General features: G+C 36.2%; 5 protein-coding genes and 5 long non-coding RNA genes across 24 annotated transcripts in view; 5 read left to right on the forward strand and 5 right to left on the reverse strand.

Moving 5' to 3' along the window:
• The window catches only part of nrip1b (nuclear receptor interacting protein 1b), a 56,591-nt gene extending 3,683 nt beyond the window's left edge, over positions 1-52,908 (reverse strand). The window contains exons 1-2 of one of the 2 annotated variants that reach the window (XM_005169195.6): positions 52,707-52,908; positions 1-1,436 (exon numbers count right to left, since the gene is read on the reverse strand). The exon at positions 1-1,436 is cut by the window's left edge and continues 3,683 nt beyond it. In XM_005169195.6, the coding sequence (XP_005169252.2) occupies positions 1-1,097 (1,097 nt within the window). In that variant the 5' untranslated portion in view covers positions 1,098-1,436; positions 52,707-52,908. Of the gene's footprint in view, positions 1,437-30,133; positions 30,374-52,706 lie in introns of those variants that run through there. The other variant, XM_021479444.3, reaches the window with a different exon arrangement.
• A 7,662-nt stretch (positions 52,909-60,570) lies between these two features.
• LOC141376441 (uncharacterized) lies at positions 60,571-170,893 on the reverse strand. Of its 5 annotated transcripts, XR_012386514.1 has the most exons (9): positions 170,318-170,528; positions 169,341-169,465; positions 153,142-153,316; positions 140,851-141,024; positions 138,896-139,066; positions 88,674-88,843; positions 85,309-86,089; positions 84,432-85,230; positions 82,278-83,760 (listed from the first exon to the last, which is right to left on the reverse strand). It is a non-coding gene; the product is annotated as an uncharacterized lncRNA (long non-coding RNA). The 5 variants fall into 5 exon arrangements; XR_012386510.1 differs by lacking the exons at positions 82,278-83,760; positions 84,432-85,230; positions 170,318-170,528 and adding exons at positions 60,571-60,715; positions 170,728-170,893 and having other exon boundaries at positions 85,984-86,089; XR_012386513.1 differs by lacking the exons at positions 82,278-83,760; positions 84,432-85,230 and adding an exon at positions 60,571-60,715 and having other exon boundaries at positions 85,984-86,089.
• LOC141376438 (uncharacterized) lies at positions 101,054-103,006 on the forward strand. Its single transcript, XR_012386502.1, has 3 exons — positions 101,054-101,127; positions 101,726-101,773; positions 102,619-103,006. It is a non-coding gene; the product is annotated as an uncharacterized lncRNA (long non-coding RNA).
• On the forward strand, positions 136,573-167,815 carry samsn1b (SAM domain, SH3 domain and nuclear localisation signals 1b). 3 transcript variants are annotated; one of them, XM_005169164.6, is made up of 16 exons: positions 136,573-136,641; positions 140,867-141,004; positions 144,207-144,271; positions 145,362-145,399; positions 147,716-147,796; positions 151,118-151,215; positions 151,455-151,517; positions 153,260-153,383; positions 154,918-155,306; positions 157,692-157,766; positions 157,844-157,969; positions 160,272-160,392; positions 162,235-162,386; positions 162,473-162,679; positions 164,771-164,921; positions 167,300-167,815. In XM_005169164.6, the coding sequence occupies exons 1-16, from the start codon at positions 136,618-136,620 to the stop codon at positions 167,476-167,478; spliced, it is 2,031 nt and encodes a 676-aa protein (XP_005169221.2). In that variant the 5' UTR covers positions 136,573-136,617; the 3' UTR covers positions 167,479-167,815.
• A 1,130-nt stretch (positions 170,894-172,023) lies between the features above and the next one.
• Positions 172,024-242,748, reverse strand: gdpd5a (glycerophosphodiester phosphodiesterase domain containing 5a). Of its 2 annotated transcripts, XM_009305589.5 has the most exons (17): positions 242,399-242,748; positions 215,789-215,955; positions 196,350-196,453; positions 195,853-195,946; positions 193,783-193,842; positions 193,600-193,698; positions 193,432-193,525; positions 188,778-188,923; positions 188,505-188,587; positions 186,829-186,979; positions 183,636-183,857; positions 183,035-183,192; positions 180,790-180,937; positions 178,775-178,857; positions 178,443-178,457; positions 174,952-175,064; positions 172,024-172,930 (listed from the first exon to the last, which is right to left on the reverse strand). In XM_009305589.5, the coding sequence occupies exons 2-17, from the start codon at positions 215,903-215,905 to the stop codon at positions 172,815-172,817; spliced, it is 1,803 nt and encodes a 600-aa protein (XP_009303864.2). In that variant the 5' UTR covers positions 215,906-215,955; positions 242,399-242,748; the 3' UTR covers positions 172,024-172,814. The 2 variants fall into 2 exon arrangements, with proteins under 2 accessions (XP_009303864.2, XP_682806.4); XM_677714.9 differs by lacking the exon at positions 178,443-178,457.
• On the forward strand, positions 197,496-201,926 carry LOC141376443 (uncharacterized). The gene is made up of 3 exons (XR_012386516.1): positions 197,496-198,270; positions 198,407-200,250; positions 200,964-201,926. It is a non-coding gene; the product is annotated as an uncharacterized lncRNA (long non-coding RNA).
• On the reverse strand, positions 202,388-208,269 carry LOC137487382 (uncharacterized). Of its 4 annotated transcripts, XR_012386498.1 has the most exons (7): positions 208,221-208,269; positions 207,551-207,735; positions 206,910-206,943; positions 205,490-205,545; positions 205,248-205,396; positions 205,060-205,136; positions 202,388-203,743 (listed from the first exon to the last, which is right to left on the reverse strand). It is a non-coding gene; the product is annotated as an uncharacterized lncRNA (long non-coding RNA). The 4 variants fall into 4 exon arrangements; XR_011005929.2 differs by lacking the exon at positions 207,551-207,735; XR_012386497.1 differs by lacking the exon at positions 208,221-208,269 and having other exon boundaries at positions 207,538-207,675.
• A 14,517-nt stretch (positions 242,749-257,265) lies between the features above and the next one.
• LOC103911775 (uncharacterized) lies at positions 257,266-271,591 on the reverse strand. Of its 2 annotated transcripts, none has more exons than XR_012386500.1 (6): positions 271,356-271,591; positions 264,227-264,444; positions 263,898-264,143; positions 261,978-263,660; positions 260,775-261,784; positions 257,266-257,758 (listed from the first exon to the last, which is right to left on the reverse strand). It is a non-coding gene; the product is annotated as an uncharacterized lncRNA (long non-coding RNA). The 2 variants fall into 2 exon arrangements; XR_012386501.1 differs by having other exon boundaries at positions 263,874-264,143.
• On the forward strand, positions 257,591-266,994 carry serpinh1a (serpin peptidase inhibitor, clade H (heat shock protein 47), member 1a). The gene is given in 5 exon segments (NM_001110374.2): positions 257,591-257,729; positions 260,762-261,361; positions 261,442-261,540; positions 263,917-264,149; positions 264,229-266,994. Coding segments are annotated over 4 exon segments (1,212 nt in total). The 5' UTR covers positions 257,591-257,729; positions 260,762-260,784; the 3' UTR covers positions 264,532-266,994.
• Positions 271,389-288,358, forward strand: part of acer3 (alkaline ceramidase 3) — a 20,799-nt gene continuing 3,829 nt past the window's right edge. Inside the window, exons 1-9 of one of the 3 annotated variants that reach the window (XM_073914025.1) lie at positions 271,389-271,510; positions 277,575-277,685; positions 277,796-277,848; positions 277,977-278,029; positions 278,871-278,952; positions 281,941-281,976; positions 282,290-282,348; positions 284,537-284,638; positions 287,880-287,984. In XM_073914025.1, coding sequence (XP_073770126.1) covers positions 271,408-271,510; positions 277,575-277,685; positions 277,796-277,848; positions 277,977-278,029; positions 278,871-278,952; positions 281,941-281,976; positions 282,290-282,348; positions 284,537-284,638; positions 287,880-287,984 — 704 coding nt within the window. In that variant the 5' untranslated portion in view covers positions 271,389-271,407. 3 annotated transcript variants of the gene reach the window in all.

The raw sequence follows: 288,358 nt of genomic DNA on the forward strand, positions 1-288,358 counted from the left end.
CTGCAGTTCTGTGGCGGTCGACCGTGCCTGTCAAAAGGCCGTCTCTCTTTAGGGGGTCTCGTGGAGGGTGAGGAAAGGGAAGGGCTGCTTTTGCTGGAGTTAACCACTAATGGGGGGATTGTTCCGTTTTGAGCATTTAAGGAGCTTAGCATGTCTGGGGTGGTTGTTGGCTGTCCCATGCTGGGAGGTCTGTTATCCTGTGTTTGTTGAGTAGCCATAGCAGCTAGCCTCTCACTTGCTGATCGACTGGTTAATTGTGCTTTTAAAGCCTGCTCTCTAGAGTATTGCTGTAGATGAGCCTCGCTGGACAGCAACAATGCCAGCTGACTGCAGGCGACACTGGGTTTGGGTGAAGGTGCCGGACTGGATCTTGTCCGAACCATACTGGCAACAGCCTTGAGTCGTTCTGTGCAAGACATTGATTCAGAGCTTGTGGGCTGGGCAGAGTTTTGTGAGGACCGAGGAGAATCAGAGCCTCGGTTCTGGTTGCTCTGTCGGCAATAAGGCACAGTGTTATGGTTCTGATGCTTGCTTTTCCTCATGAGGCTTTTCAGGCGGCCTGATGCTGTGCCGTAACTCTGGTAGGTTTCCTTAGGATCAACAGGCGCACTTTCACTGCTCTCTCTGTCGAGCTGTTTGTGGCTTTGAGAAATGTGCTGTGACAAGGCGACACTCTGCAGCCGAGAGCTGAAGGACTGCAGCAGCGAAGCCAGCAAGGTGCTCTCTCCCTGCCCAGAGCCATCCAGGCCGCCTTTGTAGTGCTCCCTTCTCTGCCCATTTACCTCCACTCCAGTGCTTGATTGTTTCTGGCTGTCTTCACTCCATGCTCCTGAACGAAGCAGCCTGGCTTTTTTAAGGTGCTGCGAGGTTGCACTAGGCGGGCTACCCTTTTCTGGTGAAAGGGCGCCATGGTTGTGCAGCTGAAATGCCCTGGTTACGCTGTTGGCATTCTCTTCATTGTTGTGGACAGGTTCTGATCTTTGTGTAGCAGTGGCAGCAGGCCCAGTGTTGACCGGATGCATTAGCAAACCTTCCAGATATGTTAAAGCAGCAGAATCCTGGTGAGTTTCAGGGCCAGACTCCACCCCATGAGTCATGTTCAACAGTAATATGCCCTAATGTGGTGTTTTACAACTACTGAAAATGCCTTAGTAAGATCGGTGCCATAAATGATCAGAGCAGAGAACTCCAGCAGCTTTGTCTCTTTTCAGTCAGAAAGTTTTGCATACAGGTAACGTTAAACACGGCATCGCTGTGCATTCAATGAGTAAATCCACACTGCTTTAAAATGATGTTGTGAGCGCATTCAGAGGAATGAGGAGGTTTCTCTGTCCTGATGAAGCATATGCTCTATATTTGGTAGTTCTTCAGGGACTAACCAAGAGCTCAGTGTTGCCTGTTTGCTCCTCTGATCTCGAATGTGGCCACACGGGAACCTACAACACAAGAAAAGGAAACATTAGATGAGTGACAGGCGTCAACATCCCAGCATCATCAAAACAACCACCGTAACTGTCTTTGAAGTCTCTGTCAAAACCAATTAACACAAAAAAACTAATTAAATGCAAGAAAACGAACTTCAGAGTAACACAGAACTTTTTTTTTTACAGAGACTCCAGCAATTGTCAATCAAAGTGGCTCCTTATTTTAACATTTGTTTTCATGTGCAGTGGTTGTGTCCATTATTTCCAAAGCCAAGCATTACTGAGAATTATCAATATCACCACAAATTAAACAAACATCTTTAAGTCTTGGCACAAACTGCACATTCAAAGATTTGTTACATACTTAATATTTTGAGTGGATGCCCCTTGGACGACGTCTAAGGAAAATAAGATGTTCCACAAATGTTTATAAATGTATTTTGTGCCTAAAGCATTTCGGTTTTGTAATAAATGAAGGTAATCGATGGATTATTTGTTATTATTATTATTTTTTTTCCAATTTTTTGTTTGTGTTGTGTTGAGTGTGTCATTTTTGTTATATGTGAAGCACCACCATGCCAGAATGAATTGCCCCATGGGGATTAACAAAGTTTTAAACTTCCTGCTAACATTTGAGCACTGTTGAGCGCGTTCTTAAACGGCACTGATTTGCCATTGTCGTTACGTGCTCAACAGAAATGACTGGAGAAAAATTTGGCGAGATATTACAAGTGCACCCAATAGCTGATCGTGGGCGGTGTTATGCAAAATAGATTGTTGTGCTGCAGGGTATGTTTCTAATACATTCTGCTTTTATTCATTCTGTTGTTGTGTATTTATTATCGTTTTTAGCTATTTGTCATGCATGAATAGGCATAGGTCGATAACCGTTTTCAAGGTATACCATGGTTTGGAAAAGTTAAGGTTTTAAAACCGCCAAAACATTCGCTATACCATTCCATTCCTAAGGTTTTTTTGTTTGTTTTTAGTACAACAGCATCTTCAGCAGAAATGATATACAAAGATGCGGTTTTAAATTATTGACTTTTTGACTTCTGCTGTGTTTACTGCTCCAAAATATAAAATAAGTTTCTCAAAATAAAAAATTTTTGCGTTTAAAGGGGGGAAAAGTTTTTGTTTTTTACCCAGACATTTAAAAAGATAATATTTTACAGCAGTAAATGACAATACCGTCAAACCGCAATATTTTTATTCAAATATAAAAATAATATTTTAATTTGATTCATGCCTATGTATGAATTAAACATGGAGGTTTTTTTTTCTCATTGTCGTTGTGAATTGTATTGTTTATTATTTAATGGAATTGTGCATTGCGTAATGTGCATTGTTCATGATTTACACATACATGATCGCACTTATGTTTACAGTAAATATACAAGAGAAGTTTTTGTGGGGCCCTCCAAGAAACACATGGCTCTAGGCCAGTGAAGTTTTATAAAAATTTGTTTTGGTTTTTTTAGGACAACAGTATCTCCAGCAGAAATAATATCCAAAGATGCTGTTTTAAACTGTAAATAAATCTGTGTTTTTAAAACAAATGAAGACAGCAGAATTCAATTAATCTTTTAAGTTATTTAGCCTGACATGTTTAGCCACTGCTCCAAAATAATATAAATAAAAAAAGCCACTGACCTAAAAAAAAATTAGAATATTCTGTTTTCAAAGAGGAAAAAAAAAAGTTTAGTTTTTTTACCCAGACATTTAAAAAGATTATATTTTAGAGCAGTGAGCACAATACCTTGATATTTTTATCCAAGTTTATCGTACCATCAGAATCTTATACCGGCCCATGCCTATTCCCAAAGTGGGGGTCGGGAACCCCCCAATTTTATTAAACTATTAGAATTACCATTATTGTATAATAACCCACTGAAAATGAAAATAGTAGTTCATGGATTCAGCCTTTCAAATTGTTTTTCTATTGGATTATGACCCTTTGGGTGATTACATTATATTAAAGACGGCAATAGCATCAGATGCAAAAGATTGATTTTATGGCACCAGGTTAAACTTTCTGGCATATTTACAGCACTCAAATACAAGTCACTGGGGCTCGCAAGTCACTGGCATTGATATTTTGGGGGGTATCATGGGCTGAAATGTTTGGGAACCCCTGCCCTAGGCGACCGCCTATATTAGCTCTTAGATTTTTTATTATTATTATTTTTTATTTATTTATACAGGGTCAATGTACAACATGACATGTTGTGCCAGAGTTAGCTATAGAGCTAATTTACATCTGTAGTCCCTGGGCAGGAAGTAACAAATTTAACCAATACAATATACACTTACAATACAATAAATACAAAACATCATTGTCAATTAAATGAAATCAAATCAGTGGCTGCATATTTGATTTTGTTTGAGCCAAATTTTAAGAGCAGTTATAAAATGATTAAAAGTGATGCTCTCTCTGATGTACACTGGTATTTTATTCCATCTATCTGCTGCTTTAACTGAAAAAACTGATTGTCCAAAAGCAGTTCTCTTAAGTTTAACTGAACAATCACCTCTAACAGATGACCTATAGTCTGTCTTAAATTTTCCTTGCCGACGATCACACATTGTTTGAGGGGTGGTGGTGCAAGATCATGAAATATTTTATACATTAAACACACATCAGCATAAAATAGGCCAGCACTGCAGGCAAGTCAATCCACTGAAACAAAATGTTTGGTTTGGTAATCCTCAATCAAGTCTGACCATTTGCTTCTCAGATGACATCAGTTTGTCAATATCCTTAAGCACGCCCTTTTTACTGTTTGCAAGGAGGGAATGATGCGCAAAAAAGCAAGCCCCACCCCCTACTAAATATTCGGTTTGATTTTGAAGTATGTTAACATACTGAAATAAAAGTCTTGGCAACTTCCGGTTCAAGCTGACTTTATAAACAACAACAAAAACTTCAACCCTTTTCCCTTCCAGGTAACATAACATGAATCCTGATTCAAAAAAGGTCTGTCAGCAGCCCCTCACGCTCAGGCCAGTAGTGGCTCAACGGAGCTGGCAGGTGTAGAGGGGCACACATGGCACACCTGTCAGACGCTCCTCCACAGAGCCACGGCATCAGATAACATGACAGCACCGCTGGCCGCTCGCTCCACGGGCTTGAACCCTGTCAGAACTGCTTCCATAAACACTCCTGACTTCCCACTGTCAGGGCCACCACCACAAAGTTTAATTAATACAGGATTCCAGCTCCCCTAAAGCAGTGCTCAGCTGCCAGAGAACATCTTACCCTCCATGTCCTGCCCCTTCAGCAGCGGGTAACGTGTTATAGCGGTTTGCCGAGGAGTTAAGCTCGACCTTGAGCTGCGGATGCTGTTACAGCAATTCGACAGCAAGCACACGCCTGGAATATCCTGAATGTGCCGTAGTAACTTTAGATCCTCCAGATGACGTGACAGGAAAATCCAGCGAGAATCAGCACAAGGTCACACGCATTTAAATTTGATGCAAACTGCATTAAGTTGCAAAGGTCGAATGCGACACGTTACAAGTGCGAGGAGGAAACTCATGCATTAACTAATTCAGTCTCGGTTACATGATCGGCCCAAGCCACTGACCTAAATTTAACAACAAAGAGGACGACCTGCTAGAACGGGGCCATCTGACGTCTCGCGCTAATCTTAATGGGTTAGATTAAGATTAATTTCCCACCAACGGAGGTGCTGCTGCTACCCTACGAATAAAAGTTCAAACTTGGGGCAGACGGGAGTAAGAAGATAAACAGACAGACTGGAGCATAAGAGCAACGTAGTAAACACATCACTCAAGAAAAATCAATATAGGATCAAGCTAGATTAGAGCTTGTCCATGAAAACAAAAGGAAAAGAGTTGAGTGAAAATGAAAAATTCGCCCATTATTTACTCGCCCTCATGTCACTCCAAACCTGAATGGCTTTCCTTCTTCCAGTAAATGGTAGTCAATGGAGAACAAAACACCAACAGCAACAGTCAAACAAGCTTGAAATGACATGATGGTGGGAAGCAATTGAGTATTATTATTTTGGGGTGAATTAATCTTTTTAACAAGCAAGACTTAAGAGATACAGAGACTCGGATATTTATTGTTTAACACAGGGGTGCCCCAAATTATGTCCTGGAGGGCTGGTGTCCTGCATAGTTTAGTTCCAAACCCAATTAGACCATACCTGTCAACATTGGGATGTGAAAATAAGGGATATGCCCACCATAATAAGAGATTTTATTGGAGTAACAAAATTGTTGAAGCTACAAAATAAAAGTCTCTACCCAACACTAATATGCTGCAAGGAAGAGCCAGGATAAAATGTAAAACAACTCAGAATGTGTTCGTCTGACAGAAAAAAAGACATGTATACACAGAGGATGGCTTGAGGATGAGTAAATTAGGGGGGAATTTTCAGTTTTGGGTGAACGATTCATTTAACTTGGACCTATTTTCCCCCTTATATAATATTTCAAATAAGTATTTGATGTCCTTTGAGTGTGTATGTGAAGTTTCAGCTCAAAATAGTCCACAAATAATGTTTTAGAGCTCTTTGAATCTGCCCTTTTTAGGCTTTGATGCTAATTTTGGTGACTGTCGCTTTAAATGCAAATGAGATTGTGCTCTTTTCAAAAGAGGGCGGAGCTACAAATGCCTATGTGTCAGCATAGTGGCAGATTTAAAAAACAAGACTAATATTCTATGATAAGGAGGGAGGGATTGTCACTAATGGGCGGGGCTTTCCCCCTCTGATGACACGTACAAAGTGAGAATGTCAATCAAAGTGTTTCTTTATAAAGTATGATTATAAAAAAATGAAATTAATAAATGTTTACCATTAGAAGCTGGCTATATTTACACAGGTAGTCACCACACAACTGTGTAACAGGTCCCCTTTAAGTAAATGTAATAACCGATTTCCATCCCTATTACAGTCCATTACAACAGGAAGCAGTCATATAATAATAGGTGCATGAAATATGAGATCCCGCAGCATACACGTCATTCACAGCTGAACAAAAAAAATATGTACAAAATATGTTTCCTCTCTCCCCCTCCATCTCTCTCCCTCCAGCGGTCCGCAAGTGATTATCCATTATCTCTGACAATGTCAAACATTCACACCCAACAGCATTTTAAGTGATTTGACTAGCCAGTGGTGAAGGGAACAGTGGCAGACGGGAAGCTTTATCATGGCAGGGCGTCCTTCTTTGCTCACCCAGACGCCACGAGCAGGAAGGTCAAACCATCATCAGTGGCTGAGAGGCAATTTCCCCTGAGGAGCCGGACGGAGAAGAGAGAAGAAAAAAAAAAGGTCTTAACTGCGAACGCCGGACTTCTTGACGCAAATGTCAGGGATTTGATTTCCAAAGCCAATCCGGCTATGGTTACATGTCGGGTGTGAAATTAATTGGAAGCCAAGCCATCCCACAAAATACTAGGGCTGCACGATCTTAAGAAAAAAAAAAACTAATTGCGATTTTTCTGATCAAAAATGTGATTTAAAATAGGGCGATGCGATTTGGGAAAAAAAATATCTAGGTTGCGATTTTTTTTTTCCGACAGATATTGCATCATCTATATTTATATTGGATTTACAATTGAAGTTTGTAGTTAAGCTTCAGCTCAATATTCTGTACCAAATGCAATGAGTGTAGCGAATAGTAAACATAAATAAAATGACCTTACCTTTCTGTAAACAAGTTAAACTCAAATTAGGGAGAAACTAAAATCAGTTGTAAGCGGAGAAAATATGATATACTATTCCTTCTATGCTAATGAAGGACTACTAAGACATTCCAAGCATGGGATGGGTCCTCTTGGTGAGGCAGAGTTCCTCACAGCTCCGATACACATCTCTGCCATTCGCTTACAGTAACCTTGTGCTTTTCACCATACACAATTCATCTGCTCGTGATCTTCCTTCATATAACTGTGTCATGTTTGTTGTCATTTGACAGTTTATGACTTCAGTGTTGTAGTGATGAAATCAACAGAGACATTGATTGATTATATTTTAATATACAATATATTTACTATTGTTGAGTCATGGCTAGGCCCACACGGAATCTGCGCTCACATAATTCCGCAGAATTCCACAGATTTTTTGCCCATCACTAATTCCGTTTATTTTACTTGAGTAAATGTGTAAATCTGAATTTATTCAGTTTTTATTCAGTAATTTATTACTTTCTATTTCATATATTAAGGTTTTAGTTATGATACTCCACTGGCTAGTCCCAAAATAATTCCGCAGAAATCTGCAGATTTTTACCGAAATTCTCCGCAGAAAAAGCAAAAAACATCCGCAGATTCCGTCTGGCCCTGGTCATGGCCTGAGTGTTCAGCTGGTTTTCACTCATGTTTGATGATGCTTTGCTCAGGGTATAATAAGGAAAGGTAACTGTTGATCTAGGAGAATGGCTTTTACTCTGCTTCTCCCGCACACCTGTGCATAGCCTCATATGCTAACAAAGCCAGTTTCCCTGACTTAGTTGCTCAGCAGTACACGTTACAGCTAATTTCTTTATACAGTATGTTAGTTTGTTTCATTCTACTGTCTGTGTATTTAAACATGTAACTTAATAAACAACTTTGCCTGCTTTAAGACGTAGAGATTCTTTCTCTTTGTCAATGATGATAACAACTTTAATGGAGTCAGATTAATTACAGTGGAGTCAGATAAATAATGGATTTAAACAAGCCATCCTTCAACTGCTTTCTGTTTCAGATTATTGGTTCAGAATAGCAGCGTAAGTTTCAAGCCTTACAAAGTGTAGTTTATTATATAAACAAAAAACAATAATGATTATAAAAAAAACTGAAAACTCAGCAAACTAACATGGCTGAAACATCTCTGAAATTGTACTTTGCTGCTGTTGCTTGCTACTAGATCGAGTGTCACTGACAATACTTTAAGACACTCATGACTCAATTGGCTAGTAAGACAATTACACATAGACGGCAGTCAAGCATATTTTGCTGAAACAATATATTGTGCTACTTGTTACCATATTTGATAGTGCATTGAAATAATCACAGCTTTTGTGATTTGAAAAATTCGGTTTAGATTAATCATGCAAAGTACCCTAACAAAAAAAAAGTTTAATGAATGACCCCTATTATAAGGAAGCATAATCCATTTGTGCCATTTAAAATGCATGATTAAAAATAGGGTTGAGCCTCAGGAACTGTGCTGAGAGTCAAGGTCAAGTACGTCTGAGTCTCAGCGCACGCAACAGCTGGAGTCCATGCAAAGCGCTCAGTGTTAATAAAAAGTGACAACCCGGCCCTCGCTGTGCGTATCACTAATATCTGACACCAGACTGGCAGACGCTTCCCCGGCGTTAAAGGTAAGCCAAGGTTAAAGAAATTTGAAAAGAAAGGGTGCCGCGAGAAGCGCTTTCCATCATGTTATCGCAGGCAGCTGGTGTTCACTCGGGCTCGCTCAGATACGCAGGACAGAATTTCTAAATCCAATATGGCTCGAGAAAATTAAATAAGGGGAGCGACGTGCTAGCTAAACAAACATGACTGTATCGTCCACACCACTGAACTTTTGCTCTTTTGGAAGTAAAGCATAGGAGCGAATAAACAGCTGCTGCAATGCCATGGAGCTCAGCAAACTTGTTAAGAAACGAACCAAAAATGCCCTTGATTGTGAACTTTTAGGGGGGAATAGCACGAGCAATTAGTAAGTATTACAGAACAAACTTGTATAGATGCATTATATCTTATTTTTATAAAGTAACATAAGGAAACAATTTACAATACCTTGTACAGCATTTATTAATCATAGTTAAACATTTATTTACCAATGCATTATTAACATCCAAATTCATGCTTGTTATTGCACTGTGAGTTAAAGTAAGGCAAGTTTATATACAGTTGAAGTCAGAATTATTAGCCCCCTTGTTTATTATTTTTCTCAATTTCTGTTTAAATTAAAAATTTTTTAACACATTTCTAAACATAAGTTTTAATAACTCATTTCTAATAACAGATTTATTTTATCTTCGCCATGATGACAGTAAATAACATTTAATATTTATGATATTTAATATTTAAAGGCTTAACTAGGTTAATTAGGTTAACTAGGCAGGTTAGGGTAATTAGGCAAGTTATTGTATAATGATGGTTTGTTCTGTAGACTATCGAAAAATATATAGCTTAAAGGGGCTAAAAATTTTGACCTTAAAATTGTGCTTAAAAAATTAAAAACTGCTTTTATTCTAGTAGGAAAAAAAAAAAAAAAAAAAAAACTTTCTCCAGAAGAGAAAATATTATCAGACATACGGTTAAAATTTCCTTGCTCTGTTAAACATCATTTGGGAAATATTTTAAAAAGAAAATTAATAGGGCCTCGAAAATTAATACTTTTGACTTTAACTATATATATATATATATTCACATGCTGTATTTATAAGATATCATTTAACCCAAAATTGCCATTTCTGTCTTTGTGTAATGTATTTGCGACAGCAAAATCACATGTGAAGTGAGCTGAATGTAAGCTATCACGGAGAAAACGGGCGAGCGCGCGCCTCTGAATGAAGTCTACTTTAGTGAACAGATCCAGCATAGGGTGTGAATAACAGGTAATAAAGTTGTAAATAACATTTAGTTTGTGGCACAGAGTGATCGTTTGGGAGCCGTGAGGGTGGTGAACCGCTCTTAGCAGTGAAAATGAAGGCGAAAGCGCACACAGTGTTGCCAGATGTAGCTGACTGATTCCAGCCCTAAAACCTGCCGAAATGCAAAAGTACCCACCCAGTCTTCTGTATTCACGAAAATCACGTCAGTGACGGATTGAAAGCAGAAAATTACAGATTGTCTCAAAACACAATAACTCAACATCAGAATTATTATCAGCATTAATGACCAGGACAAATCTAAAGTCTGTTCAGGTCTACCATTCCAAGTCTATACAAAATTTAGCATTTTAACCACCAGTACAGCAACACAAAAGCCTATTGTTGTTTTACCATATGTTTGAGAATAACAATAATAATAGCCCACTCATATTAACCTTTTATAACTACAGAATCGTGAGAAAATCGTGATCTTTTAGGCAAAAAAAAATTAATAGATCAGAATCGTGCAGCTCTATAATGCATTATTGAAGTCCATGCTTATTAGTATTAGTTAATGCACCGTGAGTTAACATGAACTAACAATGAACAACTGTATTTTCATTAACTAACGTTTACTAACATGAAGAAATACTGTAGTAAATGTATTGATCATTGTTTGTTCATATTAGTAAATGCAATAATTAACACTACAATATTAACTATACTATATATATATATATTCAGATGACAGAAAAGTGTGTTGGCTCCCCAAATAACTTCTTTAATGTCTAACTGAAGACAAACTAAATAAATCACCTAAATGAGAGTACATTAACAGCAGGTTTTCATTTTTGGGTGAACTATCCCTTTTAAGTGTACTAAGCTTTAAGCTGCAAGTCTAAAACTTTTTTTTATGTGTCAATTTTATAATCGGGTAAGGTCACTCTCGCCTTCAGCTCATTATGATTCTCCAGAGCTTTCACATTTACAAACTTCAGCATAAGGCCGGAAATCAAATGCAAAACGAAGCTTCTATTCATTTTCTTAATCGATTAAGTGCACTTAACCAATGAAATGACAAAGCACCTGAGTTTCTCCTCTCGGCACATCGTTCCAGCTGGCACCAACACCGGCAGAACATGCCAATGAAATGCCACCCGACTACGATTACAGATTCTCATTGACTCTAGGCTCTTATCACTGGAGCGGTGGAGCTTGCTCTCGCTCCTGCTCCTCCCAGAAACACTGGCCAACTCCGCCATATCTACTCACCCGCTGTCTCCTTAATCACAACACGACCAGCTCCAAATCCATCTCACCCCGATCCTCACTGAAGCTCCAGTTTCCACACCTACACCTTTCAGGCGCACGCTACTAAGTTTGACACTCCAACAAGATGCTAAACTAGAATTTAAATCGCAATGACACCCGTTGAGTTTATTTGGACTGCAGCTGGTAATGACCCGGCAGAAAACAAAGCCCTGTTCTTATCCTGTACTAGGTTCAAACTTGTAAGGACTCTTCAGCCCACCATGACGTGTACCTCTCAAAAAATGTAACTACACGTCGCAACACTATGGGTAGGGATGTCGTCTGACATCAAGAAGGTTGTGCCTTGGCTGGGTCAGTTGGCATTTCTATGTGGAGTTTGCAGGATCTCCCCATGTTTGCGTGGGTTTCCTCCGGTTGCTCTGGTTTCCCCCACAATTCCAAAAAATTCTCGTCCTAAATTGTCCATAGTGTATGTGTGTGAATGAGAGTGTATTGGTGTTTCCCAGTGATGGGTTGCAGCTAAAAGGACATCGCTGTGTAAAACATATGCTGGATAAGTTCTTTCCGCTGTGGCGACCACAGATTAATAAAGAGACTAAGCCGAAAAGAAAATGAATGAACAGTATAATTTAAACAAAATTAAATAAAGTAAACTCTTTAAACTCTTAACGTAATCTTACTGCAAGTCTCAACTTTTTGATTTAGTGGCTACTTCGTATGAATTTATATGATCTGATTCCTACATATTAGTATGATTTATTCATTCCCCAATTATGGCTGGGTTTGGGGGCACACCTCCTTTAAAAAAATCGTACGTTTTCGTACAAATTAAACCCTATAAATTTGTACATATAAGCTACTTTCCTGACGATACGTAGTTTCCTTGTGAGATTGAAATGAAACTTACTAAATTGCTGTGCAACTGAATAGGATTCATTATACACTGTAAAAATGCTGGGTTGCACACATTTCCTTCATGTTGTCCCAAAAAAAATCGATTAAGTTAACTTAATTGTTTTGACAAATTTAAGTGGCTTGAATAAAACAAGCTCAACAAAGCAAGCTCACCTCAAGAATTGTGTTGATACAGCTCATTTTAAATAAGTAGTTTAAACAAGCAGCAATAATCTTTTTTGTTTGTTTGTTGGAGTGCAAACAATTAATTTTATATCCTTTTATTACTAAAATAATACTTTAACTATTTTATTGAAAAACTTTAACAGAAAAAAAATTTAATTGTGGAGAAAAAAAAAATGAATTAAACCTTACATTACGAAAACCACACAACCCAGGGTTATCCCTCCACAATTTGACAAGCGTTCAGCACGGATGTGAATTCCCATGCTGCTGCAGTCTTACTCCGAAAGGTCACCTGGACGGATGAGTCAATTTAAAGCACACAAATACACACAAGCGATCCATTCCCTCTCCAACAAAACGCCTTTAACAACTGCTGGAAATCCTCTGGGACGCCGAGCAGCAATCCTCACATTCGCAGGAAGTACGCAAGAAAATATAAGCTTTGTTTAATGACGGCTAATGAGAGCGGCCCCGCATTACGAAGCCAACGGGAGCACAGACAGAACAGCGTCTTCACTGCAGATCTCAGGAGGCTCAGACAGGTGAAGTGTGGTAATCAATTTGCTCTACCGGCACGACTCCTCAGCAGAATACTAATGAATCTCTCTCTCTCTGCACACACACACACACACACACTCACAAACAGAGAGTGAGAAATAATCCCAATCATGCACACACATTTCTACTCGTTTTCTTTGGCTGAAGGGAATGAGAAAACAGCTGGGCTGATCAGTGCCGGCCTCGAGGCTGTGTACAAGATTACACCAATACTCCACACTTCACAATAGCTACAGGGGAAAACCAGGTGAAATCAAACCTGAAGTGCAAGCCCAGCTGTACAGTGCAGTTTGAACACACACACGTGGACACACTTAGAGCCTGAGACATACAAAACATACACCTGTGCCACCACACACAGGAACAAACGCATCTGAGGTAAACATTCAGTCAACCATATGAAGACTCAAGGAGGAATGCAAGTCAGATTAAGCTGCATAACATACTGTTCTAGCATTGACATTTTAAAACACAGTATTATAGAGTTTGACATTGTTAGGAGGACCAGACCAAATGTGGAGGTGAGCCACAATTTAAAGAGGTCCTCAATTTATGGCCCATACCACGATTTGTGCCGGCCTTCTTGATGACGCCAAAAATATTTTGAAATATTGTAAGAGAAGTTTTACTTGTATCACATCTCTGTGTGATGATAATGTTGGCAAAAAAATTATATTTTACATTGTAATTATATTTAAAGTGTTTATAAGCAAGAAGGACTTGTGTTAAATAGAAAAAAGTAATAATGAGTAAATTATGACAGCAATGATCATTTAATAGACAAGATTTACTGAAAAAAGTTTTTTTTTCCCCCAAAATGTTTTGTAAGTCAATTTTATTTATGTATTCTCGTGTATATCTTTTAAATGTATATTTTTTAATAGAAAGCTATGCAATATTGTATTTGTGCATGTACATTAGATTAGTCAGTACTGAAGCCAAATCTGGAGCTCATCTAACAAAATAACTTAAGATAACGGCCCAAAAACTAGTATACCCAAATTTATATGTCATAGAAAAATATTAAATACAAATTTGCAAAAGAGGAAAAATCCATGTTGGCTTTAAAAATATATATTTTACATTGTAATTATATTTACAGTGTTTATATGTATGAATTGTGTTAAATAGAAAAAGTAGTAATGAATAAATTATGATAGCAATGATCATTTAATAGGCAACATTTCCATTTCCTTTTGGCTTTTTTCCAAAATTTCTGTAAGTCAATTTTATTAATGTATTTTCACATTTATAAACTAATCTAACTATAGTAGTCATAAAAATATATATCTAAAATCATTCATAAAAATCTTCCCAATAATACAGATACTCCCAGCTAGAGATGGACCAATTAAAAATATTATACTGAATTAGGATATAATTTATCTAAATAACAAAAGTTGATTTTCATTCATTCATTCATTCATTTTCTTGTCAGCTTAGTCCCTTTATTAATCCGGGGTCGCCACAGCGGAATGAACCGGCAACTTATCCAGCAAGTTTTTACGCAGTGGATGCCCTTCCAGCTGCAACCCACCTCTGGGAAACATTCACACACCCACTCATACACTACAGACAATTTACCCTACCCAATTCACCTGTACTGCATGTCTTTGGACTGTGGGGGAAACCGGAGCACCCGGAGGAAACCCACGTGAAGGCAGGGAGAACATGCAAACTCCACACAGAAACACCAACTGAGCCGAGGTTCGAACCAGCGACCTTCTTGCTGTGAGGCGACAGCACTACCTACTGCGCCACTGCCTCGCCAGTTAATTTTTAATAAAAAGCTATTTTCAATGAAAATTATTTTATACGCATGTAAGAAAAGAAAAAAAATCTGTTGATGGAAACACCATAATGCATATAAATATTGAAAATATGCATTAAAAACTCATGCGCAAAACTGAGTAGGATAAACTTTTTACTTGAGAAGAAAAATTCACACGTCACAGATGAAAGTGAAGAACAGGGGTGTCAGCTTCTCCTACTGCAGCAAATTTCATTTTTACTTTTTGTATTTGGTGCCAGTTAATCAGGAAGTGATGATTTTGTTCTCTTTGACTAAATGGATGGAAATGCTGCTTTATTCGCACGCCTTTTATGCAATAATCCAGTTTTGTGCATAAATTTAATTCACGTTTTTGGATGAAAACAAAGCTACTGACAAGCTCTGGAAATGTGCAACAATGGGAATCTAAAAGTGTGCTGATATTAAAGACTTACTGAATATTCGGGCACCAACCAAATTTAAAGGGGTAGTTCACCAAAAAAAATTAACTCATCTTCTAGTGTCAAATCTCTTTTGTTGGGTTTCTTTCTTCTGTTAAACATAATAGCAGATACTTGTAATGTTACTTGATACTTAAAATGTTAAACCTAGTAGCCATTGACTTCCATTACATTTTTTACCGAATATGGTTGTCAATGGTTCCCAGTTTCCAACATTCCTCAAAATATCTTTTTTTGTGTTAAGCAGAAACTCATAAAGGTTTAAAACCCCTTGAGGGCGAGTAAACAGTGTGTAAATGTTCATTTTTGGATCAATTGTCTCTTTAAAAGCACCACTACACATACTCCACTCACTTTAAATGCAAATCTCTCAACAACTGTGTCAATTTAATTAACATGACAGTAAAAAGATGACCGATAATGACTGGCAGAATGAAGAACAGATCTTGAAAATTATAAACTGGATACATTTATCATCATATATTAGGCCACAAGCCTCAATACAGAAAAGCATAAGGCCACAGCAATTGCTAAGCTGTTCATCGCCTCTGTTCAGCGGTCAACAGTAAAGCCAACAGCACATTTTACATCAGCAAGAATAATTCACTTTTTACACAGAGTGTCATTAATCGCCTCTAACAAGAGGACACGGCCTCACCTTGACAGTTTCACACACAGCTTGAGAGCAGAAAAAAATGCTGTGCACCGGAAGCTGACATCCTGACGTGTGAAGACAGCCAGCAGCTAGAAAACTAGACTGAAAGCCTCAAACTGAATGCACAGAAAAAAAGTAGTATAAAATAGGTCGCTGCTGATGTTTGCGCCCTTGACACACTGACACCATCATGTGACACTCTGTCATCCGCCACCTGGCAGAGCCCCGCCCTCTCACTTCCTCATCCCGGTGACCCGACGCCATTGAACTACATCGCACCCCGCTACACCAGCAAGAGCTAGAGAGGGTCACCGTGCCCTCATCTGTAATCCTCTGCCATTCTTCAGGAGGAGGCGGCACCTGCCACAAGGGGAGAATGCCCAATTAGGCAGCTGTCACGCAAGGCAGAGGCTCTAAACTCATCCCTGTCGAACTGGAGAGCAGCTGTGGGTGCCAATTACAGAGAAACATTAACCGCTTCACTTCCAGAAAAAGGGAAAGAGCCTGGGCAACACATGATGTGCAACGCTTCCAGGTTTCCAGCCTGCAAGCACTGGAACCTGATTACCAGCATGCCCCATTCATCCCACCGCACACACCAAGATCGGTATCTTCTGTGAAAACTACCTAACATGTTGAACAGGGTCTGGCCAATTAAATCATTAATCAACATTTAACATCGTGTCCCTACTACACACGATGCAACGAGATGAAAGCTATTTTTCTATATTAAAAGGAGATTCGGACCTAACGTTCCTGGCAGCAATGAGAGGGATTTCCATGTGAGAAAGGCTTTCGATTTCTGTGACGTCGCAGCAGAACAACAGCATAAACTACAATGACACTGATCACCTCAGGTACTGATTATAGGCTTTATTCAGTGTTAAAAACGAGGCAAACAACATCATAATCTACAATGACACTGATCACCTCAGCTACTGATTATAGCAGGGGTGCCCAAACTTGGTCCTTGAGAGCCAGTGACCGGCAGATTTTAGCTTTGATCCCAATTAAACACACCTGGACTAGCTGATCAAGCTCTATGTAGGCATACTAGAAACTTCCAAGCAGGTGTATTGAGGCACTCCAGGACCGAGTTAGGACACCCCTGGATTATAGGCTTTATTCAGTGGTAAAGTCGTGGCAAAACAACAGCATAAACTACAATAACAATGATCACCTCAGGTACTCATTATGGGCTTTATTCACTATTAGAGTTACAGCAAAACAACAGCATAAACTACAATAACAATGATCACCTCAGGTACTGATTATGGGCTTTATTCACTATTAGAGTTACAGCAAAACAACAGCAAAAACTACAATAACAATGATCACCTCAGGTACTGATTATGGGCTTTATTCAGTGTTAAATTCACAGCAAAACAACAGCATAAACTACTATGACTATCACCTCAGGTACTGATTATGGGCTTTATTCAGTGTTAAATTCACAGCAAAACAACAGCATAAACTACTATGACTATCACCTCAGGTACTGATTATGGGCTTTATTCAGTGTTAAGGTTGCAGCAAAACAACAGCATGAACTGTATAAAAGGTTTTTCAACATCGTTTTTCTGCATGGAACAAAAAAGCTGCAACTAAACAAAAACGCAGGCTAATACGCATACACAAGGATTAACTACGGCTGAGTCTATTAACTAAGGTTCCCCCCAATGTGTAAAGCGATTTGAGCATTCAGAAACGCGCTATATAAATGTAAGGAATTATTATTACTATTATCGCGTCTTTTGCATGCTCAAGTTTATTATTTCCCATGTATATGCGGGGCTTGTGTGCGCATATTGGGAACAATGCGTGTGAGCGTCCCGATGCACTCGTGCTTTCCAGGTGCACCTAGTTGAAAACATCAAAACTTTTTTTAAATTCTGCGAGCGCACCGCGAGTTGCGCAACAAGAACTACCGATCAGATTCATACTTTGTATGGAATATACACATTTCTACTCTAATCCAAAAGTTAAAAATACAGAAAGAAAATACCAAACATTTTGTTATATAGTTGATCAAAAGTGCCTTTCAGATAGAGGTCCAGCAGCCTTTCACTACATTTGTTCTCTTTAAAAGGGAAGTACTTATATTTACATGGTTAAATATTAGGGATGTAACGGTATTGTAAATACCGTCATTCCGCAATAGCAATTTTTTTCGATATTACCGTAGTCGCATGACTTGGTAAAACTATAGGTCTTCTGAGAAAATTTGCTCAGGCGAATGAAGCGAATGGGAGGTAGCGGAAACTACAATTTCCATCAGCCCAGGGGTGGCCATCATCCTTTGCGGTCTGTTGTCGCTACAGATCCAGTAATGCGGAAATGGAGTGTGTTGTTAGTAGCGGGGATGAAAAAGAGCTGGAAATGATCGAACCTAAAGCGGGTTTTAAATCGGATGTGTGGAAGCATTTCGGTTGGGGGTGTTGTTGTTGACGCCGCGCGCGTACTGAATAGCAGTGTTGTCGCATCGGGCGGGATAGAGGGTGTGTCGCGTCGCGGGGGCACTTTTGATCATTTTGGAAGGGCACTTTCTATCCAAGACTAAAAAGGGCATGTGCACTGCACATGCTGAGCCCTATGTGTGCACTTGCCTGCAAGTTGGGCAATACGACTAATAACAGTCATGGGGACTGCAGAATACAGCACACTGTTCAGATTGATGCAGACATTGACTTGTACCACAAAGAGACTTCTATCTCACTCATGGCTTGTCCTCTTAAGTGGAGGAAAGACAATGCACAACGTTACCCACTGCTGTTAACCTGGGCCAAGTCATATCTCTGTCCCAGAAACCTCAGTCCCAAATGAGAGGGTTTTTTTCTGTTGCAGGAGACATGCCCAGAGATCCCAGCTTTTACCAGATTATAGTTATATGATAATTTTCCTTTAAAAACCCATCTCTATCTAAGTGAGTGAGTGATTAAATATTGCATGTGATGAGTTTTCAACAATACTAAATTGAAACTTTATTTTTTTACATGGTTTAATAGTTTTTTGTTATTAAAATTGAAAAATTGAAGTTCCTGTTTCAAAGCTAATTTGTATGTCATTGACACTTTTGGCACTTTTTTGGGGTATTTTCATTAGTTTTGTTTTTCCTGTAAATGATTTAATAAATACCGTAAAGTGCCATTCATACCGAGGTATTATATATTTACATTAAACAAATACGATTTATTAATTAATTTATTCATTCATTGTTCTGTCATTTATTTACAGTATACATTTAATCACTTATGTTTAAATGTTACAAACTTTTGAGTTTTTAAGTTCAAAGAGAAATCAACTATTGTTTGTTTTTATGATTATTTTGTGCTGTATTATTTGGTTTCTAAGCAAGAAGTAACACTTTAAAATACAATCTCGTTTTCATGTGATTTTCTGAACTAGTAGTGTTTTGAAATTAAAGAATGCACAATAATCATCATGCATAATGATAATAATCATACAACCAAAATCTATAAATGTTGCATCTCTATTCATAACCTTGGTGTTTCTATTACCAGGTGTGTAATTACAAGACAATTAGCATTTTTGTGCTACAGGGGGAGAAAAAGTGACACTAAATGTTACCTGGAACCACAGTTTGACTTCCTCAAACATGCTGCGGTTTCAGTTGTGATCTCATTATGATATTGTAGAGCACTGTGATAGTGCCTTTTCCATCATAATGCATATATCGTGAGGAAGTTTGCGATACCCAAGACTAATGTAAAGAACTTTCCCATCTTTTCACTTCCTCCCCTACCGTTTTCTGCCAAAGCAGAGACAGTAATGTAACATTTCCATGTTTAAATCAGATCTTCACAGGCCCGAGGCCTCCATAATCTCCCTACTGTTAATTAAATGACGAGGGAGCGTAGGCGAGCCAAGAGGAGAGAGGGACAAAGCTGCTGGGTCTCCTGCCACAGCAAGACTCGTTAATATTAAAGATTTATGCTCTTCCCCCGCCATCGCCACAGCGCGTGTGTGTGTGTTTTTAGGACACTGCACTGCAATGCAAACTAGACGATCGCTTCAGCCTCAGCAGTGTGTCAGACAGCGCGGAAATTGTTGACAAATTTGTTGTGATTGTATAATTTATCATCTCAAAACACTTCTGTTTTGAGTAAGACGGAAACTAATCTGCAACAGCGAAACGAAATGAGCCGGCCGGAAGATTTACGACAGAGAGAATCTGGAATCATGACAGTGGTTATTGATCATTTAGTCTCCATGGTTTTTCCGTTTTAATCGAAAAAGTCGCAAAATGGTGATAGCGGACGCCTCAGGGACAGATTAGATTAGCACAGATACCTCAAGAACACCACCACTGCTTTTTTGAAGCATGACAAACATCGGGTCAACTAAGTTCAGGCTAAAATGAAGCTTTAAGTGGCTTGCGTGCTAAGAACAACAAGTACAAGAAGTTTTGATCGGATGACTCAGAAATAATTCACACAAAAATGTCACGTTGCCATAAATCACCGACTGAAGACTAAAAGAGATATTTTAAATATCACACTCATCTTTTATATGCAATTTCAATCCAATGCAAAAAGGAACACAAAAGCTTCAAAGTAATTTATTCAACTCAAATGATTAAAGCTCTGAAGCTTTGAGAGACAACCAATCAGTCCAAAATGGGAATAGTTTTTTTTTGTTGTTTTTACAATTTAACAAGTCAACAAGCTGAACTGGAGAACCGAATCAGTCTAATTTGTGAGCAAATCATTTACAACCAATTATGTGAACTTTTTTTTATTTTATTTAGTTCATAGTTTTGAACCAAACATTTGAAAACATTTTGTAAACTCTATCAAACGATTCACTGATTCAATTGGTAAGCAAATCCCTTGCTCAATGGAATCCATTGAAAAGTTCCAGCTCAAATGAAACATTTGTTCAGTCCAATTTTTTAGCAAACCATTTATACCAATTACATGTCCTTGATGAAACAATTTTTTTTTTAAATGTTTAAAAAAAGTTTAGTTTAGGTCAAGGAGTTTTGAACCAAACATTTGAGCAAATCATTCATACCAGTTTAGTAAACTGGATCAAATGATTCACTGATTCAATTGGTAAGCAGATCCTTCAGACTAGTTCAGTCAATGGAACCAAATGATCTATTCAAAAGATTCAGCTTAAAAGAAAACATTTGTTCAGTCCAGTATGTGAGGTAATCACTCATAACCTATTACGTTAACTTGATGAAATTATTATTTTTGTAAAAAAAAAAAAAAAAAAAAAAAAAAAGTTCAAAAGAATTATTTATTTTAGGTCAAGAAGTTTTGAATCAAAAATTTGCATGAATCATTTATTTCAGTTTTGTAAACTGGACCAAATGATTCACTGATTCAATTGAAAAGGTCGATTAAATCAAATGATCCATTCAAAAGATCTAGCTCAAAGAAACAATTGTTCAGTTCAATCCGTGAGCAAACATTAATAAAAAATTACGTTAACTTGATAAAATGACTCTTTTAAAAAAATGTTTAAAAGAATGATTTGTTTATGTCAAGAAGTTTTGAACCAAACATTGGAGCGAATCATACATATCAGTTTTGTAAACTGGGTCAAATGATTCACTGATTTAATCGGTAAGGTCAAAGGAATCAAATGATCAATTCAAAAGATCCAGCACAAAGAAAACATTTGCTCAGTCCAATTTGTGAACAATTCATTTATAACCAATTACGTGAATTTGATGAAATGATTCTTTTTAAAAATGTCCAAAAGAATGATTTGTTTAGGTCAAGGAGTTTTGTATCAAAAAATTTAATAATTCATACCAGTTTTGTAAACTGGATCAAATGATTCACTAATTTAGTTGGTAAGCAAATCCTTGAGACTAGTTTGGTCAATGGAATCAAATGATCCATTGAAAAAATCCAGCTCAAAGGAAACATTTGTTCGATCTAATCTGTGAGCGGATCATTCAGCCCAGTTCTGTAAATGGAATGAAATCATTATCTGAAAAGATCCAGACCAAAACAATTTATTCATTCTCCTTTGGCTTAATCCCTTTATTCATCAGAGATCGCCAAAGCAGAATGAATCACCAACTTATCCAGCATATGTTTTACTAATCGGATGCACTTCCAGCTGCAATCCATTACTGGGAAACACCCATACACTCCCATTCACACACACATACACTACGGCCAATTTAGTTTATTTAATTCACCTATAATGCATGTCTTTGAACCGTGTGGGAAACCGGAGCACCTATACGAAACCCACGCCAACACAAGGAGAACATGAAAACTCCAAATAGAAATGCCAACTGCACAAGCAATATAAAGCACAAGTCAAATGAATCACTTTTGTGTTGTTTTATTGGAGCGTACCAAAATGAGGAAATCATATTGACCAGTTGTGTAAACTGAATCAAATTATTCATTAAAAGTCAACTCCATCTTTAAATGCTACTTTCATTACAATCCCAAGTAAACCCAGGGTGGATTTTAAGATTTTCTGCCTAAATTTCTCCAATAAAGATGATTTTAGAACACTCGAAATGTAAAAAGACAAATGAATGATGCATTTCAGAACTGAACAGCCCTAATTCACATTCATTGTTATTATAATAAAAGACGATGGCCTGGATATAAACAAAATGCATACATGAGCTATTCAAGCAACACAATCAAGACAGTTCTTGTCAAAACTACTCAATCGGGCATGTGACGTAAAACGGGTGAGCTTATGTTTGACCGCAGGGCACTAGAGCAGCGATAGCGCAGACTTAACAGATGTTTAACCGTTAATCGCAGCAGATAAAAACAGATGCATGCGCTAAAAGTGCAAGAGGAAGCCCAAGTTTCATTAAACCCCCTCTCACCCTATTTTAAAACCACACAGGCAGCAACCGAAATACGTGGCACTACAGAGTCATTTGAGGATAACAAAAGACAGCCCTGAACTGGCGCCTACATGCCACCGCAATATACAGTACTGTGCAAAAGGCTAGTATTTTTAGCAACGATAAAGATTTAAAGTAAAATATATGCTCGCACTTTATTATAATGTACAATTCAACCTATTAACAAATCACAAGCTAAGACTATTTGTGTATGTATTAAATCATCTTAGCTTTAAATCACAAAAAATAAATGACCACTTGTGCAAGGTGTTTTAACTGGAGCATTTGAACTGGTACAGGTGCAGGATAGTAAATTTGATGTTGTTTTCTCTTCCGACTGCCGTTATCAGTCTCAAACTATTATTTTCCTTTTTCTGAAACACTTCACGGAGTTTTCCTTTTATAATTTCAGCAAATAGGACTGTAAAACAATTATTTGTTGTCCTCACCCATTCACTGTGCTCTAAGTTTACTGAACTATGACAACTTCCATAACTGAAAATCTCAGAAATGTAAAAAGGGCCCATATTCCATTTCAACTGGAAGTACATCAACATACTGAAATTAAAGTCTCAGCAACTTCGGCTTCATGCTGATCAGCCATGGGCCGGTATAAGATTCTGACAGTATGATAACATAGAATAAGAATTATCATGGTTTCACAGTATTATATTTACTGCACAAGTTAGAGTTTAGATGTGAAAACTTAAATATTTTCATTTCAAATTTTTATTTTTTCCAGTGTGTAGGTTCAGTCATTTTACTTTTATAGTGACATATATATATATATATATATATATATATATATATATATATATATATATATATATATATATATATATATAGTGATGGCAGTTTAAAGAGGCCTCTCATATGAAGAATGAAGTCACATGTATTGCTCAGGTGTGAGTTTTTCACAGACTTCAACAAAATATTGATGGTTCTGTCGTCTATCGCAGTGGTTCTCAAAGTGGGGGGTCGGGACCCCCCGAGGGGTCGCGGCGCAATGAAGGGGGGGGGTCGCCTGGTGATTTCCAAAAATCTATTTATTTTTATAAAACCATAAGAATTAACATATTTCATCCATAACTATACTGAAAATAAAAATAGTCGTTTATAGTTACTATATACTATATAGTTACTATAGTAGCTTATAGTTACTAGTTCTATTGGACTGCGACCCCTGGGGTAATTACATTATTTTAAAGGTAGCAATAGCGTCAGATGCATTTTGATTTTATAACATCAGGTTATACTTTCTGGCACATTTAAAGCACTGAAACAAATGTAATTGGTGTGTCTGCGTCATTGCATGCAAGGTTTCTGTATTTATAACCACCTCAGAGGATATTGGGGGTCACGAGTCACTGGCATTGTTATTTTGGGGGTCGCAGGCTGAAAAGTTTGGATAATGTAGATGTTGGACTGAAGCAGCTGATAATCATTTTTCACTGAAGAAGGGCAGAGGGTTGCTGAAAAACTACTGAGAGATTTCAGCTGCTGTCTGGGCTTTCACTGCCTTTCTACACCTCCCTTTCTTCATGTGCTCAACACCTGTGTCATTTCATTTTATAACACATAACTTTATTTGTAAACTAATCACATTTGTTTTCTTTACATATATGGATTTCTTTGGATGTTATCAACATCTGGTGAAAATCTCAAGTCAACAGCACCTTTAGAAATATGTTTTTGAGAAACATGGTGACATGTTCAACACTTATTTCCCCCACTGAATGTGTTGGAGCACAGAAATGGAAAGGGTTATCGGTGGAGGTAAATGAAGGATTCTTCCTCTTTTTCCTGCTGTTGCTGAGAGTGGCAGGGCGAGTACATGTGACCTTCAGATGCATCGCTGGCACAGTCAGGGCTGTCTTGCCTGCAGGCGTCCTTGAACTGGATCTGCAAGACAAAAACCTTCACACTGCCAGATAGACATCTCAAATCTCCCCTCCACCCCAAACCCCGCTCTCTCTCTCTCACTCTGCCTCTTTTCAATCTGCGCGCCTGTTATCTGGTCCCCAGTGGGCGAGTCTTATCTCAGCGCTGGATCTTTAACCTTAGCACTGAACTCAGACAGAGGCGGAATTTCAAAATGTCTCACTGGTGTATTTTTAACCTTCTTCTACAGATTGTTTGTCTCCGTTTCAGGGGATTAGATGACTCTCCACGGCATCTGAGACTCGCAATACAAGGTTTTTTCCCCTCTCTCCAGAACTACTTGACGTTCGCTTTAGACATGTGGGAAATTCTGAGATATCAGCGAATGTCTTGAGGAACTGGTTTTGGGTTTTACCACACTGTAAAAAAAAATGCTGGGTTCCACACAATCGATTTGTATTGAAGCAACATGAAGGAATTGAGTTAATTTATTGGCTTCAGCTAATTCAAGTCGATTGAACTTGAAACAATTAAGTTGTCCCCAAAAACCCCTAAGGAATTGTGTTGTTTCAGCTCATTTTAAATAAGTAGTTTAAAAAACAGCAAATGACATATTTTGAGTAAAGCTTAAGCATGTTGGCATCCTCGAAATACTTATGGTTTACCACAAAATGAAAATTGCCATTATGTTTTCACCCTGAATCATTTATGTTCTGTTGAACAAAATGAGGATGCTTAATGCTAAAGACAAAATACATTAAATATTCATAATTAATAAAGTAACTATAATAAATAAAACAATTTAAAATCCATAAATAAATTAATAGAATGAAAATATATAAAGATAATAATATTAATATTCCCAGAGATGGGTTGTGGCTGGAAGGGCATCCGCTGCGTAAAAACTTGCTGGATTAGTTGGCGGTTCATTCCGCTGTGGCGACCCCAGATTAATAAAGGTACTAAGCTGACAAGAAAATGAATGAATGAATGAATAATATTAATAATAATAACAACAATAATAAAAATAATAAAATGAATTGAATTATGACATACCATAACTCAAAATATGGCTGGAAGAAACGTCAATAAAATCCAAGTAAGGAGTTCATACTTGATGAAAAGTCTCAGTGGACATATGAATGGCACAGGTAAGGAACTCTAAGGGAACCATTCCCCTTATAACATTGTGCTGTCTTTTTAAGGACGGGGGTTTGTCACTGATCCAGTTGAACAGTATATTCTTTTCTGACAGCAAAGGCTAAAATGTCAAATCATGTCAAATGTTTGCCTTGTCAGGCAAACATCCAACCGGCCAACCTAAAATCTCAAAGACAATAAATCCAACTGTAGCTGAAGTCCAAACATACAGCTCACAAAAGTGAATAAGCTCGAATAACAGGACAATTCTATAATAAATGAGTGCAGTCTCCCACTTCCACCTTACATTTACCACACAATGGCGAATTACTTGAGCTGAGCTTTTGGAAAGCGGTGTAAAATGAGGATGTTTTGAGTATTGAAGGTAACTTTTTTTTTTTTTTAGCAAAACTAAAGATTGACAGAACACATGAACTACAATCAGTAACAAGAAAAACACTATTAGAAAATATCATATACAGTCAAGCCTGAAATTATAAATACACGATTGCAAAATTCTGGATTACTTTTTACTTAAAGAAATATATTTCTTCCACAATGATGCCTCTCGTACATACACACAAAAAATCCTGAGTGCCTTAAAATTTTAAGCAGAATCAATTTACTGTATGAGTGCATTTAACTGTAACTTATAAAATTAAAGTTAGAACAACTTAGTTTAATAAGGTACAATGACCTAAAAACATATGCTGTCAGGACTACTTGATCAGATAATTTTTTTACAGTGTAGTCTCATTATTTTTTGTGAGAAGCCGGAGTCATTTCTGGTCAAAAATTAAAATTTGCTGGTTGAATAGTGGTTGAAAAGTAACTTTAAAGTCAGAATTTGGCAGGGGTATGAATAATTTCAGGCTTAAATGTATTGAAGTAGAATAATGTGGGTAAATAAATGGTTCTTCACTTTTCCACAATATAGAAGTCAGTGGGAATTAGAAATTGTTAGGCCCATTTTAAAATTTTGGGGAAAAATATGCAATTTTTATGGGTTTACTTAATGAGTTAAGCTCATTTAGCAGTCTTTATTGTACAAAGTTATTTTGCTACCTAATTTGGACCTTTTTTAGGCCATAAAAAATAAAATAAAAATAAAAAACTAAAAAGTTATTAAAAACCTACCAAAATGTCTGATAAGTGACATTTTTTGCACTAAATTCAAGTTAACACGCATGTTACTTGCAAAATGGTTGTAGTATCAAAATAAAAAATTTAAATGAAAAAATATTTAAAACGTTTATAACTACATTACAAAATTAAAAATATGAGTTTATATTTAAATATAGTTTATAACTTGCATAGTTTATAACTTGCATAACAAATACATAAAACTCCAATGCCAATGTGTGTGCAAGAAAAATTGCACAAAAAAACACTGTAATTGCTCCCTATAAAATCAATAAAAGTGCAAAATAAATACATAAAACACAAGCAACTCAAATGCCAATGTCTGTGCAAGAAAATTAGCACACAAAGCAATGCAACACTAGTTAAAAATCAATAAACGTGCAAAATAAAATGCATAAAAAAATACATGCAACTCCAACGCCAACTTCTGAGCAAGAAAAAGAGCAAAAACACTGCGTCACTTATTATAAATCAATAAATGTGTAAAATAAATACATGCAACTCCAATGCCAATTTCTATGCAAGTAAAATAGAACAGAAAACACTGCATCACACATTATAAATCAATAAAAGTGCTAAATAAATGCATAAAAATACATGCACCTCTAATGCCAACATCTGTACAAGAGAAATAGCACAGAAAACACTGCATCACTCACTATAAAATCAATAAAAGAGCAAATAAATACATGCACCTCTAATGCCAACATCTGTATAAGTTAATAGCACAGAAAACACTGCATCACTCACTATAAAATCAATAAAAGAGCAAATAAATACATGCAACTCTAATGCCAATATGTGTGAAAGAAAATAGCACAATAAACACTGCATCACAGCATAAAAATAATAAAAGTGCTAATACATAAATATAAATGCAACCCCAATAGTAATATCTGTGCAATACAAATAGCAAACAAAAACACTGCATCACTCACTATAAATAAAAAAGTGCTAAATAAATACATAAATATAAATGCAACTCCAATAGTAACATCTGTGCAAAACTAATAGCACACAAATACACTGCATCACTCACTATAAAATCAATAAAAGTGCAAATAAATAAATGCAACTCCAATGCCTTTGCAAGAAAAAAAGCACAAAAAAACAATGTTTCATTTTAAAAAATCTATTAAAGTGCAAAAAAAAAAAAAAAAAAATAGATAAAAAAATATGCAACTCCAATGCCAAATGCTATGCAGGAAAAAAAGCACAAAAACACAGCATCACTAACTATGAATTAATAAAAGTGCTAAATAAATGCATAAAAACACATGCAACACCAATAGTAACATCTGTGCAAGAAAATTAGCACAAAAAACACTGCATCACTAACTATAAATCAATAAAAGTGCCAAACAAATAGATAAAAATAAATGCAACTCCAATAGTAAAATCTGTCTAAAACAAATAGCACACAAAAACACTGCATTACACACTATAAAAATCAACAAAAGTGCCAAATGAATACATAGAAATACATGCAACTCCAATGGCAACATCAGTGCAAGACAAAATAGCACAGAAAACACTGCATCACTCACTATCAATCAATAAAAGTGCAAATAAATACATGCAACCCCAATGCCTGTGCAAGAAAAATAGCACAAAAAACACTATCATTTACTATAAATCAACAAAAGTGCTAAATAAATAGATTTAAAAAAATGCAACTCCACAAGCAATGTCTGTGCTGGAAAAATAGCACAAAAACACAGCTTCACTAACTATAAATCAATAAAAGAGCAAAATTGATGCATAGAAAACAAATGAAACTCCAATAGTAACATCTGTGCTAGAAAAATAACACAAAACACAGCATCACTAACTATGAATCAATAAAAGTGCTAAATAAATGTAGAAAAATCATAGACTGTAAAATATATGGACATAGTATCCGTGACGTCACCCATAGGTTTCTGAAGAGCGCAAAAGAAGCCACAAGTACACACGGCCACCCGTTGCTATTTTGTTCGCGCGTCATCGCACTCACGACGGGATACCAAACAAGGGCAAAGAGGCCGAGAGTGAGCGGAGCTACAGACAAATACATTTATAGAGATGGTATGTAAGTAAATAACTTTACTCACTAGTAAATGGAGGCCACGTGAATGGTTTGTGAGCACAATTAAGTGCACACAGCATTCCATATAATCTGATAATTGTAGGAAATAATTCCAAAAGGAAACTGACGGTGTAAAGCCACATAAAACAAAACAAAAATACGATGAATATGTTGAAATCAGTGGCTAATCTGCCCGAGTCAGCTGAGGTGAAGTGACGGCAACAGCGAGACCTAACTGTCAATCAAGTGGCCACGCCCTTAATTATGCAAACTTAATATAACCTAATATAAAGGAAACTAATGAGTTACAAAAATTCACCCCCTCACAGCTGTCATGAAGGGTAATATTAGCTTTTATGAACCAAAATCGTTCTTTGTACCAGGCTATAAACACCTTTTTTTCTGCTGTAAAGTTGGCCATTCTAACAGTGGGCTTAATTGAAATTTGCTCTATAATGGAGCCAGGACTAGCGGAATTTCGATGAATTGCAGTTTCAGTTACTTCCGTATTGGCCTCCCGAGGGAGAGCGGGAGGTTGCCACTTGATAAAAATACATGTAACTCCAATGCAAACATCAGTGCAAGACCAAATAGCACGGAAAACACTGCATCACTCACTATAAATCAATAAAAGTGCAAATAAATATATGCAACTCCAATGCCTGTGCATGACAAATAGCACAAAAAACACTATATCATTTACTATAAATCAATTAAAGTACAAAATAAATGGATAAAAAAAAAATGCAATTCAAATGTCAACGTCTGTGCAAGAAAATAGCCCAAACAACACAGCATCGCTCACTATAAATCAACAAAAGAGCAAAATAAATAGATAAAAAATATGCAACTCCAATGCCATTGTCTGTGCAGGAAAATTAGCACAAAAAACACAGCTTCACTCACTACAAATCAATATAGTGCTAAAAAATACATAAAATACATGCAACTCCAATGACAATGTCTGTGCAAGAAAAATAGCACAAAAAAAACACTGCACCACTCACTATAAATCAACAAAAGTTTGTTAATAAATGCTAAATAAATACATTCTACTCCAATGCCAATGTCTGTGCAAGAGAAAAACAAAATGTTCCACCCAGCAAGTGTCACAGCAGCACACAAAACGCTTTTATCATCATGCAAATGCAGTGCCCTTGGTTGCACAAGGTTCATCACTTTAAACAAATATTTGGACTGTCCTCTGTACGTTGACACCGTGCCGGGGGAGAGAAATGTCATGTTTAAACACTAACCCTGCTCGGGTGAACGTGTGGATCGTGTCCTTCACAGCAGACCGTCCGCTGACCTTTCCTGACTGTAACGTTATCGTGTGTCATATGGGATCCTGCTGGAGGCAGAGACGTCACCGTTTCTCCTCAGCGTTGCTGGAATTCAGCAGATTAGCGCAGGAACACCCGTTCAGGACACCATACACCCCACTAGAGCAAAGGCCATCATATCTGGGTGTTATTGGTATTAAACTTCAATAGGGTCTAAGTCATGAGAGAGAGAGAGAGAGAGAGAGAGAGAGAGAGAGAGAGAGAGAGAGAGAGAGAGAGAGAGAGAGAGACAGAGACGTTACAGCGATTATAGCATGGTTCAGCAGTGTTGTCGACACGATGAGACGGGAAATGATGAAAGCAAACTTTAAAACAGGATAGAAAAAGTTTGGTATGAATAAAAATAATATGAATAAAAAATACATACTTATTATATACTTTTAATAAATATTTTAAGATTTTATTAATAATTTAAGAGCTTAAACAGTAAAAAATTAAAGACACTAGGGTAGACGATGAAAGCCAACTTTGAAGAAAATATAAAAAGTTTGGTTGCCAGCAAGGTGCATTATAAAAAATAGACTTTTAGTTCAGATTTTAAATAAATATGTAAATAAAATATGCATAATTTCAATCAAAAAAACTAATTTATATTATAAATAAACATACATCATTATTTTTAATGATGTAAGATTTTAACAAGCGTATTAATATTTATAATTAAATCCTTTAATTACAGATTTTTGTTGTTGCTGTTTTACCATTACAGAGATCTAAAACGTCTTAAATCAATACGTCTTAAATAACTTTACATATTAATTTCCATTTCAATGATTTAAAATAACCTTACTTATCTAAAAATCCTTAAAAGAAAGAAGAAACCCAAAAGAAAGATGTCTACTTTATAATTGAGTAAATTTAAAATAAATGTAGAGAAAATAAACATTACATTTTGCTTTATCAGCCAATATTTATTAGAGATCCTCAAAAACTAACACCTAAAAATACATATACTTTAACAAAAAACAAGCATTTTTCACAATAAATAAACCTATTTCTTTTTGTTTGTTTGTTTTTAAAATCTGTTTAAAGACATTTGTAATTTTTGTTTTTAAATTATTTTGAACTATTTATTGTTTTTATGTTTTCCCCTTGTTGTGGGATTAACTTATGATATTTTTTAAATCTTCTTGTTTATGTAAAGCACCTTGAATTTCTATTGTGTGATAAAAATGTGCTAAAGAAATAATTTGTCTAGCCTCAATACATAAACAAATAAGCAAAACAAATAAACAAACAAAAATAAAACTTGCATAAATAAATATAAACAAATAAGCAAACAAATAAACTTACATAAAAAGGACCTAGAATAAATAAAAGAGTTTAGAAGGAATAAAATAAGAAAACTTGTTTAAGACTTTAATTAGTTTTTAATTATTTGAACTATTTATTGATTTTTTTTTTCTTACACTTGTTGTGTGATTAATTTATGATTTTTTAATCTTCTTGTTTTTGTTTATATGAACAGACTTGCATAAATATATTAATTAAATAAATTGGCATAAATAAAAAAACAAACATACATATATAAACTTGCATTCATAAATAAACAAATCAATAAATAAATGAACTGGCATAATTAAACTTGTATTTATAAAAAAAACTTCCATAAATAAAGAGAAACAAGTGATGTGTCTTTATTCAGATGGTTTGAGGCTAATATTGAGGTAGTCACATTTGCCAAATGTAACAATACCAATGGTCCACTACACGTTTAACCAGCTCTCCATTACTCACAGCACTGATAAACTCAACATCTGAAATACTGAAACTCCCGGTCGGGTCAAAGTCTGCCTGGCTCTGTCATTACATGCAGAACAGCTCGCTTTAACCAAATAGAAACGCTCATTATTCAGAAAGAAAGGCTTTTTGTGGTCCAGAGTGCTTCTCTCGGAGCTCTTGACCTTCCACATACTACAGAAACAACAGTCCGTCTAAAGGCCTCGCGCACCGGGATCAGTGTCCAGCAGAGTTTCCATAATGCACTGTGACTCCCATGATTCCTGTGGCTACACTCATGTCATCTCAATCACCAAAAAAAAAAGAAAATGCGATTCACCTCATGAATTCAGAAAACACTTGAGGAGAGCAATAAGAGATTCAGACGATGAGCTCAGATGATAGTCTAGTAAAGGCACTGATATTCACTGACTGTGTGTATATCTGGGCTGAAGATTTCCTTACAAGTCCTGAAGGACTCCTAATAGTGAGGTTTAATAAAACTAAATTGTGCAAAATATCTGTACAATACAATAATACTGTCCACACACTAAATAAACCTAAGTAGGCGACGCAGTGGGTAGCACGCTCGCCTCATAGCAAGAAGGTCGCTGGTTCGATCCTCGGTTCAGTTGGCATTTCTGTGTGGAGTTTGCATGTTCTCCCTGCGTTCGCGTGAGTTTCCTCCGGGTACTCCGGTTTCCCCCACAGTCCAAAGACATGAGGTACAGGTGAATTGGGTATAGGCTAAATTGTCCGTAGTGTATGAGTATGTGTGTGTATGTGTGGATGTTTCCCAGAGATGGGTTGCGGCTGGAAGGGCATCCCTTGCGCAAAAACTTGCTGGATAAGTTGGCAGTTCATTCCGCTGTGGTGACCCCAGATTAATAAAAGGAATAAGCCGACAAGAAAATGAATGAATGAATGAATAAAATAAACACAATAAATAAATGCCTATAATTTTGCATTTTACCAGAGAATTTTTTAATTATTCAAAATACATTAAAACTTAAATATATTTGTTGTAATAAATTTTAATTATTATATATATAAATATATGTGTATGTATGTATGTATGTATGTATGTATGTATGTATGTATGTATGTATGTATGTATGTATGTATGTATGTATGTATATATATATATATATATATATATATATATATATATATATATATATATATATATATATATATATATATATATATATATATATATATAGATATGTATGTGTGTGTATATATATATATATATATATATATATATATATATATATATATATATATATATATATATATATATATATATATATATATATATACACACATATACATACATATACACATACATATCTATATATATATATATATATACGGACACTTCAGAATGTAAAATACACAGCACATTTCCTGCGTTCAGGACAGTTAGACGAGGCGTTTTGAGGAGGCAGCACTGCCAGTGACCCACTTCTGTGAGTCTGCTCTGCTGAACGGCCTCTGACTGCAGCGCCGCAACCCTCGGCCTCCCTGAACTGTGGAAAAATAGGTCAGCATGGCCCACTTTCCCTGCTTTTCCCCCTCGCTAAGAGGCTGTACTGCAGAGTTTGATCAGGCAGCAGAAGAAGAGAAATCACAGCAGACACAAAAAGAGGATACAATATGAAGTACAGTGTAGAAGTACACTGTAGGTCAAACGATTTGTGTTAGGACAACATGAAGAAATCAAGTTACCTTATTAGTCCTTACAAATTTAAGTGGCTTGAACATAAAACATTTAAGTTGTCTTTGAGTAACCTGACTTTTAATTCAGGTCAATGTGACTTGTAATGACCTAAGTGGCCAGTCAACTGTTCATTTCAGTTTTGATGTAATTGCATTTTTTCTTCTCTTCTTTCCATCGTTCTCCTTTTCATCTTCTTCAAAATAAAATCCAAAAATAGATTCTATAGGAGCATAAAGCCAGGTATTCTAAGTGACCTATACTGATGTAGAAACATGTCTGAATGAAACACGGCTGAATCACACATCTCGCACGCATACAAAGTTCAGACACACTGCAAAAAGAGACATGGATGATCAAAGTTCAGTCACAAAATCCAAGAGACCAAAAATTGTGTTGAAAAGTACTAAATATAGAACTAAAAAAAGTAATCAGTTTCTACAAATACTGACAAGTGGCTGCCATATAGATCTTGCAAAATATAAATAAAAGACTTCTACAGTAATACTTCTAAAAGACACACACACATTTGTTTTTGTGAAAAGTGGGTACAATACATAGGTTTCCATTCATTTTATACAGCACACACCGTATATTGTATTACCCTAACCCCACCCTACCCCTAAACCCAACCATCACAGGAGACTGTGTGCAGCTTTACTCTGATTAAACTCATCCTGTAGGATTTTTAAGCTTTTTGAGAAATGAGGACGTCACCAATGTCCTCACATTTCACCACCTTTTTGTAATACCCATGTCATTATACAGATTTGTGTCCTGATGTCACAAAAACACGCGAACACACACACACACGCGAACACACACACACACACAGACACACACACACAGACACACACACACGCACACAATACTTATAATGACTTCATATGGCCTTTTATAAGGTTTGTATACAGATGAAAGAAAAATGCTGAGCCCTCCTGTGAAATTGCAAGTGCTGTCTAACAGAGAGAAGAGTTGAACACATTTTTAAACATAATAGTTTTAATAACTAAATTCTAATAACTTATTTCTGTCCCACTTTATTAAAGTGGCCTTAACTAAAACTTAATTATATGATACAATGTACATACTGCATGATTTCAGCTAAATACATTCTTCCATGGCGGGGCGCCACGCCAAAATTCATCCCGCCACAACTGCATTACAGCTTCTCATTTAAAATATTTAGTTTTTTTAATAGCGGGTAATAAATTGCACCAAAACGTATTAAAGGGAAAGTGAATTGTAATAGTGCAAACTTTTCTGCAACCGTAGTAGTGCTGTGCCTCAATTGTTTAACCCTTTAAAGTGACGTGCTGACTGACTGATTGACTGACAGGTGCGTGATGCGTGAGGCCGTTTCACTTTAATTCAGGACGCATTAATGCTACTCTGTACGTCTATTGAAGACGTTCATAAATATTCCTAGCAAATCTAATAAATGTTGGAGACATACTCACTACATAAACGCACTAAATCGCACTTCAGTAGTGCTTATTTAAGAGCGCACAAGAAGATCTGCGAAGTTTTGTGAACGAGCAGAGGAAATCGGTGCACAAGCAAAGAGATCTGCATGCTGTAGGCTATTACATAAATGCGATTTCAACTTCTAATAATGCGCTCACGACATCTGTCATTAAAATAACGCCACAGGTATTTGGTATATCTGTGTAAAAAAAAAGGCCTGCCGCCACAGCTGGAAAACACCTAGAGGTAAACACTGTATTGTGTAATAAATACATGTTGTTTTTTTTTACATTGTACATGATTGATTAAATACCTTCATGCAATTACACCTTTAATTAGACTGTTGACCATCCCTTACACCTTAACCCACCCTTTAACGTACCCATCCCACCAAACCTGTCTCTACCCCTTCTCAGTATCCCTCTCAAGACCACCACAAGCGTTCAGTAATAAATTATGAACACAGTAAGTACATTGTATTTATGTATCGATTAAAGCACTTAGTAGTTAAGGCCACTTAATATAAAGTAGGTCTCTGATTTATTTTGTCTTTGCCATGATGACAGTACATAATATTTTAATACTTATTTTGCAAGATACTAGTTTCCCAGCCTATAGTGCAATTTAAAGGCTTAATTTGTTTAAAGGGCAGCATGGTGGCACAGTGGTTAGCACTGTCGCCTCACAGCAAGAAGGTCACTGGTTTGAGCCCTGGCTCGGCCAGTTGGCATTTCTGTGTTTGCATGTTCTCCCTGTGTTGGCATGGGTTTCCTCAGGGTGCTCCGGCTTCCCCCCACAGTGTTTCTCAGTATTGGGTTGCGGCTGGAAGGGCATCCGCTGCGTTAAACATGCTGAAATAGTTGGCGTTTCATTCCGTTGTGGCCGAAGTGTGTAAGCCGAAGGAAAATGAATGAATGAACTGTTTATAATTAGGTTAATTAGGCAAGTCATTGGACATCACTGGTTTGTACTGTGGCCAATCAGATTTTTTTTTTTTATGAAATTAAGGTGACTAATAATATTGACCTCCAATCCAAGTCAATCCAAAATATAAGTGACATATTGTGGAAAAAATGTCCTTGTTAAGCATCACTTGGGAAATATTTAAAAACAAAAAATATGTCTAATAATTTTGCAATAACTGTAAATAAAGAAGAAACTATTGGTTTAAAAATGTATACTTAAAACAATTTTTTTTTACTTAATATTAATTTTTCTCTTTTTTTATTTAACATGTACATATACATACACACATACAAACATACACACACAACATCAATAGTTCACATTTAATAAATAGATTTAAAAAACAAATGTTGTATTAGCTCCGCAAAAACAAATGTCCCTTAAAATATAAAATAAAATATTCGCAATTAAAAAAAATTGTATCGTAAGGTGATGTTCAAACAACATAAACACATATATATGACAGCAAATTAGCTTTTAGATGTCAAACAAATGCTTCAAATACAAACTCACGGCACATGTTCCAGCAAAACAAAAAGCATCATCTTGCCATTAAATTGTGTACAAAATTGCTGAAATCAAAATGCTCATCGCCTGTAAACAGTTGTATTTTCTGATATTGTCTTGACCAAAAAAGACAAACTTTACCCATAAGAAGAAAAGTTTTTTTCTCTATCATGCACTTTATACAATATGGACTCAAACATCAAGCATAAATAAACTCATTTAAATCGACACACATCAGTGTAAACAAATGTGAAGGACAACAACAACAACAACAACACGCAGCTGAATTAAACTGATAGATGACCTCACTAAACCCGGTTAAGTGTATTTAGGGCAAGCCATACCTTAATATAACTATTGCTGGACGAACAGACAGACAGGCAGCTTACAGGACAGATCTGCTCTGTTTGAGTGTCTGGCCTGTAAACGCACTTACACAAGCAGAGTGGCAGCACATGTAAACATGCTGGTACACACACAAATCGCTCCAGTCTGGATTAACTCCACTCATTCAGATACAAACAGGTGAAAAAGAGCAACAGCAGCAGACTCTGCTGATCCCAGTCTGAAGCAAGTAATCAAACTGGACAAATGTAGGAAATTCAGTTCATTTCTCAGCCTTTTGCAAGTCATTTAAATGCAATTATAATAAATGAATATGTAAATGAATAAAGTCTTAACATAGAAGCTTGTTACAAATATTATAAAGCTTAATTACAAATTTATCATACTATTACAGATACAAATGGCTTTTTGCTACAAAAAATGAATAAATAACAATATATTATGATATTTTTGGAATAATACATAATAAATACACACAATTAAATTAAATATTCTTTGATTTAGCACCTAAACCTCAACCATATGTAGTTAAATGTTGCATTTTACATTGTGATTCTTATGCAAAGATAAAAAAAAAAAAAAAAAAAAAAAAAAAAAATAATAATAATAATAATAATAATAATGCAGGCTACGCGGTGGCGCAGTGAGTAGCTTGTTCGCCTTACAGCAAGTAGGTCGCTGATTCGAGTCTCAGCTGGGTCAGTTGCCGTTTTTCTGTGTGGAGTTTGCATGTTCTCCCCGTTTGCGCATGGGTTTCCTCCAGGTGCTCCGATTTCCCCCACAAGACCAAAGACATGCGCCATAGGTGAATTGAGTAAGCTAAAAATTTACTGTAGTGTATGTATGTGTGTGAATGAGTGTGTATGGATGTTTCCAAGTGATGGGTTACAGCTGGAAGGGCATCCGCTGCGTAAAACATATGCTGGATAAGTTGGCGGTTCATTCCGCTGGGGCAACCCCAGATGAATAAATGGACTAAGCTGAAAAGAAAATGAATGAATGAAAAATAATAACAATAATAATAATAATAATAATAATAATTCATTCATTCATTTTCTAGTCGGCTTAGTCCCTTTATTAATCCGGGGTCGCCACAGCGGAATGAACTGCCAACTTATCCAGCAAGTTTTTACGCAGCGGATGCCCTTCCAGCTGCAACCCATCTCTGGGAAAAATAATAATTAATATTATTAATATTCTTTGATATTGTTTCAAACTTTGAAATTATTTACACGCAACACATTTTTTTACAGAATTTTTACAATCATACTTTACAATAATGCTTATTTAAATAAAATACTACTTTTATTAATCCAAAAATATATAATAAAAATATTAAAAGTAGTCAACAAGCAAACTGAAGTCATGAAAAAAGTAACTTTTAATGCTAGATTTATCTTTGTTTAATCATAATGGAATGCTTCTATTACTTTTTACTTCAATAATAAATGCTATTTATATTTGTAAATAAGTATTAGCTTATGTAAATACATCTAATAATATTTATTTCCACCAGACCGAATTGAAACCATGGAAAGTCACCTTATTATACATCAATTCATCAACACGTTCTTTAAACATCACAAAAAATTGTTTTAAAAAATTTGCCTGATCATTAAAAACAACTATTGTCCACCATTTAGAGGCAATACATTAACAATAAACTACATGCATACAATATTTCAGTCTCAAAGCAGTCAAAGAGTTCTGTGCAAAATCAATCACCATCACGCAAACAATCAACGCTATTAATTCATACCACACATGAAAACCCTCTTTCACCCACACATTCAGTCAAGTGTGACCCATAAGCACATCACATGACCATCATCATCATCACACGAGCGAATCAGAGAGTTACTTAAAAGCTTTCAGGTCAGATCTGCTGGGTCAAGGTCAGAGCGCTGTGTTAATGCCAGTAAAGCATAAGCCCCGAGCGGCCCGTCAGGACATGAGGACGAGCGTCCAAGGGCATCTCAAACTGTGTCCGGCACCGCTAATCAACAGCCCGCGGCTCATTGAGATGCATGTAAACGCACAGGGACTGCACCTCACATGGAGAAGGTCTTGGTTCAACACGAAAACCCAACACTTTTGCAGTCGTGTCTACTTCCTGTGGCAGGAGTGCATACAAACAGAAGTCCATAATAATATATCCCAGCATGCCTCGCCGCGTGAGTGCTTTGAGAGCAGGGTGTGCATCTTTCAGAGCGGCTGCTGAGGTGTCGCTTGTTGCCTGGCAACAGCTCAGCTCGGTTTAACCCCTTCGTTTTTCTGTCTTAAGAGAAACCCCTGGGTTGTGTTAAGACTTGTGTGGCTTAAAGGGATAGTTCACCCGAAAATCTAAGTTTACTCACTTTTTAACTCTCAGAGTTTCTTTCTTCTGTTGAACACAAAAGAAGATGCTCTGTAGAAAAACGAAACTACTGATCTCCATAGAAAAACAAATGGTGGAAGTCAATGGTTACAGCTTTCTTTAAAAAAGGTATGGAACAAGTGGATGATGAATAAATGATGACAGAATTGTTTTGTGTGAATGATCCCTTTAATGAAGTATTTCCTCCACAATACTAGGGATGTAACGGTATCAGAATTTCACGGTACGGTAATACCTCTGTATGAATGTCACGGTACGGTATTTATTGAATCATTTACAGGAAAAAACAAAACTTATGAAAATACTCCAAAAAAGTGCCAAAAGTGTCAATGACATACAAATTAGCCATCTATCTGTAAGCTTTGAAACAGGAACTTCAATTTTAATAACAAAAAAATATTAAACCATGTAAAAAAAATAAAGTTTCAATTTAGTATTGTTGAAAACTCATCACATTCAACATTTAATCACTCACTCACTTAGATAGAGATGGGTTTAAAGGAAAATTATCATATAAATATAATCTGGTAAAAGCTGGTATCTCTGGGCATTTACAATGTCCCCTGCAACAAAAAAAAAACCCTCTCATTTGGGACTGAGGTTTCTGGGACAAGAGAGATATGACTTGGCCCAGGTTGACAGCAGTGGGTAACGTTGTGCATTGTCTTTCCCCCACTTGAGAGGACAAACCATGAGTAAGATAGAGGTCTCATGTCTGCATCAATCTGAACAGTGTGCTGACAACACCGCTATTCAGTACGCGCGCGGCGACAACACCCGCTTTAGAGTTTTACAGCTCTTTTTGATCCCCGCTTCTAGCAGCACACTCCATTTCCGCATTACTGGATCTGTAGCGACAACAGACCGCAAGGGATGATGGTCAAGCATGGGCTGATGGGAATTGTAGTTTTCGCTACCTCCCGTTCGCTTCATTCGCCTGACCAAATTTTCTCAGAAATCCTATAGTTTTACCGAGTCATGCGACTTCGGTAATATCGAAAAAAAATTAATATTGCGGTATGACGGTATTTACAATACCGTTACATCCCTACACAATACTGTTATGATGAATGTCATTGGTCAGAGGCATTATACATTTTGTGTGTATATTTTAGTGGTGGGCCGTTATCGGAGTTAATGTGCTGCGTTAACGCGAGACTCTTATCGTGCGCTAGAAAAACTTTCACCTTGATTTTTAGCGCGGATGTATACCTGACCAGTGAGTCGTCTGACAAAAAAGTGCCCTTCTGAATCAAATCAGCAGGATGTCCTTCAGGATCTTTTACTTACTTCGTAGACACTACTGACTACGCTTGGACATCTGTAATCTAGTTATTTGCCTTAATAGGCAACAATAGAATTAAGATGTTTATGTAAAATGCTTTCATGTAAGAGTTTCCTGTAATTTTGAGTGACTTTAACTGCAGTTCGGCAGTTTCACACTCACTCATGAACATTTCATTCATGCCCCTGTGACAAACTGGGGTATTAGAGGCAAATAAGGAGTAAGGACTGGTGAGAATGTTATGGAATTTAATAACGCACGCCAAATTGGAAGAAAAAAAGTTCCGCATTTTGCAATGTGTGAATGTGTTTGTGTGGTCCTTTACTGACAGCCGCATGTGTGGATCTTGTCGAAAAATATGGCAAAAAGTCCTACATGATGGTAATAGTTTGATTGCAGTGTTTACTTCAATAATAGAACACGTGTCTTAATTCCATTTCTGTTTAGATCAGTTATGACTTTAGTTGGATTAAGGTGATCAATAAATAAATAAATAAATAATATAGCTGTTGAGCTTATGTAGGCTTAGAGATTAAAATTCATGTTTAACCGAATAAACAATTAGTAAACTCAAGTACATCTTATTGAACATTCTTTATTTTCATCACCAATTATCATAGTAGAACCGTTTCTCAAGCAGTTTGTGATGCATTTTGGAAAAAGGAGATGAGCCCCTGGCCTAATGCGCCACTTGGCTTGAGAAACCCACTCTCAAAGACTTATTATTTGGGTACCACACATATTCTAAATGCCTTCGGCAGAGTTCATATGAGCCAATTTTAATCTCGATTAATCTAGTTTAATTCCAAGATTAATCTAGATTAAACAAAATTAATCTATGCCCACCTGTAATAGATGTTTTAAAAGTTATGTACATTTATAAAACATACTCCATATTATGTGAGCCTTCCACTCACTTTCTTTCTTTCAGCTTAGTTCCTGACTTATCAGTGGAATAAGTCATCAATTTTGGGAGCAACCATTGCCTGAAGGCTGGTTTATATTTCTATACTTTCATACGTCTTGCTTTATACTTCTGGATGCTGTTTGTGTTGCTCTGCAAAAACACTTCCGAAACGCTAGCTGACAGAAGGTGTTTATGTACCTCTGTGTTGAATTCCTTTGTGTGTGTTTTTTCTGAACGCTACCTTAAATGTACAAGTAGCTAAAACTTGTTCATTCTTAGGCGGGAACTGGTGGACGTGCAACAACTTTAGTCATAAGGCAAACACAAAACAGAAAAAAAAAGTTTAAAATTGGAGCTCAACACTTGTAAACACTCGCTCCAACCGGGTTGTTGCTTGATCAGATACGGTTGTGGCCGGAAGTTAACATAAATTATTTATATTATTTTTTTATTTTATTTAAGTCTACTCCAACCCTAAACCCAACCGTCACAGTAAAAACAGTAGTTTACAAAGTATTATTTATATCATTTATTAAATTACCCAACCAACTGTATTTTATTAATGTCTTCCACCACTCCAACCCTAAACAGTCACAGTACTGCAAAAATATTAATTATTGCTATACAGGGTTACAAAAATGATGGCATATTGATGTGCATGTCCACAGCTGTATCTCATCTAGACTTCTCCCTCCAACAGGTTTGCGGGGCTCTCGACCCCGCCCACACTCGTCAGTACCAGAGTGCCAGTGTCCTGCAGAATTTAGTTCCAACCCCCATTAGATACAACTGAACCAGCTAATCAAGCTAAGTATTTTAGAAAGTTCCAGGCAGTTGTGTTATAGGAAGTTAGAGCTAAACTCTGCAGGACACTGGCCCTCAAGGACCAAGTTTGGGCAGCCCTTGCCTAATGGTTAAAGAGTAAGACTTGTGATCGAAAGGTTGCAGGTTCGAAGACTTTCAGTTTCAGTTACTCTGGCATATGTTTTATGTGCTGGATGTCCCTCCAGCCGCAACCCAGTACACCAACACGTGAATTCCCAGTCCTGGAAAACAATAACCTTTCCATCGAATTACAAACAAAAAGTGGTTAAAGTAAAGGCAAGACTGTTTGTAGTGCGACATCAAGCCAGTTCTCTTTTATAAATGCCGTTTTCAGTATCTATAATGACTCATTTCCACTTAGCTGTACAATACAGTATGCTACACATTTATTCACATTTCCACTGTGAGAAACCATGAATTATACCATGCCACTTTTTGGCAACCTTTCCTAGGGGTAACACAGCACAACAGTATGCTACAAAAAGTGTAGAGCTAGACTTGTTACTGAACGCTATTGGTTTACAGACAATTTTCCCTTGTATTGTTGCTCTTCAGTGTTTGGAATATCAGCAGTGAAATTTAAACTAGACTGAATTTCAACCCTGAAAACTGGACTGTTTCAATTTAATTAAACTTATATGTTAAGCTGCTTTGACACAATCTACATTGTAAAAGTGCTATAGACAAAGATACATTGAATTGAATTTGTATGTGAAGAAAGAGAAGAAAACAACAACAACACCACCACCACCACAAGTAGTGACTTTTTTTAATACTCTGTAAAAATACAATGTTGGCACAGAGCAATGACAAAAAAAAACTTATCAAAACAGCCACATGACAAGAAGTGACAACAGGATCTGCTGCATGTCCTCCATTGTTGTTTATGAGGTTGTTCACATCACATCATTTGCTGGTTTCAGATTAAAAAAGTATTCGGAGTAGCATTTAGCTCATAAACATGTAATATATTGACATTTTATCAGGGAGAGATACTTAAAGACAGATGAAGTGGACTAATAACTGAATAGCATTTGCCTTGAATTATGATGTTCATGAGTAAATGTTGGCCTTTTTTACAATCTCCATATTGTCCTTCATTTGCATAATATCATATGCACAATTGGGAACAAAATGACACGCTTACAGTAACAACAACAATTTTCTCACATGGACACACAAGTTTCCAATGTGTAAACGTAAAAATTACATTTTTGTATATTAGTCATTACACACTTAAAAAATGCTGGGTTGTTGTAATAAAACGTTGGGTCAAATATAGACCAACTAAACTATTGGTTTAGAAAGTGCTATTTAAATTTAAATGAAAAACGAACCCAATCTTGGGTTTGTCCGTATTTGTCCCAACGTTATGACAACACATCATTTAGAGTGTATATTCAATAATTTAATAATACTATTAAATTGTCAATCACTGATTCTTTTACAATCCAAAAAGTCTTTTATTTACTGTCAAAACAAAATATTCTTTGGCAGAGGAAGCTTATGTTTTGAGGGTCAAACCCATGACAAAAATGTGTCACTGATGATAACATCCTGCATGATTAAGACGAACAATTAATCGATCAATAAATTAGATTTGTGCAAATTCACAGTCCTCCTCGAGATACAAAATATTGATATGATGCCAAATAGTGTGGCTTTTTCAGTCAACGGGTAACAAGAGAAACAATGTTAGGCTTCACCTCTGTCAATTATTCCCCACAAAGAGTCTAAATGCCCCTGCATATTGAGTGAAATCCACTGCGCACTTGTAATATAATAGGTTTTGTACTACATTTATCAGTAGTAGACAATAATTTGCATGATATTAAGCTATACAAGACTTTTTCTTTTAAGTGATTCAGCAGTCTGAAGGGTGCGCCTCTCCCAAACTGACAGTTCTTTATTACTTTCCAGAGTTTCAGCTCTGTGCTCAGAAACACAAGGCAGTGTGAACCTGAGCTCAACCTCTGACCTCTGCATGAAACAAATCTTTGCCGAGTCAGCCCTATAACAAAAACCTAACAGCTTCAACAGAGGAGCCGGAAGCTATAAGTTCAAAGCCGCTATATACATATAAATACTATAAATACAAAGACGCTGTTGATACCCGGTATTATGTGCTTCATGGGATCCTATCACAAGTGGTCGCTGATTATATATACACATGCGAAAATCAGACAAATTTTTGCTTGTTTGTGTTTAACTCCGGCTCAGCTAATGGCTATTTTTATAAATTACTCCACAGGGCCTATATGCATGGCCAGGCTAATATAAGGTCACTTATGCCAAAGCAATAAATTGGTAACTCTTCCACATCTAGGAGAGTTACATTGTGGAGAAGCCCCAAAGAAGCTTACCACCCAGACTGTTGCGAGCCCAGAATAAAGCATGGGGGTTTATCAGTGATGGTTTGGGCTAAAATATCATGGCATTCCCTAGGTGCAATACTTGTCCTAGATGGGCAAGTCACTGCCAAGGACTACCAAACCATTATCATGGTTTAAACATTGCATCCTAAAGGTGGTCCACTGTAAAAGGATGATAATACACCAATACACACAGTAAGTCTAGTGACAGAATGGTTTGGTAAACATGAAAGTGAAGTTGAACATCTTCCATGGCCTGCACAGTCACCAGATATAAATATTATTGAGGCCTAAAAATTATTGATCCCTCTGATAACTGTGCAGGACTTTTATATGTAGATGAACTGATGCTTTATTGGCCGCAAAAGAAGGTCCAACATCATACTAACTAATTATTGTGGTCTAAAACCTGGCAGTTCAGTTTCATTGTCCAACCTCTATATATACACACACATTTATATATATATATTTATATATATAATGTGTGTATATACAAAGGTTGGACAATGAAACTGAACTGCCGATCCACAACAATATTTTACATCATAGTATTACATTCTTCAGACACAACAACAGCAATATCGATAAAACCCATCAACACCTTACTAGACCTCTCAACGTCTACAATAATAAAGAAATAAAGCTCATCAAAACAATGCAACTTTAAGCCGCACTCTTCATAGTAATATGTGAGGGGATCCCATGAGCCACAAGTGATCACTGATTTTATCTGTATATACATGTGATGATCAGACTCACTGTGATTAAATCTTTGTTTGTTTGTGTTTAACGCCAGGTCAGCTTATGGCTATTTCTACCAATTACTCCACAGGGTCTATATGCACGGCCAGGCTACTAAAGGGTCAATCATGACAATGCACATCTGGGAGAGTTACAGTGCAGAGAAGCCCCAAAGAAGCGTACCAACCAGACTGTTGCAAGCCCAGAATGAACCATGGGGATATATCGGTGATGGTTTGGGCTGCAATATCATGGCATTCCCTAGCCGCAATACTTGTTAGATAGGCGAGTCACTGCCAAGGACTATCGAACCATTCTGGAGGACCAGGGTTTAAGCGTTGTATCCTGATCGTTGAATCACCTGATCCTAAATGATTTGGTGAACACGAAAGTGTAGTTGAACATCTTTCATGGCCTGCACAGTCACCATGACTGTTATTGAGCCACTTTGGGGTGTTTTGGAGAAGCGAGTCAGGTGAGTTTCCTACACCAGAATCATGTAGTAATCAGGCCACTATTCTACAAAAATGGCTCAAAATCTCACTGTGCAAGACTTTTATCTGTAGATGAATTGATGCTTTATTGGCCGCAAAAGGAGGCCCAACACTATACTAATGAATTATTGTGGTCTAAAACCAGGCGATTTAGTTTAATTGTCCAACCCCTGTGTGTGTGTGTGTGTATAACAATCCACAATATTTTCAATCACAGTATCACATTCTACAGACACAATAATAGCAATATCGATAAAACCCTTCAACTCCTTACTAGTCATCTCAAAGTCACTTTTTTATTAACAAAATAATGTTCATGTGAACGAGAATAAAGCTGCTGAATCAAATACCGACAAGTATTATGCATTTCTATGTGCTTCAATTTCAGCTTATATTGTAAGACTAAATCCAGGTTCAACGCCTTCTCTGAAACCCTGACTTACGGAATAAAGCTCATCAAAGCGGTACAACCTCAATCCGCACTCTTCATAACCCACACATCCATCTTTCATTCACAAAATCGGAAAACTGCTCTTTAGTTAATTGCTCAGGCCTGTGCGATCTGAAAGCTTTTAGATGAGAAAAATAATGAAGCTGGGATCATTTCTGTCGCCGACTCTGTGAACGCCTGATGCGCTGATTGCAGATCATTTTGTGAGTGTTCATCTCTTCAGCATTACTGCAGGGTTTGTGTCCTTCTCACAGCTTTGAAGGTTTCTGAAAGGACAGGCCACTAATACGGTGTGAAGGACAGCTTGGCACGCTGTGGCCTTGGACTGCGAAATCTGCATGTATTCATCTCTCGGCTCAAAGAGACAAACGACTAAGCCTTACAACTCCTGAATCACTGGAAAGGACAGGCGTTTCACTTAGCACAGCATATAGCCTGCATTAAAATAAGACACGATAAGTAATGTCCCCATGGAACAGTAAAATCTCCCCAAACCCAATTGCCAGGATTCCTTGACCTCCAGGTACATCTCGCCTCAGGACAAAGTGGGCGACACAGAAATACAGCTGGCAGTTAGAGGTCAGTCAGGTAATTATATTAAATTAACTTGTGTGTTATACAAGTTGTTCAGATCACGTTTCTCAGGATCAGCGTTAGCTCCTTTAAAAGGCCAAAACATACTTACAGATGGCCAACGTGCTTTCATTCCAGGAAGTTCATAGCTTATGAGGTAAAACAAATATTTATCCATAGTCAGTGCCTGCACCTTATTATTTTCTGCATTATTGGGGGTACCAAAAATGTGCTACAAACTGCAGTGCTATGAACTTAATTTATTAGCCGATTAGCCAATACACTAAAATATATAACCTATAACATCATGATTATTATTTTTAACAATGTGTGTACAATGATCATTCCGACTCTCTTAGCAAAAACCTTAAGCATTTTAATAGCCTTAAAGTACTACTTCCCGCAATGCCGTTGAGTTTATTATTAAAGATTTGAAAGCAAATTTGTGCCAGAATGAGTAGCTTTCTATTATTTACAATAGCTGATTTAGCGAAGTATTATCACTAAAGCATGCTGTTGTCACAAATAAATCACAAATTTTGATATTGTTCTTACAGAAAAGTTTAAAGTTACTGTAGATATGTTTCCATGCAAAGGTGCAGATTAAACATGTGCAAAACTGGAATAATGCATGAAACATTTGAGAATAAAGCACTGTTACCATCCTATGAGACAAAATAGTCACTTCCTGATAAACTGGTGCAAAAAAAAAAAAATCAAAAAGAAAAATGGAATTTACTGTGGTAGAAGCAACTGTGGGCCATTTTCTTATATATTACTTGCCCCTCAGAAAACGAAATGCAATGAATGTGTGGTGGCTTTTGAAGGTATGAAACACTCTTTGGGAATGCAGAATGAGGTTATAATACTGAACCACTTTAAAAGACAGACTTTGGCTGAGGGGTTTTAAAATGACCAAAACAACATTTCAAGTGTTTTACAATGTGGTCGGCCTGCCATATTGTCCATTAACGCTGACCCATTATGCTTAGTTTTCATGTTATCACATGATCTGTTAAAATAAAAATCACATGACTGTTTTGAAGTTTCCATTTTAATTCATGCTAATTTTTTCTTATAGGATAAAGAGTTTGTCCAACTCAGTAGAGCGCATACTAAAAGTTTTCAAAGTGTATACGCATCTTATCATTTCCATAAAAGCATTTTGATGCAATATTCCAAATTGCACATAAAAATAGGTGAATGAAGGCCTACATAGTAAGCTTAATTTCAGATGCTATGTTGATTGTTTTCCAGATTTTTTCAACAAAAATATTTCCAAACAAACAGTTGAAGTACCACAATGTTTCATTTGAAAATAAATGATTAATTCATAAAGATTTGAACGAATCTGAAGAAATCTATGGTATAAATAATTAAATGAATCACTCATTAAGACATGGGCTGTGTTCGTAATCACATACTTCCAATCTATATAGTATGCTAAAAACAGTATGTAAGCCGAGTAGTGTGTCCGAATTCATAGTATTCGAAAAACAGTATGTGAGAAGTACCCAGATGACCTACTACTTCCGGCAAGATTCTGAAGTGCGCATCCTATAAACGCTACACTATACCATAATACCATGCAAGAGAATTTATGAATGGGAGTGACGCGACGCAACTGACATGGATAGATCATGTAATAATGACAAATGGCAGATGAAGTATTTATGTGCTCCATTCATACTACTAACATTCATACTATATAGAAAGTACTTTTCTTACGGTCGTGTGGCAAATTCAAATGTAGTAGCTACTGAGATGTAGGTGATTTCGGATGCACTTCACTTACTTCCAAACTATATAGTATGCTAAAAAACAGTATGCGAGCAGAGTAGTATGTCCAAATTACTAGTACTCAAAAAACAGTAAGCAAGTATTTCCGGCGAGATTCTGAAGTGCGCATCTGATGGATGCTATGCTATCCCATAATGCCACACAAGAGAATTTATGAATGGGAGTGATAGGTCACATGATCATGACAGATGGCAGATGTAGTACTTATGAGCTCGATATTACTTGCATTCATACTATATCAGGGCTCGAAATTGCGACCATTTTGGTCTCATATACGCCCGAAATTCGATCAATGCGACCTCATAATATATTTGGGAGGATTTGTGCGACTACATATAATGGCTGTAGTGCGAACTGTCAAGATTTTTTCTAAAAACGTGCTGAATCGCTCTTCCCTGCCGCTTTATTGGTTCATATTAGCTATCAATCACTCAAGGCTTTCTGCTGTCAGATGACTGGGAGCTTTTGTTACTGCGGGAAATGCAAACGACTGAAGAGTGAAAAGTACACAGATTTGCAAATCCCACCTAAGGAAATGACAGCGATCATGACATGTGGTGAATGTTGATCTGTCAGCTAAGATCAATTGAGTGTTTTCAGAGAAAATGCCTGATTGCGTTGCATTCACTCCGTGTTCAGCGCAAATATCCGCTATAAATGTAAAATCTAACACTGTACATCATTGCCAAAGAAGCTCGCCTTTACTAAGTTTAAACTGAATCTGCGGCTCATAACAAAGAGTGGTACTGCGCCAGTGGTCATCGCGAGAATCCAGCTCTGCCTGCTCATAAATTAGTCCGGCTGACTCGCCTGCTTTATTCCACAAACACAGAAAAATTAAAATCAGCCCATAACGAGACTGAGCATTTACAATGACACAAACCCAAACCAAAACTTTCAAAGAGTGATAGAAGACAGACTTTTATTACTTTCTTTTGTCCCTTTTTCCTTGAGATGTATATAATTACTTAGCTACCAACTAAAAAAACATTTTTGCAGCTTTCAGCCATGAATTGAATGATTTATTACAATCTTTTGTTTGTTTTGTAGCAGAAATATTATTTATTAGATTGACATCCAAATAAAAACAATAGCGCAAAATAGATATCACTTACTGCAAGGCTTCATTTTAGTTGTTACGAACCATAAATGTATTTTTCATAAAGTAACAGACTTTATTTTAGCAGATAAATTGCATTCAAGCACATTCAAGGCAGCATCATAATAAGAAATGTAATTAATTGTTAGTATTATTGTCATCATCGTCATCATTAATATTTATTATTATTAGACATTCATTTTGGAATTACTGCACACAAATATTAATAAGTCATCACAGCATTAGTTAGATAGTTGTTTCTGGTTTTTGTTAGTCCTAATTGATGTTGCTTTCAAATACAATAAATCCCTTAAAATACAATTTGCAATGGTGCTCATTTATTTTTGGTAGGTGCTCCTAAATATTTTAAGTTGGGAGCACCGGCGCTACCAAGTAAAAAAGTTAATTTCGAGGCCTGTATATGAAAAGCACTTTTCTTTCAATGTATATATAGAATGGAGTATATGACTGCTCAACTTCAACTAAAAATGGATATTTTTAAACAAAGATGGGCACCTGTTACGTTGTATCTGAATAGGACATAGTATTTCTAGCTCCTTTGAAACTGAAAATATTGTATTTTTTTTTTTGTAATTTTTTTTTTATTTACATCTGCGGCTACTGTCGTTTTTTTTTTTTTCTTAATAATCGCTGCTGTCACTGAATGTTCTGTTCTGTAAAATGTTTTAATGTACAAAAATAAAGTAAAAAAAGAAAAAAAAAGCACTTTTCTTATGGTCATATAGTAAACTCAAATTCAAATGTAATACCTACTCAAGTATTAGGTGATTTCGAACTCAGCCAAAGAGATCGCACACCCCAAAAGCAATGAGTGATAAAGTGTACTAAAAAAATATACATATATATATAATAATAATAATCACACTGGTCAATTGGTAAGTGTGTTAAGGTCACTGCTGTTGTTTTAATGTGTGGCGAAGCTCAATTAAATCGAGTCGCATCTTTCAGCAAACCACAAATTCAGCAAACTATAAATCGTTTACAGTAAATCAATCAGCAAAAAAAAAAGAAAAAGAAATTTAATCCATCGCTATTAATGAAAGCCCTGCTTCTGTCCCAAGGCTGAAGCGAGAAGAATCTGTGCCTTGTTTTTCATACCATCTCAGCAATTCAACTGCCCGTCTCACACCTAGAGAGCCAGACAACAGCCTTCATCCCTTCTTCCGGAGTACAAAACCTCTTGTATAATCAGCAACAGTCCCCGCTGATCTCCAGGCCACCTATTATCACTGCTATAGCCTGTATAATACAAGATTCATTGCATAAAGAACAAACACGCAACCCCTGCGTCCCTGAGCTGTCAACTGACCTGTTAATGAGTGTAAAGCGCCTGTGGCTTCTATGGATTTACGACATGTTACACCATGCAATTTTATGTTTTGCACGAGCACAACCATGTGCTTCAACATTACGACTAAGTGCATGCGCTAAAAAAGCCACATTCTGATAAACATGCATGCATCGTATGAATAGTATAAGGTAGCAAACAGACAGCAAAATGTTCAGGTTGATGTTTAGGATACTATTTAAAGGTGACGATGACCCAGCATTGTTTTAACTACCTTAGTTTATTCTATTGACATCCCCTCTGAGAAATCAGGTCACCATGTGTTCATTTTCATTTCTCTTGCAACGATAACATCTCAACAAGTAAGTATAAATCTATCAGAAGCCAGAGAGCAGATCTTATAAAGCAGTCAGCATGATTCTCTGACATATGAAACATATTTTGCACTAGGTTTGAAGATCAAACAGACAAAAAAAACTAATTTGCATTTTGTTTGTAATGCAACGTGCATTCATTTATTCTTTTGGACATGAATGTTTATGGTTTCTATAAATTACAAGACAAAGGAACAAATATTGCGATCATTAAAGCTTGCTTTGATTTTAAAACACAAAACAGGCAGCTTTTTTGCTCGTTACACCACATTTTCTGCAACTAGTTGACTAGTGTTTCCCTTAACCACTAAAAAAGCCACCTGAACCAACACTGAACCCAAACTGTGATCTCTGGTGACCTTTAAACATCAACCTTTGACCTTCTTAGTCCCATTTTTATTGACCGAAGCCACAGGAAACCTTATGAAAACTATAAACAATGCAAAGTCCACAATCTGTCTGGGGTAGCATGTAAAAATATTACAAACTCACTAATGAGGTGAAATATCGTATATTGAAGTAAAACTAAGGATCAATATTAGAAATAGTTATAGTAATAAAAGCAAAATACTCTAATGAACAATAATGCTAACTCTCAAGTAACAAGCATTACTTTAAGATATATGAAAATAAATTAGCAAATTACGTTATCACTCCAGTAAATCACATTTATGACTTCTTCTCACCAACATTACACAATCTTACAGTATAATACATCACAAATACATGCGTCACGGACAAATATATAGAAACAGTCAGTTCTTGACCCACTATGTGTACGAAGAACATACAAGCCAGATCAGATAAATGAAGCGGTAACATCGCACCGACTGTAACAGAGAAACAAAATGGAAACTAAATGACAGGAGGGACCATTGCGATTGCGTTCTTGCGTATTTTCTCTCTCTGTTACCTTTTTAAGACGCCGTATCAAGTTAAAAACAGTTTAACTTTTAAGAAAAGAAAGGGCGTTTCGGCACCACGGCGTCCTGGTTATGAACGCGCGTTATTACAGTCCGTACGCGTCTTAACGGGTTATCTTTCAGCACCTCAGCGCTCGCAGGATCACAATAAACACACACACACACATTGTGGTCAAATGCAGCGGAGTGTTTTCAGCTGTAGGGCGGAATCGAGTCGACTCTCGACACGTACCTGAATCCGCTATCCGAGCGCTTTCTGCGGGTAAACGTGCGCCGTCAACCGCGCCGAATGGAAGTAGAGTCCAAAAACTCATCGGGCTCCAAAAGCGACCGTCGGGACTGAGTCTGTCTGATCTGTATATTGTCGGAATCCCCAAGAACTCCGCAATGTTCACACTCCTCCTCCTGCTGCTGCTGCTTTTTCCCTCTCTCTCTCTGACTGACTGAGTGAGCGCGGCTTAAAGCTACAGGACGCGCTTTGTGTGGACGTGCGTGCGCGCGCACATTGAGACGTGCGTCAGCTCACCTCTAATAACCCTTAATAACCTGAGGAAAGGAGATACTTTATGGCTGCTGATGAAAATACATAAAATACATACAAAATAAATACACACTTGATACACAAATACACTTCACTGAACATGTATTAAACATCACATAGACATATCTTTCAAAGGACACTATAACTGCAAGTACCTAATGTGTTTATTTACTGTCTTTACCAATATAAGCAATCCTTAAATGTTGTCATTTTGGCTCTACTGTAGTAATAATGCAGACCTTGGGTAAAGCTGCTTTGGAATAATACGTATTGTGAAATCTGCAACACAATTGAACTTCACATATAGAATATATTATTAAAGTCATATTCAAGTGTAATCTCATCCATTCCAGTATTCAGCCTAACTGCATGAACTACTGTACAACAATGAGTTATCAGTTCAGATACTTTTTAATTGCCTACTTATAGGGAATAATTTATTTCCATCAAAAGCATTTACGATACGATTCAGTATGTTTAATAAACATTTTAACATTGAACAACATTGGAGTACAAATAAAAAAAATCTACTTTAGCCTTACCTATTTAATTCAATAGGTTTTGAGAAGTGAAAATTGGAATCTTAAAATATTACTGCTGGAATTTTAGTTGAGATCTTTTTGGATTTGGCGGCACAGTGGGTAGCGCTGTCGCCTCACAACAAGAAGGTCGCTGGTTCGAGCCTCGGCTGGGTCAGTTGGCATTTCTGTGTGGAGTTTGCATGTTCTCCCCATGTTGGCGTGGGTTTTCTCCGGGTGCTCCATTTTCCCCTACAGTCCAAAGACATGTGCTATAGGTGAGTTCGGTAAGCTAAATTGTCTGTAGGGAATTAGAGTGTATGGGTGTTTCCCAGTGATGGGTTGCCGCTGGAAGGGCATCCGCTGTGTAAAACATATGCTGGATGAGCTGGCGGTTCATTCCGCTGTGGCGACCACTGATGAATTAAGTCAAAGGAAAATGAATGAAAGAATCTTTTTGAATATTATTATGTTGCTGCCAGCCTAGAGTTTGGAATAAATTAATGAAGAAAAAAAGATACACTTTCTGTTAAGCTGTGCCTTTACTGAATGAGCACTGTACTGCGTCTGACAGATCACACTATTGTGTCTTTCTTTTCTTTTTTTATTCTTTTATATTCTGTTTTAACACATTTTTATTATTTTTATTTGTTTTTAATCATTTTTATTATTTGTTTTTATTTTCTTATATTTGTGTTTTTTATTCTTATTTATGTAAAGCACTTTTAATTGCCACTGTGTACTGTATGAAATGTGCTCTATAAATACATTTGCCTTGCCTTAAGCCGAAGAAAAATAAAGGAAAGAATTCATTCATTTATATATCTATGTAACAAAATTGTTTTGTACAGATTTGTTTCTATGTTTGTGCGCGTCACATGCACATAATAAATACAATACACATACATATATTATGTCAAAACAAACTTTTATTTTGGATGCGATAAATATTTGCCCAGCGCAAATATATATAAATAATAATATATAATATATAAATTTGGACTAAGCAGGGCCGCTCAGTTTTTGTTTCTGTGTGGAGTTAGCATGTTCTCCCTGCGTTCGCGTGGGTTTCCTCCAGGTGCTCCAGTTTCAGTACAGGGGAATTGGGTAGGTTAAATTGTCCGTAGTGTATGAGTGTGTGTGTGAATGTGTGTGTGGATGTTTCCCAGAGATGGGTTGCGGCTGAAAGGGCATGCTGCGTAAAAACTTGCTGGAAAAGTTATAGGTTCATTCCGCTGTGGCGACTCCAGATTAATAAAGGGACTAAGCCGACAAGAAAATGAATGAATGAATGAATTATAAATTTAATCCTTAGTTTTTTCATTTAGTCACATTTTTTAGGGGTGTTTTAACCTCTAATTGATAGAACAGTGTAGTGAATTGACATGAGATCATTGAGAGCAGAGAGAGGGAAAGAATCAGCAAAGGACCTCAAGCCAGGAATTAAACTCAGGTCACCATGAGCACCTCAGTGCTACTTTTCAGTGCGCGTAACCACTGGGCTATTGGTGCCAACATTAAGTCACATTTTTAACATATGATTCATTTATTCATTCAGTTTCTTTTCGGCTTAGTCTCTTTATTAATCTGGGGTCACTACAGCGGAATGAACCGCCAACTTATCCAGCATCTGTTTTACACAGCGGATGCCATTCCAGCTGCAACCCATCTCTGGGAAACACCCATACACACTCATTCACACTCATACACTACAGACAATTTAACCTACCTAATTCACCTGTCCCGCACGTCTTTGGACTGTGGGGAAAACCGGAGCATGCAGAGGAAACCCACGCGAACACAAGGTGAGCATGCATAATATCTCTACTAAAAGATAGAAAATATTACTGTGCAAACTGTATTGTAGATTAATCAAATGAATATTTTCATATTAGTCCATAATAATACTGTAATGAATTTAAAAACTGAATCGATATAAGTTTACACACATTTACACAAGTAAATAAACAGAATCAGTGATAGGATAAAAATCTGCAGAATTCTGCGCACACAGGTTCCATGTGAGCCCATATGGCTTATTAACTTGACTGAGACTAGGCCCTTATAAAAGCCAGATTTGGTCCAGTCATATACCGTAATTCACAGCAGCATGTGGGCCAAGCAAAAGCTGATTGTGTGGGCCAGAGCTGGGCCAAAGAAATTTTGTTATGTGGGTTGTCTTTAGCCGTAAGCAGCAGAGGAGTTCTCGAGATCTACCTGAGCTCGAGCTCAAACTCCCCTCTTGCTCAAATTCCCATATGGCAAATGGGAGGGCTCGAGGATCTTATGAGCTCAGGGCTCTCTCCTGGGACAGCGTGCCAAACACACTTTATAATTAATCATCAGCTAAGTGTGAACTCTTAAAGCAAAAAATATGGTAGGAAATACTGTGGAAATGTCCTTGGTCGGTTAAACATCACTTTATTTTCAGCTAAGTCCCTTTATTAATCTGGGGTCGCCTCAGTGGAATGAACCACCGACTTATCCAGCATATGTTTTACGCAGCGGTTGCCCTTCCAGCTGCAACCCATCACTGGGAAACAACCATACACTCCCATTTATAAACATATACTCCATGCACAATTTAACCTGCCCAATTCACATACTGTATTGCGCATGTGTTGGACTATGGGGGAAATATTTGAAAGTGATTTAAAAATTGACAGGAAGTCTAGTAATTTGGACTTCAGCTGTATATAATAAACTATCATTGTATATTATATTATTTGAAAGTTCCTGTCTCCCAGTAACTCATCGACTCAGCAATTTAAGCGCTATCTTCCCCAAGCTGACCTCTGAACTCAGGAGACCTTTCATCTTTGAACTTTGACCTCAGATGCCACATGAATGGAGATACAATATCCGCCCTTCATTCCTCCAGCATCTCGAGTCGGTGACCTGTGCTCCAAAGCTTTTCACAGAAGCATGGTTCACAGAACTTCAGCCTTTGACCTCGCAACAGACACAGATGTGTGTTTAAGCATGGCTTTTGTTTAGTCATTATGTACATTGACCTCCATCCTCGACATATTCTTCATGGTCATTCTTCAGATGTGTTCACGATAAACATCACAGGCTTTGAGAACATGCACTGGCAGGTTTTGTTGATGCCTTAACTTATTATTACTATTATTATTATTATTATTATTGTTATTGTTATTAATATTATTATGATTATTATTATTATTATTATTGTTATTATTATCATCATTATCATTATTGTTATTATTATTATTATTATTATTATCATAATAATTATTATTATTAATATTATTGTTATTATTATTATTAGTGCTGTCAAATAATTAATGATGATTATTCAAAATAAACATTTGCATTTACATAATGTGTTTGTGTACTCACTGTGTTTGAACATTATATACCAATAAATAAATATATACCAAAAAATCCAAAACCGAAATATTTACATTTATATATATATTTCTTTATATATACTTTGTAGCAGATGTAAATATTTAATATATAAACATTGTCTTAAATATATACATGTGCAGTGGTGTGAATAATATTTGTCCTTTACTGATTTCTTATTTTTGTTGCATATTTCTCATTTATTTTGTGAATTACTTTAAATCTCGGCATGAAGTCTAGCACTTGAGGATCTTTTGGTCTACTTCACTTGATCAGGCAGGTCCTATTTAAGTGATTTCTTGATTGTGAACAGGTATGGCAGTATTCAAACCTGAGTGTGGATTGAACTCAGGAGAAGTTGAACTCAGGTGTGATAAACCACAGTTAAGTTATGTTTTAACAGGGGGCAAACACTTTTTTTCACACAGGACTATGTAGTTTTAAATAAAAGTTTATTCTAATAATAACAACTTTCATTTAAAAACAGCATGATCTGTTAACCTGTCTTCTCTTTGACTACTATTTAATTATAATAATATTTAAATAATAACATTTAATATTACTATACATATTATGCAAAGACAAGCTTTTATTTTGGATGTGATTAATCACAATTAATCTTTTGACAGCACTGATGGTCATATATTTGGGCTTTAAATCAATGTTTGTTTTAATCTGTCATTCACACATATGTCTAGTTCAAACCTGAATGCTGGAGAAAAATCTCAAATGAGGTTTTGCTGAAAAGGAATAGATAGTTGTGGAGATTTTTAGTTAAACTGTTTTAAGAAAAGAAAGCTGATTTCAAAATAAAAATTAATGCTGAAATTTTATAGTTATTTATAGTTAATTATAGTGTGTCAAGATATTAGAGATTGACTATTATTTTGAATAATTTAACCAGTCTATAGTTTGGAATAATGTATAATAGAATAGAATAGAATAGAATAGAATAGAATAGAATAGAATAGAATAGAATGGTGGCGCAATGGGTAGCACAATCACCAACAAGAAGGTTACTGGTTCGAGCCCCAGCTGGCTCAGTTGGCATTTCTGTGTGGAGTTTGCATGTTCTCCCCGTGTTTGCGTCGGTTTCCTTCGGGTGCTTCGATTTCTCCCACTGTCCAAAGATATGCAGTACAGGTGAATTGAATAAACAAAATTGGCCATAATATATGTGAGTGTGTGCAATAGTGTGTGGGTGTTTCCCAGTGTTGGGTTGCGGCTGGAAGGGCATCCGCTGCGTGAAACATGCTGGATAAGTTGGCAGTTTATTCCGCTGTAGTGACCCTTGATTAATGAAGGGAATAAGCCAAAAAGAAAATTAATAAATATTATAATATAATATAATATAATATAATATAATATAATATAATATAATATAATATAATATAATATAATATAATATAATATAATATAATATAATATAATTTTTTATATAATGAAATGTTGTATTATTATTATCATTAATAATTATAATAATGATATTAATAATAATGGCGCAGTAGTTATTGCAAGAAGGTCGCTGGTTCGAGCCTCAGCTGGGTCAGTTGGTTTTTCTGTGTGCATGTTTGCATGTTCTCCCTGCGTTCGCGCGAGTTTCCTCCGGGTGCTCCGGTTTCCCCAACAGTCCAAAGACATGCGGTACAGGTGAACTGGGTAAGCTAAATTGTCCGTAGTGTATGAGTGTGTTTGTGAAGGTGTGTATGGATGTTTCCCAGAGATGGGCTGCAGCTGGAAGGGCATCCGTTGCATAAAACATATGCTGGATAAGTTGGCGGTTCTCTCTGCTGTGGGGACCCCAGATTAATATAGAGACTAAGCCGAAAAAAAAATTAATGGATAATAATAATAATAATAATAATAATAATAATAATAATAATAATAATAATTTATTAAAAGTTTTGAAAGCTGTGCTGCTTTATATATTTGTAAAAGATTTTGTACTACTGTTCAAACATTTAATAATGCTTTTATTTATGCTTTTGTTTTGAAATTGTAGTATTTCAAAAAAGCTAAACATTGTCAAATAAAAAACCATCTCTATTTGCAGTAATATATCACATTACAGTTTTTACATATACTGCTTATTAATTGTCTAATTTTATGCTTATATTTTGTTTTCAACTGTTATTGTCTGAGCAGACTGCTTATTTAAAACAAGCTGAATTGACACAATTCTTGAATTAATTGTTAATTTTAACTGTTTTATGTTTAATCCACTTAAATTTGTATAAAAAACAAAACAAAAAAACAATTAAGTTTACTTAATCGGTTTGTTTTTGGACAACTTGAAGGAATTGTGTGGAACCCAGCATTTTTACAGTGTGGAAAAGAGCGATAAAATTAACTGTCCAACTGTTATGACAAAATCTGTTTTGGATGTTTAACATTTTCAGATACACATAAACCTGATAAAGTTTTTTCATCTGTCATTACCACAAACAGGTGTCTCAGACTGAAGTATACCAGGAATGATAACTATAACAATATACTAACAACAATCAGGCCCGGATTATAAAGCCCTGGGCACATTGTCTTGTAAGGCCCCCTACCCGGCTGCACCCTAGTTGAATTTAAAAATAAGAATAATATAATAATTTTTAAATAAAATGAATCTATAATTTGTTGCCCACATATTCAAATAAATGTTATACAGTACATATATTTATAGTCTACAAAGATTTAACTTATTTTTCAAAGCATTGAAAAAAAATACTAATAAAACTAGTGAAAATTTATGTTTTTTTTAGTGTACTTGTTCATGTTCACTGAAACAGTACAATTAATAATATAGTATTCATATCTATTTATTATTTATTCATTCATTTTCTTGTCGGCCCAGTCCATCAATCCGGGGTCGCCACAGCGGAATGAAACGCCAACTTATCCAGCAAGTTTTAATGCAGCAGATGCCCTTCCAGCCGCAACCCATCTCTGGGAAACATCCACACACACATTCACACACACACTCATACACTACGGACAATTTAGCCTACCCAATTCACCTGTACTGCATGTCTTTGGACTGTGGGGGAAACCGAAGCACCCGGAGGAAACCCACGCGAAGGCAGGGAGAACATGCAAACTCCACACAGAAACACCGACAGCACTACCTACTGCGCCACTGCCTCGCCATATATATGTTTATTTATTTATTTATTTATTTATTTTTTAAGGGTATTTTTAATGTATAACTTTTACAAACGTATAAAGCATATTATTGGCATGGAATATAACACACAATGCCTCACCAATCCAGAATCTGAGTCTTTCATAATACACACACTTATTAATGATTTACTGCCTCTCTCCTCCTCTCCCTGTATTTTCTATACTCTTCTCGTGATGAAGAGTAGGCAAACAGCATCAACTTGACTATAAACCTAAAAGTATCTGAAAATAATAAATCTGAGGATGTTTAAAAGACACTGTTTTAATTTAAAAAAAAAAACTGAAAAACGTTATGCATTTTAGGCTACAACAGTGTTTTGGAGGCCTGGCAACAGAAACTTTTAAAAACATTTCAGAGTGCAAGTGTTTGAAAATGATACAATTTATATCTCAAAGTAAACTACAAGACTGCAATTTAGTGAAAACATTGACATCATGCATTAACCCTGTTATCATGCTGCATGTTGTGGGTGCTCTTATCGTTGACTTACTTTCTCTATGTGGTTCCTCGGGTCCAGCATGAAGCCCATGGCATCTGATCGCAGACGCCGGACTGTCTCAAGTGGAAGAGGCCACTGTGTCAAAGGACATTAACCTTCGATCTCTGACCCCATCCGTGCGTTAACCTCTGTGTGTCTGAAAGCCAGAGAAGAAGAGAAACCGGCAAGAGCAAAAGATGTGACATGAGACGAGACAAGAGGAAGATGTGGAATACATTTTCATTACACTTACATGTTCAAAGTCACTCATGTTGCATTGAAGATACACATTATTGTTGTTGTTTTAGTTCTTGATTTTCCACAGGATTCAATCAATATTGGGTTAGTTTACAAATGCAGTTTTGTTATATCAAGAACTAATCAACTAATCAAGAACTATATATATATATATATACACATATAAAAATTCATTCATTCCTTTATTTTTCTTCGGCTTAAGGCAAGGCAAATTTATTTATAGAGCACATTTCATACAGTACACAGTGGCAATTAAAAGTGTTTTACATAAATAAGAATAAAAAAACAAAAGTATAAGAAAATAAAAACAAATAATAAAATTGATTAAATACAATTCAAAAATGATAAAAATGTGTTAAAACAGAATATAAAAGAATGAAAAAGAAAGACATACTGTCAGTTATTTTATACACACACACACACACACACACACACACACACACACACACACACACACACACATACATACATATATATATATATACACAGACACACACACACACAAACACACACACACACACACACATATATATATATTATATAGTAAGGTGACATATATATATATATGTATGTTTATTGGATACTATTGCATATTATATATTTTTGATGTGAATGTGATTTTATTTATTATATACTGTATATAGGGGGCACGGTGACTCAGTGGTTGGCACTGTCGTCTCATAGCAGAAGGTAGCTGGTTCGATTCCCGGATTTTAATATACAAACATATTAGCCAATTATAGCAATGGGCGTTTCCTTCAATCTTCTAGGCCCCCTGATTTTCCGATAAGCTGGTCAAAAACTTGTCAGAAAAGTCAGTTACTCATAAATTATGATGCATTTTGATGTAAACCACAGAACAAAATAAATAATTGAGATAATTCATTAGATAAAAAAAAAGTATGGCATCTCGGCTGAACGTTTGTTATCAGATCACTTTAAACGCAAACATCTTAATAGCAGATAGAAAGTTCTGCAACACTGAATAATGGCACACCGCATGACGTGTGCTGAAGAAATCTCTCGAACCTCAAATTAATCTTTGTGTTTAGAATCGTAAGAGGACATTCAGTCTTTGCAAGAGCAGTTCAGATGTCAGGAGATACAAATTTAGTCTCTTTGATTCGAACAACACAGTTTGTGCCACACAAACGAGGCGGAGGAACGGCAGCCAGAAGTCAAGAAGCTGAGCGGTAAAATAAACAAGGGTCAAGTTTCCCTCTCAGGAGCTTTCTTCATACACATTTTCACACACAACACTGACCAAAACATCTACAATTAGACTGTTCAAACATGAAACTGATGTTCAAGTGCTCTAAATATACCCCGGCCATGAGGATCTTTAACATTGAAACAAGCATTCAGGTACAATATGTACAGTTGAAGACAAGATTATTAGGGCTTCTTTAATTCTTTATAAAATATTTCCAAAATCATGTTTAACAGAGCAAAGGCATTTTTCTATTTCTGAGAATGTAGAAATGCACAGAAAGTAAGAAATATTAAAATCCAAAATGTTGCTAATATACAGACTATTCAGGGATCCTAAAACAAACAAAAATTCAATTATGTTACACCCCACAAGTATATGTAAACACTACACTGTAAACACTAATTATTCGCCCCCCTGTTTATTTTTTCCCCCAATTTCTGTTTAACAGAAAGATTTTTTTTCAACACATTTCTAGACATAATAGCTTTAATAACTCATTTCTAATACCTGATTTAGTTTATCTTTGCCATGATGACAGTAAATAATAATTGACTAGATATTTTTTAAGACAAGCCTAAAGTAACATTTAAAGGCTTAACTAGGTTAATTAGGCTAACTAGGCAGGTTAGGGTAATTAGGCAAATTATTGTAAAATGATGGTTTGTTCTGTAGACTATCAAAAAATATAGAGCTTAAAAGGGTTTTTTTTCCTTAAAATGTTTATTAATGAAATTAAAACCTGTTTTCTTCTAACTGAAATGAAACAAATAAGAAAAATATTATCAGACATACTGTGAAAATTTCCTTGCTCTGTTACATATCATTTGGAAAAAAAAAAAAAAAAAAAAAATTCAAAGGGAGGCTGATAAATCTGACTTCAACTGTATATTTAAAATACAATATAAAATATTGAAATATATATGAAGTAAAACACAAATGAATTGATTCAACTGCATTACTTTCAAAAATGCAAGAAACAATTTCATTCGTTCATTAATTTTTCTTCAGCTTAGTAGTAGTAGTAGTAGTTGTAAAACTTTATTTAGCTTGATAGGAAATTTGCTATGGGCATCAACATATTGCTGCAGACATAAAAACAAACAATAAAACAATACAAAATCCAGCAGTTACAATAACTGTAATGCTAATTAAAGGTGCAGTAGGCGATTGTCTTCAGAAACATTTTTTGTTGTGCTGGTTGGAAGTCTCTTCACAGTCCAATAGATTACAGTTGATGATCTAAATGTGTTTATATGTATTTTTATATTTTAGGTAAAGCATAAAACTAAAAAATGTTTATCCAATTAAATAGAGTCGGACCGTCATCTCCCTTAATTCCGATAAGCAGCTCAGACTGTCTGTCAGCAAATGTAGATTCGGACTTCTGCGCATCTGTTCACGCAGATCCGCCATTTGCGCATGCCCTTCTGCAAGCGCCGCGCGGTCACGAGACGGACCAGGAGAAATCAAAAGCTGAATTGAAACTTTTAAAAGCCTGAATCAATATTGGAGTTACTTTAGCACGCTGGAGGAAGGACAACACCATGGCTGAAGTATTACTGTTAGACAGGTAATGTTCTGTTTTAAAACTATTTTAGTCAGGCTAAGCTTATGTTAGATTGTGTTCTGTTATGAATGAGTTATATGCACAGACGTGTTGTTCAGCCACTGAAATTTCCTGGTGAAAAATTCATGTGATTTTTTTCAGTTTCATAAGGTCCTTTTACAGCATCTATAATGTAGATTTATATTGAGTTTAACAACAAAACATCAGTAAATAGCCCTATTCCGCCTAACCTGCTTTATTGAGCTTGAGTTGCTTTTACATTCATATTGTTTCATTTTTTAACAATAGCAGCCTTTTTATACTGTTTACCATGCTACTCTGAATATTCGCTCTGAAATAGCGTGCAAGTGTGGCTAAGTAATTAATGTGATTTCTGCACGGCGCTGGCACTAACTAACTGGCGAATGACATGAACTAGTGGGTTGTCTGTCTGCTGTTGTGACGCAGTGCGCGCGCTTGCGATTTCAGGAGGTGTGGCTTTGAATCACAGTCCCTCCCCGCCGTCCAAAGATAATATGCTAAGCTGTTAGCATTTTGGCAGATCACCTACTGCACCTTTAACTCTTGTTAAGTAAACCAACTGGAACTGGCACCAAGGATCTCTTATATTGGTTCAACCTACACATAGGGACTCCTAACAGAGGGAAGCAGTTCATAATGTGGAAACAAAAAATGAGTTGAATCATTCAGAATCCTTTCCACCTGACTGAGGACACAATCGCCACATCGGAATGAACCGACAGCTAATCCAGCATATGTTTTACACAGCGGATACCCTTTCAGCCGCAACCCAGTACTGAGAAACACCCATACACTCTCACATTCACACACACTCAAACACTATGGACAATTTAATTAATTGAATTCACCTATAGTGCACGTGTTTGGACTGTGGGGAAACCGGAGCACCCGGAAGAAACCCATGCTGACACGAGGAGAACATTAAAACTCCACACAGAAATGCCAACTAACACAGCTGGGACTCAAACAAGCGACCTTCTTGTCGTGAGGTGACAGTGCTAAGCACTGAGCCACCGTGTTGCCTAAAAATAAAGTAAAAATTAATAAACCCAACATAAATCCTGTTTTATTTAAGGCGTTCCTTTCAACTGCATGCAAACGACACAGGTGATCAGCAGCATCCAAAGTCATGACCTACATAAAGATGTGTTCATAAATAATCAGACAGCCATGAAGGCATACGATTTAATATTCTGTTTTTGCTCGTCTATAAATAGCCCTCACAGGATTATATCTCCAACAGGAGGCTTTCAGAGGCTCTGCGACTGATCGTGGCAGGTATTAAAGCAGCCGTTCGCTTCTTCATATCTCCATCAGGACATTTCATATGAATGATCAGTCTCTAAAATAACACATTCACTAGATAAAGTTCATGCATGCACAACTGTTCACATTCACAACATCCTGTTTGTAAATTCAAAACACAACACACAGTTTGTGGATTCACAAGTAAAATTAATAATTATTTCTGCCAAATTAATTGTATTTGTGTATTTATTAATCATGATTTGAATTAACAAATTGTATTTGTGTATTTATTAATCATGTTTTGAATTAACAAATTGTATTTGTGTATTTATTAATCGTGTTTTGAATTAACAAATTGTATTTGTGTATTTATTAATCGTGTTTTGAATTAACAAATTGTATTTGTGTATTTATTAATCGTGTTTTGAATTTAACAATTGGATTTGTGTATTTATTAATCGTGTTTTGAATTAACGATTTGTGTTTGTGTATTCATTAATCGTGTTTTGAATTAACAAATTCTGTATGTGTATTTATCAATCGTGTTTTAATTTTACCAATTGGATTTGTGTATTTATTAATCGTGTTTTTAATTTACCAATTGTATTTGTGTATTTATTAATCGTGTTTTGAATTAACAAATTGTATTTGTGTATTTATTAATCATGTTTTGAATTAACAAATTGTATTTGTGTATTTATTAATCGTGTTTTGAATTAACAAATTGTATTTGTGTATTTATTAATCATGTTTTGAATTAACAAATTGTATTTGTGTATTTATTAATCGTGTTTTGAATTAACAAATTGTATTTGTGTATTTATTAATCGTGTTTTGAATTTAACAATTGGATTTGTGTATTTATCAATCGTGTTTTGAATTAACGATTTGTGTTTGTGTATTCATTAATCGTGTTTTGAATTAACAAATTCTGTATGTGTATTTATCAATCGTGTTTTAATTTTACCAATTGGATTTGTGTATTTATTAATCGTGTTTTTAATTTACCAATTGTATTTGTGTATTTATTAATCGTGTTTTGAATTTACCAATTGGATTTGTGTATTTATTAATTGTGTTGTGAATTAACGAATTGTATTTGTGTATTTATTAATCGTGTTTTGAATTGACGAATTGTATTTGTGTATTTATTGATCGTATTTTGAATTTACCAATTGGATTTGTGTATTTATCAATCGTGTTTTGAATTAACAAATTCTGTATGTTTATTTATCAATCGGGTTTTGAATTTACCTAATGGATTTGTGTATTTATTAATCATGTTTTGAATTAACGAATTGGATTGGTATTTATGAATAAGAACTGAATTTTACTGTAGCACATTTATGCGGTATGTTACTGTATTTTAAAGCTGCATTGTGAAAATTACTACAGTAAAGATATACAATACCATCAGGTTTTAATTTGTGCCGGAACACGCTGGATCCGGCACCTCATTTTACCGATCCTCCTCCCCCATCAGCTGTTGACTTTCACTTTTTGTTGACTCCCAAATGCTATCCAAGACCACGCCACTCCCCCTTTCACTTTCGTTCGCGACAACCCACACAGTAAATTTTACAGATGTTTTTTTTTCTCCGACTCTCAGAGTGGTGTCTCTGGTGCCTTGATGCCGTAAAACTGGTTTCTGAAACACAGTTGGCTGCGTTAATCAAAAGTGATGAGTGATTTGTGCTTGTCGTTTCATGAATAAATGAGTGTAAAAGCTCCCCGGTGACTGACGGAGAAGAGTGTATTTACTGGAGATGTCCCTCTTTACATCTTCAGCGTTTAACCCACATTCGCCAGCTCAAAAACACTTTGGCTGTCACTTCGGTGTCTTTGCGCACAGCTGAAATCTGGGTTGCTGCTTGTGTGTGTGTGTGCGTTGGAGATGATGATGGAAATTTAATCTAAATAGGAAACACAAACAAACTATAAAATAAATACATGAAATTAATATCCAATTACATGCAGAAGAGTACTTAAAAAAATAGCACATATTCTAGTAAAAATTTTATATTTAAGTATAAAACACAACATTAAGGGAGATTTGAAATGGATTAAAAATAAATAATATTATTTTGCATAACATAAACAGCAAAAATACAACAAAATTTGGCATTTTAGTTAAAAATTTGTATAATTAAAAAATGGTAGCACTATAATAAGGTTGTATTAGTTAAAGGGCACATAGTTTACCCATTTTTTATGATTTAATATTAATATTACGGTTGTTCTGAGTGTGCCAGTTTAGGTTCAGTTCAACACATAGTTCAGATGTTTTTATTATAATGTGTTAAAAAGTGTCATGTTGGTAGTGTTTACACAGTTTGCTGTTTTAGGGGCGTGTTGCTTCACAGTTTCGGCTTCCCGCCCAACATAACAAGGGGGCGGAGCTAAGAGCTCCTATGCTATGTGTTTGCAACAGACAGGCTGACAGACAGAGAGAGAGCTAAGCTAAGCTAGGATGAGCATTCAGCCATACATGTACGTGTCGGACTCAAACCAAGCAGAGAGTACAAAATCATTTGTGTTTGAATTGTTGCGTCACACATTCCAGAACTCCAAACACAACCCTCCACCAGGGCAAACACAACGGCGCCGCTCCAAGCCGCTGACCCGAAGCTCCGCCACGTGCACCGTGACAGAAACCCACGCCGAGCCGCTGACCCGAAGCTCCGCCACGTGCACCGCGACAGAATTCCACGCCGAGCCACTGACCCGAAGCTTGGCCGCGTGCACCCTGACAGAAAGCCGCGCCGAGCCGCAGACCAGAAGCTCCGCCGCGTGCACCCCGACAGAAACCCACGCCGCTGACCCGAAGCTCCGCCGCGTGCACCCTGATAGAAAGCCGAGCCGCTGACACGAAGCTCCACTGCATGCACCCCGACAGAAAGCCGCGCCGAGCTGCAGACCAGAAGCTCCGTCGCGTGAACCCCGACAGAAACCCACGCCGCTGACCCGAAGCTCCGCCGCGTGCACCCCGACTGAAAGCCGAGCCGCTGACCCGAAGCTCCACTGCATGCACCCCAACAGAAAGCCGCGCCGAGCCGCAGACCAGAAGCTCTGCCGCGTGCACCCCGAAAGAAACCTACGCCGCTGACCCGAAGCTCCGCCCCGTGCACCCTGACAGAAAGCTGCGCTGAGCCGAGCCGCTGACCCGAAGCTCCACTGCGTGCACCCTGACAGAAAGCCGCGCCGTGCGAGCCGCTGACCCGAAGCTCCACTGCGTGCACCCCGACAGAAAGCCGCGCCGCGCCGCAGACCAGGAGCTCCGCTGCGTGCACCCCGACAGGAAACCACGCCGCTGACCCGAAGCTCCGCCGCGTGCACCCCGACAGAAACCCACGCCCAGAACTCCGAAATGCACAGCGCCGCGCAAAAGGTACAAGCAATAAATCCGATTACAGCGATAATGTGGGGAATTTTGATCTTGTGTTGAGCCCAATGAGCTTTTCATCAAAAAATAGAGCAAGGGTGTTCCTTTAATGATAGCGCTTTGATTCAAAATGGCGGACGTGCCACAAGAAACTGAGGATATAATCGTCACGCAAGGCTGTCAATCAATATTGGTGGGCGGGGGGAGCGCACTCTTACGTAAAGTTGCGGTCAGTCTAAATAAACCGCTCCAATTGGTCCACCGTCTTTATGTTGTTAAATTGAAAAAAAAAGGACTGTGTGTGTATACCCCAATATATGACGCTCTATACACAATACTTGCACACATGTCTGTCCAAACAGCTTGAAAAGTAGATTTTTCAACATAGGTGCCCTTTAATGGATTTACTAACATGAAAAAACAATGACCAATACATTTATTACAGTATATGTTCATATTAATTAACGTTAGTTATTAAAATACACTTCATTCGTTCATTTCCTTTTTTTCGGCTTAGTCCCTTTATTAATCTGGGGTCGCCACAGCGGAATGAACCACCAACTTATCCAGCATATGTTTTTACGCAACGGATGCCCTTCCAGCTGCAACCCAGTACTGGGAAACACCCATACACTCATTCACGCACATACACTACGGACGAGTTTGCTTACACAATTCACTTTGAGTTTCTGTGAGTCAACAGAGCTACCCACTGCGCCACCGCGCCGCCATGAAAATACAGATATTCATCATTAGTTCATGTTAACTCTTGGTGCATTAGCTATTTATAACAAGCATGAATTAAGATGCTAAAAGTGCAGAAGGTGATTTTCTTCAGAAACATGTTTTGTTGTGCTGGTTGAAAGTCTCTTCATATTCCAATATGTCTGATTAAAGTAAATGATCTAAATGTGTTTATATGTAATTTTATATTCTGGATAGGGCATAAACATAAAAAAGATATTCATCCAATTAAATATTGTCGGACCGAAAAATAACTCAATTACGACAGGCATCTCAAACTGTCGGTCAACAAATTTAAATTTGAATTTCTGCGCAGCCTCTTAAAGGAAGATATATACGTCACTCGCGCGTACACGTGAAGCAATGATCTACAGCTGAAAGACAGACATCATCAGGCAAACTCTGCATCAAACTTCTTTCTGAAGGACCATTGTGGCCTTGTATTCATGAAAAAAATGATTGTTTCTGAAACGGCTTCTACATTTTTTAACTTTTCTAAACCCTGAATCAATATCGGAGTTACTTTTGCACGCTGGAGGAAAATTGCTGTTCAAAATAACGAGCTGAAGGATGACACCGCGGCTCAAGTATTTCTTTTAGACAGGTATGTTTTAAAACTATTTTAGCCACGCAAAGCTGACTGTGCTCTTGTTTATGAATGGGTTTACATGCACAGAAGTGTTGTTCAGCCACTGAAATCATCCAGAAGAAGATTGGCTATTTTCAAGTTCATGGAGTACCTTTTACAGCATCGATAATATAGTCGGTTAAATAAACCTGAGCATTCGTTTAGTTGTTCAAGTGTAAATGGAGTTGAAAACAAGCGATGTACGAGGATCAGCATTAACAACTGAAAATGAAAAGTCACAGGTCGGCTTGGTAACGTAATTAAATAATTGAACCGTCCCCCTGCTCGGGGTCAGTTGCACCATTTGACTGTCTGTTCATGTTTAAATTCTGCATATATTATCATTCATTCATTTTCTTGTCGGCTTAGTCCCTTTATTAATCTGGGGTCGCCACAGCGGAATGAACCGCTAACTTATACAGCGAGTTTTTTATGCAGTGGATGCCCTTCCGGCCGCAACCCATCTCTGGGAAACATCCACACACACACTCATACACTACGGACAGTTTAGCCTACCCAATTCACCTGTACCGCATGTCTTTGGACTGTGGGGGAAACCGGAGCACCCGGAGGAAACCCACGCGAAGGCAGGGAGAACATCCAAACTCCACACAGAAATGCCAACTGAACCAGTGACCCAGTTGGTTCTGAACCAGTGACCCAGCAACCTTCTTGCTGTGAGGCGACAGCACTACCTACTGCGCCACTGCCTCGCCCCATATTATCATATGTACACATATTATAGTAATATGGCTGGGTGTTTAATAGATGTGGGTTTATTGTATCAAAATTTTGGGTTTCCACACGTTTATTTATAAAGAGGATTACGTGCTTATGATTGAACATAGCTGGTACCGCAGTAGCTCCATATATTTGCACCAATGAGATGAATACTTGCACTATAAATTACCAGAGCTTTCTACTCCAGTCATCTTCGTCTTGAAGAATCCCCACTTCCACCCCTATTCCTCCCCTTCTTTGAAAGGCGGCATGGTGGCAGAGTGGGTAGCACTGTTGCGTCACAGTAAGAATGCCACTGGTTAGGCCCTCTCCGAGACGGTCGGCATTTTTGGCGGAGTTTGCATGTTCTCCCCATGTTTCGCAGGTTTTCCCCAGGTTCAACAGTTTCCTCCCATCATCCAAAGACATACACCATAAAAAAATTTACTACTTCGAAATAGCATCCTAACGCAACTCTTAGTCAGATGTATCTCAGCAGTTCACAAGTAGGGGAGTTCTCAAGACCTACCTAAGCTTAAACTCTCCTCTCGCCCTTCAAATGGGAGGAAGCTCCGGGCTCAAGGATATTCTGAGCTCAGGGCTTTCTTCCGAGTCAGCATGCCTAACACGCTTTATTGTCAATCAGCTAAGTGTGAACTCTTGAAAAAACTGTCTCTGAGAAACTAAAGGAAATGCAAAAAATGTTGCAACTGTCCCCACTCTCCCCTATTTGACTGGATATATTTAGTTACTAGTATTCAGCTTCAAGCGACATGTAAAGGCTTAACTAGGTTAATTAGGCAAGTGAGGGTAATTAGGCAAATCATTGTGTCATGATGGTTTGTTCTGTAGACATACAAATATATATATATATATATATATATATATATATATATATATATATATATATATATATATATATATATATATATATATATATATATATATATATATATATTGCTAAAAGGGGCTAATAATATTGACCTTAAAATGGCTTCAAAACTGCTTTTATTCTAGCCAAAATAAAACTAATAGGGATGTAACAATATTGTAAATACCGTCATACCGCAATAGTAATTTTTTTCAATATTACCGTAGGCGGATGACTCAATAAAACTATATTTCTGAGAAAAGTTTGCTAAGGCGAATGAACCGAACGGGAGGTAGCGGGAACTACAATTCCCATCAGCCTAGGCTTGGCCATCATCCTTTGCGGTCTGTTGTCACTACAGATCCAGTAATGGAGTGTGTTGCTAGTAGAGGGGAAGAAAAAGAGCTGGAAATGATCGAACCTAAAGCGGGTTTTAAATCGGATGTGTGAAAGCATTTCGGTTTCTCTCTAAAAAGATATGAAAAAGGAGAAAAGGTGACAGTCAAAGAAAAAAACAGTATACTGGCCCTGCCAGACTGTGGTGAAATATAAGTCGGGGAATACGACTAAAAACAGTCATGGGGACTGCAGAACACAGCACACTTGTTAGACTGATGCAGATATTGACTTGTGCCGCAAAGAGACCTCTATCTCATCCATGGCTTGTCCTCTCAAGTGGTGGAAAGACAATGCACAACGTTACCCACTGCTGTCAACCTTGGCTAAATCATATCTCTCTGTCCCAGAAACCTCAGTCCCAAATGAGAGGGGTTTTTTTCTGTTGCATGGGACATGCCCAGAGATCCCAGCTTTTACCAGATTATATTTATGTGATAATTTTCCTTAAAAAACCCATCTCTATCTAAGTGAGTGAGTGATTAAATGTTGAATGTGATGAGTTTTCAACAATACTAAATTGAAACTTAATTTTTTATATGGTTTAATAGTTTTTTGTTATTAAAATTGAAAAATTTAAGTTCCTGTTTCGAAACTTACAGATAGATGGCTAATTTGTATGTCATTGATATGTTCTGTAAGGTAAATAAACAATTTTGGCACTTTTTTCGAGTATTTTCATAAGTTTTGTTTTTCCTGTAAATTATTCAATAAATACCGTACCGTGCCATTCATACCGAGGTATTACCGTACCGTGAAATTCTGATACCGTTACATCCCTAAAAACTAATAAGACTTTCCCCAGAATAAATAATATCACTGGAAATACTGTTAAAATGTCCGTGCTCTGTTAAACATCATTTGGGAAATATTTGAAATAAATTCAATAATGAATGAATGAATTTTGAATAATTATAAAATAATAATTACAGGTGGGCTAATAATGATGACTTCCACTGTATGTGAAATCTAGGTTGTAGTGAGTGTGTGTATATGTGTGTTAAATCCAGCAGAAAGATGAACGGGTCTGGGCTCATCACAGTGAGGTGTCTGTCGGTCTCTCTCATCGAGCGTGTCTTTTCTTGACCTAGTTTGCGGTCTTTGGTTAATCCGCAGGCAGAGCGACTGCTTTGCTTTTCTTCTGCCTCATTTGACTATCAGATGGAAAGGACGGAGCTCCTTGTAAAAACATTTCCACGCAGCCGTGGGATTTGAATGTGCCGCTGTTGTTTTGTGAGATGTTTTTTCCTCTCGGTGGAGGAATCAGAGCTGTTTCTGACACAGAGACACGCTTCTCTTCAGGTGACAAACGCGCTCTGACATTTCGCCTGTCAAGTTGCATCTGGCCTTGTTTCTAAGTTAACGCACTATTCTCTGGAGATGACACTCATGTGTGTGTGTGTGTGTGTTTTTTGTAGGACAGTCTTTTGTATGCTTTTCCTTGTGGGGCATCAGAATGCTTTCAGATTGAGATAAACACGTGATAAAAGACGGAGTATCGGCTTTCTGGTGTGGTTTTGTTTCTGAGTGTTGTCGTTCTCGGCCGTGTCAGATTGCAGATGGTGTGGTTGATTTGGGAGTGTGTTTGTGTTCAGGACCAGGTAAATTTTCGAGGTCAGTTTTCATGTTCAACATATACACTTTTAAAATGAAGCGGAAGTTTAGTATGTTGATGTAGGCTATTTTATAGGATCAAAATCCCAGGAAAAACTTACTGTGCGTTCACACCGAATGCCTCATTCACACCACCAACTCTGTAGCTGCCTGTCGCTCTGGGTGGTGACCTGCTGCAAACGCAGATCTGTGTAGGTCTACAGCATGGAGAATACAAACGGTCACTGAGCCAGCTGAGAGAGGATCATGTGAGCTCTACTGGTGCTCCTATTGGATGTCGCTCAAGAAAGCTGCTCTTCATTTGCATAAAGTTGAAGAATTCTCAACTTTGTTGTACACGCCCAGCCAACACCCAACGGTTGCTGTTGCTCGCGTAGACAGAGGTCGTCGGAAGTCGCTCACTCTTTGTTGAAACGAACGGATGCTTGTTGCTTTGCCACGAGTCGCTCATAGTGTGAATGAAGCTGAAGCCGGAGAAACCGTCAAAGTTTGCTCTGGCCAATCTAACGACAATGCAGTCTGCCTTTACTGCTATACCGACGAGAGCGTCAAAATTCCCTACATCGATCTCATATTTAAAGGGGCCATTGCACCATATCAGAAAATCAGTTACATTGCCACATACAAACATGCCTTGTAGTGTGAAATTCATTTAACTAGGGAAGATCAAGTTGTTGCGTGTTCTGTGACTTATCTAATATGTGTCCATATGTCTGAAATCCTCTAAAGCAGCAATCCTGTTTTGTATTGTTGTTATAGTTAGCATAAGACTCCTGCTTGTGGTGAGGGAGCAGGGCAGAGAGAGAACGAGGTCGGTGCTAAAGTGAGAACGAGAAGCTCCTGTGGCGCACACCAGCCTCGAGTTCCGAGGAGGAGCTATACATTAAAAGAGGAGGAGTGACGACAGAGGAGAACGAGAGAGGTCCAGACTTTGACCAGTTTATGTTGTGTTTGTTTTTAGTCTCCGTGAGGTGCTGCTGTCTGTTTGTTTGTGTTTTCTTTAATAAATTCTTTAAATTTTGTTGGTTCTCTGCCTCCACCTTCCCGACAGCCAGGAGGCCAATTAAAATCATTAGATTGGTTCCAAAAGCCAAGTTGAAAGGAGGAACACGGTGCCAGGAAGCCCTCGCCCCTGAGGGACGGCGCAGTTCCATCGAGTCGGATGAGCAGAATCTGCCTCTGGAGACGCTCGAGGCCAGCATGGCAAAGCGATGGGGGCTCACAGCCGGGTACCTGGATTCCAGGGCAGCCATTGCCTGCCAGCGAGGCAGAGTGAGAGGACATCCACCAAGGGGCATCCAGTGCCGTGACCAAGCACCGCAAACAAGGGTCTCTCAGCTGGTGATGGACCAAAACACAGCGTGTGTAGAGAACCGAGCATTACACTGCTTTAAAAAAAAAATAGTAAAGTAAAATAACATTAATGCACATCAGTAACTCGTCAGTAACTTTTTAAAATGTATGTCCTTGTAAGAAAACATCATAAATAATTGGAAATTCGTTTGTGACCGCAATAATCAAACCCTTGCAAACAACTGTGGTCAGAACCAAAGTTCACAGGACTGTGTTCTCTTGACTCCTCTCAAGCAGTGGATTTCTACATTCCAACTGCTTGCCACAGAACTGCGTCATAGCTCATTACCACAAAACTGACTTGATTATAACTCTCCTCGACACCCACACCGGTGAAGAAGCGTCACATCGCTGCTGGCACCCATTGAAAATAAGCGACTTTCGGCTACTTTGATGCTCTCGCCACTTTCATGTGAACAGTTATGAAAACAAACTGAGCAGTGGCTCAGTGGTAAGCACTGTCACAGCAAGAAGGTCACTGGTTTGAGTCTCAGCTGGCTCAGTTGACATTTCTATGTGGAGTTTGCATGTTCTCTCCGTGTTGGCGTGGGTTTCCTACCGGTGCTCCGGTTTCCCCAACAGTCCAAACACATGCGCTATTGGTGAATTGAATAAACTAAATTGGCCGTACTGTGTGTGTGAATGAGTGTGTATTAATGTTTTCCAGTACTGAGTTGTGGCTGGAAGGGCATTCGTTGTGTAAAACATACTGGATAAGTTGGCGGTTCATTCAACTGTGGTGACCCCTGATGAATAAAGGGATTAAGCCAAAGGAAAATGAATGAATAAAAATAAGTTGAAAGGAGAAGGGTGAAAACCAGTAACTATTGACTTTCATAGTAGGAAAGACAAATACCAGAGAAGTTAATGGCTACCAGTTTACAACATCCTTCAAAATACAGAAACTTGTGTTGTGTCAGTAGCTGATGACAGCATTTTCATTTTAGAGAGAACCGTCCCTTCTATAACTTCTATGTTATAAACCAAATCGAGAAACATCAACAAATATCTTGAACAAAAAGTACAACCAAAGGTCACATCCTAACCAAGTTCTGGAAGGTCAAAATCAGCCCAGTCTGCATTGTTCGCGTGAGGCCCACCTGTGGGGGAAATTCGGCTGTCAGCGAGACCCCTCACCCAGAGAGCCCATCGGAGGACAAAGAGACTCTGCAAGGTTACTCTGACTCTCTGTCTCTCTGTCTCTCTCTCTCTCTCTCTCTCTCTCTCTCTCTGAGTCTCTCTCTCAGGGGGAGGAGAGCGGCTGAGGCCCCCCGGGCACATTTCCTCCATCCCCATGAGGGCATTGACATTCAATTGCCCCTGTTTGCTCATTATCAGAGCAGCATGGAAGAGTCCAAAGCCATTTGTAGAGAAGATAAAACTCCCTGTTCCAGAGAGGGAGAGTCTGTAGACCACTGAAAACATCTCACTGTCTTACTGGTTTACACACATACTCTCTCTCACACACACACACACACACACACACACACACACACACACACACACACATTTCTATCTATATTAAAAACCTATCTTTTTAGTAAAGCAAACACTTAATGCAATGGTACTCCATGCATCTCGTTTAGATACACTATGAACAGCAGCTACACTAACTATTCTCTTTATTGTCTATTTCCACCTGGGGATACTTATCTAAAGGCCCTCAAAGATTATGCAACGCCACTGATGCGATCCAAGACCTGCGAAGAGATGATCCCAAGGTTTCCATAATCCAGGATCAGGCCGCATCCGGAGCAGCTGCTGTGGTGGTCATGGAGGAGTGGAGAGCAGGAAACTGATTCCTGTGAAGCTTCAGGCACAGCCGAGTCTTCGCTGATGTCCAGCATTCTCCAGTCTTCGGTGCCTAGACTGCAGCTCTGCACAAGACGTTTGGCCATAGAAGAAATGGTCGTGCCCATCTGAGTCTGGTTTCTCTCGAGGTTTTTTATCCTTCACTTTCGCCAATAGAAGTTTTTTTCTTGCCGCTGTCGCCACTAGCTTGCATGGTTCGGGGCTTGTGGAACTGCACATTGATGGATTTGCTCTTCAGTGTTTGAACTCTCAGCAGTGAATATTAAACCACACTAAACTGAACTGGACTTAAACTCTGAAAAATGGACTGACACTGTTTCAAGTCACTATAATCTTCTATGTGAAACTGCATTGAATTTTGTCTGTAGCGGAAACAAGCAATGTGACACAAGTGAGTAAGTATTCTGCCTGGGAAAATGTATACTGCCATTTAAGTTTTTTACAGGATATATAGATTTTTTTTGTAGTCTGCTTATTATACTTTTTCATATTTTTAAATTATTACAAATTCTAAATTACCAGATCAACCCAAAAATGTGAGACAGTTTTCTTTATTGTGAGGGTATAAGAAAAGCTCAGAATTGTAAGATGTTCAACCAGAAATGTGAGAAAAGGCTATGGTTGTTAAATACAACCTCAATATTATAAGATGTAAACTCAGAATTGTGAGAAAAAAGGTTATCATTTTAGGATATAAACTCAAAACTATCAGCTGTAAACTCTAAAATGTAAAAAAAAAATATCATGAATGTCATATTTGTGAGATATAAACTCAAACCATGACATGCAAACCAGAAAACGTGAGAAAAAGTCATGATTGTGAGATGAAAACTTAAAATTGCAAGATGTAAACTCGGAAATGTTAGAAAAAGCCATAACTCTGATATAAAGTTAAAATTACATCACTCAAAAAACTTTTTGGTGGTTATTCGAAATGCTTATTTAAAATGAACTGAAACAACACATTTCTGGTGATTTATTTTGGAACAATTTAATTGTTTTATGTGTAATCCATTTACATTTAAAGTTAACTTAATCCATATATGTTCAGAAAAACAAACAAAGAGAAAACGGAAGTCATTGCATTTGGGAACAGAGATGATATTCTCAAGGTGAATGCGTATTAGATGGACAATAACTATTGGCTAAAAATTGCAACAGCCATGGGAAAGGAAGAAAGTTTTTATATAAACTTTGGAAAAACCTGAGGAATAAGTTTGTTAAAGCCAAAAAGAGAGGCCATGGCAAAAATGGAGACCCATGTGGTTTTAATACACAATTACAGAATGTTTTTCCACCAGTTTACATGTATATATTACAAATATATATATTTATATACAAATTATACATTATATATTTATATTGTAATATATTAAATATTATATAATTATATATATATATATATATATATATATATATATATATATATATATATATATATATATATATATATATATAAATATTGAAAAGCCGCAGAAAATGAATGAATGATAGTCTACAGAACAAACCATGGTTATACAATAACTTGCCTAATTACCTCAAGTAGTCTAGTTAACCTAATTAACCTAGTTAAGCCTTTAAATGTCACTTTAAGCTGTATAGAAGTGTCTTGAATAATGTTTAGTTTAGTCAAACATTATTTACTGTCATAATGGCAAAGATAAAATAAATCAGTTATTAGTGATGAGTTATTAAAACTATTATGTTTAGAAATGTGTTAAAAAAATCCTTCCGTTAAACAGAAATTGGGGAAAAAATAAACAGGGGGGCTAATAATTCAGATTTCAACGGTATATGGCCATATATAAGATTTCTGTATGCATTAATGCTTATTTACTGAACACTACTGTCAGTAGACCTGCTCTTCCGCACAAAATACAACAGACATTTCACTAATGTGGCTGCACCTTATGCTTGAGACGACTGTATGAGGATACTTGTTTGGATGACACACTGAAACCATAAATATGCCATCAATGGTTGCACTAAACATATATTAAAAAGAGAGCTCATGTAATATGCCGATATTACATTCTAGTTTTTGATGTGTCACCTTACTTATTTGCAGTGTGGAGACGGTGATACTAGTGCACTTGGGCAGCACTGCAGTCCCAGACGTATTTCTCATCCCTCTGAGACACTGTCAGGCAGTCTTGTTGATCCACTCAGGGGAAATCTCAGCATACGCCACTGCAGATCAATGACTGCTGACTACACTGCTACACAAGTACCGTTTCATGACACTCTCATATCACTGACATCCTTTTGTTCTCTAGGTGTGTGTGTTTATATTTGAATGTCACTATAAATGCATTTATTAAAGTCTGCATGAACTGGAAGCTGCGATCATTTATTTTTTCTGTATTGTGATGCCGTTGCTAAAGAAATAGAATATTAAATAAGAAAACAGTAGGTGTGGCTTGTTTTTTTCTACTGTGAGCTGATTGGATGCATTTCATTCAGTAAGATCTAGAAAAGGGGTTGGGGAGAGTTATTACAACCTAACAGACACCTCCTGCTCACCATTTCTGTTTGTTGTCAAAACTGACAGCAGGAGGGGCGTGGTTAAGTATGTTAGCCACGCCAATTACCTCAGACTGATGTAATTTGAGAATTAAACTAAAAAAACAGGAAGTTTTCATTTCATTTGTACTTTAAACTCACCCTATTATGCTAGTCCTAGTTTTTTATTTTTATTTGGAAAGCTTCCTAATTTAATTTTTGGAGTCTCCTGCAATAGGTTTGCATCCACTCAAGGTCAAAAACACAACATTTTCAGAATAAATAATGCATAAAGAACTCAAATACTCATAATGTAGACCATAGGCTGGCCTGGAACTCTGCCAATTTGCTACAAATCTACGTAGAGTTGTTTAAGAAATACAACTAATTAAAGACAGCTTGTTTCAGGCAGTTCAGGAACAATTATTTCTTTTAGAAAGTACCCAGCAGACACCCTGATGTCAAAAATGCGAATTATTTTAGGTCAATTGACTAACTTATGTCAAAACGTCATCAGATTGCCATGTAACATTGGCTTCAAAAAACACATTTACAGGACTGTCCTATAATCAAATTTTGACGTGTTAACCACTGTCCGACGTTAGTATAAATGTATTGAAGGGGTACAAAATCCAATATACATTTGTCATTTGCAATTGAAGCGTACAGATGAAAAAACCTCATATATTAAAGTACTTGTTGTGTTGTTATTTTGGTGATAAAAGAGGCATCAATGTGTGGATGTCTAATGGATGTCAAGGTTTTAACATCAAATCGATTGCCATTTTTGATTGCCAATAATTTACAATAACTACACTCTATGAATCATCTACTAAGCATTAGTAAATGGATCATTTATTAAGCATTAACTCCACATTAATAGATGTTAGTCAGCAGTTTATAACTGCAGACACAAATGCTGTATTCTTGACTTATAAGCACATGTATAATGTAAAGTGGATAAAGGGAACGCAGAAGGAAAATGAACGAATGAACATTTTGAACAATCTGTGCAGTTCTTTTCATGTAAACGCACAGCTAATGTAGTTCCAGGCAGGTTTTGAGCACAGTAAAGTTACATATCTCTACGCTGAGTGATTGCAGTTATTTCACAGCTTTAGTGAAAACCAAGCCAAACTGAACAGTACATAACAATACTGATAACAGTATCAGAAATTAGTCCCACATACAGGAGCGATTTGAGGACAAAAACCCCAACAGGTGTACAACGTCATAGGACATTAATATTAGGTTAGATTTAACACAGCTTTTAAAAAGAACGCTGTAGTGACGAGTGTTTCCCAAAACCCGTAGTTTCTCTGTCGCAGATCCATTGTTTGAACCACATTAGTTATAACGTAAAACGCCCATAATGATGCTCTAAACAGGGTGGTTTAACAACTTCTTTAGAAAAGAACCCCATAATTTCTTTGTGCAAATTATATTGTTTTACACGCACACGCATTTACAAAAAACATGCTCTGTCTTTTCATATTAATTGAAATACATGTAAACAGCACATATAGAGCTTGTGTTTCCTTTACAGATATTATTGAGAACATTGCATATTCTATTCTAAAACATAAAATCACTTATAAAAGCTAACACGTATTCTAATCTCATATATAAATCATATAAATTAATAAATAATAAGGATATTTATTAAAAAATGAAATGTTCATTCATTCATTCATTTTCTTGTCGGCTTAGTCCCTTTATTAGTCGGGGGTCGCCACAGCGGAATGAACCGCCAACTTATCAGACACGTTTTTACGCAACCCATCTCTGGGAAACATCCACACACATACACTACGGACAATTTAGCCTTCCTAATTCACCTGTACCGCATGTCTTTGGAATGTGGGGTAAACCGGAGCACCTGAAGCAAACCCATGCGAATGCAGGGAGAACACAGGGAACACAGGGAGAACTCCACACAGAAACGCCAACTGAGCTGAGGTTCCAACCAGGGACCCAGCGACCTTCTTCCTGTGAGGTGACAGCACTACCTACTAACCCCCCCCAGATTGTCATTTCCAAACAAAATTTAACGTCTGATCTCTGAAATGAAATGTAATGTAATGTGTATTTATATAGTGCATTTATTGTGTAAGACCATACACCCAAAGCGCTTCACAATCATGAGGGGGATCTCTCCACACCACCACCAGTGTGCAGCATCCACGTGGATGATGCGACGGCTGCCACAGGACAACAGCGCCAGTGCGCTCACCACACACCAGCTATTGGTGGAGTGGAGAGACGGTGATAGAGCCAATTCGATGAAAGTGGATGATTTGGAGGCCATGATCGTATGGGCCGATAGAGGGACTTTGGCCAGGACACCGTGGTTATACCCCTGCTCTGTCACGAGAAGTGCCATGGGATTTTTAATGACCACAGAGAGTCAGGACCTCGGTTTAACGTCTTATCCGAAAGACGGCGCCCACTGACAGTATAGTGTCCCCTTCACTTTTACTGGGGCATTAGGACTCACATAGACCACAGGTTGAGCGCCCCCTGCTGGCCTCACTAACACCACTTCCAACAGCAACCTAGTGTTCCATAGTGGTCTCCCATCCAGGTACTGACCAGGCTCAGCCCTGCTTAGCTTCAGTGAGTAACCGGTCTTGGGCTGCAGGGTGATATGGCTGTGGCCACTATATTATGAAATATGAAATATTTCAGAACTTTTACATTCACATCCTACATGAATGCTACAGTTTTATGTGAAGAAAAAAAACTACAGCTGAACATGACTAGTCTAGGTGTGCATTATAGATTAAATAGCGGATATATGGTGGAATGCATTGCACAGACAGAGACAAATGGATTTTAAATGAGCCAGATCAACCTTGTGCTCCAGTCAATAGCAGCTGTGACCCTTCATAGTGTGAAAGCGATGCCCTATTTGACCCCTCGTTGCCCCACTGTTATCTGCGTCTGGCAAACTAATTTAGCCTCTACTGTGAAGTCCATGTGCAGTTTATAAAAAACATGTCAGGATACGAAATGTCAGCAGCATCTGCTCGTACGCAAATATTGTGCTATTAAAAAAGACGTTTGTAGCTCAACTATAATTTATGCTGCGAGCAGATCAAATGTTGATGTAAGGATGACCTCTACGCGGCCGTCTGTGATTAAACAGTTTCTAAGCGCTGAAAGCAAATTATGGAGAGCAGAGAGATAAAATATTCAGTCTGACCTTCAGATGGCCCTGAAACCCAATCTCCTCTGAATAATCTACGGGTCACTAACTTTGTCCTTCACACTGTGAAAATCTCACCCGCCCCTCGCGCACGCTCTCCTCTCTCGCTGTCTCGCTCTGTCTCTCTGTATTTATCTTCCTCCTTGGCCTTTACAAAGAGAGAGTTCATCCAGAAATGAAGGTTCTGTCATTATTTACTGACATGCATGATCTTCATTCTTCTGTGAAACACCAGGAGATATTTTGAGGTATGTTCAAGCAAGAAATGTACATCATTCATTAATTTTCCTTCGGCTCAGTCCCTTATTTATCACAGCAAATTAACCGCCAACCTATCCAGCATATGTTTTACGCAGCGGATGCCCTTCCAGCTGCAACCCAGTACTGGAAACATCCACTCTCAAAATCACACACACTCATACTCTACGGCCAATTTAGTTTACCTAATTCTCCTATAGCGCATGTGTTTGGACTGTGGGGGAAACCGGGGCACCTGGAGGAAACCCATGCCAACACGGGGAGAACATGCAAACTCCACACTGAAATGACAACTGACCCTGTCGTGACTTGAACCAGAAACCATATTGCTGTGAGGCGACATTGCTAACCACTGAGCCACCATGCTACCATTAAAACATTATGATAGTAGTTAGCATTACTCACATGCTATAATACAATTCTCTGTAGAAATAAAAAAGATTTCTGAGAAGATAAGGAGTCAAATTGTCAAAAATAACTTCAGTCTAATGCTTTTGTACACAAAAATGTGTTGCAGTATATGCCTTAAAATCGAATGTAATTCTGCACTCATTCAGCTTCATTATACCTCAGCACATTAGCCTCAATTCATGTAAAATTGTGATTATTATTATTTTGATTATAGTTTATTCATGTGAAGATGTAATCCTAAGGAGACTAATAATATTGACTTCAAAATTCACTAAAAACAAATAAAAAGGTAGTTTTGAGACATCATAATAGAATTACTGTTACCTACATTCTAAATTATAATTCTCTGTAGAAATCAGAAACAATTCTGTGTAGATTTGAGTCGTCAGAAATTACAATAAATTGACTGTCAGTCTAAGACTTTTGTACATTAAAATGCATTTTAATATATTATTTTTTTATTTCAATTAATTTTATTCAATTTTATTTCTTTATCCAATCATGTAATTCTGCACTCGTTTAGCTTTATTTTACATTAGCACATTAGCCTAAATTCATGTGAAATTTGGATTATTATTACTCTGACTATTGTATAATCCTGTGAACATGTAATGCAATTTTTATAGGGGATAATAAGTTTATATTGACTTTAGAAATCATGTATATAAATCAATAAATCAATAAAAACTGCTTTTATACAAGCCATACTAAAATGATTAAGACTTTCTCCAAAATAAAAGCATATGCATTATAGAAAATACTGTGAAAAATGTCCCGGTTTGTTTAAACATCACTTGGGAATTTAATTTAAATTTTTGCCTTCAACTGTATATTATAATAAAAAATAAATAAAAATAATAAATAAAATAAACACAAATGACAAAATACAGAAACTGTTCATTAAATTACATCATAAATTATCTTCAAGGATAACACAGTCTTAACAGAAAAATACACTTCATTGAACATGTGAATAGACACTTACATACTATATAACTACAGGTTAAATATGCTGATAAATAATCAGAGTTGGGTGTAACGCGATATTTTTGCAGTGTATATATAATAATATAACTTAAGTGTTAAAGCTATCAGTTACTCACTAATGAGTTAAAGTAAATGATAAAGTTATGGTAACTAATAACTTTAACTTCTCCAAAATTGACTGTAACCTTTTGTAAAGCTGCTTTAAAGCAATTCATTCATTCATTTTCTTTTCGGCTTAGTCCCGTTTTTACACTACAGACAATTTAGCCTACCCAATTCACCTGTACCACATGTCTTTGGACTTTGGGGGAAACCGAAGCACCCAGAGGAAACCTACGCGAACGCAGGAAGAACATGCAAACTCCACACAGAAACGCCAACTAACCTGGCCGAGGCTCGAACCAGCGACCTTCTTGCTTTGAGGCGACAGCACTACCTACTGTGCCACTGCGTCGCCCTTTGAATCAATTATTATTGTCAAAAGTACTATATAGATAAACTTGAATTGAATAGGATTTTTGAAAATGAATAATTAATAATAATTCCTTACATTTATATAGCGCTTTTCTGGACACTGGACACATTTTTTGGGGGGGGCTAACCTCCTCATACACCAGTGTGAAGCATTCACCAGGATGACATGACCGCAGCCATATTGCACCAGACCGCACACCACAAACCAGCTGATTAGGGGAGACAGAGTAATGAAGCCAATTTTGAAATGGGGATAGTTAGGAGGCCATGACTCACAGAAGCCAGCGGGCAAATTTGACCAGGATGCCGGGGTTAAACCCCTACTCTTTGGGATTTTTAATGACCACAGTGAGACAGGACATCAGGTTAACATTTCATGCAAAAGACAGCGCTCACTGAGCAGTATAGAGTCCACATAAATATACTGGGGCGTTGGGACCCACACAGACTGCAGGTTGAGCGCCCCCTATTGGTGTCATTGACATCAGTTCCAGAAGCAACCTTTCCCATGTCGTCTCCCATTAAGGTACAGACTGAGCGAGCCCTGCTTAGCTTCAGTGGGCGACCATGTGAGAGTTGCAGAGAGCTAGCTAAATTTTTTATGAACAGTAGGTTAGGGTGAGATAAGTGCAACAATAATTAAACGATAAATATGAGGGAGCCATTTAAAAATAACCAGTTCAAAGAAATGAATGGCACACTTTTCCAGCGCTACATGAGAACTATTTAGACGAGCACATTTTCAGGTTCCCTCATTACTGCAGTCAGACCAGCGTCCAGCAGAAATGTCCCGCAGAAATGTCCTGCCAGGTGTGTGCAGCTTCTGATGCACGTACCGGCTACAAACCCTCTGCATCTGCTTTAAAATCCTGATGTTTCAGCAGCTTTGAGACATCAGTTATGCAGTGTATGATTACAGAGTGGCACGAGGCCAGCGGAAACGCTGAGGCCATCCTGACGCAGACGGGAACTACACGGTGACATTTGAGTCCATCTAATAAACACCTGTGAGGAATAGTATCATGAATTAGTCATTATATTGGAGACTGGCAAAGTCATATGGATGTATTTGCCTTGACTTACCTAGTCCAAGGGTAAGTAAACATATTTAATCTTTAGTGAGCGTCTCAGTGCCATATGGAAGCCAGGGCCTGTTTTATCTAATCTTCAGACAAACCCCACCTGCTGGGGTCGGCCAGGGTGATTCAATCATAGTACTACAGTATAACAGTTACAGCAAACAAGGATGCGTGAGGAGACCACAACTCTAGTTTAAAAGAGCACAGAGGCATTTATATTGCCAATAACATCTGGAAAGAAATAGTGCAGATGCTGCAAAAAGATGAGTGTCCGGTAAACACAGGTTGACAGGTTATCAATGGATCCTAGAGTGTGTGTGTGTGTGTGTGTGTGTGTGTGTGTGTGTGTGTGTGTGTGTGTGTGTGTGTGTGTGTGTGTGTGTGTGTGTGTGAAAAGCCTAACAAGGTGGCGATGTGCAACTTTATGCTTCTGACACTCGCTTTGCACAGAAGTTATACTTATGCTTGTTTCCTCATGTAAGCTTTTCCTCTTCTGTTTAACACAGCAAACAAATACTTGTCATGATATGAACAACATAGGCTCATTCTGAAAACGTAGTCCTATATACATATCTGGAGATTGTGAATTATGTATGTATGGCTGCATTTCGGCTTTAAAATAAACAACACAGAGTGGTATGATGCCGTTCCTTGTCGCAATAACCAGCTGACTGCTTACCTACATATTGATGGCTTCCCCGCTGTTACCAGTTTGCCCAGTAGCTCACCATGTACGTCGCCGGATTTGAGACACAGAGAGGAGTTGACCACGACGAAGTTCGAGTCTGGTGAAAAAAAGTTCCAAAAACCAGGTAAGACAAATACAAAAGCCAAAAATAAAGGAAACAAGTCAATAACAGGGTGAGAATGTGGCAAAATCTGAAAACGTGGTAAAAATCAGGCAACGCCTTTTTTCTGTATTGCTTTTTAAAACTGTTGGTTGGGTTTAGGGAAGGCTATGGATGCTGGTCAATCCGTGTTTTTGAAAACACTATTGGTTGGGTTTAAGGAAGGAGGGTAGGTCAGTCGATCGATCAGTCAGTCACGCGACTGGATTTACACGAGAACAGCAGGCGCAAAAGGCACTGGCTGGAGAAATTTGTATATCAAAAAGCATACACAGTGGCCTCTGGCGGAATAGAAAAAAAAAACTGCAAAAAAAAAAAAAAAATAAGTAGGAACTGGAATATATTTGGCACTCTCCATAATTGTATATAGAGGTACATTTTCAGAAAGAGCCTGGATTGGAACTATCTAAGACGCAATCTGAGAGAATTGCCGATTCAACTAGTGGAAATCTTGCAGGAGCACCCATGTCTGTTTGACATGTCACCTGAAAAAGAAAATAGTTTGAGAGAAATTGCTATTTCCCTTCAAAAGCCAGGTGAATGGAACCAATGGTACCCTTTTGGTGGGTGTGGTGTATGAGAAAAAGTTTCAGTCGACGTCATTCTCGCTCAAGGAAATGTCAAACCAGCACATGTAACCTCTGTTAGAGAGTAATTCCCAGTTCATTCCTAGTTCATAACAGTCCAGAAGGTGATGATAATACTTAAACATGGCAGTTTGTTTCTGTTTAAGGTTGCTGAAAGAATCATTCGCTCCTTTAATTTTTCACATGTCACTTTTGTTTGTCAGTTTCTGAAAGGATCGGGTGTCAGAAGCATTTCCATAATTGCATGCACATTATTGTCATCAGCTCAAGGCGTTAATTATTTCAAATAATGACACGCGGCGAACGCACGCGAGATAGCGAAACCACCTGCGCTTTGACAGCCTTGTAAAAAACTATGGGGCACAGGGTGTTCTTGGCTTTGTTTCTGTTCAAGATGATGACAAGGTTTGTTTGAGCTTGGGTCGACCATGGCTCCTTATTACATGTATACATTATTACAGTGTGATATCTTGGCTGTGTATTTAAAACATGGCGGTTCCTTTGTTTTCATTCTGGCTTGCTGCACGAGCTAGTGACAAATCTCTGTAAACCAATAGCGTTCAGTTGCGCGTCTAGCTCCACCTTTTGGTACCCTTTTGTTGTGCACCTTTGCAAAGGGTACCCAAAAAGTGGTATGTTCGCTTTTAGGTACCTTTTGACATTGGAAACGGCCATAAAAGCATACCTAACCGTACCGTACCACTCAGTACAAAAAAAAGTACAAAAATGTAGCTTTTAGGTAAAAAAGTACGCCTTTTGAAAAGACACAACGTGATAGCTTTTGTACCTTTAGGCTGTTGTCACATTGGACGTTTCTCCCCATAGACTTCCATTCATAGTCACGCAAATACCTCATACCGGAAACGCAAGCTCATGCGTCAAGTTTCAGTGGTCGCTGCGGTGCAAAGTTTAATTTTGGTTAACTCTGACTTGCGAAATCGCATCACTTGACTGCGTGAGACCAATCAAGTATCAAAACATGACCTCTCTGAACAGAAATTTAAACCTTGGAGCAATCGCTGACTTTTTTTAATGTCTAATAATCTTGTTGAATCCCGCCCTTTTTTGCAGCGCCGCACAGCAGAATTTCGCAGGCTCAAACTCTAGTGTGACTGCTGCTTTACGTCTGAGGTACAAAATTAACCACTCAGATATAACAACTGGCTAGCGATAATAGTGAATTATTGGCAGTTAACACCAGCAACTGTGCTTTCCGTCCTAGTGTGAATTGCTGGCTCATTTCCATCTCATTGGCTGCCATTCTTTAAAGCGTGACGTTTGACACTCACACCTCACGCAGATGGGATTGGTGTGTGATCCAGAGAGGCTCGCAGCTGTACACTGATAACTTCAATGATCATCATTTGTTGGCACAGCGCTTCATTATCAACCCCGGCCAAATCTGTGAAGTTAGCATACATGCCATAAACGCCCCGCATCATCGAATGCCACTAAACATCTCACATCAATGTCGTTCCTGAATAATTCATGAGGTGTTCATGTTTGTATTCTGAGAGGGCACAGAAATCGAGCATATGTCCTGCGTCGTGAACGTGATAGAAACTGGATCCCTGTTATGAACCAACTCCAGAGTAAGATTCTGTCTGCATCAAATTTTCTTGTTGCAGTTAATTGCTAAAGCTTTTATCATGGTATATACGGTATTATGCTGATATTGATCCAATCTGAAAAAAGATTACTTTAGCAGGTATAATAGCCAAACAAATACTTAGTGTATTGCTTATTTTACATGCATATTCAGAGTAAACAAATTCATTCATTCTTTTCCTTGGGCGTAGTCTCTATTTCAGAGGTCGCCACAGCAGAATGAACCGCCAATTGTTCCACTATATGTTTTAAATAGCGGACACAACTGCTTGAGAAACACCCATACACACTCACACACTACGGATAATATAATTAATTCAATTCACCTGTACCACATGTGTTTGGATTGCGGCTGAAACCGGAGCACCCAGAGGAAACCCACGCCATCATAGGGAGAACATACAAACTCCACACAGAAATGCCATCTGACCCAGCTGGGACCCCAACCTTCTTGCTGTGGGGCGACATTTCTAACCACTGAGCCACCAAGCTTCCCCTGAGAAAACAAAAGATTTTTTTATTAAAGAAATTAAATTACAAAAGGATAATAAAGTACAACAGGAAACGGTCTTATTTGGTAAACTTTAGTTAATGCATTAAAATTAACATAAATAGCCAGATCATAGTTATATGTGAAGCAAAAATACAACAGACTTTTATGATTCACTAATTCCATAATAAAACTATTGTAATTTTATTGCATTAAAAGAGATTAGGTTAACATCACCTAACAAACGTTTTGTAGTTGTCATTACATTGCCTTTAGTTAAATTGACTGGTGTTACAAACTGAGCCTGTAGAGAGTTAATAAACAAAAGGCCTACTGCAAAAATAGTCACAGAATTTTCAATGCTGTTGGTCACATTAACATGGAAATAGTTTGAAAAGAAATCAAAACTGAAAAAAAAGTCTTTGTTATGGACACCACTGCCACAACAAGTGTCTTAGGCCCCGTTTACTCTAATGCGTTTTAGTTTTAAAACGCATAAGTTTTGCTACGGTTAAGCCATCCATCCACACTACACCTGAGTTTTCGAGCGCTGAAAACGGAGTGTTTTGAAAATGCTGGAGAGGCCGTTTTCATTCTAAAACGCTGCTGCTCCGTCTCAGTGTAAATGGGGTAAAACGAAGACATCTGAAATCGGAGGCGGGGCTGCCGACATTCGCCTCAATGATTGGGGCTCTTCCTCAATATTAAGTATCCTACACACAGTTTAGTCTCGCATCCTCTCCCTGTAAGTTCAGACTTCGCAAGTTTAATATGAAAAACAGACCCTCGAGTACATGTCCGGTAAATCTTTACTTTTTCAACAATAAAATGAAAACATGATTTAAGGAACTGCTATTTTCATTTTGATATTAACAACTTAACAGACAGCAGAAATGCTGAGGCGTCGTGCTGCATCTTCACTGTATGCATATTCATAATAAAACAGAGCCTATATAACATCACTGCCTCCTTCCTTTATAGGAAATAAAGGCAAGCGATCAGTCAATATACAGAATGTACGTGGTTCCATTAATTATTCACTTATCTTTGCGCTCAGCCAAAACACGTTACCTGTGAACAAGAAATCAATTCAAAAGACCAAAGTCAGGGAATATGTCATTAGATATAGACAACAAGATGAATGAAATATCCCGTTTAGCAAATATAGTGTCATAAGATCCAGCGGGAGATGCTTGATGAGCAGTCCGACAAGCTCAGCTCTCATCTGGGTAGATGTGCTGCAGCGCTAGTGTGGACGCGGATCGTTTTCATTCTAAAACGCCGTTTTTAAACTAAAACACACTAGTGTAAACGGGGCCTTAGGCACAATTCCAATTCTACCCCTTAGCCCTATCCCTCGTTTTGCGCATTGTTGTGAATTATTCAGAATTTTTACAACAAACAAACACATTTTAATACACTTATAACGGTGTTTGTGTTTTACCGTCATGCTTTGAAAAAAAAAAAACACTAACATAAAGAACGCTACATTTTGCAATCAACAATTCATAATAATAACTCCTGTACAGCAGTCCCACAACATTCCGACACTCGAATACCCTGTCAGAAAAGTCTAGTGGCTGAGAATGAGCTTTTTACAGCGTCTGCTATAATGCTAATGTTGTTTTCGTGTGTTTACATAGATGAATATGGCCGCTGTGTAAATGCACTGTATTACCATCTTATTGCCACATTAGATTGTTACGATAATATATACCTTCAGTGATTTCCTGAAGATAAATACTAAAAAATAAAGCAGCTGGAATAACCCCAGCAGTCGCCATCATCTGATCTCATATGAAGCAAGAGATCGCGATGGCATATGATGAAGTGTGCAGGTGCTGTAGTGCTGTCCTAATTCTTAGGGGTAAATTTTGAAGCCCTTCCCCTTCACACTCGGTTTTAAGGGCCAAGGGAAAGGGGTACAAAAATAAAATTGGGATTGCGTCTTAATATACTTGAAAGGCAGTTTGAAAAGTTTAAATAATCATTTACTGTATTTTGAAATGCCCATGATATCAATATTGTGCATGTTAATTATCCTGATTCATTAAATGTCGTTTTTGTCCACTTTAAATGCAATAGCATTATTAACACACTCAGATACTTTAACAACGCTTCTTAACCAATTTCCTGGAGGACCATCACCTCTGCACATTTTCCATGTCTCCTTAACCAATCACACCTGATTCAGATCATCAGCTCATTAGCAGAAACACCTTCAATGGGTGTGACAGATAAAGGAGACATCCGAAACATGCAGTGTTGGTGGTCCTCCTGGAACGTGGTTGAGAAGCACTGCTTTACCAGACAAATGCACCAGTTTCGCACATTTGCATCAGATACTTTCTGACATTCGCTCCATATCGCTAAACACACACAAACAAAAAAACATACATTGTGCATTTATGAAGTGTGATTCACACAGGTGAGTGGGCTTGACGAACCACCTGTAAAAGTACTCTTTTCTCTATAAAAAAACAAAACACACCTTACTTTAGCACTTAATTCTCTGAGTACAAACAGTTCCTGAATTGGTTCGGTTTGGTACGCTTATCCTCTCTCGGCTGTAATGCTTCTTTTAACGTGTCACCCACTGTACGTACTGTAATTTAGTGATTTGGTTTTGATTTTTCCTAATTCCATCCTTCCAACAAACCTATGCAAACTGCAAATTTCTGGAGCTATAGTCATTTGCATGGATCTTGTCTGTGTTCTAATCCCTGATATGCCTTATTCCTCTCTAATGATACAACATTCACTTTAAATGATTCAAAACAAAAAGAATAAAGTTATCTCTCATATTTAGGGCTGTATTTTAATGATGTAAGTGCAAAGTCTAAAGCAAGCGAGTGACTGAATCTACTTTTGCTATTTGGCTAAATATGCTCTGCACCCTTATGCATGGTTTAACAGGGTTGTGCTTATTCTCTTAATGAGTTATGGGTATGTTTTAAGAACAACATGCATTAAACCAATCAGAGTCTCATCTCCCATTCCCTTTAGAGTCAAGTGGATCCCAACATGGCACATTTGCTATTTACATGGTGGACTTTATAAGTGGAAACACTGAACATTAGTGTCCCCTGCATCATTAGAAAGAAAACAGTTAAACCAGTGTTTCTCAACTGGTGGGTCGGAGTGTGTGGTCAAAAAAAACTAAAGTTAAAATTTTTACTTATTTTGTTTATCCCGCACTTTTATTTTAAAATGCGTGCGCGACAACCCTACCGTTTGACATGTGAAATTTAATTCAATTATTGCAAAAAATATGTCTAAGCGCAAGTACGACCCCGAATATTTAAAGGATGGATATGTTGTAAGTCTTGGTGAACTTCTTATGTTAACAAATAAATACAAATTAAGTATAATTCCTAAAATTGTATTATAGTTCCTAAAAATTTGGGTCGCGGCTTGATGACCATGTAAAAATGTGGGTCACATGGCCAAACCAGTAGAGAACCCCTGAGTTAAACAGAGCATCTGCAGCACTAGAATAAAGAACTAGCCTCCTCCATTCAGCCTCTTTACTTTTACTTTTTTCTCCTTTACTTTTGTGGATAAGGAAACGGTGCTGTAAGCACTTCACTGAAGACATCCATCAGTCTACATATTTAATTTAGTCTGTTAAGCACAAAGATTTGTTTAAATTCAGTTCTAATTTCCAGCAAATTAATAAATAAACAATAATAATGAAGTGTGGTCAAAACAACCACACTTACTGTATATCCAAACACACGTCCTGTTCTTATGCCCCATATGGTGATGCAGACGTTTTCAAAACCTGACAGGTGGACAAATCTACACTTGTTTTTATTAAAACAAATAAGCATATAATAAATAATACTGCTAATAATAATAATAACATTATTCAAATGCAGATTGTTATGAATAAACTGAAAACAGCCCCCCTGAGGCATGGAGGCAGTGGTTTTCATAATTATGTAGAAAATAATGATTTTTGTAACATTTTAATACTTAAATTTTTTATGTAAAGATGTTTGTGTATTGCTGTACATCCTGTGTGTATTAAACAATGTGTTTAGACCTGGATGGGTGCACAACTAACACGCTCTGCACTGGACTTTAGACCAGCTTTTAGCTGGTCAATGGCACGGTCTACTTCAGTTCCTCAAAATAGCAACGTGCCAACAATGTGCCTTAATACACTTCCTTTATAGACCAGCACTCTCATGAGTCCACAAACTGGCGCAAATGGATTTGCTATTTAAACAACATGGCGCAAAATGTGAAAATTACTGTTGCACTGGTCTGAAAATAACAACAAATCACGCCATACAGAACTTGCACCTTATTGCGCCTCTCTTGTCTATAAAAAACAAAACACTCCATACGTTAACACTTAATTTTCTGAGTACAAACAGTTCCTTTAATTATCACTTCTTGTTTAGTTGCTGAATGCATTCTCAATTGTAAGTCGCTTTGAACAAAGTGCCTGCTAAATTATTAAATGTAAATGATGCAAAAACCAAACCAAGGGTGCATTTCAAAAAAACATCCTTAACCAACTAAGGTTGCAAGTTCTGTTGTTACAATCCTAGTTTTTTGTAGATTTTTTGATGATTTGGTGTTTTCTGAATCTATTGTTCCAACAAATATTCGCAAACTCTCACAAATTTCAAGAGCCAAGACAATCTCACGCCAATTGTAACTTTTTGATTTACTGGCTAATTCGTATGAATTCGAACAATCTCATTTGTACAATTTAGAACAATTCGCTCATCCCCCCAATGATGGTTGGGTTTAGAAGTGTCTCCTTTTAAAAATCATGCATTTTTATAAGACTGAACACATACGAATTCGTACAATTTAGCCAATAAACTAACAAAACGTAAAAGAGTTAGGTTTCTTCATAAGATTAGGCTGCTAGAGCAGTTACTTAGAAGCATAGGAAGTGTGTGTTCTATTTCCAGTTATCCCCTTATGCCCTATTCTCTTCTTTACATTACACAATCCACTTTGAATAATTCAAAGCCTTAAATACTACAGTTCAGTTTTAGCGATCAGACTCAGATTGACAACTGCATTCCCTTCATAGTGCACTTCGAAATATTTTTGAAGGCAGCATTGGCTCATGACGTGGCTCTACATTACATCTTGAATATCAGTATCTACTCCAGAATTACGGACTAGTTGTTGCATCCAGCACAAAAACGAGTAACCTTAGTGAATTATTTAGTTTATTGACCTCCAAAAAGGTCGTTTCCCGCTGGCGTAGAGAGCGCCAGCTGGTTCGCAGGTGACACGTTCAAGGACGCACGTTCCCTTCGGTTCGTAATGCATTTGTCAGTCACCGGGAATGAGGGTGGCAAATCGTTCACTTGATTAGCACCACCAATAAGGCCTGCCAAAGATAATAAAGCACACAGTGGCTTAAGGAGATGTGTCAAATCCCCCCACTGTTTCTCTCTCTCACTCTCTTTACACACACATATATATATACTCGTTGGCTCTATTCTTGTTTTATTGTTCAGAGATGAAGGTTAAAATGTCTGCTGAACAAACAGAACGGGCCAGACCGCGGGCGCAGACTGTGCAGGATGCAGGCAGTTTTTCGGGCCTGACTCCATTTGGGAGTGTCAGAAGAGTGACCGCAGGGCGTCACAGGCACTCGCTGCCTCTCAGAGGGGTGAAAGTGAGGCTAATTCCTGACCAAGCTGTCACACATAATCATCGAGGAAAGCTATGAGCCTTATTAGCACCAGTGTTTTGGCAGAGCGAGGTGCTGCGATGAGAGAATGACTGGATGAATAATAGATGCGTAAGGAAGAGAGAGAGAGAGAGAGATGGGGGTTTTGTGATCTGGATGTGTGCTGTGCATGAATGAGGTGTCATGGGAATAGTTTAGCCAAAAGGGAACGTTCTGTCATCGTTTACTCAACCTCAAACCTGTGTGACTTTGCTGCTTCACGAGGGATACACAAAATGCTGGTTGTCAAACTCCAAAATGATGAAAACGCACAGTAAACACTGTAAAAAATGCTGGGCCCCACACAATTCCTTCATGTTCATGTCCCAACACAAATTAATTTAACTTAATTGTTTTTACAAATTTAATTGGATTAAACATAAATAAATTATTAAATTGTCCCATCGCAAAAAACCTCAACGATTGTGTTGATTCATTCAGCTCATTATAAATAAGAAGTTTGAATATTCAGCAAAAATCCATATTTTTGAGTGAAGGTCAAGTCAAATCCCACAGGATGTACATTGTATTACAAAAAATAAATAGAAACAATTAACCCAACCCACTGGATTTGCTAAATGCATTTGTGGATGTTTGATCTTTTAATCAATTGCCTTGGAGTAAATAAGCAAATAAATAAGCAAATAAATAAATAAATAAATAAATAAATAAATAAATAAATAAATAAATAAATAAAAGTAAGTAAATACAAATAAAAAATAAACAAATACGAAAGTAAATCGGTAAATAGATACATAAATTAGTAAGTAAATATGTAAATATGAAACTAAACAAAGTAGTTAAATAAATAAGTGAATTCAAATGTAAATGAGTAAGTAAATGGGTAAATAAAGTAAGCAAATAAAGTAAATAAATAAATAAATGAATGACAAAGTAGTAGAGTAGGTAAATAAGCAAATAATTAAGTAAAGTAAATAAAATAGGTAAATAAATAAGTAAATAAATAAATTAACAAATAAGAAAGTAAAAGAGAAAGTAAATAAAGTAAATAAATAAATAAATGACAAAGTAGATGAGTAAGTAAATAAGAAAATAAATAAGTAAATAAGAATCTAAATGAGTAAGTAAATAGGTAAATAAATAAAGCAAATGAGTAAATAAATAAATAAATAAGACAATAAATAAGTAAACGAGTAAGTGAATAAGTAAATAAATTAATAAATTAGAAAAAGTAAATGAGTAAGTAAAGTAAATAAATTAATAAATTAATTAAATAAGTAAATAAATAATAAGTTAAGTAAGTAAAGAAACAAGAACGTAAATGAGTAAATAAGAAGGTAAATAAGTAAATAAATAAAGTAAATAAGAAAGTAAATGCGTGAGTGAATAAGTAAATGAATAAACAAAGAAAGTAAATGAGTAAGTGAATAATTAAATAAGAAAGTAAATAAGTAAATAAATAAGTAAACAAATAATTAGGTAAATAAATAAACAAAAATCTTACTGCATTATATTAAACACAGTGATAATGGATGATCATTGCAGGGCAGCCTGAAAAATCATGTCTGTCCTGATCATGCTGGGTTTCAGCTTCAGGCAGAGGTCATTTGAAGGTCATATTTATCATGCAGTGAGAAGATAGACATCACACGCACACACACAAACACACACACACACAAACACACACACACACACACACTGCCATTAACCCTGAGCTTTCCTCAGAGACAGAGCTGGAAACAAAACAGCAGAAAATGACCAGCAGTGGGAAACACCCATACACACTAACATTTAAACACGCACTCATACACTCTGGCCAATTTAATTTATTTTATTCTCTTATAGCGCATGTGTTTGGACTGTGGGGGAAACCGGAGCACCTGGAGGAAACCAAAACCAACATGGGGAGAACATGCAAACTTCATTTAGAAATGCCGGGACTTGAACCAGCAAACTTTTTGCTGTTAGGTGACAGTGCTAACCACTGAGCCACTGTGACGCCTCAGACACTTATTATTTCTGTATTTTGAGACTGACTTAATTTCCTCATTTTCTGAGTCAAAAAAAAAGAGCAGGCTGAGCTGAACACCTCTGATTGCTGTAATTTCTACACAGCATTATGGGTAATGTAGTCTTTTCTGGATTGATTCTGCTATTAAACACAAATGTGCTTCCTCCAGGTGCTCCGGTTTCCCCCACGTCCAAAGACATGCACTATAGGTGAATTGGATGATCTAAATTGGCCGTAGTGTATGAGTGTGTGTGAATCAAGGTTGTTATAGTTAACGAAAATTAAATGTAAAATAATTGTCGTTAACTGAAATAAAAATAAAAATTAGTTTTTTTTTTTTTTTTAAACTAGAACTAACTGAAACTAACTTAAATTATAGCAAAAAACTCCTTCGTTTTCATATTTGTGAATGTATTTAATACATAATCTTACTGTAAGCCGTTTAGAAGTTAATATAATTCATACTGCAGGTGTTTGACCCTTTCGCACCTCAGAGTCTGTAGTCCTGCAGCCATTGGCCAGATCGAGCCGGTTCTCCTCCAGTCATCCTCGCTGTTGCTCCCGCGACAAAAATAATGAGTGGACATGAGAGCAGCACGGTGACAGCAATAAATACAGACACTTTAAACTATTACTTTAACACATTTGTGCTCAATAATGGGTTTTATTTCTGTATCGTGATCGCGAATTAATCTTTTTAACCGGATCTTCTGAGTGAACCAGTTAAACTAGTTCACCAAATCGAACTGAATCATTTGAAACGATTTGCGTCTCCAGTAAGCACTTATCCACAAAGTACTTACTTTTTAACAAGCCTAATACCCCCCTCCACCACCACCACAACTCCAAATAATCCAATATATACTCTTATTCAGTTATTGGAACAGTAACGTTACACTGAGATCAAATTTGAGAAGCGGTTAACCGAATGATTCAAAGAACCAAACACAAACAGTACATGACAGCCTGCTGTGTCTGAACTAAACTTAAACAAGTGCAGCGCAGTTAAACCGAGGGCTTAAATGAGAGAATCTGGAGAAAAACAAGTTTATTTCATAACAAAAAATCGTAATGGAATTTAAATAAGTGAATCATGCTTCAGTTGGGTTGCAAAACTTTACTGTAGGACATTTTTCAGATCATGATGATGTTTTAACTGACTGAAATTACTATTGCTGACTACATACTGTTGAGTCACAACATCCGCGTTAAATATCTGAACTTCCCATCACTACTGTGTATCTAACCTCAGAAGCAGCCGTGCACACATATTGTACTTAAGGCTGCTATCTTGTGGGCTGTTGTATTTGAGGATGGATAGATGATAGTGTTCATGTGTCTTCTGAATAAATGTTTCAAAAAATGTATGACTGAGTTTTTATCATACAATATTTATTCTGTTGATTTTGAATCACCCAACAAATATCCTTATTTAGAAATAAAACTAATACTGAAACTAATAAAAACTAAACTAAAACTAAATAATTTCAAAATATAGAAACTAATAAAAACTAGTAAATCTGCCTCTAAAAGTAATTAAAACTAACTGAATTTAAAAACAACAAGTCGAAACGAAATCAAAACTAAAACTCATGAAAAATCCAAAACTATTATAACCTTGGAGTGAATGAGTGTGTATGGGTGTTTCACAGTACTGGGTTGTGGCTGGAAGGGCATCCAATGCATAAAACATATGCCTGAATAGTTTGTGGTTCATTTCACTGTGGCGACCTCAGAAAAATCAGAGACTAAGCCAAAGTAAAATGAATGAATGAATGACTATCAATGTTCAAAGATGGTGTTCTAATAGATAAAACAATGTTGCTTATAAACGTCTCACCAAAAATGCAATCAATATTTTCTTGCAGTCCAGTCTGCAAAATCCAGCAGTGTTGTGTTATTGTATTGTCTAGTTTTCAGACACATCTGTCCTCATAAAGTGGCACACAGAACCCTGATGGATCTGTTGAAGGGAAAATGATCCAGTCTGAGCGTTAAAGGTCACTCAGCTGGAGAATGAGCTCTCGCGGTGAGCTGAACTCTCTGACTGCAGCTTGAATCATGAGCGCATGACACACGGATGCTTCCTTTGATTTACGGTGAAGAGGCCAGCAGAAAACCTCGTTTCAACAATTTACATCTCGCAGACACTTTGGTCTTGATGTCGGATTGTCTTTAGAGGCTATATACATGTCTTCGGTTATAATATGAGTGATTCATGAGTGCTTATTCCAGAGAAAAAAAAAACAACGGAAAATTAAAAAGCTGCTATTTTCTGTTAAAATTCTTGATTGTGATTGGCTGAAAGTTGTGCAAAAAATAGTTTTATGCACAGGTCTAGTCAGATTTGGTCATCATTCGAAATAACTGTGCTTGCCTTAAATAGCAGTAGTGCCATTGGTCAAATAAGGTGTGGGATGTATATGACCAAATTTTCACAGAACATTTTATTTCATGGTAACAGTATATTTGACTACATATTAAACATGTCATGTTTTTTTCCTGGGAATAATATTTCTAAAGGAGCTGGTGACTTGGAATTGAACCAGATTTTGTTTTTGTTTTTTTGGTGATGGCAGCTTAAAGACGCCTCTCATATGGAGAATGAAGTCACATGCATTGTTTAGGTGTGAGTTTTTCACAGACGTCAACAGAGTGTAAAAATCTTGATGGTTCTGTGGGTGTGGTCTATCAAAGCTGAACTTTATTTTGTATTTTCTATTGGATTTAAGTTGGGTGATTGGCTGGGCCATTCTACAGTTTGATTTTCTCTCTCTGAAAGCATCTAAGAATTCCTTGGCTGTGTTTTGGATCATTAGCCGCGTTTTCCATATCGCACCTAAAGCGAGGGAGCCAGAGCAGGCCAAGGCCAATCACATTTTCACTGTCATTTCTGGGGCCTGACCGGGCCAAAGTGGGGCTTTCTCGGGGCCAGCGGCCAGCTTTTTCAGCCCGCCAAATACCTTGGGCCAAAGAGGGCCAGCTGGGGCTTCGGGGTGGAGAGAAAGGAGAAGCAGACTTTGCCCGAATCTGTTAAAGATGGCATGCCGTCACTACACTAGTTTTCCGATCGCAAACAAGTACATGTGGCAAACAAATAAATGAATAAGGGAAAGACAACATCTAGCATTATAGGGGTTTTTTGGGGATTATGATCACCATTATGTTTCTCTTTTAAATGTAAGGCTGTTGCATAAAATAATACAGTTTTATTTTATAAGTGACCATCTTTAAAGAATAATTGTAATTGCTGCGTCCAATAACGCATAATAATCTTTACACCATATTAAAAACACAGCCGCCAGTAAAGGTTGTCGAGAGTTTTTGTCAAGTTTTGAAGGTGTGTTTGTGTGCGTTTAGATGCCTGTATGTGTGTATGAGACCGGGAAAAAGAGTGCTCCCTTCACAACTTTGTTGATGCCGCGAGCTGCTTTTTTTCTTTATTTTGGAGTTAATACAAAATATGAATCCAACACAAAGACATAAAACTTTACAAGTCACGTGTCCACTTTTGCAGACTTAAAACAATAGTGTCACGTCTTGATAAAATAGCCTAAGCTATATTGAAATAATTTAAAGAATTACAAATATTGGATATAATAAAATCACATTAAATAAACCAATAAAACAAATAAAAGCTAGCTATAACAATGTCGGTATATCTACAATGCATAAATTAAATAATTTTAAAGCTATATATAACTTTCATTTTACAAAAGGCTATCTGGAAAAAAGCTTTTAGATATTTTTTAAAAACAATTTATGAAGCTGTTGGGTGTGATGATATTAATCAAATCGTGCAAACAGAGCACTTTTTGGGGTGAATGAAAGCAGAAACTAGGCTAACTTTTTTCTGTCATCCAGTCCTGTGCAGCGCCGCTTTACAAACGCATTGGGGAAAACTGCAAATACAAAATGTGCTCTCTGTCCTCAAACAAGTTTAAAATGAAATTGTAAATACATGTAGAGCTTTAGTAGTGAAAAGCTGCTGAGCGCAACGAAATAAAGGCTATATTTTAGTACTTGCTCTTATGTGCTGAAACACTTCACACTTTCCTTAAAATCACTGAATAATATGCAACATCCTTAAATAAAGGGGAATTGCCTATTAAGTGTCATATAGCCTAGGGAAAAATTTATATGATTATCGACCCTGACAGCATCGCAGGGAAAAACATGCAACAAACCCCGTGGATCATGGAAACAAACATATACACTGTAAAAAGTGCTACACTCACAAAGTTGGTTCTATCTACTTTAAATAATTGCAATCTAGTTAATTTTATTTGTTTTATACCAAAAAAATAAAATTTGCTTCCTCTTTACTTAAAATATATCAGTTTTTTATATAACTGTATATTTTGAATAAAACTAATGCAGTTTATTTGATTAGATTTTTGTACGTGGTTATTGTGTAGAATAAATGTTATAAAAGTGAGTTGACACAGACAATTTATTAGAGCAGCTGTCGATGTGGGCAGGTGTTCATAAAACGTGATTTTAATAGTTTGGCGTGACTCCTTTTTCATTGCCCGGGATTTAGCAGGCAGACGCAGCTTCTGCAATGGTCGACATCAACTGCTCCCAGCAGCGGATCTGATTAACACGGTAAGTTGCTAATTTAGCCGAATGATAATTGTAAAGTCATGCAAAACTGCTGTCTTCGCTAGGCAGGTGAGGTTTTAGCTTTGTAAATTGTACTGTAGCCTCAGGTATGTTAACAGTTAGACTGCTCTCACATGGAAAGCTAAGTTGGCTAACGCTAACCAACGCTAGTTTATGCTAACGATTAAAAGTGATATTATTGAGAAAAAATAGTGAAAGTAGTTTTAAAACACTTAGTAGGTATAACTAACGTTGCAGAACCGAGTAACAAGGTCACTGGTGGGCGGTCGGGGTGTGGGGGTTCAGTTTGTTAGCGCTAACTTAGCTAAAGTTAGCTCACCTAAGTTATAGCAGCACATTAAGGATGGATATTAAATGCAGAAACGTATGCAACAGTTAAGTAGTGTGTGTTTAACGTAAGAGAAAGTATAACTTAAAGTTTGTGTTTTAGAGATTTAGTCCATAAGTTTTTTAATGCTGCATAGTGAATAAATTACAGATTTACAATTTATTTTAACTTAAATTACATTTACTACTGATGTTTACAGAACCATTTAAATTGTATGCACCTCATTCTAAAATGCATGTTCTTGGTCTTTAGATACCAAAGTGATTTTGTTACCTGTGGATCTTCAAACTTCACATCCAGGTAAGAAAAACATTAGATACAACTACAGCTATAATTATTTGCAGGCAGGTAAAACATTGGTAAAATTGCAAACAATAGTGGGCTCCATAGAATTAACTTACATTTGATATCTGAAGTTTTTTTATGTGTGCAACAGTAAAAACAGTATAAAAATACCCTAATGCAGTTTCTTATTATCTGTCAGTCTTTCAATAAAGCTGATAAACTGATAACACTGAATCACTGAACTGTCATTTGCCAGTGACATTAATTAAATGTCAATTAAATGTAGCTTTAGCAAAAATTTAATGTAAACCTTAATGTAATGTGTAAAATGGCAATGTATTTATTTATTTAATAAAATTTGTATTATGACGTGCAAAGTTTGGTGCAAAATGAAGATGACAATTAAATTATAGAATTTGTATTCTATAATTTTCATATAGCCATTTTCAAACAGTTTTAATATCTAAATTAAATACACATTCTTATGCTTTATAAGTTGCCAAAATAAACAAAAAATGTAATACCTAAATTTTAACAATTCTTTGATTGACAGGAAACCACAATGACATGCACTGTTACACTGAGTAAAATCACAGTTTTCTTTAAAATTTGATAACTAAAAACACCTGGAATAATGTAATTACACAACCTCTATAACCTTTTTTTATTTTTTAAATAGAAGTTAGGTAATTTTAACTAAGGTAATTTTTAACTGATAAACTAAGGTGTTTCACCCATGCATCATTCTCACTGGACTTTTGTAACTTCACTTGTAGTTATTTTCTATTTAGTATTTAGCTATTTAATGTTGTTTGGTAGCAACCACCTGAACTCCTGTTTCTTTTTGTCTCTACCAATAGAGTTGTGAGGAATCAGAGGTGCATGCGGCTGCCCACGGGAAAAATTTGCCATCAGCCCAACACAGTTTGGATTATCATAGGACTGTCAGAGGTTTGCCAAACCTGTCAAATGCATGATGGCTCCTGTTTGGACTTACCGATGTCCTCGACTTCAAGTATCCATCAAAACTGTATACATTTGAGATATATTAGAGACTCTTTGTGGGACTGGACATTATGCATCCTAAATCTTCATCAAAATATGCAAATCTCCTCACTGAGTTGCCTTGGATGATTTCTCAATAGGATCTGGTATTATTAATGTTTTTATTTATGTATTGTGTACGTGTAGCCACATTAATGGCCTATTTTGTAGTCACTATTAAAAGGAACATCGATTGATATTGAATACATGTTATGGTCTTTAATCCATCTTTCCATTCTTATTTAATTGTTATTGACAGGAAAGTCTGTTTATCTGTTTTTACTAGTGTATATTGTGCTTACAATATAGAAACGAAGATTTATTTTCTGAGGTTACAGCCAGAAGTCAATTAAATTAGTTTTAAATGACATATGCATGATTAATTTTATTTAGATCATTAAGTTCATAATACTTAATTAAAATGAGTACAGTCAACATATAGCAATGTATAAGTAAGTTAAGTTTAACAAAAAAAGTAAGTTTATCTGATTTGAGTAATTTTAGAAATATTAGTTGGCTCAACTTAATTTTATTGCATTTGTTTTAAGCAATGTTTTAGTGTTTAAAATACTTAAAAAAGGCTGGAAGTTGAATCAACCTAAAACGTCCGATGCAACCACTTGCCTCACTTTTTATAAGTTAGATCTAAGTAACATTTTTTACAGTGTACGACCCTTCATGAACAGCTAATTACTGTGCGCAGTGTCTCACAGCTTGGCACTGGCAGGTCTGCCTTGCCTTCGGAAAGCACGTGAATCATGAATAATTAAGAAGCAGGCTCTTCTCATAGGATAAGAAAACTCAGCTATGAATAATAATGAGAAAGCAACGCGTCATCTTTGCACTTGCAGTTTTGCGCTACGTCATTTTGATCCCGCCCTAAAAATCATTTTAAACCCAGAAGCTGAAATTAGTTGACAAAAGCTCCAAATTATCCACATTACAGCTAACAGGTGCTAACATTGTCTTAACTGATGCTCAACACACACAAATCTGTTCAAATCTCAAAAAAGTACTCAAGGGTTTTGTGACCCTTTAAGGCATAACTCTGTCCAATAAAAAGGTTCTGCCTCAGTGACGAGGGTTTGTACCTTCCTTGGTACAACGTTTCACCATGTATAATGCAGTCTCACTAATTAAATGCTCTTCAGTGTCTGACATGCCCCGGCCTTTTCAAGATGCTATTGCTACTTGCACATGAGCTCTCTCACTGGCAGAGCTGTGATAAAAACAAAACACTATTGACTGTTTTATTTTAAAGTGGGAGGAGCTACACAATGCCCCGCCCTTTCTTCATGTTTCAGTTCACATTACGTTACACATCAAACAAAACTGCACATTTCAAAGCCCTTCACACAGGATAATAAATGTTCCAAGGAGCAAAATGGTAGCAAACAGCAGTTTCATCAACCTTCATAGCCAATTGAAAGAAGCGCAAACACACAGAGAAGAGAAGAGTGAATATAATGAGTGTGTTGCTGTAATGGAAGCTCTTGACCTCTTCATTACAGTCGCTCTGCTTGGACATCTCCTCCAGACAACTCTGTTTCTGAGCTCATTTGCAACACGACAGCCTATTGTAATAGCAAAGAAAACTGTATTGATTTTGCCACTAACAGCACGGTGGCTGCCATTGATCACGACTAAACGCTTATTATTCAGAGTTCCCAGAATGCTCTGCTGGCTGACACAAGCCGCAGGTCTCACTTACAGGGAAACAATGGGGTTGTGTGTGTGTGTTCATGTTTTAACAGCGGATGCAACTCTTAGAATTTATAAGGGAAAAAAATTGATAATTTGTCCAAAAATCAAACTGTACTTGGCATTTAGTCGCCTTCAAGTTGTTATAAATTAGGTCTTTCTTCTATTTGCTGCATTGTAAAAATAATATCTGCCAAACAAACACTTTTGTGATTCATAATTTTTGTTGTTTATTCATACAGATGCGTGAAAAGCATTATGGGAACTTACCTCCAACAACTTATGATGTTGAAAAGCCATTGAAAGTACCTAAAAAGGTAGCTGTATAGATAAATTACCGGTTTGTAAATGTTTAGGAAGCGTGCGCATCGAGGTTGCAGAAAAAAAAAACGGGAGAGCTAGCATTTACAGCGAGGGAATGACATCCGATGTGGTACATAGTTTGTTGTTGTCTTAGAGATAAGTTATACTGGGGCTCGAACCAGCCACCTTCTTGCTGTGAGGCAACAGTGCTAACCACTGAGCTATCGCGCTGCCTTTATGTGTTATTTTATAGACTTAATTTTCTAAGGCATGTTATTTTTTATACAAACACATTCTTACTAGCAAAATTTCAGAGTTAAACATCAAACATAGAGTAGAGATCAATGTCCTATAATGCAATTCAATTACAGAAAATAAACTAAAACAGCAGTAAATAACGAAATATTGGAACAATTTAGTCAATTTTTTTGCAGTGGAATAATATATATAAAAAATAATATGTGATAAATTACACTTTTTCTGACGATATGAACATTAATATTTCGAATATTTATATTTTATTGATTTAACTCAAATGTTTGACATAAGAAAATGCAATTGACAAAAGATAATTAATAATATTATTGTATTATATTATATAATACTATAATAAACTAAACAATAAATATTTATTGAACATACATACACATAAACTGCCTTAATTCTTTATGGCATAGATTCAACAAGGTACTGGAAATATTCCTCAGAGATTCTGGTCCAAATTTGACATGATAGCATCACGCAGTTGCTGCAGATTTTCCAGCTGCACATCCATGATGCCAATCTCCCATTCAACCACATCCCAAAGGTCTATTGGATTGAGGACTGTGGAGGCCATTTGAGTACAGTGAACTCATTGTCATGTTCAAGAAACCAGTCCATGATTCGCAGGTTATGACATGGTGTGTTATCCTGCTGGAAGTAGCCATCAGAAGATGGGTACACTGTGTTCATAAAGAGATGGACATGGTCAGCAACAATACTCAGACATGCTCAATTTGTACTAAACGGGCCCAAAGTGAACCAAGAAAATATCCTCTACACCAATACACCACCACCATCAGCCTGAACCGTTGATACAAGGCAAGATGGATCCATGTTTTCATGTTGTTGATGCCAAATTCTGTCCCCACCATCTGAATGTCGCAGCAGTAATCGAGACTCATCAGACCAGGCAACATTTCTCCAATCTTCTGTCGTCCAATTTTGGTGAGCCTGTGTGATTTGTAGCCTCAGTTTCCTGTTCTTAGCTGACAGGAGTGGCATCCGGTGTGGTCTTCTGCTGCTGTAGCCCTTCTGCCTCAAGGTTGGACGTGTTGTGTGTTCAGAGATGCTCTTCTACAGACCTCGGTTGTAACGAGTGCTTATTTAAGTTACTGTGGCCTTTCTAGCAGCTCAAACCAGTCTGGCCATTCTGGCCGATCGCCCAGAGAACTGCCGATCACTGGATATTTTCTTTTTTTCTGACCATTCTCTATAAACCCTAGAGATAGTTGTGTGTGAAAATCACAGTAGATCAGCAAATTCTCAGACCAGCCCATCAGGCACCATCAACCATGCCACGTTCAAAGTCACTTAAATCACCTTTCTTCCCCATTCTGATGCTCGGTTTGAACTGCAGCAGAATCATCTGGGCCATGTCAATATGCCTAAATGCATTAAGTTGCTGCCATGTGCATCTGGCAGATTTGAAAGTTGCATTGGACAGGTGTACCTAATAAAGTGGCCAGTGAGTGTATTTAAATTGACATTATTAATAAATATTTTAATAGTATTTTAAAAATTAATCAAACATAAGTTATCATATAATAAAATTATAAAAATGTCATAAAATACAACCATTTTAATCTTTAATTCAAATCTATTTTACTTAACACAATTGCTGTTAAAATAATTACAATTTAATAAAATTTTAAATATATATGTATACAAAACGTAAAATATTTAATTTTTGTGGGGAGGGGAAATCTCTTCTGAAAAATGTCTCTTGGTTTGTTTTTACATGTCTGCTGGAGTGTGTAATGTAACACTCTCTGCATGTTGACTTTCTAAGAGTTTAACCTGTCAGTCGGTCAGCTGATTCTCTCCACCGCCTCCAAGCTTGCGAGGAACAAAAATCAATGCGGCAAAAAGTAAAATCACTGGGTGGAAGACATGAGACAGCCGCGGGGCCCCGCTCTTACCTGAGCTCCATTTCATGCATCAGCTGTCTTAACACAAACACAAACTCACACACACACTTCTAATGTCTCAACAACACTGCCAATGTTCAGTACAGCTGCGACCTGCTCTGGCCCTCAGGGAATCTCCAGTACACACAAAAACAGCAGTATCCGCAAACACACACACACACACACACACACACACACACACACACACACACACACACACACACACACACACACACACACACACACACACACACACACACACACACACACACACATATGTAAAGCGTTTAGTTAGCAGTGAACTCTCGAGTCAGACTGTCTTAGTGTCAGCTGTATGGGGAACACTGAGGAAGCTGAGCAGACAACTGCAATAAAACTGTCCAAATAATGAAAGCCGGAGCCAGATTAACCTCTCACATTAACTCTGCCAGTGCTGGATACACAAAACATCCTCTTTTCCGCATTTAGAGTTGATGCTTTTATGGCCACACATAGGAGGACATTCTTTTTATTGTGCAAGGCTTTTTACAGAATACTAAAATAAAAACTGCTTGCTATTTTTTTGTTAAAGGGTTAGTTCATTCAGTTAGTTCAATAATTTGCTATCACTCACCCTCATGTAGAGATCATTTATTTTCAAAACAGATACATATACAATTAAATATATCAGTACATAAATAACTAAATACATGCATACACATAAATAAATAAATGGCTCAAATAAAACACACATATGAATAAAATATGTGAAAAACAATAATTATTATTGAGTAATTTCTAACAAAATTGTCCTTTTGGGTCAAACTATAATTTAAAATGATACAAAAAATAATAAAACATAAATAAATAAAAAATTGTTTTAAGAATATGTGAAAATCAATAATTATTATTGAGTAGTTAATAACATAATTGTCATTTTTGGGTGAATTAATCATTTAATCAATGATACCCAAAGAAAATAAACTAATTAATAAATTCATTCATTCATTAAAACTATTCAAATGTTACTAAAATTACCAAATGAATTCATTCATTCATAATCTTTTCAGCTTTTTTTCAGAGTTAAATTAAGAATTATTAGCCCCCCTTTGATTTTATTTATTTTTTTAAATATATCCCAAATGATGTTTAACAGAGCAAGAAAATTTTGTGCGCGTGTTTTTGTGACATATCAGGACACAAATCTGTATAATGACATGGGTATGACACAGGTTTTACAAAAAAAGGTGAAATATGAGGACATTGGTGACGTCCTCGTTTCTCAAAAAGCTTATAAAATCACACAGAATTACTTTTTTAGCATCCAGAGAAAACTCACACCAACACAGAGACAACATGCAAACTCCACACAGAAACGGTGTCACCATTGCAAAATCTTAAACTGAAATTAAAATTTCAAAACACAACATACAACAATAACTACTGGCTATTAATATCCAAATTTTCGCATTTGTTCACATGAACACGGATCATTTTGACTGCAATATCATCAAAAAAGACAGAATTTCAGTGCATCAAGCAGCGTCAAAGACCTGTCTAAATTGCCAAAATAACAAATCCTGCAATCCTTTAAAACTGTGCAGATAAGATCTAAATCTATCAAAAATAAATTCCTGAGTAATAAAGTTTTCCTTCAGCAGAACCACCTCACTTGCGTTTCTGAACTGAGCGACTCTAAAACATTCAAATTCTCTCTAATGATTTATGAAAAATAAAGTCTTGACTCATTTGAACTGGCCTCTGAATTTACCTGAGAATCATATACTGGAAGCAGACAAGGAAAATCAAGCTTAATGAGACAAACAATACATTTACATAAACCATTACACAGACTGTGTGCTCTTGACTCAACAAAATATCTATCATCTATCTATCTATATATCTATCTATCTATCTATCTATCTATCTATCTATCTATCTATCTATCTATCTATCTATCTATCTATCTATCTATCTATCTATCTATCTATCTATCTATCTATCTATCTATCTATCTATCTATCTATCTATCTATCTATCTATCACTAATCCATCAATAAGTCTCACAGATGGCATCTCTGATATCTAACCCTAGTGTTTCCAGCCACAGCTGTGTGTGTGTGTATGTACTGGGGTCACAGTGGGGGATAATAGCCTGCCATGGGTGACTATTTGTTAAACAATTGTAAAATGCAAATGTATGCATTCTCTAGGCACTGTACCAACAAAAGACCCATGCGAGAGGTCATCTGCGCTGCCGAGGAGAGGCCAGTGGGATCTGCTTAAAAGAAAGCCATACGTTGTGACCAGTCAGATTGCAGAAGCATCACCTGTTCTGATTGTAAAGACACGCAAACTGATTTACGAGAACACTGGGAAACCTCAGGGTGATGGGTTGGGAATAAACACAACTTCTGGTTCCACTTAATTTTGATGGGCTTTCTGTTGACTATAAGCAACTGCATGTCAACTAAGTCTCAGAATATTGGTAAATTGTTACAGTACTTAAAATAGCCTGTTTAGGGAGCATCAAAATAAAGTCATAGCGATACAAAATAGGCAGTATAAAAATTAGGTCATCATTTAAGGTCTTAGCACAGTGTAGTTTGAAATAATGTGTTTTTTTGTATTCATATCTGAAAAAATTGTCACGTATAAAACTTAAGTCTGATGCATACATTATTAATTATTCCACTCCGAAAAATGCGAAACATTTCAGAGTCAAGTAGTGATTCATTGTTCCCCTCTCTTCTCCAAAGTAGAAAAAGAAAGAGGAATAGGCTACATGTTGAGTTCATCCAATAGGTTACTAGAAGAAGAGTTCAGCTCATTATCAAGAAGCTGTGCTGGATTATCCCGAAATGCAAAGTTTATTTCAGGAAATCAGTGAAATTTTGGTACATTGCTTGTGATACTTCACACATTCATGTGCGTAAACAAATCCTGAACAGAGACTGGCAGTACCTACAGACATTATTATAGATGGGGGCTGCCCTGACGCATCAAACAACGGACCGAAACAGACCATGAGGCGGTTATAATGTCAAATGTAGGGAAACGGACACACACACTGTCACACACACTCACACACACACACACACACACGCACACACACGCACGCACACACACACAAACGCACACACTCCCTAAGCAGCAGCAGGAGAGAGGTGGGCCAGACACTGATCAACTGTCCGCCACAGTCTGTCTTATATTATGCACTGTGTTCCCTGACACCTCTCAAAGCGCTTTTTCGGATGTGAAAAGCAAACAAAAAAACAAACAAACAAACAAAAAAACAAAACAAAATAAAAATCTCTATGGCGGACGAAAGTCTTAGAGGCAGTGTGTCAATATGGTCGATACAACGTGAGGTTGAATTTTTTTTATTTTTTTTTTAATTTAACAAGCTTTTTGTGTAGAACACAAGAGAAGATATTTTGAAGAAAGTTGGAAAATGGTTTGACTTCCGTAATATTTGTTTTTTTCCTACTGTGGCAGAAAGAATGGCAACTGGTTACAAATTTTTTCAAAATATCTTCTTTTGTGTTCAACCAAAAGAAACCCATAAAGGTTCAGAAGCACTAAAGGGACAGTAAATAATGAGTAAATTTACATTTTTGGGGTAACTATCCCTTATAAGAGCAATCAATTGAATAAACAACTATATCTCACATCAATCCTAAACTTTTTTATTTATTTCGTATTTGTATGATCTTAAATTTAATATGATTTACTTCCATCAATGATGGTTGGTTTAGGGGTGGGGTTTGGTGTCACGGCACAATTTTTAAAAATCTTTCATTTAGGTACGACTTAGTCACTAAACTGACAAAGCGTAAAATAGCTACATTTCCTCATGCAATCAGGCTGGAATAAACAGACCAACAGAGTATAGACTGTTAGCCAGCTACATTAAACAAATGTAAAACATTTTACAAAATGAACAAAGGAGTTAAATTTTAGAATGAATTGAAGTCCTCCTGGAACCTTTGCATTCATGAGCTGGCAAGCCGCACTTACAATGCGTTTGCTTCGTCTATCTACCTCCATATAGACAACTTTTCTGGCGTGGTCAGTTTGCTCGGTAGCTCTCCAGGTACGGTGTTGTACTTGTACAGCAGAGCACTCATGTTCAAGTAATGAAGCACGGTTCCACAAAAGCATGTAAAATCAAGGTAAAACTATGTGGCCACTGTCCACTGTTCTCTTATGTTTAACTTTAAAACAGAACCCTAACATTTTTAAGATTTGCACAAATGTAGACAGCGTCCTCTAGAGGATTTGCCATCTAAAATGTGCAACAAAAGGCACCCGGAGCAACAAACTTCATGCCACAATTTAGGCTGAAGCACATGTTTCCAGTGAGCCTGGGCTGACTAAGATTGTAGGTTGATTCCCAGAAAAAAAAGTTTAAACTAATAAATGAGAATTAATAAATTAACTAAAAAACTAACAAAAAAACACATTGCATTGCAAGTGAAGATCATAGTCCATGAACATATTTTGTAAATTTCCAATTGTAAATAGATCAAAACTCTATTTTTGATTATAAGATGTATTAACAAGCACCACATTTAGCCAGCTTTAAAGGCAACTTTCTCTCTTTTTATTTTTTTGAAAACTCAGATTTTAGTTTTTCAAGTTGTATGTTGGCGAAATATTGTCTTATCCTAACAAAGTATATACCAATGCAAACTTTCCGGTGATGTATACATCTTAATTATAACTAAATAATATAAAAACGGGCATTTACGTACCCCATGGGCACAAATATGACTGTTAATTATTGCAAAACAATGTAAGCAATGCCTATCTAGACAATAAAAAATGAAGGAATGGCGATCAATGACAAACAAGACACTTTGCCAAACAACTGCAGTTGGAATCCACATCTACTCTCTTTTTACAGCTAATTTAGATGGTCTGATGAGAGTTTTTCAAAGACAATCTCTTCGGATCACGAGCATGTCTGTGTTCTGCGGTGGATGTGACACCGTGTCCGACTGTCGTGCGGAAAAAAAAAAAATACAAGGTGGCCTGGTTTCCTTTCTCTGAAATTTGGCAGGACATGATTGCGCGCGGCTCAGGGTCACCCCGATCCCTGACAACTTTCTCTCCTTCTTCTTCGTGGTTGTCCTCTAGCCCTCCTTCCTCTTCCTCAGCTCTGTTTGTTTTTTGTTCTCTTATCTCTCTCTCCGGCTCTGCTGTCCCCTGAAGCTGTCTAAGCCATCGTTTCGTCCTTGTGCTGCCAAAAAGAAAGCTGAAGGATTGGCTGGCACTATAGCTGAGTTTGCAAAACTCCTACGCTGGAAAGTAGGACACCGACCAATAAGTGTCTGATAATGTCTGATAGCCAAATGAAGCTTCACCAAACACACACGATATCTACACTGCGTTTGTGAGTATAGAGAATTATGTCCAAAGATTCATTTTAAACCGGCCACAATAGAGAGAATAGTAAATCAGTCGTGCTAATGTAAAGGTGCATTTAACCAACAATCATGTGTGTGTGCGTGTGTGTGTGTACGCGCGCAAATGTGTTATGTATGCCTGTAAATGCAAATGGATTTCAATTGCAAATGTTTGAAAATTACAACATTGTGTTTTTTTGGGTCTCAGTACGTTCTTTGAACATTAGCAAGGCAAGCTCATTTATATAGCACATTTCATACACAATGGTAAAGTGCTTTACATAAACAAGAATGAAGGCTTTTAATAACAATGAAACAGAAAATAAAGATAATAGTGCGATCTGTCAGACGCAGCACAGTGCTCATACAGTAAAGGCACAGCTCTTGATTTGAATGTGCTAAATATTGGAGCAGTCAATGCAGCACGTTAACACCGATAACGGTCCATCACTATTTTATATTCACATCGGTTCATTTTTGAACAATGACAGCCTGTGACACGCTTTCTATATTGTTTACCATGCTACTCTGAATATTTAGTCTGAAATAGCATGTAAGTATGGCTTAGTAATAAGTGTAATTCCTGCAGCCCCCCAGCTAACCGTTAAACATACAGTAGTTGCTTTAGGACAAAGCACATGAGAGAGTGAGACCAGCGATCATTACAACAAGTTTTTCTTGCTACACAACTGAAAACGTGCTAGATATAATATAGTTTTTCATTCAGAATTGTATTATAAAGAAGGAAAGGGGGGGTGGGGGTGGATGGGGATTTCATTGTTTAATGTTCGATCTAATTAAAGGGCACCTATGGTGATAAATCTACTTTATAAGCAGTTTAGACATACATGTATGTAAATATAATGTATATACTGTCATATTGGGGTGAAATAAACACACCCAGTCCTTTTTTTCAAATTTAACAATATAAAAACGGTGGACCAATTGGAGCGGTTTTCAGATCGACCGCAACTTTACGTAGGAGTGCGGTCACCCCGCCCACCAATATTGATTGACAGCTGCGTGCATTAACGTGTCTCCGTAGTAATGCATAAAATCATATCGACAAGACAGGACGAGCGCAAAGCAACCGGGAATAAAAGGTCTGTTCAGGTTGCTAGGATCATCAGTCATCATCAGACGTGATCAAGAGTGAGTTTTACAAGTTTAACATGTTTTAAAACGTGTGCACGTGTGTAATGAAGTACAGCCATTCACTTCTGATTCACTTCATCAGCACAACTGTGTCTCTCTCTCTCTGTCTCTATGTGTGTGTGTTTGCGCTATGTATGTTAGTGAGTGTGTCTGCGTGTCTACACTATGTATGTGTGTGTGTGTGTGTCTGCGCTACTTGTCTGTGCTATGTGTGTGTGTGTGTGTCTGTCTGTCTGCATGTCTACGCTATGTATGTGTGTGTGTGTGTCTGCGCTACTTGTCTGTGCTATGTGTGTGTCTGTGTCTGTCTGTCTGCGCTATGTATATGCGTGTGTGTCTTGCTATGTGTCTGTGCTATGTGTGTGTGTGTCTGTGTGTCTTCGCTGTGTGTGTGTGAACTCATTGTTGCAACTCCACAAAAAATGCATCAAATATTGATTGGTAAAGTTCTTACTGTAGTATTTCTCACAAACTTTAGGTGAGATCTGCTTCCTGAGGCAGCCGAGGGCGGCGATTGAGGCATGTTGCTGACAGGCATGTGGGAACGGTGGGCGGGGAGGACTAGCCTTAAAGGCCCAGTGCAAAAAAACAGCAACAACCTTTTTCCAACTATAATACACTATAATATAATATAATAATACATATAATATAATACATATAAGACACTTCAAACAGCTATAATAAATACTCTGATGGGTGTTTTGAGCTGAAACTTTACAGACACATTCTAGGGACACAAAAGACGTATAATAAATATGAAAAAAGGGGTAACCTATGTGCCCTTTAAATTTGAAAGAAAAAAAAACTAATAATCTAAATTAATTCCTTCATGTTGCCCCAACACAAATCGATTGTGTGGAAGCCAGCATTTTTTTTTAGCGTTTTACCAGTGCAAACAACGATTTTCACATTCACTCTATAGGCATGTACTAGCACTTGTCAACCAAAACAACAATGGTTTTCCCCAGATCCATATGTGCTCTTTACAAAGTGACATAAGAAGACACGAAAAAAAATCTATAAAGAGAATAGTTGCATTGCCGTCCATCCATTGCCATCATGTTCAGATCAGAAAGTATGTGCACATGCTTCATCACACATCATACAAATAACAGCCTTGAGAAACAACACGTATCCGCTCACCCCACACAGAAAGGTGACAGAGAGAGAAAGAGAGAGAGAGAAAGAAACTTGCCCGTCCTCAGGAGGGCTGTAAAAATTGATGTGCCCTTTTGGCTTTGCTGGCGCTGACCTCCACATCAGACACAGAGTGATGGCTGCAGTTTTACAGCACGTCCATGGCCTGATCGGCTGATTTTCAACAGTTATCAAGGATCCCACAGAGGGCATTTAACTTGGACGTTGCCCAGGAACTCATAGAGGAGCTTGTTATGTCTGAAGGGTATGTCATGATTTTTAACTAGAGCTAGATGTCCGACGGCGTAAAGCACAATTAACTCTTGAAGGTAACAAAAAAAGGGCCATTTTGGGAAATCAACACCTTCTAAAACAATTTCGTCCTCCAATGAGAGGCTTTATCTATCGAATGCCTGGGAATAATTACGTTTCTTTGTTTTTTTTTTTCACCTCAGCCATTTCGCTGATAATAACAGCGGTCTCTGGTGAATTCTTATTAGGGTGTGTTGACCTTGAGAAAGCACACACACACACCGCTGACATCTTAACTAAGACCGGAACACGCTTCTACAATCCTTCTCGCTTCGTCTGCTCGAAATCAACTGAAGTGGAAAAACCAGTGGAGGTTCAGGAAGTTTGGGTAAAAACTAGACTTTTATGAGGTGTTTGAAAGGACAGGACGTCTCCTGATATACTCTGCACAACTCATGTCCTCTAGTGATCCTCTAGTGATGGGGATTTAAGGAAGAAACACGTTAATTAATTTTCCTTCAGTTTAATCTGTTATTTGTCAGGGGTCGCCACAATGGAATGAACCGCCAACTATTCTAGCATATATTTCATGAGGCGGATTCTCTTACAGCAACCCAGTATTGGGAAACACCCATACATTCTCGTATTTACACACGCATTCAAGTATGTTAACCCAATTCACTTCCACTGCATGTCTTTGGACTGTGGAACTGTAGCACTCAAAGGAAACCTACGCCAACATGAGGAGAACATGCAAACTCCACACAGAAACGCCAACTGGCCGAGCAGGGACTCAAACCAGTGATCTCCTTGCTGTGCGGCGACAGCTCTAACCACTGAGCCACTGTGCTGCACAAGAAACATCTTGCTCAAGAAAAAAAAACAGACATTTGGACACTAGAAGTTAACGTTTTTTTTTTTTGGCCATAGATGTGATCCAAAACTTGTGAAGAAATGATGCCAACCATAGAGGACTTCTGGAAGTCTCCATAATCCTGGACCAGGTCGTATCCTGAGCAGATGCTGTGGTGGACATGAAGGATTGGAGAGCATGAGACTGATTCCCATAGGACCTCAGTGATAGAGTAGTCTTCGCATTGATCTCGTGGGCCAGCCTGAACACCTGCCGGAGCCCTGTTAACGCCTGCAGCTTTTCCACAATGGACGTCCAGCATTCTCCAGCCTCCTGCACCTAGACTGCAGCTCTACACAAGAAGTTTTGCCAGAGGAAAAAGGGTCATACCCAACTGAGTCTGGTTTCTCTCCTTCACTTTCATCAATTGGTGAAGTTTTGTTCCTCGCCACTGTCGCCTCTGGGTTGCTTGGTTTGGCACTTGTGGAGCTGCACATTAACGGATTTAGTATTTGGACTTTCAGCAGTAAATATAAAACCACACTGAACTTAACTAAACTGATCTTCAACTGATAATGGACTGGCTCAGTTTTAATCTACTAGAACTTCTATGTGAAGCTGCTTTGACACAATCTACATTGTAAAAGCGCTATAGAAATAAAGATGAACTGAAATAAATTTTTAAGAGTCTGTTCACACTTGGCAGTTTTGATTTGATTAAATGGATAATGCTATGTTAGTGTGGCTTATCATTTTAAAAGAAAGTTTTGAAAGTGAAAATTTATTGATGTTTGTAATAGTTAAGGGTGCTCTATTGTCTAGATTGGCGTTTTTCCAGTGTTTTTCTCTCATTTTATAGACTTTTTCAATATAAAAATGTATGCTTTCAATCTTCTAAAATGTCAAAAAAGTCACTTTGTATTAATTCCTCACATGTAAATAGCGCTTTTCTAGACACTCAAAGCACTTTACACATTGGGAGGAATCTCCTCATCCACCACCAGTGTGCAACATCCACCTAGATGATGCCATGGCAGCCATATTGCACCAGACCGCACACCACACAGCAGCTGTTTGAAGGAGAGGAGAGAGAGTGATGAAGCCAATTATGATGTGGGGATGGTTAGGAGGCAATGATGGACAGTAGCCAAATTTGGCCAGGATGCCGGGGTTAAACCCTTACTCTTTTTCAAAGGACATCCTGGGATTTTTAACAACCACAGAGAGTCCAGACCTCGTTTTAATGTCTCATCCGTTAAACGAAAGACGAGTCCTGATCAATATACTGGGGTATTAGGACCCACACAGAACACAGGTCGAGCGCCCCCTACAGGTCCCTAACACCACTTCTGGCAGCAACCTACTGTAGCTTTCCCATGTGGTCTTCAATCCAGGTACTAAACGGGCGCAGCCCTGCTTAGATTCAGTAGGCGACCATTTGAGAGCAGCAGAGAGCTAGCTGCCAACAAGAATTTAAAATTGAATTCAATCAACATCAAAAATCAACAGAGAGCTAAAAGTCCTATAATCCAAGTAACTAAACGACAAAAAACTGTGAATCAGGAAATACAAATACTGTTAGTTAATGGATATTTTTTATAGAGTAAGATGTCACTGACTGTGTTCAGCAGAAAAAAGAAATTTAAGCATTTGGAACTGTTTGAAGAAAAAAGTCTGTACATTTAAAGTTTAAGATCTAGATCTATATAGTCTTTTTCATGCAATATTCTTAAATGTGCATGAAAATAGTTGAGTGGAAATGTAGCTAATCTAGAATAACAAGTTGACCTACATTGTAAAACCCAAAAAGTTAAGGTAACTCAAACCGTTTGAGGAAACCAATTGCAACAAACCATTTAGGTTCAAAAACAAATCTTAATGAGTATTGTGAACTTAATCCATTTGAGTAAACAAAGCAATTTGAGCACAGTAAAACCTAATAAATGAAGAGAACTCAAACCAACTGACTACTGTAAAGCAAAATAACTTAAGTCAAATTAAACCGTTTGAGGAAACCTACTGCTACACACCATTTGAGTTACTAATCTATACGAGTACTATGAACTTACTCCATTTAAGTTGAAGTAATGAGGTATTTAGTTAACTCACTACCTTCAACACTGAGTTCAAAACTCTTTTTTTAAATGAGTAGAATTAACTTTCAGTCAATTAGTTAGCTACACTCTGTCACCGGCTCAGTCCCAGCATATCCCTTCACCAACCAGCAGAGGTCCTCATCTCCTGAATATTAACCACATGCCTGGCACTGATTACGCTGTACCTGATTAGTATTAGCAGGACGCTGAAATACAAGCTCAGTTCTAGGACTAGGTTCGAAGTCTTGTTTTGCTGCCAAACATTTGAGCGTTTTCTACACCGTCTGATTGCCTCTCTGTTACTGACTGCCTGCCTGCCCGTTTACTGGTCGTTTGCTGCCTGCCCTGACCAACGCCTGTACCATCGTTCCTGACTGTAAGCTGCCTGCCCTGACCAAAGCCCGTCTCACCGTTTCTGACCGTAAGCTGCCTGCCCTGACCAAAGCCCGTATTGCCGTTCTTGAGTTTATGCTATTTCAGTGAACAGCGTCTGGCCTCTGCCTTGCTGTGTCTTAATAAAAGCTCGCAAATGGATCCACGTTCCTCAGAGTCATCATTACATACTCATTTCATTTGATAACGTGGACAGTTTTTAGTCCCTTTCACACATACAGACCTTTCTGGAAAATTACCAGCAAGACCGTATGTGTGAACAGGCTCTTTTTGAAAATACCAGTAAATTCATTCTGGCTATTTTTACGGAAAGAGAAGTTGTAAAATTGCCGGCAATTTGCCGGAATGCCGCGCTGTGCTAACGCAGAAGGAAGATTGCCGGAAAGAGCACTTGCATGTTTAGAACGTGCTGACGTGAGACGTCTGCTTTAGCCAATCAGAACAGTCAGACTCATTCACAACCGTGCGGTTTATGAGAATAAAAGCCTTTGAATATTTTTCCAGACACATTTAGCTGCTAAATGTTAGTCAGATAACGTTTATATGTTCCTTCCTAATGTCAACTTTGTAAATATTTATCGATAAGATGCTTATGATAAGCCGTTGTTTGTTTACCTTCAAGCTCTACTTCCTTCAGTTGCTTGACGTGTCGCGTGTGCCTGTGAAGCAGCCCGTGAGCGCCAGCACACAAACATATTATGTACATGTCGACATGCGAAAGTGTTACTCTATATTTTCATCTAAGTTGTTCACAATACTTCTTCATCCACAGAGTTTGTGATGTGGTCAAATATTTACAAATACAAACCCAGCCATTAATTTCTGGTTAATGATGTCAGAATTTACCACTATTTTGGAATGGATGTGTGAATGAAAAAATCCTGTGACATCCTTGTCTGTGTTAACAGCACTTTTTTTAATCTACTAGTAAAGTCGTTCTGGAAATTTTCCGGATATTCACCGGTATCACTGTGTGAAAGGGGCTTATGAATAGCCTCCCTGCTGAAAAATCCAGCTTAAACCAGCCTAGGCTGGTTGGCTGGTTTTAGCTGGTTGACCAGGCTGGTTTTAGAGGGGTTTTGTTCATTTCCAGGCTGGTTTCCAGCCATTTCCAGTCTGGTCTTAGCTGGTCAGGCTGGAAAATTACCAGCCAAATCCAGCTAAAACCAGCTTGACCAGCCTGGTTTAAGCTGGATATAGCTGGTTTTGGCTGGACTCCCAGCTTGGCTAGGCTGGTCAAGCTGGTTTTAGCTGGTCATTTCCCAGCCTGACCAGCTAAGACCTGGCTGGAAATGGCTGGAAACCAGCCTGGAAATGGCCAAAACCCCTCTAAAACCAGCCTGGTCGACCAGCTAAAACCAGCCAACCAGCTTAGGCTGGTTTAAGCTGGATTTTTCAGCAGGGCTACTAGTCCACCATCTTGAACCATCAACACTGGCTACCAATAATCCACCTGAACAAATAAAACTCAAGCTATGTAAATCAGGCCTACTCTCTATTTCCTCCAGAATAAATATGTACAACCCAAGCATTCCCCGGAGACTCCAAAAGCAGGCATCAAAGACTTGCAAACCTCATTCTCACATTGATCAAGTGTAAGTGTGCTCTCGTTATGACAGACTTCTCGCGAGCATCTCAGTCCCACATAGAGATGAGAAAGAGTCTTTTGTCCCCCTTGAGGAATCAACAACACTGACACGACGAACAAACACAAGCAAAACTAATAACTCGAGAATCAGCGCTGAATTCCCACACTGCTAAGACCCTTTTCCGCCGGCTTTCCAGATACTACAGAAGAATGAGTCCGTGTTGACCAGAAAACAGGTTTAACAGTCAATCCCATTAAAGTATACATGGAGACAATTGCAGGCGGCCGTAGAGAAATCACAAGTACCAGCACCATAATGCACACGCTGGGAATTAGGACTGTGGAGCGAATTGTGGCTTTTTGCTGAGGGTTTGTATATTCGGTTCCCCTCTGACGAATGAGTCTTAATTTCAGCCCAGCTTCACGACTGTTTAGATGTTCCCGCATCTGGGGAAATGTTCTCCTTATTACATTCTGTTACAATAGCTCCCCTGCTGAGACTTTTTAGTTTCACAGCAATATTCACTCATTCTCTGTTAGCTTTAAAGGTTGAAGTTTTTTGAATTGTGATATTGTTTCCTAACCTCTAAGCATATATATTCCAACCAAAAATCACACAAACAAAATGTAGGAAAATTATACTATTTAAATGTGTCATTGGTAATAAATACTGATATGATTAACTGTTAGCATTTAATTACACATTATACATACACACATATATATATATACACATACACATATACATATACACACACACACACACACACACACATATATATATATATATATATATATATATATATATACACAACAGTTCTGTGTGGTTCTTGAATCTGATTGGCTGATAGCCGTGATATATTTAAGTAATATCAGCACCCGTAAAGCCTCTTTACCCTTTGTGTATTACTCCGCCCACATACAACCAGCAAAAAGCAGACACTACAGATCTAAAGTTTAAAAGATGCTTGCTCATCTGTTTAACTGTCAGCTTATGATTTGAATCCAAGGCGGAAGAAAGTAGTTCCTCATACAAAAGGGTTTTTGAGACTCTCCATGTTTGATTTTGTTTTTATATACACAATTATGCCATCAAACTGTTGTATAAACGCAATATCACACGAGTAGCAGTGCGATATGGCTGTATTTCGGCACTGGTGGGAGGCGTGCCTCTGCTACTCGCCCAGCCATATCTCACTGCTACTCATGTGATTTTACTTATATATATATATATATATATATATATATATATATATATATATATATATATATATATATATATATATAATATGACTCCAAAAGCAGGAATCAAAGACTTGCAAACCTCATTCTCACATTGATCAAGTGTAAGTGAGCTCTCGTTATGACAGACTTCTCGCGGTCATGACAGTCCCACGTAGAGATGAGAAAGAGTCTTTTGTCCTGCTACTTTTGTCACTGCTACTCATGTGATATATATATACACACACACACACACACACACACAACCAAAGATTGTATTATTAATGTTCTATTACACAATTGAACTTATACATACTATTCAGTGTAGTTACAACAGTATTACAGAAGTAAATACTATTTACCAGTGTGTGCATACACTGTAATTACATACTACTTACCATGTAAGGTATAAGCGACAATATAAAGTGGGACTGTACTAAATTAAAAGTAATTTATTTGGTACTTTCCTACTGCTCGTTAACTCAAATTTATAATCTGCCAATCACATGGCAGCAAGGCATTTAGGCATGCAGACAGTCATGTTGTCCCAACACAAATCGTGTAAAACGTAACAAATTGGATTGAACATGAAACAAATAAGTTTACAAAAAAAATCTCAATAAAGGTGTTGTTTCTGCTCATTTTAAATAAGCAGTTTGTTTGCAAATCGTTTGAGTAAACTCTCCACTATGATCAACTATTTACTTAATGCTCCAGCCTAAAATAAAGAGAAATAATAAACTCCTAAACGTGTGCTAACTAAGTCTTTAAAACCCACACCCAGAGAGAGAGATGCCCGAGGCCTCACACAGACACTCGCTTGTAAAAAAAGAAAGAAACAACAGGCCAAAATAGCCCAATTAAAAGAGAACAAGCATCGCAAGTGCTTTGTCATCATTAAACGGGAACAGTTTTACGGTGCTTGCGTGGCCCCTCTGGAATTAGCCTTACTGTCAGCAGCCCTGCTGGGAATGAAAGGGCAGCTCACGGCTCAGGGTCAGCAGAGATCAGGGGTCGCTAAGGGGTCAGAGAGAAACCTGTGGACATGCACAGACACGCATGCTGGAGCTGTGAGCGTACACCACCTTCACTTATTAATGCGCCATAAAAACAACAAAAACAGCACGTGAAATGGAGTGTGAAATGGTAAACGGGTTGTGGTTTTGTCTTTGTCTTGATTGGAGGGGTGAATGTGGGCCTGAGGCCAGACGCTGTTGACTGACATTTGGGTGTAGAGTGACGTTTGTGTCGGCCCCTGTGGCAGAGTCAGCGCCGCGACCGCAACTGTCTGATGCACGTCACACACTCTCGCAGGCCGTCCTGAGACACACACCGCTCTCTGAGAGACACGCATGAGGACTACATGACCTCCAATGAAGCTGAAGACTCCATTGGGCTGTATGATATATAGTTTCAGCATCAGTGTGTGCAGAATACACACTCAAAGAATACACACTGCTTGTTCAAACTACTTATTTAAAATGAGTTGAACCAACACAACCTTAAAGGTTTTTGGGTGGACAACTTAATTGTGTTACGCTCAATCCACTTCATTCATTCGTTCATTCTCATTCATTTAGCGTAGTCTCCATTTCAGAGGTTGCCACAGCAGAATGTACCACCAACTATTCCAGCATATGTTTTATGCAGCGGATGCCCTTCCAGCTGTAACCCAGTACTGGAAAACAGCCATACACTCTCACATTCACACACATACACTACGGTCAATTTAGTCTTTGGACTACCCATGCCAACAAGTGGAGAACATGCCAACTCCACACAGAAATGCCAACTGGCAGGCAGTGGCAGTGGCAGTTCTAGCTTAAATGGCACCCTGGGCGAATCACCCCCTATAAACGCCCCACAAATCCCCAAAACTGGAGTGATATGCTTAAAACCACTTTTACAAGTTTTGTAAACTTGCAAAACTCACTGCTTGTCAACATTTTGTTTCATTAAAGTAACAAAAAAAGGCCTTAACTCCGGTTTTACATCGTATGAGCGGCGTATATTTTATCGGCGTGCATGTAAACAAGAGCAGGAGCAGCAAGTAAGGCACGCTGGAATGGTTTTCTGTGCGCATGTGGCAGTTTGCTTTCACCAGCGGTTTGGTTGCACACAGAAATAAACAAACTTGCGTGTGCAAAAGATGCCAAATGTGAAGTATTACCACCCTACATTTTTTCAAACTTTTTTTTTTTTTTGCTTCATCTCCCCATGCCGCCTCCAGCAAGATGCCGCCCTGGGTGATTGCCCATATTGCCTATGCCTAAATCCACCACTGCTGGCAGGGACTCAAACCAGCTACCTTCTTGCATTGAGCCGACAGTGCTAACCACTGAACCACTCTATTACTTTTCCTATTTGTCAATATTTATATACTATTTGGCCAATCATATATATATATATATATATAGCCAATCAGAGTGCTCTCTTTAATCGATGACAGATGTCGATTCTACATGCTGGTGTGTCCCAGCTTTAATAAACTAGTACCACACACAGGAGGACAAATGCCTGACAAATGTCTTTAAATACAACATGTAAACAGGTTTGCTAGTTTATAATTGACTCCAATCTGTTGAATTTCAATGGTAAAAAATGTACTGTTCCTGAAATCTGATTTATGTAACTAACACACTAAATATCAATCTAGGCTCATTCTGAATATGTACCCTTGTATACATTTCTGGAGAGCGCCAAAGCTCTCAGGAGTTACGTTTTTTGCAGTTTTTGCTTTCGCAAATCCACCGGAGGCTGCTGTGTGTGCGTTTTCAGATCTGAAATTTCCAACTGGCCAAACCCCCAACCCACCCCTTTCTGTAAACCCAACCAACAGTGTTGTAAAAGAGCACCAACTGACCCGATTACCCCCTTCCCTAAACCCAGTATTGTCAAAAGCAATCTAGGAAAAGTCCTCGGGGCTGCCTGATTTTTACCACATTTTTTGATTTTACCACATTCTCACCCTGTTATTTACTTGTTTATTTAATTTTTTGCCTTTTGTTTTTGTCTTACCCGCTTTCTGGAACTGTTTTCCACCAGACTCAGACCCCGTCGTCACAGTCAACTACGCTCTGCGTCTCAAATCCTCGGACATACACGGCGAGCCACTGGACAAACTGGTAACATTGGAAAAGCCGGCCACACGGAGGTAAATGGTCCGCTGGTAAGCACAAAACCCACCGCCCCATAGCGTTCGCTTTTAAGACGAAATGCAGCCATACATACCTCTGACTACATAATTTGTGATCTCCATAAATGTATATAGGGGCACATTTTCAGCATAAGTCTATGTTGCTAGATACTATTAAATACAAATATTTACATAAGAATCCACCATCCAATATGCAGAACGACTGAAAGTTTATATTATCCTTGAGTTTTATGAAGAACTGAATCTGGTGAGCCTCGGCAAGAGCTTGGTTTAAGTGCAGGGAGAATCATCATGGGATTAATTCGTCTGTGCTGATAAAAGCCAATCTTGACATTGACGGCAACATTTTAAGTCAGTCCGTCTTTTGAAGAACTTAACATTCCAGATAAAGAGCAGCGATGACGATATCAATATTCAGTGTGATGTGCTGCAAGACTAATAACACACACAGCTAATAAAGGCCATGGAGGTCAACCTGCTCTCATACCCTAGCGGGACGAGAAGGGGCACGAGGTTACCTGGTGCAGGGGCAAACTGTTTCACTTTTTGACTAAAGGGCGTCAAACATTCAGCAGGTCAGAAAGGAGGTCAAAAGTCGTGACCTCTAGGTTCAGATTCCAAACACAGAGGGGTTCAAAGGTCAGCGCAGGCATGTGAGGAGCCCGGGGGAGTGACGTCCCGTTCACCTCACAGGGTAAAAAGCCTCAATACACTCTAAATCTTCCCCTCCGCCAGAAATGAACTCCGCGTGATGCCCTTGAGGTGATAGATGGTGTTGTTCCTCAAAAATATTGGTGATGGATTGATGTTTTTTCTTTCTCTCCCGCAGTCCGGCTCGCGAACGACAGCTCAAATCATTCCCGGCCATGAATCTTTTTGACACCGGCGCAGATCAAACTGCAGCCTGCATCTCCTCCTGAAAGCATTTCTGCTCCATCAGGATCCAGCCAGACTGCGTCATCCTTCATCACAGAGACTAAACACTGCCAAAGCACCTCCCAAGCCATACATTATGTGTGACGGGGTAAAAGAAAAAGCGCTGTAAACATTGGTCAAGACCGTGGACTGGCTTAAATCATGTTACTCTTTTTAAATCGTGTGCATCTGTTTTACCTTCTACATATGCTAAAAAAACCTTTAGGGTAAAAGAACATTTGCCAACACTTCAAAGGTTTTGCTGCTTGTTCAAACAACATATTTAAAGCAAGCTAAAAACAAAAACAACTTAATTGTTTTATGTTGAATCCACTTAAATTTGTAATAACAATTAAAGGTGCAGTATGTGATTGTCTTCAGAAACAGTTTTTGTTGTGCTCGTTAAAAGTCTCTTCACATTCCAATAGTAATGACCAAAGTAAGTGATCTAAATGTATTTTTATATTTTAGGTAAGGCTAAAAACGAAAAAATATTTCATTCAATAAATACTGTCGGGCCGATTATTCCTATAATTCTGCTAAGTAGCCCAAACTGTCTGTCAACAAATGTAGATTTGAACAACTGTTCACACAGATCCGTCGATGCATGTGCACGCGGGCCTCGGTCAGATGGACATGAGTGAGAGCGGTAAAAACAAAATCCTGAATCAATATTGGAGGAAAGTTGACACCATGGCTGAAGTGTTTATTTTAGAAAGGTAAAGTTGTTTTAAAACTATTTTAGTCACACAAAGCTGATGTAGATTTTGTTGTTTTACGAATGGGTTAAACACACAGAAGTGTTGTTCAGCTACTTAAATCTTCCTGTGAATTGATGCGACTATTTTCAGTTTCATAAAGGGCCTTATACAGCATCGATAGTCGATTTTTTTTTAGTTTAACAACAAAACTTCAGTAGATAGCATTATTCCGCCTAGCTGCTGTACTGAGGTGTAGTTGGTTTTATATTCACATTGGTTCATTTTTTAACAATGACAGCCTGTGACGCGCTCTCTATGTTGTTTACCGCTACTCTGAATATTCAGTTTGATACAGCATGTAAGTATGGTTTAGTAATAAGTGTAATTCCTGCATGCCGCTGGTCAACCACTAAGGCCTAATTCACAGCATCACACTTGACAGAAGGAGTTGGGACTGACGCGATTGTCATAGCAGCGTCAGCCAATGAAATTAGCCCGGAATAGGCCACTGTCTGAGCTGGTGTTTTAGCATAAAGCAATCTGATTGGCTGACGCTTCCGTCGGCACTTGAAAAGTTGAGCAAGTCCCAACTTTTGCTGCGAGCGCACCTCTGAAGCAGCACCAACGGATCCACAATGCAGTTCATCAATGCCTGACGTCACCCATTCAAAGTGAATGGGAAGCGTTAAAGCTGATGCCTCGTGTGAATGGGGCGTAAGCATACAGTAGCCGCTTTATGACATAGTGTGTGAGAGTAAGACCAATGATCCTTGCATGCCATAAATATTGCACATTACGACAAGATTGCTTGCTTCACAACTGAAAATGTGCAAGATAAATTACAGCTTTTTATTCAGAACTGTAGTATTATAAAGTACTGTAAAGTTTTCAAACTAGCAAATGATTGCGTTTGAAAGATATTATGGTAACCGGTTAGTATACAGGCAGATCACCTACTGCACCTTTAACTTAATTGATTTGTGTTGGGATAACATGATTGAATTGCGTGAAACCCAGCTTTTTTTTTTTTTTTTTTTTTTACAGTGAACTTAAGAAAAAAGTTGGAAAAAAACCTTACATGTATTACATGTCTAAAAATGTATTCTCTCACTCATTCACTCACTATCCTTTGGTTTAGTCCCTGATTTATCAGAGGCCGCCACAGCGGAATGAACTGCCGATCACTCAGGCATTTGTTTAACGCAGCGGATGCCCTTCCAGCCGCAACCCAGCACTACACACTTTCATTCATACACACACATACACAGCTGCCAATTTAGTTTTACTTTTTCAAAATTGTACAGACAATAAACCTGACACATCTTGCAAAAGCAAAAACTTTTCAAAACGTTTTTGCCGAGTAACTGAGCACACAAACATAAAATAATTAGCCATATAGATGCCACACCACACTACAAAGTTCACACAGATGTGAATTAAAACTCTTGTGTGACTTTTGCTTGTTCAGAGATCATAAAGAAGTACACTTCGCACAGAAATTCATCCATTCATTTTCCTTCGGCTTAGTTCCTTTATTAAATAGGGGTCGCCACAGCGAAATTAACTTTTCAAGTATATGTTTTACACATCGGTTGATGCCCTTCCAGCTGCAACCCAGTACTGGGAAACATCCATTTTCTCATCATTCACTCTTATGAACTACGGCCAATTTAGTTTTTTTAATTCACTTATAGCCCATGTAATTGGACTGTAGGGGAAACCAGAGCACCCGGAGGAAACTCACACCAACACGTGGAGAACATGCAAACTCCACACAGAAATGCCAACTGGTGTAGCTGGAACTCAAACCAGTAACCTTCTTGCTGTGAGGCGACAGTGCTAACCACTTCAATAGTCCACAGAACAAACCATTGCGATACAATAACTTGCCCTAACCTGCCTAGTTAACCTAATTAACCCAGTTAAGCCTTTAAATGTCACTAAACTGAATACCAGTCTCTTGAAAAATATCTATGAAATATCATTTACTGTCATCATGACAAAAATAAAATAAATCAGTTATTAGAAATGAGTTATTAAAACTATTATGCTTAGAAATGTGCTGAATAAATCTTTTCTGTTAAACAGAAATTGGGGGGAAAAATAAACAGGGGGGCTAATAATTCCGACTTACACACACACACACACACACACACACACACACACACACACACACACACACACACACACACACACACACACACACACACACACACACACACACACACACAGAAATAATAAAATGGAAAATGTATATATAACAAATTATATATAAATACATATATGTAAATATATTTCTCAGTATATTTTTGTATTTTATGTACAGCGTGTGTGTATTTTTATACATATACACAGTAAACACGTAAATAATATATCAATACAAACTTTTGTCCTGGATTAATCGGGCTTAATCTTTTGATAGCATTAAAATTGTATATCTAAATATAAACAAACATTTTCTCAAATATATGCAGCCATGTGTGTATTTATATATATGGATATTAAATATACACATTACACACACACACACACACTCACACACACACACACACACACACACACACACAAATGTATCTCAAAACAAAAGTTTATTTTGCAATTAATGCAATTAATCAATCACGATTATGCTTAGCCCTGGGCTAAATATAAGACAATTATGACGTAACACAACTTTGTTTCACTGGTTTAACACAAATAGTTTACAAAATTTTAAAGATTAAGAAAACTGTGGTTCAAAGGAATCCATCACTACCATTCACAATCAGTGTCCTAAGAGATCAACATTAACCATATATCTAATAGATCATCTGTAATTTTGAAAATATACCTTCTCTTTATCATCATCATCATCATCATCATCAGAGAGAAAGAGAGGGAGAGAGAATCTGACTCAAACAAGCTTCTTCTCGGTTCAGATTCGAGTCAAGGCTGGAGTTAATGTGAAAAGCTAAGGCCAGACAGAGCAATTTACGAATTTTGAACAAGGGCAGACAAAATCAATGCCACGGCGGCTCTGCCCATCATCTGTGCCTCAGAGACACATGTCTGGCTGAATATATCAAACTCCAGAGCTTCAATCCTTTCCTTCACCAGTTTGCCTTCTGATTTCAGCAGCTCACAGGTGAGAGTGAGAAAGATGCACAAAACTATTAAATATTAAACCGATATCACTCTGTTATCCTATGTAATTACGGTTAAAAACTAATTGCATTAACATATAGCAAAATTCGTAAATGGAGCATGATTTGACTCACATTTGAAAGCTTGATGACTGAGGTTGATGTGCATGGTAAAACTGAAGTTAAAGCAACAGCGCCATCATGTGGGGAAGGGAAATTACTTACCGGCCATTTCCGGAATAAATAAAAATATATGCACATGTTCGTCAAATGTTTGTTTCCTAAATAGCTTCCGTCACACTTAACTTTGTCGGCTATTTAACTGAGGGACATTAGTAAGTTGTGTTTATAATAAAAACAAATTAATTCATTAAATTATGGTTTAGCTACTGTTTGTGTAAGTGCTTTGGATGAAAGCGTCTGCTAAATCAGGGCTTCTCAAACTTTTTCAGTGGCAGGCCCCTTTGTGTAGTGCGAATCCTTTTGGGGCCTCCCCCAAAAAATAAAAACTGAGCAAATTACTCCTCTAATTAACAACTTTACCTAAAACATTTTAAATTGTATTCATGCTCACATTGCTTTCACATATTTCACACTGCTTCTGTGATTTGGGTTTAAAAACAAGGCCTGCATTTTTGTTTAATATTTGAAGTGATCAAAACCGTCTTGCTGACAAATAGTAAAAAAAAAACAGGAACAGCACAAATTAAAATTTAAATAGATCCTTATAGAGGCTTTGAATATGTCATCAAATTAGTTTTGTTCTGAAATGATTTTCTGGTTACTATTGATGATTGATGTTAAAGTTATCTTTTGTAGATCGGGTAAAATAAATGTTGGCAGCTATCTCTCTGCAACTCTAAAATGGTCACCCACCGAAGCTAAGCAGGGCTGCGCCTGGTCAGTACATGGGTTCCCACATGGGAAATCTAGGTTGCTGCCGAAAGTGGTGTTAGTGATGCCAGCAGGGGACTGGGCCCTAACGTCCCAGTATATTGATCATGCATGTGATCAGCCAAGGACAAAAAAGAAGGAAGACAAGACCCCCCCCCCCCCCTCTCAAAATACATAAATTAATTGTAAAATATATTTTTTTATAAATTTGTGGTATCATCTAAACTTGTGACACTTTCAGGTATTTCGGGTACTGAGGTGCCCGGCTGTGAATTAATGAAGACAAAAGGACAGATGACTTGCAGATAATAATACACACTAAAAACGTTGAGTTATTTATTTAACCCAATGGTTGAGTTAAACATTGGTGCTTTGTTGGGTTATTTTTAACCTTTATAAGGTTATTTATTAATAACTCAACCAGATGGGTTAAATATTTGATGCTTTGTTGGGTTATTTATAAAATTTTTGGTTATTTTTATTATAAGTCAACCAGTTGGGTTAAAATGTAGAATTTCAACAGTCAACAGATTTAACTGACACAGAACAGCTGTATTAATATGCGTGTAATTTTGTTTTTGCGTTATAAAATTCAAGCTTTAGCGCAATAATATAGTTTTTTTTTTTTTAAATTAAATTACCTCTCCATGTCGCGTTTTTTATATACATTTCACCAACACTCTTAATTGTTGATGATACAAACATGCACTTCATAGCCAATGTATATTAAATGGAAAACGCTCAGGTCTTCATCTTTAGTTTTTTTTTTTTTTTTAAATGAAACACATATTTAGGATATCCGGCCGTCATTCTCACCTTTAGGACACAGCGGAGACATTTATTTATTCAATTATAAAATGAATAGTAGTAATTGTAATACCAGCATGAAAAAAAAAATACTTTTAATCAAAATAACCCAATGCATTGGGATAAATTTTCACAATATATTTTTCTTTGTTTAAAAAGTTTTATTGTTTTTACTTTGTTTGGAATAAAGCAGTGTTTATTTGTTTATTTATTTTTTTTAAATAGGGTCAATATTATTAGACCCCTTAAGAAAATTTTTTGATTGACTACAAAAAAATTACACAGTTCTCCAATGACTTCCTAATGACTCAAAGATGATTCCTTGGATTTACTTTTTTTTTTTTTTAAGTTAAGTGATTGTAAACTATTTATTTGGGCTAAATTTAAACAAACAAATAAAGCTGAACATTACTAAATTTAATTTGTTTAAAATTCCACCCAAATAGTTTGCAATAAATTTGCAGAACCAGTTTTTTTCTCTCAAAGGAACCCAACACATAACCACTTAGTAGTTACATCCTAGTTAAGACTTTATTTAAGACTTTAAGCTGTAGGCTATAGCAAAATAATTAGAAAAAATATGCTGTTATATGGCAAAGACAAAAAGAAACAAATTATTAGAAACTTGTTAAACTATTTAAAGATGTGCTGAAAAAAACTTTCCGTTTAGCAACACATGAGAAACAATTTTTACAAGAATTTAAATTTGACAGGAGGGCTAATCATTTTGACTAAAACTTTACAGTATACTATATTCTACGATTTTACATGCGTAAAATTTATTTAGCGTTAAAATTTCCAGAAGGGGGCGCTAAACCGATGAAGAATGAAAAGAAACCGTCAACACCAGTCAAACACTCACTCGATCTGGAAAGAAAAGGCTTTTGATGACCACAAACACCTCTGACCTTGTTCACAGTTCACACTAACTCATGCAGGAAACTCACTGTTCACTTGAGTGACTCTGGCCACTGGATTTTCTCACGTTTTCCAGCACACTTTCTGTATGAAAAGTATTCATCCATAGGTTATAATCTGTATACACACACAACCTGCATGTGTAGGTTGTATACTGTATACACCAGGCCCGGATTAAGAACTCAGGGGCCCCTGGGCACATTATCTTGAAAGGCCCCCTACCTGGCCGCACCCCTATAGTTAAATTTAAAAAATAAGAATAATATAATAATTTTTAAATAAAATGAATCTATAATTTGTTGCCCACATATTTAAATAAATGATATATAGTACATATGCATTTATAGTCTACAAAGATTTAAATTATTTTTCAAAGCATTAAATAAAAAAAATTAAACTATGTATGTATATACATATATATATATATATATATATATATATATATCAGGGCCGGAGTGGGACTCATTTTCAGCCCTGGAGTTTCAAGCCAGACCGGCCCACCTCAGTTCAGACTGATTCCAATTCAGTTACTAATGGCACTATCACGTCTTTTTCAAGAAAACTGCTGCTTTAGAAATTCAAATGTTCAACAGCCCTAACAGTATTTTATGTCTTAACAATAAAATCTAAAAAAAAAAAAAAAAAAAAAAAGATTTTTCAAGGGAGATTCGATCTCAGGTCTGCGACATTGAAATGCAATGTGCTTACCACTGGACCACATTGGCGCTATCAGGTAGAGTAAAAAATAACTAATGACTTGTGACCCTTAAGACACAGCACTACTTTCTTTTGATGGCTCAATCTTTTTCTCCTATTTTTAGATTTCTGATCAAGTTATGTCAGATTTATTAATGTAGTGAATCATTTGATTTTCATTGAGCAGGTGTTTTATTCATTTTATTCGAATTCTTATATTCACTAAGGTGCCGCTGATTGGGGTCGATAGTTACATTACATCATCATCATTAACGTTAGTTAACCTGCAGGCTGCATTTTTCTCACGGGGCTGTGAGAAAATAAATAAAAAGAGCGGCACTGCGGCAAAATAATGATTAAAAAGAGAAAAGCTATGGTCAAATAAATAAATAGAAGAAAAAAGTGTGACTGCTGAGAGTGCAAGCAGCTAGGGACACCGGCCCTCGCGGCCAAAAAACAGACCGGCCCACCGGGAATTCTCCCGGTCCTCCCGATTAGCCAATCCGGGCCTGATATATATATATATATATATATATATATATATATATATATATATATATATATATATATATATATATATTTTTTTTTTAAGGGTATTTTAATGTAATTTATTTTAATGCTTTTACAAACTTATAAAGCATATTATTGCCATGGCATATAACGCACAATGCTTCTCCAATCCAGTTCTATGAATCTGAGTTCTATGAATCTGAGTCTTTCATAATACAAACACTGATTTACTGTCTCTCTCCTCCTCTCCCTGTATTTTCTCTACTCTTCTCGTGATGAAGACTTGATTATAAACCTAAAAGTATCCGAAATTACAGACACTATACCTCTTCTCTCCCGTCTCTCTCCTCTTCTGGGCCTTTCTCTCTCTCTCTCCCTCTCTCTCTCCTTTTCTGTCTGTCTCTCACACGATGAATCCAGTCCGCGCTGCGCTGCCGTTAGCCTACTCCGCCTGGTTAATGCTAGCTACTAATCATTTAAGGTTACCATAACGTCTTCTTCTGTACCCTCATTCTCCTGATCATAGGTCTTCTTAAAGATGATGTGTATGGAAAATGCCTCAATAAAAATGCCTCCTCTCCTCTTTCTGTCGCGTTTGCTAAATCCACTTGTCCACTCATTTTTGATCTATGACAGATATAACGTTACACCAAAGTCCGCTCAGTTTAGTGCGGGTTATTACAAAACTGACGTTTCCGCACTTGACCAATTACAGCATTCTGTTTAGTTAAAAAAAGAAAGGCAATATAAATATAATAATAATATTAATATGTGATCGCGATTTTTTTGCTCAGAGGAAATAGTTGTCTGAGCAATATAGTTTTTGAAGAGAGGGAGGCGCAGCAGGCGCCTATAATAAGGCTAAACATTATTAAATACCCACGAGACACTTGTGACTTTATATCACATTTGCATTATTTAAAAAAAATGTTTCTTAAAAATTAATATATTTCCAATCTGATATGTAATGGGGAGGAAAAAAAAGTAGCACGAGTTCAGCTGATGATGGATTCGAACCGATGTTATGATTAATCGCGTCAAAAGTAAATGTTGTGCGCCATACAAGGTGCGCCTCTGCAGCTGAATTAATTCACCTCTCTTTACTCATGTTGTCTCTATCAATCAGGCATCGATGGGCGTAAACCCTGAATAGCTTCGTCCAACTAGATGCGCTATTTGCAATTAGCCTAAAAAGACACTCCAAAATTGTCTTTTTTTTTCTCCCCCCTCGCAGGGGCCCCTAGTGCACACGGGCCCCTGGGCCTGTGCCCATAAGGCCCATTGGTTAATCCGGCCCTGGTATACACATATAACCTGCATGTAATATTTGTTCTCTCAATCTATGTCTGAAGTGACCGAGCACCCTTGAAGCTTCTAGGAAGAGCACAAGAAAAGCACTTAAGTCCACAGTCAGAAATAAAGCTGATGGACAGTGAGAGTCTCACATCACATTAAGACCCGCACAAACAGGCTAAGGAGCAGCTTCTTCCCCAGAGCTGTAGCCTGTGCCACCCCTCCTCTTCGTACACATTAACAGTCACCCCCCCTCCCCCCCCCCCCCCCCCCCCCCCCCCCACTCCCTATCTTCCTGATGTTCTGCTGCTAAAGCACAAAGACACTTTATGGATATTCATGTTTGCACTCATTTGCCACAATGTAAAGACTGTGACTTATTACATTTAGTATTTTTTATCTTACATCTTATATTTTAGTATTATGTCTATTGTTTGTTTTATGTGACTTATTACATTTAGTATATTTTATCTTACATCTTATATTTTAGTATTATGTCTATTGTTTGTTTTCTCTCTTTTTATATTGCTGCTGGTCTCTGTGAGTTACCAAACAAATTTCGTTGTATAACTACAATGACAATAAAAGTTCTTCTTTACTTTACTTTACTTTACTTTACTTTACTTTACAACAACAGGCGCCAAAGGAAATCAGGTGCCATAGTATTAACAACACCTTTAGAACTTGCTTTCTATCTCTCTTTTTCCATCCATCCATCCATCCAAGTTTACTATAGTACTTTTAAGTTATTCAAAGTACAGAGTAAAAAGAAACATGATTGATGAATTAGGCTTATAATACTTGAACTATTATTAAAAATACAAATATATTACACTTACAGTTCTTCTCGGCTGCTTTGGTGCATTTCTCAGATCAGATTTGAAATTCTCAAAGCTACCTCTTCAATCTTTACAACGTTGTGTGACTTTACATGTCTTTACATGCAAAATTCTTGAACAAGTTGTCATAATATTTTGTCCTAAAGCATTCTTCTATATATTTCCGCTAGACTTTTTGAGAGGTAAATTGCTCCTATTAGTGAGTCTTGACTTTCTCTAATGAAGGTGCACCTTATGAACAATCAAGCATATTAATACACTGCCTGACACTGCCTGTCTTGTTGGCTATTCAAGTGTTAGGAACAGCAAATAATAAGTTGACTTCTAGTTGATCATTCGGTATTAGAAGTGGCTTATTTGAAGGGGAAAGGCCTCTAGATTACGCTTATTTTACCATAATAAAATATGATCATGCCTTGATTTTTAAAATTTAATTAGGACCAAAAGGTCTGACTTTGCTAAGACAAAAGTCTTGTCACTTAACAGAAATAATTTACAGTGTAGAATATAAAGTCATGCTGCAGTAGAAAAAGAATCAATATTGTGTTTGACTCCCATGAGCTTAGAGGACTGCATCCATACATCTCTGCAATGACTCAAATCACTTATTAATAAAGTCATCTGGAATGACAAAGCATTCTTTCAGGAATCCCAGAGTTCATCAAGATCCTTTGGCTTCATCTTCAATGCCTCCTCCATCTAACTCCAGACATGCTCAATAATGTTAATGTTTGGTGACTGGGCTGGCCAATCCTGAAGCACCTTGAACATCTTTGCTTTCAGGAACTTTGATGTGGAGGCTGAAGTATGAGAAGGAGCGCTATCCTGCTGAAGAACTTGCCCTCTCCTGTGGTTTGTAATGTAATGGTCAGCAGAAATGTCTTGATAAGTCAGGCTGTTGATGTTGCCATCCACTTTGCAGATCTCTTGCACGCCCCCAAACTGAATGTAACTTCAAACCATGAATATTCCTTCACCAAACTTGACTGATTTCTGTGAGAATCTTGGGTCCATGCAGGTTCTAATAGCTCTTCTGCAGTATTTGTGATGATTGGGATGCAGTTCAACAGACGAATCATTAGAAAAATCTTTTTCAAATAATCAACTAGAAGTCAAGTTGTATTTGTCATTTAGCATCATCGCATACACTAAAAAAATTGTGTTAATCCAATGATTGTTTTTTTCAAAGTTAGTGGTTGCAAACAATTTATATGCGTCAAATTCAAACAAACTAATAAAATTTAGTAATGTTCAACTTAATGTTTGTTTAAAATTAAGCCCGTATGAATTGTTTGCAACCACTTACCATCAAACAACTGAGTAAATCCAACGAATCATCCAATGAATGAAATCCAATGAATTTTTTCAGTGTACCTCAAAATCCCATGCCGATACCAGTTTAACATAGGCCAAATTCTCACTAACCACTACTAGAATAACAATCTTTAAGCACAAACGTGAAATGGTGTCAATGGGGTGTCCCACGTGTCCTCCTGTCTCCCTGCTGAAGGCACGTGGACGGCACGTTTGTTTTGCTCTGGGTCTGATGGGAGTATGTTCAGCTCATTAGCAGGCAGGAACAGTGACGGCCCACTGCCGCTATTGGATTATGGGAGGGATTTTCAACTCGCATTAATCTGTGAGGCCGCAGACAGTCCAACAGCCACTCAATCCCAGCCCTCAGCGTGCGGAGACAGACAACAAAAATGAACCTCTTCTGCTTCACGCTGGTAAGTTCGTTCATTTAATACATATTGTGTCTTTATTTACTGAACTTGTTTCAAACCGGTTTGACTTTCTTCTGTTGAACACAAAAGAAGATAGTTTGAAGAATGTTGGAAACATTGACCATTTTTTGACTTTTTTTTTTTCAACATTTTTCAAACCATCATCTTCTGTGCTTTCATTCTTCTGTTGAACACAAAATATATTTTGAAGAATGTTGGAAAGCATTGACAATTTTGGGCAATTTTTGTTTCCAACATTCCTCAAATTATCAAAATGATATTCAACAAAACAAAAAGTAAAATAATTGGCGATGGTTTCCAACATTCTTCAAATTGTCTTCCTTTAGTAAATAAAATCTAAAAAGTTTCCATCATTCTTCAGAATATTTTCATTTCAGTTCAATGGAAGAATAAAAGCACAAAAGAAGATAATTTGAAGAATGTTGGAAACGAAAATAGTCAAAAAGCTTCTAACATGCTTCAAAATATCTTCTTTTGTGTTCAATAGAAGAATGAAAGCCCAGAAAATGATAATTTAAAGAATGTTGGAAAAAAATTTCAAAAATTGTCAGTGGTTTTCAACATTCTTCAAAAAATGTTCTTTTGTGTTCAACAGAAGAATGAAAGCACAGAAGATGATCATTTGAAGAATTTTGGGAAAAAAAATTTGCCGTAAAAGTTTCCAACATTCTTCAGAATATTTTCATTTGTGTTCAACAGAAGACTGAAAGCACAAAAGAAGATAATTAGAAGATCGTTGGAAACAAAAATAGTAGAAAGATCTGTCTATATTTTCCAACATTCTTCAAAATATCTTTTTTTGTGTTCAACAGAAGAATGAAAGTACAAAAGAGGGTAATTTAAAGTATGTTGGACATTTTTTGACTTTTTATTTCCAACATTCTTCGAATTATCTTTTTTTGGGCTCAACAAAAAAGAGACACAAAAGTTTGAAAGCACTTAACTGTCTGTAAATGTTACATAAACGTTAATTTCTGAACTATTCAAACCTAGGATTTCGCGAATTCTGAATCGCTGAATTTAACGCAAATGTAGCAACATTTTATGCAAATTCTTGTTTTTAATTGCTGCAGATTTCACGTGATTATTTTAGACAGAATTCTATTTAAATTCCTGTTGCACCACAAAGCATCAAAATCAATGAAGTGTTAATTTGTGTGTACTTTCATAGCAAAACATTAAAAGAAATGCCTCAAATTTTACTGCAAATTTTGCAAAAACTCTGAAAAACAAAATTCATTTATGTTGTCCTAACACAAATCAATTAAGCTAACATGACAAATTTAAATAAAATAAATAGTTTTTTTGTTTTTTTTGCAAAACCCTGAAGGGACCGACTATTCGTTTCACAGAATTGAGAGATTGCTGTCTGATGATCCGAATTGATTTACGGTGACACCATATGGCATATCAGATTGAACTGATTATCTGCATCTCTATGGTAAAAGGACAAGATTAGATCTTTGAGTCCTCTAGTCTTGGTTTAACTTGAATTACACTTGTGTAACAGCAGATAGTGGCTATATATATATATATATATATATATATATATATATATATATATATATATATATATATATATATATATTTTTTTTTTTTTTTTTTTTTTTTTTTTTTCTCACAGATAAACTGAAGATTCATATTACAAACTGATATAAGTTTCTAATTGTTTCAAACCCCTTATGTCTAGGGAAGTGTTTGACATTTAAAAAGTAACAAATTAAATACATATACTGTATATACAGTTAGTGTAAAAAGACAACCAAAAGAACACTCTAATAATAGTAATTTATAGTAGAGTATTTTAAGTAGAGTAAAGTGTGCTATACTGTATGCATTTAGAACCCTTTGTTAATGGATGCTACAGCATGCTTTAGTATTGACTATAATGAACTATTAGGCTGTGATAAAAACTGTAGTATACCTTAGTATTTACCACAGCTATGGTGTATTGCAGTATAGTATGTTTAGTTGTAGAAATATAATGTAATGAGGAAATTTGTTTGTATAACTATTTTTACTGTGTTACAATAGAAACTTTAACATAACCACAGCAGATTAATTCAAGGATGTTACTATGATTCAGAAACACTACAGTATTTAGGCTACTATGAATTGACATAGTATCTTTTATGCTGCTTTTAGCTGACTGTGTTGTGATATTGTCTTAAGGCGAGTGAAAGTGGGCTAGATTTAGCTGGGATTGTGTTTGTATGGAAACGGAGGAAAGGATTACCGTGAGACTTGAGAGCGCCTTACAGCAGATCACGGATCAGCAGAGAGGAAAATGTCCTATTCATGGATCAGGAGTACAGCAGCACCTCTGACTGTCCAGAATCCTGATACATCCATCTAATAATAGCTGAACGTGCATGATTGAAGTCTCAGGACAATCATGCTTTATTTTCTTAAAGATTCAAAAAAAAAAATAATTATTTTAAAATGATTAAAATGAGTTGCAGTAAACAGTAAAACAATGTGCACAATGAAAAGCATTCATCTAATGATTTTATGACTAAAATTCCAAGTACAATCTTACATTAATATTAAGGTGGATAAAATGTAAAGGTTTTTTTCCTGGGAATAATATTTCTAAAGAAGCTGTTGACATGGAACTGAACCAGATTTTGGTAAAAACCCAAACAATACAAAGATTAAAAAAAAAAAAAAAAAAATCAAAAAAATTGGTTATGTGTAATAATGAAATGACACTAGAAGAAAGTACTGAACTACTGAAATGTATTTAATACTTTACATAAAGGTTTTTTTGGTGATGGCAGCTTTAGGAAGCCTCTCATTTGGAGAATGAAGTCACATGCATTGCTCAGGTGTGAGTTTTACACAGACTTCAATGAAGTGTAAAAATCTTAATGGTTCTGTGGGTCTCGTCTATCAAATCTGATCTTTATTTAGTATTCTTTATTGGATTCAAGTCAGGTGATTGGCTGACCATTGGCTTGCCATTCTACAGCTTGATTGTCTTTCTCTGAAAGCATCTGAGAGTTTTCTTGGCTGTTTTAGATCATTGTCTTGGTGAAATGTCCACCCTGGGTTCAACTTCATCCTCCTGTTAATGTAGATGTTGGACTGAAGCAGCTGATATTCATGTACACTGAGGAAGGGCAGAGGATTGCTGAAGAACTACTGAGAGATTTCAGCTGCTGTCTGGGCTTTCACTGCCTTTCCAAACCTCCCTTTCTTCATGTGTTTAATACTTTTTCCCCTGCGTCATTTTATTTTATTACACATTACTTCATTTCTAAACTACTTAGAGTTGTTTACTTTGCATACAGGGATTTCTTTGGTTGTTATCAACATCTGGGGAAAATTCAAGTCAACAGCACCTTTAGAAATATTTTTTCTGAGAGACGTGATCAATACTTCTATATAATTTTAATTTACTAAAAGTAACAAAAAAAAAAAAAACTAATTTAATATTTTAATTTAATAATATTTTAATTTATTAATAATTTAATAAAACTATGTACATACTTTTAAATATATATATATATATATATATATATATATATATATATATATATATATATATATATATATATATATAATGTAATATATAATGTAATAATGTGTTAAATTAAAATAAAATCAAATAAAATGTAATAAATTACAAAAATAAAACAATAAATGTAAATGTTTTCTTTAGTTCAATGCGACATACTATAAAAACTAAACTAATATATTTTGCAATTAGGTTAAAATATTTACTCAAATATTAATATACAAACACAGATATAAAAACAATACCAATCACCAAGTTGCCGAGAAAAACATTTTTCATTTAGATCCACTTAATATACAAAAATCAATACAAAAATCAATAAATAGTAAAGCAGTAAACAGCTAAATTATGTGCACTACAAATATTAAGCACAATAAAACTGTTGTGCCTAAATTAAGTCCAATCTTATATTAAAATTAAGTTTGATAAAATTATATATATTCTTTAAATATACACACACACACACACAAACAATTAAACATGACAATTTTAAGTACAAAATACTCAAATTATCTACATTATTTACAGCTGAATGTAGTTTCACTGTTTGGATGGATCTAAATATATCATTTCTAAAAACAATTTGAGGTGTAATTTGAACCAAATTGTTAAAATACAGACACTTTGCTGGCTCTTGTTTCTTAAAGTGAATGTCTTTTTGTATTTCTTACTTTGTGTTTGTTCCAGGATGGCTCAACAGACAGCCTGTATGAACCGGCTCAGATTGGTCAGAGCAGTCAAGACTCTTTACCCAGAAGGCCGTTCAGCCCTAACTGTGCGAAGAACATGGGATTGTGGAGCGGATCCGAGCCTTGCATCGCCACGGTGGGTTCATCGGCACGTGCCTAAAAATGCAAGACAATTCACATGTTATTTCATGAGAGTCGACATTGTGACATTGAGCAGAATATTAATAAGCAAAAGTGCTGCCACCTGTATAAACCGCTGATTAATCTGAGAGTGCAGCGGGTCGCTCTCATTAGGAAATTACCAAAATCCCAGAATGACTTTCTGTCCTGAGCAGATCTAGCATGAGCTGACAGTATGTGTATAATGTGCTTTACACTGTAAAAAAATGCTGGGTTCCACACAATCGATTTGTGTTGGGACAACATGAAGGAATTAACTTACTGGATTTTACAAATTTAAGTGGATTGAACATTGAACCATTAAGTTGTCCCCACAAAAAACCTCAAGAATTGTGTTGGTTAGGCTCATTTTAAATACATAGTTTGAACAAATATCAAACGTCAAATTTTGAGTGTATGTCAGTCTCATATACAGTCAAATCAAATATTATTCAGACAATAGATATGCTTTTTGGGTTTTTACTAGTGGGTGTAGGAGATTGTAGTTGTAGTTCAATAATTTAAGTGAGAATAGCCAAATATCATAAACTATGACATATTATACTACATAATTACACCGTGCTAAAACTACAAGTGAAACAAATCCGCAACGAGTGATAAAAGCCATCTTTTACATGTTAAAATTGATTTAACCATACACAATGACGACAAATGAAATTTCTATTTTAGAAATGCTTTCTATTTCTGGAACACTGTGACAGAACAACAGCACAAACTACAATGACAATGATCACTTCAAGTACTGATTATAGGCTTTATTCGGTGTTAAAGTCAAGGCAAAACAACAGCATAAACTACTATGACAATGATCACTTCAGGCACTGATTATGGGCTTTAAAGATGCAGCAAAACAACAGCACAAACTACAATAACAATGATCACTTCAGATACTGATTATGGGCTTTATTCTGTGTTAAAAGTTGCAACTAAAAGAAAACAACAAACTACAATGACAATGATCACCTCAGGTACTGATTATGGGCTTTATTCAGTGTTAAAGTAGCGGTAAAACAACATCAAACTACAATGATGATGATCCCCTCAGCTACTGGTTATGGGCTTTATTCAGTGTAAATGTAGTGGCAAAACAACAGCATAAACTAAAATGACAATGATCACCTCAGCTACTAATTATGGGCTTTATTCAGCGGTAATGTAGTGGCAAAACAACATCATAAACTACAATGACAATGATCACCTCAGGTACTGATTATGGGCTTTATTCAGTGTTAAAGTCACAGCAAAACAACATCAAACTACAACTAGACAAACTTTAGGCTGGCTTGAGACAGCTTTAATTTTTAAGTTTTAAACCAGTTTTAAGTAAAAAGTAGCTTAATGTTTTAAATCAGTTTTAAGTTTAAAGTAGTTTAAAGTTTTAAAGCAGTTTTAGTTTAAAGAAGCGTAAAGTTTTAAAGCAGTTTTAAGTTTAAAGTAGTTTAAAGTTTAGCATGATTCTAGCATGAATTACCATGTTAGCATGATTCTAGCATGTTACTAGCATGATTCTAGCATGTATTAGCATGTTATTAGCATGATTCTAGCATGAATTAGCATGATTCTAGCATGAATTAGCATGTCATTAGCATGATTTTAGGATGAATTAGCATGTTACTAGCATGATTCTAGCATGAATTAGCATGTTACTAGCATGAATTGGCATATTACTAGCATGATTCTAGCATGAATTAGCATGTTGTTAGCATGATTCTAGCATGAATTAGCATGTTACTAGCATGATTCTAGAATGATATAGCATGATTTTAGCTTTAATTAGCATGTTACTAGCATGATTCTAGCATAAATTAGCATGATTCTAGCATGAACTAGCATGTTATTAGCATGATTCTAGCATAAATTAGCATGATTCTAGCATAAATTAGCATGATTCTAGCATGAATTAGCATGTTAGCATGATTCTAGCATGACTTAGCATTATATTAGCATGATTCTAGCATAGATTAGCATGCTACTAGCATGAATTAGCGTGATTCTAGCATGAATTAGTATGTTACTAGCATGATTCTAGCATTAATTAGCATGATTCTAGCATGAATTGGCATGTTGTTAGCATGATTCTAGCATGACTTAGCATGCTACAAGCATGATTCTAGCATGAATTAGCATGTTATTAGCATGATTCTAGCATGGATTAGCATGCTACTAGCATGAATTAGCATGAATTAGCATGTTACTAGCATGATTCTAGCATGAATTAGCATGATTCTAGCATGAATTAGCATGTTATTAGCATGAATTAGCATGATTCTAGCATGAATTAGCATGTTGTTAGCATGATTCTAGCATGGATTAGCATGATTCTAGCATGAATTAGCATGTTATTAGCATGATTCTAGCATGATTTAGCATGTTATTAGCATGACTTAGCTTGTTATTAGCATGATTCTAGCATTAATTAGCATGTTACTAGCATGATAGATGGATTAAAACAGTATGAAGATAGATAGATAGATAGATAGATAGATAGATAGATAGATAGATAGATAGATAGATAGATAGATAGATAGATAGATAGATAGATAGATAGATAGATAGATAGATAGATAGATAGATAGATTGATAGATAGTTTAAAACAGTTTGAAGATAGATAGATAAATAGATAGATAGATGATAGATTGTTTCTCAAGCCAGCCTAATGACAATGATCACTTCAGGTACTGATGATGGGCTGTATTCAGTGTTAAAGTCATGGCAAAACAACAGCATAAACTACAATGACAATGATCACCTCAGGCACTAAGTATGTAAGTATGTAACTTGCTCAAAGTGATGTCACATCCTCTGGTGGGAAATAGGGATTGAGGCATGACATTATTCTTCTCTCATTATTACGCACAAAATATTTCAGATAAACCAATAGCAGATTAAACATGTGCCAACCCTGTTGTGTGTGATATTGTAGTGAATTTCTCATTCACTTTTTTAAAACAATAATATGATGGAAATTCTGTTTTAGACATGCCATGTGATATCTGGTTTGAGCTAAAGCACAAAATGGTTAAAAACGTCAACTCTGTTAGTGATTTAAAAGTCTACAAAAATAATGGTGGATATACGCCAATTTATCCAGCATGACTGGTATATTCTGAATAAAAATGAAGACAAACACTAAATATGTTTTGGTTTCTCATTACAGAAGCTTCCAGAGACTCACACAAGTAAAACTCGTGAAAGTAAGACACTGGAAAAAGCTAAGAAGAAGTAAGTTCTGGATCTCTCTGTACACATTTATAATATTTAAGACTCATAGAACGCTTATTTTAATAAAGGAAATGATTTCAGATATTTATATAAAGATTATACAAAATAATACTTTTCTTAAAACCCTTTCTTTTTCTGTAAACAATAACAGATATCTTTTTTTCTGAAACTATAGTTCGATTCAGTGCGAGGGTTTTCGAAATTAAGTGTCCACATTAGCTCATGCAGTGCCGTATGCTGTGTTTTATGATGCGGGAGCTGGATTAGGATTATATTAATTGGGACAAGTGTGAGGGATTTAGTTACTGGTCTAAGTCACCCATTTAAAGCTACTGTATGGTTGATGCTAGAATAGCAGGTGCATTTCGTTTGAGCATTCTGTTTTAATACCTTTACATTTTAAAGCAAGTTATGTCAATCAGATTATCTTTAGTGTGTCTATGTCAATTATGTGGTTTACTAATCGAACCTCTGAGTAATATTCACACAAAAAAGACTAGATTTTATGCTTTATGGATTATGTTTACTTATGGAAGATTAGCATTTAAACTCACTAAACCTCTCTAGTGAATGAGTGAAATGTCCAAATGATTCAAGCACATTCAAATTCGTTTACCTGAACTGACTCTGTGATTCATGAAGGGTTGCTTTCTCTTAACAGCCGACAGAGAATAGGCTACTAGTCTTAAGTCATTAAAGCTAGTTATGTAATCTGTTTATCTAACAAGCATCTGTTCTTCTTGAGCTCTGACAACAGCAGCATTGCCCAATAGTGTCACTGATTACTTAACATGCAAGTCTGCTGTGTCCGAACTGCTTCCAAGCATCAACTTTTGTAACTATTTTAGTTAAGATTTATAAAATTTGTCTCCATTATCTGACTAGTTCATTTTAGGTTTTGAAGTCCCTTCTAGTGTTCTGATGAGTTGATTCTGATGTGTTGTTTGTTTGATTAGGAAGAAGTTGAACATGTGTAAACTTAAAAAATAGGGGTGTAGGTCTGTCAACAGTTTTAAATATGTTTGCTGTTGGAGTATAATGTTTAAATGTTACTATAACAACCTTATATATTTTCCTTTACACATAACAGGTCCCAATTACAATCGACATCCGAAGACGAGACTACAGGTTTGTCTGCTTATTTTAAACATGAAAATTGATCAACAGTTCATTAAAAAATGCTTTTCTTACTTAGATTTTTTGTCTTGTTTCTAGTCCAAATATCTAAAAATTCTAAATCAAGAAGAATTTTCTAAACAAGCAAAACAAATTGCCTTGTTTTGAGAAATATTATCCCAATATTAAGTCAGTTTTTCCTTAAAACAAGCAAAATAATCTGCCAATGGGGTAAGCAAAATAATCTTACGTCAAAAGAAAAAACAAGATTAATTTGTTTAACCCATTGGCAGATTATTTTGCTTGTTTTAAGGAAAAACTGACTTAATATTGGCATATTATTTCTCAAAACAAGGCAATATGTTTTGCTTTTTTAAAAAATGCTTCTTGATATAAGAAATTTTAGATATTTAGACTAGAAACAAGACAAAAAATCTAAGCATGAAAAGCATTTTTTGCAGTGTATTAATCTACATCCCTAATGTGTGATAGGTTGCATTAATATACACTGCCTGATAAAAGTCTTGTTGTCGATCCCAGTTGTAAGAGCAACAAATAATAACTTGACTTCGAGTTGATCATTTGGAAAAGTGGCAGAAGTTAGATTTTGAGGTGAATCATCTGTTTAATCATCCCAATCATCACAAATACTGCAGAAGACCTACTGGAACCCGCATGGACCAAAGATTCTCACAAAATTTAGTCAAGTTTGGTGAAGGAAAAATCATGGTTTGGGATTATATTCAGTATGGGGGTGTGCGAGAGCTCTGCAGAGTGGATGGCAACATCAACAGCCTGAGGTATCAAGACATTTGTGCTGACCATTATGTTACAAACCACAGGAGAGGGCAAGTTCTTCAGCAGGATAGCGCTCCTTCTCATACCTCAGCCTCCACATGAAAGTTCCTGAAAGTGAACAAGGTGCTCCAGGATTGACCAGCGCAGTCACCAGACTTAAACAACATTAAGCATGTCTGGGGTGAGATGGAGGAGGCATTGAAGATGAATCCAACGAATCTTGATGAGATCTTGGAGTCCTGCATGAACCCTTTCTTTGCCATTCCAGATGACTTTATTAATGAGTAATTTGAGTCATTGCAGAGATGTATGGATGCAGCTCATAGGACTCATTCACAATATTCATTCTTTCTCCACTTCAGCACGATTTTATATTCTATACAGTACATTATGTCTGTTAAGCGACAAGACCTTTGTCTCAGCATAGTCAGACCTTACTGTCCTAATTAAATAATTAATTATCAAGGCATGATCATCTTTTATCTAGGTAAAATAAGCGTAATCTAGAGGCCTTTGCCTTTTATGCAAGCCACTTCTGATACCAAATGATCAAATAGAAGTCAAGTTCTTATTTGTCTGTTAGTTACACAAAATACATTGTATGATTCAAAATTAAAGGTTTTCCTTTCATGCCAAAAATCACTAGAAAAATTGAAATATTTTCCATGAAGATGTTTAGTAAATTTAGTCACACTTTACAATAAAGTTTTGTTAATGTATTTATTAAAGTAAACTAATAATGAACAACACTTGCACATCATTTATTAATCATAATTCAACATTTACTAATTCATTATTAAATCCAAATTCATGCTTGTTTACATTAGGTAATGCACTGTGAGTTAACAATGAACTACTTTACTTCCATTAACTAGCATGAACAAAGATGAATAAATACAGTAATAAATGTATTAATATATTTGTTAATTAATATAAATGTCTAATGTATACTTGGCATGAACTTAATCAATTTTGAAGGTGATTCTCAATATTTAGAGTTTTTTGAACCCTCAGTTTCCAGATTTTTAAATATTGCATCTTAATATTATCTTAGCAACACATTCATTAATGGAAATATTATTTATTCTTCTTTTAATTGATGCAGTCAATGTTTGGAAATCAAGATTTATACTTTTCTGATCCAGGGTCATGTATTGCAGTGCTGGCCGTAGACTAAAATGTCAAAGAGTTTAAAGGTCTGTCAGACTCATAATCCAAAGTTTGATCATTTCATTCAAAGACTGGGAATTCATCTGTCTGGAACTGAAGCTTTAAGCTTTATGTGTCTGCATTTTTGCTTTGTTTCGAGGATTAAGGACTGAGCTTTCAAAAAATAAATAAAAAAATGAAAAATGAACTGATTTTTTTTTCTGAATTCCAGCAAAGCTTTTCTCCAATATATTTTTTGAGCACTGTCGACCAAATGCCGGCCCTGCTGACCTACTTGGCATCTCTCGATAACACCATGATAACACTATTTCATTTGCCTTCCATGTTTTGGGCTTAAAATAACCTGTTATTATCTGGCAGATCATACGGGGTCTGATGCCCACTGGCCATCCACTAGGAAAAAAGATGGATTGGTAAACGGCAAGAACCATTCAGCTGCAGGTATTGGGTCTATACAGAGGCTAAAGTATGTGTTTGTGTCTGTGTGTTTGTTAGAGAAATGGAGCATAGGTGTAGTTTGATAATTGAGTTAGGATGGGCTATACACAAAAAACAAAACCAACCAACAAACAAACAAAAAAATTATAATAAATAAATAAAAACACACCACATTGATTTCTTTAGATTTTTAATTTAGGTTTAATTTTTCCTTAATGGACTTTCAGTTTTGACTTTTGAGCTTGTAAACCTGATCTAGACTGTAAATTCATAGTTTTTTTTACAATCTAAGGGCAGGGCTATAGCTAAACCTTTTATTATTAGTTCATCCATTACATTAATTAATACCTTACCTCTTAACCCTTAGACCTAAAACATAAAAGTAGTAGCATTTGATGGGGACTCGTCCGGGATAAGATGGTTAATAAGGTTTGGTTTTTTCACATTTTTGATAATTTTAGCTTATATGACACACACAGGCAATAAAAAGGTGGATAGAGGGGGATTTTGTCTGAAGAAATATGGACAGAAAGCGAGCATCACTCTTCCCGATCATCCGCACCAGAACTGGAACAAGTAAAGTTCAAGTTTTTGGGTGAACTATCCCTTTAAGTCAGGGGTGTCAAACTCAAATCCTGGAGGGCCGCAGCTCTGCAGAGTTTAGTTCCAGCCCTGCTTCAACACACCTATCTGTAGGTATCAAACAAGTCTAAAGTACTCAATTAGTTGGATCAGGTAAGTTTAATTAGGGTTGGAACTAAACTGTGCAGAGCTGCGGCCCTCCAGGAACCGAGTTTGAGATCTGTGATTTAAGTGATTTTAAGTTGAAGGAATAATATGAAGCTGAAAATTGTCTTGAAACAATACAATAAAAAACATGCCATTAAAAAACAGCTCAGCCAAAATCACTCTGGACCCCTCACACCCAGCACACCGCCTCTTTGAACTTTTACCTTCTGGTCGATGCTACAGAGTAGAGGTCTGCATTCCCGTGGCTGTCCCGCAGGAGCTGCGGGACGCGACCAGATTTCTGAGGCGCGGGGATAAATTTTCAAATAAAGCGCGGAAGCGGTCGGTAACGGGACTGGAGCAGGCCAGCTTGCAATAACGCTCCTGACTCCCAAGCGAGCATGCAAATGTTTGTGTGTGAATGAAACAGCGCGCTGCTATGTTTAGCTTGTTTGTTGCTGTGTGTGTGTGTGTGTGTGTGTATGTGTGTGTGTAATATGAGAGAGAGAGAGCTTTGTCTGTGTGTGTGTGCTTGGTGCTTATGAGTGCGTGTATGTGTGTGTGTTTATACAGACAGCTTGTTATAGGCTGTCTGGACTCTTTATAGCTGGGTGGTTTCCGGTTTTGTTCTCCCCCCGCTCTTTAGCGGGATCGGGCACGGCATGTAAAAAACAGGGCGGGTCAGGCAGCGGGACAACAAATGCTGAAAATAAGCGGGAGTGGTCGGGTTCGGGCGAACACCTGGCGGGAACAGGATTCAAAATTTAGTCCCGCGCAGATCTCTACTACAGAGCACGGCGTTACAGGCCGACACAATAACAGTTTCTTCCTCCAGGCAATCCATCTCACGAACACTTATAATAATAATAATTGTGGAACCAACATCACTACTTGCCATACACTTTTATACACATATTCACTTATTTAACAACACACATTACATGCCAATTTGCACATAACAGCTGCACATATAACATTGTATATAGTAATATAGCTCTACATTCACTACTTATTTCTATTTTTAAAATGTATTTATTATCAGTTTTTTGTCCTGTCTCTGTAATTCTGTTGCACTGTAGAAGCTCTGTCATGAAAACAAATACCTTGTGTGTGCGAACATACCAGGCAATAAAGCTCTTTCTGATTTCTGATTAAAAAAACTACAATTTATATATATATATATATTAATAACAGCCGCATTTAACTTATTTTATTTATTTACCTATTTTACCCCCTTTTCAAGATTTAATACAAGTCTTTTGTGTCTCCAGAATGTGTCTGTAAGCTTTTAGCTAAATAAACCCATCAGATTATCCATTATACCTTTTGAAATCTGGGAAGTTTGAACTGTCTGGACATTGTAGATGTTTTTGTTGCCTGTGCCTTTAATGCAAATAAGCTGGTTCTCCCCGCTCACCATTCCCATGTGTGTGTCAGTGCATGTAGCCTTCACGCAAATAAACAGCACATTAACAAACAAGAATGAAGCAGATCTCCCTTACTACAGTAAGAACTTCCCCAAAATGTCATTTGATGTATTTGTTGTGGAGTTAATTTAAGCCTTTCTGCAATGATGAGCCACACAGAATGTCATTATAAAGTTCAGGCAAACACACGCACACCTTTGGACATTCATTATGTTAATGTACAAAAAAGCCTGATTTAAGTCCAGATACTGGGATTGAAGCATCCTCTTTTATAATTGTACTGACACTATGCTGCTGTGGTGATGAATTACAGCGATTTTACTGTATTTATTACAAACATGCACCGTTTTAGAAACGTTTTAAACTTGTAAAACTCATTCTTGATCACATTTGATGATGATTGATGATCACAGAGAGCTGAACAGATCTTTTGATCCCAGTGGCTTTGTGCATGTCCTGTCTTGTAGATATAATTAAACCCGTTACAACAGAGACATGTTAATACGCGTCTGTCAATCAATTCGGTGGGCGGGGAAACCACACTCCTATGTCACGCTGCGGCGAGCCTCAAAATGGGAGGGATTTGGATCCTTAACGTCAGGAAATTAAAAAAAAGAGACTTCTTGTGTTTATTTCACTTCAATATGACAGTGGAGACACTGTACCTACACACAGTCCTGTCCAAACAGCTTACAAAAGATGATTTTCATCATAGGTGCCCTTTAACATGTTTGCAGTAACGCATGCTATTTAAAAAAAAAAAAAAGAGCATTGTATTACTGCATATGTACCAAACGATACCAAACACAACACCACAACATTGTGTTTCGGGGAATTAATACACAGTGTCTAATGGTTCTGCAAGCTACTCCCATGAAATGATTGTGTGTGTTTGTGTGTGTGTGAGGGGTCAGAGAAATCTGTGCGCGTCGAATAGTCTTAGTGGATTAGATCAGTGACGACACAAAGCAATTCTGAAAGCCCACGAGAAACAGAGGATTTGATTTGGGCTCAGACTGATTCACTGACAGAGCGACAGATAAAATGCGATCAGGGTCTCACTCTTTCCCCTATGCAGACCTTCACAAGTTTTCCATCTAAATCTGAATTGTCTGAATAGTTTATAAATCCAGAGGCTGAGTTAAATTGTGCTGTATTTTAATCTTAGAGGCGGCCAAAGATCATCACCGGTCAAAACTTCTCTCCAGAGAAGAGAAAGAGGAGCGGGGGAATTCAGAGAAAGCAGTTAAAAATCCCTGCGGTCAGGTAAATCACTGCTGAAAAAAAAAACACTCACTTTTATGTAACAGAAAGTGTGTCTCTTGGTAATACAGGATAGATTTCCCTCTGATTAAATTCTCCATTACACTAATGCGCTTCAGTCATCTGTGTGATGCTGCACTTTGATCAGTCATTCAATGTCAGATGTGGGAACTCTTCTCAAAGGCAATATCAATCAATAATTTCTGCATTTATAAGTTCAGCATTGCTGGTTTTATTCACAGGGTGTGAATTTTGAAGCCTGGAATCCCAACAGAGAAAACTCTGAATGCAGACAGCAGGACTTGGTGAGTGTTTTTCTGCCTAAAACTGTGAACTTTGTAATAGTTTTTGCACTTTGTTGTGCTGCATATATACACTTAACCCCATAGTTTCATGTTCTACAGATACTAAATTTAAAAGAAATTATATATATATATATATATATATATATATATATATATATATATATATATATATATATATATATATATATATATATATACACACACACACGCACGCACATGCATTCTCTCACACACACACACATCACACACACACACACACACACACACACACACACACACACACACACACACACACACACACACACACACACACACACACACACACACACACACACACGTGAAATAATGTAAAATTAAATAGTGGCTGATAGTAAATTGCAATATAATTAAAACAATTTATAAAAGAGTGGTTTATATTAAAATGTAATTTTATTTTGAAGAAATCAAAACTTCACCTTCTTAATAAAAAATTGGCTGAAATTGACATGACTGACAATTTTAATAAATTATACATTTTTTTAAATAAAATTGACATAATAAAATTATGTCATATTTTGAGTAAAAAATTTAACATTAAAATCTGCATTAAATATTTTATTTGCTTTAAAAAAAGGTTATATTAACATATAAAAAAATATCTTATTATAAAATATAATATTAAAAGAAATGTAAACTTTACAAACTACTTTGAACCATTTAAATATTTAAATGTAATAATGGTATATTTAATCAATTAAAAAAAGACGAATTTTAAAATGCTAACATAAAAAATAAACTTCATTTGAATAATTAAAATACTTTGTTAATTTATTTGTTTTAATTTCATTTTTAATAAATAAATAAGAAAACAATAAAAAATAAAATATTAAGATATTTAAAAAATTATTAATACACTTTTTTCATTTAAATAAATGAATAAAAAAGTAAAATAAAGTAATTTAAAAAATTTATTAAAATGTTATTTTATTTAAACAATGAATAATTGCATAAAATAAACGTTTTATTTTATTTTATAATTAATTAATTAAATTTAGTTGTAAATCAATAAACAATACTGCATGATTCTGTAAAAATATTTAATTCTTCTAAAAAAAAAAAAGCTTGTACAAAGATGCAAAATTATTTTAAAGAAACAAACTTAAACCGCTTTAAATGATTTAAATCATAATATTTATGTGTGATATTATTGGTATATTTAATCAATTAAAATAAAAAATCCGTAATTAAAACTGGTCCATATATTTTTTTAAATAAATAAAAACAAAATAAAACAAAAACTAAACCATCTTTTTAAAATACTATATTTATCTTAAAATCAAAACATCACAACATTTACAGTATTATGTCGATTTGAGATACTGAGCAGATAATCTACAAACGCATTGACAGATAACTGATATCTGTTACTGATATAAATTGTGTATCCCTACAAAAGCATGTGTAGATTCAGATCTTGTTTTTGGATGTCTTTTGACATTAAAAAGACAAAAAAAAAAAAAAAAAAAAAAGTTGACAGAAATAGGTCAGATTATGAGGAACTCAGTGACTTGTGAGTGTCAGAAAGCACATCTGTGAGAGGCATTTAATAAGGTCAGTGCCGGAGGTCAGAGTGTGTTAGCATTACCCAGAATCGGCAGCCGTTCGTGGAAACTCTTGTGCGTTGATCTTGAGGCCGGTCAGCTGTATAGAGAGCCTGTGATCTCCTTCATTTGCTGAAATAACCCAATGCCACTCTATTTCAGGCCAGGAGGTCAGAGGTGGAGGACGAGGCGCAGGGCACGCTGAAGAAGATCCAGAAACTGGTGGGAGGGAAAAAGGGAGGTCAAAACAGTATGGAGGAGATGAGGAACAGCACTGAAGCTGCTGGTGAGAAACAGATAAAATAATAATGAACTAAACTATATAAATACAAATTTAACATAAAATACATTTTAAAAGGAGGTCAAAACAGTGTGGAGGAGATATGGAACAGCACTGAGCATGATGGTGAGAAATAGACAAAAAAATAAATAAAACAATTTAAGTAAAAAAATATTTTATTACATTTTAGTTATTTTAAATAATTAAATTACTTTGTTCATTTAAAAAAATAAAAAACAATTAAAAATTAAAATTTATTTAAAAATATTAAAATTAATTTTTTTTCATTTAAATGAATTATTTTAAAAATCAGATTAAAACTATTTCAATTGTATTTAATTTAATTATTCGTTCATTCGTTCATTTTCTTGTCGGCTTAGTCCCTTTACTAATCCGGGGTCGCCACAGCGGGATGAACCGCCAACTTATCCAGCAAATTTTTAGGCAGCGGATGCCCTTCCAGCTGCAACCCATCTCTGGGAAAAATGTAATTATTATTTAATTTAATGAATAAATAAATACATATATATTTTATTTTATTTATTAAATTAGATTTCAAAAACATAAATAAATAATTAAATTAATTAATTAATCTATTTATTTAAATTTCACTTTAAATAAATAAAATAAACCAAAATTAACAAAACCAAAAAATTAAACAAATTCTTAAAATATATTTTATTTCATTTTAATAAATTAATAAAAAAGTTTAAAAAAAAAAATTTGGTTTTTAATTTAAATAAATAAATAAATATATATTATTTAATTAAATTATATATTATTGAATTATATGTCAATTACATAAATAATTAAATTCATTTAAATAAATAAATAAATAAATAAATAAATAAATAAATAAATAAATTAAATTATATAGATTAAATTATATTTCAATTGCATAAATAATTAAATTAATCTATTTATTTACATTTCTTTTAGATTAATAAATATTAACAACAAAAAATTTAAATTTAAACAAACTCTTAAAATATATTTTATTTTATTTAAATAACTTAATAAAAAATTAAGTCCAATAAAATATTTTAATTGTTTTAATTTAATTATGAATATATATATTTAAAACTTATTAATTAAAATATATATAATTATGTTTCAATTACATAAATAAATAAATAAAATAAACCAAAGTAGCTGGCCTATATGGTTGACAGCAAGTCAGCCGGTCACCCAGTTTTTATCAGCGCGCGTGCGATATCGCTCAGGTCCTACTCTCAACATATAAATAAATCCCTGCAAACTTTAGAATAAAGGCCTGCACACAAATTGAAAATGTATCTAAAAAATGTTTAGTACCTTTAAGAACCCCACGGACAACCTGATAAAGTGGTTAAATAAAAAATCATAACATTTCAAAAATGGATTGTAAAAACAAATAATGAACAATTATCTATACTGAAACATGATATCATGATAATTATTTTTGCTGTAACGCCTAGCCCTAACCGAGATCATGTCTTTTATTAATTAATCCTGCAGCTTTAAAATTCAAAAGCTTCATCATAATTGTTATGTCCTTCAGGTAATCTGACTGAATCCAACAGCAAACATCACAGTCCTGTCATCACCTGCATAAGTTTAACCAAAAAAGCTGAGAAGAAGCCGACAAGAGCTCCTTCACGTCCAACAGCGCAATCCCAGCAGCCCTTGCAGGAGAACGACACGCTTCCAGAGCTTTTTTATGAGTATTATAGCTCCGTGGCTTTTTCTCCAGCATGGGACACGTCCACGCACACCTGCCACAGGTCAACAGCTGAACAGGTGATGTACAACTTTAATTTCACCCTGCCCAGAGACACGGATTGGGACAGATATGAAGATCTTTTCCAGCGTCTCGACCCCTACAAACGATACCAGCAGGACACGTGGATCACACACTCTGTCATGGAGCTGGACAAGCCTGATGCGCTGGTGAGATTCTGGACTTTTCCTTTTCAAATTATTTCCCAAGTGTTGTTTAACTGAGAGAAGAACACACTTTTGAATATAATAGTTTTATTAACTAACTTCTAATAACTAATTTATATTTTCTTTGCCATGATGAATGTATATAATATTTTCTACTTATTTTGCAAGACACTAGTACTAGGTTGTATTAACTAGGTTAATTAGGTTAACTAGGAAAGTTAGGGCAATTAGACCGGTAATTGGAAAACAGTGGTTTGTGCTGTAGACAATTGGGAATACATCATAAGGGGGCTAATAATTTTGACCCTAAAATTTCTCTCAAACAAGAGAAAAACACTTTTTTTTTAATTTATTACAGCCAAACTAAAGTAAAACTAAATAAAACTTTCTCCAGAATAAATAATATACAAAATAAAGAAAAAATATAAATGAAAAATTTTAAATATAGGAAACACTGTATAAATGTACTTGGTCTGTTAAACACCACTTAAATTATAATTTCTTTTAAAGAATACAATTTTAAAAAGGAGAGCTAATAGTTAGTATCAGAGTGATTGTATTTAATCGCGTCTAAAAAAAAATAGACGCAAAAAAAATATTGGCATAATTTATACTTCTCAAAAAAATAAAGGGAACACTTGGAGTTACATTGTTGTTTAATTGTTCCCTTTAGTTTTTTGAGCAGTGTATATGAGTGAGTGAATTCTTTGTTACATCAATTTTTAGATATCATTTGTAAATATAAATATATTTTTAAATATAAATAAACATTTTCTCAAATATATGATTACATATGAGCAATATCACACGAGTAGCAATGCAATATGGCTGTATATCGGCACTGGTGGGAGGCGTGCGTTGGCACGAGGCCACAGGCAGAGTGCCTTATAGCCCCCACCAGTGCCGATATACAGCCATATTGCATTGCTACTCGTGTGATATTGTGTTTATATGTGCTTTTGTATGAGGAACTACTTTCTTCTGGATTCAAATCATAAGCTGACAGTTAAACAGTTGAGCAAGCATCTTCTGTAGTGTCTGCTTTTTGCTGGCTGTATGTGGGCAGAGTAATACACAAAGGTTAAAAAGGCTGTACGGGTGCTGATATTACTTAAATATATCACAGCTATCAGCCAATCAGATTCGAAAACCAGACAGAACTGTTGTATGGATGGATGGATGGATGGATGGATGGATAGATGGATGGATAGATACACACACACACACACACACACACACACACACACACACACACACACACACACACACACACACACACACACACAATACTTTTTTAAAAACTTAATTTTTTGGTTTATTTCCAGCAAGTGGGGTGCCGGAAATAAACCATAAAATAACAGCCTTTAAATTACAGAAATTTACTGTAAAATAACCAAGGTTGAATTACAGAAATGTACCAGAAATTTAAATTCAAGGAAATTTCTATAGTTTAATGTCTGTTATTTTACAGTAAATTTCTGTAATTGAATGGCTGTTCTTTTACATTTTTTTTCCAGCTGCCGGAAATAACTTTTTTACAGTGATACACACATATCTTAAGTCTAAACAAACTTTTGTTTCAGGTGCAATTATTCACAAACAGTTTTTGCCCATCACTATATATATATACATATATATATATATATATATATATATATATATATATATATATATATATATATATATATATATATATATATATATATATATATATACACATATACACACACACACACACACACACACGTAACTACAACAAACTGATCTCTCTCTCTGGATGCTTTTAATACTGTACATATTAATAAATGAATGCTAACAACATTGCGTTTGTAAATCTAAAGGTCACAGAAATTACATTGCAACAGTTGCATGTAGTGCTCTAAAAAGTTGTCACTGGGACGAGGGCACTTTTTTTAAAGCCAGTGATTAGAGATGTCGAGTAGACGCTCACTCACATCCTGTGTGTGGTGAGGAAGTAAGTTTCGACTTGACTGAGTGTGTGAGTGGCTTCAGGCCAGTACAAGTGTCTTCAATAAGAGCTGAGCTGCTTTCTGACAGGGGAGAAATAAAACAGAATCACTAAAAATGCTTCAAAGAAAACCATCAAATGCCTCTGATAAATCAAGAAACAAGCCAAAGGTAAAACATTTATCTATTTTTTAATTAATTAAAATTCTCTGTCCATCTGTTCTGGTGAAATAATACATTACGTAAACACTGGATTGAATTACATTCTTGTTTTTTTAGCTAGCAAACAAACTCCATGTGAAACAGTCACTGTGTTTGGAGATCTCGTCAGTGACCACAAGACTCTGTGGTGTGAAATGAACAACTAAATCAAGACGGTTGACCACTGCTAATCGACTTTATCTCTTTGTTTTCTTTCAGCGGTCCACCAGTTTTGGGATATTTGACAGACAACAGCCCAATCAGGTCAAGGCAGAGGATAAAGTAGAAAGTTTGGTGAGTGTTTTACTTTTCAGTAATGTGCATAAACACTAGAATGTCTAGTATTGAAATTCAGGTGTGTGTGTGTGTAGCCTGTGGAAAGCCCTGAGGTGGATCCCAGTAAATCAGGAGGTCTAAGCAAGAAGATGAAGAACATCTCGCTGACCATGCGGAAAAAAATGGGCCGGAAATACACGAAAGCCCTGTCAGAGGAAACGGTGAGCACTCACCTTTAACTTTTAAAACAGCATCAAAAGCCTTAATCGAGCGATGTTGAAACACTTAGAGGTGAGGGTCCTTTAGGTTAAGCTACAAGTGATTTTTATTTTAATCAACAATCAAAACTGCTGTTCTGAGATTGAAATTTGATGATGTTACTAAATGTTACATCATAAATAGTCTTTATAGGGTGAATTTGGTCATGTTTTCATATTTTAGAATGTGTTCCATTTATTTGTAGTTGTTTTTTTGGTGGCAAAAATTATGACTGTTATATTGTTTTTTTATCACGATTTCCAAAAGTCATCCACTAAAATGTCATTAAGTTATTAAACAGAAGTAGCATAGAAATTACCAACATTAAAACGTTTTATTTTTTTATATATTTAGCATGTTCGAGGTTATCTCACCCATATTTGTATATTTAATTTTGCCAAAATTCATTTAATCATTAAAGGAGATTCCTTACTTTATGTTTGTTTCATTTGATAGACAACAAAATGGTTTTTAAATTTGGGAATAAAAAGTTAAACTGAGAGGTTTTTTATTTTCTAAGAGTTTATAATGCGTCAAACTCACAGTGATAGCTCAGTATCTACTCATGGAAAAATGTGTTTTTTGGGGGGAAAAAAAGCTAAAAAAAAAAAGATAGAAATTACCATACAATATTGTACAAGTAGTGTTTATGATCTGCTACTGTATATTCCAACACTGTAAAAAAATGCAGGGTTCCACACATTTCATTCAACACAAATCGATTAAGGCCCCGTTTAAACTAATACGTTTTAGTTTTAAAACGTCATTTTATAATAAAAACGACCTACTTCCACACTGGCGTTACTAAAAAGATCTCCGTCCACACTATACCACTGAAAATGCACATCACACACACACAGACACACACACTCTCATGTGCTGCAGCGTATGTGGACGTAAGAGCTCCAGGCAGTCAGCGGGTGCTTTGAGCACACCTCCCCTGGTGAAAGCAGTGCATGACAGACAATTCAAAAAGGATATTCCGCTGCATCTCATCTCACTATAGTTGTTAAACGTGATACTTAATTAATCTTATTTTTCTCTATTGTAACAGTAGTAAAACGTATGTGTTTTAAATGAAGTTTAACAAACTAATTTCGAGAGGAGCATGTGCTCATGATTGACCAGCTGGCCCACATTATCTTCTCCGATCAAAGGATCCAAAGTCATTATTTGTTTATTTATATATTTATTTAATATTTAATAATATATTTATATATATTCTTATTTCCTTTGTACAACTATCGTAATCTGGAAGAAACCCCCCTCCTCCCACCATCCAAATATGCTCTATAATTAAAGAAAAAAAAAATGAGCTTAAATAATTTTCCTAAATGTCTTACTCTCAGGAAGTTAACCTTAGTTAACTCTCAGCAGCGGGGGAGTTTTGAGATCGACCTGAGCTCAATCTTAAACCCTTAAGAATAGTGTTGTTCAGGCTCATTTTACATTAGTAGTTTGAACAAGCTGCAAAATAATGTGTTGAGTAAAGTGTTCAGAGCTGTACAATAGATTTCATATGGAAAAAACAGTATATAATTTCATTATTAAGTATTGTTTTTGTACTTTACTATTATTTACGAAGCATTTTCATAATTTTTAGGTGTAAATTAGTTTAGCAACAAATAAGTAAAAGAGCAAATGTTATTTAAAAGCTTGAAAGATCCTCATTTGTAAGTCGCTTTGGATAAAAGCGTCTGCTAAATGACTAAATGTAAATGTAAATGTAAATCTACCACACCCAAAAAAATATGCTAGCTGTTTTTTCAAACTTCTTATTTAAAATGAGCTGCAACAACACAATTCCTGAGTTTTTTTTTTTTTTTTTTTAAGTTTAAGCCACTTAAATATGTCAAAAACACAAATCAATTGTGTGGAACCCAGCGTGTTTTTACAGTGCATGTCTATTTCAAGTAAAGAGGTATGTGCGAGTACTAAAGCTAAACAAAACATCACACCACAGTGATTCTCCCATTTATTTCACACTTACTTAATAAACAGCAACTTCACTAAACTAACTGAATAAAGCAGTGCTCCTTTATTTGCCGCTGTAGTTACTCTAAAGAGCTTGCGTTGGTGGATTACACGCAGCTTCCACATATCGGAGGTAAAAATGGCAGCTCTGGCGGATTAAAGACTTTGCTCCCTCGAGTGGCCCAAGGCCTCACAAGACCCGATTTAGCACCTGAAGACACCAGTCACGTATCAGCTTGGCACTCGTACCTGCATGTGGGCTGAACACTGTTGATGTTTTTCTCTCTACAGGGCGAGGAGAATGAAGCTGCAGCAGCTGACGTTGTGGACAGCACACTGGCCAAAGGCAACAACCACTCCAGTAACTCTGTGGAGAGTCTGTTCAGTCTGCACAGCGGCCAAAGCTCATCTAGTAAGCTCAACTACACTTACTGCAACGCAAGCTTTTTTAGTCTAAATATCTGAATATTCTTAAATCAAGAAGCATTTTGTAGACAAACAAAAAGGTAACACTTTACTTAGAAGGTCCATTTGAGTATTAGTAGACTGCCTGCTTAATATTTGTTGATACGGCTGCTAAGCAGACTTTTAACTGACTATAAGAATCTTTGCAAGTATATGTCAACTTGCACTAACCCTAACCCCAACCCCAACCTAACAGCCTACTTAAAATCTAATGAGAATTAGTTGGCATATAGATGCAAATGTAACTTAAATTCAACAAACGGACCACTAAAATAATTACTCAAAATATTCTCTAACCATGCGTACACAATTTATGCAACAAAAGCCTTTCTTACTTATTGATTTTGTCTTGTTTCAAGTCCAAATATCTACATATTTTTAAATCAAGAAGCATTTTCTAGACAAGCAAAAAGTTTTGGGTTTCAATCACCAATGCATACAGGCCCGTAGCCAAGAAGGGTTTGGGTGGTTCTAAAGAACCACTCCTCACTGACAAAGGTCCAGAATTTGTTCCATACTGTACATGAGCTCATTCATCCTATTTTGACTGCTATGCCATAGGGCTTAGGTTAAGCCAGGACTAGGCCTTTGTTAAATTAGGCTATTTAAGACACATTCATAAAAATGGCCTTAGAAAAATATTACTGGTGTGCACTTGAAGACAAAAAAAAAAAAAAAAAATTACATTGACATATTTTAAAACATCTCTCCGCAAGTTATTTTGAGTTGAGACAGCTCAAACATGCAATTTAATCTTGACTAGCCTTAAACCTTGTTTGTGAAACCAGGGGAATAAATTGTTTAAAAATACCTATGAAAATAACCCATCGAAGAAGGCTTTAAGACCAAGTGAAAAATAGTGCCGAAAATAGTGCTTAATAGTGCCTGCTTTTACAGTTACTACTAAAATAAAGTTTTAAGGTGTCACTTTCAGTATGTTAGTCCTAATGATACTGTATATATAATGTAGTGCACTTTAAAACAACGACAAAATTTGCATTTAGAAGATAGGAACATCCAAAAGCTTGCAGTTTACTGTCACTTACTCCTAAATAGATCATTGTTTTTTTTTTACATAACCTCATACTTCAGTTTCTCATCAAATCTTCTGACCAATCAAATGCTCTCTAGTATCAGACATGCCCCGCTCCCTTCAAGACGCTTCTCATTTGCTTTTCATTGGATGAATCTCAATCACTCTTAGTGAGCTGTGATAAAACAAAAAATTGTGGTATTTGCAAAAAGGGAGTAGCTACTATATGTCCCACCCAGCCTTCATGTTTCAGTTGAGATTATGTCAAACTTCAAATAAAATAAATGCACATTTCAAAGCACTTCATAAGACCTTTAAGTGTTCTACATTTTGTTATATTACAGTACAATACACCTGTTTGATGTAGCAAAAACTAAAGTATAGTAGAGTATTGATTAGTTGATCAGTTTACTTTATTGTTAACACTATGCTGTATGTTGTTGCATGCATTAGTGGAGTTGTAAATACTAAATACTGTAGTTTGCCATTTTTACTTTGACTGCACAACTGCATGACAATCTCAAAAATTTTTTTATTGTGTGCCAGAAACAAGCTGCCTTAATGACATATTTCAATCTTTTTACTTACAAAATTTATTTTATGCACTGTATTATTTTGTTACATCTTCCTAGAAATGTTTGACTGACACACTTGCACATTGTTTCAGTTTGCTGAGCTTTGGCGTAGATGTGCTTGTGACATTTCAGCTGTGGTTTGTGCTTCACTGGTTGGTTTCTGCGTTTCCTGATGCTTTAGGTGGTGTGACCAGCGGCTCTGAAGGTTATAGTAACAGAGACAGCCTGCGTTTAGAAGAAGAGGTGCCCTTTGCAGGCCAGTTCTGCGGCAAAGCTAAAGTCCACACTGACTTTGTTCCCAGTCCATACGACACCGAGTCTCTCAAACTCAAGGTAAAACTAACCCAAGATGCTCAGTGATGAAGCTGAAGGTTGATTTTCAGAGCCATTTACATGCTTTTTGTTTATAAATATATAAGGTTGGAGATGTCATTGACATCATCAACAAACCACCAATGGGAATCTGGACTGGAATGCTGAATGGGAAAGTGGGAAACTTTAAGTTCATCTATGTCGACGTGTTGGTGGAAGAAATCACACCACAACCGAGGATTCGTGCTCACCGGAGGAGCAGGAGACCTCGACCCAAAACCCTGCAGGAGCTTCTGGAAAGACTCAATCTGGAGGTGCTTAAACACTTTTCTAAACACTTTTAGGACAAACATCCAACACAGGCTCATTGGAAATATATGTGCTCCAGCTTACATATTGGTGAAACTTCAAGTGTACTTCAATGTATGACTGCATTTTCTAGAAAAATGAATGCTGCATGGCAGTATGACATCTTTAGCTCCTTTTCGCCCTTATGATATTTACAAAGACAAATTACCCACAAATAATGGATTATTTTTTGTGCAGTTCTTGGCACACCACCAAATAAATACTGCAAAACAAGTTAACTATATCTAGAGTTGTGACAAAAAGACTTATAAAGGTCAAGTTAGACTTTCAAACTACATTGCTATGCTCTCTTCTGTTGAGTTCTTATGGATTTTTTGCAACAGTAGTTGGCGCTGTATGCTTTTACAAACAGCCATACTCTGCTTGCATCTGATTGCTTTCAAATACTTATTGACCCTAAAATACTATTAAATAAAACTAGGAAAGATTTAATGGAATTACAATCTCGAATCTCGAACACACACACATTCTTCCTCGCGAGCGTTTCACTGTATGGTAAAAAATGTTCTAGAGCGCCATCTTTTGTTAAAATACTAGCCTAAAGCACCATCAGCTTAAAAGAAACTAACCAAGTGCCATCTACTGTTAAAAACCAGCCTAGAGCGCCATATGCTGTTAAAAACTATAGCCTAGAGCAGTGGTCACCAAACTTGCTCCTGGAGGGACAGTGTCCTGCAGATTTTACCTCCAACCCTAATCAAACACACCTGAACAAGCTAATCAAGGTCTTACTAGGTATACTTGAAGCATTCAGGCAGGTGTGTTGAGGCAAGTTGTAGATAAACCCTGCAGAGACACCGGCCCTCCAGGGCAAAGATTGGTGACCCCTGGCCTAGAGCATTTTCTGCTGTGAAAAACTTGCCTGGAGAGCATCTGCTATTAAAAACAAGCCTAGAGTGACATTAGCTGTTAGAAAAAAGCCTAGAGCACTATCTGCTGTTAAAATCTAGCCTAGAGCGGCATCAGCTGTTTAAAAATGAGTCTAGAGCAACATTAGCTGCAAAAACAATTAACCTAGAGCGACATCAGCTGTTAAAAAAACTAACCTAGATCAACATCAGTTGTTAAAAACCTAACCTAGAGCGACATCAGCTGTTAAAAAACCAACCTAGAGCGACATCAGCGGTTAAATAAATAACCTAGAGCGCCACCAGCTGTTAAAAACCTAACATAGAGCAGCATCAGCTGTTAAAAACCTAACCTAGAGCGACATCAGCTGTTAAACACCTTACCTAGAGTGACATCAGCTGTCAAAATACCTAACATAGAGCGACATCAGCTGTTAAAAAAACCAACCTAGAGCAACATCAGCGGTTAAATAACTAACCTAGAGCAATATCAGCTGTTAAAAACCTAACCTAGAGCATCATCAGCTGTCAAAATACCTAACCTAGAGCGACATCAGCTGTTAAAAAAAACCAACCTAGAGCGACATCAGCGGTTAAAAACCTAACCTAGTGTGCCATCAACTGTTAAAAGAACTACCTTAGTGACACCTGTTGTTACAAACTAGCCTAGAGCGCCATCATCTGGTAAAAAACTAGCCTAGAGAGCCATCTGCTGTTAAAAAAACTAGCCTAGAGCGCAATCAGCTGATAAAAAAAATTGTCTACAGCATCATCTACTGTTAAAATCTAACCTAGATACCCATCTGTTGTTAAACTAGATTAAAGCGCCATCAGCTGATAAAAGTAGTCTAGTGTCATCTACTGTTAAAAACTAGCCTAGATCAACCCTGCTGTTAAAAATTTGTCAACAGCACTATCTGCTGTTAAAAAAACTAGCCTAGAGCGCAATCTTCTGTAAAAAAAAACAGTAAAAGAAAAACTGTAGACAGCACCCTCTAGTGGATTTGTCATCTGAAAAGTCCACAAAATGTAACCGGAGCAGCATGTTTAACATTTTGCAAAAAAATTATAGACTGAGGAATGCATTTACAAAGAGCCTGGGTTGCAAACATCTCAGAAACAGGAAATTAGAGGTATGCATTATCTCTAAGGTTTGCAGTCTTCTAATAGCTTGAACTGTTATTGCAGGAGCACATTTCGTCTCTGCTGCTGAATGGCTATCAGACAGTGGAGGATCTTCGGGATTTGAAGGAGCAGCATCTTGTCGAGCTGAATATGACTGATCCTGAACACAGACACAGACTGCTGGCGGCAGCAGAAAACCTGCTGGACTCTGAATGTAAGTGGTCCAACAGCAGAATCACAAAAAAATGGCACTGGATACAGAAAATGGTCTTTTTTAACACTTGTTTTTGAGTTTTGTCTCTTGTTAAAAAAGATTACTTGGGTAAAGAGCTGATGCTGGTTGGTGCTTTAGAAACTCAAAAACAAACCTCATCAAAGCAACACTGGCAAAGAGACAGGCTGAAAGCGCACATTTTCACACATTTTCCCTCAGATAAAATCTAGTACCTTCCCACTGAGTATCTGCTAACCATAGTGTTATAAACATTGAAAGTAAAACCAAGATTAGATCAAATGCATGTTAGCTTATTAAAATGAGACTGGTTAAAATAGATGTTTATGAACACTATTCAAAATCTACACATAAAACAAACATAAGAAAATTAAACTGATTATATATATATATATATATATATATATATATATTTATTTATATTTATATATATTGTACACTAAACTGGTCAGACTGTCTGGGGTCAGTATGATTTTTAAATGTTTTAAAATGAGCTTCTGCTCCCCAAGGCTGCGTTTATTTCATCAAAATTACAGAACAAATTGTAAAACTGTGATATGTTATTGCACTATAAAATAACTGTTCAAAAGTAGTTTATAATTTAATTTAATAATTTATTCCAGCGATTTTAATGATGAATATTTCACCTTCATTACTCCAGTTTTCAGAGTCACATGATCCTTCAGAAATAACAATAATATCAATAATAATATTATTAATAATAATAATAATAATTATTATTATTATTATTATTTTTATTTTTTATAAATGACAATAATATTATTTATTCATTTTCTTTTTGGCTTAGTCTCTATTAATCTGGGGTCGCCAGAGCGGAATGAACTGCCAACTTATCCAGCTTACGTTTTACACAGCGGATAACCTTCCAGCTGCAACCCATCACTTTGAAACATCCATACACATTCATTCACACACATACACTACTGTCAATTTAGCTTATCCAATTCACCTGTAACGGATGTCTTTGGATTTGTGGGGGAAACCAGAGCACCCAGAGGAAACCCATGCGAACACGCGGAGAACATGCAAACTCCACACATAAATGCCAAGTGACAAACTAGCAACATATGTATATATATATATATATATACACATATACACACACACACACACACACACACACACACCCACACACACACACACACACACACACACACACACACACATTCCTATTACATATTTCTATAAATAAAATGTCACACCTGAAAAATTTGAATTTTATTTAGATATTTATTTATTTTATTTATATTTAATGAATAATATAGACCACTGTGTAAGACATATCTGAATAAGATTAACATGAATTGTACAAAAGGTCCTGACACAATTAACTGAACCTTTTCAATAAAAAAGGAACAATGTAATATTGTAACATATATTTTAAAACAAGCTATTTTTAATATTTTTGCATATATTAATATGCTTTGAATATTTAACAAATGTTGGTATTTTTTAAAAATGTTTTTTAAATTTTTAAGAAATACCTTTAAATTGCAATATATCATCCCCAAATGTCTGCACGATGCTTAAAAGCAGGGGTGCCCAAACTTTTTCTTATGAAGGGCCAAAAACATAGCTGAGGGCTGTGGTGCTGAAGGTAAATAAATATCAAACTGTATTACAAAGTTGCCAGGGGTAATTACCTGATTTTTAAAAGAATATTTAAAAATAAATAGAAAGTTTTACTTTGATCGTATTAGACTAACTAATGCATTATATATATATATATATATATATATATATATATATATATATATATATATATATATATATATATATATATATATATTACATTTTATAACTAACTTATTCAAATGAAAACAAACAATTCCATTTATAATACAACACAAATGCAAATAAATCTGATTCATTTACAACATTAAAACATTTAATTCAAGCTTGCTTTTTTATAGCTCGTTGATAAAACAAACAAACAAAAGATTGTTAAATTAGAAATGACAATCTCTTTTAAAGGCATAGGATGTCAGGCCAAATTAAAGGTTATCATAGGCCAACTTTTGGCATCTCTGCTTAAAAGAGTAAAAACAACAACAACTAAAAATAACCATGCTAGTGGAAAAAAAGTGAATGTCATTGAGGCCAGTTGCCTACGTGTGATGAAAGAGCCTACAGGAAGTGTGTTGAGCAGTGAGTTTGTGTGGGTATCTATCTTATAATTTCAGAAGTACAGCCACACCTCAAAAACACTGCAATACACAGAAAAAACATTGCGTGTGTCAAAAACAAACTTCCAAGTAATGCATGAATAATGCATGCACAATCATCTAATGACGTTGTTATTACATCAGCACCCCAACTATCTGTTTTTTTTAATGCAGATAATAATCAGAGCCATGGAGAGACAAATGAAGAACCCAAATCTCCCTCTGAAGAAGAAAAGACCGAACTGAACGACTGTCCCAGAGACTCAGGTTGCTACATCGGATCAGACTGTTCAGACAACAGTAAAGAGGACACAGAGAGCCAGCAAACGCCTCTCAGCCCACCGGCACCCTGAAGCACAACCACAGCCTGTTTATTCAGCACAATCTGCCTCTGATTGGTGCAAAGACTGAAAGCCGCTGACCACAACCTATTTCTGGGCAGTGTAGGGAGGCTTTGTGTTTCAAACTTAATGCATTAAAGTGTTTTGGTCCAGGGTTTGAGTGCTGGATTCTCACATCACGGACACATTGATATTAAAGATGATATGTACTGTACATATGTTGTAAATATGGCGAGAGAGGTGAGGCTTCGCTCTTGTAAACCATTTAAACTTTGCCTTGCAGATGTTATTAGACAAACAACAAACTACTGAGATGCAATATTTTATGCAATAAACATAATCCTTACTACATGTGCCTGTTACGTCTACTAAAAGTTTACTGGTACAGATGGAGCTTACATCAGTGGTTTCCTGAAACTAAAAGTGTCAGTCAAACACAACAAAAATAAGATTAGTAATGCTCTGAAACCATGCGGGCAGTTGAGTATTTATAGTGTTCACGATATCCGTCATGTGTAATGCTAGTAACATGCTTTTTTTGCTGCATTCTAGTCCTCTTGGATTGTTCTTACTTTGACAAGTAACAAATAAAATACATCCGGGAGGTTGATTTTGCAGAATAAAATCCTACAGGTTAATGTATGCAAAATGGAGCACTGTTTTATCCGACTAAAGGGATTTATTCTATTGAAACAACCATCCTGAATGTATTTTATCTCACTTATTACCCATGGCTATTTGCAACAAAACATATTGTTCTAAATTGTAATAGTGCATTAATTCATTATTAAATGCAAATCTGACAGAAATAAAAACAGCTAAATGGAGTATTAATTAATTCTAATTAGTCACAAGATGGCGCCACACAGTCAAAAATGCAAAGCTGACAAACAAAAACTGCTGATGGAGTATACACTAACCTGCACAGTATTCAGTCACAAGATGGCGCCACACAGTCAAAAATGCAAAGCTGACAAAAATGAAACAGCTGATGCAGTATGAACAAACTTGCACATTATTCAGTCACTAGATGGCGCCAAACAGTCAAATGCAAAGCTGATAGAAACTAAAACAGCTGATGGAGTATACACTAACCTGCACATTATTCACTCACAAGATGGCGACAAACAGTCAAAAAGCAAAGCTTACAGACTCCTATTTCTCATCTCGCGCACACGGACCTGCTTTGACAACACTGGTATACATCATCACGTCTAATATTTCAACGGATCCGCAGCTCATTTCGGATCCGAATTTTCCAGATACGGAGATTATTACAGCTCCCAGACTACTCTCCATTGGAAATGAATGACTTCCGGTCTGTCGCTTGTCATTTGTCGTGTGCAGTGGAAAGGAGGCTTTAGACGTTTTAATGAAACATTCGTTAAGCTAAAAGGAATAACAATAGTAATAACAATAATCATTTTTATTTGTATAGCACTTTTCCTACATACAGGCAACTCACAGCGCTTCACAAACAAACACAAAAGCTAAAATATAAAAACACGGATAAACAAATGCTAAAAAACAAATGTAAATAGGGCAAAATAAACAAATACATACTCAGATAAATGCATACATGTATACACATTTACACGCGCACACACTATTGTGAATAATCTCTTTTTGGACAGGCAAAATAAACATTAAAGGTGATAAGCTAAAAGCATTTGATAGATTTGAAAGCACATTTTAATGCATTCATTTTTGGAGTTTTTGTTGCATTTACGTAGTTTTGACACTTCAAAGCAGTGAATAATGTTGCAAAGCAAATGGTTCAATTGTTTCAAAGCTTTAAATAGCTTAGGGTCTCCCATCACTGCTAGAATCCCATATATCTGTATCATGAAGTAAAAAAGAAAAGAAAAATGTACCTGGAAACTTCAAGTGAGATTTGGAAGTGTGCAGCTGAGGTCCAATGAGGCCACAGGAGTGGATTTTTGAATGGAAGTGAAGCAACTCAACTGATGCTGATTGGTCACAGGATAACATCAACATGCTGAATGAAGAAAGTCAAGATTACATTCATATTCATAACTTACTTTTACCAGTAGCTTTTTACTTATTTAAAATCCACTGAGTGGCATTCTTTTCAACCAAGTTTGTACTAATTTAGCAAGACACAATTATTAAATGGCCAGATTCAGCATACCCTCATTTAAAAAAAAGGCAAACCATTTGCGTATTTGTATTAACAATCTGCTTCCCTGTATTCGTCAACAATACGGTGTACATTTCATTAATTTATTTTGTCTTAAGTGCCTTAATAATACAGGTGTCGCAACAGTGGAATGAACCGCCAATTGATCTAGCATATGTTTTATGCACCAGATGCCCTTCCAGCTGCAATCCATCACTGGGAAAAAGTGTACAATGAATTAGATTTATTTTTTGGAATCTATCATTATGCATTATTTTTTTAAATAATGAATCCATATTTAATGTTATAATACATTAACCAAAAAGTTCACACAGAAATGAAAAGTTGCTGCTAATTTACCCACCCCCTTCTGTGCTAAAAAATACTCCTTGATTATTCATAAAACTCAAGGCCATATGGCTTATCGACACTTTGAGAATCAAAAAAGCAAATACAGGCAAAATTAAATTAACAGCCGTGGTTTATTATGAAGCTTATGATCAGTCTGTGAATGAAACTGAAAATTATTTACAACTTTGCTTCTTCACCATCCACGCGTTGGAGCAGACGAATAGCTACTATTGGTTTACAATAATGCGAGGATGTGTGTGTGTGTGTGTGTGTGTGTGTGTGTGTTATTTCTAGTCAAACTGCTTTTGTTGTCATTTCTTCGTGGTAAATGATAAATTAACAGCATTATTTACAACTAACCTGAGTTTGCGCCAGCGCGTACGTCTTTATACGTCGAGAAATCCCTGCTCCAGACTGTCGTGAACGCGCCTATTATGAGTGAATTAACAGTAAATTGGATTTTTTTTCTGTGCACTATGGCTTTTAACACACGTTTTAGTTTATGAAATCAATTGAAATACAGTATATTGATAATTTGCCGGTGCTTTTTTCCTTAGACGCCACTGTTTGTCTTCTTTTAAGAGAAGGTGTGTTGCTTTTGGTATGTTACTGCCCTCTACCGAATATATTCAGAAAACACAGAGCAAACATTATAACTAAAATACTATAGCATAGATGAACATTACAGTAAAAACTGTTCTTATGTCACAGTTCTTGCTTAATTCTCTCTCAAAAATTGATAACACTTTATAATATCGTTCATAACTAACCTTAACTCGCACCACAGATGTCCAACTCAGTTCCTGGAGGATCACAGTTATACAAAGTTTAGCTTTGATTAAACACACCTGAAACTAATTGAGTCCTCCAGGTTTGTTTGCGGCTCTTTGACAGCCGTGACGTACAGTATGTAAAAAATGTTGTGAAATTGTACATAATTAGGCAATTTCTTGTGATACAACGATGATTTTTTGCGTCATTACGTCATTGTGTCACATAATAAGCTAGTTTTTCCCCCCAATGTTTTGATAGAAATTTGTAAATATAATAATTTTTTACTATTATACATGTTCTGTAATAGCTATAAACCACTTGAATGTACCCTTGCAACCAAGTAAAACTGATTTATGGATAACGTTATCATTATTGACAAATTTTGACAAGTGGGAATGAATATGGCCATGTGTGTTACCAAAACAAGCTATGCAAAGTTTAGCTTTAATGCTAACTTAACACACCAGAAACTAGTTGAGTCCTTCAGGCTAGTTTGAAACCTACAAGTGCGTTGGCACTAAACTCTGAAGGGCCCCTGAATAAATATAAATATATGTATGTGTGTGTGTGTGTGTGTGTGTGTGTGTGTGTGTGTGTGTGTGTATATATATATATATATATATATATATATATATATATATATATATATATATATATATATATATATATATATATATACAGTAATGTGAAATATTGCAAGTTAAAATAACTCCTTTTAAAATGTAATGCAATTTATTCTTGTGATACAAAGCTGAATTTTCAGCATCATTGTGTCATTTTTCAGTGTCACAAGATCCTTCAGAAATTATTTTAATATGATGCAGATTCGTTTCTTTATTTCGTGGATACAAACACCCGATTTTATTTCAAGATATTTTGGTAGAAACGAAGAGAACATCATTTACTTATATAATGTTAAAAATATATTTCAATTTCTATGTTTTAACATCACTTTAAACCACTTGAATGCACCCTTGCTACCAAGGAAAATTGCTTTGATACCATTATCATTAAAGACACAAATCTTTTTTGAGTTTGAATGAATATATATGGCCATCTGGTATGGAGCGAAGTTTAGCTTTAATGCTAATTAAACACAACTGAAACTACACGAGTTCTTCAGGCTTGTTTGAAACCTGCAGGTAAGTGTGTTGGAACTAAACTCTGAAGAGCCCCATAACTCCTTCTGTGAACACATTTTAAAATTTTATGCAATTTATTCTTGTGATACCAAGCTGAATTTTCAGCATCATAGCGTCATTTTTCAGTGTCACAAGATCCTTCAGAAATTATTCTAACATGATGCAGATGCGTTTCTTTATTTTGAGGACACAAACACCTGATTTTGTTTCAAGATGTTTTGATAGAAATGAAGAGAACATCATTTACTCAGAAATATAATTATATTTGTAACATTATATATGTTTTAACTCACTTTAAACCACTTGAACGCACCCTTGCTAACAAGTAAAACTGATTTATGGATCCTGTTATCATCATTGACACAATTTTGTTCAGAGTGTGACAGAATACGGCCATGTGTTACCAAAATAATGTACAATGAAAATAACCGTTCACATTCTAAACAACAAAAAAAGTGCATAAAATAGTCTGATATCACCTAAAATTCAACTGATACGTGAATTTGTTACAAATTATTATGGAAAAACACATTTCAATGCATTTCATTACAAAATAAATCACTTATAAAGTCAGCAGTACAGCATCGTAGAAGAAAGAAAACTGATCTGAGAAGCTAGTGCAGAGAAGCAAATGATACGTTACATACAAAAATAAAATAAATACAAAATAAATAATCACATCAAGTGAGTTTAGGGTTCGGTTTCTGCATGCTTTAACATTAAATCCCTTCAAGTTCAGTCCGTTCCTCGAGAACATTAATAATAGGACACTTTCATTACCTGCTTTCAGCTCTAAAAATGTACAGTGCACAATTACTCAGCTCTGTTATAAATACAGTTTGATACAGAAACAAAACAAAAGACGTCAGGACGTAAGGCATCAAAGCAGAACACTGTAGGAGTGAAATACAGTCCAGTGTCAAACAGTCTAAAGTTGTGGTCTATAGTTTGGCGGTATGTCGCGCGGGCGTCATGATGTCATCATGCGTGTACACGTCCAGGCCGTTTCCCGTGAACGCGGAGAGCTCGTCTGTGCTGCCGACACCATTGTTGATCTCTGGAGGATGAAACCAGAACAAAACTCATTAGGAAGAATCATGAAAGTTCAACAGGTTAAACAGGATCTGAGATATAATATATATAGTCCATGTAATGCGTGTATCTATATAGCACGTTTATTGAGTATGGCCACTCAAGTGCTTCACAATCATGAGGGTGGGGTCTCTCCACACCACCACCAGTGTGCAGCATCCACTTGGATGATCCGATGGCAGCTACAGGATAACGGCGCCAGTGCGCTCACCACACACCAGCTAAAGGTGAAGTGCAGAGACAGTGATACAGCCGTTCAGTAAATGGAGATAATTGAGGGCCATGATGACTAAGGCCGTACTCACACTATGTACAGTTGCCTCGAACCGGGCCAAAGCACGCTTGTCCCCCCTCCTATCTCCCCCGACGGCCCGCGCTCACACCACAAACGGGCTTCGGCACGCTTACATCATCGCTGCTGTAGCACTCTCTCACTCAGCAGCACAGTGGAGATTTCTCTAGTTATATCGTTTCAGTCGTTTGATATGCCGTCAAATATTTTGCCAAACAGTCCTTAGGGATGCGGTGACACGCAGTCAGATATTTCGCCGAACAGATCCGCCACTTTTGGCGCTCATATCATAAACAATCATAAAGCTCTCGTGCTGCAGGAATGAGGAGGTCTGCTGAAGGCGCGCAGCTGTCGTGTTGTGAGGAGTTTGCGTCTTTAATAAACTACGGCAGTTTGCGTTCACTGAACAGTGAGAATGATTAATAAATCCATATGAAACAGTCTCTTAAAAGTCACGTCTTGCTTTCAGTTTTGGGCTTTTGGGCGCGTTTTGCACTCACACACAAGCGTACCGCGCCAAAGCCCAAGTGAACCGCGCTCAGGCACACCTCTTCCAACCGGGCTAGGGCCGGCCAAGTGAACCGTGCTTGAGCCCGATTCAGCGCACTCACACTTCTCAAACGATCCGGGAAACGGGCCTGAGCACGGTACGGATGGCATAGTGTGAGTAGGCCCTAAGAGGAGATGAAGGGAATTTACAGTAGGCCTCTACTCTCATAGGATTTTTAATGACCACAGGGAGTAAGGATCTCTGTTTAACATCTCATCCGATAGAAGGTGCTCACTGACAGTGTAGTGTCCCCTTAACTATACTGGGGCATTAGGACACACACAGACCGCACCACACTAACACCACTTCTAACAGCAACTTAGTTTTCCCATGTGGTCTCCCATCCAGCTACTGACCAGGCTCAGCCCTGCTTACCTTCAGTGAGTAACTGGTCTTGGGCTGCTAGGTGATATCGCAGTGGCAATATATATGAAACATTTCATTCTGACTGATGACTGCCCTAGTATTAAACTCAGAAATCTAAAGAACTATAAATATATAGCTACTTATATTAAATAACTAAATATACAAAACATTTTAGTTTATTTCTAAATATTTTAGACCAGTAAATAAAATTGAAATAACTCACCATTAACTAAAATCTACTCCAATAAGTACTCAACCTTTTTCACTTTGCCCTCTTCTGTCTTCGATAAATTTTTTAAAGAAAAATTTTAAAATGTTTGTATGAAATGTTCATTTAAACCTTTATTTGTTAACATTTATAACATTTATTAATACACACACACATACATATATGTATATAATTATTATTATTATTTAAATTATATGTACATGCATTTTATTATTATATGTATGTTTTAGATTATTAATTATTTTTAGCATACGGATGTAGTTTCCCAGCACTGGGTTGCAGCTGGAAGGGCATCTGCTGTGTAAAACATATACTTGATAAGTTGGCAGTTCATTCCACTGTGGTGATCCGTAATGAACAAAGGGATTAGGCCAAAGGAAAAAGAATGAATGAATATTATGTGCTGTCATCATGGCCAAATGAAGAAGAATGAATGAATGAATATGCGTGTATGATATTAACGGCCTTGCGTGATGAGTGTCAGCAGGGGGCGCTGTGCATCAGCAGATCTCAGAAAGCAGCATGTGGAGAAAGACTCTTGACTCTGACCTGAGAAGATCAGCTTCTCCTTCATCATATTGACGTCTCGACTCGGCCGCCGCACCACAGCACTCAGCATGATCTGCTCAGGGTTATAGCTGCGCATCCCACTCATCTTCCACCTGTGTGAGGACACACACACACGGTCAACAATACACACTTCTAACACTCTGAATGCACTGAAACGGTTCAGAAGGTTTCATATTAACTGTGATATTTATCAGGCCCGGCTCTACAGGGCTGGCTTCTGGTCCACCCAGGCTCTACATCAGTTTACAACTATTTTTTTTGTGATGCGTTTCATAACTGAGAAAGCAGCGTAAGATGGGACCGTGAGCTTCAAAAAACATGTTTTGGCAAGCCAGACTCATTCATTCATTCATTTCATGTCGGCTTAGTCCCTTTATTAATCCGGGGTCGCCACAGCGGAATTAACCGCCAACTTATCCAGCATGTGTTTATGCAGCGGATGCCCTTCCAGCCGCAACCCATCTCTGGGAAACATCCACACACACATTCACACACACACACTCATACACTACGGACAATTTAGCCAACCCATTTCACCTGTACCGCATGTCTTTGGACTGTGGGGGAAACCGGAGCACCCGGAGGAAACCCACGTGAAGGCAGGGAGAACATGCAAACTTCACACAGAAACGCCAACTGAACCGAGGTGCGAACCAGCAACCCAGCGACCTTCTTGCTGTGAGGCGACAGTACTACCTCGTCCTCATTTATAATCTTGATTAAAGTATTCAGTTTTAATAATTGTAAACAATTCAGGCTGCAAAAGATGAAAGAAAAACTAATTTAGCATAGAGAGCAGGTTTCTGTGCGCATCACGCATCTGAGCACGCATTTCCCTTTTATATCATTTCATGCAGTCCTAATTCATGCGATATGTAAAGTCTTAAAGAACACAAACAGTTCAGCAGCACTGAGTGGGATTCGGGAGATGCAATTGGTCCAGCTTAAACATTATGGGCCCTATCATACGCAATGTGGCGCAAGACGCGGCGCAATAGTCTTTTGGTAGTTTCAGCTTGGCGCAAGAGTCGTTTTGAGGCGTTGCGCTACGCTGTTTAAATACCAAATGCATTAGCGCTCATATTATATATATCAAACCCGGTCTAAACTCCGGCGCAGAGTTGCGCCTTGCTTACACACTGCTTAATACGCACAAGAGAGCAATAGGCAAATATCTATACATATCAAAAAATTTAAATATTAAGGATATATATAGTAAATAATAAGAATAGATATAGGATATAAATATAAAGGATTAAAATATTACAAAACATATTATTTTCTAGCCTACATAAATATGAAAAATCACTGCTTTTATGTCTTCTTCATCTCGGGAGGCTTTTTCAGTTCATTCATAACAATTTGCTTTTGTATAATGTTATTATAATTAGCAGTATTATTTGTTATAGCCATATTTATATTTGTTTTATTAAAAACAAGCTTAGATTTGCCCACCTGCAGGTTTTAGACCATATGGGGCACAGCATGTGTTTTAGGATATAACTCAGGTTTTTGAGCACACTTCGTTATTATTGTTCATTTATTCGTTTGCTGGAAATTAAAACTGAATTTAGAAATAGTTTTGAAACGAATATTTGCGCTTAACAAACAAAATTATTTATTTATAGACTAATTGATGTCTGTGCGTAAAGGTTTCCCTATCCACGAGCGAATGTGAAAGTAGATCCATTATCTCTCATTCTCAAGCAGTAGATTCTCTGTTTAACAGTTTTCTGTTAAAAAACTGTTAACTGTAGTGAAATGCTAATTTTTTTGCCACTAAGACTTACTTTGCGTCCTGTAAATAGTGAATGCGCTCTTGGCGCGACGCAGCTGGCTCTTAAAGGGAATGGGAGATGAGACTCTAGTTGGTTTATTCTCAAAACACACCTATAACTCATTAAGAAGATAAACTCAACCCTTTTAGACCATGCGCCACGGCGCAAAGCAGATTTTCCCGTCCTTAAATTAGCAAAAACGCGTTCTGACACGCCCTGATAGCGTTTGCGCCCTGCGTTTTTTTTGCTCTGCGCATGGACCGTCAAAATAGAGCCCTATAGCATTTTTCTCACGGAAAGAGCAAATATTAAATTCACCATCTGTTAATGATGCACAGAAACGGACAAATCACAGGCAGTTTCATTAGTGAACTTCGTGCAAAGTGCAACATACAAATTCAAACACAACCCTATCAAAAATCAAAAACCACAACAAACATTACACTAACCCTAACTAGGCAGGTTAGGCCAGCAGGGGGCGCCCAACCTGCGGTCTGTGTGGGTCCTAATGCCCCAGTATAGTGATGGGGACGCTATACTGCTCAGTGAGCGCCGTCTTTCGGATGAGACGTTAAACCGAGGTCCCGACTCTCTGTGGTCGTTAAAAATCCCAGGATGTCCTTCGAAAAGAGAAGGGGTTTAACCCCGGCATCCTGGCCAAATCTGCCCACTGGCCTTTGTCTATCATGGCCTCCTAACCATCCCCATATTCAATTGGCTGCATCACTGTCTCCTCTCCACCAATCAGCTGGTGTGTGGTGTGCGGTCTGGCGCAAAATGGCTGCCGTCGCGTCATCCAGGTGGATGCTGCACACTGGTGGTAGATGAGGAGATTCCCCCCACTGTGTAAAGCGCTTTGAGTGCCCAGAAAAGCGCTATATAAATGTAAGGAATTATTATTATTATTATTAATTAGGCAAATCAATGTATAATGATAAGGGGGCTAATAATATTGACCTTAAAAAAAAAATAAAGCCCTGAGCTCATAAGATCCTCAAGCCCGGGGCTCCTTCCCGTTTCCAGGGTGAGAGGGGAGTTTGAGCTCAGGTTGGTCTCGAGAACTCGTTGTTTGAGGCTAGTGTGCAGTTAGGGGCTGTTATGAAGAGATAACTACTAACTAGGAGCATGTCTATGGGGCTGATTTGGATTAGTCAATTAACTTAAGTTGAATGTTTTTAAATGGTGGGAGGAAACGGGGGGAAACCCACACGAACACAGGGAGAACATGTATACTCCGCACAGAAACATCAACTGGCTTGGTAAGGACTAGAACCAAAGACATACTTGCTAGGAGGCAACAGTGCTAACCAATAGGCGTAGGGGTGGAAGGGGGGAACTCTTCATAACGAAGATGACTATGATATGGAACTTAGGTTATTTATAGAGACTTAGGAATCCACTGATTGGTGAATCATAAATTGAATAATGCGGGGCCAGCCGTGATCAATCATAAGCATGTTATGCTCTCGAAATGAGTTTATAAATACACTTCACTTCAGAAACATTTGGAAAAAAATTATTAATAATTAACTAATAATTCTGACTTCAACTGTAGCTGCTATACTAGAACAAAAACATATGAAAAGACGACAAAGAAGACACACAGACAAAAATGGAAGCTCAACAAATCAAGACCCCAAAACAGCACGTACATATAAAGTTTGTAGTTTTGCTAAAATACTCATCAATTACCTGATCAGGTGAAAGCTGAGCGTGCAGCAGCAGACAGATGCATGCAAAGAGCAGAAAACAGAGGAAAAGAGAGATCACAGAAGGAGAAAAGAGCACAGGCATCAGTTGAGAAGCGCTAGATGCAGCAAGCACGCTAACTACTAAACAAAGCTGACATTAATGCCAAAGACTGCACTCAGAATTAGACAGACGTTCGTGCAGAGGGGGTCATATGAGAGGCAGAATCATCCAATCCAGCGTTTAAAAGCCAGTACTGATACTGCAGAAGCGCATCCACTCCGCATTGTGTTGTGTTAAATCAAGTATTGAAAAATGATAAAAGTTCAACTTACTTCTGAAATATGAAAATGCCAACAACAATCGCAATGGAGATTAAATCTGAAGTGATCCATATCAGGCCGTATTCATCTGCGCTCTACAGACAACAAAAACAAACGACAAATTTTTTTATTTATTTATTATGTATTAATATTAATGCATAAAAGAGGATCTGAGGAGGACAAATCATGTAGAATAAAATTACATTAATTTAAAAACATAAAATTAAATAAAATTAAATAAAAAAGATTTCATAATCACCACATACACGTACAAAAAACGTATAAAAAAATAATAAAATGCCAAATTAGAATTATGAAAAAGTAACCTGTTTAGTATATCAATTCATTATATAGCTACGTTTTTAATAATTATATTCATTATATTATAGATGCTGTTTGATTTCTTTAGTCAAAAATACTGTCAAACATGTTTACATATTGTGCTATGCAAAATAAACAAAACTAAATAAAATCTATAAAATGAAACAAAAAATACTTTATATCAGCATATACATGCACAAAAATCCTTAGGAAAATAAAAATAAATAAATAAAATGCCATGAATTATGAAAGTTTTTTTTATATAATCTAATTTAGTATTTATAAATGTATTTTATATAATCTGTTTTATACTTATATTATATTATATTATATTATATTATATTATATTATATTATATTATATTATATTATATTATAATATAATACCATAGATGTTGTCTAATTTGTTCAGTCAAAAATATGCTCAAAAATGTTTACATGATGTGTTATTTGAAATGAAATAAAATAAAATGTTTTTTTTTTAGTTAAATAAAATACAAAATAAAATAACTAAGATTTTATATAATCATACAAATAATAAAATGCAAGATTAGAATTACGGACAAGTTTTTTTATATCACCCGTTTAGTCTATAAAGTCATTTTATATATTATTATATTATATTATATTATATTATTATATTATAAATTATAAAATGAATTAAAATGTAAAATAAAAAAGATTTGATATCCGCATATACACACAAAAAAATGCTTATATAAAAACAGACAGACTTCTTAACCTGTTTAATATATAAATTCATTATATATATATATATATATATATATATATATATATATATATATATATATATATAAATACTGTCAAACATGTTTACATGATGTGCTATTTCCAGAGCATTTTTTATGTATGCATGTTTTTTTGCATCTGATATTTTCCACAATCCTTTGCATTACAGTTTTCATTCGCTGACACAAATATATGCAACTATTGCATTATATCACAGTCCCAGATTACTGATTTTGCCTGCCAAAGTGAAATCTACCAGCATATATCAAAATGTCAGTGTTGTTTTTAAAGGTAAATCTGCAGATTGTGTGGGACGTAAGATATAAAATGTGTTACATTCACTCCATATTCCTTGAAAGCTGCTGGAATAATCAAATTAGTCATGAAATGAACAGGAAGGGCAGCCGTTTTAGATCTGTGCGGAGCTGCTTCTACAGTGCACAGCATATATGAGTACACCACATTTTGAAAATGAATATTTTTATCCATTTCTCAGTGAATATAGGTCATATATTTTAGAGCATTTGAACAAAACAGATTGTTTAAACAGATATATTTATTAAAATAATATTATTTTAATATTAGTGATTGAACATGTTTAATAATAGAAAGATAATACAATTAAATTTATGTGAAATATTGGGAAAAAACTACAAAATTTGATTTAACAAAATGAGATTTTTTGTTTCACTTGAATTTGACTCTTTTTACATTTTTTTTATTTAATATTGTTCCCTAACATATAAATTTGGGCTACAATTTTTGAGCTATCTTAAGTTATTTTGTTAGATTAGCTTCACATTTGGCTTCAGCACTGACTAATCTAATGTATGTGCACAAATATAATATTGTAAAGCTTCCTATTTAACAATATGAATTTAAAAAAGAGATTTTTGAGGGGTGAGCTCATATATGTTGAAGGTGTTTGTGTATGGGGACTCAGAGAGTGATCAGTACCATGATCCAGATGGGACGAGGCACTTTCCTCAGGATGTGTGGAGCGTCAGAGGAGACGGACTGAACGCCGCTGCACCACATGAGCGAATAAAGCCACGGCTCGTTCACCGGATACACGTTTACACTCACATTACTGACAGAGAACTGCCTGCTCAACACAACAAGAGAGAGAGAGAGAAAGAAAAATGGCTCAGCATTACAGAATAAAACTGCAAGGTATATTAACCAATTAATTAACCTTAGAGTAGCCAAGAAAAAAAAAAAACGTCACAATTTTACAGAACACTTAACATTTACAGACCAATTACATTTGAAAAAAAAATATGATGTCTAATTTTTTACATTTATTTCTTAACTATGTATTTGTACGGTGTTGGTGGGTTTTATTATTTTATTATTATGGGTTTTACACAAAATTGCAGCTACACCATAATTTGGCTTATTAAAAAGTTCTTTTAGATTTTTTTTCATCACTGAAATTCTGACCTAAATTCAATATAAAAGCTTATGGATATTACCTTGTATTATTATAAAAAAATGATAATTAAAGATAAGGACAAAATAATAATAATAATAAAGCGCAATTACCACAAATATCCAGCAGAGGGCAATAGAGACACTCAATATTTTCAGTTCATTTTTCTTGTTGCTTAAGAAAACGTCTCTCCACATTATTTTTATACACACACACACTCACCGGCCACTTTAATAGGTAAACCTTACTAGTACCATGTTGGACCCCCTTTTGCCTTCAGATCTGCCTTAATCCTTCATGGCATAGATTCAACAAAGTACTGGAAATGACATGATAGTCAAGTTGCTGTTGCAGTTGCTGCAGATTTGTCGGCTGCATATCCATGATGCCAATCTCCCATTCCACCACATCCCAATGGTGCTCTATTGGATTGAGCTCTGGTGACTGTGGAGGCCATTTGAGTACAGTAAACTCATTGTCATGTTCAAGGAACCAGTCTGAAATTATTTGTTCTTGATCACATGGTGCGTTATCCTGCTGGAAGTAGCCATCAGAAGATGGGTACACTGTGGTCATAAAGGGATGGACATGGTCAGCAACAATACTTTGCTGTGTCGTTGACACAATGCTCAGTTGGTACTAATGGGCCCAAAGTGTGTCAAGAAAACATCCCCCACACCATAACACCACCACCGCCAGCCTGAACCATTGATACAAGGCAGGATGGAGCCAAGCTTTCATGTTGTTGATGCCAAATTCTGAATGTCGCCATCTGAACGTTGCAGCAGAAATTGAGACACATCAGACCAGGCAACGTTTTTCAAGTTTGGTCAGAAAAGAATGGCCAGACTGATTAAAGCTGATAGAAAGGCAACCGTAACTCAAATTAGCACTCGTTACAACCGAGGTCTGCAGAAGAACATCTCTGAACACACAACATGTCCAACCTTGAGGAGGACGGATTACAGTTCACCGCCTCTGGGAATTGTAGCCTCAGTTTACTGTTCATAGCTGACAGGAGTGACACCCGTGGTGGTCTTTTCCAACCATTCTCTGTAAACCCTAGAGATAGTTGTGCGTGAAAATCCCAGTAGATCAGCAGTTTCTGAAATACTCAGACCAGCCTGTCTGGCACCAAAAACCATGCCACGTTCAAAGTCACTTAAACACTTTTCATCCCCATTCTGATGCTTGATTTGAACTGCAGTAGATCGTCTTGACCAAGTTGCTGCCATGTGATTGGCTGATTAGAAATCTGCGTTAACGAGCAGTTGGACAGGTGTACCTAATAAAGTGGCTGGTGAGTGTATATGTTCTACATTACATTTATTATATTTTACATATTTATTTCAGAACATTGATCATTACAAATGATTACTTTTTTGAACAAGGAATAACATTTGTAATTATTACTTTTTTGTTTGGACAAATTCATCTAAATGTGTTTTTTTTTTTTTTTACTTTTCCCAATAATTTTCAATGTTGTCCCAAGGAAACTAAACAGTGACCTACAAAATGACCAAATCAGGTCCAGTTTTGTGTTTTATTTTAGATAGATTATTCAGGAAAAGTCACAGAATTTCATGCCCCTGGGATGAAGGGAACAGATTATTATGTATGTATTATGCTATTTATGCAGTCTATTTTATTTTAAAGAGTAAAACAGGTGTATAATTGTACTATATTACTTATTTTACCCAACACAGCTGGTGCATACACTGCAGTGAAGCTCCCTGCGGTGTGTGTGTGTGTGTGTGTGTGTGTGTGTACCTGATCTCCTGAGCTCTGGCTTGGCTGTAGTGTAACGTCAGTGTTGTGATTCCTCTCTCCTTCAGCTCCGCCACTGGAAGCTTCTCATCTGTTGTCTGCTGAAGAAGAGGAACCGCCGCACGCACCTTCTTCCTGTACCAGTCTGGTGTCCACATTACCTTCACACACACACACGCAAAATTTTAATTAGTATAAGTTTGTTTTTATTAAACCATTCATGAATTAAAGTAGTCTAACTGCAAAAAAGGTTGAATATGAAATATCAGAGGGGGAAAAATAAATAACAGTTTCTTCGGCATAAAGCTGAATCTGGCAGAAAAATATTTAGGCAAATCATTAATAAATAAGCAAAAGAGCAGAGAAGCCTTCACAAGTCACTTGAAGGTGAATACTAGAAAAATATCTAGTCAAATATTATGTACTGTCATCATGACAAAGATAAAATAAATCAGTTATTAGAAACGAGTTTTTAAAACTATCATGTTTAGAAATGTGTTGAAAAAAAATCTTCTCTCTGTTAAACAGTAATTGGGGAAAACAATATTCAGGAGGGCTAATAATTCTGACTTCAACTGGATTTGGGTGCTGGCTGTGCTCTGACCTGCTCCGGCTGGATGCTGGACCTCTGGATGACCTTGAGTGCATCACTGACCCACAGCTGGTGTCTGGGATGGTTTGGTGGAGGCCGGCGGAGGCTGAAGATCACCGATCGGTTCGCTCTTGCAGCCACACGCAGCAGCTCTGCCAGGCTGCACACCGTCTGATTACCCGCACGCTTGCGGTCCTTCTCCGACATGTACTGCACTGTCCAGTACGGGTCATCCTGAGGGACAACAATCAGTCCTTCATCAGTTCTGAATCTGGACATTCAGCATGAGGAGGAAATCACTAGTGATGCTCCAATCATGATTTTATTTTATTTTTAAATGGATGATTCTGGGGTGGCACGGTGGCTCAGTGGTTAGCACTGTCACGGCAAGAAGGTCGCTGGTTCGAGTCCAAAGACAAGCGCTATAAGTGCATTTGGTAAACTAAATTGCCCTTAGTGTATGAGTGCGTAAACACATGGGTGAATGGATGGGTGTTTCCCTGTACTGGGTTGTGGCTGGAAGGGTATCCACTGCGTAAAACATATGCTGGAATAGTTGGCGATTCATTCCGCTGTGGCGACAAATGATAAATAAAAGACTAAGCTGAAGGAAAATGAGTGAATGAATGATTTTGATCTCTGTTTTTATTATTATAATGATAATTATTATTCATTCATTCATTTTCTTTTTGGCTTAGTCCCTTTAATAATCTGGGGTTGCCACAGCTGAATGAACCGCCAACTTATCCAGCACATGTTTACGCATAGTAAACCCTGCTGCAACCCATATCTGGGAAACACTACGCCTGTTTTCCCTATTATTATTATTATTATTATTAATAATAAATTATATAATTCCAAAATATAAAAGTAAATAAATAAAATAAAAGTGTAAAAAAAAGTGTAAATGCACATTCTGCCTGTAGGAGGCGCTTTTAGAACAGCTGGAATAAGGGCATTCCCTTATGAATGAGCAACTCATCACTAGCTCTATTAATAATAATAATAATAATAATAATAATAATAACTATTATTATTATTACTTTTATTAAACTGAATAATTGCAAAATATAGAGTAAAATCACAAAGATTTGCCTTTAGCTTTGAGAAATGATGCTACATTATTTCCAAGATTAATTAATTCTATGTTTTTATAGTCACACTTGATAAAAACAGTCTGCAGAAACACTTTGACAATCTCCCTTTGTACGTGTCATCAGAGGGAGAAAGCCCCGCCCATTAGTGGCGATCTCTCCCTAATTAGCATAGACAGCCCTGAGTAACATGCAGCTGACGGCCATAAGCGTTTTGGAGTGCTCAAGATAATGTCAGCCATTAAGAGGCATTATAAATGTACAATTGTGTAGAAACACTGTAGTCACACTATATACTGCCTTTATTCGAGCCACTTCTTTTGACATTTTTCTTTTTTTCACAGAGATAATATTAGTCCTGATTTGAATCTGCCACTGTGCATGCATAAGTGTTTGTAGCTCCGCCCTCTTTTTAATTATTTTGAATTTAAAGCGACAGTCACCAAAACCACACAATGTAACTCAAAGCCTAAAAGCGTCAGTTTCAACGACTTGTAATACACTATTTGTTAGCTATTTTGAGCTGAAACTTTACATGCATATACTAGGGACATCAGAGACTTATTTTACATGTTGTAAAAATGGGCATAATAGATTCCTCTTAAGGCCCAAGGTGTTTTTTTACATGCATTTTTTATTTCTCTTTGCTATTTGGGCTTATTGGAACCTTCATTCATTCATTTTCTTGTCGGCTTAGTCCCTTTATTAATCCGAGGTCGCCACAGCGGAATGAACTGCCAACTTATCCAGCATGTTTTTACGCAGCGGATGCCCTTCCAGCCGCAACCTTCCTCTGGGAAACATCAACACACTCATTCATACACACACTCATACACTATGGACAATTTAGCCAACCCAATTCACCTGTACCGCATGTCTTTGGACTGTGGGGGAAACTGAAGCACCCGGAGGAAACCCACACGAACGCAGGGAGAACATGCAAACTCCACACAGAAACGCCAACTGAGCCGAGCCAAGATTCGAACCAGCGACCTTCTTGCTGTGAGACGACAACACTACCTACTGCGTCACCCTTATTGGAACCTAATTAGACTAAAACCTAAGTATCATTTCTTGATATGATGTACTTTTAGGGAAAAATGATGTCCATATATGTGAATTTGTGGACCGAATTTACATAAAATACTTATTCCTGACTGTTTTTTTATGCATAATAATAATAATACATTTATTTATATTGCGCTTTTCTCAAACTCAAAGCGCTAACAAGAGCATCAACACACAGAAGAACATGAAATACACAAAAAAGTAAGAATGATAATAATGATGAAAATATACATATTAAAAGAAGGCCTCATAAGTTATAAGCAATAATAAAAAGATGAGTTTTAAGAAGTTTCTTAAAACAGTCCAGGGAACTGGCGTTTCTGATGTTTGTGGGGAGAGCATTTCACAATTTAGGTGCACGATAAGAGAAAGCCCTGCCTCCCATGCTGCTAGGTTTGCAACAGGGCTGATACAAGGTGAGCAGAAGCAGAACGTAGATTGCGAGAGGATGAGGAGGTTGATATCAGGTCACATATATAATCAGGTGCAGAACCATAAACAGCTTTGTAAGTTAAAATCAAGGTTTTAAAATCGATGCGTGACTTTACAGGCAACCGGTATAACTGCTGAAGAACAGGAGTAATGTGAGTGCGAGATGATGTGTGGGTAACACACGTGCGGCTGAGTTTTGAACATATTGTAAGATCTTAAGTGAATTGGCTGGCAGACCCCCAAATAAAGAGTTACAAAAATCTAGACGAGACGTAATAAAATAAATTATATATGCATATATAACATAAATAAAATTATATATGCATATATAATATATCATTTTAATTGAACATGTTTTCACTATCAGAGAGTAAAAACCAAATTTTTTTAATGTTTGGGACACTTCATATGCTGCAAAACAGTTGCAGGATGACACTGTATGTTTGTAACAAAATATAAAAACATTCAAAGTATTTCAAATAAGAGCTAAAATGTGCTGTCCACATATGTGGCCACTAAGCCCTAGGAGGTTAGAGCAAACAAGAGCGAAAACAGCTAAACTGCTTTTTTAGATTGCCAAATGGTGCATCTTAAGGAACTGCATTCAATACCCTGAGGAACCAGAGTCCAGCATTGAGACTGCGAATCTCTGTCCAGTTGAAGAATGAGGCGTCGGTGTCCTGACGGGCTGGAAATAGCCTGTCCACATCGGTGGTCCGACGAAGAGTGCGATCCCTCATCAGAAAGGGCACTCCATCCAAACTGAAGAGAAGATAAAAACAGCCAATCATGTTCGAGTCTGATGACTGAGAGCCAATCAGAGTGGCTGCCATTAGTTTACGAATAATAAACAAATGAAAACAATAATAAATAAATAAAGCAGATTACGATTCATTCAAAAAGGCATGGGATGTTTATGAAAAAAAGACTAATTTAGTTAAAATAATTAATAAATCACGATGGTTTTCACGTTTCATAAAGAAAAAGGTCAAATAAAATAAGTATCAATTAGAATAAAATTATTTAACTACAAATAATTAAAATAAAATAATTAAGAAATCAAGATGGGTATGAACTGTTTCATAAAGAAAAAGGTCAAATAAAATAAGTATTAATTAAAATAAAACAATTTACAAAAAATAATTGAACTAAAATTATTAAGAATCAGGTTTCATAAAGGAAAACTGTAAGATAAAATACATATTAGTTATAATAAAATAATTGAATTAAAAACAATTTAATTAAAATATTTTAATTTAAAAAATAAATCAAGGCGGGTATGAAATGTTTCTTAAAGAAAAAGGTCAAATCAAGACAGGTATGAAATATTTCACAAAGAAAAACTGTCAAATAAAATATGTAATAATTAAAATAAAATAACTAAACTAAAATAAATTTAAACTTAAATAATTAAGTTTAAATAAAATACCAAAAAAATTAAATGTTTATAAAGGAAAAAAGGTAAAATAATAATAGCATTAAATAAAATTAATTAATTCAAAATTATTTAAATAAAATCAATAAGGAATCAAGTTGGGTATGACATTTTTCTTAAAGAAAAAGGATAAAATTAAATTAGTATTAATTAAAAGAAAATAATTTAACTAAAAATAACTTAATTTAAATAAAAAAAATTAAAAAATCAAGACGGGTTTGAAACGTTTCATGAAGAAAACAGGTAAAATAAAATACGTATTAATTAAAATTAACTACAAATAATTTAATAATTTTTTTAATTAAAATAAAATAACAAAAAACATTTTTATTAATTAAAAAATGTAATAATTTAACAAAAAAAAATTTAATTAAGATAAAATAAATAAGAAATCAAGACCATTATGAAACTTCTCATAAAGAAAAACGATCAAATAAAATAAGTTTTAAATTAAATTCAGAACGTTATAAGAAGTTTAAAACATATTACAAGTAATTCAAAAAGAAAATATAAATTAAATTAAAAGTTTATTTATAGTAAAATTTAAAAACATTAAAAATAAACCAGATTACAAATAATTTAAAATGAAAAATATGTAATAAATGTTGTATTAACAAAAGCAGTCCCTCTAAGATTTTGCAGGGAATTTTTTGATATATCTGTGGCCTAAAATTACTGGTTTTACTTTGGCATTATTTATAATTCTTGTGTTTTGCTGTGAAATAAACACAAAAACCTTTTAAATATATTTCTCTTTTTTGGTGTCAAACACATTGTGCTTTCTGGAAATCCTGGAGGGACTGAAAAAGCTATGATCAATTTAAACAAAAGAAAATAAATCAAATTAAATACCTGATTGCAACATCTGCTTCCAGTGCAGTCACTTTCTGTTGCAGTGCTTTACTGAAGGACATGAGAGTGTGTTCTGGAGCGAGCTGACAGAGAGAGAGAGTGTGTAATAATGAAAGTTAACAACCCTCAGAGGAAGTCAAGACAAGTTTAAGCATCATCATCATACAATCAGCTTAATGTTTAGAGTGTGTGTCGCTTTTAATCCTTCCAGATCTTTCTAACTGGAAGCCACAAATAAACCCGTCACAGATGCAGGTCTCTTATGAAACTCACCATTGGAGCGCCGCGACGGCCAATGACAGCAGGACGTGGACCCAGTTTGGAGCGGTCCATAATGCAGGGAGAGGAGATGAAGAGTGGAACCACATACAAAACCAGCAGAATGAGCGCATAAACCGCCAGAGTTACAACCTGGAGCCCTGGACAAACATGCAGACAGGTGAGTGTGTTAAAAAGAGTGAGCTACCATAAAAAAAAATCTTCAAAGATATGATAAAAAAAAGTACAAATTATTCAAAAAAGGGGTGACACGATAGCTCAGTGGTTAGCACTGTCACCTCACAGCAAAAAGGTCGCTGGTTCGAGTTTCGGCTGGGTCAGTTGGCATTTCTGTGTAGAGTTTGCATGTTCTCCCTGTGTTGGCATGGGTTTCCTCTGGGTGTTTCGGTTTCCCCAAGACATGCACTATAGGTGAATTAAAGAACATAAGTTGACCATAGTGTATGTTTGTGAATGAGTGTGTAAAGATGTTTATCAGTACTGGTTATCAGTACTGGTTATCAGTTTATCTGGATAAGTTAAGAGTTAATACCGCTGTCGGTGCAATAGCCTAGTGGTTAGCGCGCCGACATATGGTGCAATAACACATCAGGGCATCACGAGTTCGAATCCCGGCTCAACGACATTTCCCTACCCTACCCCCTCTCTCTCTCCACTCCTGTCTCAATACTGTCCTATCTAATAATAAAAGCAAAAAAAAAAAAAAAAAAAGAGTTCATTCCGCTGTGGTGTCCCCTGATGAATAAAAGAACTAAGCTGAAGGAAAATGAATGAAATAATTCAAAAAGGAAAAAAAACTAAACAAAGTTTCTTTTATATTTAAAATTAAAAATAGTTAAAAAGAAAGAAGATTACAAATAATGATAAAAAAATTTAATTAAATAATTAATTACAAATTAATTAAAAAAAGCAGTCCCTCTGGGATTTTTTAAGGGCATATATATATATATATATATATATATATATATATATATATATATATATATATATATATATATATATATATATATATTTGTGCCTTTAAATGACTGAATTTATAATGTTTTTTTTTTACTTATGGCACAATTTAATACAGTTAAGAAAAAATAAATCAGATTACAAATAATTTACTTCTACTACTACTACTGCTGCTACTACTACTACTAATAATAATATTAACAATGCAAATAATAATAATAAAAATAATAATAATAATATTAATAATAATAATAATAATAAAATATTATTAATAATAATAATAAAAGTAATAATAATAATGAAAATAATAATAATAATTATAGTAATAAAAATAACAATAATGAAAATATAATAATAATAATAATAATAATAATAATGAAAATAATAATGAAAATAATAATAATAATAATAATAATGAAAATATATTAATCATAATAATGAAAATGATAATAATAAATAATTAAAATGATTTGATGCCTAAAGAAACATTTGGAAATATTGTCCTTTTTTAGATTTTTTGGTCTTAAAACCTGAAATCCTGGACCAACATGCAATAAAAACACACTTCTGCTCATCAAGGCCACATTTATCTCACCAAAAACACAGTAAAATCATAAATAATCTAAAATATTGCAAATTAAAATACCTATTTACTATCTGAATATATTTTAAAATGCATTTCATTCATGTAATGAAATGTTTTCTCCAGCCTACAGTATCACAAGATTCACTTTAATACGCTGTGAATATAATATTTAAAATGCAATAAATCCTTTTAATATGCCGATATCCATTCATTTATTCATTTTCCTTCAGCTTAGTCCCTTATTTATCAGAGTTCGCCACAGTGGAATGAACCGCCAACTATTCCAGCATATGCTTTACACAGCAGATGTCCTTCCAGCTGCAACTCAGTACTGGAAAAAACACCCATACACTCTCACACTCATACACTATGGCCAATTTAGTTTATTCAATTCACCTATAGCTCACGTCTTTTGGAGCAACCGGAGGAAACCCACGCCAACATGGGGAGAACATGCAAACTCCACACAGAAATGCCAACTGACCCAACCAAGACTCGAAACAGGGACCTTCTTGCTGTGAGGCAACAGTTTTAACCACTGAACCACCGTGCCGCCTATAATGATATTATGCTTTAGAAACATTTGGAAATATGGTAATATTTTTGTAGACCTTGCTGCTGTTTTGGGATGATTGCATGTGAAATAATGTAGACCAGTGGTTCTCAAACTGTGGTACGCGTACCACTAGTGGTACGCGGGCTTCCTCCTAGTGGTACGCGGAGGAATCGCTGAATAATGAAAGAAATAATTAACACTTTTAATCCTTTAATGCGTAATATAACATTGATGTGATCAGCATTGGCTGTTTTTTTTAAGCGTACGATCACAACGCTGTGCTTAGAGTGTTTATTTTAGTGCATTGTGTCATAAGCTGCTGAAAATCAGTTTCCGAAGTTTAAGAATTGATTCTGAAGCGTGATTTGACTGACATGAAAAGTGGCCAATCACAGTCGACCTTGTCTAGTTGCGTGAAACGTAAGGGCGGGACAAAAGCTGTCTGTGTTGCAGAGACAGAAAAAACAACTTAAAAACAAATGTTTTGTTGAAATAATGCTTTTCACTACAGAGATGTCTAGCAGAGTAATTAAACCGCGGACATATTTCCTGCGTTTTTAATGATCTTCATACACGTTTCGCTCTCCGACAGCCAGTCGACTCGCCTCTGACCTGTCACTCCTCTAAATACATTCTGAATGGCGGCGCGGGAATGAAGGTATTGCGCAATTACTCATTTCTGCAAATGCGGCGAGTGCTTTATTTTAACACAAGAGCGCATTCATGTACGCAAATCGCTAAAACAGATATGCGAGCTCTTAAATAGGCTTTTTTCAAATGAACAAGTGCTCTCATGATCGCGTGTGTGCTCAGATAGAATACAATCGCGATCTTTCCACTATTAAAGTAGACATTATTTATCTTTGCTCCTTAACTAAATTTGGACAAAAGTATTTAAAGTTATCAAATATTTAGAAATAGATTGATACATGATCGATGACAATGCTAATGGTCTTCTTATTTGGCTGTGTTGTGAAGTGAAACTTACTTTTAGCAAAAGTGGAACATTTTTTATTTCTTTACGACAAAATAATTATGCTGGAAACGTTTCTGGATGAGGTATTTGTGTGATTTATACATTTAGCTGTATTCTGATCTGTCCTAAAGCATTACAGGTCAAAGCAATCCGTTGTTACGTATTGTTTATTTATCACAATTTACAATAAGGCTCTTAAAGCACTGCTTTGATAAATGTAGTGTCGTCATATTTCAAATACCTCAAGTAAAATAAAGTCATTTGTTTTATTTTTTACTGACAGTGTACTTGTATTTTTTTACGTTTCTATTTTAGATTAAGATCAAGTGTAAAATAAAATCTACATGTGATTTACAGCTATTTAAGAAACAAATTTGCCATATTGTAAAGAAAATAGTGTAAAATATGTAAATAAAAGGCTAAATTTAAATCTTTTTACCATATACTTCAATTAAACCTTTCAAAGCTTAAAAATATTTATTTTTAAAAATGGGCAAAAAGTGTCTCTATGGCCTTAAAGATTATTTGGTAGTTTTACCAGTGCTATTAAAAAAGATTAATTGTCATGAAAGGAAAAATTGACTATACTTCCTTTGTTAGTGCAAATTCTACATGTAGCTTTGGGATTTAAGCAATCAAACCATTAAATCAGGTTTACACTTAAAAAAAAGTGATTTCATAATGAAAATCAGATTTTTTTTCAAAAGTAACCAACTAGTACTTTTTAAAAGAGTAATTTGTACTTTTACCTAATATTAGTATTATTTACTAAAATTTGTGTTATTTTAGCTGTGTAATAGTATTTTTACTTGAGTACAAAAAAGATTTCACAAGCACTTAGTTCAGGTTTATTATATTATTAATATATGATTAATAAATATTATTATTAATGGTTTTTATTTGTATATATTCCTATGCAATGTTTTATGGGTTTCTGAGAATACATTTCAGGTCTTCAATACATAGCATGTCAGTCTTGAAAAAAAAAATAGGTGCTGGAATTGATTTTCATTAGGCTGTGCCTGTATGAACCCTGTCATGTACATTTAACATTTATTTCAAGATTTGTCTGAAAGTGTAGGAATATGACATATAGCCTATATTTATAAGGTCCAAGCAGCATTTCCAGCTTTTGATGAATAGGCTACTATGAATACTTTAGATTTAAGTACAGCAGTTTTCTTTTTACTTTTTAAGAACAGGGCCATTTTTTTATGAACTTTTAAAAGCACATTTTAACTAAAACTTTTTTTTTTTATCTGCAAGCACAGTTAATGTTCAGACTATTTCAAATGTTTAAAGTGACTGACAATAATACATATTCTTACTAATAGGAAGTAATCTGCATCGTTTTAAAACTGTGCACACCTGTAGCTGCTTAATTAGGCTTACGAAGCTATTTTTTAATACTGGTTAAAAAATAGCGTCGTAAGGTGGTACTTGGAGAGACGATTTTTTTCTAAGGTGGTACTTGGTGAAAAAAGTTTGAGAACCACTGATGTAGACGGAGCAACACTAGAGTTCTGGTTTTATCCCAATTTACGATTTTTTCCTCACATGATCTTTAACTCACTTGATCTTTCTCCACGTACCACCTGACTGGCGATGACCCACCCGAGTGCTGTGACCGCTGCTAAAGCTCCAATGTGCAGGAACGGCCCTGTGAACTACACCAGCAGGATTACACTTAAAATCCCTCTGAAAACCTGATGTAAACAAAGACTGAATACGCCGATCCAACCTGTAGTGAAATGATGACGATGTCCCATTCGTCCTGCCAGAAATCATCAATGGACACCACTCCTGTTATGGTGGTGAGAAAAACAGCCAAGACTGCGATCTGTGTTGAGGAAATAAAATGGTGTTAATGCACAACCGATCTAGATATAGACTTAAACAGGCATATGTAGCAGTTCAGACTCACCTTATGGATCCAGTATAAGTTCAGCTGCTGCCCAAGTGCAATGTGACAAAGTGCAAGAATCTGTGAAAACGAGAATAAAGAATTAAGCATTATTTGATTGTTGAATGAATTGTTTATTTTTGTATTATTTGATGAATGATTGATTGCATGAATGGATGGTTGGGTGGATGAATGAGTGGATGGTTGGATGCATGAATGAATGGATGGTTGGATGCATGAATAAAAAATGGTTGGATGCATGATTGCATGAATGGATGGATGGTTGGATGCATGAATGGATGGATGCATGGTTGGGTGCATGGATGGATGCATGGTTGGGTGCATGGTTGGATGCATGAATGGTTGGATGCATGGATGCATGGATAGATGGATGCATGGTTGGATGGATGGATGCAAAGTTGGATGCATGGATGGATGGATGGATGCATGCATAAATAGATGAATGGATGGACGGAGGCATGGATAGTTGGATGGATGGATGGATGGATGCAAGGTTGGATGCATGCATGTGTGGACGGATGCATGCACAAATGGATGGATGAATGCATGGATGAATGGTTAGATGCATGGTTTGTTGGATGGATGGATGCATGCACAAATAGATTGATGAATGATTAGATGGATGGGTGCATGCATGGATGGATGGTTGGATGCATGGTTGGATGCCTGGATGGATGGATGGATGCAAGGTTGGACACAAGGATGGTTGGATAGATGCAAGATTGAATGCATGGATAGACGAATAGATGCGTGGACTGATGCATGTACAAATAGATGGATGCATAAATGGACGGATGCATGGATGTGGACGGATGGATAGATAGATGCATGGATGGATGGATGAATGTATGTAGGAATGGACGGATGCATGGATGTGTAGATGGATGGATAGATGGATGAATGTATGCAGGGATGGACGGATGCATGGATGTGTGGATGGATGGATAGATGGATGCATAAACGCATGCATGGATGGTTGGATGCATGATTTGATAGATGGTTGGATGCATGTATGGGTGGATGGTTGTATGCATGGTTGAATGGATGTGTGGATGGGTGGTTGAATGCCTGATGGGTTGGATGGATGGTTAATTGCCTGGATGGTTGGGTGGATGGACGGATGCATGGATGGTTGGACAGAGGCAAGGTTGATCCAAGGATAGATGGATGGATGCGTGGACTGATGCATGCACAAATGGATTGATGCATGGATGTGTGGTTGGATTGATGTGTGGATGGATAGACGGCTGCATAGATGGATGTCTGGATGGCTGGATGTCTGGATGCAGAGTTGTATGCATGGATGGATGCGTGGATGGATGCATGCATGGATGGATCGACACTAGGATGGTTGGATAAATGCAAGGATGAATGCATTGATGGATGGTTGGATGCTTGGATTCATGCTTGGATGGATTTATGAAGACGCAGAAATCAATATTGGATTGATGGATGGAAATAAAGAAATATCAGATCGATGGATGAATGAAAGAATTAGAAAAACTGGTTGGACATTTGAAAAGACAGATAGAGATGATGGATGAACAGATTTACTGGGTTAGAGAGATTATATAGATGGATGAATGGATGGACAGACAAATAAAGAGGTTGAACAGACTGATGTTAAATGGATGGATGTATAGATAGATACAGAGAGATAGACACAGAAGATTAAATAGAGACTGAATAGATGATAGAGAGCTATAGAGGATGGGTGGATAGAGTGACAAAAAAAGAGATGTAGAAATTGGATGGATGCAAAAAATTGCAAGAGGAAGGATGGAGAAATGGATGGATCAAAACAAAAACTAGGATGAAAGATTATATAGATGAATGGACACAGTTTTGGATAGTTAGAAGAAAGAATGGATAGAGAGTAAATGGATGTGTGACATTTAGAGAACCTAATGTTAAACTCTTAAAACACAAACGCAAAAGTATTCATCCACAATAGTGAACAAATATTTAGTCACGGTTTTACCATGTTAATGTGTCAATTAAAAGGCTATTAAAAGTTTAACTGCACTGCTGTCTTTCTCTGTCACATGTGCGTGTGTGAAAAGCGCTCACCATTAAAAATGCAGTGTAAGTGAACCCTGTGAGTGTTGTGGCGAGAATAGGGACGGTGCCATCCTTCCAAACGGCTGAACGATTATATAACAACCTGCCAGAGAAACAAAAGCAGCAACAGCTCTCACACACACAGCGAGGAAGATGCTTTACAGCCCTCAGTATGTTCAATTAACTATGCTAAACAGTTTTCGGAAATACAATTATGGGTAAATCTTTACTGCAATTGCTTGTAAATAGATTTATTTTACAACCACCCTATAGTTAAACAGTTAACATCTATTGAATCTTTTGGTCTGGCCGAAGCACATTTAGCTTATTTTTTATACAGTGAAGCGTTTCTTTAAACTATTTACTAACCTTACTAAACTTATAGTAAAACAAGCAGTGAAATGTGCAATGGTAGTGTTGATGTCAGGCGCACAGCAGGGTTCAGATAATGAGCAGTTGATGTCCCTGAAAAACAGCAGGTTCCTCCAAACACAAGCTGAACTCACCAGTTGAACTCATTATAGTCATTACGAGCTTCCAACCAGAAGTAGGACCAGACCAGCAAGAGAAGAAACGAACAGCACAGGAGGAAGAACCATGAACATTCCCACTGAAAAACAAAAACAGGAAGTGATGTCAGCATGCACGCACCCCAGGATGAAAATCTTTTTGTCAAATGCTCACGTTGAAGTATTTTGGTCTGATTTGTTTTTTTTTTTTACATGAAAATGTGAGTTTAATATTGATTTTTCCAATATAGCTTATTACTTTTCTCATGACAAACATAACAGAATTTATAGGCATTTTTTTTATTTTAATGCGTAAATATTACACTAACTGGCCACTTTATTAGGTACACCACCTTTTACCTTCAGAACTGCCTTAATCCTTCGTGAAATATATTTATTTAAGGTACTGGAATTATTCCTCAAAGATTTTGGTCCAAATTTGTCGGCTGCACATCCATGATGCAAATCTCCCGCTCCACCACATCCCGAAGGTGTTCTATTGGATTTACCACCAGCCTGAACTGTTGATACGACGCAGGCTGGATCCATGCTTTCATGTTGTTGATGTCAAATTCTGACCCTACCATCCGAATGTCGCAGCAGAAATCGAGACTCATCAGACCAGGCAACTGTTTCCAATTTTCTATTGTTTAATTTAAGTGAGCCTGTGTGAATTGTAGCCGAGTTACTGTTGCCTTTCTATCAGCTTGAACCAGTCTGGCCATTCTTCTCTGACCTCTGACATCAACAAGGCATTTGTGCACACAAAACTGCCGCTCACTGGATATTTTCTCTATTTCAGACCATTCTATGCTCGGTTTGAACTGCAGCAGATCATCTAGACCATGTCTACATGCCTAAATGCATCGAGCTGCTGCCATGTGATTGGCTCATTGGAAATTTGTGCAAACGAGCAGATGGACAGGTGTACCTAATAAAGTGGCCAGTGAGTGCATATTCACAAATGTAAATTTTCTTTATCATTACCTAATATACAGAATTTTCCTAAACTTAAATTGTTTAATCAATCATTACAACATTTTTATAGTAAAAAAAATGCAAAAACTGTGAAATTTTAAAAGGACTTTGTAAATATTATTTAACTGAAATATTTTGCCTCTTTACCTTGTTTTTTATTATTAGTATTATTTATTTTCTTATTATTTAAATTGATTTATTTCCTTGTTTATTATTGTACTTGATATCATCCAATGTTAAGGTTAATAATATGAGTGTATTGTTAAAACCCAATTAAAAAATTGGATTTTGCATTTCTTTGCATTTCTCTCTTTATTTCTTTCGTAAACCCTTGAAAGGCAAAAAATTTCTTCCGGGTGCTCCGGTTTTCCCCACAGTCCAAACACATACGCTATAGGTAAATTAAATAAACTAAACTGGCCATAGTGTATGTGTGTGAATGAGAGTGTATGGATGTTTCCCAGTGCTGGGTTGCAGTTAGAAGGGCACCTGCTGCGTAAAACATATGCTGGAAAAGTTGGCGATTCATTCTGCTTTGGCAGCCCCTGATGAATAAAGGGACTAAGCTGAAGGAAAATGAATGAATGAATTCAATTTTGCTTGTTAACACGTTCATGTTAAAAAATCTCTGCATTTATTTATCATCATCAATGGAAAGTTTTTTTTATCCATAAATGAATACTATCAAAATGTACCTTTTTTGTTAACGAACTTGTTCTTTTAACAAAGTCTCTTGAAGATGTGAAAAAATGTAAAAGCTGTATACATATATTCTAAACAATCAAAAATCTGTATTTGCTGTCTTTAATTTGGTTTTATTTGTTTGTTTTTTAGTAATTTAGATTTTCAATTATGATTGAAATTTCTTTTTTTTTTCTGTAATTGTCATTTAAGTGTAGCGCTGTCGCCTTACAGAAAGAAGGTTGTTCCTGGAGGGCCGGTGTCCTGCAGATTTTAGCTCCAACCCTAATCAAACACACCTGAAAAAGCTAATCTAGGTCTTACTAGGTATACTTGAATCATCCAGGTGTTGAGCCAAGTTGGAGCTAAACCCTGCAGGGACACCGGCCCTCCAGGACTGAGATTGGTGACCCCTGGTATAGAGTTTGCATGTTCTCACCTTCTTAACATGGTTTCCTCCAGATCCTCCAGTTTCCCACATAGTCCAAAGACATGGGCTATAGGTAAATTGGATGAGCTAAATTAGCCGTAGTGTATGAGCGTGAATGCAAGAATGTTTGGGTGTTTCTCAGTACTGGGTTGCGGCTGGAAGGGCATTCGCTGCGTAAAACATATGCTGAAATAGTTGCCGGTTCACTCTGCTGTGGCTCCTGATAAATAAATAAGGGACTAAGCCGAAGGAAACTGTATGTATGTTTGAAATCTCTGCATTTGTTAATTTAGCAGATAATTTTATCCAAAGCAATCTAAAAATCAACAAACCAATTGTCAATAGCAACAACTTTTGAATTAATTCCAAATTGATTACATGATAAAAGGTTTAATTAAGAAAAAGGTGTAATAAAAAATGTTTTAAAAATATTAAAAAAGGTTAAGAGAAGAACAGAACAGATGATAAAATAAACCATAATATTATTAATTAAAAGAAACGTGAACTGTTTACTAAAGAAAAGAAGGCATGATAAAAATCGTATTATTAATTTAAACATATATTCATTCAATAATAAATTTTCCTTCCCCTTAGTCTCTTTATTTATCAGGGGTCGCCACAGCGGAACAAACCACCAACTATTCTAGCATATGTTTTACGTAGCGGATGCCCTTCCAGCCACAACCCAGCACACTCTCACATTCACACACATACACTACGGCTAATTTAGCTTATTCAATTCACCTATAGTGCATGTCTTTGGACTGTGGGGGTAACCTAAGCACCGGGAGGAAACCCACGCCAACACGGGGAGAGCAAACTCCACACAGAAATGCCTAATGGCCCAGCCGTGATTCAAACCAGTGACCTTCTTGCTGTACACTGCTAACCACTAAGTCTCTAAGTAACCACGTGTCGCTAATTAAACATACAGTACAGTATAGAAGTAATCTCATTAAAAAAGTAGTCACAATAAAATAAATAAAAATTAAACATTGTATATAACAACTCAAAAAGTTATGAGAATGAATTCATCAGGTTATACATTTTCAATATATTGTTATGCTGCACAACAAGCTCCCATTATCCCAGGCCCTCGTGGGAGATCTATACTCATTAACTTTATTAGGTGTTGCTGGGGTGGTAAAAAGCCGATGAGACCTTAAAGTTTTAGAAAGCAGGATAAATTGTGGGCTTAAGAACTAAATGACAAGAATTTAATTAAATTCCTTTACCATAGAAACCACACAGTGAACCACAGCAAATTATAGCAGCAATGGAACATATTAAGAACAGCAAGATCCTTAAGAGAGCGAGACACCGATATTCTTAACTGAGTTTCCTTCATTTGTTAAAAATAAATAAATGAATAAAAAAGGGTAACATTTTACAATAAGGTTCATTAGTTAATGCATTTACTAACATGAACTAATCATGAACAACACTTGTACAGCATTTATTAATCATAATTGAACATTTACTAATGCATTATTAGTATTATTGCATTATTATTATTAATGCATTATAAGTAACATTAACTAATGAACCTTATTTTAAAGTGTAACCAAAAAAAGAAATCTCATCTCCATATGCACAGTTTAAAAAAAATGCCCTATTAAGCACTGTCAGTAGCATTCTAAAGAAAGCCAAAAACTTGACTACACAGACCCCTGCGATTTTAAAAATCTCCACACTGACAAAAAGTTTCAGTTTTAATAACCAGATATTGCACTTGCATTGACAGTTTTGTTTCTGTCAGCTTCATGTTTTTGACTGTTTGGCACCATCTTGTGACTAGATAATGTGCAGGTTAGTGTATACTCCATTCAGCTGTTTTAGTTTCTGTCAGCTTTCCTTTTTGACTGTTTGGCACCATCTTGTGACTGGATAATGTGCAGGCTAGTGTATACTCCATTCAGCTGTTTTAGTTTCTGTCAGCTTTCCTTTTTGACTGTTTGGCACCATCTTGTGACTAGATAATGTGCAGGCTAGTGTATACTCCATTCAGCTGTTTTAGTTTCTGTCAGCTTTCCTTTTTGACTGTTTGGCACCATCTTGTGACTGGATAATGTGCAGGTTAGTGTATACTCCATTCAGCTGTTTTAGTTTCTGTCAGCTTTCCTTTTTGACTGTTTGGCACCATCTTGTGACTGGATAATGTGCAGGCTAGTGTATACTCCATTCAGCTGTTTTAGTTTCTGTCAGCTTTCCTTTTTGACTGTTTGGCACCATCTTGTGACTAGATAATGTGCAGGCTAGTGTATACTCCATTCAGCTGTTTTAGTTTCTGTCAGCTTTCCTTTTTGACTGTTTGGCACCATCTTGTGACTGGATAATGTGCAGGTTAGTGTATACTCCATTCAGCTGTTTTAGTTTCTGTCAGCTTCATGTTTTTGACTGTTTGGCACCACCTTGTGACTAGATAATGTGCAGGTTAGTGTATACTCCATTCAGCTGTTTTAGTTTCTGTCAGCTTTCCTTTTTGACTGTTTGGCACCATCTTGTGACTGGATAATGTGCAGGTTAGTGTATACTCCATTCAGCTGTTTTAGTTTCTGTCAGCTTTCCTTTTTGACTGTTTGGCACCATCTTGTGACTGGATAATGTGCAGGCTAGTGTATAATCCATTCAGCTGTTTTAGTTTCTGTCAGATTTTCTTTTTGACTGTTTGGCACCATCTTGTGACTGGATAATGTGCACGTTAGTGTATACTCCATTCAGCTGTTTTAGTTTCTGTCAGCTTTCCTTTTTGACTGTTTGGCACCATCTTGTGACTGGATAATGTGCAGGCTAGTGTATAATCCATTCAGCTGTTTTAGTTTCTGTCAGATTTTCTTTTTGACTGTTTGGCACCATCTTGTGAATGGATAACGTGCACGTTAGTGTATACTCCATTCAGCTGTTTTAGTTTCTGTCAGATTTTCTTTTTGACTGTTTGGCACCATCTTGTGACTGGATAATGTGCACGTTAGTGTATACTCCATTCAGCTGTTTTAGTTTCTGTCAGCTTTCCTTTTTGACTGTTTGGCACCATCTTGTGACTGGATAATGTGCAGGCTAGTGTATAATCCATTCAGCTGTTTTAGTTCTGTCAGATTTTCTTTTTGACTGTTTGGCACCATCTTGTGAATGGATAACGTGCAGGCTAGTGTATACTCCATTCAGCAACTTTGTGTTTTTTTACTGTTTGGCATCATCTTGTGCCTAAATAATGCAAAGGTTATTGTATACTCCATTCAATGATTTTCATTTCTGGCAGCTTTGCATTTTTGACTGTTTGGTGCCATCTTGTGACTGAATAATGCGAAGGTTAGTGTATACTCCATTCACACAGTTTTGTTTTTGTCAACTTTACATTTTTGAATGCTTGGCGCCATCTTGTGGTTGAAAAATGCACAGGTTAGTGTATACTCCATTCACCCAGATTTGTTTCTGTCAGCTTTGCATTTTTGACTGTTTAGCACCATCTTGTGACCGGATAATGCGCAAGTTAGTGTATACTCCACACTGTAAATTCTAACATGTTCAGTTTACTTAAAAAAAGTTTGGAAACCGATTGCCTTATTTTTGCAATATAAACTTACAAGGAAATCTTAAGTTAAGTTTAATTATTGCCTTGAAGTAAGAAAACTAAAACTTATAAAGTAAACTAACTGTTAAAAATTAAGTAAGTTTAATAGAAAATTCTAGTTAACATACTTGTCATTATTTAGTAACCTTACTTAGGGTTTTATAGTAAGATTACTTTAATAACTCTATTTAACTAATACTGTTCTACCATGTTCAGTTAACATCTTGAATGCTAGTAGTCTCAACATTGTTTTAATCCACCATTTTAAGTAATGTCAACTAAAGAAACTACGTGCAATCGGTTTCCACATTTTCTTCAATTAAACTGAACATAAAATATGTAGTTCAACCTACAAGTAATGACATTATACAGGTCTTAAATGTAAACATTTTATTTGACAAAATTAGCAGAATTTCACAATACTCTTGTGATATTTTAGTATCACAATACACTTGTACACAATACAGTTTTGTAAAAACCTGTTGTAAAGTGCTGTAATATACTGTAAACAGCAATACAGACAAAAAATATAATAAACATGTTCAACCCTAAAACACAAGTTTTCGAAAAGGTTTGAAAATCTATCAAAAAAACTTTAAATACTTGACACTTGGAAAAAAGATACTTGAATTAGTGTAATTAAACATGCCATTGCACCAGCACCTTAAACATGGCAGCATATAGACACTCACAGAGGAACAGATATTAAGCTTTAAAGCTAATTTGTTAGACTGTGTAGTTTAGATTTTCCTACAGAAAATATCACATTAGTGTGGTCAAAAGTATTGAGTTTGGTATCAATCAATACTGAAATATTAAAAATATCCATTTTCCACCAGCATTTGAGTGCTACTGAGCTCGTTCTTAAACACCATTGATTGGCCACTGTGTTCACATGCTCAACAGAAATGACTATGATTGGCTGTGACTGTCATAGGTTTACCATTTTTCACTGAGTCCAAACAAAGTTACACAGACACTGAGGTGTTTCAAAGCCATGTCGATAGCTGATTTGTTTAGAAGCTAACATATAAGCTATCTGGTGATGAATCGACTGATCGACAGTGCTTTGAAGTTATCCAGTGTCTTTGTATCTTTGCACCTGGTGAACAGTGGTGAAGTGTGGTAAAAATAATGACCTTCAAAGCCAATCAGTCATATCTACTGAGCATGTGAACACAATGGCCAATCAGTTCTTGCAATGTTAGTGGGAAATGGATGGACTTTTTTTTATTTATTTCAGTACCGATTGGTACCAGACTCAATACTTTTGACAACCCTATAAATCCCAATACACTTTTTTGGTAAAAAAAAAAAAAAAGTGTTTTAAACACCAAAATGCTGCAGTCCTAAATGTAACACTGCAAACAGCAACATGTTAAAAAGCAACACTTTGTAATTAAACATGCCATTATACCTGAACCTTTAAACATAAAGCACAGCAGTATATAGGCACTCGCCGAATAAAACACATTACGCTTCCCTCCCAGCAAAAGCAACACACGTTGAACAAATTCAAATGCATTGCTCAAAGTCTTTGGGTAGTCCGAATTCAGTGTGTAAATCAAAGCAAAAACAGAGACATACTGCATGTGGCAAAGTCCATAACCACTTTTCCTTCCAGTATAAAGGCCCACATTGCATCTATAATGAGGTTCTTTAGACATCTTCACACATGACAGTCAGCAGGCCAACATCTTCTGCACTGAAGTCCGACTCTACAATTACATCCTATGAATAGAGAAAGAAAAATAAGTAAAGTTTGATATTCTAAATGGCACTAATAAAGCCTGTAGTGGCCAGGAGACCAAAAGCAGAGGTGAAAAAAATACAATTCTTTGTGCTTAATTTAGTAACACTTTAGTAGGAACCAATTACCATATTAACTAGTTGCTTATTAGCATGACTATTTGTGTTTATAGTACATTTTACATTCAAATGCTTCTTATAAGAAGGCCTTGCTATGGTGCTTCTTCTTCAATGTAGACCAACACGATGGATTTGCCTGTACTGCTTCTACTAGGCTTGTCATGATAGTGGAATTTATTACCAATCCATATAGTAATTTTAAAAACATCCATTTCCTGCTAACATTTGAGCATTGTTGAGTGTCATTTCAGCATGTGAACAGAATGGCAAAACAGTGCTGTTTAAAAATGTGCTCAAAAGTGCTTAAAATGTTAGCAGGAAATTTGCTGCTTAAAATTGCAGCAGAGATTGGTACTAAATTCCAGTATCTTGAACATGATACTATTCTAAAGGAACAATATTTTTTTTTAATTAAAGAAACACTGTAATGTAATAAAACAAACTGCAGTAAAAGTACTTTTAAAACATTTTCAAGAAATTAAATGCAAATGTGTGAGAGACCAATTGGTGCTACATAATCAATATAAATATTTTGTAGGGAAAACTTAATAAATTGGGAACCGATTCATGAATGCATTTGGTTTTGCTAGATTAAAGCAGTGAGTCAAGTTTGCATTATTTAGCACACTTTTTAAAAATGTATTAATAACTATTTTTTAATAAGAAAATTGATGTTTTAGTATGGCTTTTAGAACAAGGGTGCAGCCATCTACAATCCCACAGCAGGTGACTTCACAGGGTTGGTTATAATACAGAGCATCTTTGACTTTGTGGCTTTTAACACTATCTTTTTACAATTTAATCCAGCAGGTTCTTTCAACTGAAATTATATTTCTCTCAACATATTACATAGGTATTACACTTATTAAGATTTTTTTTTCAAGCTAATCTTCCTCTTTTTCAAAACAAGTGTGTTTAAAAATTAAAGAAATGCATTCATTACTTCACTGGCCTATGAAGCTAACTGACCCTGTGACGGCACAAGCTGCTGTATTTGCAACATAGCAATGCTCTTGCTCCAAAGGCCATAATATAACATCCCTCTTATTTTCAAATACTTACATTAAATGCATATGTTTTATTTTTATAAAATTGAAAATTTTTATTAATAAGTGAAGTAAACTGGAATGACTGCTTCATTTCCAGTCTAAGAAAGCAGAAACAATAATACTACTTACAAAACACATCCTGAAAATTTCTTTAGACTCATCCCTCTAAAGAACTGAAAGACCCCGGAGAACTGCTGCCAGATGACCTTGAAAAAGTAAAGACAGGTAGACATGCATTATAGCCCAATGAAAACATCAAATGCAATTTATTGCAATCAAATGCAAATTATGATTCAAAGATGATGTCACAAAAATACCTTTGAATTAACATGTTGAAAATTTCTTCTAGTTTTCTTCTGCAATTTTCTCCTGTTTTTTATTTTTTTATTTTAATCAAACGAGCAGTGTGTGTCCAATGCAGCGTAGAACTTGGATCTCACATTTCTTCCTGATATTCGATTGAATTCTGCAAAGATCCAATCAAAACATTATTAGTCATTAATAACATTCAAAAACACAAATTCACAAAATCACACAAAGTTTTGAAAAGAAAACAAACCTTCTGCAGCACTTGCATCAGCTGGTGTTTCCTCTATGACTTCCTTCTGGATGTCACTGTTGTGCACAAAAACGTAAAGTGTTATTGACATGGCTAAGCGAAATTCTAACACAAAAAACAGAAATCAGAAACACATGCAATAATACAATGCAATGCCATTTAGCAACAGATGTTACACTTTAACATGACATAGTTAAATGTTCTTGAATAATAAAAGCTGCCAAATACTCCCGGCGCCTGTCATCAAAAGCATGAGCTATACTTGTCACCAAACAGTAATAAACACAACCCCCGATTAAATATAATCATGGCATTGTTGCTGGTGTGCCTTACTTTTATGCGCATTAAAAGTGGAATAAATATTTGTCTCAATTGATGTCTTTAAAAGGACACTGAACTTTCTGACTAGGGTTGCACGGTTTACCGGTACTATGGTAGTATCGTGATACTATGGCTCCAAGATACTGGCGGTGCCACTGTAGTTTGTAAACGGTAGTATTGTCATTAACAGTCTGCCTACAATACATAATGCTGCATGTGAAAAAGTCACTAAAATACTTACACGATTCAGCAACAATAGATCATTGTATTTTAATAGTCTATGGAGCCTTCTAAGGTTGTAAAACTGTAGAATTTGCGCCTTTTATAGTAGCCTATTGCATATTTTGTGATGGTTCATTTTGAATCGGAATTCGTTTATTTCTGTTCCTGTCAATATGATATAATAGCTACAACAACCGTGACAATCTATTAAAAAGAATGACTCATAAAGTGAAATTTAGAATTACTTTGGATTCTTATCCGATAATAAGTGTGAAAAAAGTATGATAGATGAAAAACCCAAAATAGCAACAGGAAACAATTTTTGACCACTTCATATAGCCTAAGTTTGTTGGAAAAATGCTCTTTTCTTTATGTATCTTTATTTTAATGTATTTTTTTTGCTGGAATGAATACATTTTAGGTGAAGAGATGTGCAAATACTTTTTTCAACAATAAGGGAATTATTTAAATTCAAGTAGGCCTATAATAACATATACAATATATTATTTCTGACATTTTTCTTTATTTCATGGATTTAAGTTATGAATTACAGTATTGCAATACTACTTGGTATCACCATACTTCAGCTGGTATAGTATTGTAACATAAATTAATGGTATCACAACACAACAACCCTATTTCTAACTAGTCCTCAGATGATTATTCAAATGGACAAAATATTCGGACTATTCTTGATCATGCAGTTCTTTGCTGAGAATTTTGTTAAATGTACTTTTAATGCATTAAACGATTTAAAATTACCCTGACACTCAGTATGGAGACAAGGTAACGTTAATAGAACAATTCATGAATATGTTCTATGGCTTGTGCGGTATTGTTCAAAAAGTTTTCTTTGATGTGTAAGTGCAAAACTTACATTTCCACTGCATATCAGCTCACAAATTGGTAGTCTGAAATAAAAAATAAATAAAGGGTATAATGATATTACAAACCAAATATGCCACTCACAATACTCTAATGGTGTGCTACATTTTAAACAACCTTGTAATTGTTTAAATTTATTTGCCCTAAATTGTTAAAAATTAGTGAAACCTTCTTTAAAAATGCAAACTAACAGGTTTGGCAAAGCCTGTTTCTTTACAGAAAGTTTGCTTATAACAAAGGCTTGTTGATGCCTTTGTGTGATATTGAGCAAACAAAGGGATGTTTCTGTGCTTGGTTGTACGAGTTATACCACTTCATCATTAACGTTATCCATCACACATATTCAGTCGCGTCTGGTCAGATTTATTTGTCATTACAGCAATACAAACACTCAATAACGTAACGGCAACACTGGAATAAACCTTCAAAACGGCATAAAGAAAAGACAAATAGCATATAAAACAAATAAATGAGTTAATTAAATATCTCTCGCATTTTCATAAGTTTAACTTTAAGTTTCATAGGGATTGTTAGCATAAGCACACTTTAGCATCATGTGTAAATATGTATCTGCCTCATACAGTGACACGAATCGTAATCGCATCGAAATCCTAAATTACCTACGACACTCACGGGTCCATTTTGAGCTGAAACTGCTTTATAATGTTCTAAAAGCCTCGGCGGGTTAAAACTGCTGCTGCCCCGGCGATCATGGAGAAAAAAACGACTGGTCTGGTCATGAGCCGCTCGCTGACGCCGGACCGAATCACAGCTGATCTCCTCACCTGCTTCCTGCAGGTGATCTCATAAAAGTAAATCTTAAAAAAAAAACACGCATATTTTCGTCACAACAAGCGCCACTAAAGTTCAGCGATAACTAACGTTACTGTATTTGTAATGCGGATAAATAGGTTTCGTTTTCTTTTTTAAAAATGTAGACCTACAGCTATGTGTTAACTTTACATCTATTTGAACGGATCATTGCGCGCGCTCTTGCTCTCTCAGTGCATCATTTAAAATGGCGCGGCCCGCTCTTTTAGAGCATAACGCCCACTTTACAAATTACTACTAACTTTACAAATTATTAATAGTTATTAAAAAGGACTAAGTAGCTAAAAATAGCTTATCTAGTAAAGTAGACAGTATTGCAAATAACGTGCAGTGGTCAAAACGTTTAGTCACAACATCATGGGCTATTAATTAGTTCACAAAACAGCAAACAATTTCACAAAGTGCAGGAAATAAACAGATTACTGATACTATACAAATAAAATCAAAGTAGTAATTAAAACGAAAAGTTTACCTTGATTTACAGCAGTACATCTTCTCAATATGAAATCCTGTCCTTCAATGGCGGTGCTGGGTGGCGGTTGGTTGTGACTCGGCATGGGGGATGGGAAATCACCACCCAGTACGCATGCGTAACAGCATGGCTTAGCCCTTATAAGCAATTTTACTCAAATTACATTAGTTATGGGAACTTTATACCTTACTATGTCAGCAACACTAATGCATTTCTAGTAAACTCAACAATTAGCTTAAAATTAAGTAAACACACTAGAATTTTGATAGTAAGGAATACTATTCGCATTTACAGTGCATTTAGCTGTTTTCATTTCTGCCAGATTTGCATTTAATTAAAGAAATATTAAACCATTTCGACTCAGAAGAATGTTTTGTCTCTAATTTTACATATTGCAGCAAGTAGCCATGCAATAAGTGGAATAAAGTACATCCAGGCGGTTGTTTTTACAGGATAAAACCCTTCAATCTTATACAACAGTGCTCTGCTTTATGTCAGGCTGCCGATAAACCTGCCAGGCTTTATTCTGCAATAACAACCCCCTGGATGCATCCATTAATTCAGTCTACTGATCTATATATAATAAGACATGTAAACGTATACAATTCTCTATTATAGATCAGTGATTATGCCATGTTTCGCCATTAAATGCCCCCAACTCAGTAACTATTAAGTTTAAATAAAATTTTTCGTAATTATTAACAATTTTGTGGTGTACTGTAACTCATAAATATGATTTATGCGACATGACTTCAATGCACCATAACATTACTCAACTAAGCTCAGCCTAATCAGGTGGGTTTTATTTAAATTTACATTTTAAATATGTTTGATCTGGGAAAAAACTCAAGTCTATTGAAGACATTTCAGTTCATTCACAAAGCTGGGTTAACTGACATATTTGAATAACTTTCCCAAACTCTTTTACATGCTCAAATAGTAACACTGCTCATTAAAAGAATTGTAAACAACATAATAAGAGCGCTTTAATTACAGCCTAAGTCATGTTTCATTTGTGTTTTGGATTGTGTTGGAGTCACTCTTGAGCGGTGGACATGTTTCACTGTTCTGTTCATTCATTCTGCACAGCTGTCAGCTTCTAATCCCTCAATCCAATCAGCTCCTCTACATCGTCACCATGCTCTAATTATAGGGTGGGTGGAGCCAGCAGCAAACACACAGTAATCAAGCCAATCGTGGAGCTTCTGATGTTTTCCCTGGTAAAATGGAGGTGGTACTTCAAAGACTGCTGGGTGTTGTGTGTTTTTGTGTGTGTGTGGGTTTGTTGTTAATTATTGAGGTGAAAAAAAAAATAAATAAATAAACTAACTAGACACATCATGGGTTACGGTTGCATAAAACTGTCACACTGGCACATCATGGTCACATTTTTGTAAATTTTTCATTCAAATATTGCATAAAAGTCAAATAAATATTTAAAAAATATATATGTATTTAGTTTAATGTTTATAATTAATACACAGAACTTTTAATACATATTTTTATGCACATTTAATAATACATAAATAATAATAATAATAATAATAATAATAATAATAATAATAATAATAATAATAATAATATAATAATAATAATAATAATAATAATAATAATAATAATAATAAAATTTATTTAAAGGCGCCTTTCTAGCAACTCAAGGACACTGAGAAATAATAAAATATACACAGCAATAGTGCAGATAAAATTAAGTATTAAAAGCCATCTTAAATAAGTGGGTTTTGAGACTTGATTTGAATAGTGTGAGGGAGTCAATGATTCTGATGGCAATTAATTATATATATATAAATATTATATTATAATTATATTAACAGCAACTAAATAATGCAAAATTATTGTTTGTTTTTCTATTTTATTGAATTTTATATAATTTAACGCTATATGTAATGTCACGACCCGGCTCAAGGGCAATGACAAAAATAAAGGGAGGACATACACCGGATGGTTTGGTACCAAAAGTATTTATTTAAACATTAAAGAATAATCAAGTGCTTATTTTAGGTAAGCCAAATCAGAGATTAACCAAAGATGAAAAGAAACAAAACAAAACAAACAGGAGCAAAAGCACAGCTCTCCACAAGCCAACACTGCTGGCTTTTATAGAGGGGAACTCAGGTGTTCCCAATTGAGCAAATGAGTCTCTGTCCTTCCCGCTTTCGGCCGATCAGTGGGTTGGTCAAAGAGACTCGTCACAGTAATTTTATGGGTGGTACGATGGCTCAGTGGTTAGCCCTGTGACCCCTGTCGCCTCAGCAAGAGGGTCGCAGGTTCGAGCCCCAGCTGTGTCAGTTGGCGTTTTAGTGTGGAGTTTGCATGTTCTCCCTGTGCTGGCGTGTGTTTCCTCCGGGTGCTCCGGTTTCCCCCAAAGTCCAAATACATGCGCTATAGGTGAATTGAATAAACTAAATTGGCCGTAGTGTACTGTATGATTGTGCGTGAATGATGTGTTTTTGGAATGGGATCCGCTGCGTAACACATTTGCTGGAATAGTTGGTGGTTCATTCCGGTGTGGCAACTTCTAAATTAGACACTAATTTGATGAAATAAATGAATATAATTTTATACAACAATTCTGATTCTATTGACCTTATTTATTACGTACGATTGGAATTTTTTTGGCTTAAGACTTCTGGTCTCATTCACTTCCATTCATTTTTAGACATTTAAAACAGCTTGTTATGCTGCTTGATGTTGCAAACTTATATTGTTTTATTATATTATTCTATTTTTTGTGCATAGTTATGAACACACTTGTTTGTGGAGCGAGTAGTTTAACCGTTTTCTGCCATTTATTGTTCCTAGCCCTTTTTCCTATAGGCGACTGAATCGGACGTTTTAAAACAATCACGAAAACGGGCGCACTTCCGCATTGAAGAATAAGGTCAATATCTTATCCATCTTCCTATGTTTTAATAAATGAAAATAAATAAATAAATAAAAATATATATAATAAAATCACATCCAGACTATTTTATACAATATAATTTATTATAATTATATTTATTATTATAAATAAAAATACATTGTATAGAATTACAATTTTTAATTGATTAAACAGATTAGATACAGAATCAAAATTATTCTTCAAAATTAGATGCAGAATTTAGTAATTAAATTGTATAAAAGAAAATAGAAAAAACTAAATTCATTATACTGCCTTCTTCAGTTACAGTTAATATAATTATGTTTTATCTGTATTATTAAATGATGAACATAAAAACATGTATTACAATAATTTTATATTAATTATACTTATACTTTTCAATATATACACAGTTTTAAACGTTTTATACAATATTCATTCATTCATTTTTTTTTCAGCTTAGCCCCTTATTTATCAGGGGTTGTCACAGCGGAATGAACCACCAACTATTCCAGCATATGTTTAATGCAGCGGATGCCCTTCCAGCTGCAACCCATCAATGGAAAACACCTAAAAATTCGCACACACTCATACACTACGGCCAATTTAGCTTACCAATTCCCCTATAGCGCATGTGTAGGGCCAGACGAAATCTACAGACGTTTTTTGCTGTTTCTGCTGAGAATTTTGGTAAAAATCTGCACATTTCTGCAGAATTATTTTGGGAGTATCATAACTAAAACATTAATATGCAAAACAAAAATAATATCTTTTTATCTTTTATTTAACGTTTAAAATGCAAATCCAATTAGTCTCACTTTATTTGTTAAACAAAGCAAGTCTTCTATGTAATAAATCTACTAAAAGACAAAAGATATTACTTTACAAACTGCATTATACATAAATCATATGAACATTTTCATATTAGTCAATAATATTACTGTAATTCGTTTAAAAACTAAATAAATATACATATTAAACACATTTACTGAAGTAAATAAACAGAATTAATGATGGGCTAAAAAAATAGAAATCCGCGGAAAATCTGCAGAATTCTGTGCGCGCAGATTCCGTGTGGGCCTACACATGTGTTTGGACTGTGGGGGAAACCGGAGCACCCGGAGGAAACCCACGCCAACATGGAGAAAACATGCAGACTTCACACACAAATGCCAACTGGCCCAGCAGGGACTTGAACCAGTAACCTTCTTGCTGTGAGGCGACAGTGCTATCCATTGAGCCACCGTGCCACCCTATACAATATTTGTATAAAACATTATATAAATCTAATAATCATATATAATATTATCCATGATATATCTTGTTTGAAGCTTGCAGTGATCAATCAACAACAAATCCACCTTCATGACTGAACACACACACACAAACACACACACATTTTCCTGCAGTGCAGAACAAACACCAGACCAACTTCAGAAGCCTGAAACTGAGCTCGGTTTACATCATTAAATCCGGTTTAATTCTACTTTTATCCATGATTCCCCTTAAACCTCAGATATTCCTACATTTGATCTCGACACCCCATGAATATTAGAGGACTTCAGGTAAAGATTAGATAAGGGTTGATTTCTAATCTGACTGCTGCTCTGTATTTGATCGCTTCGCTGGCACGAGACGCCGGGTTAAAACAACAGCCATTTCTGGTTGAATAACTTCACTAAATAACCTCAGGATGCAGCGTGGTGTCATTGAGCTGACGAGGCAAAGAGAGACCCAATCAAATCTTTCGCTGTGTTGTATACAGATTTGAATTGACCTACAACACGTCCTCTAGGGAATCTGAAACCCAGGCTTGAGTTTCTCTCTGTCTGATCGAGAGAGAGACAGTCACACAGCAGAGAGGGGAAAGGATTTGCTTCATTACAGATGGAAAAGAGGCCCTTCGGTTCTGCTGTTAGCTTTAGAAGGATACTGGACAAGATATTTGTGATCCGACTTCGACAAAAGTGGCTAAAAAAAGGCCTCGGAATTGTTATAGCAGATCTAGAACTATGATCCGGAGGTGTGGAAATCACAGATAAACACTGATGCCTTGATAAGCTCCACCTTATTGGTTACAGCTGACCAATTATTTAAGCTTTAAACAACTTCCCTAAGGAATGAATTGAGAATTCTGCTTTACTGTCAATGACTTAAGGCTGATTTATACTTCTGCGTCAAACGCTGGCATATGCTAAGGCGCTAACGCATAGCCCTTCGCCGACGTGCACCTCTCAAAAATTGTAACTACACGTCGCAACGATGCGTAGCGCAAGCTCTGTGATTGGTTGGCTTGGTAGCGCTGACGAGTCTTGGCGGGACCGAGAGCCGCGCGAATGGCGCAAGCTGGACGCGAGCCCAATGGAGCGATTGTTTACAAGTGTGGAGCCCCGTGAAGGAGCTCCTGATGAAAAGTTTTGTTTTGTGTTTACCTCATAGTTAAAGTTGTTGCACGTCCGCCGGTTCCTGCCTCAAAATGAGCGAGTTTAAGCCACTTGTACATCCCGGAAGTGTTCAGGAAAAGCAAAACAGCAGAGAAGAAACTCGACACAGAGGAACATTTACACTTCACTGCTAACTAGCGTTTCGGAAGTGTTAATTCAGACCAACAGAGACAGCGCGCAGAAGTATAAATGCACAGCTACGCACGTTGCATGTGCCGTGGGTCACGCCGGTCACCTGACGCAGAAGTATAAACCAGGCTTTACAGGGGGGTGGGGGTGGGGGTGTATGTGTATTGAACACGTCATGTTTTTTCGATTCGAGTAAGGTGATTTATCTGGGCCATTCTACAGCTTGAATTTCTTTCTCTGAAAGCGTTTGAGAGTTTCCTTGGCTGTGATTTAGATCATTGTCTTGCTGAAATGTCCACCCTGGTTTCATCTTTGTCATCCTAATAATGTAGATGTTGGACTGAAGCAGCTGACATTCATTTACACTGAGGAAGGGCAGAGGATTGCAGAAGAACTACTGAGAGATTTCAGCTGCTGTCTGGGCTTTCACTGCCTTTCTACACCTCCCTTCCTTCATGTGTTCAATACTTTTTTCCTGTGTTATTTTATATTATTACACATAAATTCACTTTTAATCTAATTAGATTTGTTGTCTTGGCATATATGGATGGTTATCAACATCCAGGGAAAATTTCACGTCAATGGCACCTTTAGAAATATGTTTTCTGAGAAAACTGGTGACATGCTGAATACTTATTTCCCCCACAGAGCGTGTACATACACTCACCAGCCACATTATTAGGTACACCTTACTAGTAGTGGGATGGACCCCCCCTTTTGCCCTCTGAACTGCCTTAATCCTTTGTTGCATAGATTCAACAAGGTACTGGAAATATTCCTCAAAGATTTTTATCCATATTGACATGATAGCATCACGCAGTCGCTGCAGATTTGTCGGCTGCACATCCATGATGCAAATCTCCAATCTATTGGATTGAGCTCTGGTGACTGTGGAGGCCATTTGAGTACAGTGAACTCATTGTCATGTTCAAGAAACTAGTCTGAGATGATTTGCGCTTCATGACATGGTGCGTTATTCTACTGGAACTAGCCATCAGAAGATGAGTACACTGTGTTCATAAAGGGATAGACATGGTCAGCAATAATACTCAGGTAGGCTGTGCCGTTGACACGTAGCTCAATTGGTACAAATGGGCCCAAAGTGTGCCAAGAAAATATCCCCCACACCATTACACCACCACCACCAGCCTAAATCAATGATAAAAAGCAGGATGGATCCATGCGTTCATGTTGTTGATGCCAAATTCTGACCCGACCATCTGAATGTTGCAGCAGAAATTGAGATTTATCAGACAAGGCAACGTTTTTACAATCTTCTATTGTCCAATTTTGGTAAGCCTGTGCAAATTGTAGCCTAAGTTTCCTGTTCTTAGCTGACAGGAGTGGCACCCGGTGTGGTCTTCTGCTGCTGTAGCCCATCCGCCTCAAGGTTGGACGTGTTGTGTGTTCAGAGATGCTCTTCTGCATACCTCGGTTGTAACGAGTGCTTATTTGAGTTACTGTTGCCTTTTATCAGCTGAAACCAGTCTGGCCATTCTCCTCTGACCTCTGGCATCAACAAGGCATTTGCACCCACAGAACTGCCGCTCACTGGATATTTTCTCTTTTTCAGACCATTCTCTATAAATCATAGAGATGGTTGTGCATGAAAATTCCAGTAGATCAGCAGATTCTGAAATTCTCAGAACCAGCTTGTCTGGCACCAACAACCATGCCACGTTCTAAGTTACTTAAATCCCCTTTCTTCCCAATCTAATGCTCAGTTTGAACTGCAGCAGGTCGTCTTGACCATGTCTATGTGCCTAAATGCCTTGATCAGAAAATTACCTTAACGAACAGTTGGAAAGGTGTACCTAATAAAGTGGCCGGTGAGTATGTGTGTGTTTATATATTTGTTTTTGTTTTTCCCACAGTAACATAATAATACATTAAAAATATGTTAAGAAATGAAATACAGTGGTGGTGTAAAAAAATATTGACAGGGTATGTAACTAAGCAACATTAATATCTCCCAAAGCTCTTTTGTTCCACACCGAAAAGTATGCACTTGTTCTTCGCAAAAAGACGACATACTTAGAGGGCACATTATAAATGGGAATGGTGAATCGGGACAGAGTGAATGGTTTTTCCCCAATGCGTGACGGAGTGGTTACCTTGGAGCTGTCGTCATGCGAGCGCTGGTACCGTTTCCAGCGGCAGCCGTAGATCCCAGTCAGACAGGACAAACACAGCTGTCTCTCATACACCTGCAGCGGCTGGTGTTTCACCATAGTCAGGCCACAGCTGATCTGCAGACATCCCACTCACACACACCGCAGACCTGCAGGAGAAACAACACACACACACACACTACTGCTTAATTATACTAGGACTGCATGATTGTTTTAAAACCAAAATCAGGATGTAGCGCCAGCACGGTGGCTCAGTGGTGAACACTGTCGCCTCACAGCAAGAAGGTTGCTGGTTTGAGTCTCAGCTGGGGCAGTTGGCATTTCTGTGTGGAGTTTGCATGTTCTCCCCGTATTGGCGTGGGTTTCCTTTGGGTGCCCCGGTTTCCCCCACAATCCAAAGACATGCACTACAGGTGAATTGGGTAGGCCAAAGTGGCCGTAGTGTATGTGTGTAAATGAGAGTGTATGGGTGTTTCCCAGTGATGGGTTGCAGCTGAAAGGGCATCCACTGAGAATATGTTGTCGGTTCATTCGGCTGTGGCGACCCCTGATTAATAAAAGGACTAAGCTGAAGAGAAAATGAATGAATGAATGAATGTTGATACTGTGCTAAATAAAAAGTCTGGGAGTCTGGGAAACTCGCCTTAGGAAAAAATACCAGAGCAAATCCTACAGCGCCGAAGCATAAACAATACGTCAGTAATAATTGCAGGAATCTGCAGGTTAACAGTAATGAGAGTTAACCTTGTAATTTTATCCCAAAAGAAAAAAAAAGTTTTTATAAAAATCACACCATCTTTAGACATGGGTATTAGAGGTATTAAAGGGATAGTTCACGCAAGAAAGAATTTTATTCTCATTGTTTACTTACCCTTTACTTGTTTCTAACCTGTTTAAAACACAAAAGAAGATAGTTTGAAGAAAGCTGAAATCCTGTAACCGTTGACTTCCATAGTATTTGTTTTTCCTACTATGGAAGTCAATGGTTACAGTCTTTAAAATATCTTCTTTTTGCATTTAAAAGAAACTCAAAGGTTTAGAACCGCTTAAAGAAGATTAAATAGTGAGTTCAGTTTAATTTGTGGATGAACTATCCCTTTGACACTCAATTTAACTTTTACAAAGCACTAGTGTTATAACAATACTGGAATTTGATACCAATCGGTAGTGGACTTTTTAAAATGTCCATTTCAGGCTAACATTTGAGTGCTTTGAGCACGTTCTTAAACCATGCTGATTTGCCACTGTGTTTATGTGCTCAACAGAAATGACTGTGATTGGCTGTGAAGGTCATCAGTTCACTGAACTCTGTCTACTGAGTGTAACCACAGATAAAGGCAGGCCCGGATTGGCTAATCGGGAGGACCAGGAGAATTCCCGGTGGGCCGGTCCGTTTTTTGGCCGCGAGGGCCGGTGTGCCTAGCTCCAGAATCTGTTGCTAACAGCAGTCACACTTTTTAAATTACTGTAATTATTTACTTGACCACAGTCTTCTTATTCAATATTTTACCGCAGCTCTGCTCTTTTTATCTATTTTCTCGCAGCCTCGTGATCAACATGCAGCCTGCAGGTTGATTGTCATGTAACTGTTGTGGTCGAGTGGTTAGCACGTTAGGTTTCAACACCACCGACCCGGGTTTGATCCTTGTCTGAGTAATTTTTTTTTTTCATTTTTATTTTTAAGACAAAAAACACTGTTAGGGTTGTTGAACATTTGAAGTTCTAAAGCAGCTGTTTTCTCAAAAAAGACGGGATAGTTTAAATAGAAACTGAATTGGAAATTACCTTATTTCAGTATAGTCAGTCGTAAACTGAGGTGGGCCGATCTGAGGCTTGAAACTCCAGGGCTGAAAAGGAGTCCCACTCTGGCCCTGGATACAAGGACACTGGAGTGTTTTTAAAGCCGTGAATATAAGTTGATTCATCAGTGATTCATCAGTGTCATCTTATAAACAAACAGCTGATTTTCACGACTTTAAAACACTCCAGTGTCCCTGCATCAATGATTGTTGTGTGTGTGTGTCATGCATCACACACCAAGATTTAATTCTGATTGGATATTTACCAAAATACATCCCTCGTTTTTATATTAGTAAGGGAAAATATCAGTATATTTTTGTTAGTGTACTTGTTTGTCACGAAAATTATGACGAAAATTTTTCAACTAAAATGAACACTGTCGAGAACACATACGAAGAGATGATGCCAATCACTGAGAATTTCTAGAGGTCTCCCTAATCTTGGACCAGGCCGTATCTAGATTTGAACTAAATTTGCTCTTCAGTGTTTAGACTTTCAGCAGAGAAAAATAAAGCACACTGAACTGAACTAAACTGAACTTCAACTCTGAAAACTGACTGACACGGTTTCAATTTACTATAATCCTCTATGTTAAGCTGCTTTGAGACAATCTACATTGTAAAAGTGCTACAGAAATAAACATGAATGGAATTTTAAATATGGTGTAATTTCTTACAGTGGCCCTATGGATTATACGCGTTACTATGGAGACATGTTGATACACAGCTGTCAATCAATTTAGTGGGCGGAGAAATCTACACTCCTTCATCACATTGCGGTGGGTCTCAAAATTGCAGGGATCCTATTTTAGGAAATTTAGAAAATGAGTGTTGTGTTTCTATCACTCCAATATGACTGTAAACACACTATACATACACAAATAGCTTCCAAAAGATGATTTTGCATCACAGGTGCCCTTTAAGTTACTCATTTTAAGCATCTGTTGTTTACAAAGAGATTATTTTGGGAAAGCATAAAGGTCTAATTGATAGTTTCCTCAAATGCATCATAAAAAAAACAAACATAAGTCAACCAATGACCCAGTATTACCATACCAGATGCTCCATTGAAAAACAACAGATTTCAATGACAGTAATTAAAGAGGGCTATCAAGACACAGCCTGTTTGGACTTGAGCTCTGTCACCCAAAAAGAGTCCAGATTAGCATATCATTGGCCCACTCACACACACAAACATGCTAAGAGTCGAGTGCTCATGATGGTTTCTTCATATTCTACAATAATCACATTCCTTTGACTCAATCAGAGCAGACATTAGCATATGATTCTTCAGCAGTCATCTGCAGTTCTTCAAGTCACGATGCATGTGTTACAAATCAGTTAATGCTAATCTGTGAACCGCACGAGTATCTGAAAGCATCTGTGTTCCTCTTTTTCCACACTTCTTGCTGTGTGATGATCAAGACTGACCAACTCTTCAGTCACGGTCATTAGATTTACACATGCTGTCCTCTGATATACTGCAATCAGGGTTTTTTGTGTGTCCAATATTTAAAGGGATATTTCACAATGGTCGCCAAAAATAGAAAGGTTTATCCCTTTTGTTTTTCATTAAGTTTACCGCCTACATGATAAAGTTTTCCAAACAATCCATGTTTTTTTGGTTCTATTACTGAGTGATGATTCTACGTTGAACCTTACCAAGCTACAAAAAGCTGTTTGGCTGGCTGGCTTAACTTCTGCTAAAAAAATTACTAGCCCAACATTGGCTGCCTCCACATTTGGACATGTACAAGTAGTTGGTACAACTTCAAGACTTTATAATGTTGGAGTTATCCACAGCGCGAGTGAACTTGGTACAAATGAGTACATTTAAGATCTGGAGATCTTTAGCTGCAGACAAAATCTCCTTGTTTATTGCACAAAGAAATGATCAGGATCCAGAATGATTGCCTTGCTTTGTATAATTGATATTTGATACTGTACTCTGTTTTTGTTTTTATGTTAACTTCTATTCATTGGATACCCCAGTTTCAAGAGACCGCAGGGGAGGGGGGTGGGGGTATTTGAATTCATATGTTTCATTATATAGTTTTGTTGAGCCTGTATGTTTTGTTAACAATTAATTAATAAAAAAAAGAAAGGAAAAAAAAAAGAAACTTTATGTTTACACATCTCCATAAAAACACTGTATTATGTATGCCAGGCCTGTATTTTGAGTGGTCACCTTGTAAGTAAACAGTACTTGTAGGGAAGTGATAATTTGTGCTCATGTCAATGTATAATTTGCCATATACAGTTACAACCAGAAGTTTACATACTCTCTTAAAAATGCAACATAACCATTTTATGTTAAATCGTACTAAACGTTTACTATTTTAGGTCTCTTAGAATTACCCAAATGATTTACATTTGCTAAATACCAGAATAATGAAGAATTTTATTTTTGAGATTTTTTTATTAATTTCATGACAGTCAAAAGTTCACATACATCTCCTTTAGTTTTTAGCTTTGGTCAAATGTTTTGGGTATCCTTCCACAAGCTTCTCACAATTGTTTAAAGGAATTTTGGCCCATTCCTCCTGACAGAATTGGTGTAACTGAGTCAGATTTGTTGGCTCGCACAGGCTTTTTCAATCTCTGCCCACAAATTTTCTATAGGGTTGAGGGTCAGGGCTTTGTGATGGCCACTCCAAAACATTCACTCTGTTGTCCTTAAAGCACATTTGAACTAATTTAGCAGTATTCTTAGGCTCTTGGTCTGTTTGAAAGACCCATTTGTGGTCTAGTTTTAATTTCCTGGCTGATGTCTTGAGATGTTGCTTCTGTATTTTCACATAATGTTATTTCTTCATGATGCTGTGAAGTGGACCAGTCCCTCCTGCAGAAAAACAGCCCCACAACATGATGCTGCTGCCCCCATACCACACAGTGGGGATGGTGTTAAGAGCTTTGTAAGCTTTCCCCTTTGTCCTCCAAATGTAACACTGGTCATTATGGCCAAACAGCTCAATCTTAGTTCCATCAGAACACAGGACATGTTTTCAAAAATGTGTATTTTTTTCTAGTGTAATTTAGCTAATTGTAATCTGGCTTTTTTTGTTGATTGACAAAACTCCGGTGTAGCGTGGACGAATGGCATAAGTGTAGCAAAACTTATGAATTTTAAAGCTAAAAGGTATTGGTGTAAACGGGGCCTGAGAAGGGACATTTGGGTGAAATATCCCTTTAAGACTTTATCTAGAGCGCCAGTTTAAGCAGTCAGAAGCTTCCTGTGTTCACCTACAAAAAGACAATATTGCTTCAAACAAAAGAAGTCATTATCTCCTTCAGACACGTCTTCCTGTTGAAAACGGCCCTGTCTGAGTGAACTAAGACTCTGGTGTGACCGTCTGACGAGGACAAGGCAAACAAACACACAAACACACACAAACACACACATACACACACACACACACACACACACACACACAAACACACAAACACACACACACATTAAGGACCTAATGTCAACATTACATCTGTCTTACTATTATTAAAAGGATGGCTCAGCCAAAAATTAAAATTGTGATCATTTAATCGCCCTTATCTTATAATTAATTGTAATTTCGGAATAAACCACCTATTATATATTATATTATATTATATTGTATTATATATATATATATTTTTATTTTATTTTATTTTATTTTATTTTATTTTATCATATTATATTGTATTATATTATATTATATTATATTATATTATATTATATTATATTATATTATATTTTATTTTATCATATTATATTGTATTGTATTATATTATATTATATTATATTATATTATATTTTATTATATTTTATTATATTTTATTATATTATATTATTAAATATCGACTACACTGCTGGATTGTTGTAATCCAACATTGAGTAAAATATGGACAAAACCAATGTTTGGTTCAATTACATTTAAATTACACTTTTTAACCCAATGATAGGGTACGTCAGTGTTTCACGGGTTACAACAACCCAACATTTTTAGAGTACACAAAACATTTTTGGGGGTGTTCACACTTGTATTTCAGAAGTTAAAATTGGACTGAAACCCATTTATCGGTGTCTGCTTTTTAAATAAATCAAATCTAGCAAGTGTGAACACACTCTAATCTTTGCTTGTTTTATGGACAATCCCTTCAAGCCTATTTGGATGAAGTTTACAACAGTTCAGATGACTTCATTTGGTCTGCAGTGTGATTCCCAGTAGGATGTAAGCAGGCTAAAGTTCATAGCAAACTTCATTTTGGGAGGGTGATCAGTCAGGAAGCTTTACACACCGGGAGTTTGGTGTAAACAAACCACAGACGCTCTATTGCTTAAAAAAATAGGGGTCAGCGAGACACAGTAAGTTAATTAAAAATTACAATAAAAAAAACTTTATTTAGCAAATGTAGCAGTAAACACTATTATAATGACAATTTAAGTAATTTTGTTAAATTTTTAAAATTTTTATTCATCAAATGAGTCACAAATTACACAAAATAATACAAAATAAATTACTTATTAGAACGATTTCTGGAAGAAATAATAATATTCATTCCTTCATTCATTCTCCTTTGGTTTAGTCCCTTTATTCATCAGGGGTTGTCACAGCGTAATGAACCGCCAACTTATCCAGCATATGTTTTACATAGCGGATGCCCTTTCAGCTGCAACCCAGTATTTGGAAACACCCATACACTTATTCACAGACACTCATACACTTTATTTATTTAATTCATCTATAGCGCATGTCTTTGGATTGTGGGGGATACCAGAGTACCAGGAGGAAACCCACGCTAACACGAAGAGAACATACAAACTCCACACAAAAATACCAACTGACGTAGCCAGGACTCGAACCCAAGACCTTCTTGCTGTGAGACAACAATGCTAACCACTGAGCCACCGTATCACCCAAATAATAATAATATTAGATGTGTGGTCCACTATGATATCATATTTTTAACTTTAGTTGATGTGTAATGTAGCTGTGTGAACATAAACAGCATCTCTAAATGTAAGACGCTCAAAGTTCAATGCAAAGAGAGACATTCGCTTTTACACAGTTAGCTTAGCAAAGCCAACAGCGAGCAAAGTTTGAAGACTACAAAAAATACATGCGAGCTAGTGAGAGCACCATGGCTTCTGGTTACGTGCATTCACCAAACGAGCACACACCCTGCACAGCGAAGGGCCGTGGCCAGAAGCACTTTAATGTTAAAACAGTGAAAGCTAAAATGCCATTCAAATGCAGATATTTCCACAGAGCTATCTCCGTTTCTGTATTTGGACTTCCAAAGCACACGAGACAAAGAGAGAAGTGCTTACAGTTTAATTTGAATTATGGTCGAGAGAACTATAAAAAATAAATAAATAAATAAAAAAGACAGCTAGCATTTGACAAAGGAAAACCTCCAGATTCTCTCTCAGTTCAGTGCCGAATTCGGCTAAAAACTCCTCCAACTGACGAAGCTGTGAATTGTGAACCACAACCTGTAAAGGTTTTTATTTGTTAAAATTGATTAATAACATCCAGTTTCTAGTGTTAACTGTATGTTGTAGCGAGGACGTAAACAGGGATGTAAACAATGGGAAGTGCTGTTTGGCACCGCTAACATTTGAGCTACAAATTCATATTTATCCATCAAACCGCTGTAAACACCCACAATCTTCTGCAGCGCTGCAGTGTCTCTCTATGCAACGCTTTCAGTGTGTTCTGCATCTTAAATAACAAATTCGCAAAAGATATGAGAACGTTTCATATTACTTATTCCGAAAATATGTGAAGGACACTTGTCAGATTTTATTTTAAAGAGCAGGCATGATTTTCAGCTGTGTGCTCTTCATTTCTGTTTGACACAGGCAGCTAAAGCTACTAACAGCTGCTCTTTATACAATGCAAAAGTGCAAGCTTGTGGGGGAGTGACGTGAAGCCAATCTACGAATCACATGACATTATGTTAGCTGACCAATCAAAGCCTCTTTAGGGCGGGCCTTTCAGAGGAACTAGGAAATATGATAGCCGTTTTCATGTTAGCTGAGTAGATGTATTTAATCAAAGTAAGATGTATCAATCAATCAAAGGCCTTTGTTTGTCACATATACTTCCATGTAGTTGCATACACTGTCATATATGAAAAAATAATGGGATTTTCTACAAATGAAGCACACTGCTTTGCATCTTATAAATACAACCAAGCCTCCTACACTGCGAACCACCCCTTTAAGGCTAATAATTTTGAACTTAAAATGGTTTAAAAAATTAAAAAACTGCTTTCATTCTAGCCAAAATAAAACAACTGCGACTTTCACCAGAAGAAAAAATATTTTAGGAAATACTGTGAAAACTTCCTTGCTCCGATAAACATAATTTTGGGAAATATTCAAATGTTATCAGCTTATAGATATGGACCAGTAGGGGCCTGCTGCGCCAACTGGTAGGCTCTGAAGGCTGTTGTTATCCATCTATATGGTTAATCAGCTATAGATCACATGCAGCCGCAGCTGAAAGTTACCGAGAAATATTTTTACTATTTATTAAATTTCCCATTAATTGTATTTTATTAACGTCTAACCATACCCTAATGTAAGAACAGATCTGAATGTGTAGTCTTTTCTATTTGTATAGCTGATTAACCATGTGGATGGATGATGACAGCCTTCTGAGACCATATCTATCAGCTGACAACCACTGATAACACCCATTCAATCGTGATAACATGAGTGATAACATTCGAAGCGGTTGCAATATTTGAAAAAGAAAAAAAAATTGGGGTGGATAATCCTGACTTATTACCCATGGTAGTTATTATCTATCGGAGTTATTTTCCACGGTAATAATATTTCAAAATATTACTGCTCTCTATTTACAATCTGATACAAATGCAACATTACATTGACAGCGAAAGGCACTCGAACAAATGTGGAAAAAACATTTAAAAGCCTTTATTCACGTGGCTAATCCTAAAAAAAAAGACATATTTCTGCAAAGAACTGCAGTCAGGGTAACAGTGATCAGGTGCATCTGGAGTTTCTTTTGAATGCTACGATCTCATGACCTCAATATCTAAACAATACTAAAATACCCCTTACAGTCTGCTTAGCAGAAATCAAGTCCTGACTCTCTCTTAACTTCCTCAAATAGTATATTTATAATATACTTAATTATATATATATATATATATATATATATATATATATATATATATATATATATATATATATATATATATATATATATATATATATATATAATAAATAGTTCAAAAACTGAGGTTTTGCTTGTTGGTACCAAACCAACACTCTCCAAAACTGACAGCTTTTCTCTCTCAATTGACGACTGTTCCATTTATCCCTCTAAACAGGAGTCTGGGTGTCATCCTTAAAGCACCCTATCTTTTTATTCTCACATCAATAACATCACTCGGTCTGCTTACTTCCACCTACGCAACATTAACCTTCTCCGCCCTTCTCTTACCCCTCATGCCACTGCTGTTCTCGTTCATAGCCTTGTCACATCTCGTTTAGATTACTGCAACTCTCTTCTCTTTGGTCTCACTCATAAATCTCTCCGTAAGTCTCAGTTGGTCCAGAACTCAGCTGCCCGTATCATCACCAGAACTCCTTCTTCTCATCACATCACCCCTGTCCTGCAGCAGCTTTATTGGTTACCTGATCATTTTCGAATTGACTTCAAAATCTTGATGTTAACATTCAAAGCCATCCACAATCTCTCCCTTCCATATTTGTCTGCCCTCATCCACATTTCTGCTCCTTCTCGCATTCTGCGATCTTCTTCCTCCCTTCACTTGTCTGTTCCCTCTTCTAGTCTTTCGACTATGGGCAACAGAGCATTTAGCCGTTCTGCTCCGCGGCTTTGGAACTCATTACCACCTGCAATCAGAAACATTGTCTCCCTCCTACTATTCAAATCAAAACTTAAAACCCACTTATTTAAGATGGCTTTTAATACTTAACTTTATATGCACTATTGTTGTGTATATTTTATTATTTCTTTTGTTGTTTTGTTGCTCTTGTTGATTGTACGGTGTCCTTGAGTTGTTAGAAAGACGCCTTTAAATAAAATGTATTATTATTTATTATTAAAATAATATATTAAACAAAGTATTAAATCTATTGAATCAACTCAACAATCCTCTTTAATTCAGCATTGATAGAGGTGAAAAAAATATATATAAATAAAAGATAATGCATGTTATACAACATAGTTCTCAAAAATACAACGTAGATATATACATAATATTGACCTTTAAACTAGCGATACAACTTATATTATATTCAGATTGTACTAAATATAAACCTAAACAAGCCTAAATGCGCCTTCTTGACAATATTATGGCTCTCTTTGACACTCAAAAAGCCTTCACAAGACCAAAACAGATCCTTCAACGTCAACATTAACACATTCTTCACAAATCCATTTAAACCCATATCTATCGATGTTCACACTCGCAACACACACTTGATCATATGAGAGGTTTTGTATGTGCGCGTGTGTGTGTGTTCACAGCTGTACTAAGCTTGGTGCTCCAGCCTGTTTCCATGACACTGAGCTTTCCATGAGCTATTAAGACTTACAAAAGGCTGAACTCTCCAACATCAGGAGGGTAAAATGATTCTGCGAACGTTCAGTGTCTGACTATGAACCCTCTTGAACTTCCATGCCTCGTGGACTTTCCCGCCAGGTACGATCGGCAGAAACAGGAAGCCACATTTTGTCTGATTAATTTCCTGCTTCACTTGAATCCAACCGACAATGCAACAATGACAGAAGTTCTAGACGCATTATACTCATTCGTTTTCTGCATCTGCAATAACGTTTATAAGCCATTATTTAAATGTGTTCACAATCTACATTACACTGAAGACACATTGAATAAACTAAATTGGCCATAGTGTACGAGTATGAATGAGTATTTTTACATGAACACCAACAATCCAATTTTAATACGATTAATGTCCGGCTCACACTGCGCGATTATTTATAATCCTGAACGATTGTAGCATCTCATACTGCACGAACATGGCTCACTGTAAGATCTCAGCTTTCATAAAGTCAGACTGAACGACAATGAAGACGCACCAAACATGAAAGAAAATGCCCACGGAGTTTGAAGTCATCAACTCGTGACACTTTCATTATCCCGGGTTCTGAAATGATTCCTTGCAGCAAACGTAAACAATCTGTAGTGGCAATTTAGCACACAACGTGTCTAAATAATAAAACCAGGAAAGAAGAAAAAGCTGTATTGACATTTCCCCGCGGTCGTTTGAATTGTCGCATCAAATTCGGAGCTGCTGTTGGTTCTTGGATTGACGCTCACCGCAGCTGTTGTCACACTGCAGGAAACTGTCTGAAATCTTCTGACACTGCAAGAACTTCATTGGAGAGATAATCTGATCACAACGGGCAATAAGCGGCCGTCAGTGAACATGTTAAACCAACGATCAAAGATTACCAATTTTAGCCTGGCATTTCAGGAATTTCCCAAATTTGTCCTAGATGAAAGAATCATGGCTGAAATCTCACAGCGTGAGCAGGGCTTAAGACAATACTCTGATTAAGAGTAGTCCAGGTAAACAGTGATTTTTGATGACCTTAACCTGACTAAAGTAATAACCGAACTAAACAGAAATGAAATTAAGAGTATGCAGATTTCAGTCGCATTATTGAAGTATAACCGTAGTGTAGAATTTTCACTGCATTTTGCGACAGGAGAGTCTCTATACACATGGCTATGTGACACTATTCTCTGCACCTATCGAGTCAGTAAACAACCACAGACACCTGCATCGCGAAAAGTGGAGGTTTTTTTCCATACGGCATGCGGCATCATATTCTATTATCTCATTTGCTATGGGGGGCATGCATGAAATGTTCCTGAATGAAAGTGAAAGTGCCAAACTGCAGTTAAAGTCGACAAATTAAAAAAAATTCTGAGGTGGTACTTGGTGAAAAAAGTTTGAGAACCACTGGTTTAATGTGATGTACTGTGTTGGTTGGTGTTGTATATAACGCTACAAGAACCTGCCAGTACATTTTCAATTATTTTACAAACTTAGGCCCCGTTTACACTTGTGCATTTTAGTTTTAAAACAGTGTTTTAGAATGAAACCGATCCGCGTCCACACTAGCGTTTCACCCAGCGTTTCTAAACAGCTCTCCGTCCACACCAAAATGCTGAAACACACATCACGGGACCACACAGACCCTCTCTGGCAAGCGCTGCAGCACATCTACCCAGATGAGAGCTGTGCTAGTCGGAGTGTTCATCAAGCATCTCCCGCTGGATCTTATCTCACTATATTTGCTAAACGTGATATTTAGTTCATCTTGTTGTCTATACCAAACAACATATTCCCCAACTTTGGTCTTTTGAATCTATTAGGGTACTCGGGTAACGTGTTTTGGCTGAGCGCAAAGATAAATTAAAAATTTATGTAACCACATACATTCTGTATATTGCCTGATCGCTTGCCTTTATTTCCTATAATGTATAACCTTATTGTTCGTTATACTTTTATAATGGCCATGATTGATTATTAAAACTGAAATTCAGCAAATTAGTGAGTATGTTTTGCATTTTCAATGAAAATGAAAGGAGGCAGTGATGTTATAGGCTCCGTTTGTTTTTTATAAATATTCATACAGTGAAGATGACGCTCGTATATGCAGCACAACGCCTCAACATTTCTGCTGTCTGTTAAGTTGTCAATATCAAAATGAAAATAGCAGTTCCTTCATGTTTTTATTTTATTGGTAAGAAAGTGAAACAATGTAGCCAGGATGATGTGAATAAGGTTATACAGTACACTGTTCCCTTTGAAAATTTACCCGACATGTTCTCGGGAGTATGTTTTCCATATCAAACTTGCGAAGTCTGAACGTACAAGGAGAGGTTGCAGAAATTTAACTGTGTGTAGGCTACTTAATATTGAGGAAAAGCCCCAATCATTGAGGCGAATGTCAGCAGCCCTGCCTTCGTTTTCCCCCATCCACACTGAGATGAAGCAGCAGCGTTTTAGGGCCTACTCACACTATGCCATCTGTACCGTGCCCAGGCCCGTTTCCCGGATCGTTTGAGAAGTGTGAGTGCGCTGTATCGGGCTCAAGCACGGTTCACTTGGCCGGCCCTGGCCCGGTTGGAAGAGGTGTGCCTGAGTGCGGCACACTTGGGCTTTGGCGCGGTACGCTTGTGTGTAAGCGCGAAACGCACCAAAGCCCGAAACCGAAAGCGAGACGTGACTTTTAAGGGACTGTTTGATATGGATTTATTAATCATTCTTACTGTTCAGTGAACGCAAACTGCCGTAGTTTATTAAAGACGCAAACTCCTCACAGCACGCCAGCTGCGCGCCTTCAGCAGACCATCTCATTCCTGCAGCACGAGAGCTTTGATTGTTTATGAGCGCCAAAAGTGGCGGATCTGTTCGGTAAAATATCTGACTGCGTCTCCCCGCATCCCTAAGGACTGTTTGGCGAAATATTTGACTGCATGTCACTGCATAACAAACGACTGAAAGGATATAAATAGAGAAATCTCCTCTGTGCTGCTGAGTGAGAGCGTATGGCAAGCCGTTTTAACATTTAAACCTTGTTCTGACTATCCATAAATATATTTAGAGATATAATTATATATTTTGACAAGTCATTATTATAATTCGACTTGTCAGAATGACAATTAAAGATATCTGCAATTACAATTGTACTAGTACGAAATCAGATTGGAGATATCTGCAAATATATTATGACTAGTCATATTCCTCCATTGACTTCCATTGAAAAATATTTGCAGATCTCTCTAACTGAGTTTTGACTAGTCAAAAATCCAATTCAAGATATCTACAACTGTAATTCGACTATTAGTAAATTAATTAGAGATATCTTCAAATACATTTGTAAATATCTCTAAATATTACGAATTAAAGACATCTCCAAATGTATGACTAGTAAAAACTCAGAGATATCTCTAATTACAATTGTGACTAGTCAAAACTCATTTAGAGATATCTGCAAATATTTTTCAATGGAAGTCAATGGAGGAATATGACTAGTCATAATATATTTGCAGATATCTCCAATCTGATTTCGTACTAGTACAATTGTAATTGCAGATAACTCTAATTGTTATTCTGACTAGTCGAATTATAATTATGACTAGTCAAAATATAATTAGAGATATCTCTAAATATATTTATGGAGTCAGAACAAAGATTTAAATGCTAAAAAGGCTTGCCATAGAGAGCGCTTCTGAACAGCGCAGCAGCGATGACGTAAGCGTGCCGAGGCCCTATATGGTGTGAGCGCGGGCCGTCGGGGGAGACGGGAGGGGGGACAAGCGTGCTTTGGCCCGGTTCGAGGCAACTGTACCTAGTGTGAGTACGGGTATTAGAATGAAAACAGCCTTTCCAGCATTTTCAAAACGCTCCGTTTTCGGCGCTCGAAAACTCCAGCGTAGCGTGGACGGATGTCGTAACTGTAGCAAAACTTCAAACTAAAACGCATTAGTGTAAACGAGGCCTTAGTTCTCTATATATTATTACTTATCTTGTCTCAAACTACTAAAATGTCAATAAAGGTCACTTTGTTAAACTGCCGAGTGGAATTTTCACCATCTAAAGTTGACAGAGCAGAGATTAACGTCCCATAATGCAATTCACAACCATAAATAAACAGAAAGCACTTGTGAATCACAAAATACAGAACCTGGTTATTACCAGATATTGTTTACAGTGTAGCCTTCAAAAGTTTAGGATCATTATGACTGTGGGCTTTATTTCCCCAAAGGAAACTGGTTTGATTAGATAGTTAATGATGCTTTATATAAGTGGGAGTAGTTGAAGAACTTTTTTTGGCGCATCATCATCGTTTCTATGGAAACATTAAATTCTTCGATTAGTGGATCGGAGGAGAAAATCTTGTCAGGATTATGAGTAATGTCGTAATTCCAATGGGAATATATTAAACAACTTAAAAATAAAAAACTAAGCTGCGACTTTACTCATCCTCACCCTCAAGTGGTTTTTCAAACCTGTAGGAGTTTCTTTTTTCTGTTGAACACAAAAAATATACTTTGAAGAATGTTGCAACCTATAGCCATTCACTTCATTAGTAGGAAAAGCTAAAACTAAATATCCTTAAATTAGCAGTTTTCCTTATTTTGCGATTCATGTTTTTAATTTTTTCCCATTTATTTCTGCTTTTGAATTGCTTTATGGGACTTTTATCTTTCTTCCAACAACTTTTAACCTTGAGAAGTAAATAAAAGGTGACTTTTATAAACATTGTTATTAGTTTAAAGTGATATATTGTCTAGTTTGGTGTTTATATTAATCTACATAAACCATTTATTAAACTGCCAGTACATTTTCCGTTGTTTCATAGACTTACTTCTCTTGCCTATGCAAATATTTCAAACTACTGAAATGTACAATGGCTGAGAGAGCATGACGTGCTGCAATTTAAGAAAACACGAGCAAATACATAAAATGGCAGCAAATTGAGAAATGATTTTCATCCTTTTAACAGCACACATGCTGCAAATGCTCACAATACAAACACATTTTTAAAAAACGCGCTGCATTTTCTCACAACACAAACAATTTACATAAGCGCTGCATTTTCTCACAACATTTGCTAAAAGAACAGAACACAACGGAAATGTTTTAAAGAGGACCCTAAAACATGACTGACCCGGCTATTGAGTTTATGGTGAACTTCACTTTTCAAAGATCACCTACAACTTCACTGAGCAATAGTCACGGCACAGCGACATCCGTCACGTTTTTAGGTCCCCTTAAAAAATTTCAATTGTGTTCTGTCCTTTTTACAAGTGTTGTGAGAAAATGCAGCACTTTCGTACATTCTTTGTGTTGTGAGAAAATGCAGGGCGTTTTATTAATTTGTTTGCATTGTAGTAAAATGCAGCACGTTTTTTTCATGTGTATGCATTGTGAGGATTTGATGTACGTGTGCTGTCAAATGGATGAAGATCTTTTCTTAGTTTGCTGGTGTTTTTTGCAATTGCACGTGTTTTCTTATATTGCAGCACGTTAAGCTCTTTCGGCTAACGTAAAAATGTCTATAAAAGTCACTTTTTTAAACTGAATGTTGTAAATTCTCAACATCAAAAGTTGATAGAGCGGAGATCATAATGCAATTCAAAGCTGTAATAAAACAGAAAACACTTGTGAATCACAAAATACGGAAACTGTTAATTAACAGATTTTTTTTACAGTGTATGGATGTTGTCAATTGCTACCAATTTCCAACATTGTCTCATATTTTCAATAAACGAAAAAAACTTAAAGTGGTTTGAATTAGATGGAGAGCCAGTAAATGATGAATATTTTATTGATGGAAAAATCTAACCGAAATTGAATCGAGTAATCACAATTTAGAAATGCTACAAAACTCTTTTCAGATGTTTTTGGGGCACTTTGGAGCAGCATGTGCACACACATACTCATTGTTTGTTCCTGCTGGGATTTTTCAGAGAGCTAATGGGCTTCTGTCCAGTTCAGAAGCCTTGCCAACCGGGCAGGGGATCAGGGGGGTTACGGTCTACCGGGAAAGCAAATTATCACAGTCATCTTCCCTACTGCTCACTTCAAGACACAAAGATTGACTGGATTCACACACAACAGGCAAATAAGAATCCTCTGTGTGCAGTGGAGGCCTGTTATAACCATATGATTTAAAAAAATAGCATAAGTTAATTAGGGGTGCTCGATACTGGAGAAATATGCGATATTCAATACTGCTGTTGAGTACTGAGGGAACGATATTTCCAAAGCTAACTCACAGCAATTTGTAACTTTTTGATTTAGTGGTTAATTTATATGAATTTGAAGAATCTGCTTATGCCCCAATGAAGCCTGGGTTAAGGGATGGGGTTTGGTGCCACGCCTCCTTTTAAAAATCATACATTTTTGTAGAACTGAACTCATGCGAATGCATACAAATTAGTCACTTAACAGACAAAACGTAAATTAGTAACGTTTCATTTTAAGATTAGGCTAATATTTCTTGTGATATATATAATTTTGCTACAAAATGCTATTTTATTAGCTGTGTTTAAATCATTTATGAAATTAAAATCAACAGGTAAACAACATCTTTTTCACATCTATTTAATTCTAATTCAGACTAAAAACTGTGTCAAGCTGCAAACATTTAGTCTTTTAAATTTAGATAAACAGCCAATGCAAAAATAAATGTAATGCATGTCTGCGGTGCATATACTGCATATACGATTATTGTGATAATGATAATTTTGCGACATTGTTCAGTCCTATTTTTAATAGGGATGTTATAAATGATATCTCACTATTTTCGAGATTTTATCAATAACAATTAAACAATATTTTGCTGAGTGTATTTCTTTGCTGGTATTTGCAGCTGAATTAAGCCCACCATGCATAAACAACAAACATGGATGAAGCTAAAACCCTAGTAAGTGGCGGCAAGTGCCTTTCTGAGGAATTCATTAAATCAATCATTCAAATGACTCATTCAAAACAGCTGAAGAATGGATCAATAATTGATTGATTCAACGATTTGCTTAAAATCAGATTTGTTCGAGAACAAAATGGCACCGTGTTGCTCTGTGATCCGCAAATGACTGCACTTTCACTTTTACAATTGTGAGTTTAAACCCGTAATTCATTTTTTCCCCCTCAAAACTGCAGGATGCAATCTCACAAATGAAAAAAATAAAAATAAAATGCAGGATGAACTTGCAATTGTATATTTAGAAATCAAAATCGCTAAAATAAACTTGCAATTCTAAGAATAAAAGTAAAACATTCAAGATACAAATTTGAAAAAAAAAAAAAAAGGAAAAATTGCGCAATTAAAAAAAGAAATCACAATTACTTTTTTATAAAGGTGACCCAAATGTACAACCATCAAAAATGACGAAAAGAAATTATGAAAATATACGCTGGTAAAAAAAATTATATATATATATATATATATATATATATATATATATATATATATATATATATATATATATATATATATATATATATATATATATATATATATATATATATATATATATATAAGTATAAAGTAAAAAGGATATTCTTATCTATGCATGCACTGCATATGCTCTACTCAAATAATGCTCTAACTGGACATTTCGACAGTATGTGTAGCATAATTTTCCCTGCTGTTTGTTGACACCTGTTGACATGTTTACTGTCAATAAAATTTAACTGTCAAACTAAATAAGCTGTTTTATTGGCTTTTGTTAAAGCAGTTAAATTGAAGTTATTGAGTTGAAATTTAAAAAAAAAACAAATCTTACAAAAAGTTTCTTTATATCATTTATTAAAATAAAAAAATAATTATTACCAAGTATTTTAAATTTTCAGTCCAGAATTCTCTTTTTATATTCTGTGGTGAAAATAAATCTAAAAAAGAATTGAATAGACTACTATACTATTTATAAATATAACAACAAAATATTTTTACTTCAGTTGCACATCATATTGATTGCATTGACAAATCAGGCTTAACATTTTGTAAAAGCAGGCAGCTAACTCTCTGTGACTCTCACATGGTCGCCCACTAAAGCGAAGCAGGACTGCACTCGGTCAGTACCTGGATGGGAGACCACATGGGAAAGCTAGGTTGCTTCCAGAAGTAGTGTTAGCAAGACCAGCAGGGGGCGCTCAACCTGCAGTCTGTGTGGGTCCTAATGCACCAATATATTAATGAGGACTCTCTAGTGTTCAGTGAGCGCCGTCTTTCGGATGAGACGTTGAACCGATGCCTTGACTCTCTGTGGTCGTTAAAACTCCCAGGATGTTCTTTCGAAAAGAGTAGGGGTTTAACCATGGCATCCTGGCCAAATTTGCCCACTGGCCTCTGTCCATCATGGCCTCTTCACCATCCTCATATCATAATTGACTTCATCACTCTGTCTCCTCTCCACCAATCAGCTGGTGTGTGGTGTGCGGTCTGGCACAATATGGCTGCTCTTGCGTAATCTAGGTGGATGCTACACACTGGTGGTGGATGAAGAGATTCCTCCAAAAATGTTTAAAATGCTTTGAGTGTCCAGAAAATATAAATGCAATGAATTATTATTTATTATTATTATTATTATTATCATAAAAAAACTAAATGCACAAAGGAAATGCAACACGACAGAACACTCTGCAAAATATCTTCTTTGTTTTGCAAAGAAACAAATTAGAAATCGATTACTAAAAGCGATGGCAAAGAATTTCATAATCGATTCTTTGTCGCGAGACACAAAAACCTTTAATTGTAAAAAAAGAAATAAATAAAAAAAAACACTTTAGTTCAGCGCGGAGCAGAGTGAACGCACTCCGCCTATCTCTCGCACGAATACAGAGTTCGGCGCCTCATAGACAGGGTTGAGGAGGAAGGGAGTTCAACAGCAGGGTAAATCACTACAAAATCCCACTTCTGTTCCATTATGAAGTGAGGACCGTAAAAGTCCCTGGTGCTGGTGTTTAGTCTCTATTCACCTTGACAAGCATGACAAGTTTGCGTTAGCTCGTTTACCCAAGCGGCAACTGAAAAATTATGCAGCATTTTAACCGCCTAATGCTTATTTTATGAATTAGACATGTAAATACACACAAGTACTAGTAAAACAAAACATTTAGTGTTTGTTAAACTCAAAAGGAAGTCTAACAATCCATTCAAATATAATTTGCAGACGTGTTTTATTCATATCAGATACACAGTGAAAGTAACAATAAAGTTGAATCTATTTTTCTTTAACTTCACAGCAACATGGACACCTTCAAATGGCGTTAAAAGTGTCACATACTGTATTTATAAGGTATAATTCACCTAGAAATGCCATTTCTGTCAAAATATAATGAAGTATTTGTGGCTGCAAAATCACATGAAGCGACCGTGTGCTGTTTGTTTACTACCTAGAACGCAATCCCACAGGCACCGGCGCGCACATCATTTAAATGATCATATGGCATTTTACAGTTATGATTATGACAAGCATTTGTTATATTTTTTCTTAGCTAACACAAAGTGTTATGCATAAAAAATTAATGTTTACTTTGTCAGTATAACTAAATGTCTCATTTTACCCATGAAAACGAATGATAATGCTGTCAATGACAAATGACAAGCACATGTCTTAAACCTAATAAATCAACTTTAATTATGAATAGTGTTTTCTGATGTCATAATTTTACTGTGAATTAACTAACTGCATTTTAACAGTAGACCTACACATAGGCCTGATATTATTATTGTTTTACCATATGTTTGTTTGAAAATTATATATATATATATATATATATATATATATATATATATATATATATATATATATATATATATATATATTTATTTATTTATTTATTTAGATATATTTATTTAGATATATTTATTTAGATATTTATATATATTTATATATATATATATATATATATATATATATATATATATATATATATATATATATATATATATATATATATATATACAGTTGTAGTCAGAATTATTAGCCCTCCAGAATATTAGCAACCCTTTTCCTCCAATTTCTGTTTAATGGAAAGAAGTTTTTTGTAACTCATTTCTGAACATAATAGTTTTGATATATCATGTCTAACTACTGATTTATTTTATCTTTGCTATGATGACAGTACATAACATTTTACTAGATGTTTTTCAAAATACAAGCATTTAGATTCAAGTGCAATTCAAAGGCTTAGGTTTCAAAATATTTAAACCTGCTTTTATTCTAGCTAAAATAAAACAAATAAGACTTTCTCGAGAAGAAAAAAATATTAGAGGAAATACTGTTAAAATTCCTTGCTCTGTTAAACATAATTTGGGAAATAGTTATTTAAAAAAACAAAATTCTCAGGAGCGCTAATAATTTTGACTTCAACTGATAATCATTTTGAATAATCGTGATTACAATTATGACCAAAATAATCGTGATTATGATTTTTTCCAAAATCGAGCAGCCCTACCAAATATCTAAAAAATCTTGAATCAAGAACAGACAAAAATGGCATGAAAAAATATGCTTAACTTCTGTTTGAGATTATGTCTTATCAAAACTATTTTTCTTACCCCACTGACAAATAATTTAGCCTTTTTAAAAGCAAACAATCACTTATTTTGAGGTGTTTTTTTTTCCAGAAAACAAGACATATTTTCTTATGCTATTTTTATGTATCTAGTATGTATCTTGATTTAAGATCTTTTTTTTTAGATATTTGGATTAAAAACAGGACAAAACTACTTAGCTTTCTATTTTATTATTATTATTATTATTTTCTATTTTTACTAATATAACAGCTCAGGGATGAGCTTTTTTAAATAAAGGGTTGGAAATTAATTCTTTTCTTGTTTTGTTTTGTTTTTTCGATTCATCGATTAACCGAAGAAATAATCAACTGATTAATCGATTATTAAAATAACCGTTAGCTGCAGCCCTACATACAGCTTTGTAATATTGCAAGAAAAGTGAGTAAAATAATGCGAGGACGTAATTCAAACGTGAGATGCAGTGATCCAACATTTCTCACCTCAGCATTCAAGTCCAGAAGCTCTCATTTAACTCGCAGAAGGACATTAACATAAAATGAATGCCGTTTCTATTCAAGGACTCATACATGATTCAAAACGTCTGAAAATAGAGAGACTCTTAGTCACCGTACAGCTGATTAGAACGGCGCTGACATGCTGACGAATGGCTGAAATGACTTCTGGGAAGTTTCTGTGGGAAAAATCATCCGGCAGGTTTGACGGATCCACCACAGGGAGGAAGGGTTTACTTTCCCTCTAATGAAACAAGCCCTTTGTATTCCCACTCCTCCGGTGGGCCCTCTGTGGACTTTTCGGAGATAATGTGAGCAAAGACAACCTCATTTATCTCTCTTCGTGTGCGCCTTTTGTTTTGGCAGCTTCTCACCTGCTCTGAGGAACAACAATCTCACAGTTTGGATGTTAAACACGGTCGGTTGTTGTGATGAGCGTTTAATGATGGTACCTGACGTAGATGCCGTTGCATGAGCGTAATGTGATACGAAGACCGTATCTGCACCAGAGCATTACTGCTGACACAAGAATAAAGGTGAATTCGGGCAATAATCTCTCAGGGGACCTGAAATGGCCTGTTATGAACTGCAGTTGGCAGAAGATAAAAGATCCAAAATCTCTATCTGGTTGACTCGGTTTCTTTTCTCAACAATTTAGTTTTAACCTACTGATGGTCTTCTCTTTCTTGGACTTTTCACTTTCCTTAACATTCATTCATTCATTCATTTTCCTTTCGGCTTAGTCCCTTTATTAATCAGATTTCTACACAGCAGAATGAACCGCCAACTTATTCAGCTTACGTTTTACGCAGCGGTTGCCCTTCCAGCTGCAACCCATGACTGGGAAACACCCATACACTCTAATTCACACACATACACTACCGACAACTTAGCTTATTCAATTCATCAATAGTGCATGTGTTTGGACCAGCCTGATCTCACGAGAAAACGTAACTATTTTACGTTTTGCCAGTTTAGTGGCTAATTCGTACGAATTCGTACGATTTCAGTCGTACGAAATGATACGATTTTAAAAAGGAGGCGTGGCACCTAACCCCACCCCTAACCCCAACCGTCATTGGGGGAAAAGCAAATCGTTCTAAATTGTACGAATTAGATCGTACGAATTCATACGAATTAGCCACTAAATGAAAAAGTTACGAATTGCCGTGAGATTGTGTTGGTTTGGACTGTGAGGGAAACCAGAGAACCCGGAGGAAACCCACATGAAAATGGGGAGAACATGCGAACTCCACACAGAAATGCCAATTGACCCAGTCGGGGATTAAACCAGCGAGGCAGCGACCTTCTTGCTGTGAGGCGATTCTGCTTCCCACTGCGCCACCGTTTTTTGGATTTTGGAAACAACATAAATGACTGGCAGTTAATAGGGCTGTATGAGATGTATGAAACACAAAATCAAAGCCTATAATGCATTTTTCTTTTGCTCAAATGAATGCATATACAGTTGAAGTCAGAATGATTAGCCCCCTTTGAATTATTATTATAATTTTTTTATATTTCCCAAATGATGTTGAACAACAGAGCAAGAACATTTTCACAGTTTGTCTGATTATGTTTTTTTCCTCTGGAGAAAGCCTTATTTGTTTTATTTCGGCTAGAGTAAAAGCAGTTATTAATTTTTTAAAACCATTTTAAGGTCAATATTATTAGCCCCTTTAAGCAATTTTTTTTGTTAATACTCTACAGAACAAACCATCATTATACAATAACTTGGCCAATTACCCTAACCTGCCTAGTGAGACTAATTAACCTAATTAATCCTTTAAAAGTCAATGTTTAAAAATATTATTTACTGTCATCATGGCAAAGATAAAATAAATCATGTATTAGAGATGAGTAATTAAAACTATTATGTTTAGAAATGTGCTGAAAAATATCTTCTCTCTGTTACACAGAAATTGGGGAAAAAAATAAATAAGGAGGCTAATAATTCTGACTTCAACTGTATATATCAGGGCTCAACAATAAGGACTGCTCGATGGCCCGGGGCCAGCGTGAGAGATGCTCGGGACAGTAGACAAAATCTTTACTGGCCCGAACGGGGCAGTGCTACTTTGTCACAAAATTTTAACAGACGGCAACATGGCCGCAACATCAAATTATGAGGCAAAAAGAAAACACCTGTTTCTAATGTTGTGGAAACGTTCAAATGAGTACAACATGAAAAACAAAATGAAGTGATGTTTTGCATAGTTTGCCGTCACTTCAAAGGCGGCCACCTTTTGTTTTGCAATAAAATACCTGCACATTTTCCATACTACTGTGTTTTACTGCTAAATATTTTACAATTTTTCAAACATTTAAATTCTGCATTCACATACATTATTTCGTGACACATTATTTAATATATGTGGCTAATAAATAGCAATTAATTAATTTTTTTTAGAGAGGCCAGTGAAAATTTTGGCAGAGCAAGTAAAAATCTAAACCACTGGTCCAATCGGGGCAGTACTACCTTGTCACAAAATTTTAATAGACGGCAACATGGCCGCAACATCAAATTATGAGGCAAAAAGAAAACACCTGTTTCTAATGTTGTGGAAACGTTCAAATGAGTACAACATGAAAAACAAAATGAAGTGATGTTTTGCATAGTTTGCCGTCACTTCAAAGGCGGCCACCTTTTGTTTTGCAATAAAATACCTGCGCAGTTTCCATACTACTGTGTTTTACTGCTAAATATTTTACAATTTTTCAAACATTTAAATTCTGCATTCACATACATTATTTTGTGACACATTATTTAATATATGTGGCTAATAAATAGCAATTTATTTATTTTTTTTAGCGAGGCCAGTGAAAATTTTGGCAGAGCAAGTAAAAATCTGAACCAATCTGGCAATCGGGCCAGTTGAAAAAATCCTTAGCATTGAACCCTGTATGTATGCATGTGTGTGTGTGTGTGTGTTTGTGTGTGTGTGTATATATATATATATATATATATATATATATATATATATATATATATATATATATATAGACTATGAAAAATAGTAAAAAAAAAAACACTTAAGTAATTAAAATTAAGTAATTAAAGCTTTTCTAATAAAAATTCGGCCCCTAAACAGGTTTTTACTCTAGTAAACGTGTAGTAAGCTAACCATTTTGAGGGCATTTTAATACCAATAACATAGTTTCATGTTTTGATGTTAAGCCATGTTTTCTCTTGGGTTAAAATGAAGTAATTTTGTTTGAACAGACGCGATAAAACATAATTCAACATAATTACAATACCATGACACTTTCATATATTTCACTGACTTTATTCTAACATTGAAAAGTCAAAGAGACAGAAGAGGAGAGTGGAGACGAAGGTAACATGGAACAGAAGTAACAAATTGATTTTCTCAAAGCCCTGACAACATTTGCTTTCCGGGCAGCACATTCAGCATGCAACCCTGCTAAATATCAGCTGATTTCGGGACTACAGTTAGCTCCAAATTTCTGTTTGTAAGTGAAGAAAGTAAATTACTGTAGCTGTGCTTTTTTTTTATTTCATGCATCACACTAATGATCAACCTACAGGTTATTTAGTAAAATAACACATCCTCAAGTCAGAATTTTTCAGTTTAAAAGTGAATCAGGTTTAAATGGCAAGAGTTCCTGTGGGGACAAAAGTAGCACTGTTATTTATGTCCCACTGCTAACAGACAGTTTCCCAGAGATGGGTTGCAGCAGGAAGAGCATCCCCCGCGTAAAACATATGCTGGATAAGTTGGTGGTTCATTCCACTGTGGCGACCCCAAATTAATATAGGGACTAAGCCGAAAAGAAAATAAATGAGTGAATGAACGCTAACAGACAAACCTTTTCACTTCCACATTAGAGTTTTCTGTTTTATTTATTGTGTTTCAATAAAATTAATGCATACTGCCAATATTAATAAAAATATTTAAAATTTTAGAAAGTTTTTACGTTCTGCATTGTTGGATTGCTTTTAAAACATTTGATGGAGCTGAAATTTAAAATGAAAATGCCATTAAACATTTTTTTTTGCAAAAATAGAGGACAAGATATGTTTGCAGTGAACATTAAAAACGATATAAATAAACAAGATTAAGCCTTTCCCAGTGATGGGTTGCAGCTGGAAGGGCATCCGCTGCGTAAAACATATGCTGGAAAGTTCTGTTCTGCTGGCGGTTCATTTCGCTGTGGCAACCCCAGATTAATAAAAGGACAAACACGAAAAGAAAATTAATGAAGATTAAGCCAGCAAATCGAACATTGTTGTTACTTGACCACCCGTGTGTTACTTTCATCCATACTGACGGGGTCAAAAGTAACAATGTGCAGTTTATGTTTAAAGTGAAGTCTTATTGAAGTTGTTCTACATTTGCTCAAAACACCCCTGCTGAAACATCCAGCTTAAACCAGCCTAGGATGGTTGGCTGGTTTGAGCTGGTCGACCAGCCTGGTTTTAGAGGGGTTTTGGCCACTTCCAGGCTGGTTTCCAGCCATTTCTAGCCTGGTCTTAGCTGCTCAGGCTGGAAAGTGACCAGCTAAAACCATCTAAAACCAGCCTGACCATCCTGGTTTAGACTGGACATAGCTGGTTTTGGCTGGGCTCCCAGCCTGGTCAAACTGGTTTTAGCTTGTCATCTCCCAGCCTGTCCAGCTAAAACCAGCCAACCATCCAGGGCTGGTTTAAGCTGGATTTTTCAGCAGGGACAACACTTATGAGTTAAAATATATTGACAAAAACATTATCTTTTAAAATGAGATTTTTATAAAAAATATAACTTCCGTCTCCGCTCTCTCCTAACGTTTTAAATAAATATGGATAACTTATGATTATGATACCCTAAATCACAAAACATACACCTAATAGGCTATATAAATCAGAAGTCTAAATTTAAAAGTACTTCTTATGTGTTGAGCTGGTTTTATATTAACATTTTCGCATTTTCTCCTTAATAATGTAATTTTACAAAAAAAAATATTATTTGGAAATTTCCAAAAGTGAAATTATTAGCAGCCAATGTCATGAGCATCAAAGTAGCCTACATCATTTGTCAAATAAATAGTGCCGATGTTGTTTTCAACTCATGTGATTTCAAACCCAATATTCAAAGTACCACGGTAAATAAACACAGGGAGCATGTCACTAGTTGTCACTGAACAAATATAAAAGCAAAATTTACCTCAATTTCACAAGTCTGTATAATAGTAAACATGATTAAGTACAGGCTACTTAACCAGACTCACCTTCTAGTCGGCAAGGTGATCAACGCAGGTAGGCTAACGTACTTCAGCTCTTTTCCTCCGGTATTGTCCTTTGAAACTGTGTTGTCGTTTCTCTGTCACGTTATTAAGACGGTAAACAGTCCTTCAACCCACTCAAAGCATCAAGGTGTGTGGGAAGTCAACAAAAACTACATTAAAGTTCCTGGTCGTAAGTGCGCAGAGCTTTAAATCCTGTCGGGCTGGCACGGTCTCCTAGCGGGAGATGGTTCATGTGAATATTTTCGGTTATAGCAGGTTGTGTTTAGAGGATTGTGATTCACCGGAGACATTCAGTGAAGATCTGCGAGTAAATCCATCGGATCTGAAAGCTCGTGGGAGGAGCAGTGCGTCTGTCCTTCTCCTCCTCTTCCTCCTCCTCCTCATCAAGCGTCATCCCGGTAATTAGGCTAAACCAACCACCTACAGTGTTGCTAAGTAGTGGAACTTGCATTAAAGTTGATGAAAGCTAAATCTTTTGGTTAAAGTTTAAACTAAAGCCGTTTAATTGTACAAAGAATAAGCTCCTCCAACTTATCAGGCCAGAAATGTTTTTTGATGTATTTAATTTAGGCTACCTCAGTTGTTTTTTTTTATCATTGATTTTAAAAACGTTTATTCATTTTCTTTTCAGCTTATTCTCTTTATTAATCCGGTGTCACCACAGCAGAATGAACCGCCAACTTATCCAGCGCATGTTTTACGCAGCGGATGCCCTTCCAGCTGCAACCTATCTCTGGGAAACATCCATACACACCAGGCCCGTAGCCAGCCAGGTGAAAGGGGTTGTTCTTTTTTCTCAAAAAGTGGACTTTTTTGCAGTTATTTTCTATTTAATTATGAGATTTAAATACTGAATTTAGGTGACATTTTAAACACCATTTTTAGCTGATTTAGCTTGTTGAATGGTCATCATAACCAAAACTATTTTCTAAATATTTAGAATAATAAAATATGATAAATATTTGTTTTTAAAATACAAATGTATTACATCATATATATCATTAGAAAAAAATATTTAAATTAAAAACTGTAGCCTATTGGAATTTATAGCCAAATAACAAACTGGCCAGCACAATTAACAATTAACAGTCAGAATTTGTCCATTTGAATAATAAAAAAATATAATAACAATAATAATAACAATAATTTAGAGTCACATTTAGCTTTTTTACTACATTTGAAAGTTCATAGATAACAACAATAGCCAAAATGGCATTCCAACTGATTTTAATATGGGCTGTTTTCGGTGCTTCACACATGTTTTCTTTCTAGATTAAGGTCCAAGATTTAGAATAAAACGTATTTGTCAAATGTATATTTATATTTGTTTAAAAACAATACAGTAGGGAAAGATGACTTTGCTTATGTCAGATGTTTCCTTGCACAGCTAGATTTTGGACTCTTGTAAAATAATTGTTTGCATTGGTGAAAACTAATTATCTGAAGTCACACAAGGATTCCACTTGGTCTAAAGCCTTTTTCGATGGGTAGCAGACAAAATAGGACAAATGAGCTCATGTATGGGACAAATCCTGGACCTTTGTCAGTGAGGGGTGGGTCTTGCAAACCAGCGAACCCCCCTGGCTACGGGCCTGCACACTCTTACACTACGGACAGTTTAACCTACCCAATTCACCTGTACCACAAATCTTTGGACTGTGGGAGAAACCGGAGCACTCGGAGAAAACCCAAACGAACACGGGGAGAACATGCAAACTCCACACAGAAACGCCAACTGACCCAGCCGAGGCTCGAACCAGCGACCTTCTTGCTGAGGCGACAGCACTACATATACCCCACCGCATCGCCCCGATTTCAAAAACAGTTAACAATAAAATATTATAGCAACTTTGAAAAGTAGAACACTAGAAAAATACAGATATGGTGTTACATTATGCACATAACATTTTAACAATTAAAAATAAAACAAAACCAGAGTCAAAATGGATAACTTCTTTAACCAAAATCAAAATGGAAAGTTTAGAAATCATTTGCAATATATGTTTGTTCTTGTCAGCTGTATGTGAACAGGCAGAGAGTTTGTGAAGCAGTGTTTGAAAGGCCACCTCTGTCAGGCTTTTATCCAGAGCTTCTATTCCAGGACGGCAGCCAGAGATTAACCTGTGGCTCAGGTCAGGCTTGGCATCACATCCTAATCTTTAACAACCTACTGGTGGAGTGAGTCTGTCCTTCACTCTGAGGTCAGCACACCAGCACGGACACAGCTGTACGGCTCACGTGTGTGTCTGTTAGGGCATTTGAACATTTTTGGAGATGTCAGTATGCTAGTTTTCTCCAGACTGCCCGCATGTATAAAAGTGGTGCTATTTACAGGGTTTCTGCTGGTCTCACAAAGTCAAATTTAAGACCTTTTAAGACCGTGAAGAATGAAATTTCAGACTTATATAGGACTAAACGCTAAAGTTTTTTAATGGTCCATGATCCCAATCTAATATGATTTGCCTATAATTCTATTTAGTCATTTCTCAGCTACATATTTTAAATAATGTGTCAAGACAAGCAGTTATATACTTATATTTTTAATTAACAACATAAAAAACGTTTTAAAAACTAAATGTATGCACAACAGACTGCTCTAAAAGTTTTATTGAGTAATTGTTGGTGACTGGATATGTGCTGGATTGATTGGGTAGCATAAACAAAGGAGAGTTAAGACCCATTTAAAAGGATTTTAGACCTACAAGACAATATTTCAGTCAATTTAAGACTTTTTAAGGCCTAAAATTTAGATTTTGAAATCTAGGACATTTTTTAAGACCCCGCAGACACCCTGTGTTTAATAATTAATCATGAAGACTAATAAAATAAAAGTTTATGTATACATAATATATGCACAATAAATGCATAAATATACTGTGTATGTAAATAAAAGTGCACACACATACATGCATATACTTTAAAATGTTTATACTCATTTATACTTATATACACTTATTCCATATATAATTTTATATACAGTTAGTGATTTTCATAAATTAAACAGCATTTAACTGTAATATGAACTGTGTTTTACTGTAGGACAGTTGTGCGGTATTTACTGTTTTTTTAAATGTTGCATTGTGAAAATTACTGTATATTTAACAGTAAAGATATGCAATACTGTAAAAACATATACAGCGAGATAAATGGTAAATACTGTACTTTTGCTGTAATTAATTTAGAGTAAGTTACTGGTGAAATGCTGCCAGTATGTTACTGTACATTCTACAGAAAAATGTTAACAGTGTAAAAGTATTATATAAACTTGTTTGTTGTATGTGATTAATCATTTAACATGATTAAATGCAAGTGCATGGTTAAATGCATAAATCCATGCAGGAACATTAATGTTCGATGCATACTTAAAATAAATGATTTGATTTGCTTTATATTATAATCATATATCTTTGGTTTATATGCATAAATTGCAGTTTATATATGTGTTTAAAGCATATAAATGATATAAATCAAGTTTAATTTCTGTATATAGATATCTGCGATATACTATATTATATATTGTAATACTAGAATATAATATATTCTAATTTTAATTTATTATATCTATTTTTCAATAATAATAATTGCAACAACACCATGTTACATTTATTTTTTCACTGATAAACAAGACTTATTTGAATTCATCCCATCATCCCAAAATGCATCTGTAGGGAACCATTAAAACAGCAGGGGAGAGGAAAAAGAAAGCAGCTCCCAGTATTAGTTGTGTGAGCTCAGATGTGAAAAGCTAGCAGCACCTAGTGGTAGTAGGAGGAGCATGCCAGTGTTGCGGTTATCCCACACAATTTAAAGGTAAAAGGAGCCAGGGATCTTTAATATGGCGCAAAAAATATTGTGCAGACAATCATGGCACTCTATACCAACCTTTTAAAATACATTAAATGCAATGTGTAATTTATACAAAGTTTGTTTCTATTAAAACGAATATAAAATTCACAAAGAAATGTCAATTTTTCCTTGTGTCATTCAAATATATATTATACAATATTTTTAAAAATAAAACTTTAAACATTTATTCATTATCTTTCGGCTCAGTGCCTTCATTTATCAAGGGTCACAACAGCGGAATGAACCGGCAACTATTCCAGCATATGTTTTAAGCAGCGGATGTCCTTCCAGCCGCAACCCAGAACAAAGAAACACCCATAAATTCTCACATTCACACACACTCATACAGTACGGCCAATTAAGCTTATTCAGTTCACCTACAGAGGATGTGTTTGGACATCCTCTGCAGAGGAAACCCACACCAACATGGGGAGAACTTGCAAACTCCATACAGAAAAGCCAACTGACGCAGCCATGGCTCAAACCAGTGATCTTCTTGCTGTGAGGTGACAGTGCTAACCACTGAGTCACCGTGTAAACCCTCATATCAAACATTCATATCTCAAATTGCTGAAACTATTTGAACTATCTTAAAGGGGACCTATATATCCCCAATTTTTACAAGATGTAAAATGTCTCTTGAGTGTGTTTATGACGATTTTTGATGCAAATTGTGCTGTTTGGTGACTGTCGCTTTAAATTCAAATGAGTTTGTGCTCTTTTCAAAGGAGGGCAGAGCTAGAAATGCATGTGTGTCAGCATAGCGGCAGATTTCAAAACAAGACTGGAGTTATCTCAAACTGATAATGTCAAAAGAAATAACTTTTATATGTGTAAACGATAAAATTTTATTTAATAAAACAATTGTACAAGCTGCACTGAAATGATACGCGTCATTGAACAAATTAAACAATCTTAATAATATTTTTAGTTTTTTTAGCTTACTTGAAATGACGTGTTTTAAACTTGGAGTTGATCCAAAGGATCGTCTGATGGTCACTCAGTTATGACAGGCTAGACAACAGCTATATTTGGAAAATCTTGCGAAGTATATTACAACAATTTAGGTGTGATTTTTTATGGCTACTTTCATAAATTTCTTTCTCATGAACAAAACGAAAACCGAATCATTTCTTAATGGACATTGATTCCGGAATGCATACCTGACAACCCAAAGACTGTAGGTGGTAATAGGAGCATGACGCCAGTTAGGGTTAGGGTAATTACGTAAGTCATTGTATAACAATGGTTTGTTCTGTAGACAATCAAAAATATATATTGCTTAAGGGAACTAATAATATGGACCTTAAAATGGCTTTTCAAAAATTAAAATCTTATTGCGGAAATAAAACAAATGACTTTCTCCAGAAGAAAAATTATTGTAGAAAATACTGTAAACAATTTCTTGCCCTGTTAAACATCATTTGGAAAATATTTTAAAGTGAAAAAAAATATATATTCATAGGAGGGCGAATAATTCTGACAGCAAACATTTGTGGAACCCAGCAATAAACTCATATTGGACAAGGAAATAATTGGCCAATTTTTTATTTTTTTTTGCGCTGGAAAATTTTCTAGGATCTGGCAACCCTGAGTCAATTACATGCTCAAACAATCTCATTCATGCCCACAACAAAACACACTCATCAGTTGTTTGTTTTTAACTCCAGGTTTTTTTTTTTTTTTTTATTAGGGAAATTTGTTACCTTTACTTTAAAAAGTGTGTAAACCTGTTGCCTTTAAATTGATAAGTTGAAATTACTTTAAAAAGTAAACCCCTTTGCTTTTAAAGCAATTAGTTGCAGTACAGTTATTAAAGTTAAGTCAATTTAACAGGTCCAAGTAACAATGGTTTACTCACTTTTTAAAGCAAAGTCAACTTGTCACTTTAATTTAAAATTTCTTTTATAGCTTTTCTACATGGAATATCAGTTACAACATTCATTTTATAATTGTCCTTCCATGTTGTTGTTAACACAACCTCAAATAAACACTTTCCTCCCTCAACAGCCTATAACAGGGGTCACCAATCACGGTCCTGGAGGGACTTGCCTCAACACACCTGCCTGGGTGTTTCAAGTATACCTAGTAAGAGCTTGATTGGCTTGTTCAGGTGTGTTTGATTAGGGTTGGAGCTAAAACTTGCAGGACACTGGCCCTCCAGGAACAAGTTTGGTGACCACTGGCCTATAACTTCCCATTGAAACAACTAAATCAGGGGTGGCCAACCCTGTTCCTGGAGAGCCACCTTCCAGCAGATTTCAGTTGCAACCCATATCAAACACACCTGCCTGTAATTATCACATGGTGTTCAGGTCCTAATTAATTGGTTCAGGTGTGTTTGATATGGGTAGCAACTGAAATCTGCAGGAAGGTGGCTCTCCAGGAACAGGGTTGGCCACCCCTGAACTAAATAAACACAATTAATAAGTACAAAAATAAATAAAAAATAATAATAATAAATAAATAAGTGTGGCGCGGTGGCGCAGAGCGTAAAGGCAAGAAGGTCAATTCTTCCATAGTGTATGTGTGAATGAGAATGTATGGGTGTTGCCCAGTGGTTTCCGGCTGCAGGGCATTCGCTGCGTGCAACATATGCTGTACAAGTTGGCGGTTCATTCCGCTTTGCGACTGATGAATAAAGGGCCTGAGCCAAAAAAGAAAATGAATGAATGAATAATTTAATAATAACAATTCATTCATTCATTCTCTTTTCGGCTTAGTCCCTTTATTTATCAGGGGTCGCCACAGCTGAATTAACCGCCGACTTATACAGCATATGTTTTATGCAGCAGATGCCCTTCCAGCTGCAACCCAGTACTGGGAAACAGCCATACACAATGGTCTTTAAAGAATAGTCTAATAGTCTAATTTTGTTTTTCAATTTAATGCAAGTAGACACTAAATTATCCATCAAAAGAGGGAGGAGAGACGTGTTTTCACTTTAACAGGATGAGACGTCTTGCTAGTAAACTAGTAAAAGCTAAAGCCTTTCGGACTGAAAGTTTAGCATCTACCTCCAACCCAAAAATGAATCTTCTAGGTTTTAAAATGTAAAATGCCTTCAAGTGTTAGAAGTCACAACAGTGCACTAGGCGACGCCATTATATTAAAGGTAAACGGGACAGTGTTTGAGTTTAAAGTAAAGGCATAGATCAGGCTCCAGCACCCCATACAGTAGTAGAGATCCTATCTGCTCTGGATTTAGACAAAATCTTTAACATGTTGAGGGCGAAATTCCTGTGCTTTCTGCGTGACGGAAGAGCTCACAATAGCTGGGCATTTTTCCACCAGTCTGAACGTCTGCAGAACATCCATTTCACCCAGAAGCTGGAAAAACCGCACCCTGCAGATATACTGTATTAATGTTACAATGAACAGAAGCAAAACTGTACTGTCAAATTAGGTTAAACTTAATCATCCCATATAGGCTGATTTTGATTTAAGTGTGGGACTTTGGCAGGATGACTCCTCCTAATGACTTATTTTTGGATCTGTGGCTGTAAACAGCACTAGAGGAAGAGCATCCTGTTATTCCCTTGCTGTGCATTGTGTGTATAGGCTACATATGAGTTATCCATGATTGAAAGTTGAAGTCAGAATTATTAGCTTCCCTTGTATATTTTCCCCCAATTTCTATTCATCAGAAAGAAGTTTTTTTCCAACACATTTCTACACGTAACAGTTTTAAAAACTCATTTCTAATAACTGATTTATTTTATTTTTGGCAAAATTACTACACATGTTATTTGACTAGATATTTTTCAAGAGACTAGTATTCATCTTAAAGTGACATTTAAAGGCTTAACTAGGTTAATTAGGCAAGGTAGAGTAATTAGGGAAGTCCTTGTATAACAATGGTTTGTTTTGTAGGCAATATTGCTTAAGGGGGCTAATAATTTTGACCTTAAAATGGTTTTTAAAAAAATTAGAAATTGCTTTTATTCTAGCCGAAATAAAACAAATAAGACTTTCTCCAGAAGGAAAAATATTATCAGACATACTGTGAAACATCATTTGGGAAATATTTTAAAACGAGAAAAAAATTTATCACGGGAAGGCGAATAATTTTGACTTTAACTGTATAAACACATAAAGTCAAAATCATTAGCCTTTCCTAGAGATGGGTTGTGGCTGGAAGGGTATCCGCTGTGCAAAAACCTGCTGGATAAGTTGGCGGTTCATTCCGCTGTGGCCACCCCGGATTAATAAAGGGACTAAGCCAAAAAGAAAATGAATGAAAATCATTAGCCTTCCTGTGACGTTTTTAAATTCTTTTTCAAAAATGTGATGTTTAACAGAGCAAGGACATTTTTCTTCAGTATTTGCGATTATATTTTCACTTCTATAGAAAGTCATATTTCTTTTATTTTAAAATAAAAAAACTGCTGGCCAATATAATTAGACCCTTTTAACAGAGCAAACCACTGTTGTCCAATGACTTGCCAATCATTTTTTGGGTGAACTATCCCTTTAAAGACCAGATAACTGTTAGCAAGCTCATAACATTCGAGACAACCTGGCATTTGAGACAACCATGCCGGACTGTCCATTTTCTGAGAACATTCATTGTTTTTTAAAGGGATCACATAATAAAAATAAGCTAAAATAGCAAATTTTATTCATTCATTTTGTTTTAGGCTTAATCATTTTAATAGGGGGTCGCCACATTGGTATGAACCGCCAACTTATCCAGCATATGTTTTACGCAGCGGATGCCCTTCCAGCTGCAACCCATCACACCCGAAACACCCATACACTCTCATTCTCATTCACGGAGCACCCGGAGGAAACCCACGCCAACACAGGGAGAACATGCAAACTCCCACAATCACACAATCTCATGGCAATTCGTAACTTTTTGATTCAGTGGCTAATTCGTATGAATTCATACGATCTAATTCATACCATTTAGTACGATTTGCTCATCCCCCAATGACGGTTGGGTTTAGGGGTGGGGTTCGGTGCCACGCCTCCTTTGTCGTCCTTTTTACATTTTCGTACGACTGAACTTGTATGAATTCGTACGAATTAGCTACTAAACTGGCAAAACGTAAAATACTTACGTTTTCTCTTGAGATCTGGCTGAAACTCCACACAGAAATGACAACTCAATGCCCAGCTGAAGCTCAAACCAGCGACCTTCGTGCTGTGAGGTGACAGCGCTAACCACTGTGCCGCCTTGGTAAATTGTATTGTAATCCAAAATACTGCGTTCGCAAACTATGTTTGCTCACAATCTTTTTTGTGTTCCCTCATTAACAGTAATCACTCAGATCCCCCTGACAAACTTTGCATTTGCTCACTGTACTTTTGTGTTTAACTGGGAAACTTTGCATTCACTTGCGAAACTTTTGTGTACGTGAAAGTTTGCTGCACTGTCACAAAACTTTTCTGTGCCTCAAGGACCATTGCATTTCCTTGCAAAATTTACTCACAAAACTTTTTCTGTTCTCGGTGAAACTTTGTTCATAACAAAACTTTAAATATAGAAATAATAGAGATTGGGTCGCTGGGCGGAGCTCATATATTCCTTTTTTTCAGGAGGAATTCATTATGCAATAGTTGATGTTGATGCTAAAATTTTCTAGGTGAATGCAAACATTTTTGGGAAATTTTTTTTTATCATTTTTCTTCTCACTTATTTTTGCCTTACCATGTTTTAACTATTAGGCTTATTAGGCAAGGCAAGTTTTTTATATAGCACATTTCATACTCGGTGGCAATTCAAAGTGCTTTACATAAGCAAGAGTAAAAGAGACAAGTATAAGAAAAAGAAATAACAAATAAGAAAAATCATTAAAAAAAACAGATAAAAACAAATAAAATTGTGTTAAAACAGGTTATAAAAGAATGAAAAAGAAAAGAAAGACATAATACTGCAATCTGTCAGACGTAGCACAGTGCTCATACAGTAAATGCACAGCTAAACAGATGTGTTTTCAGTCTTGATTCGAATGTGCCTAATGTTGGAGCACATCTGATCATTTCTGGAAGCTGATTCTAGCAGTGGGGGGTGCAGTAGCAAAGCTTGATTCACCCTGCTTTGACTGAACTCTTGGAATTTCTAGTTTATATGATCCTAAAGATCTGAGTGATCTGTTAGGTTTGTATTCAGTGAGCATATCTGTAATGTATTGAGATCCTAGGCCATTTGGTGATTTATAGACCAGTAATAATACTTTAAAATCTATTCTGAATGTAACTGGCAGCCAGTGTAGAGACCTGAGGACAGGTGTGATGTGTTCTTATTTTCTGGTTCTGGTCAGAATCCTGGCTGCAGCGTTCTGGATGAGCTGCAACTATCTAACTGTCTTTTTGGGAATGCCCGTGAGGAGCCCATAACAGTAATCCACCCTGCTGCTGATAAAAGCATGAACAAGTTTATTAGTTATAAAGGAATCCTAAAAAAAAAAAAAAAAAGACTTTCATTGTTTCTAACTGTTTTTGCAGCACTATTATAGGGAATGCCTCTTTATATAAGGTTGAAAATAATTATCTGATGTCCCTAGAGTGTGTATGTAAAATTTCACCTCAAAATATCCCACAAATAATGTTTTATAACTCATTAATATGGCCCCTTTTAGGCTTTGAGCCCAAAAATTGTGGCGTCTTGGTGACTCTTGGTGACCTTTTTTTCGAAAGGGGGTGGAGCTACAAATGCCTGTGTGTCAGCATAGTGGCAAATTCAAAACATTATCTCTGTGAAAAACTGAAAATATCAACAAAAAAAAAAGCATCTAGAAAAATTTCTATGAAGACTACAATGTTTATTTTTACATCCTAAAACTCGACAATTCTAAGCCTCTTAGTCGCTGACATTATCAGATATGGCAAAACTCTAATTTTGGACAGCTGCTTCTCACTCAGGACTGTCAATTAAAGTGTTTTACAGACTGTTTTTATCAAGTGTGATTATAAAAAATAAAATTAATACATTTTTGCCATTAGAAGCTGGCTATATTTGTTGCCACACAACTGTATTTAAACCCCTTATAAAAGTTATTTTTACATAATAGGTCCCTTTTAAAGCAGCCTGAGTAACATGTCTTAGCTTAGCAACACTACATAGTTCTTTCCATGTGTGAACAGAAGATAAGTGAATAAAAAGAGCAGAAATGTGGTGGTTTCAGGCTCTGCAGTGACGAAATAACTTTCTCTTTTGTTCTCAGCAGTAATCAGTGTCTGTCAGTCCGGGTTAAACCTCAGGCCGTGTGGATTTAACAACATAACAAGACACGTAAAGCAGCCAATCAGAAAGGAAACGCGGTGAACTAAAGCGATCTGCATTCTTTCAACATTCTGAAGCCTGCAGGAACGCCACTGATCCTCAAACAGGCCTGGGGGCGTAATGTTTGAAGGCTGTGCTGTTAATGGTTTGTATCTCTGAACGGTTTGATGTTAGATGTTAATGAGGAGCAGCTCGTTCAGCCTCCTGCAGATAATGATATCTGTTTGATGGCGGCATACATTGTAGATCACATCTTAAGAATGTCAGATGAGCAATCTAAAGGCATGGATTTTAAAACATAAACTAGATAAATGTATTCATTAAAATATGTATATTTATATCTAATATATCTGCTATTCACATTATTGTTAAAGTTATATTGTACTCAAAGCATGTCCATTTTAAAGAGTTGTAAAAACTTTTAAATTGAATAAAATATGTGTATTTTAAGTACAAACTTGTATTTTTTTAAATGAAACTCAAATGAAATTCAATAAAGTTTACTTTGTGCTATAAATTGTATATACTTGTATGCTTATAAATATAATATTAAGTATTATTTGATTTAGTTTGGCTGCAAAAAAAATGATTAAATTTCAAACAATTATAAGACAAATATATGAGCATTTGTAGCAGTGCGATATGGCTGTATATCGGCACTAGTGGGAGGCATGCACTGGCTTGAGGCTGCCAGCCGAGTGCCTTGGTGTCCCACCAGTAAATATATATACAGCCATATCGCACTGCTACTTGTGTGATATTGTGTTTATACAACAGATCGACGACATAGTCATGTGTATAAAATAGAAAATCAAACCAGAGAGTCTAAAAACCTTTTTGTAAGAGGAAGTACTTTCTTCCGCCATTCATTTACATCTGATGTCAGAACAGCAGAAACCATTACTACTTCAGCAACGTCACTTTAGAGCTAGTATTTGAATGATTCTCTAGCGTAATGTCTAAAGTGATGACAAAACAGGTGATTTTGCTCATAATTTAAGATTATAAGGCTGAATGTCATGAAATGCCATCAGTCAGATATTTCCTAGTATTTCTCTGTTGCAATCGGGAGATCACAATAATAAACCCCGAAAAGGCCAAAGCAGCACAACTAGCAGATTACTGTTGTGTTTGCGATAATGAAAAAAACCTGAACACATGCGGGCATTTCTTCTTTCTTTTTACTGAATTACTCTGCAGTAGCAAAAACAGGAGACTCATTAGAAACAAACAGATGGCCAACCAAAAAGTAACTCAGGGTTACACAAAGAGTGGCCAACACAAAATACATTCCTCATATGAGTTTCATCTCACACTCAATACACTACAATTACTATGGTATAAGTATAGCACTACAACATACAGTACAAAAGAGAGAGGTCGAGAGTCATTTATCTGTTTAATAATGATTTGATTAGCTGTAGTTAGAAATTACGCTGCTTTTCTTTTAAAGGGCTTATTATGTGGTCTCTGTCGCCATCTTGTGGATGAACAACGTCAACCGTCTTTGCTCTGCTATTGATAGGATAATGGCCGGTAACGTGATGTCTCTCTAAAATTATAAATATTTAAAAATAGGCACTATCCTTATAAATAAACTGCATTCTCGGCTAAAAAAGCCTCAAACGTACATTATGTTGTCCAACAGCAGCTATATTTGTCAAACTATTCACCTTATTATTCGCGAGCGAGTGGGTGCAGCCATTTGAATCTTTTTACTCCAATCCTCCGCTCTCATTCACTTCCATTAATTTTTAGATGTTAAAAACAGCTTGTTCTGCTGCTTGATGTTGCAAACTGATATTTTCTTATTATGTGATTCTGCTTTAGGCGATGCAGTAAGTCAGGGGTGTCAAACTCAATCCCTGGAGGGCCGAAGCCCTGCACAGTTTAGTTCCAACCCTGCTCCAACACACTTACCTGTAGGTTTCAAACAAGCCTGAAGGACTCAATTAGTTTGATCAGGTGTGTTTAATTAGGGTTGGAACTAAACTGTGCAGAGTTGCGGCCCTTTTAGAACTGAGTTTGACACCTGTGCAGTAGGTAGTGCTGTTGCCTCACAGCAAGAAGGTCGCTGGGTCGAGCCTCGGCTGGGTCAGTTGGCGTTTCTGTGTGGAGTTTGCATGTTCTCCCTGCAATCGCGTGGGTTACCTCTGGGTAAGACATGCAGTACATGTGAATTGGGTAGGCTAAATTGTCCATAGTGTATGAGTGTGTGTGTGAATGAGTGTGTGTGGATGTTTCCCAGAGATGGGTTGCAGCTGAAAGGGCATCCGCTGCGTAAAAACGTGCTGGATAAGTTGGCAGTTCATTCCGCTGTGGCGACCCTGGAATAATAAAGGGACTAAGCCAAAAAAAAAATGAAAGAATGAATGAATGAATGCATGATTCTGCTTTGTCTCTATAATCTTATAAACATTTGTTTGTAGAGCAAGTAGTTTGACGTATTCTGTGGTTTATTATTCCGAGTCATTTCTCCCAAAGGAGACTGAATCGGAAGTTCTAAAACATTTGCAAAACTAGCGCACTTCAGCATTGAAGAATAAGGTCAATAGATGTCCTCTGCTTGTTGCTGTATGCGGGTGGAGTAATACACAAGAATGAAGGGTGAAGAGGCTGAACGAATGCTGTTATTTGCAGAATGTAGCTATCAGCCAATCAGATTCAAGAACCAATGTCTAGTCAGCGTATAAGGACAACTTTATTTTGATGTCCAATAATGACGTCAAATGATGTTGATATTTTGTTCATTTTAGATTGTGTTGGAAAGTAACCAAAATCCAACGTCGAGCCAACATCTTAAGCCAACATCATATTGACGTCAGATACTGACATTTATTCATCAGGTATGGCAAACAAAATTCAACAATGATGGACGTCATAGTGGTAACGTCCACACAACCTCAAGCTATAACATCATTAGACATTGATCTTTGGTTAATTTTAGGTTAGACGTTGGACATTGCCGCCCGTCAACCTGACGTTGGATTCTGACGTCAACCTGATTTTAATTTCCAAACAAAATGCAAAATCCTCATGACATTGGGGTACAACGTCATTCTGATGTCATGTTGATATCCTGTGCCTGCTGGGTTATTATATAACAGATAATAACAGAACCAAGTAACTAAATAACCTAGTCAAACCTGTTAACAGCACTTTAAGCTGAATACTAATGTCTTAAAATTATTAGTAGAATATATATAATATAAAAAAAATTTGTGCTATCATCTTGTCAAAAACTAAAGAAATTAGTCATTTAAGACTATTATCATCAAAAATATCTTCATTAAACATCACTTGCCAAATACTAGAAAATATCACAGTAGGGCAAATCATTTTGTCTTCAACTTTATGTACACTTAAATGTCTTCTGTGTTTTAAAAGAGCAACTTGTAAGCAATAAAATATTCCTGAAGGATTATTTATGCATTTCAGTGCCTTGTGTTAACAGAACAGCATTCCTAGTGCTATATAAACGGAAATATATTTTATTTTATAGCAACAAAAATACTTTTTAAAAAAGTATTTTGCCATTACTGGTAATGAATGAAAACTATAAAGCATGCTTTGCACACAAAAAGGAAAGATAAAATCCCTGTTCTGTTTTGTCTGCTGTGCTTGCAGGCCCAGACATGAGTCTCTACAAACGTGGCACAGAGAGAGAGAGGGAGAGAGAGATGGGTGGGGGAGGAACACCAAACAAGTAGTCTTACCGTTACTTTTACAACAACTTTTACATCTTTATAATCAAAATCATAAAAACACCATGTTTGAGACTGAATTAAATGTAGTTTTATTCTAAGATATTATGATTTCTGATGTTTAGGCCTACATCCACCTTTTTTCATACACACTATTTCAACCCAGATTTGGCTACTGTATGTACAAATTTTAACACAAATGTAACCCAACCATTGAGTTTGACCATATTTTACTCAAATTTAGCTTGAAATAAGCCAGCATTTTTTGTTGTGTGCTTTTGAAGTCATTTGTGTTTGCAGGAAATGTTGGTTATTTGCTGCTACCTTTAGGACCTTGAGGAGAGAGAGTCCAGTTCTCACAGTAACTGGATCTGGGGGGAGGTTCTCACAGACAACGACAACCATTCTAATACTCCTTTCTCAACTTCCAGAAGTTTCTTTTCCCATCTATAAAGTCTACGTGAAGGATTTGGTGGTGGGCACGTCGGCATATCCGAGAGGTTGTAGAGAGGTTTTTCAGGAGCTCTGAGAGGTGAGTAACAGATGCCATTTATACAGTAGCTGTGAAAACAAATGGACATTGTTGAATTAATGCAGCACGGGAAAAATGCAAAGAATGTGCAGCATGCCAAAGCAGAATCCTTCATTGGGAATGTTTCGTTCTGAGTACTTTCTAACTAGTTTAACTTTAATGTCCCATAAGCAAATGCAGCTTTGGATATCAGTTCATAAATGAATTTTGACTGTTTAACTGTCTCAGGCTTGCCTAAAGGCATAATAAAAGTCATTCAATGAAAGGCTGTGATTTAATGCAGTTTGCATTCCTGAAGGCTACATTTTAAGCCATTCAATGGGATTAGGGTGGAGTGGATCTGCAGGATCTCTGAGGTCTGATGTTCCCACACTACTGTTGAGCTTCCTGCCATCCTGGCAGTGCTGATTGGATAACGGTTATCCAGCGTAAAATGACTCGAGATCCCAGAAATCTGCATGTGTGGCTGTTATAACCCTTTTTTAAGAAAAGATCTGTGCATCTTGAGTATATGCCAATTTCTTTGCTATTGAACTTTGAAAACCTTTAACCTTTTTTAGGGAACTTTTATTAAGTAAGGAGGCATTAAATTGATCAAGAGATAAAAATACTATTTGAAAAGAATGGTGTTCTAGCAAACTTTCTATTCATGAAACTGTCGTGGAAGGCTTTTGTAACAACATTTTATAAAGGATAATTCATAATAAAAATAATTTTTTAAAAGCATATCAGCATGTAATGCTTACTGAAGCATCATGTTACAATAAAAAAATGCTATAAATGATACACAATCAAAATTATTAGCCCTCCTGTGAAATTTAATAACTAATTTCTACTGTTTTAACAATATTTCCCAAATGTTGTTTATTTAAGAGTTTTTTTTCAACACATTTTTGAACATAACAGTTTTAATAGCTAACTTATTTTGTCTTTGCCATGATTACAGCACACATTTGACTAATTTAACTATAGTTATCAAGGGGATTAATAGTATTGTTCTTTACATTTAAATTAAAAAAAAAAACAAGAAATAAGACTTTCCCTGGAAGAAAATATATGATAGGAAATACTGTGAAGGTGTCATTGGTCCAATTAAACCTCACTTGGAAAATATATAAAAAAAGGAATTAAAATTTCACAGGAGAGCTAATCGTTTTCAACTGTATAATTTAAAATATATAAAAATATTAAAAAGTAAAAATATTAAGTAATTTTACTGTTTTCGCTCTATTTTTGATCAAATAAACATCATCTAACTATGGTGGGCAAAAGAAGCATTCAAAAACTTTAACAGCAATGGAAACTGTTAAAACCACAGTTAAGACTTCTCATTCATATGACAGTGTAGTGTATGTTTCAACTGTGCACGTGGCAGTTATGTAATTCTTCTGCCTTGTATATCTGCTGGACCTTCTTTAGCACAGCAGGCCTGTCATTAAAAGTCAGTGGAGATTTCAAATTACAGCTTTAATTGATCTTGGCTCTTCTCAGAGATCTGTGGTCAGAGCACAGTCTACAGCTCTACACAGAGAAAACCATCACTTACTTACTGCATTTCTATAATAAATTGCACAGGGTAAAATTAGATTATTGGGGGAAAATAAAATAAAGTAATAATGTCAAACTGGCTACAAGTACTTTTAAATAAAATGAATATAAATATATTTAAATCAACCTAAAACTGTATTTAGAACAGAAAAATGAATGACAAATAACAAAACTTGATACAAGTGATGTGTGTGAAACACAATAGTCAGGATCTGGAAGTTCAAAATTCTATTCATTTTCAAGTTTAAGATCAAATTGATCACACTACCCATGATGTTGTGCAAAAAATCCAGCAAACAGAGAGCCTCCGAGAGGAAAACACTGCAAAATAGATCTTTATATTGGTCCATATATTACATTTTTGTACTGAGATGTCACGTTTTGCTAAACCTGATGCATACGCTTACATTTCCGTATGAAGCTGCAAGTTCAATTCGGAGGTAACAATCAACATTTATTTCAATAATACAAACGTTTTATTAGTATTATTAGTAAATATTATAGTTTTTCCTACTTCAAATTACAAGTATAATTTTTGTCGCATTGTATTTTTATTGCATTATATTCCTATTGCAATATAATTGCATTTTATACAGGTCTGCCACATTAGCATGTGCATGAATGGAAGTCTATGGGGCAAAAAGTGCAGTGTGACCACAGCTTTTTGGCCTGTTTCCACTGAGAGGTACAGTTTGATACAGTACAGTTACACATTTTTTTTTTGCTGTAAATGTGGAAAGCACAAGAGGTGCTGTTTCCTTTCTCTATTTGCAGGTCAACACATCCATAGAGCTATCTATTTCTAATGACGTTGATCACAATTGTCTGGTGTACAGCACGTCTACCAAGTAACAACGTGTCCTAACAACATACGAAGCGACAAGATTCCAGTGACAAGCAATTTGTCTGTCTGCACCAAACACGATGCGACGTGACCGAAACATTTAAATACCGATTTATACCTATTTGACCTCTTTTACATTATTAATAGGCTACTGAGGGACTGATGTTGTCACAGTTCTTACTTTCATTTTCAAACCGTCTGCTAGTTACTTTATTTTCAACATCTGAGGTAAACTACCTGCTGCTGCTTTTAGTAGTATGGCAATAAATGTCACAAAATGGTATTTAAGCTCACATTGGGGGCATTTAACACTGAATAAAGCCCATAATCAGTACCTGAGGTGATCATTGTCATAGTAGTAGATGCTGTTGTTCTGCCGTGACATCGCGGAAATAGTAAGATGTTCTAAAATAGAAATTTTCTGCATGAATGTTGCAGATGGTTTCGACAAAAACTCCTTTTAACATAAAGGGCAAGCCTGATCAGCGTGATCCGTATTAAATCATACTGTACTGAACCGTAGTGCTCAGTGGAAATAGGGCATTACAATGGTTTACAATGATTTACTTACACTTTATTAAAATTCTTATTGGAATTTAACTTTTAAACCTCACTGATTAGTTCTCTGCCACCTTTGCAGGCTGTAAACTTACCTCTAAAATCATGTTGGCGTCAAACGTGCTTCTCCTGTGCCTACTGGCCACTGTGAGCGCAAACAAGACCCTGAGCAGCATTGCAACCACGCTAGCCGACAACAGCGCCACACTGGCCTTCAACCTGTATCAAAACATGGCGAAAGATAAGGACATCGAGAACATCCTGATTTCCCCAGTGGTAGTGGCCTCATCGCTGGGTCTGGTGGCTCTTGGAGGAAAATCCAACACTGCTTCTCAGGTCAAAACCGTCTTGAGCGCCGCTTCAGTGAAGGATGAGCAACTCCATTCTGGGCTTTCGGAGCTCCTCACCGAGGTCAGCAACCCAAAGGCACGAAACGTCACCTGGAAGATCAGCAACCGCTTCTACGGGCCCAGTTCTGTTAGCTTCGTTGATGACTTTCTGAAAAGCAGCAAGAAGCATTACAATTACGACCACTCCAAAATTAACTTCCGCGACAAACGCAGTGCGGTGAAAGCCATCAACGACTGGGCATCGAAGTCCACCGATGGAAAGCTGCCGGAGGTGACCAAAGATGTGGAGAAGACAGATGGAGCCATGATCATCAATGCCATGTTTTATAAACGTAAGTGTTGATTAAAGTTTGAGTGAAAGGCAGTTGGTAGATTCGTTAGAAACTAAAACGTGTCTCTGTTTTCTCTCCAGCACACTGGAATGAGCAGTTCCATCATAAGATGGTGGACAATCGTGGTTTCTTAGTACACCGGTCATTTACCGTCTCCGTACCCATGATGCACCGCACAGGTGAGCACTAATTAAAAAGAGTAGATCATCCTGAAACAAAAAAAATCATTTGTAGCTTAGTGGTGAAGGGGGCCAAATCACATACATATGCAATACACTGAAAATCCAACCGGGTTCGATTGTTATCACTCGATTGAATCGGTGTTATCAGTGTTTATCATCAGATAAATTTGGCCAGTAGGGGCCTTCTGCGCCAACTGGTAGTCTCAGAAGGCTGATATCATCCATCCACATGGTTAATCAGCTACACCAATAGAGAAGACTCCGAATCCAGATCTGTTTTTACATTACTGTGATGGTTTGGTTTAGGGTTGGGGTAGACGTTAATAAAACACAAATAATGGAAAATTTAATAAATAATATAGATAATTCTCGTTAACTTCTGGCCGCAGCCTTATGTGATCTATAGCTGATTAACCATGTGGATGGATAATAACAGCCTTCTGAGCATAGCAGTAGGCGCAGAAGGCCTTTACTGGCCCATATCTATCAGCTGATAACCACTGATAAAGCCCATTCATTTGAGTAATAACGTTCAAATCGGCTGGAAAATCAGGAAATTCTAAATCAGGGTTTCTGCACGTTTCACAAAGCTAAATTTAAGATTTTTTTATACCCTTTGAAGACTATTATGAATGAAATTTCTTTTACAGGTACTTATACAAGACTAAATGCTACATGTATTTTTTCTAATTGGCCGGTTGGTCCAGCGAAAAAGATTTTATGTGGCCCATTTAAAAAAATCTTAATAGTTATTCCTTAGCCACGTATTTTAAATAACGTGTCAGGTACAAAAACATTATTTAACATAACTTCTTTAAAAAAACACTTTAAAAATTATAATAATCTAAATGTCTGTCCAAGTCAGTGTCCTTACCATTTATGGTCTATAAATACACAGATAATTTTTAAACAAATGTTATTGCAAGGAAGATAATTAAACTACAGTATATTGGTAAATGTAAAGTTATAAACAGAGTTTTGTTCAAATCTTTTCTGAGATGTATTTGTTGGTGATTGGATGGGGGTTGGCCCGATTGGTTAGCTTAACATGGACATAGGAAAATTAAGACCTGTTTAAAATTAAGACCTACAAGACAATATTTGAGTGAAATTAAGAATTTTTAAGGTCTAAAATGTTGTTTTTACGACATTTTAAGAGTTTTTAAGATGCCGTGGACACCCTGTAAATAGAATAAATGCAATTTAAATACCTGAATGATTTACTTATTCACTTTTTCAACTGATAAACTGAAGTGAAATGTTGAACATTTCTGTAAGGGATTACGAGCCTCTCGATTTAAGGAAAAAAACGGTTTACATTTACAGTTAGTAAAAAACTTTAGTATTCTATTAGGGAAGACAAACTCATGCACTACATGATGAAGTGTATACTTTAAGTGCATTGTGTAGAAGAGAGTAGTTTTTGTTGCAACAAAAATATTTAGGATTCCCACGGTTTCAAGACCAGCAGATTCAAGGACTTTTAAAAGCTTCACTAGTTTTAAATCAAGCACTTTTGTAATTCACTGTACTTAACATTTCACTTACACTTAATATTTACATTGAAAATGAAATGAAAATGTTCAAAAAATGACCATTTTAAATAGTCAAGCTGAAAGAACTTCAATAAAATGTACTTAATTCAATATTGGTGATATTCAAATGCGGTTTCTGAAATATTGATAAAATATGCTTTGTTTGTCAGAGTTATTGTAAAAGATTTAAATTTAGGATTTTTAATTGAAGCATTTCTCATTTTTTTCTTTTGACAACTGAGTAGAGGTTAGAGTATAAAACCATAAATAAATAATTTTAAATGTAATTCAAGCACTTTTAAGGACCTTTGTTTGTTTTTAAGTACTTTCCAGAGAGGGGTCTGGATGCAGACCTGGTGCAGTGCAATCTGGGCTGCATCCAATGCTTTTTAATGGGCTCACCTAACCCCACCCCTAACAGTGACATCACTTGCTCCATTTGAGTGCATTGTGTCTGACATTGCATTGCTGAGTGATGCAGTCTCTGCTGGCATCATAAAGGCTGCATCCAGATACTGTTGACTTTCCAGGCCTTGAATCCATATGTCTGACATTCAAGTACTTTCAAGAAGCGTGGGAACCCTGAAAAAGTCAAATAAAAATATAAGTTTGTTCAAAATAACAAACTGCAGCATCTGCTTGTTTGTTTTTTGTTATCAGGCTTAGAAAAATTCATATTAAGATTCGTCTGTCTTCCTAATATAAACGTATTAGTTAACTGTATCAAAAAATTCCATATTGGTGTATCCTTATTTTAAAATGTCTGTTAATATCTTAGCAAAATGTTACCCTCACTTCACAATACAGTGAACATCACACCTGTTGTGTTTACTTCCAGGCATTTATGGCTTCCTTGATGACACAACCAACAAACTTTTAGTCTTGGAAATGCCGCTGGCTCATAAGATGTCATCTTTAGTCCTTATCATGCCATACCACGTAGAATCACTGGAAAGAGTGGAGAAACTGCTGACACGTCAACAACTGAACACCTGGGTCAGTGCAATGGAACAGAAAGCAGTAGCAATCTCTCTGCCAAAGGTCAGCATGGAGGTCAGCCACAACCTGCAGGTACGAACCAATTTAAGTAAACATTAGTTAACCTCATCTGTGAATTCAGTTGCTGATATAGCCTCACTTTTCCTTACAGAAACATCTCGCTGAGCTGGGTCTGACTGAAGCTGTGGATAAGGCCAAGGCTGATCTGTCCAACATCTCAGGGAAGAAAGACCTCTATTTGTCCAATGTTTTCCATGCCTCAGCCATGGAGTGGGACACAGAGGGAAATCCGCCTGATACTAGCATCTTTGGTACAGACCAGCTGAAAAATCCCAAACTCTTCTACGCCGACCATCCTTTTGTCTTCCTGGTGAAAGACAACAAGACAAACTCTATTCTTTTCATGGGCAGGCTGATCCGGCCGAAGGGTGATAAAATGAGGGATGAATTGTAGCGTGTTAATTTAAATGCGAGTGTAAGTGGAAGTGTGTGCAGACTTGTGGATGTGTGTAAATGGTACACCTTAGTTTGTTCCATCTGTGGACCACTTTGTACTATCTCTTAATCTTTAAACTAGTGCTGTCAAACAGTTAATCACACCCAAAATACACGTTTGTATTTAGATTATGGTTGTGTACTCATTACATATATATATATATATATATATATATATACATATATATATATATATATATATATATATATATATATATATATATATATATATATACGTATATACATACATACAAACACAAGAAATACAAAACTAAAACATTTACATATATATTTATATAATTTGTATTAGATATAAATATTATAAATAAATACATATATAAAAGAACATGTAAATACATAAAATAATAAATAAAATAAATAATTACATTAACTATATATATATATATATATATATATATATATATATATATATATATATATATATATATATATATATATATATATATATATATATACATACATACATACACACACACAAAATAAATATATTATGTAAATACAAGGTTTTATTTTGGATACGATTAATCGTGATTAATATTTTGACAGCACTACTTTAAACCCAAAGTATGTTTTGTTTTACTTGTATGGAAGGCCGTCAGGGCCAAAAAGTTTGAAATCTTCAAATGTGTGTCCCCACAAACGTCACCTCACAATTTCGCAATGTTTCCCAAGTTTGCTTTTTTATATATAATTCTTTTGAAGGAATTTTTTACCTTAAGTGAATAGGACAGAGGATAGGATAAAATGGATGCAGGAATGTGTGGGGAGCAGAGAGAGAGGAACAGGATCGGTTAAAGACCAATCAAACTCGGGTCACCGTGACCACCTCAGTGCTAAATGTTGACACACTTAACCACTAGGCTATTGGTGCCGACTCAAGTATACTTCTTTTTACAGATTTTACAGGTATAAATATTGAATATGGAGGGGTAACGGGAGCCCAAACTTTAAAGACAATACATTAATTTTTATTGCAAGAACGTGCACAGTTTGACCATGTATAGGCATACATTTAAACATGTTTAGTTTTGTATTTGTAAAACTAAACAGTATGAGCATATTAAGTCTGTAGTTTTTGCGAAATATGGAAGGCCATTGGGGACAAAAATCTTTATACGTGTGAAACTGATGTGACCTTGCAATTTCACTACGTTTTTCAAGCTTCAAGGCTATCAAAGTCAAAAGTTTTAAGATGATACATTAACAAATTTATTGTGTAATCATGCACGGTTTGACTATGTAAAAGCAAACATTTTTACATGCTTATTTAGTAGGCATAAGCATGAATAGTATGATTTTATGACCCAATTTAAACAAGTAAGCAGCATTTATAAAATATGGAAGGTCAATGAAGTCAAAATCTTAAGACAATACATTACATTTTATTGTTTGAACGAGCAGTGTGACTACGTAAAAGCAGATTTTAACATGTATATTATACATAAGTGCATGTCAAATTTGATTGTGTGAACATGCACAATTTGATCATGTCAAAACAGCAGATTTGAATATGTTTATTAAGTATGCATAGATTTGCACAGTTTGACCATGCTAAGTATTTTTATGCAACATGCATGCTATGACTGCTAAGATGCCAACTTTGTTTCTTTAGTACGCAGACACAGATAGTTTGATAGCGATGAGGAATCAATGTTTATTGAAAGGCCAGTATATAATTACAATATTTTTGTGTGTCTTGTATACATTTATCCCAATGAACCACTATGCCTGATGCAAAAACAGTTTTAAATACAGCAATTTCATTAGTTGTTGTGCTTGTTTGCTCATTAAAATTATTAAACGTGTCACAATTAAATTTCATGCATTTCACTTAAAAACTTTTTGGCCCTAATTGCTTTCCATACTGTGCTGATCACAAAATTCCCATCACATGAGTTAAAACTAAGTATACTTTGGGATTAACATTGATAATTGATTTTAGATGCCTCATAATGCTTTCTTATGTCACAGACAATTCCAGTGTACTTGACAGCATCATAATTTCACACCTGAATGGGTTCCTGAGAAGTGCAGCATGCTTATATTAAGTATGATCTCCATGAAATGTCTTAAATCCACACAAAAGCATTTATTTTTTGCTCAGGGTTTCTCTTTTTATTTGCGTTTCAATGGCTAGCTTGCATAAGTCACTATGTCAGGTGTTTGATTTCTGAAAAAGTCTGTTTTTTTTACAAAGTGCCTGCGAGTTCAACAAAGCATGCTGAAACATTCCTACGCACATTTGCGTCTGCACTGAATACTGTGTCTGCACTATAGACAGTAGTGATATGAGCTCATGTCTGTACCATGTTAAAGCTTGTATTCACATTGTACCAAAACACGGTTGCCTGAAATGTTGGATTGTTCCTTGATTTTACAATAAAATCAGCATCACTGAGGATGTGTTTGTGTAAATTTGCTTTACTTCTTTTATGGTCAAAGGTTTGTAGTTATATTTTGAGCTTGCATACTACCACACTACATATACTACACTGTAATAAATGCTGGATTTCCCACAATTGATTTGTGTTGGGACAACAAGAAGGAATTAAGTTACCTTATTAGTTTTTACAAATTGAAGTGGATTGAACATGTAACAATTAAGTTGTCCCCCTAAAACCTCAAGAATTGTGTTGTCTCAGCTCATTTTAAATAAGTCTTGTTTGAACAAACAGCAAACATTTTTTGTGTGTGTGTGTATGAAAGTATGCAGCATGTATAACGTGCTCCTTATGCAGTATAGCTTGATAAAAAGAATATCCAAGCAGAATAGTGCTTTTAGACAACCTGGCAGATCCATGTAAATGTGATAATTTTAAAACATCCATCTATGGCCAATCATTTTAAAAATGCAAACAAAGACTGGAAAAAATTTAAATATCCCTAAAACACATTTGCTACTAGAAATAAAATAATTATGAACTGAAATTAAGCATGCAAAAGTATACATACTAAAATTAAATTAATAAACAATATATAGACGTGCAAAAAAAGAATGTAAAATTAATATTATAAATATATAAATATATATATATATATATATATATATATATATATATATATATATATATATATATATATATATATATATATATATATATATATATATATATATATATATATATATTCAAAAACAAATTGCCATTAATCGCATCCAAAAAAAATGTAACCCTTTTGTGCTGTTGTTTTCATCCACTCTGAGGTGATTTTGAGTCTTGATTTGGCCACAACTTTTTCTTTGTTTCAGCTAGCAGAATATTTTTTGGTAATCATATTTTGACAAAATGCTTTGATTTAAAAAAAAAAAAAAACTAAACCATACACTCTGGGCAAATTTACTACCATTTTGTTATGTTCGAGATGAAAACATCCACTGAATTAAACTGCTGTAAAATGCATCAGATTAATTTTTACTTTTTTTTTTTTTGCATAAATCTGTTAATCAAGCTCAGTTCTGATCAAAACTGCTAAATTGTTTAGAAAATTACAGGATTTAATTGCCAAATTCATAAATGATGTCACTGATTTGGTGAGAAAAAACATATGAAATGATGCATTTTCAATATAAAAAGTAATTGTGGATTGGATTTTTTTTACCTTTTATCAAAAAAGTATTGGACATGTGAAACAACATTGCCTATGATGCATTGTTTTTGATTGATTTTCATTTTTACTAAGTAATTTACAGTTTGTAGCTGTTTTTCCATTGACTTATTTTATAACCACATTTTTTTATTACAAAACCATGACACCACATAATCATGCATTTTTGAAAAAAAAAAGCTTAGTTAGCTTTTGGATTTTATATGGAGTATAACAGCAAATAAAAGTATGTGTATGTGTGTCTGAGTGTGTGAATGTGACCTTTGTACACTTACCTTGATGTGTCTGAGAAAATCTAAATATGCATCTCAGCTCTCAGAACTACATGGAGTAAATAAAATCCAAGACTGTGTATTTACACACCATCAAATGTGGTTATAATGGAAGTCAATGGGGCAAAAACAGCCACCTAGAGTAAATTAGGAAGAAAAAAATGACAATCTAACAATGCATCAAAGCCAATGTTGTTACTAATCGTTCACATGTCCAAGACTGTGATAAAAGGTTAAAAAAACTCCACAATTACTATTTATATTGAAAATACATCATTTTGTGTGATTTTCATTAAATCAGTGACATCGTTTCTGAGTTTGGCAATTAAAGCGTTAAAAACCTGTAATTTTCTAAACAATTTAGTAGCTTTGATCAGAACTGAGGTTGATTAACAGATTTATGCTAAATATTTTGGATGCGAGTAATCTTTGCCAAGCACTAATATTTTTTAAAAACAAGAAATATAAAAATCTAATAAATTGTTTTTTCTATTTATATACAAATAATTACTTATATGTAATAATGCTACTAGAACACTGCTGATGAATGAAAAGCAAGTAAACAGCTATTTTTAACATAATTTTAAATGTTTATTTTCATTTTAAACAAGCTGCCAATGTTTAATGTTGCCAAATGTGTCACTTTGTAACATACTATTACTAAAAAATGATTTTAAAAAAATGGAATTGCATTGCAAATATATCAAATGTGTCCAATATTAAATAATGGAAATTAGGAAATAAAATATATTTTTGTGGATTTTTGCATGAATTAGGGTGAATTCAGGTTATTTGGGACACTTTTTCCCATTGTGATGACCAAGGAAAAGTCCCAGTTGGCCTGAATTCACCCTATTTCTTTGGGGTGATTCAAAACTGACTGACTAAATGTGTAGAAATGTTGCCGTGCAATACTCTAGTGACATCTAGTGGTGATTTACTGAACAAAAAGCATCAATGCTTACTGATATCAACCTGCAAATCTGCAAAAATCAATGTTATCAAGAATGATAATGATAATCTGTAAGGTAGGTTAGAAAGCGAATCTGCTTCTTTTTACATTACAAAACAAAGTTACTTAACGAGTCTTTGGCGAGACGGGTTAGTCAAAAGAAACAGGTTTGTCTGTATTTTACAGGTGTAAACTCTGTTATCTGATCAGATGAGAAAGTGTTCAATGTGTAAATCAGGATGTTTCACCTTCAACCCATAAAAAATAATAGGAGTCATGCATATACAACAGAATTGATTGGGGTAAAAAATTAAGGCACAATTTAAAATAAATATGTAATATACTGAAGAAAAAAAACGTTATCTAATTATAATAGCAAACATTTTCCATTTGATATATTTTATTAATGAATTATGATTAATAAAAATGTTTATAAATGATACAAAATAAAATGTAATGAATGAAATGTGAAATAAATCACATATTTTTTTTCAGATACAGGCGTATTAGTTACTATTACAATTATTAGTTGGTTTCTTATTTTCAGAGAATTTAGCAACATGTTAACTTGAAAATAAACTGGAATAGGAATATACAATACTTAATGTGAACTACTGATCATTTAAACTTAAACAATATTAATGTAAAACAAATCCTAGAATTATGGCAAAATCATTTTTTAAAACCTTTTTTCATCTTTCTTCAGCAAAACGCTCATTTCTTAGTGAAGTTAATTGTATATTAATTCATTTATTAATACTTTAACTGTCATTAATAAGGCATTATCACAAATTTTAAGATTAAATGTTCAATAGTTTATGAATATTATAACATAAAGCTATGATAAAGTTAAACTTACAATGTACTTGCACTATTAATATCTAATTTATTATATAGGGGACACTGTGGTTCAGTAACAGCAAGAAGGTCGCTGGTTCGAGTTGAATAAATTAATGTATATATCCATGTGTGTGTGCCTTGTATTCCTCAAGTTGTATAGCAATACCAGTAAATTTTAACCTTTTGGGGACATTTTTACTTACTTATTTTTTAGTCCCCACATGGAAAACGGCTCATAAATCAAACAGAACTATTTAAAAAATGTAAAAATGAAGACTATTTCCTGTGAGGTTTGAGTTAAAGAGTAGGGGATGTAAAGGATACAGTTTGTACATCCAGTAACTATAAAAATCATTAAGTATATGTAAGTTTCCATAAGGATAGCCGTAAGTCTTTGTGTGTATATACTGTATAAGCATATTTTCTCTCTTCACCTGCTTTAGCATAATTTTCGATACTATTTCAGTCTGGTTTATGAACATTAAAATATGAATATATTATAACATATAATGACAATGTATTTATGTTTACATTATTTAATTTAATATATAAAGTAGGCCTATATATCCATGCGTGTGTGCCTTGTATTCCTCAGGTTGTTTACCAGTCAATTTTGACCTTGTGGGGACATTTTTCTTTACTTAATTTTTGGTCCCCATATGAAAAACGGCTCATAAATCAGACAGGACTATTTAGAATTGGGTTTAAGGGTGGGAGATACAAAAAACACAGTTTGTACAGTATTAAAATCATTAAGTATATGTAAAGTTTACATAAAGCTAGCTGTAGGTTTGTGTGTGTGTGTGTGTGTGTGTGTGTGTGTGTGTGTGTTATTATGTAAGCATGTTTTCTCTCTTCACCTCCTCTGGGAAGATGATAATTTTCGACACTGTTAGTTTGGTTTATGTTTAACATTTTAATAACATTTAAATATTAATATATCATACAATGTATTTATGTTTACATCATATTACACACTATCTTATCAAAGTTCACCACTTGTCGCTATATTAAGTTCCAGAAGTCTATTGTTTGCCGTTCAACTGTTATCGCACGTAGGCCCGTTCAGATTGGACGGAGCGCTGAATCCGTTACCGTTAAAACAGCTCCTCCCTCCGCCCGTCCGACCTCTCCGATCACCGTCATCATGGCTCCGGCGGCGGACAGGCCGGGCTACTGGGGAACACCGACTTCCACTCTCGACTGGTGCGAGGAGAATTATTTGGTCTCTTATTACATCGCAGAATTCTGTAAGTACGTTTTTGCGGTGGGCTTATGTGTTTTCGGGACTCGCGGTTTACTATCGCGTAAACACGGATGTTCCAACCTTCGCTAGGAGTACTGTTGAATCCTACTATGGGAGGGCGTCTTGTTAATATTCATGAGGCGTGACTTGCTATTTGTTGGTTGCGGCGCAGCGTCAGCGTGACCTAGTTAATATACAGGAGGCAGTTGTTTTCCGGTGGAGGGAACGGCAACATTGCGTAATTAATATTAAGAAGGCAACGCGACGTCAGCGTAACCTTATTATAATTCGTTCGTAGTTGCCATAGTAGGATTAGCAGCCGAGGCCAGCGTCCCTCTCTGTACGTGTTGAGCCATCTATTATATCTGTAAAGCTCAATAATAAGCAGGAAAATAACACGAATGACTGAGAAAGTAATGAATGAATCCCTTTGTGTGGCAATATTTAGGCAGGAGCTCGTGCTGACATCAAGCGGAATCAAGAATATGAACCATGATTTTCAGCACGCTTATGGTTTTAATATTCAATGTTATGATTTGCTTAAATAATACATTGGCTATGGGGAGGCCATGTGGTCTCAATTTGTTTGCAGTGATTTGAATTAGACAATCATCCTGTTAACTATAAACTGTAACTAAATATGTATGACCGAGTTATTAGTGCAATTTAACAAACAACTTGTACTTAATAGTAGGCTGATTAAACGTTTTTGGCCACTGCTAAAAGAAAAATAACCACATATAAACTAGCCTAATGTGTGTTTAACCTTAGCAGGTTAAGTTGGTTTTGTAGCCTGACCAATTGAAAAAGGGCTGATGAACATTGTTGGGAAAAGGGGAAAATAAGCTAAATAATCACATTATAATCTCAATATTAAATAAAGTCCTTGGAGATATGATAAAAAACAATCTTAAAACAGTAAACAAACAGTCTTATAAAGCGAAAAGACTAGACAATTCACTTTTTTTTAGCATGGGTGCTTTGTTTATATCATAATATAGGAATAAACCATATTCCACACAGTATGTATGTAAATGTGTTACCCTCGTTACACATTAAAAAAACAGTGATATCTACAGAATACTTCAGGTGAATAAACATATGAGAAGCAATAACAACCAGATTCTGTTGATTGCTATATTAAGACGTTCTGCTTGACTGGTGAATGTATACCATGAAAGTGTGGAAGGTCACAGTGTGTGCTGTAGCCATTATTTGGTGGTGTTGTTTGCTGAAGTAGGCTTCAGGTCACTTTGATAAGTTGGTCAAAGGGCACAGACTGACAGTTAATGCATTTGCACGTTATTACTAATAAAGCTTGTGCTCCCTGTAGTTTTCGAAGGCCTTTTAAAGTCCCTTATTAAGCTTTTTGAATATTACATATCTGTCAATGTAGCTGTGTGTTCATGTAAAAGTCATGTAACATTTTAAAGATCAAAGTGTATCAAAAAATGATCAATCTGAGCTGCCTGAAAGAGTCGTCAGCAATTCCAGTCTTATTTTCTGCACAAAATTAGTTAGGTTTTAAAGTAATTTGTCATTGTCTATGGCTACCCATTAATGACTACTTTGAATCTTAAACAGGTTTGTGCTTTCGAAATGTCAAGACGACTGTGTTTTCTGTGCTGATTTGCATTTAAATCTATATGGTAATCATTACTGTTTATTTAGAAGTGGACTTCTGGTTTCGTATGTAATCAGTTGACCAACACAAAAAAAGTAGGCCACTGAAACTAGGCATGTGATGAAAACAGTTTTCAAGGTATACCGCGCTTTGGAAAAGTCAAGGTTTAATAACCACCCAAATTTTCTGCTTACCATTCCCAAGGTATGTTTACATTTTTTAATATAATTTTTTTTTTTTTTTTCAGGACAACAGTATCTCCAGCAGAAAAGATATCCAAAGATAATGTTTTAAATTGTAAAGAAAACAAATGAAGACAGTAGAAGTTAATGATTCTTTTTAATTATTTAACCTGACATGTTTACTGCGCCAAAATATTTTAAATATTTCTCAAAATGAATTATATTGTGGTCAAAGGGGAAAAAGTTTTATTTTTTTTACCCAGACATTTTTAACATTATTTTAGAGCAGTTAATACAGTACTGTGAAACTGTTAAACCGGTTATCATACCGTCAGAGTCTTATACCGGTCAATGCCCATTCACCTTATTCTTCGCCAACAAGCAGGCGCAGCCATTTGAATCTTTTTGGCTCAAGACTTCCGGTCTCATTCACTTCCATTCATTTTTAGACATTAAAAACTGATCGTTTTGCTGTTTGATGTTGCAAACTGATATTTTCTTATTATATTATTCTACTTGGTCTGTATAATCATCCAAACATTTGTTTGTAGAGCAAGTAGTTTGACGTTTTCTGCCGTTTATTATTCCTCGTCATTTCTCCCATAGGCGACTGAATCGGAAGTTCTAAAACATTCGCAAAACTAGCGCACTTCAGCATTGAAGAATAAGGTCAATAGCAGACCTAATTCAGACTAATTCATAACCTTTAAAATAGGGTCTGTCAATTCATATTATGTTCGATCCTTCAAGTCATGGTGTCACACAATACATTGTCAATGGTTATACTTTTTTCATAATACATATGAATGCAATAATATACGTCAATACAAGGGTGCAGACAGAAACTTCTTGAGAAAGTTGCTAACTTGAAAGATTTTTTTAGCTTTTTGAATTTTTTTATTTTTGAAGAGTTTTATATTTCATTCATATTTATGTATTCATATAAACATTTGCCTTGGCCTGAAGTAGTAAATAATGTCAGAAATATGATCACATATTGAGTGAAAATAAAATGCAATGTATAAAAGCAACAGTGCTTTACATGTGGTAAATATACACAACTTGATAAAAGACTTGTTGTCGACCCCAATTGTAAGATCTACAAATATTAACTTGACTTCTAGTTTTTCTGATGAATCATCGGTTGAGCTGCATCACGATCATCACAAATACTGCAGAAGACCTATTGGAACCCGCATGGACCTAAGATTCCCACAGAAATCAGCCTCCACATCAAAGTTTCTGAAAGCAAAGAAGGTCAAGGTGCTCCAGGATTGGCCAGCCCAGTCACCAGATATGAACATTATTAAGCATGTCTGGGGTAAGATGAAGGAGGAGGCACTGAAGATGAATCCAAAGAATCTAGATGAACTCTGGGAGTCCTGCAGGAACGCTTTCTTTGCCATTCCAGAAGACTTTATTAATAAGTGATTTGAGTCCTTGCAGAGATGTATGGATGCAGTCCTCCAAGCTCATGATGGAGTCATACACAATATTAACTCTTTTTCCACTGCAGCATGACTTTATATTCTATACTGCACATTATTTCTGTTAAGTGACAAGACTTTTGTCTAAGCAAAGTCAGACCTTACTGTCCTAATTAAATAAGTAAAATCAAGGCATGATCATATTTTAGTTTGGGAATATAAGCAACATTTAGAAGCCTGTGCCTTTCATATAAGCCACTTCTGATACCAAATGATCAACAAGAAGTCGAGTTATTATTTGTTGTTCCTAGAACTTGGATAGGTGACAAGACTTTGGTCAGGTAGTGTATATAAACAAGTAATTGAATAAATGTACAGTACTATACTGAATTTGTGATATATATATTGTTTTCAGAATATGATCATTTATATCATATCGCTCAACACTACTTCAACATATCACAATATGGACAGTTTAAGAAAGAAATAACTATTTTAGTATTATGTTATAACATGAATTAGTCAAATACAGGGCCAGACGGAATCTGCAGACGTTTTTTGCTATTTCTGGTGAAAATTTTGGTAAAAATCTGCGGAATTATTTTGGGAGTATCATAACTAAAACCTTTCGTTCATTCATTCATTTTCTTGTCGGCTTAGTTCCTTTATTAATCCGGGGTCGCCACAGCGGAATGAACCTACACACACACACACACACACACACACACACACACACACACACACACACACACACACACACACACACACACACACACACACTACGGACAATTTAGCCTACCCAATTCACCTGTACTGCATGTCTTTGGACTGTGGGGGAAACCGGAGCACCCGGAGGAAACCCACCCGAAGGCAGGGAGAACTTGCAAACTCCACACAGAAACACCAACTGAGCCGAGGTTCGAACCAGCGACCCAGTGACCTTCTTGCTGTGAGGCGACAGCACTACCTACTGCGCCACTGCCTCGCCCTATAACTAAAACCTTAATTAGGGAATTAAAAATAAATACCTTTTTAACTTTTATTTAATGTTTAAATTGCAAATCTAATTAGATTCACTTTATTTGGTAAACAAAGCAAGTCTCTCATATAATATATATACTAACAGACAGAAAATATTACTTTACAAACTGCATTGTACATAAATCAGATGAAAATTTTCATATTAGTCAATAATATTACTGTAATTAAATAAAAAAAAAAAACTGAATAAATTTAGATTTACACACATTTACTCAAGCAAATAAATGTAATTAATGATGGGCTAATAATCGGCAGAATTCTGCGCCCGCAGATTCCATGTGAGCCAGGTCATATATCTCAATCAGCAGTTAACATAGATCCATTAGGAATTTTAGTGCTGGTAAGATTATTGGGTCTTTAGTGTCCAGTGAAGGAATGTGCTATGTTTGGTATGATGAGCCATATATGCAAACAGTGAAACAATAGGCCTGTACACAGTATGTTAGGGCTTTCTAAAATAGGTTTAGTTTTCTTGGACTCAGCAAACAGGCACAATAGCAGTCTGACAGCTGCTGCTGGTGCTAAGAGGCCAGTTTGGATGAAGTTCACTCAACTACTGTTCGCATCAATTCAAGTGGAAGTTTGCTGCAGGTTATGTTGTTATCACGGTACACGCTCGCATTTTCGAGGTGAAAACATCTCAACTTTTTTCTATTAAAATGTGAATACGCAAGGCACATAAGCAGCTCGCAAAAATCTCATTGCTAATAGAATACTGCTTTAAAAACACATTAAACAACGTGTTCAGTGTGATCGGGCTTTAAATAATAGTACATAACCAAACGAGTAAGCAAGCAAGCAGCAGTTTGTCTTCTTATAACATTGAGAGTTGTTGCTGGAAAATATTGTACAAAACCAACAATTGTTGAATTATATTCATTTAGGGCGAGGCAGTGGTGCAGTAGGTAGTGCTGTCGCCTCACAGCAAGAAGGTCGCTGGTTCGAACCTCAGCTCAGTTGGCGTTTCTGTGTGGAGTTTGCATGTTCTCCCTGCCTTCAAGTGGGTTTCCGGTTTCCACCACAGTCCAAAGACATGTGGTACAGGTGAATTGTGTAGGCTAAATTGTCCATAGTGTATGAGTGTGTGTGTGACTGAGTGTGGATGTTTCCCAGAGATGGGTTGTGGCTGGAAGGGCATCCGCTGCATAAAAATTTGCTGGATAAGTTGGCAGTTCATTCTGCTGTGGCGACCCCGGATTAATAAAGGGACTAAGCTGACAAGAAAATGAATGAATGAATATTCATTCATTCATTTTCCTTCAGCTTAGTCCCTTTATTCATCAGCGGAATGAACCGCCAATTATTCCAGCATATGTTTTACGCAGCAGATGCCCTTTCACTCGCAACACAGTACTAGGAAACATCCATACACTCCTTGACACACATACACTACGGACAATTTAGCCTATTTATTTCACCTATATATAGCGCATGTCTTTGGACTGTGGGGGAAACCGGAGGCGCTGTCACCTCACAGCAAGAAGGTCGCTGGTTCGAGTCCCAGCCGGGCCAGTTGGCATTGTGGAGTTTGCATGTTCTCCCCATTTTGGCTCCGGTTGCTCTGGTTTCCCTAACAGTCCAAACACATGCATTATATGTGAATTAAATCAACTAAATTGTCCAAAAGGGCATCGTAAAACATGCTGGAATAGTTGTCGGTTCATTCTGCTGTGGCGACCCCTGACATTGAAACTAAGCTAAAGGAAAATAAATGAATGAATAATTTTTGGGTGAACGAACCCTTTCATATGTTCATTCATTAACATGAAACCATTGCTTTTTGTCTCTCTGCAGGGAATACTGTCAGTAACCTGATAATGATCCTACCTCCCATTTATGGAGCCATTCAGACGTGTAGAGATGGTTTGGAAGTACGCTATGTGTGGTCGTTTTTAGGACTTGCTGGTATGAACGGATTCATTTATATACTTATCATAGAAACCACTGTATTTTTTCTCAGTCTTACTAAATTTCCTAAGCAAATAGAGATGTAATGAACTGTTTTGTTGGTCCAGCTGTAGGGATTGGCTCATGGAGCTTCCACATGACACTACAGTATGAAATGCAGGTAAGCTTGACTTTTCTTTAGCGAATTAGAGGATTTGCTTTATGTAATGGTACAGCGCATGACACAAAGCAGTGGCAATAAATCACATGTGACCCATAAATGTTGTCTGGATTGTCTTTTGTGTTTAGTTACTGGATGAGCTGCCGATGATCTACAGCTGCTGCGTCTTTGTTTACTGTCTGTAAGTTGACCTTTTTTTATTACACTTGCATCGTTTGACACTGTTTACTTGACCTTAATAATAATCAGATGCTGCATTTGATAGATACGATGTTTTGAACTATTAATCTTTTGGACTTCTTTATGCTAACTCATGTTTATAAGTTTGGGGTCAGAAAGAAGCATTTTTAATAAGCTGAATATATGGATTGTCATGATATCTATTTTTTTTCTGTACGATATATTGCACCAGAATATAATGCGATAAACAATACTATTGTCATTTTAAGAGCATTTTATAGCCCTCATTATATAATGGCAGAATGACAATATAATAGCATCATAATATTTTATTCTTTAAAATATTTACTTTAATTATAGTCATTTTAATAATTTAATAATGAGGCACTGGAATCAGAATGTAAAAATTCATATCCTAAATAAATAATAATAAATGTTAACAGCAAATTGCATGGTAAAAAGTAACAGAGGCTGCGCTATTTGCTACCAGATCTATTTTCAGTTGTCAGACACCCACATGAATATATATTATAGCAATGAATAGTAAATACTACTGTGTTTTTTAACCATAGTGACACTGACTCCTCCAATAGAGATAGAGAGAGATGTTGGACAATCAGCTAAATGTTGCTAGAATGGGTGTTTATGTATGGGCGATATATATTGCATCAACAAAATTATTGAGTCCGTGTGTTGTGCGATAAGTCGTCATATTGATTATTGTGAAAGGCCTACTGAATATAAATACATATCCTTTAAAGAAATCTTACCTAAAATATATATATTTGCGTGATGTTTTTTACGTGTGACTGATCTGAATGAGTGTTTTACGATTTTTACAGATACGAGTGCTTCAAGCAAGAGCGTGCCGTTAACTATTTCTCAATTATACTTTTGCTGACCTTCAGTATTATTGTTAGTGTGGTAAGTATTTTTTTTACATTAACAAAAACATATAGAGCGTTTTGAGGGACTTAAACAATAACAGTGGCCCTAACATACTTTCTGTTTTACATTTTTAACTTCCATTGCTTCCGAGAATCCAAAACGGTCTACATATTGATAAATAATGCCATGATAGCTGTTATAACGTTTATATTGAAAGTTCCTCTTGCTATAGTTATACAATAGTTTGACAACAAGCGGGAAATGTTCGTAGGCCAATGACATCACCACATCGAAATGGGCTATATTTATATACTGTAAAGAAAGCCTAAAAGTCAGAGATATTTTTAATATTTAAATTAAAATAATTAACATAAAATGGTTATTATTATTATTATTTGAAAAAAAATATTCTCGCCTAATTACCCATTAATCATTATTATTATTCATTAATTTTCCTTTGGCTTAGCCCTTTTATTCATCAGGGGTCGCCACAGCGGAATGAACCGCCAACTTATCCAACATATGTTTTACACAGCGGATGCCCTTCCAGCTACAACCCAGTACCGGGAAACATTCATACACACTCATTCGCACACATACACTACAGCCAATTTAGTTTATTTAATTCACCTATGGTGCATGTCTTGCAACTTGCCCAGCTGGGACTCGAACCAGCAATCTTCTTGCTGTGAGGCGACATTGCTAACCACTGAGTCACCTAATAATAATAATGATTTATTAAGCCTTTTCAAAAGCAGCAGCTACAATTTACATACAAATGCTCAAAAAAATTACCTGGCATGACAAAAATGACCTAAAATACTGAACAGTGTAACTTAGTATAAATATATGGATGATTATTAAAATATTGTACAAGACAAAATTAGTATGCAGTTTCATTTTATTTTTAATTCAACCTAATGATTTAATGAGTTATAATGAAACACAAGATTCAAAGTAAAAATCTTTCGTGGAAATCTTACTAAAACATTGTGTACGCACAAAGCTGTGAATGTGCGTACGCAGAAAAAAAATCAGATGTATGAAACACTGCGTACGCCGAATCTCACGCATATTCTTTTGTACATCCGAATGAACGTGAAACTGAGCGCAACATGCACGAGCACAAAACCCCTCCCTGCCTCCTCCCCGTATGAATATGCTAATGACTATGCTAATGGAAAAACCCAACGAAAAAGCAATGGCAAAAGCAAGCAAAAAGAGAAACTTTGAACAGAATGTGAATTGGAGGTGCTGCTTTCGGAGGTAGACCGGAGAAAAGCGGTGTTATTTGCAAGTTTGTTCTCCGGAATTAACAACAAAAGAAAAAAATAGAGTGGGAGAGTTTAGCTGATGCGGTCAACACAGTTGGGTCTGAACATTGCACTGAGTGCATTAAAAAAATAAATAGTGTGGTTTATATCTGTAAAATGTTGCAGCAGTCTTAATAGTCTCAGTGGCGCGTTCGTAAGACGCATGTCAACATGTTTTGACACGTTCGAGCATGAACTCGGCTCGAATCCAGCGTCTGATGAACTCTTTGTTCTTTTTTTTCCCCGCTACATATCAGATTTTGCCAACTATTTATCACGAGAAAGACAAGTAGGAATCATCAATAAGTTTGTGCATCATATTTTATTTGCACATTTATTGAATGAAATGTTTCTGATTCACGAATGCAAATTCATCTTCAGATAGTGTCTTTATAGCAATGTGCGTGCAGTAGATCGCTCAGATTACATTGGGAAAACAGGCGACCGCTGCAAATTGTGCTTTAATGTTTAGCTGCTCAACTGTATGGTATGGAAACCTTTTTTACCTGCTAGATGAACCCGTCTCATACAGCTGCCATTGCAAGGCTCAGACACTTTGTAGAGAGGAATTTAACACAACTGCCTCTAGGAGTCGCCAATGGAAATAAAACAGACACGCACAAAAAATGTGCGTACGCCTGCCAAAAAGCTGCCGTGAAGCTGCGCACATTCCCACGTTCAGTTCATTGTTAGTAAATCCAAACGTGAGCGATTCTGAGCGTGAAACCTGGCGTACGCAAAGTTTTTGTGCGTACGCCGCGTTGATACATGAGGCCCCAGGTCACCAACGAAGACCATGTCGGTCGAAACGTTGTGATTTTGTAATTTTGACAATAAAAATTTTTTGAGAGCTAAAGTGGCAGTGTGCCGATTTACTTTGAATCTTTTGCTACTTATGTTTGTTTTTTGATCGTGCACCTGCCTTCAAGATTTTTCTAGATGTGCGCACATTTCTGTTTTTTTTTATAATGAAACACCCCATTTTGACATTTCAATTAATTTAAAACGTTAAAGTAGACACTGGACTTCAGTTTATTAATGCTTTCTATATGGGTGTGACGAGACTCTTACTTCACGAGATTGTGTTCACGAGAACGAAATTTTTATACTATTTTTAAGAAGTCTTCAATGAGGAAATATATAAATGGAATTTAGTCTTTTATTCAAGGCAAAAGCAGTTGTAGCAGCCTCTGCTTTTGGATGCGGCAACCCTTGAACTCCAGTAAAAAAAGGGGTTTCATCACACCCGCCTATGCAATGAGTGACGTGCAACACAGAGGCAGCCTGGGTTGCCAGGTGTGTGGAAAGCACTTGATGTGCGGTTCAAATCCAATCCTACCTCCAATCCCGCTAAATTCACTCTCACGCTTCAGCATAACATCACAATTCACGAGACAACTTTACACCTCGACAGGAAATCTTGTCGCAAGATCTCAAAGCCCGAGATCTTGTCACATCCCTACTTTTTACACTAAATGAATGACTTTTGCTGTTTGTTCTAACTACTTATTTAAAATGAGATGAAACAACTCAATTCTTGGGTTTTTTGGGGGGACAACTTAATTGTTTTATGTTCAATCCACTTAAATTTGTAAAAACAATTGCCTTTTTTACAGTGCATGCATGCTAAAATATTGCCTAGTTTTCTAAATTTTTAATTTTCAGTTTTTAAATCTGTGCTCATTAAGTGCATCTCATTTGTCGTCTACAGATTTACCTGCTATGGAAAGAGCCTGTCTTTCATCAGGTAAGACCTGACAGTAACTGTACTGCCAGATCTTAAACACTTCTATTTGTTTTATTCTATTTGCTCCATGCGCTCTCCTGCAGTCTGTTTATTGTGAGCTTCTGAAGCTTTAAGAGCATGACAGCAGGGCGTGGCTGTATTTATGTTTATGCTATTGAATGCTAAGAGCCTCAGTAAACATTCCACTGTGATATCTTTTGTTTAAACCAGGCATCATGACACTGAAAGAAATCACCATTTAAATAGTCGTATTGTTTATGTATTGTGATGTTAAATTCAGCGGTTAACAAATGTTTTATCATTGCCCCCTCAGGTCATGTATGCCGTGCTCGTGGCTTTCTTGGTGATTCGCTCTGTTTTCATAGTCACATGGTGAGTGAATTCATCAATGTCATTTCTAAGTCTGTAATCTCTGCATTTGCAATCGATTTCCAAATTAAATGCGATATTTAATAGGAAAAAAAATTAATTCAATTAAAATTTATCTTGTTAAAGCCAATTTTTTTTTCCATTCGTTTTTTAAAGTAACTACTCACACAGAAAATGTCTCTAAGCATTTGAGTAAGAGTTCTTTTCACATGATTTATTTTTTCTTTTTTACTTTTTTCCACCAGCACTGGCCCAAGAATTATTTTTCTCATTACTTAATTTTATATGGATTGAAAAAACGCAATCTGACTGCAATTCGTAACTTTTTGATCTATTGTCTAATTCGTATGATCTCATTTGTACATTTTATTGTGATTTGTTCATAAATGGTGGGGTTTAGTGGCATGCCTCTTTTTAAACATGGCACGTTTTTGTAAGAATAATTTTATGAATTTGCCACTTTTTTGACGATACATGAAACGAAGAAAACAAAAAAAAAACTACATTTTCTACATTTCTTAAGAATGGTCTTACAAATTAGCCACTTTTTATGACAATATGTAAAATTGTATAAAAATTCTACATTTTCCTAAGGAATCTTAAGAATGATCTAATGAAGTAGCCACTTTTTTGACAATACATAAAATATAGTATAAAAATTGTATGTTTTCGTAAGAAGGAATCTTAAAAATGGTCTTATGAATTAGCCACTTTTTGACAATACCTGAAATCGTATAAAATTTTTACATTTTTGTAAGAATTAATTTTACAAATGATCTTATGAATTACCCACTTTTTTGACAATACGTAAAATAGTATAAAAAATAAGTTGCTGATTTTCGTAAAAATCAATTTTATAAATGATCTTAAGAAGTAGCCACTTTTTTGACAATATGTAAAATCGTTAAAAAAAATTACATTTTTGTAAGAATTAATTTTACGAATGATCTCACGAATTAGCCACTTGTTTTGACAATATGCAAAACAGTATAAAAAATTAATTGCACATTTTTGTAAGAAGGAATCTTAAAATTGATCTTACGAATTAGCCACTTTTTAGACAATACATGTAGTATAAAAATTTTACATTTTCGTAAGAAGGAATCTTAAGAATAGACTTATGAATAAGCCACTTTGTTGACAATATGTTAAATAGTATACATTTTTTAAAATTCCATGTTTTTGTAAGAATAAATTTTATGAATGATCTAAGAAATTAGCCTAATTCATTTTTTGACAATACGTTAAATATTTTTTTCCTTCTGATATTGGGTTATAAGAAGGGCCAGACAGAATCTACCATTCTGCAAAAAAAATTAGCAAATTTATGAATAAAAAAACTTTCATTAACTTTTGTTTAATGTTTACACAGCAAATGAATTAGAACTAGTGTTCGGTAAAGACAGGAATAAAAAAAAAAAGTAAGTCTTTAATATAATGAATCTAATAAAAGACAGATAATATCACTTTTTTACAAACTGTATTGTACTGTATGTAAACCATATGAACATTTCCATATTATTTGATAATAAATATAAAAACTGAATTAAATTTATATTTACATAATGGGCTCAAAAATCTGTGGATTTCTGCATGTGCAGATTCTGTGTGAAGCCTAGTTATAAGCCAGGGCAAACCAATCAATTATGAGGAGAAACATTTGACAAAAATATAAGACTATGAACTTAATAAGCTTAAATGAATACTCAAGTATTTTGTGAGCGATTGGAGACTGAATTAATTTGTCATTGGCATTGCTTTTTGAGAGCGAGTAAGGCTAAAGGTATATTTTGCTCATTCACACTCACTGGTATAAGTTTTTTTGTACAGCACCATGGGTAAGTTTCTTTTGCTGCACAAATTGCATTAGTAAACAATACTGTTCTTCAAATATGGCGAGTTAATTAAAGCAGATATATTCAACAAATGCATATACAATCGATTAACATCCGAAGAGCTCACAGCAGCATCTATAAAACACTAGTAGTTACTGGAAGAAATCAATTTCACAACTGAAAATTTATGTTGTTTTTTGTTCAAAAGTCTATTGGTTTGATTAAGAAACTTGAGTGTTTTATATGAAAATGTAGCCAGGCTTGAATGGCAATTTATTCAATCTGGTCTGCACTGATGTGAATGTGTGTTATAAACACGTAAATATGCACTTTAGTATTTTGTTTGTGCTTCACAGGGTCTATCCGTGGCTCAGAGCCCTCGGCTTTACATCATTAAGCGTCTTCCTGCTGGGATTCGTATTATGGAACATCGATAATATGATGTGTGACTCTTTAAGGTAGATATACATTTCATTTGCATCACATTTGCTCAACTAAAATAACCATTAGCTTTCAATATTTAATAAAATTATACAAAAAATCAGATGTTATATATGATAATATCACTTAGACCCTGTTTCCTCCTGGTATTAAAGTGCTAGTTCACCCAAAAATCTAAAAAAGCTAATGATTAACTCACACTCAACGCATCCTATACGTATATGACTTTCTTCTTCGTCAAATACAATCCAGAGTTATGTAAAATAATAATAATTCCAGCTTTACAATGGCATCTGTTATTGTTTCTCTTTAACAGTCCAATTTAAGTCTTATAAAGCACATGTATCCATGCTAAAAATGGCCTCACATGGCTCCAAGAAGAGATTAAAGGCAAATGGATGTGTTTTGTTAGAAAATTATACATATTTAAACATTTTATAAACAGTTTTGTGTTACCTCTGCTATTTAGTTGTACGTGTGTTTACAAGAGGCTGTCCTACTGGTAGATAGATACATATCACAAATGCCGTTGAGGCGAAGACACATTTTACGCATTATCTTGTGTCCACTTGTGTTTCAAGACCCTTTCCTCTGGGGAAAGCAAGCAAGTTAGTGAATAGGACTGTACATGGCAACATATGAAAGGGTCATGAAGTAAGAAAGGAATTTCCCCTTATCTTTTAATACTATAAAACCTCATGTGCATTTAGGAACTCAAAGAACTATCACATTAATCTAAAAACAGCTTATAGTAAAGCCAGTCTGCCATAATGACAGGTTGTAGAATATGCCTCTTTATTCAGGGTTTTTGCACCATTTTAAAAGTACAATTGAATGTTTTTTAAGACCTCAACAAATATAATTTAACACCCAAACATTTCATAATTTCTCTGGAGTAGGCTACTCCATTTAATGTCCTTGTTAGATTTAAATGAATTGTGCCTCGTCACAGTATGGATAACCCCCAGTTCCTGCCTTTTGAGTGTCTGTTATAGCTGACTGTGAGGTGGCGTCTGAACTAGAGCTGTAATCAGGCCATAAAAGTTATGCCCGATTGATTGACAGCTTTTAAAAAGCCTGAACCCGTTTATACCCCAACATTATTCAAATGTGCACATGCACACAGCTCTCCTGTATTTTTTCATGAATAAGTCGTTTATATGTGTTAACATTACTTATTCATAACGTAGGCTATATACTACTTGGAAATTGGAACAAAATATAAAATAAGTCCTCTGTAACATCTTAACATCTCAGCGCTCTAAATAGGCCCAGGTACATACACTTAGCCTTTAAATTGGCCAACACACCAAAAAATAAGTCTTTCTTAACAAATTAAATTAAAATAAAAGATAAATGATGACTTGTATTTGGCAATAATGAAATTGAGGTAAAGGCTCTGTGGGATTTGTTTTGCCACTTCTCTTCACAATAAGGTGACGGTGAAGCTGAATATTAAAAGATTAATACCAACATAAGCCTGTATACTCTGTCTACATTATGATTTCATGTTTTAATTTTAATATTTAGTTATAATTTGAAAATTCTTCACTTATCAAGATTAGGCTACATGTTTTAATAAGCTTATTCAAGAGTTCACACTTAGCTGATGATTTATAAAAGCTTGTTTGGCATGCTGTCCCGGGAGAGAGCCCCGAGCTCAAGGACTCCTCGAGCCCGGGGCTTCCTCCCGTTTGGCAGAGCGAGGGGGGAGCCTGAGCTTGGTGGATCTCAGAACTCCCCTGCTGCGGTAGCTAAGGGAACACGAGGGGTTAGATAAATGCTTGATTGTTATGTATGTTGAATGTCTTTGGATGGTGGGAGGAAACCGGAAAACCCGGGAAAAACCCACGCGGACATGGGGAGAACATACAGACTCCTCATAGAAACACTCACCGGTCCTGTGGAACCAGGGCTGGCAGTGTTCTGGGTGTGGGGCTCGCAGTGCTAACCACTGGGCCGCCGTGCCACCCAATCAGAGGTAAAGGAGGAGAAAAGTGGAGGAGGAGGGTTTCTTCCAAACGAAGATAAAGTGAACTGAAAACTGTGGTTATTTATAGTAGCTTACAGCTCATATGATTGGAAGATATTGTTTAGCAAATGCGAGACCGGCCGTGATAAATCATAAGCACGTGATCCTCTCGAAATTAGTTTATGAATAAACTTCACTAAATCACGGTGACTGTCATTTGTCTCCTGTTTCACACATGCTAAAATGATCAACTATTAGATGTTTTACGGTGGACCACTGTGCTTCCCTATCATCATTAAGCACACCGGCTGAAAATTTATTATCTAACAGCCACTTTACGGTAAATTTAAGACAATTTAAGACCTTAATTTCCCGGATTTTAATTTAAGACATTTTAAGACTTTTTAAGGACCCACGGGAACCCTGTTATTTCAAAATTGTGAGGATAATCTCCACCTCCGAAGAATAAGATCAAGGCTTACTTCTACATCACTGCCTGTTTAGCGCTGGCCATTAACTCACATGTGTAAAGTAAAGATGTAGAGCATTCAGTTTTCCCCACTTACAAAGTCCGCCATGTAAATATTGAATGTGCCGATCACAACTTGCTCTTAAAGGGAATGAGACTCTGATTGGTTTAATGCAGGGGTCACCAATCTCGGTCTATGAGGGCCGGTATCCCTGCTGGGTTTAGCTCCAACTTGCCTCAACACACCTGCCTGGATGATTCAAGTATACCTAGTAAGACCTTGATTAGCTTGTTCAGGTGTGTTTGATTAGGGTTGGAGCTAAAATCTGCAGGACACCGGCCCTCCAGGAACAAGTTTGGTCACCAGTGGTTTAATGCATGCTACAACCAAAACACAACCAAAGCTCATTAAGAGAACAAGCACAAGCTATTTAGATGATGCGGCTGGTTCACAGACAGTTTTTTCCATCCTTAAAATAGCAAAAGTGAATTCTGATATATATCTTATGTCTACCTGCCCTATGCTCTTTAAGACCAAGCACGTAGGTTATTAAAATAAGAGATAAACGCTGCCCATAGTGTAGTAATTAAATGATAAAGACGGTGCGCAGAGCCAAGCTGCGAATTCCAAAACAGCCTGTCTGATCCCAGCACAATTAGTGGAAGCACTTTTTTTTCAATGAAGTTTCATGACCCCTTTAATACCAGGTGCGAACAAGGCCTTTGATTATTACTTATATCTGCTGTGTTCATTTTGAGTACCTCTGTGCAGAAAGCAGCTGAAGTAAATTATTATGTGTGTCTGTGATTCCCTCAGATCAGCAAGGCAGCAATTGCCCCCGGTGGTTGGGGCAGTTACACAGCTTCACGCCTGGTGGCACATCCTAACAGGCCTGGGCTCATATTTACACATACTCCTCAGGTAACTGTGAGATTTAGTCACTTGGATGATTAACCAAAGTAAATATCACTATTTATACAGTACTATGCAAAAGTCTTAGGTCCCCCAGTTACATTTGTTGTTTTGGTGAGAGATTATATACTACTTCTCATTCTCTTTATTAAAATACATCCAGAAGATACAGGTTCTAGTTGGACTTTTTGGGTCGAATTGTTTAAGAGATATGAAAGAAAGATAGAAGAATAAATACATAATACTGAATGCGTTTGTTTCTTGGTTTGATCTGCATTTCTGCCAGAGATGTTGTCAATATTGGCTAAATTGATGGGATTGCGAATGCTGAAATGTACAGACAGGTCTTGATTCGTCATGTAATTCCTGCTAGAAAGCACTTT

Source organism: Danio rerio, chromosome 10 (assembly GCF_049306965.1).
Source record: "Danio rerio strain Tuebingen ecotype United States chromosome 10, GRCz12tu, whole genome shotgun sequence".
NCBI classification, from domain to species: Eukaryota; Metazoa; Chordata; class Actinopteri; order Cypriniformes; family Danionidae; genus Danio; species Danio rerio.

Coding starts and splice junctions, on each gene's coding strand:
- gdpd5a (XM_009305589.5), bottom strand. CDS start 215,905: ATGGTGAAACACCAGCCGCTGCAGGTGTATGAGAGACAGCTGTGTTTG. Junction 193,843..195,852: donor CTTACACTGCATTTTTAATG/GTGAGCGCTTTT, acceptor TCGTTTTCACAG/ATTCTTGCACTTTGTCACAT. Junction 183,193..183,635: donor CCAGCATCCAGCCGGAGCAG/GTCAGAGCACAG, acceptor GTGTGTGTGAAG/GTAATGTGGACACCAGACTG.
- samsn1b (XM_005169164.6), top strand. CDS start 136,618: ATGAACCTCTTCTGCTTCACGCTG. Junction 136,642..140,866: donor ACCTCTTCTGCTTCACGCTG/GTAAGTTCGTTC, acceptor TGTTTGTTCCAG/GATGGCTCAACAGACAGCCT. Junction 164,922..167,299: donor AAACCTGCTGGACTCTGAAT/GTAAGTGGTCCA, acceptor TTTTTAATGCAG/ATAATAATCAGAGCCATGGA.